The 288,358-nt window shown below is 39.1% G+C and overlaps 14 protein-coding genes, 2 long non-coding RNA genes, 2 other non-coding genes and 1 pseudogene across 25 annotated transcripts in view; 11 read left to right on the top strand and 8 right to left on the bottom strand.

Moving 5' to 3' along the window:
• Positions 1 to 954, bottom strand: part of LOC135161076 (uncharacterized) — a 3,103-nt gene extending 2,149 nt beyond the window's left edge. Inside the window, exon 1 of the mRNA XM_064118341.1 lies at positions 1 to 954. This exon is cut by the window's left edge and continues 281 nt beyond it. Within this exon, the coding sequence (XP_063974411.1) occupies positions 1 to 586 (586 nt within the window). The 5' untranslated portion in view covers positions 587 to 954.
• The window catches only part of LOC135161428 (uncharacterized), a 9,415-nt gene extending 4,279 nt beyond the window's left edge, over positions 1 to 5,136 (top strand). The window contains exon 4 of the mRNA XM_064118976.1: positions 4,870 to 5,136. Within this exon, the coding sequence (XP_063975046.1) occupies positions 4,870 to 5,036 (167 nt within the window). The 3' untranslated portion in view covers positions 5,037 to 5,136. The remainder of the gene's footprint in view (positions 1 to 4,869) is intronic.
• Positions 5,137 to 5,620: 484 nt separating this feature from the next.
• Positions 5,621 to 7,192, bottom strand: LOC135161427 (uncharacterized). Its single transcript, XM_064118975.1, has one exon. The coding sequence runs from the start codon at positions 7,190 to 7,192 to the stop codon at positions 5,621 to 5,623; it is 1,572 nt and encodes a 523-aa protein (XP_063975045.1).
• An 11,390-nt stretch (positions 7,193 to 18,582) lies between these two features.
• LOC135161426 (uncharacterized) lies at positions 18,583 to 21,441 on the bottom strand. The gene is made up of 3 exons (XM_064118974.1): positions 21,373 to 21,441; positions 18,818 to 21,325; positions 18,583 to 18,744 (listed from the first exon to the last, which is right to left on the bottom strand). Exons 1-3 carry the CDS (start codon positions 21,439 to 21,441, stop codon positions 18,583 to 18,585), a joined length of 2,739 nt encoding a protein of 912 aa, XP_063975044.1.
• Positions 21,442 to 58,041: 36,600 nt separating this feature from the next.
• Positions 58,042 to 59,925, top strand: LOC135161513 (uncharacterized). Its single transcript, XM_064119159.1, has 2 exons — positions 58,042 to 58,787; positions 58,860 to 59,925. Exons 1-2 carry the CDS (start codon positions 58,047 to 58,049, stop codon positions 59,376 to 59,378), a joined length of 1,260 nt encoding a protein of 419 aa, XP_063975229.1. The 5' UTR covers positions 58,042 to 58,046; the 3' UTR covers positions 59,379 to 59,925.
• A 4,587-nt stretch (positions 59,926 to 64,512) lies between these two features.
• Positions 64,513 to 157,877, bottom strand: LOC135161900 (LIM and SH3 domain protein Lasp). Its single transcript, XM_064119879.1, has 6 exons — positions 157,486 to 157,877; positions 125,502 to 125,596; positions 96,995 to 97,266; positions 96,674 to 96,874; positions 85,025 to 85,167; positions 64,513 to 64,839 (listed from the first exon to the last, which is right to left on the bottom strand). The coding sequence occupies exons 1-6, from the start codon at positions 157,552 to 157,554 to the stop codon at positions 64,660 to 64,662; spliced, it is 960 nt and encodes a 319-aa protein (XP_063975949.1). The 5' UTR covers positions 157,555 to 157,877; the 3' UTR covers positions 64,513 to 64,659.
• Positions 67,533 to 70,695, bottom strand: LOC135161901 (uncharacterized). The gene is made up of 2 exons (XM_064119881.1): positions 69,979 to 70,695; positions 67,533 to 67,712 (listed from the first exon to the last, which is right to left on the bottom strand). The coding sequence occupies exons 1-2, from the start codon at positions 70,693 to 70,695 to the stop codon at positions 67,533 to 67,535; spliced, it is 897 nt and encodes a 298-aa protein (XP_063975951.1).
• On the top strand, positions 75,643 to 76,415 carry LOC135161904 (uncharacterized). Its single transcript, XM_064119886.1, has 2 exons — positions 75,643 to 75,660; positions 75,980 to 76,415. Exon 2 carries the CDS (start codon positions 75,990 to 75,992, stop codon positions 76,413 to 76,415), a length of 426 nt encoding a protein of 141 aa, XP_063975956.1. The 5' UTR covers positions 75,643 to 75,660; positions 75,980 to 75,989.
• LOC135161903 (uncharacterized) lies at positions 102,153 to 107,651 on the top strand. Of its 3 annotated transcripts, XM_064119883.1 has the most exons (7): positions 102,153 to 102,553; positions 102,957 to 103,191; positions 103,271 to 103,465; positions 103,569 to 103,769; positions 103,935 to 104,057; positions 104,242 to 104,472; positions 107,052 to 107,651. In XM_064119883.1, the coding sequence occupies exons 3-6, from the start codon at positions 103,354 to 103,356 to the stop codon at positions 104,439 to 104,441; spliced, it is 636 nt and encodes a 211-aa protein (XP_063975953.1). In that variant the 5' UTR covers positions 102,153 to 102,553; positions 102,957 to 103,191; positions 103,271 to 103,353; the 3' UTR covers positions 104,442 to 104,472; positions 107,052 to 107,651. The 3 variants fall into 3 exon arrangements, with proteins under 3 accessions (XP_063975953.1, XP_063975954.1, XP_063975952.1); XM_064119882.1 differs by lacking the exon at positions 107,052 to 107,651 and having other exon boundaries at positions 102,158 to 102,553; positions 104,242 to 104,532; XM_064119884.1 differs by lacking the exons at positions 102,957 to 103,191; positions 107,052 to 107,651 and having other exon boundaries at positions 102,156 to 102,553; positions 104,242 to 104,533.
• LOC135161370 (uncharacterized) lies at positions 128,074 to 133,629 on the top strand (annotated as a pseudogene).
• A 4,297-nt stretch (positions 157,878 to 162,174) lies between the features above and the next one.
• On the top strand, positions 162,175 to 167,308 carry LOC135161892 (exportin-2). Its single transcript, XM_064119868.1, has 5 exons — positions 162,175 to 162,383; positions 162,553 to 162,698; positions 163,990 to 164,991; positions 165,281 to 166,805; positions 167,047 to 167,308. Exons 1-5 carry the CDS (start codon positions 162,299 to 162,301, stop codon positions 167,190 to 167,192), a joined length of 2,904 nt encoding a protein of 967 aa, XP_063975938.1. The 5' UTR covers positions 162,175 to 162,298; the 3' UTR covers positions 167,193 to 167,308.
• A 146-nt stretch (positions 167,309 to 167,454) lies between these two features.
• Positions 167,455 to 171,626, top strand: LOC135161897 (3 beta-hydroxysteroid dehydrogenase/Delta 5-->4-isomerase type 1). The gene is made up of 5 exons (XM_064119878.1): positions 167,455 to 167,691; positions 168,465 to 168,749; positions 169,734 to 169,979; positions 170,690 to 170,848; positions 170,915 to 171,626. The coding sequence occupies exons 1-5, from the start codon at positions 167,637 to 167,639 to the stop codon at positions 171,328 to 171,330; spliced, it is 1,161 nt and encodes a 386-aa protein (XP_063975948.1). The 5' UTR covers positions 167,455 to 167,636; the 3' UTR covers positions 171,331 to 171,626.
• On the bottom strand, positions 171,417 to 268,193 carry LOC135161894 (nuclear pore complex protein Nup88). The gene is made up of 11 exons (XM_064119869.1): positions 267,896 to 268,193; positions 199,296 to 199,465; positions 182,987 to 183,109; positions 181,903 to 182,175; positions 180,095 to 180,445; positions 177,599 to 177,684; positions 176,134 to 176,381; positions 175,954 to 176,067; positions 172,873 to 173,099; positions 171,973 to 172,218; positions 171,417 to 171,896 (listed from the first exon to the last, which is right to left on the bottom strand). Exons 1-11 carry the CDS (start codon positions 268,103 to 268,105, stop codon positions 171,833 to 171,835), a joined length of 2,112 nt encoding a protein of 703 aa, XP_063975939.1. The 5' UTR covers positions 268,106 to 268,193; the 3' UTR covers positions 171,417 to 171,832.
• LOC135161896 (uncharacterized protein F21D5.5) lies at positions 205,049 to 212,539 on the top strand. Of its 6 annotated transcripts, none has more exons than XM_064119871.1 (7): positions 205,049 to 205,263; positions 207,249 to 208,021; positions 208,189 to 208,260; positions 208,508 to 208,786; positions 209,789 to 210,070; positions 210,157 to 210,218; positions 211,381 to 212,530. In XM_064119871.1, exons 1-7 carry the CDS (start codon positions 205,122 to 205,124, stop codon positions 211,616 to 211,618), a joined length of 1,848 nt encoding a protein of 615 aa, XP_063975941.1. In that variant the 5' UTR covers positions 205,049 to 205,121; the 3' UTR covers positions 211,619 to 212,530. The 6 variants fall into 6 exon arrangements, with proteins under 6 accessions (XP_063975941.1, XP_063975944.1, XP_063975942.1 ...); XM_064119874.1 differs by having other exon boundaries at positions 205,050 to 205,263; positions 211,495 to 212,487; XM_064119872.1 differs by lacking the exon at positions 205,049 to 205,263 and adding an exon at positions 205,275 to 205,431 and having other exon boundaries at positions 211,381 to 212,539.
• On the top strand, positions 217,220 to 218,146 carry LOC135161898 (uncharacterized). Its single transcript, XR_010298868.1, has 2 exons — positions 217,220 to 217,560; positions 217,923 to 218,146. It is a non-coding gene; the product is annotated as an uncharacterized LOC135161898 (long non-coding RNA).
• On the top strand, positions 234,340 to 242,646 carry LOC135161899 (uncharacterized). The gene is made up of 2 exons (XR_010298869.1): positions 234,340 to 234,962; positions 239,868 to 242,646. It is a non-coding gene; the product is annotated as an uncharacterized LOC135161899 (long non-coding RNA).
• Positions 234,970 to 242,646, top strand: LOC135161895 (uncharacterized). Its single transcript, XM_064119870.1, has one exon. The coding sequence runs from the start codon at positions 235,088 to 235,090 to the stop codon at positions 237,170 to 237,172; it is 2,085 nt and encodes a 694-aa protein (XP_063975940.1). The 5' UTR covers positions 234,970 to 235,087; the 3' UTR covers positions 237,173 to 242,646.
• Positions 268,194 to 268,428: 235 nt separating the features above from the next.
• On the bottom strand, positions 268,429 to 268,502 carry Trnat-agu (transfer RNA threonine (anticodon AGU)). The gene has a single exon. It is a non-coding gene; the product is annotated as a tRNA-Thr (tRNA).
• A 1,568-nt stretch (positions 268,503 to 270,070) lies between these two features.
• Positions 270,071 to 270,144, bottom strand: Trnan-guu (transfer RNA asparagine (anticodon GUU)). The gene has a single exon. It is a non-coding gene; the product is annotated as a tRNA-Asn (tRNA).
• Positions 270,145 to 288,358: the final 18,214 nt, after the last annotated feature.

The raw sequence follows: 288,358 nt of genomic DNA, 5'->3' as shown, positions 1-288,358 counted from the left end.
CACCTGTATTGCTTGCTGTTGTATCAAACACCATGGTGCATACATCGTCCAGCAGATCCCATTCCTTCAGTAATCTATGGACTGCTTCGGCTTGCGTATATCCGGTTCCTCGTTCCAATCTGGGTACACCAAGCAATTGACTCCACTCATGACCCGATACTAGCACCGAAAGTCGATCAGCTTTTACGAATTTATTTCCCGGATCCGTCTCCTGCTTTCCATCCCAGTGAACGCCGAGGACATCTGGTTTTTTAATTCTCACATTATCGCAAATGCTTCTTTGGAGTACCTCGCGATGTTGTTGTCGATTTCGACGAATAGTTTCGCGGCTCAAATCAACATCTTCCAACGTTATCCCGGCCTCTATGAGGGTAGCAGCAAGGATCCTTGCGGCCATGCGATCACTAACTTTAGCCCTATCTAGAACTGCCGTGAGATTGGGAGCCATAAGTTTCTGTCGTTTGGCTTTCGTGGTTGGTAACTGGACTTGATAACTGCCGTCCGTTTCATCGCTATCGTCTATTTGTTTCAACAACTCATCGAGGTTTTCATCTTCATCTAGCATGCAATTAGCAATATTCAGCATAGTAGGCCGGGGTTGAACTAGAAAATTAAGCAAATGAACAACGATTCACCAGCGATCCGTGACAGGAATGACATGCACCAGAGCAATTTCATCGATTTCATTTATAGAATTTCATTTATAGGTCTCTCTGATAATTCCCTCATCCGGCATACATCCAAAGTATAACCGTGAAAAGCTTCCCCTCAATTTTGACAACCAGTCTCAGAAATACTTGCGCCCTGGGCGTGGAGATAACGCGGAGGTTTGCTACTCCCTCAGGACGTTTTTATACGACCATTCGGCTCATTTTCGACTATTGTCTGCGGCATATTTTGAAAAAATATAAGGAGGGTTACTTTGCAAACTGACGTATCTTCTAATAACTCCTCTGTTTCCCTTTCGTCTTTTTTTTCTCGTAAACACAGAATTCCAATCCCAGTGTCAATGATTCTATCTAAACGGCCATTTCGTCCTGTTTCTCGATGCAGATTCAATAATGTTTTCGCTTCTTTATTTTCTATGCTCTTCATTTGCTTTTCATGAGCAATATCGAACAGATTTTCCAGCATACATGTGAAATCGATCACCTTGCATTGTACCACTGGCTCCTCCTTGCGTGATCCGTACTTGAGAATGTATTTATATCGTTTCACTAATTTTTCCACCTTATCGATCGCATACGACTCTTGCACTATTGGGATCCCTGCATATTCCCAGAAGACAGCGCACTTTCGCACAACACTCATTCCAGCTCTACGAGATGTGAGTTTTGGTTCAGCATATCTCGTCTGGTAAAAGTAGCATTGTAACTCCTGCCGGTTCGAAGGCAACTGATTTCCACAAATATCAGGAGTCGCATTCCCGATTAACACAATATTCGTTACGGTTCGCGTTTCCGGCATATTGACGCGTGTTTTTTTTTGCGGTTGACTACTGAGATTTCAACGTAACGATTGCTGAGATGTCGACAGTGTGGATGTCTCCTGTTGACTGACCTTCAATGGCTACCACAAAAATTGGTGCGATGTATTTTGCCATGTGAAAGACAAAGTACGTAGGAGTTGCCCCAAGAAAATATTGGGAAAGAGCGAGAAATTCGACTTTGCATTAAAGAAATTCCGTTGCGGATAGTCATCAAGGTCCCTCTAGTAATAGTCGGGCGTGCATCGCCCAACCATAAATTCAAATAGGGACTCATAAATTCTGGTTTCCTCGGAAAACAAAATTTATTATTACTGTAAATGCTCTAAAATTCCATTGAGCGAATTTTTAAATTATTTTACGTGAAGAAATACGGTTTATTTCTCACTTCAATTGATTTTTTCTCGCATTTTTGTCAAAAAACCAATGAAATTGTGAAAATCGATAAATTTTTGATTAAATAAGAAAATGTGGATAAATGGAATTTTTTCACGAAGAATAATGATGCTTCAATCGAGTAGTCATCACATTTCAACTACCGGACTTTTTAATTTCTTTCTCATTTATTTATTTCACCTTTCACTCTTCATGGAAAAAGAACCATTCTTTTTTGACCGTCCTTGAAAATTTGATATTCCGGACAGTAATTGACTTCAAGAATATAGGGCAGAGAAGGGTAAAGTAGAATCTATGAGCTTCTTCGAAAAAAAAACCATGATTCAAAAAGACAATCATTAAGCTCAGTCTTGACTCAGTCAAAAAAAGACGAATGTATTTTCCATTTGGAAAAAATTGTTATTTCAATTCATTATTAAGTGAATCCGTCACTAACGTTCAAGAAAAAATTCCACAGGGCTCGTTTTACATAGCTTTACCTTATGTTTGTCGAAAATTCAGTGGAATGGATAGGCAAAGGTTTTTTTGGGGTACCTGGAAGATGTCCCGTGCACCGACTGAACACTTTTATGACATACCTAGCGAGAACCGCCATAAAGTAATTTGACTTGTCATCAAACTTAGTGACTGCAAACTGCCAGTAGGTCAAACATTTTCTTCAAACTTTGAATAGCGTTTGCGGTGGTTAAAAACATTTAAAAAATTTTGAAAAAATTCACATAAATGTTTTATAAGCTACCCTATCAGAATAGAACACTGTAAATGCAGATATTTAAACTACACTTTTCATGGGCCACCCTAATGCGTATTTTTTAAACAAATTTCTTAAAAGACAAGCAGATAGGCATTATACCTCAGGGAGCATATCGGTTAGGGAAAGCGCAGTCGAAAATCGCAATTGAATGGCTCTTGTGGCGCGAACATTGCGAGAATCATCGAATATAACATGCCGGACGAACTCGTGAACACAGAACAACATCAGGCCTGCGTCTAGATAGTTTTTGGGAGGATACCGCGAATAATAATAAGAAATATGCATATCAGTTCCACGGATGTTATTGGCACGGATGCCCACGGTGTTTCAAATTCAATAGAGATAAAGAGTTAAGTCACAAGGATACACTAGAGAGTCGATATGAGAGAACAGGGGCGATTACACGGGAATTGCGACACTCGGGTTAGGAAGTCGTTGAAATGTGGGAATGCGATTTTATTCGTCAAAAAAAGACAGATCGTGCGTTGGCGAATTTTGTAGAAAACGTTGATCAGCAGATGTTTATAGCCCTGGATCCACGCGATGCATTTTTCGGGGGACGAACAGGAAATACCGTAACACATTATTATGTAAAAGATAATGAAAAAATTCGCTATGTTGACGTTTGTTCGTTATACCCATACGTTTTAAAGACAGGGATTTTCCCGATTGGACATCCCACTGTCCATGTGGGGCGTGATTGCCAGCTTATTTGCCCTAATAATAATATTTCGCGGATAGAAGGTCTTGTGAAATGTCGCGTTTTACCCCCTCGTCAATTATTTTATCCTGTTTTACCAGTAAAAGCCCATGGAAAGTTACTGTTCCCTCTCTGTCGATCATGCTGCGATGATCTTGTACAGGACAATTGCCCTCATGATGATCCCCCTGATCGCGAATTTTTGGGAACTTGGGTCGCTCCAGAACTTCGTAAAGCCGTAGAAATGGGGTATAAAATATTAGAAATCAGTGAGCTTTGGGAGTATAAGAGAACTACGCGTTATAATCCTGTGACGCGAACAGGCGGATTATTTGCCGAATACATTAACACTTTTTTGAAAATAAAACAAGAGGCTTCGGATTGGCCTGCCGAGTGTGTAGATGATGAATCAAAGAATAAATATATTGCTGAATATGAGGCGCGAGAAGGTATAAAACTTGACAAGGATAAAATTCAAAAGAATGCCGGATTAAGAGCAGTAGCAAAACTTTGTTTAAACTGTCTCTGGGGTAAATTTGGGGAGAGGGAAAACTTGACAAAAAAAGCTATTATTCGAACACACGAGGAATTTGCAAATATAATGTTTAATCCTGAAAGTGAAGTAACAGGACTTGTTCCTGTCGATAACGACACTCTCTTCATGTCCTGGATACATTTAAACGAAGCCGCGGAAATATCCACTAAGGCTAATGTCGTTATTGCGGCTTATACAACCGCTCACGCACGTCTAAAGTTATATTCTTATCTAGAAAAACAACAAGAACGAGTTTTATATTATGATACAGATTCGGTAATTTACGTCAGCGATGGATCAAATGAATTACCGCTAGGGAATTTTCTAGGGGATTTGACCGACGAGGTAGAGGGCTACGGAGAAGGAAGTTTCATTACTTCTTTTGTCTCTGGGGGGCCTAAATTTTACACTTATCGCGTAAAAAAACCGGACGGCAGTATCGCGGAAGTTAGTAAAATAAAAGGGGTTAGACTGAATTATGAATCGCGTAAACAAATTCATTACGACTCGATTCGCGCGCTCGTTGTCGATAAAGCAGATCCCTACCAGATCGACTATCATGGTATTCGGCGGACAGTGTATCATGACGTCATCACGAAACCTGAGAGTAAGATCGTACGTGCGACAGGCCCAAAACGGCGGCTTGATGGTTTTGCGACTCTGCCCTATGGTTTTAAAAAACCGCGATTTAACCGCTGCTAGTTAGCGCGCACTGTTTATTTGAAAATTAAGTATTTTATCAATTTCAATTGATTGTAGTAGTTTTGTATAATATTGTTATGCACTAAAAACGTTTGTAGGCCTTCATTATTTAATAATTAATTAAGCAATTTAATGAGCAGGGGGTTATCCCGACACTCGATCAATATTTATTTGTAGAGTCGAATAGTTATTATCAATGGATAGGGAATCGTTAGTAGATGATAAATAACCAAATTCAATATTTTTAAGTTTATTTGTTCACTAGATATTCATTATTTTAAAAATGGGCCCTACAGTGGTTACATTTGCGCAGAGCCCCCTGGCGCCAGGAGGTGGCCCTACGTTTTTACCGGTACTGTGGAATTCTGGGAAACTACGTTTCTGGGAGGGGTTACCGATTCTCGGGTGGGGCGCCACCGTCAGCTTGACTGGCGGGTTTTTAGCCGTTCGTATTTCGAATTGAACAACGAAGTTTCAAAAACCCGCGGCCCGCGAAATGAAAATTAGCTGTAAGAAAAATGTATGTTATATAAAGAAAAATAAATAAATAAATAAAAATTAGAAAGTCTCCCGTTAAATTTTTCCCCGCCCAATTCCTATTTAATAATAGTTTGAAAAAAAACGAACTAAACATTAAAAAAAAAGGAACACATATATTTATTTTTTAGAAAATTATTTATTAAAAAAAAACTTAGAAGTAATATATATTATTTTAAATCTAAATATTGTTTCTATTTTTTCTTTTTTTCTCTTTTTTTATTAAAAAAGAGAATTTATGATACTTAAAACTAAGGGAAGGGATAATGCAAAAAGAACAAAGAAATACAAAAATTTATTTTAACCATTTTTTTTTTATTAAAAAAAATTAAAGCTAAAATACATTTGTTTTTGTTCTTAATAATAATCTTAAATCTAAAATAGGGTCTAGTCTCAAAATTATTACTTAAACTACTCACTTATCAGTTATCACTTATCATCCTTAGACGGTCCAAGTCAGAGGTGCAATCAGCCTCACGGCCATTTTACATCCTGCCCTTAGGCAGCCGTCTAATCGACGGTATCGAGTATCTGTGCCCTACGAGCAAACTCATAGAGCCCCTTGATCCCGTCCCTATCGACGCATATATCTGTGCACGCAGACTCAAAAACATCCCACCGGACTTCATCGAGCCCGCTGCATCCTGTGCATAGGTGAAGAGGATCTTCCTCCGTCAACCCGCATCTTTTGCATAGGGGGTCAGTCCCCTTGCCTATCCTTGATAAATACAGAGCCAGGGGCCAGTGTTCAGTGATGAGCCCCACTATAGCGCGGAGCTTAGCCCTGTTAAGGCCCAACAAAGTCTCTGCAATCTTCCTAGTGGGTTTTTCTAGGAAGGATTTCGTGTGCCTGGCACCCGTCTCCGAGTCCCATCTCTCCACAATCCTCCTATCCCCACGCTCCTTGACCAGGTCCTTCACAAAATCGATGTGCACGCCTACGTGTTCCACCTCTCCCCGAAAGGCCCTGTTGCTACCGTTCTTTGCTAGCTCATCGGCTTTCTCATTGCCTTTGATGCCAGCGTGGCCCGGAGTCCAAGCCACCTCAAGCCGATTATTTACGGCAATGTCCTTCATCAGCTCAACGGATTCACCCACTAACCTAGAGCAACATTCATACCTGAGTATTGCCCTCAGTGCGCGCCTGCTGTCTGAGTAGATGAAGATCTTTTTGCCCTTGTCCCCTTTCTCCAGGATCATCCTGGCGCAGGTCCTTAGGGCAGCCAGCTCAGTCTGGAGCACGATTGCGTGCGAGTCCAGCCCAATGGTCCTCGCTATTGCGGGCCCCTCTGACCAGACCCCCGCTCCTGCCCGTCCGCTCACCCGTGATCCGTCCGTGTACCAGACTAGACCGCGGGGCGGCGCCCAGTCCACATCCTTACCGGATGAGGTTTCCCCCCACCCAAGGTTGACAGAGAACTTCCTGCGAAAGTGCCATCTGGGTCTGCAGGCGTCAGCACCGCCCGACAGTAGCCCCTTCAGCTCACCGTCTGCGCGGAGGACACTAGCGTGCCCATTCCTGGCTCCCTTCCAAGTTCCCTGTAGCCGCAATCTTGCGGCCGCTTTTATCGCCTCCTCCCTTATAATTAGGTGTGGCGGTTGCATGAAGAGCAGGGCCTCCAACGCTGAGCTCGGGGTCGTTCTGAGAGCCCCTGTTATGCCCAGCATCGCAAGCCTGCCTATTCTGTCCACCACTTTCCTGTGGCAGGCCTTGTTCAAGGCTGTCCACCACACTGCGGCTGCGTATCTGAGCTGTGGGGTCATAATGGCCGTGTAGATCCACTTGACCATCCTCGGCCTTAGATCCCATGTGCTTCCGAACATTCGCCTGCACGCCCAGTATGTCATAGTGACCTTGCTAGTCTGCATGGCGATATGCTTTTTCCAGCTGAGCTTCTTGTCGAGCCAAATACCTAGGTATTTGACCTCCCCCGAGAATTCCAGCATTGTGTTATAAATGGAGGGAGCTTTAACAGCACCCCTCCTTCTGCATGTAAAGTGCACCATCTCCGTTTTGCCTGGATTTACCCTTAGGCCCTTCGATGTGCACCACTGCTGAACATAGTCCAGCGCCTTCTGCATTTTGCTATGTAGCGTGCTCGCGTTCCTGCTAGTAACCAGCAGTGCCACATCTTCTGCGTATGCGACTGTCCTTACCCCCAGTTCCTCGAGTCCAGTGAGGAGGCCGTCAACAACGAGGAGCCAAAGCAGAGGAGAGATAACCCCCCCTGCGGGCAGCCCCTCCCTGACGCAGCCCTTACCTCACTGTCCCCAAGGGTGGAGTGGACAACTCTTGTTCGGAGCATGGCGGCTATCCATTTGATGACCGATTTCTCGATCCCAAAAGCTGCCACAGCTTTCTCCATCGTATCAAAGGAAGTATTGTCGAAGGCCCCTTCGATGTCTATGAAGACACCAAGGGTGTCCTCCCCCCTTTCCTTTGCATTTTCTATTGTGCCCACCAAGTGGTGCAGCGCAGTCTCGGTTGATCTGCCAGCTTCATAAGCATGTTGTGAGGAGCATATCTGGTTAGTCCTCAGTGCCCCCTCCTTAATGTGCCTGTCGACCAGCCTCTCCAGCGTCTTCAACAAGAAGGAGCTCAGGCTGATTGGTCTGTAGGCCTTCGCGTTGTCGTAGCTGCATTTACCCGGTTTGGGGATAAAGACAACCCTGACTTCCCGCCACCTGCCAGGCACATAGCCCAATGCTAGGCAGGCCCTAAATGCTGGTATCAGTCTGCGCAGGAGCAATGGGCCCCCTTTTCGCAAGAGGGCCGGATGAATCCCATCCGGACCCGGACTCTTGTACATTTCGAAGGAGTCCACCGCCCACTGCAGCCTGTCCAACGTTACTATTCTTGCGGCTAGCTCCCAACCGGGATCGCCGCTTCCTGTTCGCTTCCAGTCCACTTCCGGGCACTCTCCAGGATGCTCTATAGTAGAGTCCGGAAAGTGCGCGCGAACCAGATGCTCCAGGACCTCTCGCGGTTCTGTGATGGTCTCTCCGCTTGTTAGCGTGATTCCACCCAGCATTTGTGCAGGGCCCCCCGAGAAGACCCTGCGAAGCCTGGAGATGCCTGAGAGCACCTCCAGTTCCTCACAGTATGTCATCCAGGTGAGCTCCTTTGATCGTTTTATGAGCCTCTTGTACTCCCTCCGCACATTTCTGTACAGAGTCCAGTCTTCGGCTCTCTTCGATTTGTGCGCTCGGTTCCCGAGTCGCCTGGACTGGCTTCTCAGCCTGTCCAACTCACGGCTCCACCAAGGCACTTTATTTCCCATCCTGCATCGTCTAACCGGGCATGCCGTCTCGAAGGACTCAGTTAGGGCAACGTGGATTCTCTCCACCTCGTCCTCTAACCGGTCCTCCCTGCAGGGCCTAACGCGTCCTACCCTGAGCCTTTCCTCCAGGTTCCTCTCGAAGGAGTCCCAGTCGGTGGCCCTTGGGTTTCTGCGCAGGCGGTCCTGCTGTGGTTGGGCACAGCCCTCTATGCTGAATCTGATGCGTCGATGGTCAGAGAGTGTGTCCTCCCGGTCCACCCTCCAGTCCCTGCATCGCCCCGCCATCCGGCGGGTGCACATGGTTACGTCAATGATACATTGACAGCGAGAAGTGACAAACGTGGGCCTCGAGCCCCTATTTAGGATCTCCAGGTCCACGTCTGCCATAAATTCCAGGAGAGCAGTGCCCCTGTCATTACATCTTTCGCTGCCCCACACCACGTTCTGCGCGTTTGCGTCACACCCTATGATGAGTGGCAGCTTTTTAGCTGTGCAGTGATTCACCAGATCACGCAGATCTTTGGTAGGTGGTGGTGTCGACGAGTCATGTGGGAAGTAAGCCGAGCAGAACACTATATCCTCAGCACCGGCCTCCCCCCGAAGTCTCACGACAACCGCCACCAAGTCTCTGTGGCAGAAGTTGGCCATTCCCCTGGCTCCGCACGCTCTTTTGACAGCAATGCAGGCCCTGGGGCCCAGGTCGCCCCGAGCATAGAATAGCTCCACCTCGCCTCCAGATAGGCCTTTTACTGAGCCTCCGTGTTGCCAGGGCTCTTGCATAAGGCATATGTGTGTATGCTCTACTGCTAGACTGCGACTCAGCAGGGCAGTCGCAGCCTTGCAGTGTTGCAAGTTAATCTGGGAGCAGTGGACTAGCAGAGAGCCTAAGCCGTCTCCCTGCATATTGCGCTCTGCTCCTTCCCCCCTCCTTCGCCTGGCCATTGATGGGCCATTAGGCAGGGCCGCCTGGTGGCGCCCTACCCTGCCCCGAGTGGGATGAGCCCGGCAGGGCCCAGTTGAGGGTCCCTTGAGACCCCCTCCCAGTTCCCGCCGCGCCCCCTCTCACCAGAGGCGGCCTTCCTCTTCGGCCCTTCGTGCGTCCGCTCAGCGGAGGCTTTGCAGGGGCAAGGGGGTCCCTCTGTAAGAGGGAGCTTTCCTCGCTCCCCTTTTCCCTCCCCTCATGGGCGCCTTCCCCGGCAGTTCCTGGGGCACTCACCGAGCCACTCGGACCTTTTGGCGCTCCCTCCTGCCCTCCCCTCTCCCCTGCGATCCCTGACTCCCCTTGGTCGGCGATCGTTTTCCCCGGGCCTGGCTGCGCTTGGGGCGCCTTTCCCCCCGCCGCTCGCCGCTGGGTCTCGTAGAAACGAGCCCGGCCGAGGCAGTAGAAAGGGGCCATCCCCATACCCTTCAGGGCCTCTAGAGATTTGGGGTCCACACCCAACACCAGGTTGAGCCCCTCCTCCCCGCTCCGGCAGTCCCAGACCCTCCACTTGCCTGTGGTGAGGGCACTGTTCTGCTTTCTCAACCTCTCAAGGGCCACAGCCATTCCTACGGGTTTTCCCGGGAGAAAGGCCGTGACTCTGATCAGTTTTTGGAGCGCTTCCTTATCCATCATGATACGGGAGGCCCCTTCCCAGGGTACCAGGGTGGGCACCACAGACTTCAGCCACTCTCTTGACTGACCGTCCGTGCATGCCACAAACAGCACGCCATCGTCAAACCAGTGGCCGTCAAAGCTCGGGAGCTGACCTTCCATGTCAGTCTCGAACAGCGACGCCACTAGCGCCTCCTGAACCAGGTCGGCTTGCTCCCTCGTCAGAGACAGCTCAGGATGGCCAGTTGGCAGTAAGGCCACCCTGCCGCCACCCTTCGCCGCCTCTCTGAAGGAGGTTGCCCCCAGTCCTTCCATGGCCCTCAACTTTTTCATGGGCATGGCCACATCGGGGGGAGTGGATCCTGAGGACCTGGGCCTCTTGGGCCCTGTCCCCTGTTCCTCCTTACCCCTTGACGCGGTCTCTACCTGCGGAGATTGCTGATCCCGCGAGGCATCGGCTTTCAGCCTAGCCTGGCGGGCCCGGCGCTTCTCCGCACCCGTCCTACCCCTTCTCTTCTTCCCCTGGGTAGGGTCAGCGACAGCGGGCCCACTACTGGTAGGCCCCTCTGAGGCTGGCTCCCCCGCCGCTTCCATTTGTATCTGCACTTGTTCCCCTTCCGGAGCCCTAGCGCAGATCGTCACCTCCTCCGCCCTGGAAGCCTTTGCCGTTTCCTCAGTGAGGGCACCGTCATCGGCGTTAAAATTTTTATTAATTGTTGGGTCCATATGATTCCCACGAGTGACCAGGAAAAACGGTCCACCCCCGCAGAGCCTGGATGCGGAGGTAAGGCATGCATACAATGGGGTGCTGCCTGGTTCCCCAAGGGTATCGTTAGAGACACTGTACCCCAGTGCCATTCAGCCCTCGGCACGATTACTTCCACCTTGGCTTGGGGAGTCTGGTCCGCGGCGATGCCTTTGGTCTTCCTGACGGGTCTTTACTCCCGTAGGTCGACGTTATAGCCATCGCAGACCGATATCCGAAGTGTACCCCGGAAATCCAGATTCAGGTGCTCTTTCCAGCCTCCTGTCTCCGGTCCCAAGGTGCCACTCATACTCCGGTCCCCTCCTATCCGCCACCTGGAGACGCGCTCAGTAGGTGACTCAAACCCTCCCCTTCGTCTCGTTTATAGAGAGGTCCGGGGCTGAGAGAGGTCCGGGGACGAGTAAAAAAAAATACACATTTTTTTATTTATTTTTTTAAATTTAAAATTAAATGAGAAAGGGGGGGGCAGTGGCCTGAGTCCCACTGCTCCAGGTCCCAATTCTCCTGGGTCAGGTCGGGCTGGGCGGGCTCGTACCCGAAGAGGACCCTGAGACTCCAGGCATCCTCCACGTCGTATAAGGCGAGCATCTGCTCGCCCTCGGCCTCCAGGCCACGCGCCTCACGCCTCAGACCGCGGACCCACCGCGCTCCCGGGGTGTCCGGGCCGACACCTCCCTCCCAACGAGCTCCGGCCTGTAACAAAAAAAAAGAAAAAACACATGTGTAATGGACCCGAGCGGTTGGGTTCGGGTTCCGGGGTTCACACTCGCGGATAGAGGATAGGAGCAGATATCTTCAATTGATTAACTATCTTTATTGGTTATTTCCCAAATTTATCAACAATTAAAGACTCGCTCTGAGACACAGAGTATCAGGCGAGTATAAGTACAAAAGAAGTAACTCCTTATGAATGGTATTCGGATAACTGGCCCAGAGAATACGAGTCCTCGAGTATTTATTGTCTCGTGGATTCGTATTACATCGCACGGTGACGCGCTAGAGGCCAGTTCGAGGCGTAAAGCGCTGACGCTGCGCCCCAGTTATCTACATAAGTTGCATATACGTGGATTTATCCACATATATTCATTACCTTTTATTTTCCTTTCTCTATATATGTTTTGCATTCCGAATAATACGTGCCACTTTCGTGTCCTCGTATTCTCCGGATTACGAAACTGAAATGTTATGGCATTTTGGGGCATAACATCCCTCCCCGCCGGGGAAGAAAATTATTACTGATGATAATTTTCTTCTCTAACCCTATCTCATCAATAATTATAAAAACATTCCTTTTTCCTCCGTGGAGGTAAAGAAATGTTCTCTGGAAAAGTAGAAATCCTAAGAATATCCACGATCATCACTTCTGGGGGCATGAAATAGTGAAAGGTTAGACAGTTGAACAAGACTGTACAGCCTTATCTATGAACAATTTCGCGGAAAAGAGCCCAGAAACCTATTCTATATTTAATTTGTAAAATCCGTCGGCAAGAGATTTTTCCTCGATAAAATCAATATTGAAGAAGTTATAGTCAATCAAAAGTCTGGGTCGATCAAAATTCGTCCAAAACTTCACCGCCCCTTCAAGAAGGTGAAACCGCATTTAAAAAGAAGGAAACATGGCTAAACCTGAGAATTAATGTCAATACGTATTTACAAGTAAATCTTTCAACTTCCTTCGCTTCTCTAACACACGCAGGCTAGGGTTTCCGGCACCAGCAGTACAGAGATACTCCTAGTACAAGGGCACGAACCACCATGACCACTGAAAATATTGATAATGGGTGGAGTAGAAATTCCTGATAGTCGAATTTCTTTTGAAGCTTCCCTAGATCTTCCTTTTCGGTCTCTATCTGCACATGAAGGTCCTCCAATTCCTTCAGGTTCCCTATGACGTTTGTGAGTCGAATGTCGCTCACGTTATGGTCCTGCTGCTGTAGTTGCGTAATGGTGTCATTAATTAGTGTCAAGTTCAGTCTAGGCTGAATATGATTCTCCCAGGTTGTTTCCATTGACTTTCGGCCACGGATAGTGAAATCAGGAGCGATTACCTCACAGAAATCTTCTATCCGCATTATTCCCGAACCTTGAAGGGTGTCTCGAATTTTCCCCTCTCTGCAAGCTATGGCAATTGCTTCAGGTTCCGGTGCCACGTAGAACCATGCGTTAGTCTTCCGCATTTTGATGAGCGTGAGACCTTGTAGCCGCAGATGTCTCGTGCTACACGTTTCCGGTATCTTATCTGGGCTCAGGTACATTCGCACCTCACAAGGGCTAGTGACTCTCATTTTTTGAATCGGCAAAGAGTCGGTGCATAAGTATTGTCCCCGAACTCTCTTGCAGCAATTCAATTGCCCCTCGGTCATTGGCACGTACTGATGTGTTGCGCCATGTACGACCAGAAGCGCATTTGATGCCTCCAAGTACGAGTGATACCCGTTCGTTGTCCGCACAGGAATGCTATGCATCAGCTTAACGTCGAATGCTTGGAAATCCACCAGGGGTATTCCTATTACCGTGATGATTTTCATGCCGACTGCGGATACACTAACAGTTGATACCTCTTGCAGTTCATGTACCCCTGCTACCTCCAACTCAAAGGGAAAACTTAAACCCTTCGGTAATTTGGCTTTCCTGAGAAGGTCGACCAATCCCTCCTCCGTGAACACTCCTGTGTCGAATATTAGCCCCTTGGAGTCGGTCAGCAGTTTTTTTAATCTCGCAGCATCCCGCATCACCCCAGTGTAGATGACCTCCACCACCAAAAAATGCTCATCTACGAGTTGCCGGTGTGCCATCTGCGTATCCTCATCCCTGAATCTGTTTGATAGACCTCAACAAGATGTTTTCGTTCTTCTGAATCATCTGTTCCGTTTGAGCTAGATGAAGAAGCGTAGAGTTAACAATCTGCAACTGCTTCCCAGAAATATCCAGTGCCCCTTGAACTCCAGCCTCCAGACGTGAAATCCTCTCGCGTATTTCCCGTTCATCTTCAGCATCCATAGTCCCGAAAAGTGACTTGGCTACCGTGCCCAGACTATTTATAAGACCTCGACGGCCTTTCCTCCTCTCATTTAACCCAAACAACGCCGTGATGACGCTTCTCGTTTCCTCGAAATCGACAATCCATTGATCCACGAGGTGATGGAAGTTGGAACCCCATGGTCCAGCCCTGAAGCACAGTTGCTTCGTATAATTCAGATGTTCCTGCAGTTAATCAGCTCTCGCCAGCCATGATGCACCATCCGTGCTTGCAGCCACCGTCCAAACGTAGTTGCTCAAATGCAATCTGTCAATTGGCTCAAAATAAATTCACATGTCCCTCCCCCCGAACTTCCGCGATGCTCCCCAGCATTAGCCACATGACAATAAAAATTAGCGCGTTGCTTGAACCATTCTAATGTCTCGGGCTAAACTTATGTTCGAACAGGGATTGCGAGGGCAGTTGCAGATTTTGGTGCGAGCCCATAATTTCAAGACACTCCACGAGTCCTGTGCAGGAGCCGTAGAATTGGAGAAAACCATCTCTGGCCCTCAGAAAGGGAGGCATTTTGAGATGCCTCAAAGGAACTCCAGTGGCGGGAATAGAGTTTCTACGGCCCGGCAATCCACTGGGAATTGCTTCAACTGCGGACAATCAGGTCATATTGCAAAAGATTGTCGCAATCCGCAGGCAGGTCAACGCAAATCGTTGCCGGTTGCGTCAGAGCGACGCAGCGTCAACCCATTCGGCGCTGTGTGTAAACATTGCCGGTATGCAGGTCATGAGGCCGCTGATTGCCGTAAGTTAAAGAAGAAATTGGAAATATCTGACTCGCAGAGAATTCCTGCGGAGCTCGTGAAGTCTCATTTTGCAGGTAAGCGGAATAATAATTCGGGTACCGACAGCAGTAACCTAGATCCAAAAAGGAGGGTTGATAAGTCTGATGAGGGGAAAATTATGCCTGTCGGGGCCTATCAAGTTATGATGGTAAAACCTACACGGCAAGGGGGGAGTTTCCAGGGAAACAAAACAACGATGATAAAGCCAGCACTGCAGGGGGAAATAAAATCACAGATTTTCCTCACTGCGCTGGAGCTGGAGCTGCCAACCATGTTCTTGGCAGATTCCGGAGCGAAGATTTCCTTAGTGAGGGCGGACAAGCTGACGGAAGGTGTTGAAATTTCCCCGAGAAGCCGAATCTTGAGGGGGATTTCAAATCATGACGTCGCCACCCTGGGTGAGGTTATTCTTCGGTTGGAAATTGGTAATAGATGTCTGGGACATACGTTTCAGATCGTTCCTGCGAATTTTCCTTGCCTTGGGAGGATTTTAGGCGAAGATTTTCTGTCTTCACCTACGTTGAAGGTGGAAACAGTCCATGGGAAGGCGTTGGTGATCAATGGACATCCGTTCGAGCTGTTCCAGGATCAAACACCCACGAAAATCGGGGCTAGAAGTGAGGTATTACTAACGGTACCCACACGAAGCAGCGGAACTGGTATCGTCCGGAAAAACCAACTGGCGAAGGGCGTCTTCATGGGGGAGTGTCTCACGAAGGCAGTAAAGGGTCAAGTGCTCGTTTGTGTGGTGAATACGAACGACAACGATGTGTTCATCAATCCACCGACGGTTAAACTGGAATCGCTGCCGTCGGGGGAAATAATTATGATTCTGAGGGATGCCGAGAGGGGCGAGGTGAAAGACCGCATCAAATTATTGCGAGAGAATCTGAGGATTGAGCACCTAAATCAGGAGGAGAAATATTCCCTTCTGGAAATCTTGGAGGAATACAACTCCATCGTACAGCTACCAGGAGATCCTCCTGGAGCTACAGATCATCTGAAGCATGAGATCCCATTGAAACCGGGGACAGCGCCTATTAATGTCAGGCCTCATCGGTTACCAGAATCACAGATGGAGGAGGTGGATCACCAGGTCAAGGGGATGTTGCAGAATGGAATCGTGCGTCCAAGCAAAAGCCAGTGGAATGCGCCTTTGCTTGTGGTTCCTAAAAAAATGGATGCGTCAGGGAAGGTTAAATTCCGCGTTGTGGTAGATTTCCGACGCTTGAATGAAGTCACGGTTGGTGATTCATTTCCATTGCCCAATATATCCGATATACTGGATCGATTGGGAAATGCCAAATATTTCTCAACTCTGGATTTGGCCTCGGGATTTCATCAGATTCCTGTAAGGGAAGAGGATAGGTGTAAAACTGCCTTTTCCACACCATATGGGCACTACGAGTTCTGTAGATTGCCTTTCGGGGTTAAGGGCGGGCCTGCAACTTTCCAAAGGCTCATGAATTCTGTCCTGGCTGGAGTACAGGGAATTCGGTGTTTCGTCTATCTGGATGACATCGTGATTTTTGGACCGGATCTACAGGAGCATAATAAAAGGCTGAGGGAGGTACTGCAGTGCTTGAAGGAAGCGAACCTGAGACTTCAACCTGATAAGTGCATTTTCTTGAGGAAGGAGGTTGTGTATCTAGGACACATCATTACCAAGAATGGAATCAAAGCGGATCCTAGTAAAATAGAGGCAGTAGTGAAATTTCCGGTACCACAGCACGAGAAGGAAATTATGTCCTTCCTAGGATTAGCGGGGTATTATCGGAAGTTCATCAGAGACTTCTCGAAAATTCCTAAACCCTTGTCTGAATTGTTGAAAAAGGACATAACTTGGACTTGGGGGGAGAGACAGCAGAGTGCCTTTGACACCCTAAAAAGGGCTCTGACAACAGCTCCGGTGTTGCAGTATCCCGATTTCGGGAATCCGTTTCTGCTCACCACCGATGCGTCAAACAAGGCCATAGGTGCTGTGTTATCGCAAGGGGAAATTGGCAAGGATTTACCAATCGCATATGCCAGCAGGACATTAAATAAGGCAGAGCAGAACTACAGTACCATAGAGAAGGAACTCTTGGCTATTGTATGGGGAGCTCGTCACTTCCGTCCTTATCTATATGGGCGTAAGTTCACCATAGTGACCGATCATAGGCCCTTGAAGTGGATATTTAACGTCAAGGACCCGGGGTCAAGACTCGTACATTGGCGGATTAAATTAGAGGAGTATGAATACGAGGTGGTACACAAGCCTGGTAAATTAAATACCAACGCTGACGCGTTAAGTCGGATAAACGTGGTAACCCGAGCGCAGATAAGAGCGAACACAGGTGCGATGGACTCGAACGCTGACGGCGGGGTCATTACACCTGCTGACGACGACATTCCGGAAATACTACGAGAGTATCATAATACGCCGATTGCTGGTCATCCGGGTGTAAAACGTATGCACGCCAAATTAAAGGAAAAATATTACTGGAGGGGGATTAAGTCGGATGTTCAAAACCATGTGGGGAATTGTGAGGAATGCCAACTCAGCAAGTTGGGAAAAGCCACAAAGGTCCCCATGATTATCGGGGAGAGCCCTGAAACAGCATTCGAACAATGTGCAATGGACATAGTTGGTCCATTACCTATTACGGATGCTGGGAATAAGTATATCTTGACGTTTCAGGATGGACTAACTACATCCAGCAAGGCCATACCCATCCCGGACTAAGAGGCCAATACGATCGGGCGTGCGTTCGCCGAAAAAATCATCTGTGAATATGGTACACCACAGAGATTGCTCACGGATCAAGGACCAAATTTTGTAGGGGAGATATTGAGGAATGTTTGTAAGCTTCTAAGAATTAAGAAGATCCAAACCACGGCGTATCATCCGCAGACTAATGGTATTGTCGAGAGGTCACACCGCACTCTGGCAGAATACCTGAGGAGCTTCATCCTGGAGGATCAAACGGATTGGGATACGTGGCTGCCATACGCAATGTTTGCGTATAACACCACTCCCCACACGGCTACGAAAATGACGCCATTTGAGCTGATTTTTGGGAGATGCGCCGAGTTACCGACGGCCGTCAAACAGCCACCCCGTTTGACGTATTGCGATGATGATTTTGCCCAGGAGCTTCGTGAACGATTGCGCGCGGCGCACCAGGAGGCAAGGGAGGCCCTCGATGAAGGGAAAATCAGGAGCAAAGTCCAATACGACAAGGACGCTGTACCTATAGATTTGAAAATCGGAGATAAGGTACTACGGAAAAATGATGTCCTACGACGTGGAAGGTCAAAGAAGTTAACTCAGCCTTGAATAGGCCCATACGAGATTATCGAGAGGAATGGTGAGGTTAACTACACCATCAGGTCGGGAACCAAACAAAAAACGCAGAGGGTCCACGTAAATCGGCTTCGACCCTTTATAGAAGCATGACTGTATGGACCCCTGCCTCGGATTAATCTACCCTGTGAATTTCTGGAATTTTCTTGCCCGGGTGATAAGGAGATTTTCAGGAAAGGACTAGAACTGCAGATACATATAGTTTGTTTAATTAAACCATTTATTGTTAAAAGCGGTTACAGATACGTTGGAGGGACGCTCTATCACAGTATCATTAATATAATAGTAGCCTGGTGTTCCGGCGAGAGCGCACAAAAAAACCGGTAGAGAGGGGGATGCGGGTTAACGGGTGAGAATAAACTGTGACACGAGACGCACTATTTGTCACTATGAAAAACTATTTATTTCCACGTCACTTGTGGTCAACAGTTATAAAAAACTACAATAATGTGCGTTGCACTTGAGCCGCGAACAACCAATTAAATATTGAACGCGGTAGAGATGTATTTGGTGACGGAGATATAACACCACTACAGATCACCATGAGAGCACGTTGAGAAGTGACCCCCGGAAGGGTCGAGAGAATTCCAACGGAAATATGGAACGTTCGAGAACAAAATCGAACGTTCCAGCTAAATCATCGGAAATGGTGATTAGGGCAGCGCCTCAGGTGCAATTAGGCACCTGGATGCCAGCGCGGCCGGTCAGGCAGACCTCGCCCAGGAGGTGCTGCCACCCTTCGCCACATGAGGCCGTCGCCTCAACATTCTCCCCCCCGTCAGGAACCCCGTTGCTGACACAGAAGGAGTAGAGATCGTTTGCAGAGACCTGGAACACTTAAACAAACATTAATGAAGCCGGTAGGGACCAGCTCTCAGCTGGTAGAGATTGGTAACAGAACCAGCTTGGAGATCGGCCTGGTCAACGTCGTCGAGGCGGTCCTGATGGTCACAACTCTGGAGAGACCGTCCCTTCCAGGATGTAGAGCTGTGACCCGAGCAAGAGGCCACTTCGCTGGCGGGAACCGCTCGTCGTAGAGGAGAACCAGGCTGCCGACTTTGATCTCGTTGGACGGGTGATGCCACTTGGAGATGGACTGGAGCTGCTGCAGATACCCTGTAGACCATTGCTTCCAGAAGAACTGCAGCCTCTGCTGGATCAGTTGCCATCTAGAGAGCCGTCCAACGTTGAGGTGTTCCAGTGAGGGCTCCGGAAGAGCTATTGGAGCTTCTCCAATGAGGAAGTGCCCCGGGGTGAGGCAGGACACATCGTCAGGATCTTCCGAGAGCGGTTGTAGAGGCCTGGAGTTGAGAACGGCTTCAATCTGGGACAGCAGCGTAGAGAGCTCCTCGAACGTGAGAGCCGTATCTCGAACCGTTCGAGCGAGATGGTACTTTACCGACTTAACCGCTGCTTCCCATTTTCCCCCGAAATGAGGGGCTCCAGGGGGGTTGAAAGACCAACACGTTCCGTCCTTGAGACATACTGCAGAGAGATGCTGGAACTCCTTGGCTCCAGCGGAGAACAACTTCTTCAGCTCCTTATCCGCCCCGATGAAGTTGGTCCCACAGTCACTATACAGGTGTCTGCAGTATCCCCGACGACTCACGAACCTCCGATAGGCGGCGATGAAACCATCCGCGGTGTAGTCCGTGACAGCTTCCAGATGGAGAGCGGACGTGGCCATACACACGAAGATCACCAACCAACCCTTCTGGGTCTTGTGACCACGTCCCCTCCAAGTCTTGAGAGACACTGGTCCGGCATAGTCCACACCAGTGTTAGAGAAAGCACGATCCGACACCAGACGTGCCACTGGAAGCTGCCCCATCAGCTGCTGAGCGCGAATTCCCCGATGACGTGCGCACTCCACGCACTTGAGGATGAAGGATCTTACTGGTAGACGACCTCCAATAATCCAGTAAGACCTCCGGAGATGTGCCAAGGTGAGTTGAGTCCCACCGTGCAGCGTCCGCTGATGAGAGTCCCTGATGATGAGCTCCGCGAGCACTGAGCCTTGAGGGATGATGGCCTGATGCCTACTCTCTGGCCCTAGAGTAGAGAACTTCAACCGCCCGCCGACTCTGAGAACTCCTTGTTGATCAATGAAGGCCGTGAGCTTGGTCAACGGATGAGACTTCTTCAACTGCAATCCGTGAGAGATGATGTCACACTCGGCTTGGAGATGATGGGCTTGAGTCGCCTTGACCCAATAAAGCCGAGCTGCCTCCATGCTCCCTGGGCTGAACAAAGCTGGAACGATGATGCCCCTCTTCCTTTCCAGCTTCCGCAGCATATTCCCCACAACCGTTTGGCAAATTGCTGTGATCCTCAGCAACTTGTAGAGAGAGGAATACCGCGAACAGAGATCCCAGAGACTCGATCGTCCGAGGGAAGCGGCTAAAGTCAACCCCGGCTTCTCCTCTAAATCCGTAGACGGGTCCAACGTTGCTCTTCCACTTGGCCACTGAGACGCCTCCTTCCGTAGCCATTTTGGGCCCGTCCACCACAGATGATGGCCATTGAGTTGAGCCACCGAGATGCCCCTTGATGCGCAATCAGCAGGATTCTCCTTCCCACTGACGTACCTCCAACTGGCTTGTTGCACAAGCTCCTGAACGACGGTTACCCTGTTGTGGACATATTCCTTCCACCGGGAAGGATGAGCGCAAATCCACGCCAGAGCAACCGCGGAGTCCGTCCACAAATGGACCGGAGCACTATCAAGGTTGAGCTGCTCAATCACGTACCTTGTGAGCTTAGCTAGGATGACCGCGGCGTTGAGCTCCAGACGCGGGATGGTGAGCTTCTTGAGAGGAGCTACCTTCGTCTTAGCGACAGCTAAGGAGATGCTGACACCATCCTCACTCGTCACCTTCACATAGACCACCGCCGACATCGCTACAGAGGTGGGCCCTAGCACTACCCACCCGAAGAGACTCAGCATCGCAATAGGAGAGTCGGATGGCCCCTTGATAATCTGCGGCTCCACTATCGATCCAAAGAAATCTGCGCCAATGAGAAGATCGACAGGTCTTGACGTCAGATAGTGTGGATCCGCTAGCTGCAACCCTCGGAGATGCTTCCACTGCTGAGGTTGAGAGGCAGAGAACGACGGCAACGACGACGTGAGGCTATCGAGAACGTAGGCCTTGACAAGAATCTGCTTGCTGGAGTGCAGAGACTTGAGAGAGAATTGAGAGAACCCATTAGAGGCCGAGGTCGAACCACTGATACCAACGACCGGTAGCACAGCTGGAGAAATCGGCAAGCTGAGCTTCTTGACCAGCTCCCTTGTAGCAAACGACAGCTCAGAACCGGTATCCAGCAGCATCCTAACCTCGTGAGAAGCGCCGTCCCTCAAGACTAGCGAGGCTAGGGCCGTGGCGAGAATTACACCTGGTCTGGGCTGTGGAGAGACTTTGCGGTTGATCGCGGCTACACACGGAGCATCACTCGCCAGAGCCGGCCGTAGAGAGAGGTCATGGCGCGGCGACGACTCTGGCGTAGGCGTTGGTATCGCATGTCACTGCGGAGACATGTCAGGCCTAGAGGCAGTGGACTGTATAGATGGGCCGGGCTGAGGCTCCTGCATCGTCTTAACAACCTTCTGGCTGTCACGAGGCTGAGAGTATCCTTGAGGTGTTGGCTGAGGACGATTAATGTGAATCATCGAGTGGTGATTCTGCCGACACACAACGCAGGTCTTGTTGAGGCTCCGGCAACTCTCCCTATTATGCTTCCCCAGGCAGTTGAAGCATCGATGCTTGAGAACGACGAATGATCTCCTCTCGGTAGGAGACAGAGCCTTGAATTTGGAGCACCTGTCCAACGAATGCTCCTCCTCGCACATCGGACAGGCCCGGAAGCACATATCCGCCCAACTTTGAGACGGAGGCTGAGGTTGAGGCTTCACAGCCCGAGACGAGTGGCTCCCCGACTCTTTCCCGGACATAGGCTGCGACGTAGGACCAGCCGAGGCACTGTAGACCCGAGCAGGCTGGCCTGGAGCGTAGACCGTCACAGTCTGATTTGAGGGCTGGCCCTTCGATGGCCGAGGCTTCGAAGCCTGGTGAGGGTTCGATGACGCAGTCGATGGCGGCTCCGAGGCGTGCATCTCCATCGTTTCCCTGGCCAAGGCCCTACCGAGCACGAACTCCCTGAGAGCGGCGTACGTGGGAAACTCCGTTGATGAGCCGAGTTCAATCTCCCAAGCCTCCAGCATCTTGGCGTCCAGCCGCGTCGAAACGAGGTGGACGAGCATATCGTCCCAATGCTCCACCGGACGACCGAGAGACTCCAGCGCGGTGACCGCCTCAGCCACGGAGTTGAGAAGCGCGTTGTACTCCCTGGCGGTGCGGTTAATGACCCTCGGCGCCGCGTGAAGCTTCCCCAGCTGGATAGAGACGAGCCGCCTCTTGTTCTCGTAACGAGCCAAGAGGGCGTTCCACGCTGGCAGGAACGCGTCCTCGGTCACGGGCAAGGTGGAGATCAGCTGCTTAGGCTCACCCGTGAGAGACGTCAGCAGATAGTGGAACTTCTCCACAGTACTTAACGCCGAACTCCCGACCACCATGGAGAGGAACAGATCCTTGTACGGTACCCACTCCGAGAAGGCCCCTGAGAATGTTGGCAGCGAGATCTTAGGCAACTGCCGATGAGCCACAGACGCCGGTGGAGACGGAGCAGATAGCCGACGGAATGACTCAGAGAGGTCGATGGACTCATCCAGACCCTTGATCAATCCCATGAACTTGCTGCGCGCTGCGGAGTACATCACCAGGCACTTGTCGTACACCTCCTCCGTGACGTAAGCGTGTTCCAGCACCTCCTCATTATCTTTGGCAGTCAGCAGCTTCACATGTAGAGTCTCGAACAGGCTCCAATGGTTCTCCAGCATGTCGAGCTTGGATTGGAGCTCAGCCACCGTGAGAGCCTGCACGCTTTCGGAGGCTGACTCCGCTCTCAGACTCTCGATAAACCTAGCCCTGCTAGCCTGGAGTAAAATTTTCCCCTTAAACGCCATGCTCAAGCAGGAATGAGGAACTTTTCACTCAAAAAAAACAGCCCGCAGCCCGAGCAGAGAGAAACACCGATAATTCCCCTTGTTAGGGAAGAAATCAAAAATAAGAAATGAAAAAAAAACGGAAAAACCAGGCGGAGAATTCCAAAAATTGAGCGCACGCAGTGATAAAGCACACCAAAGCACCCCCCCGTTAGCAACAGCAGTAGGATCAGTGATCCTGCCAGGCGAAGATCAATAAAAAAATATAAAATTATCAAATATTGACTTCCCTGTGAGATTTGAGGGAGTGTAGAGATGCTCCAGTGCTGTAGAGTGGCTCCGTCGGTAAAGCGCAGCCCCAAAACCTCGACCGTCGGTCCGTGGGCGGCGACCGGTACGTGTAGAGAGGGGCGGAGCGGCAGGCGTTGCTGTGGGCGGAGCCTCGATGACGTCGATGGGGGCGGGGCGCACCACGGCAGGTCCGGGTTCCCGCGTTTTCTCACCCGCGAAATGTACACCACCCAAACACTTAAAAAACCACTTCCCGATAACCCGATCCGGCTCGAAGGACCAAATGTTCCGGCGAGAGCGCACAAAAAAACCGGTAGAGAGGGGGATGCGGGTTAACGGGTGAGAATAAACTGTGACACGAGACGCACTATTTGTCACTATGAAAAACTATTTATTTCCACGTCACTTGTGGTCAACAGTTATAAAAAACTACAATAATGTGCGTTGCACTTGAGCCGCGAACAACCAATTAAATATTGAACGCGGTAGAGATGTATTTGGTGACGGAGATATAACACCACTACAGATCACCATGAGAGCACGTTGAGAAGTGACCCCCGGAAGGGTCGAGAGAATTCCAACGGAAATATGGAACGTTCGAGAACAAAATCGAACGTTCCAGCTAAATCATCGGAAATGGTGATTAGGGCAGCGCCTCAGGTGCAATTAGGCACCTGGATGCCAGCGCGGCCGGTCAGGCAGACCTCGCCCAGGAGGTGCTGCCACCCTTCGCCACATGAGGCCGTCGTCTCAACACCTGGATAATCCCACAGATAGGAGGCACAGATGTCGCACGTCCTTTCGCTATCGTCCAGGAACTGGGGCACGTGGCACGGTTGTGGAGCTGGAGTTTCACCGAAGAGTCTTCGGAGGTTGAAAACGTCCTCTACGCCAGCCTCGATGTCGGAGCGTACGGGGAGATCCCAAAGGGCATTGAGATCTTTCTTACTACGAACCCTCCAGTCCCTCATCTTCACCTTGAATTCCAAATTCAAGTACCCGGGATGGTAGGGGTATCGATGGCGCTGAAATATTCCAAAAATAGCAAGGAATTAGGGAAAATAGAGACTTCGAATGGCAGTAAGAAACAGGGTAGTAAGAAAGTAATGGAGGTATCTGTACTCACCAGATATTCGAATACGAAGTCATCCATGGAGTGTCGCAGGTATGGATGGTTCCTCGAGCAACGATTCGGGCACAACCGACCCCGAATACAGGATGGTGAAGATCTTATCCGGTCCACATGGATGGATAGATGCTGGAAGCAGTCGGAGACAGTTTGTCCAAATCGACCGCACTTAAAACACTTTCCGGCGTTCATGTTGTTGGTTCTTGGAATGTTAACTTCTTCACTGTTAACTTTTTGGAAGACTGTGGCCCAAACGGGGCGGCAGTCACTTTTATATTCAAGGGTGCTTCGTTATCAAGCATGGCGGCCATCGGGTTGGCGACATCGTCCACGTCAGGTAAAATTGAAAAATTCAACGCACTTCCTGATTGACAAATCAAGCAACGCGCTAATTTTTATTGTTATGTGGCTAATGCTGGGGAGCATCGCGGAAGTTCGGGGGGAGGGACATGTGATTAAGAGATTCGTCCACACCCCGGGAATTTCCTCGGGTAGATCGTCCTCTTCCCGATGGACGTCAACCCTGACCTGTTGTGCATTACCACTAGCCAACAAGCTCTGATGCAAAGATCGGCTATATCTCCGTTGCACATTAACATTCCCGTTAATATTCCCATCAGAATTAAACAGATGTCTTCTTACCCCTTGCCGTGAAATGGAGGAAGACTCGAAATCCGATTCCGATCGTCGGCTACCATTTGCTCCAGTAGTTGACATAATTGATTATTTATTTCTTGGCCAAAAATGAAATAATCCCACTTGCGTAGCTACTTATCACGATACTAGCCCCCCTTGACAGGGTAGTTTCCTGATTCCACTAGCCTCTGGTACGATAAAGTACTAAGGTAGGTTTCCCTGGTTCACCCCAATGGTAACCACTATGGTTCCTGATGACAGGTTCCCAAAAATCTTCGTCTGATTTACCTTAACGGCAATTTTCTCCCTCCTTCGATGTGAAGGTCTGCTGCAGCTGCTGGCCAGTCTACCCCTAGGTAGTCCAAACTCCAATATTCGGTTCCTCTTCTATCACTGTGTGATAAGACAGTGGTTGATCAGGCCTCCGTCTTCCCCAAAAGAACCGCTGCCACCAAAAATGTAATGGACCCGAGTGGTTGGGTTCGGGTTCCGGGGTTCACACTCGCGGATAGAGGATAGGAGCAGATATCTTCAATTGATTAACTATCTTTATTGGTTATTTCCCCAATTTATTAACAATTAAAGACTCGCTCTGAGACACAGAGTATCAGGCGAGTATAAGTACAAAAGAAGTAACTCCTTATGAATGGTATTCGGATAACTGGCCCAGAGAATACGAGTCCTCGAGTATTTATTGTCTCGTGCATTCGTATTACATCGCACGGTGACGCGCTAGAGGCCAGTTCGAGGCGTAAAGCGCTGACGCTGCGCCCCAGTTATCTACATCAGTTGAATATACGTGGATTTATCCACATATATTCATTACCTTTTATTTTCCTTTCTTCATATTTTTTGCATTCCGACTAATACGTGCCACTTTCGTGTCCTCGTATTCTCCGGATTACGAAACTGAAATGTTATGGCATTTTGGGGCATAACACATGAGTATTATATATATCTATGGTTATAGGAAAATGAGGAAGAAAGGGGATATTTCAGGAGAGGACTGGAGGAAAAGTGGTGTCAGGAAGGGAATAAAGGGGTTAGAGAAAGAGAGACAGAGAGCCAAAACTTACCATGTAAGCTGTAAGGGGGAAAAATCGATATTCATCATAATAAGTGTATACTCTCGCGAGAGAGCTGCCTAAAATCGCCTCCCCCCTCTACAGGTTAGAATTGACGAGTATCGGTTGATACTTAACGTGAGACAGTCCGGCGTGAGCCATCGAATTGTACTGACCAAAAATAGATCTATTAAACGACATCTTAATAAGACACTAGAGTGATTAATAATTAAACCCTTACAACCTTACAAAATCAGAAGTGGGATACTGGATCTATAAGTCTCAAGAAATTTGGCCAGACTCACTGTAAATTGAACTTTTGGAATTTGGTTTTGGTTTTTCGACAAACGTAGAGTCGAAGCATCTGTACGATCACGATCGTTCTATAATTTTGATTCGTAACCGAACACTACAAAATCAGTTAACGATCCTCATTTTGTTAGTGTTTCGTTCGAATGTTTGTTAGTGAATCGTGGAGACAATTTTGAGCCCTGTACCAATGTACTGAGGGATTTGGGTACCGATCACGAGTTTTTTTTGAGACGACGCGTCCTCCACTGGGAACTTTGGCGACAGTTATTTGGAGTGGAAGACCATCGTTGTACGTAGATTTGACCTTGAAGAAATTGTCTTCTAATGGAAATAGTTGACGAATTGGTGTGATACCTCACGGCATTCCAGGTTCCACGTGATCCATAGAATCCAGAATATTCTACGGTAGCGCTGTTTACGTGTGCCAATTGTCGTGTTGTGAGGCACCTGTGATAAATAACGAGAGCGGAAAATAGGTCATCCTATATAGAATTGGGCTCTGAATTAGGTGGTATCACGGGAAATAAAATTTGAACGTCAACTGGTAAACACTGGCCTTCGTTGGATTAAAATTTTGGTTGAGACTTTCGTGTCAACAATAGTCACAATGGTGTATCAAGAGGCTCACGTGTTTACGATCAACGAACTTAAATGTAAACTTCAAAAGGCTGGCTTACCACAGAGTAGGAATAAAAACGAATTGATTACTCGTTTGATGACGCATGATCCGGAAGGAGAATGGAGACGGGTCGACGATGATCAGGAGCAGATTGACGCCTTAGAAGAAAATGAGGAACAACAACGCAGGCAGGAATTCATGCAGCAAGAGCTTGACCTTGCACGCAGGGAACGTGACCTGATGAGGAGAGAACTGGAAATCGCGCGACGCGAGTTAGAACTGCTGCGAGTCAAGGTGCATAGGGAACCCCCACGAAACAGAGACGAAGGTGCACCAGCCGGAGTATCGTCATCTTGGAATATTAAGGTAATTTCGGAAATGTTACCTGAATTCACCGGGCTCAGGATGCTTTTTGGAAGTGGGAGCAGCAGTTAGAGTTCCTCAAGGCCAATTATAACCTAAAAGAGTTCTCAATGCGTCTAATTGTCGGTCAGCGGCTGAAGGGTGGGGCTCTTGAGTGGTTTTACTCGAAGCCGGAACACCTGGGCATGAATCTGCAGGAGTTACTGGACGAGATGAAGTCGGTATTCGACGACCGACCAACAAAACTTGATCTGAGGCGAAAATTTGAGGCCCGACAGTGGAAAGCCTTCGAAACTTTTGGCAAATATTATTTGGATAAGCTGGCGCTTGCTAACCGCATCGCCGTTGCAGAAGACGAGCTGGTTGACTACCTGATTGATGGAATACCGGATCCAGCACTTCGTAGTCAAGCCAGGATTAAAAATTTCTCTTCGAAAACTGAGATGCTCAAGGCCTTCAAGAAGGTATCCATGAGGCGTGAGCACAGGGAAGAAGACCAGAAAGGGTGCACCTTTCTCCAGAAAAGAGAAACATCTAGGCTAGCTCCCTCAGCTGGAAGTAAAGGCGAGCAGTCGACATGCGAAGAAATTACGGAAGGATTCCGTGGCCCATCGATGGTGGAGGATACCCGGATGTGTAATTATTGCAAAAAACAGGGTCATACGAAATTCCATTGCCCAGTTCTGTCGACGAGAAGGAACCCCTGTTACAAGTGCGGCGAGCTAGGCCACATGATGAAAGATTGTCCAGGGAAAAAATCGCACGTTAACAACGTAGACACGCAGCGAGAAGTTCTAGCAGCATCGACATCGGACGATGAGTATTTTGAAAAAATTACCTAAGTTATTGTTTGGGGTAGATCAGCGTGGTAAAATTCGAAAACGAACCCAAAGAAAACTAACAATCGATGTATGTAAATTATAATTAATTACAACTGTAAACTAGAATAATTTAGTGAGAATGACTTAAGATTATTTATTTTGAGAGCGACTTGTGGTCTCCGAGTTGAGATAATATCTATTGGATTTGTTGATATGAAAGTTTGAAAATTTTGACGAAGCTTGTTGTTGTGGAAATTTGTAGATGTGTTTCACGAGATTTTATCCAGACACTGAATCAGAATGTATAAAATGTGAACTTGAAATGTGTATAGATATGTGTAGTTCGGGGCGAACTATTGTCAGGATAGCCGAACTGTAAGGGGGAAAAATCGATATCCATAATAATAAGTGTATACTGTCGCGAGAGAGCTGCCTAAAATCGCCTCCCCCCTCTACAGGTTAGAATTGACGAGTATCGGTTGATACTAAACGTGAGACAGTCCGGCGTGAGCCATCGACTTGTACTGACCAAAAATAGATTTATTAAACGACATCTTAATAAGACACTAGAGTGATTAATTATTAAATCCTGACAAAAACTCCATCACACTCTTACAAAGCCTCGTCCTCCGAATCCGCCAACCATTTGGCGGCTCGATGATGGAGATCCTGGATGGCGAAAATATTTTCGCCATCCAGGGTTTCACCCTCCTCATCCTCCCACCGCAGCCACTCGTTGGCCGCCCGCAGGTAGGCCCTCTCCCTCCTGGTGGCCTGCATCTGAAAAGCACAAAACAATGAATTAGAAACAAAAACAACATATGAATTTAAAAAAATTAAAAAACTAAAACGAACGAAAAATTAAAAACCTAAAACAACCAAAATTAAAATGAAAAAAATACGCAGATTTTAAATTTTAAAACCGCGAAACGTATACCCCGCGACGGGTAGACATTAAAACAATATAAAAACGCGTGAAAAAACATTTAAAAAGAACCCGCGGACGTTAAAACACTGAGAATTAAAAAACCGGGACACACAACACATAGCAAACACATGCACAAAAATATGGAAAAACTTACCTCGCGGGCGTAATCCTGACACGCTCCTTGGCACGTCACCTTCACCATTAAAATTTTTTTTTTGAATAAACAAAAAACACAAAAACACTAAAATCTGAGGAGACACTGGAGTCCTCGCGATGCCGATGGTGAAAGAGGGCGAGTAGTGGAACCTCACGGCTTATATAACTTTTGCCCCACTATTTCGCCTTCAACCCCCTAAACCGTGAGTTAGAGGGAGATGAGGGTAAGGATAAATGTAGGAAAGACGAGAAAAAAGTCAAAATTGTTCTCTAAACCCTCTAAACAACGAGAAGGAAAGAGACAATAAACGAAAGACTACAGAACGCCGACGAAGAAGAAGAAGCGAGAGAAATTTCTCCTAGCTTCTACGAGAAAAAAAAAGGGCTGGGGACAGGTGAGGGAATATTGGGTATTGCCTAGCAATAAAAAAAAGTCAAGACCCACCGTTAATGCAATAAAATTTATGACCTTTATTTCAGCTATTCAAAAAAATACAAACATGTTTAATGAATTTTTAGCCCGAACGGTTACTGGGTGATAACGGGGTGAAATCAAGGCTCTGGGTGGCCAATCCTTCATCATCATCATCCCCGCTTTGATCCAATTGCATCGCAATTTGATCAAGCTCTTTTTGACGCTGCGTTGGAGTGCATCGCACTTCGTGATCATCCTCGCGATTCCTTTGTTCTAGATTCGCGCCCTACGCGACTAGAACGGCCTCGATTTCCTCGATAGTTTTTCGCGGTTCTGAAATGAAAAAAAAATACAAGATTAGCTTAAATCAATCTAATCTAAAAATTCGTATGCGTGATTGATTGAATATTTAGTTGTTGGGGTTGAGGCCGCGAAATTCAATGGTCCATGCTGAGCATCTTCACCCTCGCGTTCCAGGATTAAATTGATAACTGATGGAGTGCTGGGAATGATCTCGATCGATGAATCCAATTCCATCATGGTCTCAGGGATGATATTCTTCGATGTGTGGTCCTTGGATCGATTGTTTTCTGATTCGCGAGCTCTAAATTGTCTTTGTTATTCCTTAGCTAGTTCGCGACGTTTTTCGCGAGCGATAAAGTCGGCCTTCTTTTTTTCCGCGAGTTTTAAACGTTTTTCGCGAGCCTGTATTTTTTTCAGATCCTTTTTCTTATCAATATAGTTCACTTTATTGAATAAATCAAGATCTTTTTCTAGCATATTAAGCCACAACTTTTTTTCTTCTATGCTCACTTGCACGATTTCACTTGTTTTTTTATTATTGACTTTCAGAATTTTAGAGTCAATTTGAGTGCTACCGGGTGATTTATGGCCCAATCGTCTGGTTGAGTTTTCCTTCTTCTTTTCAACCATTTGAAGGTCAGAGTCAATATTTATGACAGGACCTGTCTTGGAAATCTCATGTCGTTGGAGTTTCACTTTTTAAACTATTTTTTCAATTGATTTTTTCTCATCACTGTTATATTTCACTACACAATCACTAATTATCTTAATTCCATTTTTATTCACGTTGATTCCACAATATTTAGATTTTTTAGGTTCAAAAGTTCCAGACTGATAACCTGATTGATAACTGCATTTTGGACACGAGTTCACTTGACTTGATGTCATTTTGACGTAAAAAACGCAAATGCAGTAAAATGATCTCACTGGGTTCCTTGATGCATCCCTAGTTTAGAGGAGGGGCTAAGTTTTCCACACTTTTTTGAAAATCTGGTCTTGGTGGGGGGTGCTTTGAATAGCTGATGAGGAAGGATGCTCGAGTTTTCCTTTGTTTCGCCCCCCACTTGTTTTGCATTTGTTGGCTATTGAAAGGAAAGGTCAATGATTGGTTCATGTCCTTTCTTGTAGACCAATGTCTCCTCCCCCGCAGGGAGATAATATTCTTCCTCACACACCCTAAAAAAGTGGTACCAATAGAGTTTTTCCCCCACACCTGCTTTGCATAATCTTGGGTGCTCTATGCAGTCGAAAAAACCATTTGACTTCGACATTTTATATAATAAAACATCACTATTATGCACAATTCCTTTAGTAACCACAGCTAAAGTTTTTGCATTTTTCGCATATTTCCTTTCATTTAATAAATTTGCGATTGCAATGCTTCTCAGTGATGGAGGATTATATCTCATTTGAAAATTTGATTCGATTTCTCTATTAGATTGTGAAGGTTCTTCATTGTAACATACTTTAAATGTCGTACACATGTCTATGCTCTCATCTTGAGAGTGTAATTTATCCCTGCGATATCTGATATGGATTTTCTTCCATGTCTCACCAAGGAATTTATATTTACATGCGCAAGAAGGATCAACAAGGAAACCTTCCACTTCGCATTCCAATCCTGACCATATCGCGATTTTCCGCGCTTTTGCTGGAATGCAGATGTCATCACTATCTTCACTGTCTAGGTAATCATCATCTGCATATTTATCAACACATACGCGTACTCTTTTTTGGCGAAATTGAGGCTTTTGTCGTCCCTCATACGATTTGCGATCCGCGAGATATTTATTAAGGGACTCTAAAGCGTAGGTTTCAAAGTTTTTAGACATTTTTACTATTGCAATGTCTTTTAACGAATGACAACAAACGCGTCACTCGAATTAACAAAAAAAGCGGTATAGGAAGGTTGCATGGTAAGAGTGGGGGTACCGCGTAACATACGAAAACCGCGAAAGTGGGGCGCGTGAGTGACGCTGCCGCCGCAGAACTCCCTGCGCTGGGAGATAATGTGTGACGGCTATAGGTCTGTCATGTGTATAGTGGGGGATTCTGTCCCCTCCACTCTCATACGTAGCGCTATAAAACGCGGGTGCTCGCGGTGGATTTTATGCAGTCGTCCCGATTTCATCCATTCATTTTTTCAACATGGAAAGTACCAAACAAAAGGGATTCAGTGATGCTGAACAGCATGTGGTATTGTCTCAAGTTATATCTTTGAATAGATCAGAGACAAAACAAATTCGTGTCGGCTTAAAAGTTACGTGTTTCGGCCAATTCGTCCCCGTTGTGCAATTTATGGGCGCCCGCCCGAAACGCGTCATATTGTCAATGACACGAGAAGAATGGACCCTTTTTTTCAACGATTTGGATGCCGTAACCGACTACTTTGACCCTGAGAAGTTTCAACCAAAGATCAACCACAATGTACCTGCAAAGGAATTTGGGGCCATAAACGTGAAATTCCACCGTAGTTTTGGAAATCCCTGCGTGACCTTTGTTCGCAATAATGATGCAAATCAGACTCCCGTAATGATGATGGGGCAGAGCATCATTGCACTAAAAAACAAGACTGCATGGATTAATCAGTGGCTGGATTTCTTGGAGACATTGCCTCTCAAGGAATATAAGGAATCGCTTGTGCGATCAATTACAGGCATTGCTATGAATTATATGGAATATAATAGAATGCCTGCCACGGAGGATCTTTATCATCGCATACGCGTAAATTTCGAGGAAATGTATCTCATGGCTCGCGATGATCTCCGACGTACAATACCCCACGAAAATCTCGGATATTTGTACCAATTATTTGGAGAATTATTCCCTAATTGTGTTCCGTCGTGGAATCTTTTTTCGTCGATTGTTAGAATATTCCAGTCAAATAGATGTTTTATTATGGTTCGTGTAATTCCCCAAGTCTAGCCATTTCACTCAATTTAGTCATAAAGACTGTCTACGGTGAAATGTCCGAGAAATGTATTTTATTACGGTACGGAATATTGACCTAGGCAGAACCGTTCTCCCGAAATCTCTCCAAATTTCCCCAAAAGGGTCTAGCCTCTCAGGTCTCGTCATGGTCCGTGCCAGTCCATAAGACCCCCGATTTTTTACAATAGACTACCATTACTTCTTTTTCATACATTGGCATCTATCCGTATAACGTTGCTGTTCGGTTTCCAATTCTCCAAATATAAAACTACGCGGAAATTGCAACCGGTATCAAAATAGAATTAATTCATCCTTCGCGATTCAATCGATCCAAATAGTTTGATTATAAGTGTATTTTATACCTTGTTTTTTTCTTTTCAAAATATATGATAGTATTTTTTATCAAAGTGTGTTGTGTCCTTTGTTTTTAATATTATCATCCAACCGTTTGGTTCTTCCGTTAAAGAACAAACAAATTGTTTTAATTATTTAGATAAATTCGCAGGAGGGGCTTACAGAACGCCCTCATATTGAAAAAACCATACACATATGATTTTATGTAAATGATTTGAATCCAGACAAAGATTTGTAAAATGTATCCTATTATTTTTATGAAACACAAAAAAAGATAAAATGTAAACCCTATGTTTAATTATTTATTACAAAAACCCTCAACATCTTTTCAGGTATGAGAAAAAAGACGGAAGGCAAAAACATTTTTGATTTTTAAATAAAAAACTTTTGAAAGGAAAAAACATGCAATAAAAGAAAGAGAGAGAAAAACTTAGTCAAAAAAAAATAGGAGACATCGTTGAGAATTTTTCCATCGGTCTTCCATAGCCAGGGAAAATTTATTGCCCTAAAAAGCTGTAGAAAAAAAGCATCCATTTACTGCGCCATTCATGCCAGGGCATTGCGCAATCCTCCATCTAAAAAAAAATAATGGGCCAGTTTCCCTTAACACGTGAACGACATTCCATTGCATAACAATGGGATGGTTTTAAGTGTTTTGGGACCTGCTCGCATTCCTTCGCCACCCACCCACCACCCACTTCCTGTCGAACAATAACATTTTTTGGGGACCCTCACCCCTGGGGGCCCTAGAGCGGCGACGTCCTCCTCAAAGGACAATGGGGAAAACGTGTTCGGAAACGTCTGGAAAAAGGGGTGAAGGGGGACGATTCCTGGAATAAATTCGCCAATCGTGCCCACTTACTACTGGCGTCATCAGCCGCCAATCATAAATTTCCAGAACTGCGCGACAGGTGCCCTGCGTCGCCTCGCATGCGCCCTTGGTGCGTAACGCATGCACCCTTAGCCCGGAATGCATGCGCCCTCCCCTGGTAGCGCAGGCGCCTTTGCTCATGGCAATAATTCGGTAGCTAGTTCCGGCGATCTTTCCGGAACATTCTGCCCACATCCGGTGTCCTCTCCTCGGAGAGCCCTTCCCCTTCTCCTCTGATACGCCCATCGCGGCCGACTGGACACTCCCCACCATGGATCCTGGCTATTTATCCCGGAGAGCCTGAGGACATCTCACGGCTAGTCCTTCGATCTAATGCCGATGCTCTCGGGGTCAACAGGATCCCTCGTCGGAGCATAGTGGCGCGGACATCCGTTACTCGCCAGTCACCGAAAAATAAAAAAACATCTCCCCCTATAATTTACTTCTTCTCTCTCCGGACTGTCGCCACTGCAGGTGACTTCCCGTTTGGTAGAAGTCTCTGAAAACCCGCGAAATGGTGGAGGACCCGTGACGGCTCAAAATACCACGTCACAGAATATAACAAAGATCATGAGAAAAAAAAACTTCAAACTTACCTGGATATTTCAATGGTTTACACTTGAACTGCTCCCATGAAGAATGATGTTCTTCCTTGTTTTTCACCATATCAGATGGCTGGCTATATTTTTCTTTGGACGGAAAATAGCACATACATTCCTCCGGGTCATCATCAGCAAAAGGTAACCAATTTAAGGGCGCCAACTCGAGACTTTTTTTCCGTTCAGTTTATCCTTCACAAATTTTACAATTGCCTAATTTTTCTTCTTTTTCACTCTCCTCTGTTGCCATTTTTTCCATTCTTTAAACACAGCATAACGTATCACAAAACGCAGAAAGTTTAGGCTATATCCTGTGATTTCAACAATTTTTCATTCTTCCACCATGAATACAAGCTCAATAACTACTTCACAACAAAATTGAATTTAACAATATTCTAATAATATGCTTTTTGCCACTTCCGAAATCTTATAACAATAGAATCACAATAAATTATTCGATGCATGTTTCTTTCTCGATTAGCGTCAAGCGAGAACTGCCATTTTTATGTACGGGGTTCACGGTATGACTCACAAGGTTTCGGCGGTTCTCTTAAGTATGACTGAGTTTTTCGCTTTCATCAATTCTATGTATTCACACACCGATATTTATGCACTGAGAATTTAGTTTTTGCTTTTAACGTTTAATAGTAATATAAATTTAAGGAAATTAGTATTTGTACAGTTGCATTTTCCTCCCTCTCAACATTCCTCCACTTCTTTCGCTAGGCTTTCATCACTGATACAAAATGTTTCATAGTTCAAAAAATTCTGAATTTCTCAGTTCATTGTATTATTGCATTATTTGATAGTAGTAAGGGGGCACGATTGGCGAATTTATTCCAAGAATTTCCCCCTTTTTTTCCAGACGTGTCCGAACAGGTTTTCCCTTTGTCCTTTGAAAAGGACGTCGACGCTCTGGGAGGGCCCTTGGGGTGAGGGTCCCCACTAAAATGTTGTTTGTTCTACAGGAAGTGGGTGGTAAGGGTCACGTGGTCCAAAAGGGGGTGGATGGAAACTGGGTGGTTAGGGCCACGTGGTTCAAAAGGGGGGTGGGTGGAAAGTGGGTACATGGGGGGAAAATGAAATAATTATATAATACATAATTTATTGACGTCTATAAATCATTTATTCAGAAATTATACTTGTATGGGGGTTTTACATAATATTGGGGATTTAAAAAATAGTAGTGTTCCGGCGAGAGCTTCAAAAAAAACCGGTGGAGAATGGGAGGCGGGTTAACGGGGGAGTAATTAAATGCGACACGAGAAGCACCAATTTCGCCGGGCCCAGTGGTCTTTCCGAAGGAAATAGTGCACCTGCAGCGGGTGATTTTGATTGAATAGATAATTTTGATCTTGAGTTATACGGTGATTTTGCCATTGGAACTCATTTTGATAGACATGTATTCGAAAGTTTCTATTCTGAGCTTTTTGATATTCAATGTGGTGGTGGTGAAAATGTGATGAGTGATCCTCAAGCTTTGGCAGCTGTTGAAGAGTTTAATCTAGATTTACTATATCAACACAATGGTAAGTCTAGTTTTATACCGCTCTAAATAACGAGAAACAAATTTTAGACATATTTATTTTAACTGAAAAACACTAAACCCAATTTCAGATCAACAAAATGGCTGCGAAGAAGAGATTTAAAATCTATCGTCGGCTTTAAGGACAATACGAGAAGCACGCCAGAGACTTCCACGTTTCAAACTCGACACACATGTGATGGAGTTTGCAATCAACCCTTTACCGGAAGGTCGTGACTCTGCCGACTAGATTGAGGAAGCTTTTCGCGACGTCTATAATGAAATTATTGAGGCTGGAGGACACGATATGAATCGAATGTGCCTTACATTCAATTTTGCAAATATGCAAAGAGACAATGCCTGGATAAGTCCATGTGCGATCAAAGGATATGAGTTTCAAGATTTATGGAATCTTGTGAGCTCGATCGCGGTTAGCGCAAACGGTTTCGGATGTGCCGATACGTTTTAGATCAACCTTCACGTGGCTGAAGCGCCGGTAGGTCAAGGTTTTCTTGGAAACGACATGAAAAGAGGGCTTAGTAGAAAATGTATTCTTCACATTTCGAATGAAGATGGCTTGTGTCTAGCCCGATCACTTGTTGTGGCCAAAGCACATGCCAAAAAATTGAAAACCAGAGCGGATAAGGGCAAGATACACGAGGTATGGCAAGACAAGGGAAGAATGCAACGTGAGGGGTCCAAAAGACTAACTCAAACGGCAAGAGTCATTGGTCCTCATGAGGGCTGTGGTCTACAGGAAGTTGCTCAATATCAGCGATACTTGGCTGGAGAAGGATGCCTTATCAAGTTTTATTCCCTCATGAGAACCGGAAAAGATCACCCTGTACTCTACGATGGTACATCTGAATTGATTAGCAGAAAGATGCCCGTCCGATATACCTTACCGATTGTGTATTATCCAGAAAATAATCACTATGAACCAATCCAAAATTTAACTTCATTCTTTGGCGTGAAGTATTATTGCGATTATTTTTCCCACCCAAATTTCAGCCAATAGAATTGCACCATTTGTTGATATTTTGTATAGCCTACCTCGAATATCAGCGATAATTTTTTGAATATTTTGGTAAACAAACGACACTTAACCAAATAAACCTCTTTTCATGTCATGGCACAATTCTCTTGGCCGAAATTTGGATAGGAAAAATAATCCCCTGAATACCACTCGAGCTTCAAAATTATAGAATATTTCCCTCTAGGTTCCCTGCATACAAATGAAGTCGTCAAGTTTTTCAGGAAAAATCACTCGTGCTTCGCACTCGTGATTTTTTAGCCTGAAAAACTTGACTCCTTCATTTGTTTGCAACGAATCTATCGGGAAATATTCGATAATTTTGAACCACTTGTGGTATTATATGTGAGTATTGTAACAAACCTTACGCTATGCAAGGACATGTTTGTGATAAGACTTGTGATAGGTGTTTGAAGAATCCTCCGTGCGACTCTACGATTCTTGATAAAATAGTGTGTGACGATTGTAATCGAGAGTTTCACGGCCAATTGTGATTCGAACAACATAAGAAGCCAAGATCTTTCAGCGGAAATAATCCCACCCTTCTGTGACCACATAAAATTGTGTAGACAATGTAATACGAAAATTGATCATCGCAAAACTCAGAATCATGTGTGTCATAAATATTATTGCAATGTATGTCAAAAGGACGAAGATATTTCTCATCTCTGCTATATGCCTACCTTAAAGAGCAAGAAAAAATTGACTTTGAAACGCGTGGCGTTTGTTTTCTACGACTTCGAAACCAGACAGGATGAGCTGCTGCTAGGAACTACTGACGTCAACATACACGTTCCTAATCTTTGCGTTGCACAAACTGTGTGTGACCGCTGTGCAGATATGAACGACGATGACATTGTGAACGCCAACGATAATCACGGAAATCCGTGTGGCGTTTGTAAACATCGAGAAAATATTTTCGATGGTGACGATCCTGTGCGAGAATTTGTTGATTACATCACGTCGATGGGTAAGACATATAAAAAAGTAGTTTGTATTGCACATAACGCGAAAAGCTATGATTCACAATTCGTTTTGAGAGACGTCATGAAGCGCATAAACAGTGAAATTAAAGCAATAATTAACGGAACAAACATTATCTTGATGGATTTTGGGGATAATAAATTTATAGATAGTTTAAATTATTTTCACATGGCTCTTGCAAGTTTACCGAAAGCTTTTGGATTGGGGAATATAGGGCCTATACCTGATAGAAAATATTACGGTGCTGACACTATGGGTGTACAAGATCGTGAAAAATTCTTATCGTGGTATAATGAGCGTGTCGAAGAAAATTATGAATTTGATTTTCGTACAGAAATTATTCATTATTGCAGACTTGATGTTACAATTTGGGTTCGGGGTTCGGGATTGACACACACGGATAGAGAATAGGAACAAATATCTCTAATTAATCAACTACCTTTATTGGTTATTTTCCCAGATTATTAATAATTAAAGACTGGCTCTGACACAGAAAGTGTCAGGCGAGTATAAATACAAAAGAGGTAACTCTTAATGAATCGTATTCGGATCACTGGCCCAGAGAATACGAGTCCTTGAGTATTTATTGTCTCGTGGATTCGTATTACATTGCACGGTGACGTGCTGGAGGCCAGTTCGAGGCGTAAAGCGCTGACGCTGCGCCCTAGTTATCCACATAAGTTGAATATACGTGGATTTATCCACATATATACATTGTCTTTTATTTTGGTTTCTTCATATGTTTCGCATTCCGAATAATACGTGCCACTTTCGTGTCCGCGTATTCTCCGGACTATGAAACTGAAATGTTATGGCATTTTGGGGCATAACAATACCTCAGGGAGGATATCGGTTAGGGAAAGCGCAGTCGAAATTCGTATTGAATGGCTCCTGTGGTGTGAACATTGCGAGAATTATCGAATAATACATGCCGGACGAACTCGTGAGCACAGAACAAAATCAGGTCTGCGTCTAGATGGTTTTTGGGAGGATACCGTGAATAATAATAAGAAATACAGGGTGGCTTGCAGGTTGCGGCGGATGGCAAACCGGCATGTTTTGGGGGTGATTCTGAGCAGAAAAGTCCTTTCGCACTTTTCGCTCGGACGCACCCCTGCAGAGATATGGGGGTGAAAGGAACGGCCAATGAGGCGCGAGCATTGCGTGGCTCTCCGTCCGTGTGCCGCGGGTAAGCAGTGTGCGTGCTTCCCCTTCTCCTCGGGCGGACGTTCCAATCCGCTAGTGAGTGAGAGAGAGAGAGGGGGAAAGATACTTCAAGACAATCCTTTCGCGGGGGGGGGGGTGCTGGGGTGTTTAAAAAGCGATTATTATTTACATTAGTATTATTTATTAACATACAAGATTCTGAAAACCGCGGGCATCCCCCTTGGCATTCCGGAGATAATTGTTTATATGTTAATTATCTCATGATGCAGTAGGCCTACAGTATTTTGTCAGGTGATCTTTATTATTGTAAATTTAATTTACAACAAGAAAGGTCTGTTTGAAACGTAGAAAATTAACGCCAATTGGTAGTTTAGCCATCCAGTCCGAACTAAAAGGTCAACAGCGACACCTCGGGTCAGTAGACCCACGAGCTGACCTCGGAAATTCGAAAATTCACCCCAGTCTATCATAGCTACTTATCGAGAGCGGTAACCCAGATAGCCAGCGCTGTCGTTGGGAGATTATACTGAGAATAAAAAAAAAGTATCGTTGTCAAAGGGTCCATCCTTAGGCCACTCATAAGCCTTTTACTGCTATTGCTTTATGACCTTTTGCTCTGAAAACCTTCCAGTAGATGGCGTAGGGTCAATTTTTCGAATTTCCACGTTCTGATCGCCGGCGGTCGATACACCAGAGCGTTAGTTGCAGGCGGGCTGCCTGAGTAAACGGATGGACGCAGGGGTATTGGCGATTTTTCCAATGATTCCTCATCCATTGTTCTTCCCTCGTCATCCTGTTGTTCTTTTTCTATTCATCTAACTCATTTAGCAGCCCTGTTTCATAACTTTTGTAATAATTTTGCTAAATGAAAAACGGACCCCGATTTTTTCTGGATTTTTTTATATTAATCTGAAAGTATGAAAAAATTCACAAACATTTGCTCCCACCAAAAAGTTGTTTTAAGCCACTTTTTCGATTGGGAATATAGATAGTAGTCAATACGCAAGCCCTTTGTTAGTATGTACTACAAAGAAAACAGAAAAAAGAAATTTCATCGTTTAAATTTACGTTTTAGCTGGTGCTTCATCCAAATTTGAAGTCGGTTTTTCTACCTTGTAGTTGAGTCTATTTATTTATGAGAGCAATGGAATAGTTCGAACGATCATATCACGGAAACGGTTGCAGATTGGGGAAAAAAGTTTGCAACAATAATTGTTTGTCATGTAAACATACAAATTTTTTGTTTCATAATTTTTTTCTTCAGCTATGACAGATAAATTATCCGGGGTGGGGCCAAAACGGGCAGCGCCTTAGCACTTATGCGAAGTGTCGGCTATAATATATAATAATTTTTTTTTATTGCTATACAATTGATGCTGTTTAAAAGAAAGTCAGCTGTCAGCATGGAAAATAAAGAATTCATACGTTAGAACTTTTGTGTGGCTCTGAAAAGAGCCGATTGATTTATATGGGTGTTCAGCGATTTTTCCACTCTTTACTATTTTCCCGAATTTTCAGTCCTTCCGTCAAAATGTGGCGAAGAGCAGCCGGAGACAAGCCTGCTAAGTTCTCCTGAGCTAGTCTCAGCACTGCGATTAACAGTTCACAATATTTATTGTCCTTCAAATTGTGTTTGCCTGCCATTTCTTTGGTTATTGTGAGCTCCATGATTAATTCCTTCGAAGCTATTGTTATTTCGAATAGCGATGATGCTAGTCTCCTTGGGATTTGATTTTTCCCGCAGTTAAACAACACCCATTGAACAAAGTGGTCCTCCATTGCTGGGGTGATCTTATCCATGGCCTTTATCCGGGGTTTTTGGATTTGCTTCTGGCTATAATGCCTCTCCCTTCGGAACTCATCTCTAACAGCAATTTTTAATTTTGCATCAACGCGTTCCACCAGATCGTCGTGAGATATGTCCCCAGTACAACACTGAGGCTGCCGTTGCGGTACGACTTCTTGCATAAACGGGTGATAATGCAACTGTGGGAACGCAACAGAAATCGATCCTGTCCCTGGGGCCATATTGTTCACAGGTATGGCAACTGGGCTATTTCTGATGTTGACTTCTGTTGAAGGTGATGAAGTTGATGCACTACCTTGAAGAAGCGTTAGCGAAGTTCCGGTGGTGCTGCTCGCTGATGGAAGGGCAGGGGACAGTGGCCTCCGCCAGATGGGATCGAAGGGTTGCTCCACCGCTTTCGCTAATGATTCTGCCCTCAATTCGGCCAGAGGGTTATAGGCTTCTGGTGCTACTCTTGATGTCGTCACTTCTTCCTCTCATGATGTCGTTGGAAGATCAATGTAATCTCCATGTTTCGCAGGGGGTTTTCTCACTGTCGATGTTCCGTTCATCGTTGACGTTCAAAAAGTGTCCCATTCCCGAAGGGATGCCCGAAGCAATCATAAACATGATCCACATAAAATTGAACGAAATAATGGTCTATCGGTTTGGTTCATGGATTTTGTATGCCAACAATCTTTCATTCACTATATTTTGGCATAGTGAGTCCAGGCCTACCTGACAAATAAAAGGTCCTCACTTACTAGTGAATTCCCTGCGAGTTTGGAATGACATTGGAAGGCTGCAGTGAATAGCACTGAGGGTTGACAAGTATACGATGTTACCTGTGCAGTTGCAAAGTAGATAGTTCGGATGAAAATTTCCTCCCTTCATTAGTAAATGAAACTGGGGGTAGGCAGGTGCATGCTACCTGTGAGGCTACAGCCTAGACCTTTTCTGTAAAATGTGCCTCCTTACGTGCGTTTTGCATTCCGTTCTTCGTGCGATTTCTTGTCACTTTGGCAAAACTCACTTACAATGTAACCTTTCGGTCGCACCTTCTATTTCCTATCACAGAAGAGCAGTTCCAAAGCGATTAATCAGCCATAAAACTTACATGTGCTTTGACAAAATTTTTAAGGGAGAAAAGTAAAATAAAGCCTGTGAAGAGAGTTTTCAAGGAGAAATAATCCACGGTGGGGCCAATATCGTGATTCTGATCTGAAAAAAAAGTTATTGAAAACTACACACGATAGTGTTTCGAACATAAGGCGTTTTGTTCCTGCTTAATATTCCAGTCCACTCCGGTGCACTCTATTGTCCTTGTCTTGCCTATGCGAGTCGATTGGCCTTGTCTTCTGAAACGTGCCTCACTGTTGCCGTACCTGATCTCACTCCCGGGGTTGGGGTGCCGATGGCTTAGAGAGAAACTTGATGAGTTCCAACGGCAGGGGGGCAGTCGCATTATTTTCTTGCCTATTGTGAGCCGTTCCTTCCGAGTACATTATCATAAAATACCAAATATTAGTTATTCATCCGCTCATAACAATAATTTTTCCATAAGGGTCATGTAAGTGGGGGGAATCGAAAGGCTGGGCGAGCTGTGCTGACTATCCGAACGGCGTTGAGGGAAGCTTTTCAGTTCAAGCGCTGATTAAGTCAGCAAATTCGCCCTTAATGTAAAACCCAATACTGCCATCTCTAATTGAGATCAAGGGATGAAACCAACGCCATTCGATTGATCATTAAAGTCATTATAAATGACAATGGTTTCGTTTCTTAATCCCAATTAGGAGGGGAGGAATTAATTTTCAAAAATGCAGCCTGACGCCCTTCAGTTAGGCGGCGTTAAACGAGAATATACAATAATCACACCCCCCCCCCATGATTCAAAACTTCATTTCACCCCCTCCAATTGACATCAAGGGATGAAACCAACGTCACTCGATTAATCATTAACTTTTCAATGACTAACAGTGGTTTCATTCCTTAATCTCAATTTGGGCCCGTGAAGTGAATTTTTAAACACGCGGTCTAACGCCAACGAGTTCTCCGGTGCCAAGTGAGGCCGGAGGTAATCCCCGCCTTGAAAAATTCATTTCTCCCCCTCTAATAGAGATGAAAGAATGAAACTAACGTCACTCGATTGATCATTAAATTTTCAATGACTAACAGTGGTTTCATTCCTTAATCTCAATTTGGGCCCGAGGAATGAATTTTTAAACACGCGGTGAAACGTCAACGAGTTCTCCGGTGCCAAGTGAGGCCGGAGGTAATCCCCCCAATGAAAAATTAGTTATCTACTACTATCAATATGTGGCCTATCCAAATACGAGTTGTGAACATAGAAAAATCCACGCCCTATTATGATTGGAATATACCGTGCAACGGAAAAACCGGCCTCTGCGCGAGATTTTTTTGCTGATTTCGTTGTCGAGTGGAAACAAATTAAAGAAGAAGGAGGAATAGAAGTCGGTTGCAAAACCATTGAATTGTTTATCGGATGTATAATTGCTGATACACCAGCCAGAGCTTTTCTTCTGAATCACGTAGGGCACACTGCCCATAACAATTCTTCGAAATGTAAGAGGGACGGAACTCTACCAACAGATGCTGATTATGCTGCTATGATAGATGAAAGCCATCATCATGGTGCATGTTTTCTGACAGAGCTAGGAATCGGGTTGGTATCGCCCGATACCAACCCTTACCTTACCTTTTGAATGGATGCACTTGTCTTTGTCGGGATCAGTCAAGCGCCAGATAAAGGCAACAGTCACCTTCAATCGACGCTTCGAGGCTTATGTTAGGCTTGGCAATACACGCATCGATATAAGAAATAAGCGAATGCGTCTTATAAGTGAGTATATACCTCGGGAATTCTCACGACGACCCACTGATATTACATAATACCATCGTATGAAAGCCACAGAATTACGCCAATTAATTTTATATATTGGGCCTGTGATAAATTACGGTGTCTATGAAAAAAATATATTTGATCATTATTTGATGTACCCTATCGCGTTGCCTATCCTGGCGTCTAAGGATCCTGAACCTAAATCTTTATGTTTTTCACGGGATTTGCTGAAGGTCTGGGTAAAAGGTTGGCCTCCATTATATGGAGAGAACTTCGTAACGTATAACGTTTATGGTCATCTGCATATGGTGGACGATGTGGAGAGATTCGGCCCTTTAGATTCATCTTCTGCCTTCCCATATGAAAATAATATGCAATTTCTAAGAGGGGTGTGGAGGACACCGAACCAACCTCTTGCGCAAATTTTCCGAAGAATTCATGAAAATGCCAATGTCAAAAAAACCATCCACGCTACGAGGTCTGTGCAACCATCACAACCGCATAATGGTACTCCAATGCCCGACGCTGAAAACGATTGTAGGGATGAATATGAACAATACAAGCTGATAAGAACTGAAAACTTCACTCTCGGCACTAACCAGCGTGACAATTGCTGTTTCCTGAAGGATGCTACTGTTCGAATTATTTTCAACATTTTTGCGAGACCCAACAATTGATATATATTAAGTGTCCGAAAATTCCAAAAAATTCATTCTTGGTACGAGATTACGCACAAATCCACCCAATTTGGGAGTTTCAAATGTTCAGAGCTCAACCCGGAATTGCATTATGTAGATTTGAGCGACATTATTTTCCAATGCTATCGGACACCATACTGGCCTCTACCTGAAGATAAAAATTTTCCACCTGTCGGTCCATCACCTGGAATATTCATTGCAACAACCATGTTATAACCACATATCATTAGTCCGGTAAGTCAGAGTAATTGTGCAAATATACATACAATCATTCAAAATATACCTGAATGAATTCATTCTCGTTGTCAATGTCGCAGGCTAGTGGAGTTAGATCTCTTATAAAGTTCCTGCAGGAAAATGGTATCGGGTTCCAACCCGCAGTCTCCCCACTCCCATGTTGAAAGATATAGCAAGTACGAGTGGGGAGGTCGTGGGGGTGAACCCGAAGACTATTTTCTTATGGCTGGAACTATACATTAGCAGACCAGTCGGAGAGATAAAAAAATGGGATTAGACGTTGACTTTTCTTTAGAAGTCACCAATTTCGATAATTCTTTTTTCAAACTGCTCAGAATCAATTGTTGCATAATTTCTTTCTTACATGTACTAGTCTTACACTGCGCCGCAGCGCAGATACCAATGAGACACTGAATCATGGGTGTGAGACATCGTTCGAGATTTTTCGATATGGACACGGATGGTGCGACAATTTTCGATATAGTTAATTACAAAGTTAATACAATGGACCACGTTTCGCTCTTAACTGTTAGCTTTAGTGTCATACTTGATAAGATTATTACGCTGGAATACGAAATTTGTATATACCATTTGAATTTATGCACATGCAATGTCAAAAGAGACACACATAATCGAATATCACTCATTATCTCATTGCAAAAATATTAAAATCAATAATGATATTAATACTATTCGTAACTTACGAATTGTTATTAATGTTGTGCGCCTTTATGGAGCACATTTAGAGAAAACCCGAGCTCATCCGCTAGGGGATTCCCCTACATTCCTGTACGACTTCTATCGAATAATTCAATTTATTTTCACGGATACTCTAAAAAAAAATTCACAGATTTGATGAGCTATTTTTAAATGGAAATGGGCGAGTGAAATAATTTCTTAGGGAAAACGATAGATTTTTGTTTTTATGCGAAATTCATCCTGTTAGGATTATTCCGATAGAAATTTCTTGGCATGAATTTTTGAGATTTTTGTTTAAACTTTCAAGACTAAATCAAAAATAATTTGCCTTGACAAGAAGGGGAACTAATTCTCATAGAAACTCTCGAAAATAAAATAAGACCACCATATAAACCAACTTACGGACGATCAAATTTTCGATTAAATTATTACTAAGTACAAAACAAAAATCTTTAGGATTGAATTTTATTTCTCCTGCTCGCTATCTCTTTTCCGGATTACTTCAAACGAGGAAAATCGAATAAACCTACTGCCATCTACTGGTCCATCGAAATTCACGGTAGTGTCATCTACCGTGGATCTCTCAAAAAAGGGTCTACCACCCCTTCTGAGTCATCGAGCCTGGCTCGTAAGAGAGGTCTAATGGGGCCCCATAAAAAAACGACCCTCGACATTAATCCGCTAACTACTGTCGATGTACTGTCGATCTTTCTACTTTGCCACTGTCGACAGTGCCAGGACAGTGGGTCAGCAATTTTTGTCGACAGTGACAAGGCAGCAAGTCGGATTTGGCTATCTGGGAACTATTATTCTAGAAGCTCTGATCATGAAAGCCGTACAAATTCATTACAGTGGTGTGGGGGGAAAGACCATCCATGGGCCCAAGCGAAATTTCAGTGCCAGATTCACGTACAAATGTTTGAAAGGTGAGGTGATTAATCCTAATGATAGATTTGTTATACTTATATTATATTTTTTTCCGTTTCCCAGTAAATGAAAATTGGCAACGAACGAATGAATATTATTGATTTCTGTTAATATTACTTAGTACGTCTTTGAAAAAAATAGTTTTATAAATTCAACGAATAATAGAAATTAGGCAATCATATTTTTGTTAGCTATGTAGTTATCGCAGATGCCATCAGATTCTAACGTCCAAGAACAAAAAAGACTTTTCGTTCAAATTATTATTTTAAAAAAGTATGAGCTTTGCAAATCAAATTAAGAGTGAAATTACAATTCTTTTTAATTTTTGTTATTGATTATCATGAAAATTGCAACCATTTGTTCAAAATCGATTCGATTGCAGATTATTTGAAAGTCAAATACAATTTTCACGATCAAACTCCTGATGATGTCAAAGTCTCAAGCTGCGTAGGAGCATTCCTACAAGGAGCTAATGATCGCGAAAGACGAGCCAGAGAGAGAAAAAAGGAAGCTTTACTCCGTAGCCTTGCAGAAACGGAAGCCTAAAGGGCTTTTCTCAGTAGTAATACCCCAAGACCTTCAACATTATCGGATATCTCCCGAGAGTTTCGTTGCGTAGCAACGAGAGGGATAAGGTTCGCAGGTTAAAAAACCCGAGCGCGAAGCGCGAGGGTTTTTCTGCGAATCTTATCCCGATCGGTGCTACGCAGGGAAACTGGAGGGAAATATCCGATTAATTTTGAAGGTCGAGGGGTATTTGGCTGGATTATTTTTTTCATTCCAATTGCAAACAATTGAATGTGTGGTATTTCACGTCATATAGTATGGTTGTTCACTCGTAGTCGTGGCTTCTCCAGCGTATATTTTTTGTCTTCTCAAAATGCAGAGAATTATTTCCAAATTGTGGCTTTTGTCTTCACTGTATTATTAGGAACATTTTTTTTAATTTTTTGATCAATAATCTCCAAGGATTCCCGTCCAAATCTGCTTATGTCGAGGTAAAGTCTTTGAACTTGATTTTTTGTAATGACAGTTTTGGGGTTTGAAACGCGTACAAATTGTTTATCGGATATTTTCATTGCTTAGCAACAAACAGGGAAATATCCGAAAAATATCCGAATTAAAACTCTCTTACTTGTACCACGTAACGGGAAATGCCACCATTTGATTGGTTGAAATTGGGATGAAAAAAATAATCACAAATAAGATTATAAAAAAGATTCCCAAGATTTTATTTCAAAGGATATTAAGCATTCTTAACCATAAACCTATAAAATATGACTGATATGTATTGAGCAAAGCTCTTGTGGAGATATGAAAATACTAAATAATTGGTTTTTGTTGGATAGTTATTTTTTATTACTCAACATTGAAAAAAGGAAAATTTCTATTCATGATTATTTTTCCAATCCAAATTTCAGCCAATAGGATTGCACCATTCGACGTTATTTTGTATAGCCAACACGGTATTTCAGCGGAAATTCTTGGAAATTTTGCATGGTGCCTATATAAAAAAAAACAAATGATGAAGTAACCCTCAATCGCATCTGACAGATTGGATGGCAATTCGTTGAAAATTATGTCTCATGGTGCAATTCTATTGGCCAACATTTGGATGGAAAAAATAATCCCCCGAATACCACTCGAACTTCGAAATTATCTGATATTTCCCTCAAGGTTCCCTACAAACAAATAAGCTCGTCAAGTTTTCCACAAAAATCATTAAACTGGAAAACTTGACACGTTCATTTGTTTACAACGAACCTATCGGGAAATATCCGATAATTTCGGAGCTCTTGTGGTATTATATGCGATTATTTTTCCCACCCAAATTTCAGCCAATAGAATTACACCATTTGTTGATATTTTGTATAGCCTACCTCGAATATCAGCGATTATTTTTCCCATCCAAATCTTGGCCAATAGGATTGCACCATTCGACGTTATTTTATATAGTCAACACGGTATTTCAGCGGAAATTCTTGGAAATTTCACTGGAAATTTTGCATGTTGATATATATAAAAAAAAACAAATGTTGAAGTAACCCTCAATTGTATCTGACAGATTAAATGGCAATTCGTTGAAAATTATGTCTCATGGTGCAATTCTATCGGCCAACATTTGGATGAAAAAAATAATCCCCCGAATACCACTCGAACTTCGAAATTATCTGATATTTCCCTCAAGGTTCCCTACAAACAAATAAGCTTGTCAAGTTTTCCAGAAAAATCACTCGCGCTTCGCGCTCGTGATTTTTAAACTGGAAAACTTGACACGTTCATTTGTTTGCAACGAACCTATTGGGAAATATCCGATAATTTCGGAGCTCTTGTGGTATTATATGCGATAATTTTTTGATAATTTTGATAAACAAACGACACCTAACCAAATAAACCTCTTTTCATGTCATGGCACAATTCTCTTGGCCGAAATTTGGATAGGAAAAATAATCCCCTGAATACCACTCGAGCTTCAAAATTATAGAATATTTCCCTTTAGGTTCCCTGCATACAAATGAAGTCGTCACGTTTTTCAGGAAAAATCACTCGTGCTTCGCACTCGTGATTTTTTAGCCTGAAAAACTTGACTCCTTCATTTGTTTGCAACGAATCTATCGGGAAATATTCGATAATTTTGAACCACTTGTGGTATTATATGTGAGTATTAGTTACTGAGAGCTTATTAATTATTAAGAATAACGTCTATCATCGTTTCTCAGATCTTCATGGAATGAAAAAGGTTGGAACATAATAAAAATAGAATATTTAAGGGTAAGGTTTTCATAGAACTGTGGTTTCTGCTCGATATTTTATTGATTGGTGTGAAAACATTGGCTGATAGGTTCAGTTAGAAAGACAGTTTATTGCCCGGAATAAGAACCAGTTGCAAACTGTTTAGTTGATAAGTTAAGACGGAAGGGTCAAGATTCAGTTTACAAAATCTTTAATAAATGAATAAGATGAAAAGTATTAAACCCCTTAAAAATGTTTAAAACAAATACGACTGATATTTATTAAGCAGTGTCAGATAGGTTCATTATTTTCTGTAGCGAAGCTACTTACATTATTATTAACTCCGTCATGGAGAAATCTCATACATCGTATTCGGCCGGCTTAGCAACCGACCAAATACCTGTCTATACGTCACCTCGTGGCAATTTATTATTATTTCGACATTCCTGATCGGCTGATCTCGTTGTCTACCATTGTCGCGAGGCAGATTAGCCTTAGCTCTCAAAGTGTACGCATCGACACCTTGGTGTGAATAAATATTATTAATTTCTTACTGATTACCGCGTGTTCCAATCATTAGAAACCCATCCAATACTTCCGAATATTCAACAATTGGTGACCCCGACGTGATCGATAAAATTACCGTTCTTACGTGTTTTTGAAAAGTGAAACAAGTATCGTTAAAGTAAAGTAATTTTCGGTCCCGTAATTTTCGTGGATTATTCGAGATTAACCGTTGGATTTTCGACACGCGCTCGGTAGTCCGATGTAACCACGCGCTCTTGTTATCGAGTGTGAATATTAGTGCATCTTGGTGCATTGCCGAGCACCCAAAGACGTTGTGCTGTGCTGTGAAAATCATCACGAACAATTTTTGCCGTGATTAGTGCACAATTTAGACAATTCAATTCCCTTTCCAAGTGAATTATACCGAAAATGAGTGAAGAAGCCGACACAACCCAGGCATTCAGACGCCTCGTGGTGCGACCCGCACCATTTTCTACCGAGCGCCCTGAGCTTTGGTTTGCTCAACTCGATGGGCAATTTCATCTCGCAGGTATCCAAAATGAACTCGACAATTGCCACATGGCTGCCGTTCACCTCGATACGAATGCTGCAGCCGAGGTTCAGGATATCATACTGCACCCACCAGCTCAGACTCCATATAAGGCATTAAAGGAGGCCCTCGTGGAGAGACTCACTGCTTCACAAGAAGTCAGATTACATCAACTCCTGGACAAAGAGGTTCTCGGTGATCGTAAGCCTTCTCAATTTTTAAGACATTTAAAATCACTTGTAGATAATGTTCCAGAAAACATCCTAAAAACAAAATGGCTATCACGCTTGCCAGCAAATACTCAGTCAATTTTAGCAACGCAAGCGGATTCTACACTGGACAAACTGGCGACGTTGGCCGACAAATTGATGGAAATATCATCCTCACCAAAGATTAACGCTATTTCTCAAGGCGCTGATCCAGCTGTTGCCGCCCTGGAACAGAGATTTTCACGACTCGAAGTTTGCATTACTGAACTAGCGAATGCAATAAAAAATGAACGTTCTCGCTCTCACCCGCGTTCCAAGTCTCGACCTCGCTCAAGGTCAGCCACTCAACGATACGAAAAATGCTGGTATCATTTCAAATTTGGTGATCAAGCCAACCGATGCAGGCCTCCGTGTTCAGTGTCGACGGGAAACGAACCGTCGGGTCGTTAGCGGCGGTAAACGATCCTATCTTCCGCTCACACCGCCTATTCGTGTCCGAAATTACTACAAAAGTTAAATACGTGATCGACACCGGCGCGGATTTGTGCGTATACCCACGAACGCTATTTCCTGGCAAAAATAAGGCAACCGAGTACATGCTGTATGCAGCAAATGGCACACGGATACACACATACGGCTGTACTGTTCTCTCGCTCAATTTCGGCCTCAGAAGGGATTTTTCCTGGCGTTTCACTATTGCGGATGTCGAAAAACCAATTATCGGCGCAGATTTTCTCGCGCATTTCGGACTTTTACCTGATTTAAAGAACAATTGTCTATTAGATCCAGCAACTGGTTTATCGACGCGATGTATAGCGTCATTATCGAACATCGTTTCAACAATTAAAGTTTACCGGCCGAACGAATCGTCTTGGACAGATCTACTTGCCGAATTTCCGTCAATAACTAAACCGGATGGAAATTTTCAATTGACAAAACACACAACGGTCCATCATATCGCAACATCGCCCGGACCTCCTGTATCGAGTAAAGCTCGTCGTCTCGTTCCAGACAAATTAATGATTGCACAACAGGAATTTCAGAAAATGGTGAAGCTAGGTATCGCTCGTCGTTCAAAGAGCCCCTGGTCTTCACCGCTACACCTGGTGCCCAAGAAATCTGGCGATTGGCGACCCTGTGGAGATTATCGTGGACTTAACGCGCGTACGATACCTGATCGGTATCCAGTTCGCGTACTAGAAGATTTTACCGCCAATCTCGCAGGCAAAACCATATTTTCGACCGTCGATCTCGTTCGAGCTTTCAATCAAATTCCCGTCGCATCAAATGATATCTGCAAAACAGCAATAATTACGCCTTTCGGTTTATTCGAGTTCCCATTCATGACGTTTGGACTTCGAAATGCCGCGCAGACATTTCAGCGATTTATTGATGAAGTAACACGAGATCTAGATTTCATTTTTCCTTATATCGACGACATCTTAGTTGCTTCCCAGGACCCCGAAGAACACAGAACACACCTTCGTCTCCTATTCCAGCGCCTCGAAGAGTATGGAGTGGTCATCAATACCGCCAAATGCCATTTCGGAGAATCAGAAATCGATTTTCTCGGTTATCGTGTAACGGCAAAAGGAATTCGTCCGCTCCCTGAAAAAGTCGAAGCTATCGTCAACTTTCCATGGCCGGAGAAAATTAAGAAATTACGTGAATTTCTCGGCATGATTTACTTCTATCGGAAATTTGTTAAAGGTGCTGCAATAACACAGGCACCCCTTCACGAATTTCTTCAAGGTTCTAACGTAAAAGGTTCTCAACCAGTTCCGTGGACTACAGAAGGAGAAATGGCTTTCAATACCGCTAAAAAACAACTGCAAGATGCAACGCTGCTCGTGTACCCAGATACGTCACTACCGTGGGCAGTTTTTACCGACGCGTCCGAATTTGCTATCGGTGCCGTTCTCCAACAGCGCAGAGGTACCGTCTGGGAGCCGCTCGCCTTCTTCAGTAAGAAGCTTCAGCCCTCCCTGAGGAACCGATGCCCATACGACAGGGAACTCCACGCAATTTATGAAGCAGTCCGTAAGTTCAGGCACATATTTGAAGGCCGTCACATGAGCATCTATACCGATCACAAACCACTGCTGCACGTCTTCCAGCAGAATCCAGAGAGAGCAAATCCCTGGCAGTTTCATCGTCTCGACTTTATCGGTCAGTTCTCAACTGATATTCAGCATGTCGCAGGTAAAGATAACGTCGTTGCCGATGCCTTGTCGAGAATCGAGGCCATATCGACAGCAATCTCGACAGCCGAACTAGCACAGGCACAAGCAGCAGATGCCGAACTCCAAGGACGTCTGCAAGATCCGAACGGCGTCCTTCAACTACGACCTATCAACATGCCAGAAAGCCCGATTCCAATTTACTGTGACGTCAACGATCAGCTGATCCGTCCCTACGTACCACCACCGCTACGTAAGAGAGTTTTTGATACTCTGCATAGCGTCAGTCATCCAGGGGCCAACCCATCAACCCAGCTGGTCTCTCAACGTTTCGTCTGGCCGAGCTTAAGGAAAAACTGTCGTCTTTGGGCTCGCGCATGTCTCGCATGCCAGAAAAATAAAATTTCCCGACACGTGGCATCGCCGATTCAAGATTTTCCCGGGGGAAGAACAAGACGTTTCGAGCACATTCATGTTGACATCATTGGACCATACGTACCGTCCAGAGGTTACCGTCACTGCCTGACAATAATCGACAGATTTTCACGTTCCCCGGAAGCATTTCCGATTTCCGACATTACTGCTGAGACTGTTGTCGGCGTGCTATCCGCAAATTGGATTTGTCGTTATGGTGTTCCGCTCCGGATCACGACAGATCAAGGGACACAATTCGAGAGCCAACTCTTTAACGCTCTTGCTCGACGTACAGGCAGCAAACATATTCGCCCAACAGCATTCTATCCACAAGCTAACGGCATGGTGGAACGTCTACATCGCCAAATCAAAGCAGCAATACGGTGCCACGAGAGTCCTCATTGGGTAGATACCCTTCCCACCGTGCTTTTCGGAATTCGTTCAGCGTGGAAAGATGATCTTAACGCCACTCCTGCCGATATCGTATTTGGAGAGCCACTTCGATTACCAGGGGAATTTCTAGCTCCTGCTCCGACAGACTCAGAAACCATTTCGCTGAGCTCGCTCCAGTTCCCGGCACACGACACGGCCAACGTAAGGTATTTATGTCTAAAGAACTCGCCTCATGTTCGCACGTTTTTGTTCGTCTAGATGCTGCTCATCACGCATTTACGCCACCGTACGAAGGACCGCATCGCGTCATATCCCGGCACGAGAAACATTTTGTCGTCATGATTAACGGCCAAGAAACGGTGGTATCCATTGACCGTCTGAAGCCAGGATTTTCAATCGCCGAGGACGAAGCAGCTCATGCTGACTTGCCTGATGACGACAGCGGTTCTGATGACACGATATTACCGTCTCAACAATCGACACCTGGTACTACACCAGACACATCACCACAACCTGGACCGTCTCGACGCACATCGTCATCTTGGACTCCATCGAGTAACGCCAGATCATCTACGGACTCACCTCCACAACCACCACGAAAACGCGTCAGGTTTAGTCAATAAAATTTTTTTTCTCGACACAGAAGGGGAGTATTGTAGCGAAGCTACTTACATTATTATTAACTCCGTCATGGAGAAATGTCATACATCGTATTCGGCCGGCTTAGCAACCGACCAAATACCTGTCTATACGTCACCGCGTGACAATTTATTATTATTTCGACATTCCTGATCGGCTGATCTCGTTGTCTACCATTGTCGCGAGGCAGATTAGCCTTAGCTCTCAAAGTGTACGCATCGACACCTTGGTGTGAATAAATTATGAATTTCTTACTGATTACCGCGTGTTCCAATCATTAGAAACCCATCCAATACTTCCGAATATTCTACATTTTCATTACTACATAAAATAAAATTCCCATTCATTAATGTTAGTTATTGAGAGTTTATTAAAAATTAAAAGAGAAGAGTCAATATATAATTTATCATATCATTAACATATAAATAAGGTAGAAATATTATGCTGATGTTAGCTAATAAGTTTCTTCGAAAGAAATGTCCATTATTCGGAATGACAAACTCTTAATAAAGCATCATATGCAAAATAAATTATCAATTGTATTCGCGCCTCTTCCTTCGAGATCAAATAGTAGTAACCCCATCGCTTTGCCGATGTCGCCACAACAATATTCAGAGTTAAGGATTTTTTTTGTCTTTTTTGCCGATAGACAACCCTGAATCACCAAGCCCGCGCTGCGCACCGTGCGTTCCTCATTCTTCGTTATTGTGCCGATAACGTCACATATTGCCCGTGCAATAATTACAAAAAAACCATGGGAAAACATCGATATTCTTCTGAAGAAAAGGAAAATGGAGAATGGAAACGGAAATTACATCATTTGGAGAAGCAGATTGAAAAATTGCTGAGAAAAGACTCTCGTAAAGGTGGATTATCGATAGCAGTGAATTGGAGGTTAATTCAACGACACGTGGCTTGCACTGAATTTCTCTGTTAGTCCAACTAATAGATTGAAATAAAAATCAGATTCACGTTTGGTCCAACCAATCAGTGAAATCATTAAAGTGATTCATACCTGATCCAACTGGGTGGTGAAATCCAATAAAAAAATTCATCAATTTTTTTTCCTTAGTCCAACTAACGGAAAAAAAGGAGAGAGAAAGAACAGAGAGGCAACTGACATATCTGTGAAAGTGTAAGTACAGGGTGTTCTTTTTGTTGTTTTTCTCCGCATAGATCGTAGACAGTACAGCTCGAGATCTAGATCTTCTTCACAAGGAGACAGACGTAGCCGACGGGAGAGACGTAAACATAGCCATAGCAGATATACCTCTCGCTCGCACTCCAAGAGACAGCGCAGGGACTCTCACAACAGACGAAGCCCAAAGCGAGCCACTAGAAGTCCTGTTGAATCTGTTTTGGGCTCTGGATATTCAGTTTCCAGAGAGGCATCCCGACAGTGTGGGGACGAAGAGTTTTTGAATAAAATAGGTTCAGTACCTCAAGAAAATTCACTCATCAACGAACCTGCAGCGTTGGTGCCCTCACCAGCAATGAATACAAACAAGTCAAAACCTCATTCAGCACATGATAACTCGAACAAGGGTAGCGATGAAAAGATCGAAGAAACCGACCCGTCATAATATGCCGAAACTGCCCCGAAAAAGGCTACTGAAATTCCACTGCAAACAGATGAGCTGGAGGCTATTGGCGCAAAGGTGATGGAAGAGAGAGAATTGGCACCTGCATCTCACCCTGAAATTCTGGACAGATTTGGGCTAGAAGGTATTATTAAAAAAGGGTTACCTACAGAGAAGCAAAAAGATCTGGTCAAAAAGTTCCAACCCCCTAGCAACTGCCTATTCCTCGACCCACCAAAACTAAACTTAACTGTCAAAACTGCCATCCAGGATACTGTCGTTAAGCGCGACACACGAATTTTCGAAAAACAAACAAAAATGTCTGTTGGCCTTGGGGGATTGATGCACATGTGTGGATTAATTTTGAAATTACCAGCAAGTGAGGACAAATCGGCTTTATTGTCGTCGCTCACTGGTGTAATTTGCATTTACGCTGATATTCAGCATGATGAAACGACCATTAGACGAAGTTTAGTTTTGAAAAATGTATCTGCTTCGATGCGAGAGACCTTGGTGACAACGATTCCCGATGAACGGTTGTTTGGTAGAGATGTAGAAGAGAAAATAAAAGCCACCAAAGCCATGGCGACTGTCACTAGTGCGCTCAAACCCCTTTCACCACAAAGTCAGGTGCAAGCAGCTTCAAAAAATTTCAAGGGCTCGTCTCGACGTGCAATGGCAAGGAATCCCCGCAACTCCACGTCGAGCGGGCAGAAGAACAATTATTATCCAAAACTGAAGCAGACATCATCTCGAAAGCCTCCGCAAAAGTTGACCAGCTACCAGCGCAGGAAGGATTAAACAGGGTAGGACAAATAGCAGGACGTTTAACATGATTTTTTCATCGTTGGAAATGTATCACTTCTGATAGAACCATACTGAGCTGGATCAGGGGATACCATATCCCATTCACGTCTCCGGTAACTCAATACACGATTCCTAATAAGTCTGACTGGTCTACACATGACCTTCTAATTATTAAAGAACTCATCGATGAAGTAAAAAAAAAAGGGGCAGTTCGAGAAGTAAGACCAACAAAAAGTCAATTCATCTCTCCCATATTCCTAGTTCCAAAACCAAATGGCTCTCACAGACTGATTTTAAATTTTAAAAACTTGAATAAATTCATTGATACAGAGCATTTTAAACTGGAGGACGACAAAGTGGTTCCACGTATTTTAACTCGTAATTATTTTATGGTGTGGTGACTACGTCGCCGTTATACCCTGGCATTCCCGGGTAAATTCCCCAATCCTGTCTAGACCTTTCAAAACCCATTAGACCTAGCACCTACCCGACCGACGCCATCCCTACCATAAAAACCTGGGGAATAACCCAGAACTGTCCCAGCGAAGAACCCAACCTTCCTGTGCACCTAGCCGGCATCACGACGTCACGTGTCGAGAATACGATGCCGAGCCAATCACAGTCGAGATCCCTAGTATCCCTTCTCCTGTTTCCCAAACATTCGCACGCCCACACTTTCCGCACATTTTTCCACACTCTACAGTTACTCACCAGCCAGCACTTGGACACATTCAACGCTCACACTTGTAGGATCAATAAATAAACTCTCGTTCATACGACCGACCTGGTGTTATCTTCCATTTGCTCACCTCCACAATGGCAAACATAGACCTAAAAGATGCGTATTATTTACTGTCAATCGCAGAAAAACATAGAAAGTTCTTGAGGTTTCAATTTTCAGGTAAATTATATGAGTTCACTTGTTTACCATTTGGTCTCAGTGTCGCGCCTTATGCATTTACAAAATTATTAAAACCAGTGGTCTCCTGTCTTCGTAAAAGAGGCCATAAATCAGTTTTTTATGTGGACGATGGATTAGTCATCGGTGATTCTGTAGAAGCAGCAACATCTAACGTGAAGGAAACTGTGGAACTTCTTGAGTCTCTGCGCTTCATTATTAATAATGAGAAGAGCAAATTGGAAGTATCACAGAACTGTAGATTCTTAGGGTTCGATTATAATTCTACGGAGATGACAATAGCATTGCCAGAAGAAAAAAGGAGAAAGGTTTTATCTCTGATAGAAAAAGTAAGGCAACGTCAAAACATCAGAATTCGAGAATTCGCAAGCTTCATAGGGTCTTTAGGCTCTTGCTGCATTGAAATATGGCCGAGTACATATAAGACATTTTGAGAGGGAAAAATTCTTAGCGTTGTTAAAAAATGAAGAAAATTACGAATCCTTCATGTCTCTCGACAAGATCTCACAAACGGACTTGGCCTGGTGGACCAAAAATATTCCGAATGCGATAAATTCTATAAAATGTTTCAATCCAACAATGGAAATGTTCACAGACGCTTCCACTTCCGGTTGGGGCGCATATTGCAATGGGATAAGAACGAATGGCTTCTGGAGAAAAGATGAAAGAATTAAACACATTAATGAACTAGAATTAATCGCAGTAATCATGGGTTTAAAATCATTGGTAGGATACTCACGGAGGTCTGATATCGTACTGAGAGTTGATAATACGACAGCCATTGCGTATATCAATAAAAAAGGCGGAATTAAATTTCCAGCACTTAACAAAGTCGCTAAGGAAATATGGGATTTCTGTGAACAACGTGAATTGTGGGTCATGGCAGCTTATATCAAATCCGAAAAAAACCACGAAGCAGATTTTGAATCAAGGAAACTCGAACCGGAAACCGAATTCGCCTTATCAGATGAAGCAGTCCGTGAGATTACTCGTAAATTTGGACAGCCAGATGTAGACCTTTTTGCCTCACGGTCAAACGCAAAATGTCACCAATATGTAAGCTGGAAAAAAGATCCAGACTCAATAGCCATCGACGCATTCACTATATCATGGAAAAAATATTTCTTCTACGCTTTTCCCCCTTTTTCAGTTATTCTTCGTATCTTACAAAAAATTCAGTCTGACGAGGCTGAAGGGATCATGGCCAGCCCAGCCTTGGTTTCCTACGTACATATCACTCTGGAATTCTGATCCGATTTATTTCTATCCTCATGTTGAGTTAATTACTTCTTGTGATAGGTCCCCTCACCGCTTGTGGAAAAACCTTACCCTGGAGGCAGCTATCTTATCAGGGAGGGCTTCAAAAGGAAGGGAGTTCCAGAGGAATCACTTGAAATAATATTATCTTCATTGAGCGACTCGTCAAAGAAACAATACAACTGTGGCCTGAAGAAATGGTGGCTATTTTGTTCAAAACAAAATCATGACACATTCGAATATTTTCCTGAAACTGTTCTTAGATTTCTCACTAGAGAATTCAACGAGAGCGCTACTTATGGAACTCTAAATTGCTATCGCTCAGCGGTGGGTTTGTTATATGGACCAGAACTTGGCGAAAATGCCACGATCAAACGATTTGTCAAAGGGATAGCTAAAAAGAGACCATCTCGTCCGAAAAACGACACCACTTGGGACCCCCAAATTGTGTTAGATTATCTGAGCGGATGGGAAAAAATGACTAAAAAATTGACTGTTCTATTGATGCTTGTCACTGGACAGCGAATGCAGACTCTAGCGTTGATTATGGATTCGAGATAAAAATCCCAGACAAGATAAAGACCTCACGGATAGGAAAATTTCAGCCTGTGTTAAAACTTCCTTATTACTTAGACGATCCTTTGATATGTCCAGCAACTGCCTTGAGAGATTATTTGAAACAAACAGAACAATTGAGACTCAATGAAAAACGACTGTTGATATCCTTCCAAAATCCACATAAATGTGTCACTACACAGACGTTGAGTCGGTGGATCAAAGGCGTTCAGGAAGACAGTGGTATCGATACCAATCACTTTACAGCATACAGTACTCGACATGCAGCAACCTCAGCTGCTGATCGGAAAGGTGTCTCCATTGATGTCATTTTGAGAACTGCCGGTTGGACCCAGAAGTCAACGACGTTCGCAAAATTTTACAATAAGGAGTTGATAAATGAAGATCAAGATTTTGCAAAGGCCATACTAAGAAAAAAGAAATAATAATTATTTTGGTGCTTTGAAATTATCACCATCTTCATATAACATAACTAATCAATAAAAACTGTTTTTTGTAACAGGACGATAACCGTTCTCTAAATATCTACTATTTGATCTCGAAGGAAGAGGCGCGAATACAATTAAGATTGAACTTCACCTACAGGTAAATTCGTTTAATCTATAAATTGTATTCGCGCCTCTTCCAAGAGATCACCCCCCCCCCCAAAAAAAAAATGTTGGGTTACTTTTTTAAAGATAAGTCAGTATATTTTCTAGTAAAAAGTGTACAAACGATTCTAATACTAAATTCACTATCGGCTATTCTTCACACAATATTCACTCTTAAATACACTACACAAGAACGTCTAGCTATATGTCTATCTAAAATACGTCTAACATCTAACGTCTATCCTCTAACACTGCTCAAACACGACTCTGGCCCTGTCCCTCTTCGCAACCCTGGACTGGGCCCTAATCACGTCACGTGGTCCTAACATCCCTGGACCACGCTGACAGCACCGATCTCCGCCTGGCACATCTGTGGGCCTCATAAACCGACAGACCCTCTAAGTGCATTTATGGTACAGGCTTGCATTCCTGTACCAATCTATGTCTATTTGTGGGGAAACCCCACAAATAGCACCTACGCAAAAACTATCGTATAACTTATGGCTCTAGACTATCTTAACAAAATACTTAAAACATCTGTCTAAAACATTATTCAGTTATGGGGATTTCCCCATAACTATTCGCGATACTACAGATATAAGGTCCCGTTCAAGATTCCTGACACGAGGAATCTCCCAATCTCTCTACGGTTACGTTCACTCTAAAAGAATGAGGAACGCACGGTGCGCAGCGCGGGCTTGGTGATTCAGGGTTGTCTATCGGTAAAAAAGACAAATAAAAATCCTTAACTCTGAATATTGTGGTGGCGACCTCGGCAAAGCGATGGAGTTACTACTATTTGATCTCTCGGAAGAGGCGCGAATACAATTAAGATTGAACTTCACTTACAGCTAAGTTCATTTAATCTATAAATTATTTCGTATCTTGACAATAGTATCCCATAAATATCCGGGGCATGTTCGACTGCCACCATAGAACTTACAGTGCTTTCCAAGCTTGGACCAATGCTGGATACCCGGCTTGGGCCTTGCCCAGAAGAGTAATGACTGGCTAGAGCTTGGTCCAACATTGATCCTAATTACGGTCCAAGACTAATACTCGCGACTGGTCCAATACTGGCACCCAAGTTTGGTCCAAGAACGATGTCCAGGCCTGGTCTTATATCTGGTGATTAAGCAAAGCCCGCGCGTTATTATTTCAGGCTTGGGCCAGTATTGGAAGCCTTTCTTGGCCCATGATTGGTGAGGGTTGTTGGTCCATGCTTGGATCAACCCTGGGCTAATTGTAAATTCCGACCTGGGCGGAATGGACATCGAGAGACTTCTCGCGATCCTTTTTGTGGGTGGGGAGATTCCTTTTGTGAATCGTCACACGGGTGTGATGTCACGTGGGGTCCCTCTGCTCTGGATACCAAGGGGGGAGATGACAATATCGAACTGTGCGGGCTGGGGCGAAGGGTTAAGGAGAAGGGGTAGGAATCTCCTTGGAAGCGGGATATCCAACGGTAACTGGAAAACAAAACCTATAATATTACGAACAATAATTATTAGGGAAGGGCGCAAAATCTCTGCCTCTACACAACCTACATAAGTTTATATTTATCATACTATGAGGTCATTATTTCTTGGAGAGGCTGTCTGTGTGGTCTTAGCGAAAACTGCAATGAATGTTCATTAGATAATATAAACAAATCTCTGTTTATAGAAAGAAAGAAACCATGATGCCGATGCTTTGTTTTTTTGAGACTTCGAGAAGCCCACTAGTCACTCACTTGTAAATATGTTCGCTTGAGTGTAATCAAAAGAGAAAAGAAGGGAGATAAACGCAAGCCAGATAGGTGGAAGTAAATTGATCGTGCAGTGACCCAGAGAACCCGGCTAGGACTAGAGGCTATTCCTTGACCTGTTCTCCGAATGAAGGAAACCCCCGAATAATTGACGGAGTGAAACAGTCATTCTACCGGATCTACATCGAGTACCCTTTACATTCTCCGCGATCCCCAGCAGTATTTTCCCCAAAATACACCCATCCCGTTAACAGTGAGCCCCCTTATTTTATCACACCCTAATTTAATTATATGAAAGCAAAAATAGATCCCCTAGAATCCATCCTTTTATTATTGAGTATTAATTGTTAGAGCTACCTCCTATGTGTTCTTATATAAATTGGTCCCACAAGTAACCTGCCACAACCTACACCTCTGAATAATATTTAAATAATTGTCAAATGGCCCCGTTTATTATTAGTATAAGTAACCGTCTAAATATGTGAGAAGATAATTATTATTAGTCTAATTTCCCCGTGTCTCTTTTAGTTTGGATCTCCCCCTATTTAATTTGAATAATAGGTAAAAAGGGCACAACTTCGACCATTATACTAGAAGGAAATTATGAAAATTTTCTCTTATACACATTCTGATTCTTATTACATTCTTGTATTTCATTTTTCACGTACACCAAGTACTTCTCCTACACCGCGCCCTTCTTTTCAGATATTTTTAAGGCGCACGTGACCCTCGTTACTCACCCAACACCCACTTCCTATTGGACATCACTATCTTTTGCGGACCTTCACCCCAGGAGGCTCCCAACACACCGAAGTCCTCTTCAAAGAATATGTCGCCCAAGGGAACCGCGCACGGGAAAAAATCGGGGGGGGGGGGAGATTCACAGTATTGCCCCATCGGACCAACTGATTGCGATTGGTTGTTTCTCATACATTTCCGTTTGCTGCGGAATTTCCTTGGAAAAATTACAAAAGTTCATGTTTTCAGTTGACCCTGCAAACGTTAAAGAGGAAAAAAATACAAAGAGATTGATTTATTTATTGAAAATATGTATTATAATAACATCCGTCTCTGAATTATAGCATCATCTTACGACTATCTCACTAAACTAAACCCCAACGAAGTATTAGATACGTTTCAGCGAATGTAGTCATATGCCAACGATTTACTCCGTCTTTCAAATAATGAATTGGCGAATTAAACACCCAAACTAAATTTCAAACTTGCCTTCCCTACAGCGGGAATTACCACATTTAGATAAATTTTATTATGTTAATTTTGAACCAGTTCGTGGATTGCTTCGAAGCCTCTTCGATCCCAAGAAATACGATTCTTCAGAATGGAAATTCTGCCGTGGAAATAAGTCATATTTCTCTGTGGGAGAAATTCAGAATAATGTGTCTGGCACGCCATGAATTGAAAAACAAAATTCAGAGCCTGAAAAGTTATATTTTTCAGTCACGATTCAAGAAAAAAAATGACAAAGTTTCAAAATTCCATAAAACCATGATAGTTTGACGTAAAAAAAAAGGACCGGTGCATTAATCGCATTGGAATAGAATGTGCAGATAAGGAGGAATGTAGATTTAACAGCAAGCAACAAGTTTCTTGCGATTACTGGACAGAATAACTCACTACAACTTTGGCAATGTGCACATAAAAATCACACAGAATTTGTATAAACAAACGGTAAGGATACTTAGGGGGAATCATGTGCCCAGGGGTTCTAACAAGAGTGAGGCTAAAAAATGAACAGCATATATTTTTTCTATTTTCATTGCTGTCAGAAATATAATTACTTATGGTGGTGAAACTTCAGACTATTATTGGTTTGTTTGGAAAAGTTGAACGGAATTCACAGCACCTTGGTAAATTCATCTGGATCAACTCTGTGAGTTGATGACAAAAAAATTGAGGATGCCTAGAAAAATTCTAGAAACAGATTTAGAATCCCCAGAATAATGTATATCTAGCACGAGCAGGTTCATCTCTATGGCAGGCAAGACTGAAATTTTGTCTGACTGTATTATTCTTTCTTTAATAACATTTTACAAAGAAATACAATTTGCGTGGAATTATCAGAAGCTCGAACCAATACCCCATAACATCTGTATTTAGGCACTTTGGAGAAATGATCATTTTTTGGACAATATCTTATCATTTTTCAAAGATAATGTTCGCAATATGTTTGAAACTAATTTTCCATTCACTCAGATACTTCTGCTTTGATACTCTTACCCAACAGCAGGGTCATAGTGTAACACATTCATTCTTCAATAAAGCCATCATATGCTATTCTACCAATCGAATTGTACTTTTTTCATGGATATGCCTTGACAAAATTGCAATTAAAACGACGATCGGAGTCCTCATAGTTCCATATGATTTTATGTATAAAAAGGCACATGGTCTATTGATCGGTATAATTCTATATGAAATGTAGTGAACTCTCCTTTTGCCATATTTAGTCCTTGTGAGTGGTTGTTTTTTAAATGAAAGGAAATAAATTATGTGTAAGTTTTGAAAGAAGAGTATTTTTTAGTAAACTAGTGGAGGTTCACTTTTTTCTAAATAAACTAGAAAATATGAAAAAATTGTAAAAAAAATATCAAGGAAAAAATAGCATTTGCATGTTACTTGAAACACCAAGTTAGAATGAGATTATAGAATGCTTCGATGTTACTGAATAAAATGTCGAGTACATCCAGCTGAAATTCGGGCGAATAAAAATGTGCAGATAAACACGAAAAAATGCGCTATATGTACCTCACAATGCTGGATAGTTTAGCAAACAATTATTAAAATTCTTTTTTTTTGCAAATATGCTGGTTACAGTAGAAAATTTTTCTTAAAACATTTTGCGTCCGAGTAAACAAATTACATTAAAATGCATAGACTCTGTAAAAAATAAAATCACCAACAACAACATTTAAATTTGTGCTGGCTCAACATAGTTTGCTGGCAGCATTCCATGACGTCCAGTTCGTTGTACCAGGCCTGTCATCCATCCCTCATCGATTGCTGTGCAATTTATGATAAGGTCTCCATCACAAAAGCTCACTTCATCAGAGTCCTGCGCTTCGTAATCGTACATCGCTCGGTAAACTCGCTAAATAACATTTCAAGAATTTACTGAGTTAAAAACATATCACATAGGTCAAGAAAACTAAGTCTAGAAATTAGAGAGGTTATGGGCCATTTCATTACATTCTCTATGTAAATCTAACGGCTAAATATTTTCCTTATCGAGATATGCGCTCGCGTATCGGCCAAGGCAATTTTCGATACTTTCCAAATGTCCGAAAATCAGGCTGAAAGCTACCGCGCATATCTACACGACACAACTACCGCCTCCATTATTCCCGAATAGTAATGCAATAAAATCCAAATGCACAAGATTACGGGAGAACGGCCCTTACTGTCATAATATAAATCGCGTATAATCTACCGCTTTCCGTCCGTATTTTTTTTTCTGATTAATCTTATAAGAGATCCGTTCATTAACATTGTGTAACCTTTTCTATTTTCGAGATTGAGATTATTTCTATCATTTTTTCGGCGTCGATATTGGCATCACTGCGTGACATCATTAGAGAATCGAAAAATAATGATTCTATTGGTGTTCCACAGTTGGCTAAATTTGCTTCGATCGCGCGGTGGGCATGCGCGTTGAGTGGTGCCAGTGACCAGACGATGACAGAACTTATTCCCTCACTCTCAAATTCGATATGTCACAAGATCTTATTAGTGATTTTCTCACCGATCCAGACTACGGCGACAATTTAGTAAATCAAATCTGCATTTAAATATTCTTTTGTGTAGGAAAAAATTATTTAGAATCACCGGTTTTTGTTTTTATTGAAGTTCTCTCGGGATTTCTATCAGATGTGTTGAAATTTACATCGTTGGTCCACGTGAAATTTTCGAGCTTATGGATAGCTCCACTTTTGACACATTGATCCAAATAAATGTTGACACAATTGCTGTATCTTCCGCAGCCTCGGAAATGTTTGGGGGATTCTTCATTGATAATTTTCTCCAAGGAAATTTAATGACCGAGCTGTGTAATCTCAACTCTTGAAAAATGAATTCATTGATATCTTTGAATCTGGAGGAGAAAAAGAATTTTTGAAGAGGACTTTTTTGTAGATCTCATCGTGCTTTACAAAAACGGTCTGTTTAAAAGATACAGACAATTCACCCGGTTACTAAGTGAAGAATTCGAGAACATTCGAGCCAAGAACGTCTTCCAGAGTATTCCCAAACCTTGGGTTGCTAAGCAAAACAAAACAGCCCTTGGGTATATAAGGAGACTCGAAAATAGACAAATACTCATTTCTGGTCAATCAAGTTCAGCCGCTACAAGTGAATTCGCAGTTTATTCGCAGTCAAGTCACCAAGTAATCCTCAATAGAGTATATTGATTCTCTATTCAGACCCGGGCTTAACTCAATTATACTGCTGATCCATTAGATCTATTGAAAATGGGATCTAAGGTCCACCGAACATTTTCGAGGTTATGAAAGGTACGAATTCTCAAATATTTACTTGAATGAATGGTTAAAAAGTTGTGCTATCTTCTATCATGTTGAAAATGTCAGAGGAGATTATTCATTGGTACTTTCGTCAGTTAGGAACAAGTTTTTTTTTCATATTTGTAACTAAAATCTCTCCTAACAGGTCCTTTTGTAAATTCAGATTCAAATATTATTGATTAAAGAATAAACTAAAATAAGATAATATCTTAATTCGATGAAGTATATTTGACCAATCAAAGGAGCCCGCGAAGGCGGGTCAATTATACTGTCAGTCTCGTTCTCGATAATAATAAATGTAGTTTTATAGAGGGAACAATCATGATTATGACAATATTATCTTCACATGATAATTTGGTTCACTTATTTATTTATTTTTCTTTTTAGAAAAACCAACATAGTAGAACAATAAAAACTCAATAACAAAACGTGACTAATTAGCTTATCCAATGATTGCTCGTGCAAATTCAGCATTGAGAGGCTGGATGGGTCTATTATAAAACTTGAAGAAAGTCTGAGATTCAGGGGCCCATCCAGCCGTTCGTCTAATAGTTGCAATATCTATTCCTCGCTTGTGAGCTGCTGAAACGGCAGAATGCCGAGTGCTGTAAGCACCGAACTGAGATCTATCGACACCTGCTTTTCCCAAAAGCCTCTTGATCGAGGACCAATCGTTTGGGCACTAATAGCACCGTAGGGTTTTACAGTAGCAATCAATAAGTTTTTGGTTTTTTCATTTCTGAATCTTTGGGTCATCTTAATATAGTCTAGTACTAATGAGGCTGCACATAATCCAGGTCTCTCAGAGAAAAAAGGTAGAATCAGATCGGGTTCTGATGAACCTGGTTTCGACGTCTTAATCAATTCCGTAATTTTTATACTTATGTAAGAGTCAAATCTGAATATGTTGTCAATCCTGATCAGTGATAATGTTTGTAACCTTGGAGCAGCTGTGAGAGCAAGGAGGGTACATAATTTTTCAGCTGCGACACTCAAGGTCAATTCTTGTAGAGGGGGCAGCTTTTCTAAGTATTCTAGAACTGGAGTAATATTCCACGTCGTGAAGTATCGTGCTTTGGTAGGATTGTCTCTGAAAACCACTCTCATGAAACGTGATATCAGACCATCAGTGTTCACGTCATATGAAGTAATCAAGGAAATTGCTGCGCGACAACTACTCAAAGTATTATATTTACTCCCCTCTTCCGATCTGTAGTTGAGGAATTCAATAATCTCTGAAGTCTTTGAATTGAAGACATCCAATTGTTTAGCATGAACATAACTCCCGTCTTTTTAGCTGACATTCATATTGTCGGAGTGTTGATGGAGCAATCAAACTGCTAATTTTTTGTACTGAACTCTTATCGATTCCCTTTTTTGAGTAGGCTGACCGGATAATTTCCCTGTCACCAATGAAAGGAAGGATGACAGGGAATGGATCTCGTTCCTAAAAGGGGATATCAGAGATTATTTTTCCCATCCAAATCTTGGCCAATAGGATTGCACCATTCGACGTTATTTTGTATAGCTAACACGGTATTTCAGCGGAAATTCTGGGACATTTCACTGGAAATTTTGCATGTTGCCTATATAAAAAAAAACAAATGATGAAGTAACCCTCAATTGTATCTGACAGATTAAATGGCAATTCGTTGAAAATTATGTCTCATGGTGCAATTCTATCGGCCAAGATTTGAATGCAAAAAATAATCCCCCGAATACCACTCGAACTTCGAAATTATCGGATATTTCCCTCAAGGTTCCCTACAAACAAATAAGCTTGTCAAGTTTTCCAGAAAAATCACTCGTGCTTCGCACTCGTGATTTTTTAACCTGAAAAACTCCTTCATTTGTTTGCAACGAATCTATCGGGAAATACTTGATAATTTTGAAGCTCTTGTGGTATTCTAAGTGAGAATTCGTCAAGCTTGAAAATTATTGAGGCTTCGATAAGGAGGGAAGAAAGAAGAGGGTACCAGAGTTGTATAGGCCAGTGTGGAATTACTAGAATACCAGTGGCTTCGTCATTGATCATTAGGATGGCCCATTTTTTCGGATCCCCTAATGTTTGAGAGCCTATCCCGGAAAATGATTCTTCCATTAATAGACTACCCAAGAAAATTTTCCAAAAAAAATTTAAACAAATTGTAGTGGTTGCGCGAAGCGTTTTAAGTTCAAGTAAAATGTCTGACCTACTGGCAGTTAAGGGTTATAAAAATTAGGTAGAAGTTAAATACCCTCAATGACGGTCCCGTGTCAGGTAGTAGGAATGACCGCGGTGGTGCTTCGGGTATCGTCCAGGTAGTACCTAAGGGGCTTTCTTCCGACATTTACGAAACATCAAAAATCAATTTAGAATTAAGCTATTTTTACGATTCAAATTTTGTTGAAATTTCTGTAAATTGATTAAATTAACAATGTCTATTTTGTAATAAAAATATAAATAATTGAGAGATCTTCATATTCGAAATTAAATTATATGCCATAACCAGCTTAACGTACTAAGGGTTCAGTTCCTTTTCAGGAAAGGTCAGTCCGGCAGGCCAAATTTTTTTGCCTAGGTTCCATTTCACTGTATACGACCGTCATAAAAGCACCGGATGAGTCGGACACCTGTCTCTACACGAAAATTTGACAATTTTCTTTCCTGTTTTTTACCACATTGCATTTGCAAAAAAAAAAATTTCTTTCCTCTAAATGATAGTCAGATAGTTCAATGATCATCTAACCGAATTGAGAAGAATATCGAAAACTCCCGAAGCGTCGTAGACACCACCGAAAATCCCTAAATTGAACAGAAATTACGATTTTTATTTTAATAACTAATCGTTTTTTTGTTGGGAGAAAAATCTTATCTTACTCTTAGCCTTTCTGCCGGAAAGTGTACGAGAGTTCATAACGAAAGGTCGAGTCATTGTATTTAAAAAAAATTATTATTGCATTTGGTCTGTTCGTCACGTGTAAAAGTCCATAAGAAATGAAACCAGTTGGCGCAACCTCTAAAAATGTTTTTAAAAATCCGAAAAAATTCACATATGATCCTGATATTTTTAGCTATGTGTACCACGAATAGGCAGGGTGAAATTCGATTTCCTTCACTTATGGGCCATCCTATTGATCATTTTTCTCAAGCTATGGAGGATCAGCGGGAAAGGTGGAAAGGCATAGACGAGTTCTTCTTTCCATGAGATAGTAAATGCATCAATGGTACTAGCTTGAGGGTCTGAGAAACGAGAATAGAACTTATTGCACTTTTTGTTTAATCTTGTTGCAAAAAGATCCACCGAGAAGGGACCGAACTTTTCCTCGATTCGTTCAAATGCTGAAGCAGAGAGACTCCACTCTGTATCAATATTCATTATTCGGGATACTGAATCTGCTTCTATGTTCTCCTTTGAAGGGATGTATGAAACCCGTATCCATAACTTTCTCCTTTCGCACCACTCTCAAATTTTTCTTGACAATTCACTTAGGTGTGGGCATTGGATTCCTTTAGCTTTATTAATATAAGAAACAGCGGCAGTATTGCCTAGGAGTAGTAAGATTTCGGTATTCGATACTTTAGATGCAAAGCATCGCAGAGCAAAAAAGGCAGCTAATAATTCAAGGTAATAAATGTGTTTCCCTTTCTCTTTTTCACTCCAAAAACCATGAGCCTTGATATTGTTACAATAACATCCTCAGCCTGTCAACGAGGAATCTAAAAATATCACCATGGAATATTCCTGACGTCTGATAGGATTCGATCCAATATTAACATTCTTCTGCGACCACTCCAGATCTTCAAACATAATATCATTAATAAGAATTTTTCCCTCGTATTTGCCACCATTGAATTTCAAGGGCAAGAATTTTTGTCTCTCCAGGCTTTTACAGTGGATAGAGCCATACTCCATTGCCGGGCAAACTGCAATTAGGACACCCAAGAGAGTGGCAAATTGACGAATGTTGTATTTTCCTCCCTTCTTGAATATTTTGATCATTTCCTTAATCTGAACTTTCCTTTTGTTTGGTAACTCCAATGAATAATGGACAGAATTGATCACAAAACGTAAGTCCTTACATTTCTGGGTGGCTGCTAAGGAGCTCTTTTCAAAATTCACGATAAAACCTAGACTTTCTAATAAGTCTACGCATGTTCTCATATTCTCTTCGCATTGATCCTTGGAATTACTCACGAAAAGGAACCCATCCAAATATATCATTAGCAGCATTCCTTGTAATGGGAGTTTACTAATCACGGGTTTCATAATTTTCGTAAAAACAAAGGGACTGGTGGATAATCCAAAAGGAAGACATGTAAATTGAAACCGTTGGCCTTTGAATTCTAATCTGAGAAATTTTCTGTCTCTCTTGTTAATAGGAACTACAAAGTAGGCATCCTTTAGATCAATAGATCCCATGAAATCATTAACTAAAACGAGATTCATGGCAGATTTTAAATCTTCCAGCTTGGAGTGGGGTGCGTAAATGAATTTATTCACCTCTTTGAAATTAAAAATGAAGCGAGATGTTCCATTTGGCTGGGGTGAGCAAGAATGTCCACATAAACTCTCCTACTACATGGTTGCATTCCTCAAGAGCGCTTAAGTGTAGTAACTTATCAATTTATAATTGAATTTGTATTGATTCCTGTTCAGCAAACTTTCTCTCTTTGGGAGGATTTTTCTGCAACGGAATTTTGGTAAAGGGAAGTCGATAACCTTCCACATGTTTCCAGATATTTGTATCTAATTTCTTCCAATTCTCGAGGAAACAAGCTAGGCGCCCTGCTAGTTTCGTTACCTTAATTATTTCTTTGACGACGATTGGGTCTCCTGAAGATTCGTTTTCAGACGGTTCGTGGAGACACTCTTGTAAGATGTCTTCCTGAACTGAAGGAGTCGATGTCTCTGTTGATGATAAGCCACCTGACGAGTATTCGCAGGTGGGTTCATCGACTATCCCTGGAGTCGTGTTCTAGGAGCGTTCTTCTGTGGGGGTTTATCCTTGACATCAGAGGATGGTCGTTCAATTTCCTTGGTAGTTTTAACTTTTTCTTTTAGATTATCTCCATATCCATAGAGTATCTCCATAGCCATTCATCTGCTAGCATTTTATTCACCGTGGGTTTCATGGTCTTGTTGGAGAGAGGGGTAATAAAAGACTTACGTGCCACAGTTTGTTGATAAAAAATATCCGCAAGAATCTGTCCTGTATGACTCAAATAGTCAGTAAAGACGTCTTCATCCAGACCTTCTTCTGGAGGATCAATCAGTAAGGACACTGCCTCTGCCAGAGCAGCCAGTGCTGTCCCAACACAATTTTGGGTATCCACGAAGTGTCAGTCTTTCTTCTTGGCCATGTCTGAGAGGAGTGGCAAAATTTCTAAATTGACTTTGGGGGCTTCCAGGTATAATTCGCCTTTGCGGTTATACAAGTCGACGATGTCTTTCTTATTTTTGGCAGGATTACCTTCTTTAGTCCATTTTGACCATGTCTTCATCAGCTCTGAATTATACATAACCTCCTTCAATTTAGAAAGTGATACATCCACCCCTAAAGCTTTAAGGACTGCCTCTCTGGATGAAGAAACTGTTATGGGGTTGAATCCTTTGAATCAAACACCTGTTCCTTTGCCTGAGAAGGGTTTGTGTCGTCATTGATGACAGAGGAATTATTTTCTTTGTGGTCAATTTCCTTTAATTCTGTAACGACAATGGAAAAAGGTGATAACTTGTGCCTAGGCTACACTTGTTGTGTATATTGAGATAATAATTCGTTACTTTGAACGATATCTTAATGCCCCCTCAGTGTCGTGTGAACTGATTCTCAAACGTCGTACGGAAAGGTGAGATTGGCATGGAATGAGATTTGTTTTACCCGTATGGAGTTGCTTACCAATTATCTCATTCAAATTAATGAGATCTTTTATGGCAGGTTTCGCTTGAACCTCAACTAATTTGTTGACGATCTGAGTGTGGTTATCTAACTGATTTTGAAGAACTTTGAATTTTTCCGATGATCTCATCCTCTTGTGACTACGGTCATCTCTGGGCCTGGATCTGGAACGTCGTTTCCTATCTCAACTTGACATTATTCTACTGTTTGTTGAAAAAAAAAAAACTTTTCAATGTGACGAAATACGAAAAACGTTGAGAAGTTTCGGCACAACGAAACAATACGAGGTAAGGGCGGCGCCATTATAGCGACCAAGGGATACCTGACGCGGAGGAGAAAAATAAATTTAAAAATTTTAAAATTTGAGTTAAACGTCGTGGACTTAAGGCATGACAAGGATGACTACATTTATTAGCATCGAGAACGGGACACAGTAGAATGCCTGTCGTAGCAGACTAGAGCTTTACATTTCCGAGTGAGATCGGAACGAGACCTCTTCACTCAGATTTGAAAAAAGCTATTGAAATTATTTCGTATTGCCCTTCCAGATGTATACCCTCTCGCGGGCCTTCATTTTTTCTTCCCTTCGCCTGCGGTACCATGATGCTGACTTTTTCTCCTAACTGTACTGCATTTGCACATGGGTAGAGGGAAATCATGGAAAACCCATACCGTACAGCATATCCTTACGTTAGTCCGATTAGGTTTCCAACCTCGTATTTTCCGCGCAGTCATCTTTTGATTAAGCATACGCGGTCTTCCTAAGCGGCCACCCGTCCAAGTACTAACCCAGGGAGATGCTGCCTGATTTTGATGACCATCGAAGCGACACCACTCTCGCCCAACCATTACAGTCGGTCATATAAAAATCCTTTATGTATCAATTAATTCTCAGCGTCTGGATTACATTCACCAGAACATGTATTTCAACTAAGGCAAACTTTCTGCAATGAACGACCTTTTGAAACACTGGCAGTGAACTATCAAAGCATTCAAAACCCGGCCGTATTATCTTTAGAACTTTATCTAAATCAATCATTTTGCATATTTTTCATCTGATAATGTTACCTTAATGAATCATCGCTAGAGAATCCTCAACTATCAAAAATTTTATTATAAAAATATGAAAATGATGGATTTTTGGGAAGAAAATTTCTGTAAAAGTACGGAAGATTGCTTTTATTAAAGGAGCTATGAATATTCTGTAGTGTTCACGACAAAAGGTGCCTTGGCGAGTCACCGTCGTGGATAGAGCAAATACGAGACCGCAAATCCTTCGACATATCGCAATAAGACGGTTGTCAGGAAACAGGCTGTTAAAATTTGTTTCAATATTTTTTGCATATTTTTATGAAATCTGACATTGTGCCTATACCGGACCGAAGCCCGGTGTTCTAACGACACTTATTATTATCATTATCGTCTAATTATTCATATGTGATACTTCTGAATGTAGGTAGATCCTGTTTCCCTATCTAGCTTAGAAATAGTATTTTGTGGGCTTTGGCCGAAAAAAAGTACATGAGTCAATCTCTTTTTCGAACATGGCTATGATGCTATGCTATATAATGGGATATTTGAGAACGAGTATCACAAAGATTTTTAGTTGCGCGGCATTGTCGTTCGAGCCGAAAGCGAGGAACCAAAATCTTTAGGGGATTAGCAATGAAAGAAAAATTCCCGTAGTGATTTTTACTTTTTTCGCGTTGGGGGTAGGGCTAATGTCAATCCCCGGATGAGGAAAAGTGAAGATCAATATAGAAAAACACTTTACGCTCAAGTAACATTAATGTTTTTCACGACTGAATATGCCTAGAGTTATGCCCTACAAAAAAAATCAATGGCAATGAATCGCTCATTGACAATCGTCCAGGGCGGCGTAAAATCCTCGACCATTATTGAACACGGAGTAAACTCCAAATATCTACCTTCAGGTCAAAATTCATAAATCGCCGCCGAATTGTCCGTCGATAATTGTCAATTCCTTGTTTTGATGTAGATAAAAAGAAACCAAATAATGTGAGGAAAGTCCGAACGACCACATTGAAAATGTACCGATTTTTCAGCGGTCATTAAAAATTTATAGCTCCCTTCTTTAAAGTACTTCGGAGCTAACTCGATAACGAGAGAGATTCCAGGGAGCAACGAAGAGGCCCAAGCCGATCTCCACGGGCTGTCCGCAAGGATCAGCCCTTAGTTCCGTCTAATAGAACCCCATGTTGGATGGTCCGACGATCTTATCACAATCGTATCAGGAGACATGCATAAAAAATTAGAGAGCACATCTTGTACATTTCCTTTTCTCTCTTTGTCCACGCGGTGTAAAGATGAAGCGATCCGCGTGTCGATTATTTTAGTTTAGAATTCCGGCGAGTTTCCGGTGTCCCTAGGTCGGTTTGGAATGATCCGTAAATTCAGCAATTTTAATAGAAATTTCGTTAAAGTCCTCCGCGTTCCGAGAAATTTCAGTTACGAAAATGGACTCAGGCGTTCATATGTTTTCGTGAGAAGTGAACAAGTGCGGGGCAGGCACGTCATTTTTCTCTCTATGAATAGCAAGTTGGAAAATTTAATACGAATTTTACTACTTAATTCAGTTAGAACTTCGAAGTTTCTACGGCGCTGGTGCGAAATTTTTTACGAAACGTTCCTTAAATTTTCCCTGATGGGATGCCATCCCATTCGTGATTAATCACATATTTTCAAATGCGTGTAACTAATTATTCAATAAAAATAATTCTTCCCGCTTGTATTCAATTAAACAATCCTAATGAAGGCAGAAGAGATTTGAAGTAAGTGTCTTGGTCTCTAGTCAAAAGTGTCTTGTCGATTAACTTTTTTCCCGTAATCCATTTATAAATTTTCTCCCACCAGCATTTTTGATTCCGAATGGAAGCACGGGGATTGTGCAAACTTGACTCCCCCTCTTCTTGTGTTATTTCAATCCATTATAATCCAAAAAGTTCGAAAATGTAATCTTAAACCCTATTCGTCCGCACGTACGTTGTATGTGATAACCGTTGTTTCCGTTGTAACCGTAATTAAAATACTATTTGTTATTTTCTATTTTCTTTTCTGATTTTTGTCGAAAATCCGCATTTTGACGATCATTATAAAAAATGTTTATAATTAGATTCAAGATGGAACAAATAATTTTCTCGCATGTACCTTTGAACCGAGTTCAACAATCACGGTGATAGCAATCAAATTTTTATGCTCACACACTTCTAATTAGGGTTTTCAATGTATTCTAATGGGAAAATATTGAAGGTTGAAAATATTTATGGTGGATACATGTATTGGTGGCATATGTAGAGGCTGGAAAATTTTTCACTTAGTATTAAGTGCTAACGTAAGGAATTTAGAGTTTAGGACGTACTTTAGTGGAAATACACAGAATAAAGCAATTTATTTCGAGAGTTTTATTCGGTTGGCCTTGGATTGCGGGTATGACCCGTACGTGAGGCGAACAAGGGAAGTTAGTTGGGAATCGACCGTCGAGTTGACAAGAAGAGGTAATCTACGAAGACCAATGTAATTCCGACTATTCGAAATAATTACATATGTTCTAACTTTATTCGAATTCAGTGTATTTTATTTTGTCCTGCTAGTTGCATGCCCATATTGTTATTACTACAGATAATTATTAACTTTCATAACGAATTAGATATCTATCGTGATTTTTTGGATAATAAGCTTTGTTAGGGTTTCGTCAGATTTGATGGGTCAAATTCAGTTCATTAGGTATGCATAACTTTTCTAAAGTAATATTTCACCTAAATTTGGATATAATTTAAAAAATATTGCATATTCATGCAAACAATTAATTAATAGATATGTCAATATGTTGGAATTCCTGCCAGTCGCCAGGTCCTCACTCACACACTCGCACCAGCTCACCGTTAGGCAACGATCAAAACAAATCGATCGTTGTCATGGGTCTAACTGGCATTCTTTTGGTTTTGGGGGGCCACTTGATGGACAGTTCACTATTATCCTGCGTAGGATAATAGCCCCACCAACTGTCACGTGGGATTGGAATTCGGAGCAATTCGCGATAATCACCCGGTCAGTCGTTTTTGGACAGTTCAAAATTCAACACGTGTTTTCGGTGTACCGCTCAACTAATTGGAACTTTCTCGAACTCTCGACCCGCTCAACAACGGTTTTTTCTCCGGAATCGTTCACATCGGGGCTGTTAAGTACATTCAACCGCTCAACTATTATTGTTAATTATTCTACGCGGAACCGCTCATCAATATACTTATAACTATTATTGTTAAGTGACGAAGTTTATTGAATAAAAAGTGACTTGTAGTGAAACGCGCCGAGTGTGGTTTTTTTTCCTGGGCTGCTCCCCCCCCCCGCACCGAAATAGCCGGAAGGTAAAATCACTTCGAGAACATCAGTCAGTCGTGTGAATATATGTCGAACCATGACTGGAAAACTTCAATTGCGCTTTAACTACAGACTCATAATTAATCCCGTTGTGGGGCACCTCAAATATGACGAGAAGTCAGAGAAATGGAGATGATGTCCCTGAATGATTTTCACAACATACTCTTTCCAACTTTTTTGATAAATCGTCTCAGATAATAATTTCACTATTAAGCACACAAAAAATTATAAAAATGAAAGTAAGGAATTAGATGTTGTCACGTGCCTTGAGCTTAAAAATTCCCCCGTCTCTGAGTCAGGACTCGAACGAAACGTAAAGTTTCAGTTTTAACTCACTCTGTATAAACTCCGAGTTCGCTGACAGGTTACGGTCTGAAACCTAATTTTTACAGAACTTTTCTAGTATTATTTAAGGAATCTTTCACTCCGTGTAGACACCGCCAGTTCAATCGTCTATTAAATTTAATGATCAATAAATGATCAAATATTTATCTGAAACTATAAAATTATCAAGATCTTGGAAGTTATTTCCTTCTATTAAGGGGTTATTCTCATGTGAACGCCTATATTTTACCACTTTTTCGGAATTTTTTTTTTATGCGACAACAAACTTCAATCATGTTGATTTTTCAATATATTTTTATTTGTATTTTGAAATATACGAAAAAAATTTTTTTTTTCGTTTTTTACATTTTTAACATATATTTTTTTTAAGTCAAAGTAGTCCCCAACAAAAAAAGGTAGTTCACTGGTCAAGGTGATAGCGGCTGTTCATGTTGTCTGACATAAAAAAATCGAATGGATTATTATTCAGTAGACCTGTGGCTATCGTCCCTACCAAATATAATCAATTTCATTAAAAACAAAAAAAAATATCGAACTTCAAAAAAAAAATCACGAAAATCTCCTTCTTTTTCGTTACAAATCGTTTAAAAAAAATATGAAGATATTGTCGAAAATAAACAATTGTGGTAGGGACGATAACCATAAATGAGTAGAAGAACATATGTAAATTTTAAAGCAATCGGTTGAATACTTTTTCTTGTAGGACCTTGACCGTTTCAGAAAATGATGATTCGAGAAAAACGCGTTTAAAGTTGAAAGCCTGGTAGACAATTGCTTACGACACGTCGGCGACTATGAGCTATAACTTATGAAATACTATGAATTTCGGTCTGAATTTTTCACAGCATGTTTTCAATAGGTTTTACTGTCAAAATATCGAAAAAAAAAAAATCGATTTTTTGAAGTGCTCACATGAGAATAACCCCTTAATGACGTTATGTTAGTCGGTTACTCTCCTCGAAATCCACCCCTCTCTCTATAACCTAGCACACTGGGAGAGCTAAGGACCGATACCTTTCCTGCAAATCTAGCCGGGTGTTTTTGAGTATTTTTGGAATTGTGGGCTTCACTTCATGTCTCAAGTAGTGTGAGATTTCCAGATTCAGACTCTTAGCGGTTGTAGGGGTATGTTCCCGGATTATTCACTGAGCAAAAGTCCGAACAATTGTTGGCAGCATTCAGTGGTCTGAACTATCCATTGTGTTCGGTAAAATTTTCTTTTCAAATTATATCAAGGAAAATCTCCGTCCCCCGCTTATCCAAAATCCTATCGAGCAAATTCTTGTCATGTCATAAAATGTAAAATGCTATATCAATTTGTGGCCTTGCATGTGAACATTTTTTTGGATATGTTTTTCGGAACACTCCCAGTATGGACGTTTTTTGCTTATATTTTTTCCAAGATATTGTTACGCGGAAAATATTATTATACATATGATAGCATAGAAAGCGCAAAATATATCTAACATGTGTACGTGATTCCAGTGTTGTACACAGCGTGGGGGGTACTCAGCACTATTCTGGTTTAGGCTGAAAGTATGTCCGCATATTCAACAGTAATGCAATTACTGTTGAATCTGGGGCATGACACCAGTGAAAATGTCTATGACTTTATCTTGACGAGTGAAGAATTTCGTTTGATTCCACATATGGTTGATTCGCGGAACAGCTATAGTTCTACAGTGTATATGTGAAACCAAAACATTGTTATAGAAAATCTTAAGTCAAATGTGCCGGTGCGATATTCATTCTCAGTTTCACGTATCAAATCTAACGAAAAACGAAAATCTCTGATATTCAAACATATAAAGCCAGTTATTCCCATGGACTTAGTTAGCCAGATCTATAATTCGAGACTTCCGACTGGCGGTTAATAAAGTGTTGATTATATGTTTTTTTATGTAATATGATGTTAATAAACCGGGTGGTCAGTGGGAGGTTTCCCTGAATTGCTTAATAATCATGCAAGACATGCGAAAGCTTGATGATGTTTCGCTTCATTTTGACCTGCACGATCACAGACTCTAGTCCACAAATATATCTATGGACATTTATATTTTCACTACATTGTCCTCCTTGTATGGAAATTTTTCGGCGATCCCCGAAACTCTCTCGAAATTTCGTGAACAGTTTTCAAATCCTCCAAATTTTGTAGACTCTCCGAAATTGCCTACAGATTACACGCATAGCTTAGATTTTATTGACCTTGCAAACAATTTATTGAGTAACAGATTTTGATATGCCGCAATTTATTTTTTTAAGAGTCAGGTTCTGGACAATTCGCAAGTTGTGGAATTGCGTAGGATTTCCTCTATACTTTAGAAATATCTTACGCTGTTCCAGACTTCCTAAAACCCCTCAAATACTGTACGAATTCACAAACATCTTCTCAAAAGACTGTATTTCCAGAAACTCGCTGATTTTTCCAAAATGCAACTAAGTTCTAGAATTTCCCCAAAATTAAATAAAGTTATTCATATACAATTCCTAGAAACCATTCCAACTGGAGTGAACTATTTATGTTCTTTTTCAAGCCAATGATCTCCTGAAAAATTTTTAGAAAGATCTTGCTGATAGATCTTTCACTTTTATCTCCTCTGAATTTGTTAAATATTCTCAGATTTCTCTGAAAACTTGGAGAAGGTTACTGAATTTCTCTGAAATTTGTAGGAATGAATCGATTTTCTCAATAAAGTTCTGATTGTGTAATTTATCATCCAATCCTTAAACAGAAGGAAACCACCATCACTGCTCAGTGTTATCAGAAGTAAACGATAAAAATCAATAAAGAAGCGAGATATCTTAGTGGCAGTGGTACGGCGCCAATGATTTTGATATAAATCAATATAAGAGCACACACGACAAACATGCCCTATAAGTTATCTGCCGGTTGGTCTGGTAAGTTCTCACTGATGTAGCATATTCCCCCGACCTTGCGCTATGTAAATATTTTCTGTTTCGGGGTACAACATCAGGTGGTGGGAATCCAGGTTTGCTTGACGTATTAAAGGGTTCCGCCAGGGGATTGATGACTTCAAGCACTGAAAACTACCATCTTACTGCGAAATCGGACTCTCACAATTACTCGATAAAAAGGAAAATATAAAATAATAATGATTATATTCACGCTCGCATGTGTTTCCAGTTTTAGATTCTTGACTTTTGGAAAAAGCCGCAAATCTGTTTATATGCCTAATCAAAAAAAAAATCAACGTAATTTTGAAGAGCAAGTCCTGCTCATCCAACTGATATTTTCATAATCAAATTCAACTAGCTTAATATTTCATCGAACTCGTATTATGGAAGGATAAGTTACATCGAGATTAGGCGCTGGAGCCTTGGTTACATTACCAGCACGACCAGTACTTATTACTCGTACGTTGGCGCTTTCGTAATCTAGAGGAGAACGCTAGGCACTGCGTCATACAGCGCCACTGCCGCCGCTACAGCAATTGAGGATTGAGAATTGGCTGAACCGCCACTACACCAGTGTATTCACTACACACGACCACAATCAGACTCCTTCCTTTTACCGGATCTTGAAGCTTAGTCTCGTCACTTCAAATTGGTAACGGACAGCCTGCATACGATTCTCCAACTGCCCGCCGACGGTCCTGTCTCGAATCTCGACCATCACATCGCACCTTTGGTGCATATAGTTGCTACGCTCTCTGTCCAAATCTCGCGGAGGCAGAAGAGATTCTCTCGTTTACGCAATCAGAGCCGTAGTCATTCTCGATCTGGGACCAGAGTTATTGACCACGTCTTTGGCGCCCAGTTGGATGTCGAGTGCGGATTCAGCGTTGTGCCAACAGTTCGCAAATATCGCAGCAGTTTGCATCTTCAGGGCTATGAGCTACGATTCTGAATTCTGGAATTTAGGCGTAATCCTTGTATACCTACCAATTATGTTTTTTTATTGATTGACTGGTCAATGACAAACCGGGAGAACGATTTTCGAAATGGGATTCACGTGATATCCTCCGCCCCTGTTGAGATGGTTAGTATTTTTATGGATCTCCAAACCCTCTCGGAATTTAGTTTCAGGGAGCTCTTGATCTTCGCCTCTTTATCCTGCGACCAATAAGAATAGCGAGTGGTGACCACGTGGGCATTATCGATCTTTTAACGCTAGAACGATTCCTGATAAGTATCCAATTCTTGTTATCTGCAAGATTTCACGAGAAAACTTCACGCCGAGACCATTTTTTCGACAATCGATCTTCTAAAGATATTTATCAAATACCTGTTGCGCTAGACGATATACAGAAAACTGCTATCATCACGCCGTTGGGTTTATTTAAATTCCGTTTTATGACTTTCGGGCTATGGAACGCCGCACAAATATTCCAAAGATTGGTCGACGATGCCGCAGGGGACCAATCTCTCGTCCACATTTGTCTATATCGATGACATACTCAGTGTATCGGGAAATACGGAACACCAGCGTAAACATCGCCGATTACTTTTCGACAGACGCCCGGAGTTCGGCCTAGTCGTCAAGGTGGAAGTAATTGTTCTCGATAATGTATTAAACGCGCGCGAAATTAAACCTCTGCCAGACCGAGTTGAAGTCGTCGGCCAACCATCGAATTTATTTCAGAACAATTCATCCCATAAGCTCATCCCATGACAATTTATCATAAAACAAATTCATCCTATAGCAATTCATCCCATTCATCTCAAAATATTGATTATTGAATTGCTGTTATTTATCAATTGTGCCATGCATATTGTTGAGTGGTGAGATCAGTTTTTACATTGTTTATATATTATCCTTTGGTCATTTCACTTATTGGAAGCTTTTATAAATGAGATCTACTTCCACAGCTGCCATGTGCACCCCCATAAACATCCTGCCCTTTCCCAATACATTATCATTCTTAATGGCAATGGAATTTTTGCACTAATCTTGATCCCAATCATTGTTGATATTGCCAATAATAACTCTCCCACAACTTTCGCTCTTAATGGAGTTCCTCAGCTAATCCTTATTCTGCAGTACACTTTTACTAACAGACTTCCTTAAACCATCATTGAACGCAAAAACATGTACGGTACCCTCACTTTACCATTAGATAATCCCGTTCAATAAAGTCATTCATCCCCGACGGTCTGGTGCCAACACCACATAAAACTTCTGACACGACAGGAACACATGCGTCCCAATTCTCCCTCTCTTCCACCCTGAAAAAGTCCCCAAAGGACACCAATCCAAGCCTTTAGCATCCACAGCAATCCCTACTCTTCCTATTCTATCCAATCCTAAGCGGTCAAGGTTGTCCTTTCCATTCCATCAAACAGGGAGAAGGGTTCACCAAATTTCCCTCGCACATCAAAGCTGCGAATTTGCCTGTTTTTTAGTCAGTACATAGCAGTATATAGGTATCATCCGATTAGTGCTCTACCTTTCTTCTTTTTGGAAATTTATATACAGTCCACTCAATTCATCAATATACACATTTTAAAATATATCGTTTTTTCTTTTATTTTTCTTGAAACATTGTGTTTAATTGGCCTATTCAAATGCTCATCATTTAAACAGGACAGACCGCGGTGTTTGGAAGTATCTCCTGCGATACACATATTTCATAATGCATCGTTTTTTGATATACAAGATTTTTTCTACTCGTTTTGATGTTGCGAATTATGTGGGCATGCCTCTTTATTGTAGAATTATTTCGTGGTTTATTGGTGAGTTTTGAAGTTATTTATTGGACTTTGAAGTATTGAGGAACGGTCTATTTGAAGCTGTTATTTATCTTTACAACTTGTTGATTGACTATTATGGGTCTAATTGATATTCTTGGGTGAATGCGATAATATTTTTGTCTGGTTGCATTGCATTATCTTTGTTGGTTTCCACAATAATGAAATCTATTCTTATGCAATTCTACTTTGTTTTTTTGTAGTTTTTTGTTTTTTACGATTTCATCATTGGGATGAAGCTTTTCGAGCGTTCAATTTGCTTGAAATGAACTTGTCATGGGATAAATTTGGTGTTGTATGAATTTGTTTGTGATAAAGTGTCCGGGATGAAATAGTTTGAGAGGAGTTGTTTGTGATGAATTCGCCGAGAACCACTTGCAACATTCGCCATGTCGCTGTGGATGAAAGCATCGTCGCAGACGCGCTCTCTCGCGCTGTGACTGCCTTACGGGGCGAAATGGAGCGAGCGCAGGCGGATGACGCTGAACAACAGCAGCTTCTCCACCAAGAGGATAACTCAGTTCAACTGCGCCGCTTGCAGTTCCATTGAGCACAAAGTTTCTCCTTGTGCTGTCGCGTATCCATAGGTACAATCTGACCCTAAGTATCATCCACTTTGAGGAGGAAAATCTTTGACTATCTTCACTCTTTGGAACATCCTGGACGAAAGGGTTCTCGCAAGCTTGTCGCTCTATGTTACTTCTGGTCAGTAGTGAATAAGGATTGCTTCACTTGCAGCAAGCATTGCCTTCAATACCAACAGAGCAAAGTTCATAGGCATATCGCTTCTCCAGTAGCTCAATTTCGTGCTCCCTCACAGAGGTTCGAAGACATTCATCTTCGACTTCATCTTCCTATCTGCCTCGGAAAAATTCAAGTATTACTTGATATTCGGGGACCGTTTCACACGCTACCCGGAAGCAATTCCGCCGAGGGAGACGTCCACGGACACCATCTCGTACGCTCTATTGTTCCACTGCATTACACGGTTTAGAGTCTCTCTCAGGATCACAACCCATCGTGGAAGTCAGTTCTGTTCGGACGTTCTTCAACGGTTAATCCAACTTCTGGGCTCGATTGCACAGCGAAGTTAAGGCCGTCTCGCGGTGCCATGCTGAATTGTGGTATGGCGTGCTATATTTTGTAATCCTGTTTGCGAACCGGATAAAAGGATGACCTCCTAACCACGCCCGCCGAGTTGACGTGCGGAGAAAGCCTTCGGCTACCTGTTGAGTTTATTAGTTCATCGGAAAGAACACAGTGAACAGGTTTTTTTCTTGAGGACTCGCGTGAACACTTCCATGAGCAAACGCCAGCTCCAATGGCCAGGCACGGAAGACGAAGTAACTTCGAATCTAAGGATCTGGCAACCAGCACTCATGTGTTCATTCGGGATGACAGACCCAGCCGATTGGTACTCCATTCACCGTATAATGGACCATTCCCTGTCATTAGTCGTGATAATAAATACTTTGTCGTGACAATGCCCTGCGTTGGAACAGGGGCTCATACAAAGATATTCTCATATCGTTGAATCGGTCGGATGGCCTAGCGGTCTCTACCGCTAGGCCATCTTGGCACTACGAAGCAAGATGCCACTCCCTCCACTACGGCTATTGGTACCATAAGACCATATACAACAGGTACTAGCCACAGTTCGTGCTCGGTTCGTCTTGAGTATTGAACTTCTTTGGCGAGCTCTCTAACTCACTTATCCTACACTAGCCCTCCTTTGTGCTTGGCAGAGTCTGGACTTTCTCTGCTTTATACCCGGAATTGAGAAGTCTCTGACCCGCCAATCCACCAGTGTATTCGCTACGCAGAACCGCTATTGCACTTCTCCCTTTTAGAGGGTTACCAGGATACTCTTAAATTGTTAGTTCACCGGGTTAAGCTTAGCCTAGTCTAGTCCCTGCAACGTCCTTTCAAAAAGTCATAACTTATCGAAAAATACACCAACACAGGTTTTTGTTGGTAAATTTTCCATTTACCTTCTCATATAAATAATAATTAAGAAAGATGAGATGACTATTTGTAGAGTAATAAATATTGCCGTCTGAAACGAAATTTGATGATATCGGCGAATTGGACTATTCTTTAATGTGTCACAGCATCAAAATTTTTTGAACCAGTGTTGTATTTTATATTTTTTCGTGAAAAGACAAGCCTTGTCATTTTTTTAAAGAATTTTTGACATTTCCATCATGCAGTAATGTATCTTTGACCTGTCAAATAATTAAATCAAAATTCTTATATTTTGGGTGGTTATGGCTTCATTTTCATCATGAAAACATAATTTTTTAAATGCTCAATTTCAAACGTTAGTGCCTACTCGAAAATCCAACGGTCTAGTTACAGTTATCTTTTTAGTTAATCGTCTTTGAAAGAGGTTGAACTGCAGTTATCAACTAGTTGAAGCATATTTACCAACGTATTTGCAGGTGGTAAAGATGATGGTTGGTGCTGAAGGACATGATTGTTATTCGATGCAGGTGTCAGAGAACCATAATACTCATTTACAGGATCAATATCTGCTACGGAACCGATTTTTCTTGCTGGTAGGTTCGTCACTATTTTGGTGAAAAAAAAACAAAGGTCAATAAAATTGTGTAATGTAATAAAAATTTGGAATGCATTCAAGATAACAAAAGTTGAAGATATGCTAAATTTCGTCTACACATCAACATCAATTCTCACATTTTCATACAATATCAGCGTATTGTACAAACCGGGAATGAAGAATGAATAATCAAGTTTCGAAGGGAATACGTGTGAGGCAATCGGCAAGAACCTATTTTGAATGATCCTATTCTCTCAGCTCACTTCTGATCCCTCTCCCACTCATCAGGCCGAGAGCTCCCCCGTATCTATACCACGCAACTACCTCCACCACTATTCCCCGATAATCATCCTCAATTTGAATGAAAATACCAATTCATATGTGCAACATAGCACCAAACTCCATTAGATAAATCGCTTACGCTTTTTCTACAGATGTGAATATTCTATCTATTCAGTACACGGAGAGAAATATTCACATATAATACCACAAGTGGTTCAAAATTATCGAATATTTCCCGATAGATTCGTTGCAAACAAATGAAGGAGTCAAGTTTTTCAGGCTAAAAAATCACGAGTGCGAAGCACGAGTGATTTTTCCTGAAAAACTTGACGACTTCATTTGTATGCAGGGAACCTAGAGGGAAATATTCTATAATTTTGAAGCTCGAGTGGTATTCAGGGGATTATTTTTCCTATCCAAATTTCGGCCAAGAGAATTGTGCTATGACATGAAAAGAGGTTTATTTGGTTAAGTGTCGTTTGTTTACCAAAATATTCAAAAAATTATCGCTGATATTCGAGGTAGGCTATACAAAATATCAACAAATGGTGCAATTCTATTGGCTGAAATTTGGGTGGGAAAAATAATCAGTAGTAATACCCCAAGACCTTCAAAATTATCGGATATTTTCCGAGAGTTTCGTTGAGTAGCAACGAGAGGGATAAGTATCGCAGAAAAACCCTAAGGTATGATTTAGGGAGGTATTGTCAAGGGAAAAATGGGAGGTCTCGCAAGCGCCACGAGGGCGCGTGGCCGTCACTTTCACCTTCCCCTCAACGGGGGGGCTCCCCTTGTACTTATTCAAGTGTACAAATGATGAACTGTAGAGAGAATTTTCAAACGTTGAGAGCACCGGTGTGCAGGGATCCAACTGTCGAGACAAAAAGGTAAGCTGTACATGTGGCGCTGGGTCCACATGTACAGCCACATTTTTGTCTCGATAGTTGAATCCCTGCACACCGGTGCTCTCAACGTTTGAAAATTCTCTCTACAGTTCATCATTTGTACACTTGAATAAGTACAAACGGAGCCCCCCCCCCTCAACGCCTGGTCATCGCAACTTTTCTAAGCTGTTCGACGCAGCTGAAATTAGTTTTTAAAGTGCAAAATGATTTTAAAAAGTACGGAAGAATGTAAAAAAATTTGTTACAAAGGAGAAAATAAAGGAAAAACACGAAAATAATAAGAATCATTGTTATTTTTTGTTTAATTGACCGTCCCTTTCCCCATGATTTTGCCACTCATTCCCGCGAATTAGTGAACTATTTCATAACGAAATATAGAATAATTTATTTTTCTATTGATTACGAATAATGGGATGCTAGTAATGTTCAAAATAATGTAAGTAAATTCATTAATTCACCTACAAAATCAAAATGTTGTTTCACGAAGGAGCGTCGGAGTATGGGAAGATTTGTGTACGATTCGCGATCGCCCATTGTTTTATCCTATCGAGACCTGTAGGAATCGATTTACACATCGTGTGCGAATCGAATCTGTGAAAATTGTGAAATCTTGTTCAATTGTGAGTTGTAAAAACTCATCGAGGACAGTTATCGCTTTATGTTTTTCACGTTATTTATTTCTTTATGCTTCTAGGTTTGCAAATCATAACGATTGTCCATCCCTTGACTTAGTGGATTAGGCCTAGGGAGGATACCATTTTAAATAAAACTCGTCGATGATTCTACCTCGTGGGTGACGTGGAAAGAGTCTCCCTGTAAATACTTCATTCGTGCGAAAATGGAAAATCATGAGCGGTGTCTCGTTTCGTCGTGAAGTTATGTTGGAACTTATCGGGTTTGTAAGGTCCGATATGACTACTTGGAGTCTCACTACGAAAGTACGAGAACTGTTAAGCTACCGTATGTTCACTTAGCTAGTTTGGGGTTTTTTATTTTGATTCGTAAATGTTTGTTTTTAAAGAATCAACACATTGAGCCACTTTAACCACTGTTTAATGTCACAACACTTATTCTATTGTATACTAGTCTTACAAAAATATCTTGAATTGACTCGACACTTTGGCTAGGACCTGGGAATATTTCGCGATGTGAATACGTAGACCCGTGGGTGTGAACTGAACTAGACAAATTCTTTGGAATACTCATTTTGCCGTTTCCCTTCTAAAAATGGGAAGGAAGGGCGTGGAAATCTCAAATTCTCATTGGTGGTTTCGAGTAACGAGAATAAGTACATGCAAAAAAAAAGGAAGCGTCTCGGTACGCTCGGAGGGCGAGTGGTCAACACGTGTTGACCACTCGCTCGGGTTGCAAGGCTGTGTCCGGAGAAAGTAGTGGAAAAAATGGGAATTCCCCTGGTTGAGACGATTCCCTGCAATATATAAAAAAAAAAGGTCTTGTTCACATTTTCCCTGGACGTGATTTTTCTGGATTTTTGAAGATTTGAGTTTTGCCTAGCCAGAGGTCTAAAGTAGTTGTAAAATGTTTTTAGATTATAAAAAATGCTCAAATAAATCATTTCTCTTTAATTATGTTGCGACGCAACAAGCCAGAATGTATGAAGTGATGAATAGATTCTTTAAAAAATCATCATTTATCCTTTTTCTATGCATGTTTTGCTTTATAACTGTCCGATTTTCATGCCAACCATTTTTTGGGAGAAATTGCAAAAGAAAAATTAAGCGCATTCGCCGAGATTTGACCACTCCACCGCGGAAATTGCCGAGTGGTAGGACGAAACGCGCATGAGGGGAAGACAGTATACAGCGCCGCGCGAGGCTTCCGGAGGTACTTGTCCCGTGTTTTCGTGTCGGCCACATCAAAGTTTGACAATACCTCCCTAAATGATACCTTAAAAAACCCTCGCACTTTGCGCTCGAGATTTTTAACCTGTGAAACTTATCCCGATCGGTGTTACGCAGGGAAACTGGAGAAAAATATCCTATTAATTGTGAAGGTCGAGAAGTATTTGGCTGGATTATTTTTTTAATTCCAATTTCAAGCAATTAAATGTGTGGCATTTCACGTCATATGGTATGGTTTTTCACTCGTAGTTGTGGCTTCCAGCGTATATTTTCTATCTTCCCAAAAATGCAGAGAATTGTTTCTAAATTGTGGCTTTTGTCTTCACCGTATTATTAGGAACATTTTTTAAAATTTTTTTATCGATAATATCCAAGGATTCTCCTCCAAATCGGCTCATCTCGAGGTAAGGTCTTTGAACTTGATTTTTTCTAATGACAGTTTTGCGGTTTCAAACGCGTACAAATTGTTTCTCACATATTTTCATTGCTTGGCAACAAACAGGGAAATATTCGAACAAATTAAATTGTTCATTTCTTTGATGTTACAAACGTTTTACTTTGTTTTACATCGTCTCCGGCCTCTCTTAAACTTTCCTCCCCAGCCCTCTTCTTCTTTCCCCCCCGGCCCCTGTACCGTATTTGCCGAAAGGGAGGGAAAAACCTCACTCGAGGGAAAACCTGCCCTGGTACAGTCGTCCTCTTGACAGGACTACCGCTTGACAGTGAAACCGTGAGATTAAAGCGCTATAAATTTTTTGACCGCCGGTGCCCGGGATCGAACCCGGGTCGTTGGCTTGCGAGTATAGCACTCTAACCGCACGGCCACTGCCGTCGGTGAAATATTCGAACAATATCCGAAGTAAAACCGTTTTACTTGTACCACGTGACAGGAAATGCCACCATTTGATCGGTTGAAATTGGGATGAAAAAAATAATCCATAAATATTACAAGAAAACTCCCCTAAAAATCACGTTTCAAAACGAAACCTGCCAGTGAACTCGAATTTTATAGAAAGTATGAGTCAAACTGAAATTTTACTGTTTGTTTCGTGAAAATTCGTCACTTCATAGCTGACTTAGGGGGAGAGGGGGATTTTTAAGTTCAAAGGCGTTCCGGAAAAACTTTCGGATTCTACCTGAATTCTTACAGTTGGAGCCGTATCAAGTAATGAAACTTGTGTTAAACTTTCTAACTTGTCATTCTCAGGGAAAAACAGCCTTCGTATCCCGTACTTTTTCAGTTACACACCCAAGAATTTACTAAATACCGAATGTTTCAGATTTATTCTTTTACATTCCCACAGAAATTAACTGAAAACGACTCTCGCTGTCACATTACGTGAGTTATTCCGTAATCTTCCAGAGATATTTTTCTCCGTGTAAATATTAACGCACAGATTCGTAGCGGTGGCGACGGAACTGCTTTTGAATGCAATTCTTCAGGTACCACCGGAAGCGTACATCACGCTATTCATGCTACTGTAAGTAACGCAGGGAGTACGCAAAAGCACAAAATAATGACCCTACGTAGGCGAAAGCGCGTAAGAGAGAGCTATCGGATCGAGGAGCGATTCATTTGGAAATCTGGTGGCACAGCGAGTGCCGATTTCACGGAACCTTTTCAGTAATTTTGCCATTTCAATTGATTTCCAATTTGTGATTACACCTATTCCATGAAAGGGCAGAAATTAATTAAGAAATCGACTGCAATTGTTATTTCATGACGTACCCCAAAAGAGTTGAAAATAGTATATTGCGGTTCTAGGGAAAAAACTATTTTCTGACTCATGTAACTAGTGATCACATAAGTCAGAAAAGATTTTACTCCCGTGTGGCACACAATTGTTGAGTCTTTTGGGGACTGAAAAGTGTATTCGACATTTCTGGTATTCTAATTCCACAATATATCAAAATTTGGATGCACCCCCGAGCGATGGAATATTCGATGTGTTTAGCGTTATGAGTGATCATGAGCGATCGTTATCGCTTCACTTCACGCTAATGTTAGAAGGCCTAAGCTCCACTTAAGTACTAGTCTCTATAGATTTTTATTAATTTCCCTTTGCATGCTATTGTAAAAGTGGTGAAGTTATGAGCTCGTCAGAAATAATTTTCTGTAAATGGCATTACTAAAAGGCCATCCATGCACTCATTCCAATAATAAAAAAATTGTAAATGGAGAACATGTTTTTGCATATCGATATGTGAATTCGAGCATTGTATACTCAGTACGTGAAGCAAACTAAAACAGATATGGTGAGTCTACGTGCAGAGATGTAATACGAGATGGATATTTCAAGTTGAATCAACATGAATTTCATTTTTGTAGGCTGTTCATTTTGCCTTCAAAATAGATTTGGTAAATGTCGACTATAGCCCTCCCAGAAATTATCACACTAAAATTGCACTAATGCCATGTTTACATGAAGGATTATGCACGGACGGCTATCCCTAAGAGGTATTGTTCGGGCCGATCAACTCGCACGAGAGTCACTAGAGGGAGGGTTAAATGTAGTCTGCAGAGTCCATTCTGGGAGCATCAAATGTCGCGAGAGTCACTTGTGGCGGGGGGGGGGGGGGGGGTGTTAAATATTAGAAGAATTATTAAAGGGTAACTGCCTCGTGACGTTTAATTCTCCTTCAACCGGCTTTCACGCCCCTTGACCTTCACCCTAGTGGGCATCCCTCACGTAGCCCTCCGGACTTGTGACTCTTCCTCAACTGACTCTCATGAAATGTAACCTTCCCCCAAGTGACTTTCGCGGCGTTTTATTCTCTCCAGTCGACCCTCATGACCATTACCCCCCCCCCCCTCCGCCCGCCCCAAGGAGTTTTCTAAAGATCGACCCTCCCCCAAATATTGACGAAATTCCTCGTAACTGATGAGAAAACATTTAACGTCAATAGCAAGTACAAAAAAAAGTATTTGCTGGGAATCGACTCCGATCAACCGCGTGATAAGTCCCGTCAGGTAAATTGCCGCAGCGATATTTCTTCATTTCTCTTCATCTAACATTATCATTTTCCTTGATGGGCAAGGGAAAAACATAAAAAAGCATGTATATGTAACAACCGGAGTGACGAGCATAATGCTTCTTGCAACGAGTTCCTTCGACGGGGGGACAGCGACTGTTGAGATCCCTTCGACCGCTCAACTGACTGGATGTACCGGCGAATCATTGGCGGCGCCCTCCCTCGTCGCAACGCGTCCATTTTGGAGTCACTCCGACTTGGAGAACTGAGGCTCTATTCAGTCAATCGTCTTTGGTTTCGAATGTCCCTCATATTGAAGCCATTACAGATCGCCCGGAGAGTCATCTGACGCTCACCCCCCCCCCCCCCCGCTTTTCTTAAGTATCACCCATTCTTTGACGGTTGTCGCGTTCCATAGTCAGCGCCGAAATCAATCATGAAAATAAGTCGAGCAACAGTGAGATCATTTGGGAACTAAGAATAAATTTTAATCAATTTTTCAATAATTAGTTTAATATTACTTTTGAACCATTCAAGAGAATTGATCCCCGCGTTTACTTTAGAATGAAGTAGAGAAATGGCGCCTATTGAGAGAATGGAGGGGGGTTAGTAAGGTATCCAACGCCGCGTTGTGCCCGTCAGAAACAGCCTCGATAGGGCGACTCGCATTGTAACAGGGGTATCAGGTCAAGGGGCTGACAGCACCTCTCGGGCATTCCCCTCTCATTAATGGTTGCGTGCGCCGATGTCGGTTGCTAGGACAATGCTAATAATGATTACGTCACCAGCAAGCTAACGGTTATAGTATGCACTGTACAGCACGAAAATGTCGATCTCCGTGGAGTCATCCTCTCTCAAATATAGAAAACTCTATAAAATTCTAATCACTCATCCACTACAATAAAACCACAGTATATAAATGATCCCACTATAAATGGATAAGGCATTAATCATGATACCGAACAATGGAAACCGAAATCGCACGATTTCGTACGACTTCCCGCCATTGTGCTGCGCCGCGGTTCTAGGATTAAATTTTTCTCGATAATTCTTTCTCCGAAAAATTTCCAGAATGAACTTCTTCGCCGAAATTTCTCTTTCAAAATCATTTCAGTAAAATTTTTCAGTCCCAAAATTTCTCCACTGAAACTGCTCCTGAAAAAATGTCTCCCTTTCCCCGCGACGATTCGTCGACCGCTTGACCCCCTGGATCATAACAATCCCATGTTACTAGATTGTTCTGCGAGGTGGTATCTGGTTCTGGGAATATTTTTGGGCCATGGGCCAGATATGACTAGATTACGGGAGGAGTCAAAGACGATCGAGAAAACACTAGACGTGGCGATGGTCCCACAAAGTCACTTTTATTTAAAGAAAACGGACGAATTGCACTCAGAAAAAGTCACGACTAATTTCGATACAAAATAAGAGCCGAGGAAAGCCAAACTCAATGCGTTGTGACGGGCGAATTATAATGACGAGCGGAGCAATGAACACGATTAATTAGCATGCGATAATCGCTTGAGGCTATGGCACCAAAATCCGGAAATAGACTAAGTCCGATTGCGAGTCCTTCGGATGGTAACCGTCCTAATTGCAAGGTCCCATGGTCCAATTAGAACAATCTGGAAGGATCAATGATCTGTCCAGGACGTGGCGCCTCAGGTTTCGAACTAATTATACCGGTCATCGAGTCATAGTCTCGGTGAGCAGCGCAAATGAGTGTAAATTTGCCGGGCAACCGAAAACTTGTCAATAAAAACGATATCATCGCACGATCGTGAGACTTTTTCAATGGTCTATAGCCGTTTTTAGCCGAAAGGCGTTTTCCTAGCACTTTGTTTATTTTGTGACGAGATGTCGAGAATTCCGTCAGCTGTAAATAAATCAGAGTAAGATTACGAAAACCCGACAGTGAATAAAGCCATTATTAGTGATTTGACGATCGTCCATAACCAATAAGGTTAGCACTCATACCGAAGGTCGGTACAATCCTCTTGCGCCAGCTGCAGCTCAATCGAAAACTGTCTCCGAGATCATTAGACGGGACTCCGCGAAAATAAGAATTTAAGTTAAATTCACTTATTCAATTTACGTGCTGAAGCAAAAACAGTTGAATATATGGTGGATTTTTTGGGGCTAAATAGCTATGGCACCAACTCCATGTTTAAGTTTGATGTGCCATATATTTGAAAGGATTAAACAAACGACCCAAAAAACCGCGCCAAATACGTTGATCCTGACCATATTGCCGAATAATTTTTTGATTCACAATGGACTGTTTACCCCTTTCGATTTGAGTCAAGTATTTGATTTGACTGCGATGTTCTTTGTAGGACATTATGGGACTCGTTTGAGTCAAGACATTCATAGAGAACTCAAAACGGTTTATGGACTTCTATCATCACCAGCTTTCTCAACTGGTAAATTCAATGAGCTTGGCGTCTTTTTTTACTTGTGTATTTTTTTTAAATTTCAATAATTGTGGCTTCAATTTTTAAGTAATTGTTGTTTCAAGTTCTTTCACCAATTTTTTTTTCAAGTGAATAACATCGAAATATATGCTTGGCGCATTTTTTTACAAAAACTTTTTTTGCTTTTGTTTTTGGGGGGATTGTTAAAATACATTTTATACTTTAAAGTGCAGTAAAGAGCGTTTTTTTATAAAAATTGTTTATTTCCAAGGATAAATGAACAAAGAGAAAAAAAAGAGAAAAAGGGTTAGGTGTCAACCGCCATGAGATGCCAAATTATGCATTTCTATTTTTTCATTTATCACTGAAAATAAATAATTTTTCTCTCTTCTCAGCACACTTTTGCCAACCTCTCATTTCTCGCGCGCGACGCTGATTGCGAACCCACCACCCAGCGCCCGTAGGAAACAAATGCTGTCAACTTTTAAACAAAAATCTGACAGCTTCAGTTTCTGAGATAATCGCACCGCGGAAAATATGTAAAAAAATCCGTTGCTATACGCGGAACTTTTTCATTGTGCGTTTAATTGGGAGAAAATTAAGATAAATGAATATAGCATACGCGGTTTCGGTAATGTAACTAAGTGTATTTTTGCTGTAAATTGCCGCGGTTTCACTCAGTTACGGAAATTAGTTTTGGAGGTAGTGGAAGGGGTAGTTGGTTCGTGTATAGATACTTGGGAGCACCCGGCCTGTTTTGTTGGAGGTTTCGAAATATCTACTTGGCCGATACGCTCGTGCGTATCTCGATATGGAAACTCATCTGTAGGGAACCCAGTACAAACTAGCATCCCTTCTCTCCATCGCGATGGCTCGCCGTTCGATGCACGGAATTCGTAATTGAAAAATCCGAAAATGGAATGATTTTAACAGTCTCTCCCTTCCTCTCTTCACAAAATACCGAAGAATTATCTGTTGTAAAGATAATTGACAATGAACGATCAAATCCAAAATGGGAAGAGGAGTGGCTATGATTTTTGTGATTTTTTCCGTAAAAAAGTCTTGTTCAGAAATATATTGTAAACAAATGGGTTTACAAGAATTTGTAAAAAGGGCATTGTTTAAAAAGCAAAGAGTATCCCCCTGTATGAAGCTTCCGGACTCAAAACAGAAATTCTCGAAAAATCGATACAAGGCCAACCTTAGATAATATTTCCAAATTCGAGTTGCTAGGCAAAACATTTCGCATCTAGCAGGATTTGGGTACAAAGGGAGGCCCTTAACACCCAAGAAGCAGCAGTTTTTCAGTTATTCAGTATCACAGTTGTCTTAAGTCAATCTCTATGGCAGTTGGTCATATCAGTAAGCCAGAGTCATTCAAGTATTCTATACATATATGCCTACTAGAGGTTTCACCAACTAACCCGTCGAGATTTCGTCACTTGAAGTCGCTCTCAATCATCTCCACCGTTCAGTACGTTTTAAGAAGCCTACGCGCCTAGATCGTGCATGACTTTATCCAATTTTTATCCAAGTAAATCCACAATAGGTTCCCGAGATTAAGAAGCATTAGTATACTAATAAGTCTCGAGTTTCCAGTACATCCCGAAGTAAACCTAATTCAAGTGATAACTCAAGAAGATTCGCAGCCTATAGAAATCACCAAGTCAAATTTGCGAACATAAGAAACTCCACCAAACCCTGTAATTCACATCTTCAAAACGCGACGCGGACACCTCCAGACAATGAAGTGCGTCCCCAGTAGACTCTTGTTTCTCGCGTTTTTATTTTCAAATACCTCCCTCCAAGATGAAAAATTCATTGATGAGCATGGTGTAAGTATGTACAGATGACGCTCGCGGCGGTAACGGTAGTGTGACGCGTTGTAAACAAAGTGTCAAGGGGGCTGACCCAACTCGATGTGAACAAAACTTCTGCGCACATTCTGCAAGTGTAGTTGATAGCAGTCTACTGCCCTCTTCTAGGCATAATACATGTACAGAACGGGGTGTGTATAGTCAGCATGTGACACATTCCTTTGACCATGGACATGGTCATGGTTATTCTACGCTTCGGAGATTCATTCCTCTGCTCTTAATAGGGATTAAGAGATGGAACCATTGCCATTTATTGAGAATGGAATTCTCGATCGATAGGCCTTTATTTCATACCTTCATCCCAATTAGAAGGGAAAATTAATTTTCAACTTGGCCGAATCCTTCCAGTCGAAATCCACGCCAGCGAACCGTCCGGAATGAGGCCGCGCTTTTCACTACATCTACTACTCTGCTGTTTATTAAGATTAAACAATTAAACCAGCGTGTTTGCATTAAGAATTCAATCCTCAATCGAATTCGGTTGCTTTCATCTCTCCATCTGAATTAAGAGAGAGAAAATGAGTCTTTAAGCGAGCGCAAACATTGCGATCCCAGTCACCACTTGAAACTTTCATATCACAGCAGTCACAAACCACCGATTAGTCCCCTGACATGATTTCTACTTCCAACTCCCTCTTGCCGCCTACTTTGTATTGTTTACGACACTCGTACTTGTGTCCTACTTTATTCAAATATACATATGCTAATTTAGTTAATGTGCTACCGCTTGGAAATTTTGTACTTCAAAACGATCCATAAGATCTAGCAATTTCCCCTGTTTTCTATAACAGGAATGGCTATTTTTCAACTTTACTCAGTGATGTAGCGACTGAAAATTCTCAGTCAATCCATATTAGTTGACAGTGTCCCAACATTGACTGCAACTCCTTGTTCTCAAATTTTATATGTGTGTACGCCCATACTCGTGGCGAACCTAGTTCGATAACAACTAAGTAGGTTTGAAGAACACACCAAAACATGGGGAGACCACTACCCCTGCTACAAATGTTGTGTGAATAACCCATTTATTAACACTCCTGCAATTCCCACATTTTCCATCGCATCATCTACTAGTCATTCTTGTTTTTATCTCAGCTATCACATTGTTTACATTAATAAAGACCCATCGATGATCACCAATAAATGACAACAAATCCAATGAATGACCGAGAATGTTTGAATACAGAGAAATTATCTACATACCTGCCCCCTTGTCACTGGTATAAATGACAGTTGTCGCAGCTTGTCGCGCAGAATAAGGACTAGGTCTCGCCTCAGTCAGTGGATCGTAATCAGCGATTCTCCCGGGTGTTCGCTGTACAGGGCTGGCCATTCTGGTCGACACTGCATTTGCGTTAACACTCGTTGCCGGAGCTATTATTCCATCCGTATACTCTTCGTACTCTATGGCAAAAAATGTGACAAAACGTCCAGGAGGATCGATAATAGATGAAGGGTAAGAAAGTTACGGTCGGATAATGAAAAATTGAGACACAATTTGTGCCGTTTTGGCTCAAAAATTACCTATTTGTTCACCATTTTCACCAGTCATCGTTCTTTTTTGCTCCATAATGGCCTTTTTCTGAAGCTCACCGTGATATGCCACATTTGAAATGATTTTGCTATTCTGTTTGATCCTCAGAGTCTCAGGATCGTCAGCAACTTGCGTAAATTTTCCTTTCGCTTTTTCGAATTCCGCATGGTACTTCACATTACTTTGAATTTTTGTATTCTCTGCTATGCGTTTTAGCTCAGGTGTCTCTGCCATGGTAGTTGCTTTCGCCTTTGGTATATGCCTGACGGTCATAAATGAGACACATTTGTTATTATAAAATTTTAATGATATATTGCTGCATACGCCAAGCAGTAATGTATTGTATCATATGGCCATGGAGTCTATTTGAATAGCTATAAGGATAATAGTTCTGAATCAACGGATTAAACATTCATGAGCTTTGAATACGATGATTAATTAATCATGCCCTGCTGATCAATCAAAAACATGGGATTGGAGGAACATACTCTCCACTGCCACAAGGAAAGGTATATCAGGATTACTCCCAGATACCGGAGCTCAGAATCGAAGAAGCTCATAGATACCCTGAAGATGTAACCTGCAATGTTTGCGAAACCTCGGCGCAATGCTGAATCAAAACGCGGCATTCATCCGGACCCCAAAAAGAATATACTATGATCAATATACTCGCATGCAAGTCGGCATGAAGACACGCTAAAATGGACGTATTCGTAAAGGATTTCTCAAGACCACGGAATATGCCTTAATCCTGGCTTAATTGAGAGCGTGCCGCATACAGGGTGTTCCATTTGGAGCAATGCATTCAAATATCTCCTAGTTTTGAAAATCCTACCCAACACCAGGTTGACCTCGGAACCAAACATTTGGCCGTGGCCGAAGGACTGATTGACATATTTTCCGGGTAAGGCGCCAGTTCCGGGGCATCTCAATCCCGAAAAGTAGGCAATCTCAATTAGATCCATTGTCGCCCGTGACCCCACTCAAGACACTCACTCATCTCGTTCACCAGTTTCCGTATCCCCCTATCGGTTTTTTATCTGCATGGTTCAGTATCAAAGTTCTGTCACCGCTCTAATATTTAGAAATGGGGACTACTCATATTATTTTACTTGTTCGTAACCGTTGTGACGCTGACTCCGGTTTAGCAAGTTTATATTGGGAATAAAAACGCGTCGAATTTTCCGTTTGGATCGCCTGATACCACCTTTCAACTCATCCTCCAGCAATACTTAGGAAGGCAAGTGACGCAAAATTTTCAGATACATACATAGTGGGGGGTGATAATAGCATGCAGGAATTTTTGGAGCTTTCAGGATGATGCTTGCAAGTTATGAGCGCCAAGAGTTAGGCCTTAATGCTTGTTGCTCGATTTTCAACCCAAGTTTTGAAAATCGAGCGCACTGATACACACGCACGCACTCAACAAATGGCCCTCACTCAATGTCACTCTGGTTTCGCTTTTTTTCGAGCATGCGACCTCCAATTAAGAGCACCTACCACCTCGTGACTTTTTGATCGCGCTCATTTGTATTCGGAAGTTGGCACGCATCGTATTGTCGTTCGCTCTTTCGTGTTTTGCTCTGATCATTATCTTAGTCGATCTACTCAGTAAACTCGGTTCACTTTTCCATTTAAGGGTTTGTGATTTAATTTATCGTCTTAGTGACATACGATCGTGTGTCTTAAAATAAATTGACTCTTCTGACCCCCTCAACTTCGCCCGAAAACATAATATGAGCCAAGTTCATCTCGCTCATCTCCCAAAAATGTTCCGTGAATTAGATTCCGCTCCTCACAGTGCACAATAAGGTCGCCCATGGGTCCCTATAAGTCTACCGGAAAATTTTTTAAACTGTGCTCTGTCTTACACATAAATCTCATTCGATTCTCTCACACTGATGCGTAAATTCCGGTGAATCATAGCGAAAATGGCAACAGCTCGGGTCTGATTAGGATTAATACTTCGCTGTTCTGATTGGTATCGTCGGAAAATTAGTGATATCCTAAATCTCGTGCAATCTCGATAATCATTACATCTGCAGGATGACGTCAACGATTAGAGCGGTGTTTTCGATATTTTCAGGCAGTAAAGATATATGGAAAGGTCCGATATTTGACATCGATATATCTCTATTTTTTAACCAATCTCTTCGTGGACCGATATATCGATTTCCAATTTTTTTCTGCAAATATCGTTAAACAACTTACGTATGGAGATTTTTTTTTTTGAAATCTTCTTCAATTTTCTAAATTCATTGTTATTGATATTTTAGTTTTCATGGTACAGGTGATACGGTCATGACGATTTAGTAGCAAAAGCTGTTGATGAGAATGCTGATGATGAAACTCTAGTTTCTGAATTGAGACAATATTTGAAAAAAAAACAATTCCTCGCCTTGAAGATCCATTCCAATATTGGAAGTCACTTCAGCACTCGTTCCCCACACTGTACGAATTGGTCATTCGATACCTTCTTATCATCAGTACTTCTGTACCATCAGAAAGAATCCTTTCAGAGGCTGGTCACACTAAGACATTAAACAGAAATCGACTTACTGGTCAGCATCTCAGTGAGCTCGTATTTCTTGGGGCTCTTCCAGACGAGGAGTTGAGTTTGGAATGAGGCTTTTCATAAATGTTGATATTGCTTTATATATTTTTTTATTTATGGTTTGGATTCTGTGTGTTATTATACTTGTTCATACTTATTGAACTGGTCTCGTGTTCTTTCGATGTTCATTCTATGTTTATATGAGGTTAATTGATTTGTGTTGTCAGAATCCCGTTAAAATTGCATGCATCTATGTTATATGAATACATGATAATTTGATATTTCTCGACAACTAATACAGTTTCATTCTGCTGACTGGGAATCTTTGGTTTTTATTTCTTTGAAAGTGTAAGCAGATCCAGATATAACTTTCAACTTATAATTGGGCGTGAGCATGAATCTAATGATGAGAAGTACGTAACTCTAGTAAAAATTAATTAACCATATTTATTTTAGCAGGAGTTGGCAGTCCATTACGAGTAATCGTACGACATGCACTGATCATTTGACTGCGAAGCCAAAATCTATGTGGAATGGTGAAATACATAAAAATGAGTTGTTGTTTACAATGTTGATTGTGAGATTATCTTAATGAATGAATAGCTACAAGAAATGCTGAAGGGGGATCAACTCTTAATTAATAATTAATGAAAATCATCGGTTGGGACAATACTTTCAGTGTTTTCCAACTTTTTCATACCTTCTGTTCTAATCCTCATCCTACTGATTTCAATATTTTATCCCATCTCTCCCAAAATTGAACAAAAATACCAACTTTTGGATTTTCTAAAATTTTTTGAGAAAAAACGATATCTATGTAACAGTACGACGATTTTTTTTCTCGGAAAATCAATAGTACAAAATCAATTTTTTTAGTTATATCTATTACAAACATTACTGATTTTTTTTATATCGCGCATCCCTATCGGGCAGCGGGTAGATAGTAACATCGGTACTATTCTACCACTAAGTAAAATATTCACGATTTCACTCGCTAGGTACATCCTAATGTATTCAATAAAATTACCGGCGTTACTGACTCGATTCTGATTGAATTCAAACTCTTTCAAACAACAAGATCCTTGAATTAATAGGGAATCGAGATACGCGGTAGCGTACCGGCCAAGTACACGTTTCATACGCGAAAGATCACCGAAAGCTACCAAGTATCTATACACCATACAACTTCCTCTGTCACTACCTCCAATCCATTTTTCTTAGTTAATAAATTTACGCGATGATTTAGATGAAAACTGGCCTTAGTTATATAATATAAATGGTGTATCAGCATCCCGAGTGGAAATTCAGTAGGGCAACCCTGATCAACTATCAGGCTAGGATCCGCCAGGAGTACGGATGGCCCTATTAGTGCAATACCGTTAAGGGACTGATCAAAAAATGATGAGGCACTTCCTAGTAAGGTAGGCCTTACTACGTACTGATCTTAAATTGATCAGGTCAAATTAAACTCGACCTTAATATGGATGCCTTACGCAATTAGGATGGTATTCTGATCCATTCACCCTGGTCAGTAAATAATCAGATAATTTGGAACCATTCCTGATCAGAGCAAGCTAGGTTTCTTCCCGTCAGAAACATGTATGTCAAAGTTGATAAGGTTTGGATCCATTTATCATGATCAGCAACTGAACAGGTGAGGCTGAAGTATTTCTGATCAGTTTTCACTAGACTTCTCCCTATCGGGAACTTGAATGCCATTTTGGGTAGGAGCTTGATCCAAGTGTAGCAATCAGTTACTGAGCAGAGCATACAGACGTGTTCTTGATCAGGATAAACTCCGCCTTCCCGTATTCTGTGCTCAGTCAGATAATTTCTTCTCCTACACTGGGCAGGCATTTATGATCCTATTTTGATCCAACAACCCCACTCAGCTACTGAGCAGAATGTGGGAATGCGTTCCTGGTTGGGATGGGTGCGACTTTCTTACTTCGAGCTGCGCGAGGTCATTAAGTTTGATTTTTTTTCTCATTTGAAATGACATTTTCCCGAAGATAATTTCATTATTATTAATTAAGGGAAATAGGTCAAGAAATAATTATAAAAAAAAATTTGGTGAATTGAACTTTACTTTCTTTTAATATTAATATGGCAAGAGGAAGTGACGTCTGTACTCTAAAAGAATATCGTCATCTGTCGACAAAAAAGTCTCAGTTCTTTCTCCCTATGGAGTAACTGTTAATGTATATATTAACTCTCCGGCTCTCCACGTCGATTCGTTTTTGTACCAATAATATTGAGTAGAAATCTCTTCTCAATAATAAGCCATATAATCCAATATTAATGATAACCTTCCGTCTGTTCAATATTCATTCCTTAGAATACGCAAAATAATTGAAAAAAAAACTGATGTTCCTCAGGATAAAGTGTTGGAAACACAACATGATAAACACTATTTATTTTCGAAATGAATTGATGGTGGTGTCTGTGAAAAGTCGCAATTTAATAGAATCATCAAGTTCTGTATCAGTGTGTGTGAGACGTCCGGTACGCGGCTCGAGTTAGTCATAGCTCTCGAGCTCGGCAGTCTGTACGTTTTTTGCGTCTCTGTCGGTAGGCAAACAAACCCTAAAATTCCTAGAAATAACCTGATTGTGGTTTCATCGAAGTGTAGCAATACAATAAAAAAAATTCAGTGCTGTATCAGTGTGTGTGCGTTGAGCCGCCCGGTACACGACTCGAGTCAGTCATAGCTGTCGAGCTAAGCCGTCTGTACGTTCTGTGCGTCCGTTTCGGTAGGCAAATAAGCCCTAAAGTTTCTACGAATAATCAAAGCCCGACACACATAATTTTCTAAATTAATTGAGAGTGACTTTGTTGCAAAGTCGCCATACAACAGACAAGTGAATTGACTGAGGCATTGCGTGAGGTGGCGTGAGTACCGAGAACGCATTACAGTCGCCACTTTCTTTGATTTTTTTTCTCCTATTGACACGTATTTGATGACAAGACGGTTTCAGTGAACTCAGTGTGCCAGGTAAGATATAAAATATAATATAATTGAGTTATTATAGGGTAAAATATAGAAGTACTTCATACATGCAATGAGGTTAGAGAAATCTCTCTGTGGCGTCTCTGAAAAACGTATTTAACTTTGAGATTGATTGCATCACAATTAATATAAATTTATTTTTGTATATTTCATTTATTATTTGGGGAAATATTTCAGTTATTTTCTTGTCTTTGATTCACAAATTGCCGAATTGAAATTTATTAGATCATATCACAGTAGTGTGGTTCGTCTCAAGTGAGTGTGTGTGGCTTGGGCATCGTTAGAGCAACCGGCCGGTACACGTTTCTATCATGTATCGACTTATAATTGAACATTATAATAGAACAATTCCAGGGAAATTTCGAATAATTTTAATAGTTCATTACAGAATGTCGAATCCTACTTTCAAAAATTATAAGTACCTACTCGTCCATTTTATTGAGGAAGGAGCTACTTTGGACATTGCGGTAATCCTTGGGTCAAATATGACGAGAAGAAAAAACAATTCTTGAGTTTGTTTCACGGTGGTGATGAATCCGAGCTGACAGAATCATTATTGAGAACCTATAATGCTCCTCCCAAAAGACGGAAATATTATCCGGTCGACCTGAGAGGGGGTGCAGGTTAATACTGGATTTCGAATATTTGCCCAAAATATATATATTTTCTTCTATTCAATAATTTTCTATTATCCATTTTCAGACACATATGATATTGCATTGGAACGACTACAGAACTTCTCAGATCACGAGTACAGTCAACACAAAAGTGAAGGACTGAAAAAAATGATTAGATTAAGAAAGACGAATCACAATCATTATGAGATCAAAGACCTCTTTTCTCAGGCAGGTGGACCTCTAGATGATAAGGATGATGATAGGATTTCGATAGAAGTCGGTCAGTTCACAGAATTAAAAAATTTATAACAATTTACTCATTCCGAGTGTAATGTCCTTATCCATGCTGAGGTTTGAATCGAATGAATTTATAATATTTATAGATGAGTCTTCGGATACAGGAGATAAAGAAAACGTGAAAAAGCAGAGAAATAAACGTTCTGACGGAGAAAGAAAACGCAAGCAAATTGTCGCCGATTCCTCTCCGGAAATGGGAAACGAAATGGAGATTGAAAAGTCATCGAAACTTCGTGAGGAACGAAGGAAAGTTGTCTCCGATTCTTCACCCGAAGAATTTGTCAAACGTAAGAAGATCAGTAAGAAAAAGACAGTTTTCACAGACTCTTCACCTGAACCATCTTCTAAACGTCGAAGAATTGAGAAAAAAAAAGACGGGTATAATGAGAAAACTGTTAATATACTGATAATCGTATCGATAAAACATTAAATTATATTTCTTACTTTTCTAGACCAAGGCAGCACTGAAATTGATAAAGAAATGGAAATTGCAAGGTCTAAATCATCGACCAGTCAAAAGACAAAAACTCAAGGACTTTTGACAGCCTCCTCCGCTTCAAATATCACAAATTCAGGTGAATCTCAGCTTGATAAATCTCGGAATTTTTTTTTCTACTGACTGCATTTCGAAATTCTATAAATTCAGCCATTATTGAGTATGGTCTTGCATAAAAGGTAATTTTCCGTTCCAATTACAATTTCCACTTTGTTCCCTAATTTATATAATGATTGATCATCATTTATTCAATTCATTTCCAGAGGAATTAAAGAAAGAAACCAGCAAAAAGAAGATTCCAGAGTATAAAGATGCAGAACTGTTGCAAGGCTTGGGTGGTACCATCAATAATTGTCGTTCCTGGAAGAATAACAACGAGGACCACAATGACAATAATGGCAGAGATGAGGAGGCAGCTGGAGGAAATGTTGTGGAAGATGGTGCACAAAATGCAGACGACTGAATGGACACTAAAAAATATGACTTAAAAACATGTAAAGGTATTCTTTTAATAAATAAAAATGCTGGTACATTCCAAAAATAATAAATCAACAAGTGTTGAACGATTTATCTGAACGGGGTCCCGAGCGACTGGGCTGACACTGATCCGGATAGTGGCCCCCAATATGAACTGAATATCATCAGTTCGTGATACTGAACGCCGGGTCAAGCTATGATAAGTTGATTTGGATCAGGCTCGGACGTAGTCACCTGATAGCAATACGATGTTTTTCGCCTGATCCTATCAGGATAGAAAACACCGTCACCGAAAACATCAGTCCCTGATCCAGTTTCCGTAGTCAGGAACTGATTCGAAGTCAGGTTTTCAGGATCAGTTCCCAGTCACAAAATTAACGGAATTTCCACTCGGGATTCCTCTGATCCAATTATCGGTTTAGTTATTGAATATTAAGTAAGATATGTGCATGACAACGAACTATCATGCACATTTCTTGTGTTTTTTTTTATTTCCATCAACTAACGGGTTGCACTTGGGACGCTCTGTTGGCAGCACGACTCGAATTTTCATTTATCGCGTTCAGCGATTGCAAAAAGTGTAGTGCACTGTGTAATAATGGTTACAGTGAAGTATTGTCGATCGTCGTTATCCTCCGGCATTTTCCGAGGGTAAAGTAGATCTGGTAACGTCCCAAATATTAATCGTTAATGTCTTAAATTATCCGCGTGAATATTGGGAGCAGATTCAATCATGTGCTTGGTTAATTGCATATGTTATTAGGGGGAGGGGGGTCCACTTGGCGCCTGACCGTGATTTTTAAGGTTAAAATGGGACAGGGTAACTTGTGTGAATTATTTCCAAAAAATAAAAATCTCATAAAAATTAAAAATAATTTTTGAAAAAAATCGCCAAGTCCACGTTTCAATGCATTGTGTTTTGCGCAATTTCGCTAACTTTACTGGTTTGAAAAAATGTTAAAAATAAAAAAGAACGCCAAGGTTATACAACCTTGGCGTTCTTTTTTAGCCGAATACACTGCCTTAGTTATGAAGTTACCACTCTGAATGCCACGTTTATGCCAGAAACCCCTGATATTTGGTTGAAAAAAAAATGTTCAAAAAAACGGCAGAACCAACGTACTTGGCGCGGTTTTCCATCCTAACGAGGATTTAGCTTAGGAAGTTCTGTATCCTGATTCATACCTCAGGATCAGAAAGTATATTGCCACAGGTGTTTGCAGATTATGAGATAATATTGTGTTCTATTTCAATGTTAGAATTTCTCCATGGCTTCAACCCAGAGCTGCCCAATAGTGCAACCCTGGGATCAGGGACATTTATTAAGTTCGATTTGGCACCTATGAATCACTCATCGAGGAGCCCATGTTTCATAAGGGTGAAAATGTCATTTGGAAAAAACCCCTTATATTTGTATCAGATGATATCCTCGCAACACTACAAAGTGTGTCTCGAGAAATTTACTGTCGCTTTGTCCCTTTGAATAAGTGCATTGAATGCACTAACTGCACCATCACGCCCCATAAACATAATCCGCCCAGCGGGAAGACACTCGGCTATCGCTACCCCTTTTTCTTGTTTTCTACAAGGGTGGTAGGGCCAACCTAACCGACTAAAGGTAGTAACCCCTCTTTATGGATGTTGATAGATGGAATTAAAATGCACGAGGGATTTTATTCGTAGATTTCTAATGCTACATAGAACGCCTGGGTCACGCTGTGCGTGAACTTAGCCCCGCCATTTTGGAAAAAATGAATTTTTTTTTTTTTGCTGAAATGCGCTATTGTGCTATACTGTGCTGCGCCCCCCCTTAAGTACAGTAAAATATTCGCGGTGCAACATTTGAAAATCGAAGGTGAAGTTAGCATGGAACAATTCGGAAATTTTCGGAAAGCCCATTTATAATTTGGGAGCGAAAAAGAAATGAAGAGTCATTAAAAACTTTTTCAACCGCATACTGGGCAAATATTTGAGCGAATAATGAAATTTAAATCGCAACAGACGTAAAATCATTTGGGAATTACCAGAAAATATATTTTTAATTTGAGAAATTTAAGAGGCCAATAAATACTAATTATGAGTAGATGAGTTGAATCACATGACCGCTCCGTCGTTACCCCCCCCCCAACGCTTTGTCGTTACACATGACATTTCATTTCGGAGCAAACAAGACTCCATTTCGGAGCAGAACAGCTGAAATTATTTTCAATTTTTAATTACAGTAAGAGTAGTATCCAACGCACATCTTAATTATAGATGAAAACCATATTGAACCAATTCTGCGTTGAGTTTATAGTTTAATTTAAGTACAAAATAAAACATTTTTGCATTGATTATTATTTTTGTGAGTAATAACAATCTCGCACTAACCCCGCGTCATCTTAGTTTATCACTTGGAAGAAAGTGTTTTTTCACCGAAAGACTAATTACTCCATTTCCCTAATAATTCCGTAAATCTTCAACATTTGAGATTAAGGCAAATACATCCATTTTGTCCCACTCGCTTTTAGTATTGAAACTAATAAGAATGAAATTAACATGAAAGCATGTCTTTTATGTCGCACTAAATGGCTATTGAATAATGATTTTCTTTCAGGTGATAAGGAGAAATCCTTCGATACTCAACAGCAAAATAGAATAAATGAGAAAAGCGGGATATAACGTGACCAAAAGTTGTTGCAATCAATGAGCAAAAGAGTCAATATAAACCCCAAGATGCAGATCTTCAAACAGTCCACTGCATTCAGCATAATATTGACTTTCTTTGCAGCGGATAAATCAATATTTTCTCATTTTTAACCCCTTAGTCATAACGGATCCTTATCAATCTACATCGGTATACATAATTTACCTCTCTGGAACAGAAGACGATGATATTGCAAATAATAGCTCTAAGGTAAGAGAATATTTAACAGGTACTACAATTGGAGAAGAGCGGTTGCTATGATCGCTCTATATACTCCCCACAAAAAAAGCTTCTTGACAAAATGTTGTAAACCCATTTATTTACAAGATATTTATCAAACAGCATTTTTTAGTAGAACAATTCCGAAAATCACGGGCATCCCCCTTGGCATTCTGGAGATAATTGTTTAAATGTTAATTATCTCATGATGCAACAAGCCTACAGTATTTTGTCAAAAGACCTTTTTCATTGTAAATTTAATTTATAGGAAAATGTCTGATGAGGAAATTGCGTAAATTAATTAGTGTATTTAATAATCGAAGATTATTGTTTAAATTTTTGATCTGATCAGATTATTTTTGTATTCTAATAAATCATCCTAATCGGAATAATACTAGGGTTTTATTCACCCCTCTGCCCCCCCCCCTTGAAAGATTGTCGCGAAACTGCCAATGAGCGAGAGATAAATATCTTTCCCTCTCTCTCTCTCTCACTCACTAACGGAATGGAACGTCCGTCCGTGGAGAAGGGGAAACACGTACACAGCTTATTTCCATCGGGGTGCGTCCGATCGAAAAGTGGAAAAGGACTTGTCAGGTCAGAATCACTCCCAGAACATGCCAGTTCAGAATCGGCCTCCACAGGATCTTTGATCCTATAGTCCGAAATATAAGTACTAAAAGTACAAACCAAGTCAAACTGTGAAAGCCCATACTGCAATTTACGTGATCTGTGAGACAGAATGCGACATTTAAAAACGATTCTGCGATAAAATTACCTAAATTGCCCTAAGTTACCTTTCCATGAGAACTATTATATATTTCTGTTTTTAATAGAATTTCTTTTTTTATTTTTTCCGGCCAAGAAAATTTTCGAAAAAATTTCCTAGGAAACATGAGATGTTATTGTCTTTTATAAATGTAATATATAGTGATATACATGTTATATATATGTTAAACTATATGTTATATATAGTTTAAAAATGTTTTACTGAAAGTTTCTATTTTACATTTTTATTTTTCATACACAAATAAACGAAGGTACCAGACAAATACTATAGTCATTCATTAATCATTGTTTCAAGCCGTAAATGAAAAATTAACAATAAAAATCAATGCAAAACGGTATTTAACATTATTGCATCTGGAAGAGAAGCTTAATCAAAATAGTTCTATGATAATACTTAAAGGTTTTTTTAAATAATATTTCTAAAAGAGGATTTTCCAGTCTTTACTTGCAAACCTATTAAATAGTTCCTCATTTGTTTTTGTGATGGACATTGAAGTGGTCTGACAAAATTCTATAACCTAAATCCTCTTTGGATACCCCACTACCCATTAAAACGAGAAGAGGATTAAGTCCATCACGTGACCAGTGTCAAATTTAATAAATACATAATTACTGTTATAACATCGTTTTCCCAAATCATAAAGAATATTTCCTGATAATTCCCAAACGATTTTACATCTGTTGTGATTTGAATTTTGTTATTCGCTCAAGTATTCGCCAAGTATACAGTTGAATATGCTTTTAATGATTCTCAATTAACTTTTCGCGCCCAAATTAGAAAGAGACTTTCCTGAAATTTCCCAAGTCATTTCCCAATGGTTGCATGCATTAATTTATGGACCTAAGCAATCTGTTCGCCAAGTATACAGCGATCCAATGCCGTCGATTTCTATCTCCCAACACCCAGCTCACTGAAACTCTTCCTCTTCTAATTTTTTAGTTGGCTTTGACTACAAATCTTGCGGTCGTTATTCCCAATGTAGGAACGTTACATGTGAATGGGTGGGGGTGGTAAGGTAGGGAATAAGATAGCATAGATAGAAGGCGGGAAAGATTTGAAATAGTGGTTAGACTGATTTGTGGATAGATTTTAAGTAGTTGTGGATGAGGTAGGCAAGTTTGGCGCTTGGGTCGGAGATTAGCTTTAGGATATTGAATGACGAAATTTTTAATTTTTTCCAAGCTTTCACAAAGGGCGTGTCTTCATTCGTGTAAATGGGGCAGAACCAGAAAATATGGGATAAAGTTTCGGGAAGGTGTCATTCACAGAGTGGGGAGTTGACTGTTGTTTTGTGAAAGAGGCGGTCGTTGAGGTTGAAGTGGTTAGATCTCATTCTAGAGATTGAGGAAATTTGGAGTCTGTCAATATCTAAGGAGTGGAACCAGGGGGGGGGGGGGCAAAAACCTTTGTAGAAGTGTTTGAAGTAGAGGGAACCTTTACGGATGGGCTTTTGGGTTCTGAGGAGTTTGGCGGTTCTGGCTTTCATGCTTCGCGTGAAGTGTGAACGATTCTCTGAAGTGTGATGTCCTGGGGGTGAATAGAATAGATGGCACTATTAATCGGCCATGTTAACCCGCCAGTATTTGAATTATTATTTCAAGATGAAATTTCAATGCCGTTGGAAAGTTTTGGAAAAAAATCCAACAGAACCACCACAATGATAAATAATGAACAAGGGATGAATAAATTGACTGTCGTTAGAAAAACCGTTACACGAAAACATAATTCTCAAGTTGTTGAGTTTTAATCTAGTTTATTACCCTCAAAAACTCTGGATAAAGGCTGTTCTTTGTAAAACTAAAACTTGAAGACAAAAGTCAAGTCAACGGTCACGGTCCCAAATCGTGAAATTTGAGCCCTGCTTATTTTAACGGTTTTCTGGATTACATCTTCGACACATGTGGGATCCATTGTTCATTGTTTTGTTGTACAAAGAGGAATCTAAAACTTTCTGAGAGGAGGACTTGCGTGCGCCACTTGTGGGGACTGGTGGGGGTTACTGGACCCAACCCTTAGCAATTTAAGTTGAGATAAGTCAGTTTTATCACAAATTTTCTGCTAGCAGCTTCCCTCCGTTAGTCTTTTTAATTCGTTTTCAAGAGTTTAATAAGGATCAGTTATAGCCAACTTTTATGTACGGATCCAATTTACATTTAGTTTTTATCAAATAAAAGTGTTAGCATACTCTTCTAAGCAGTTGTGTTATTAATTTATTATTGAATTACCCAACAATTTAATTGCCCTCAACCTGGAGAAATCGACTTCGATGGAGTCCTCATTAGTTGTTTAGCGGTTGACAGATCCACCTTCAAAATTTGGCGCTAAATATTTTCAATGGCGCCACTGTCCTACTGATGATATTGATAGGACATAAGGATAGGATATTGATAGGTCAGAGTGGGGGATGCAGGTGTTTTGAAAGATACCGTTGGTAATGGTCTCTTTGACATGTCGATCCGGTACTTCATTGCCTGGGATTCCCACGTGGGAGGAAATCCAGATGAGAGAGACTCCAAACAAGAGGAGAGGTTGGAGCTTCGAGAAAAATACGAGGTCGTCGGCGAAGGCGATAGCTTCAGCCTGGAACTGGTAGAGTTGGGGTACGAAAGAGGTCTAAATATTGAATAGGATAGGGCTAAGGACTAGTCCTTGGCCTGTGCCTTTGTCCATAGGGTAAGGACCGTTGAGCTCATCTTGTACCACGAAGTAGAGGTGGCCGAATGCTAGTAGGGAGTAGATGAAGTCGGCTAATTTTTTAGGTATTCCTAGGCGGACTAGGTCGTTGTATAGAGAGAGGGGGTTGACATTATCAAATGCTCCCTTTATGTCGATGAAAACACATGCAGTGAATTGATTGGAGGCGAAACATGTGACGATTTCGGTGCTTAACCCTTTCGCTACGAGCGGTGACTATAGTCACCCAACACCTCACGCTCGCTATGCACGAGCGGTGACTATAGTCACCCAACCCCTGACGCTCGCTATGTACGAACGGTGACTATAGTCACCCGCGAAGTTTTGTGAGCAGAGTATATTTGTTATCTCCATAGTTATACCGCGGTATTGAGCGTATCACGGGCGATTACAGTTGTTCCGCAAATGCACACTTTTGGCGCGGCGGCTCACTCAACGAGAGAAGCGCGCCGGAGAATGCGTCCGTAGCGAAAGGGTTAAGATCGAGAGGTTGTCGGCGCAAGACCGGAGTTTTCTGAAACCGAACTGATTATTTGGAAGGACTTATTCAGTTTCTAGCCACCACGTGAGTCGGTTGGCTACTAATTTCTCGAGAAGTTTGAGCGTGCAGGAGGCAAGGGCTATGGGACGAAATTTGTCCGGGGTATTTTTTGGGAAAAGGAAAACTAGGAATTTTCTCCACGAATTTGGGAATTTTTAAACCACTTGATTTTTTGCCGGACCAGGTTAATAGAGGTGTCTGTACTTGGGGATTCACAAAATGTGGACCACCCTTTTAATTTTTTTTTCTGAGCATGAGTTTGGTAAGGGTAGTTTGGTTTTGCACCACAATGTAGTTGTCTAGACAAATGAATTTTCTGAAGAGGGATGTGCCTTTCCTCGTGAGGCCGACGACATGTGCGCAGTTTACATTCCACCAGGGAGCTGGGGGAGAGCATCTGCGGTTATTTTTATTGAAATTTTTGGACAGGTCTTTGGGTTTTGGAGATGAAGCTTGAATTGCTGACATAATGAGATCAATTAAGGATTCGTATTTGAGTTGGGGGGGCGTGGAATTTGGGATATTGCTGATGAGGTTTTCGTTAGCTTCAAGGTATTCTTGGAAGGCATCCCAATCTACCTTGGAATGGTTGAGTTTATAGGAAAAACGGTTGAATTTGTCGGGAGGGGCGTTCAGTAGAGTGGCAATGGGGAAGTGGCCGCTACCCATGTGAAGATTGAAGAGCTATATTGGACAACGCAAGAGTGAGGTCCGCGCATGGGGGAGGCGAGTTGGGGGGAGTGACTCAGATGGAAGAGCCATCGTTCACGGGTAAAAGATTTGAGTTCGCAAGATCATCTAGGAGTTCAGAGCGAGAGGGACAGGAATGGGATGCCTCCCCATGCCTCTGAGTGGAAGTTGAAGTCCCCAGCTATGATGGAAGCATGGGCGTTGGCGGATTTGGAGAAAAGTTGAGTTCACTGAAACTCACCTAAAAGCCTATAAGGATTTTGCTTCCCCACTATTGTCACCGATCCAGATGGCGCAGAATGCCATCTGCTCGGTCCCCCACCTGCTGTTTTCATCCCCACTCCTCGGTTTCTATGGTAAATCCTGCTGTTAAATCTTCGCTAAAATTGTGGTTTTGTTTTTGTGGTTTTTGCGAACAAAAAATTATGTCATCTTGTGCGTTTCAAGGATGCAAATCGGGATATAGTACGAATCCGAAAAAAGTACATTTTTTTCGGTTCCGAAAAAATAATTAGCAGAGTGGAGAATCGCATTAAATCGTGATGATTTGAGTGCCGGGAGAGCTGTGTGCGAAAAACATTTTCGAACTCATGAAATAGATTGGACGCAGAAAGTTGCTGTAATTGGGAATGGTCGAATATACAGAGTCCACGTGCCTCTTTGATAATATCCTTCAGGGCATTTATACTTTCCCGTCGTTTTCTTTCCCTTGCACAAAGCATGCGACTGACATACTGTATATAATTATTCGGTGTTTTTTGGTTGTTCGCTTGCAGGAATTCTGCACGGATTTTAATCGAGAGGAAAAAAAAAATCATCTCGAAAAGGGAAAAATGGCCAAGATGTTTAAAACGTAATTTGCAATCCTATAATTCTAAAAACAGATAGAGAATTAAATTCTATGTATTTTTTCATTATTGTATGTATCTAGCTAAGATAAGCGCTTAATTCAATTTTTTATCTATACATATATAAATTACGTGTCGAGTTGTTTATGCGAGATGGACTCTTAAACTACTTAACCGATTTTAATGAAATTTGTACACCGCGTGTGGTTTGATTCAACTTGGAAGATAGAATAGCTTACATCTTACTTTATAGTCGCAATATTATTTTATTAAAAATTATTTGTCTATTATTTGACATTCACACACATTCTAATCTGTTAACTCCAAATGATTTTAACAGATGGCGATATCTATTGACTGGATTAAGTAATCAATAGATGGCGCTGCTATGTGAAACCTACAAACGTGTCATATAACGTACAATTCAATAACATAACCACCACGTGTTGTTGAGGCTAAAATATAAGTTAAATATATTTTGTACGAACGTAACAAAAACGAAATATCGTTAAATTCAATTATTTTTACTTTAAAATTTTTGGTGTTAGCTTAACCGGCCACGTGTTACTTAAACTGAAGGGTAAAATAAATTCATATTATAGTGAAGATAATAGTGAAGCTCAAAACTATGCAATTAGCAATTAGAATATATACATCTAAGTATTATCACATAGTGATAGAAGTTAATTAATATATCCCTGAGAAAATGGTACAAAGCTCCCCACACGTTTTCAATAATTGTACAATTTTTTTTTCATTATTTTTATTTAACCCCTATTAAAAATATTTTGCACTTCTCATTTCATTGTACTATAATAGCATGTTTTTCTTTTTTTTTCAAATATTTAACGATTAAAATTATTATTTCAGTAATATGCCACCGAAAAAATGTAATCTAAACAACGCGATGAGCAAAGAGGCACGACGCAAACGTGTTGATAGAGCGCATCAATCGGCAGAACAAATCGCAACAAGAAATTCAGCTCAAAGAATCAGGACGACAGAGAGTCGTGCACAAGAATCTCAAAAACAGCGTGACGAACGTTTGCGACAGACTATTACGAGAACAAGAGCGGCATGAGAACAAAACATAGCTATAGCACGAGTACAAGAACGACAGAGGCAGCGGATTAGGTTAGCTAAAGACAGGTTAACCAAAAATATTATGCACCAATTAGTGCTAAATTAAATTAAAAGTATTTATAATTGAAAATAATAAATATTATTGTTAAAGATTTAAGACTCCCTGCTCTGCCTACCTCATTCATAAGTTTAAGTGTTACATGTTATTTACTAACAACTTTGTAATATACTCATTTGTTACAAAATTGAATAAAAATAATAATACATGTTAAAATTAATTCTTTTGTATTGATTTTGGCTTAATATCAGCTGCACGAAAATTTTAATTAATCGTGTTGAAAGTCCTTCCCCTTCAAATCCCAATCCAGTGGATTTTTATACCAGCTTTAACGTCTTCGTTCGTAAATATTAATTTCATTGTACTAAGGGGCTACGGTAGTAGAAAATCTGTCATGGAGGTCGCCGTATTTTTTTACAAATGGCATCTAGGTAAAAAAGCATGGTGATCACCCTGACTGATGTTCTCCTACCGTTCCTCCTAAATAGTTCAGTACAATGTATAACAACACACGTTTGTTACACTCCAGCTAACAATTTAATATCACTCGAGATGTGTAAGGGCTTTAATTCTCAGTTTCTCTTTGGATGAATCACTTCTGATAAACACGGACACTTTTTTAAAATTGTTATTCATTGTTACAAATGGTAAGGTTACACGAGTAAGCGAGAAGGATACATTGATTTTATTTTTGGAACTTAGGTTGCACTCTTGATTTTACTTTGAGATTACGCGGTTAGAAAATTGAGGGTTTTTAGGCTACCCTTTCACACGATGTCGCTGATAAAACTAAAACATTTTGTCCAAGAGGTTCGAAGGCTGGAGGAGGGAATCCTTTCTTCGCCACAACTCGCAAAGATTCTGATTGGTCAAAAAAACATAAAACCCCACCCTTTGAGCTGGGTATTTGAAATTTGGAATGTAAGGGAAAATTCGTTTGCATGTGTTAGGAATGAGCCGTTGGGGAAAATTGAACACTTGGAAAAGAAGCAAGTACACGGCTGGCAACGGATTATGTCATAAACTGGACTCTACGTATGAAAGGACTAGCAACCCTGTCTTCTAACATATGAAGAAAAAATGAGAGAAAAGAAGAAGAAAAAAGACGGGAACCAGGAACGCGCATGATTTATGGCGGACCGCTGAAAAGTAGAAAGTGAATGGGAAAGTTTGAGCCTCCAGCTCGCGACCTCTCCTTATTATAGATATATTCCTAAATTATTATTACAGTAACCATCATTATTACTGCTACTTGATATTACTAAATTCCGAGAAGAAATCATTTTGTTGTTGGAGACGAAACACAATGTAATATAACAAAAACCTTAGCCACAGCAACGCGTGGCCGGATCTGCTAGTAATATACTAAATGGAAACAAATTATCGTTTTTTCTTTATTTTCCCCAAGCGGGACCGAGCAGGTTGCCATCAGCGACACCTAGAACGTGACAGTATCTGTGCAGCTATCGGGCAGGAGTTTCAGTGGGATGCAACACCCCCTCCTCGAAAAGCCGCCGAACCTACACCACATTGTGGAAACCAAAAACACAAATATACATAACATCCGATCCACCTTCTCTATATACCAGCCCCACAGAATACTCCTTCAACACCGCTCCACAATTAACTCTCATTCTCACCTAGTCTCATACCAATGCCCTTTTAAGGTATGATTCAGGAAGGTATTCTCAAGTGAAAACAGGGGACAAGGCCCCGCCTGCGCCACGAGGGCGCGCGGCAGTCACTTTTACCTTCCCTTCAACTCCTGGTCAACCCCACTCTTCTAAGCTGTTCGGCCCTGCTGAGATGATTTTGTAAAATGCAAAATAATTAAAAAAAATAAATGTGAAAAAATTCTTTATAAAGACGAAAATAAAGGAAAAACACAAATAATAAGAATCATGTTATTTTTTGTTTAATTAAGTATCCATTTCCCCATGATTTTTCCACTCATTCCCGCGAATTACTGAACTATTTGATAATGAAATATAGAATAATCTATTTTTCTATTGATTAGGAATAATGGGATGCTAGTAATATTCAAAATAATGTAAGTAAATTCATTGATTCACGTACAAATCAAAATGTTTTTTCACGAAGGGGCGTTGGAGTGGGGAGAGATTTGTTTATGATTCGCGATCGTCCATTGTTTTATTCTATCGAGACCTGTAGGAGTCGATTTACACATCGTGTGCGAATTAAATTTGTGAAAATGGTGGAATCTTGTGCAATTGTGAATTGTAAAAACTCATCGAGGGACAGTTATCGGTTTGTGGTGATTTGTTGCCAAGTGATAAAGCATCCACAGTGGATTGTCAGTTGTACGAGGTGCAAAAGCAACAATTTGTTTTTATTGTCTCGTTCGCCAATAAATATATTTTGTTTAACAATCCATTGATCATAGGAACACTTTGGCAACGATCAACGGGAAAAGAAGGGTGATAAGGAGATGCTGAAGAAGGATGCTGTGCCCGATATATTCAAAATCACTAAGAACAATGATCAAGGAATGCTGAGGTAATGTGGACATCTGGACTAAAATGGACCACCATTCAAAAAGTTCCATTATTAATTTTTTCCATTTTTTGACTAAGAAAGAGATAAGTGGGATACTTGACAATGTGTGGATTGATAGGTTGGGAAGTGAGGTTCACTAAAAAATTAAATAACGAAAAAAAATCCCCAATGATCATGTCTATCAGCCAATGGGTTTTCAAAATTCTAATGGACTCTCTTTCACCAGGGGTTTTTATGGAAGATTCATTAAATTTGTCAACAATTTTGAAATATTTTTTTCAAAGCTATTTTGCACTTACAGGTAATAATTTAATAATTTTCAACAATGCATTTATCGCTTTTGATAATCATCGTATTGTCTTCAGGACTCACAACTCTAGCGGGCAGCCCTGAGAAGACTTCGATGGAAGCTTGTCTCTCAGCCTTTTCTGGCACTGTTGATGAGGATGAGGGGATGATCGACAATCATCGTGATCTTGAACGCCTTCAATGTATGACTCCACAAGAGAATCACGATATAATTGCTCCTTTAAGAGCCGATATTGAAGAACTGAATAGAGACATTGTGGCAACAAAGAGAAAGCTCTCAGCAGCAGAAAGAAAGGTAATTTCAATTGATATTATTTTTATTCATGAATTGAAAGAAAAAAGGGGGGTTCCCAGGAGTGGATTGATGGAGTCGTGAAGCGAGAGGCTGAAGTCATCCGGGCTAAATGAGAATTTTTTTCCTTGTGATAATTTTAAAGTCAATTCCATAAGGTGTTGGTCATTTTATGATCGAAAATATTCCCCTATGCTATTCATATTCTAAGCCCCCCTTTTTACGCGTAGGCCCGGGATGCTGAACAGAAAATGAAAACTTTGAGGACTAATCTGAAGAAGTTTCTCAATGATGATCAAATTCTTTTTATGCAATGCGACGGTCCGACCTCGAACACCCGACGTTGATCTGAAGAAACCATCCGGAAAGCAGTCCGAATATTGTGTAAAGTTCGTGTTGCTGGATATAAATATTTGCGGGAGGAGGAACATATCCCATTATCCGCATATACGACGATCTTCCATAGGATTTCTCACATTACTTTTGAGCCGGGTGTGACACCTGAAATTATCAAATGGCTTGGAGAGAAAGTGGCGCAGGATGAAACTCCCAATGCTCGTCTCTGTGTTTTGAGCTTCGACGAAATGACGATCCATCCGGCAGTGGAATACGACCGTGGATTGAAAAAATTCATCGGTTTAGTGACTCCAGAACTTGCTCGAAATGAAACGGAAGCCGCTACACAAGCTTCCCATGCTCTGGCAGTCGTGGCTCGTGGAGTTTCTGCACATTGGAAGCAGCCAGTTTCCTATGCCCTAACAGGTGCATCTATTGATGCTAAGAAACTGTGGAATTATCTGATGCAGATCATTCAACTGCTTGCTGATGCCGGACTCCATGTTGTATGCTTGTCATCAGATTCAGGACCTGGCAATCAACCATTGTGGAATTCTCAAAGTGTTCATTGCATTCAAAACTAATGCGTCTTGCCCTCATCCTCTCCAGGAAGGAGAACGACTATGGATGGCTCCAGATCGTGAGCATCTCGTAAAAAATATGTGGTGTCAGCTGGAGAGGATGGATTTTTACATCCCCGCTGAGATAAAACTCGCCAACAATCTGCCTGGGATGATCATTTCCATGCAGCATGTTGTGTCTGGTCGAGGCTAATAATTATTTAGGTGGAACATCTGCAGCCTGGCAAATTCAACAAAATGAATGTCAGGCTTGCCCGTGAGGTTTCATTCTTCCAGTCCATGAATGGTACTCCATTATGTCTGGGAGACATAAGAGTGAAGCCCTCGGGAACGACAACAGGAGTAACGATAGGAGGAAGAAGCTGACGGAGTTTGTGGAGCTAGTGAAGGCCTTGACATTCAGTAAGCCTCCTCAACCGAAACCAATTCAACGTGGCATAGAGATGTCTACTCTAGCTACGTTGCAGTTCTACGAACAATACGTGCTCACCAGAAAAATGAAATACTTCCTCCCGAGTCGGTTCGGTTCGAGTCCCTGCGAGAATTTGTTTTCTCAAGCTAGAGCTGATGACATGCACCCTCGCTCAGTTCGTTTGCGTCACAAATTCCGACTTCTAGCAGTGGCTATGTTCTTGAAGGTCAGCAAGGACTCTTCGTACTCAGATGACGAGGAAGCTTATTACGTCGACTGTCTCAGGGGATGTAATAGACAGAGCAAGCTGGTAGAAGAGGAAAGTGGCGCAATGACAAATATCGCACTAGAAGCGTGTCAGTTATCAACAACCCAACAGTATGGTGTCAATTTCGTGGCGGGTTGGATTACGCGCAAGCTCCACGGATCCTGTGAAGAGTGTAATAACGCACTCGCTGCTCCTGGTATCGACACTTCTCTCCCGTAGCAGTGGACAGAAGAGATCAGCAGAGGAGGCTCGATTCACCCAACGGGTCAACTCCATGAAATCACGTTGATTTCAGAGAGTTTAGTGCAGAGTGCCGGGACGAGAGTTCTGCAGACACCAAATGTGTTGGAATGCCTCGCGACAGCGATCAATGAACAGATTCCACCCGAGCGGTCCCTTTTGTCTGTTCAAACCACGATTCAATCAAAATGTGCATTCACAAATTCCTGGACTTGCGTGTGCACGTTTTGGCGTTGAACACGTCTCAACCGGAAGTCGTGGTGGAATACGCATCTAAAAGCGGTTTCATGAGAACTTCTGCATAGTCTGCTGGGAAACGGAAAAATTCTCCAACGTGAAGGACTATCAAGTACGTGGCAAAAAATTCTCAGAAGATGCATTCATCAAAGGGAAGTTAAATATCATACATATGTACACTAATGTATGCCTTAGAAACTACTTGAACCTTCTTACCAATATTAAATTTATGAACATGAGTTTGAAATTGGACAAACGCATGATCATGAATTTAAAAATAGGTGGAAACTTTCAACTTGGCTCATTTCTCCACGTATCTAATGAACGATACACTGTTTCAGCTGACTCACCAATTCAAGGACCACAATAATCGCCAGAATGGGTTCCCGGAGCTCGATTGGGTGTTCCAGCTTTCGACGATTGTGTTCTACAATCTTGAATATGTTTTCTATTTTGATGCAATGGTTATTGGTAAGTTGAGAAGAGAGTAGGTGATGGGACTTACATGTTTTTCACGTTATTTATTTCTTTACGCTTCCAGGTTTGCAAATCATAATGATTGTCCATCCCTCGACTTAGTGGATTAGGCCTACGGGGGATAGCACTTTAAATAAAACGCGTCGATGACTCTACCTCTTGGGTGACGTGGAAAGAGTCTCCCTGTAAATATTTTATTTGTGCGAAAATGGAAAAACGTGAGCGAGAATGTATGAATGAATGAATAGATTCTTTAAAAAATCACCATTTATCCTTTCTTTATCCATGTTTTTCATTCTAATTTTCTGATTTCCATGCCAACCTTTTGTTGGGAGAAATTGTAAAAAAAAAATTGAGCGCCTTCGCCGAGATTCGAGCGCTCCACCGCAGAAATTGCCGAGTGGAGGGGACGAAACGCGCATGAGGGGAAGACGGTGTACAGCGCCGCGCACGGCTTCCAGAGGTACTTGTCCCCTGTTTTCTTGTCGGCGACATCAAAGTTTGAGAATACCCCCCTGAATCATACCTTATGCCCCTTCAGTCTACTCAGCGCCACTCCCACAATCAACACTTTCCTAGGCAGCAAATTCAAAGCTCGCTAAATCCTAATACCACCTTATGAGAAGAACTGAGCTCCACCCCCATATCTTGACCTCCACCCCCAAATCTACCCACACGGATCCAAAACGCAAGATTCGGTTTTGCTTTAAGCCACAAACTTCAATAAGGTAAAAGATTACTTCAATAATTACTACAATGGCTGCTACCCACCATGGTTCCAAAAACTGGACATTCAAAGACTCCAAATAACCACTATCTCCAGAGTAAGATCCAACACGTCAACTTAAATCAAAGGTTATATAGAAAAAATATAGTCAACTCCTCCCTCTGCTCCTGTAACCAAATAGAATCACTTACTGACATACATTGGTATGGTACCCCTTCCATCCTACATCCTCCTAACTTAGCAGATTCTCAAACATCTTCTTTGGCACTAACTACACGGTCTCGCGGATGTTGTCACTTAGCGTTAAGTGAAACAAATGGAGACGTGCTCTTACTGTTCTGGCACAGAAGAATTTATTTTATTGTGCATTTCTTTCCCTGGAAACTAAAGATGTTATAAATCATAAAAGTCTCTCCTCAATAATTCTAAAATTATAAATCCATCGAGCAAATCGTTTTCTTATGCCCGCTGAGTAAAATACTCAGTTTCGTTAATGGCGTTTTCCCCGCGATTCCTAAATTTCCGACAATTTCGTTTTTATATGGGGCTTCGGAAATATGATGATAATCACTCGTCCCTCATCAACGGCGATCGAATCTTGCCCGGATATTTCCCATCATCTTAAAACAATTTTATTACGGTCAATATTTCCCCACGCGCCTCTCCTCGAGGTCCGTGCTTTAGAGAACATTCCAAGACTTCGTTACAATATTACTACTTTTTCAAATTTATGAATTAGACTGTATCGGTTACATTCAATTGTCAAAATATCAGACAGACTCTCTCGAAATTTTACATGAACATTATTTGTTATCCGTTTTTAAATTACTTTTATAATAAACACAGATAATAAATAAATAACTGAAATATTTACAAACAAAATATCATTTCCCAACCACGTCTTCAATATCAATTCAGTGAATGAGTGTACACTAACCAGAAGCTTCTTCGAAAGCTCGACGCCTGGAGACTATGGTGTAAAATGGAAGAAAAAAAATGCAGTCTCAAGTCTAACATGCAGTTGAAGGAGAGGCTCTCCGCAAATTTCTCATACCTCCATTGTCGTTAAAAGCCGACTTAAATTCTAAAATGGAAAATATCTTCTAGAAATCATCTTACCAAAGAGAATGCTCAGCGATTGCCACAATAAGAGCAGGTCGCTGGTGCCTTGCAGCCGAATTATCAATAATTACATATTTGTTTGAATAACATATTGAGTGTAACGAGGTCATCACAAGAGAATACTAGCACTGTAACGTATTCACTCCTCAGCCCTCGTTTTTATCAATTTTTTTCCTGTTCGTCCAAGTTAAATGACATCAACGATATCTCCTCATTGATGCAGTCTTACTTGGACGTGGTATAGAGGAAGAAACAGTGAATTAGCCGAAAAAAAAGCAAACTGAAAATGTAAGTTTAATGGAGCCGAACGGTTGGGCGAGGTGTTAGGGAGCATCACATGTTGATAAATAATCGAAATAAACGTTTATTCATTGATCTTAATTTTTTTAAAACAAGGATTCGCCCCGAGACAGAAGATGCCGGGCAAATATGAACGCAAAAGAAGTACCTCAAAAATAAATTCATCAATTTTTATTCACTCGTGCTGTTCAAGTACAGTAGGTTATTATGATTTGTCGCACACCTGTGAGGCTACGCGTGATGCCCTAAACGCATGACGCGTGAGGTCCTAACGGGGCTGCCGGTGAACCCCAGTAACCCACATTCGTCGCGATTATACGTAAAATTTAATCGACGAATATGCGACGTTGTTTTATATTACTTCATTCTCTGTTTTGTTATGGATACTTTCGTCCCCTTGTACTGTCTGCATCAAACGACAAATTTCATAACCTTTTGAATCGAATATGGGTCGAATATGGGTAACTTTCGGGTCTTCATATTATCCAGTTCAAGAACGAAATTCAGTTATGTTATTTTGGGGCCATAACAAAGGAGACAAATCGATGAATCCTCTAAAATTTTCAGACACGAAATAGAAGGATCACAACATACCCGTCCATCCTCAGTTCCAAACTTCGATCAGAACATAGGGGTTTATTAAAGTTTAAAATCTACCCCTTGGCAAATTTTGAAATGTTGACGCCCCAAATAATTATTAACAAATCTGAAGAAAATGACAGTTTTTAATCTCAAGTAGAAACCGTCCCTGTGAATAGCTAAATTTCCCCATTTAAAAATCATTAATAGTTAGAAATTTCCACAAATTATTCGTGTTCCACAAGTCAATGACAGAATGAAATCTACGGGAACTTGTTGAGAGTTGAGACAAGAACAGAATTGTCCAAATTTTCGGCCTTAATTCTGTACTATGGTAGTGAAAAATTACAAGTAATCCTTCTGGCTCTGTAAATTTTATGATGATTTTAATGACAGATCAGCTTTTTCTCATTGCTGCTACTTTCAGCCCATCTCGATGAATTAACAAAAGTAAATGTTTATACTAGTCCTTATTCTTAAAAAAACTATGACATCTGAAATCGATCAATCGAAACATGGCGGACGTCGTTAAAAGCAACATAGTAGACAGTCGCGTAGCGACAGCCCATGGAACTTGTACACGAAAAATGGCACATTTCGCTACTCGCTGAGGGTACCATAACTAACAAAAAATTATAATTTGATTATTCTTGCGACAGGGTGTTTTAACTCTATGATTGGCAGTAAGATAGTGCGACAAGGTGCTAAGTTCTCGCACCTTCTACCGCCCCATCACACTTGTCGTAATATACGATTTCATAATTATCTTGAGAATAAATCGTTCTACAACGAAATGCAGAAAATGATCCGTTTTTCTGGAATATCGTCTCCGTACTAATAACCGTCCAAAAAGAGATGTAAAATCTATACTATACTACGCTTTAAGGGAAGAAATTTCCTTTCTCACGTGTGTGAGATTTACAAGCTGAGCGAATTATAATCGTACATGTGAAAACGAGATTCCATCCAAATGGCGTACATGATTTTCGATTTCGGTGTGTAATAAGCTGTCAGTGTATATCTGGCCAGTTAATGCCCGCTGAGTATAAAATATTTTCCTGCGTAATGTAATGTAATGTAATGTAATGCAATGTGCGTTTTAACTCTCAACAAATCGTCAAGGAGGATGCTTCTGAAAGGGCGAGAAGCCGAGACATTAGAATGTCGTCGCAACAATAAAACTGTCAATACGTTCGTCTGCCCTTAGTCAGACCCTCAATACGCTTGTCAGTGGGAATAAAACTGAGCCGCTACTCCCAGGAAATAAATAAGTCCGATGATTATAACACCCCTAATAAATTTGTAAAAAATATCAACTAGATGTATCAATTGACCAAATTCGTGGGTGCTGATGCGGTTGTGCTAGCAGAAAATGCCTGCTCTAAATGCATTTTCCAGGAAACCTAGTGGAGCAACAAATGTTTTTGGTGGTACAAAACAAATACATGGTTAACCCATCATTAACCGCTAGTCGGAAGTCCCAAATCACACCTCTGACGCGCTATCTCCATAGGGGTTTCTCAATTATCTTTCTGAGCTAAAAAATCTATTATTTGTTTTTTCGATAAGAGTACCATTGATCCATCCTCAACGACAAAATTAATATAGCGAAAAACAGAATTAGTAGCAATAGGCACTCCTCTCCATTTTTGTTTATTCGGAGACAGATGGAAGGTTGGAGAGAATGAGATGAACACTCTTTTACTCTACATGGCGTACTCATACTTAGAGACTCAAAGAGAATTCAGAAAATTAATGGCGTTGCCCACTAAATTTCTCCACAGATATGTCACATTTAAACGCGTCAAGGAGTCGTACAGAAAAAATTCTTCACCTAAACTCAGCTTACAACACAAAAAAAGGGTCTCCCGGGAAATAATAATTGGGGGTTCGTAAATTAAATGATCTTTACGAGTTGGGAATTTCCCCTTAACTCCCGCTTTGTCAAAAATTCTGAGAGGAAGATAATATTTTGAACCAATAGAAGAGTCCGTTTTTTAAAATAAGGTCTCCTACATTTCAGATCTCTCCGAAGAAAGGAAGAAAAAGAGTCAGCTTTTTGAGGAGGATTGAGATCGGGTATAAATCCCTTCAACCCTATTAAATTATCAAGTGTGTCAATTGTTTACAACATCTGAGATTAGTATCTCAGACGATTCTATTTAGTTGACTTCTGACGTACAACAAAAACATTGTGCAAAATAAATAATCAAGCCTTCGTTAGTAACTAAAATTCGTGTGTGCCAGTGTAGTCCTTCATTGTGGACAGGAGTCTCGACTCCGCTACCAGACCTCTTCGAATCTAAGTGTAAATACAAAGGAAATAACATTCCACACATAACACAGCACATCCACCTACGAATCGTGAATATCTCAAGTGATATTAAATTGGTAGCTGCAGTGTATCAACGTTCGGTTGCTACAACCATAATGGTGCAATTGGCATGGGATATGACAATTTGCCTCTGTTCATATAAATTATCAGCAGTAATTGTAACTTCGTGGTTTAAACTGAACGTTCCGTGTTACTAAAAACTATTACAATCCATAAATAATTGTCTATATAAACCTCCTTTCTTGAAATTAAGGGACAAACAAGCGTCTCAAATTTTGAGAAAATAAATTTTGTCATGTAGAGGCACAAAACCAAAGAATCCTTGTAATAGTGAAAGAGAACCGTTATCTTCATGTTAAAGAAATCCGTTGTCATTTTTCTTTCTTGTCTTGGCTTTCCCATCCGCAAGTGAGGCCTAAAGTTCTTACTTTGTTTTTGTTCACATGGATCATTCATTGTTTGTTACACTCGTAGGATATTTTTTCGGAAAAAGATCTCTCATACCCCCTCCTTTGAGTGTACCAATCGGGATATACCTGGGATTTACAACCCAGTGCAAGATCGATATTATTTTAAAAACCAAACTATCGCGTCAACTATCCCGTGCACTGAACTGACAAATTAGGGCTATGTTATCTACAGAACTCATATGCTACGTACAAACGAAATGATACTGCTTTCTTTTTGATTAAACTGAGTACTCACGCTTCACAATAGGGCTGTTTATTGAAGCCTTTGTAGGTGCGCATATTTAACGTCATTCCACATCCCTGGCACTTGAAGCATTGTTTGTGCCATGTCTGAAAAGTACATATTGTCAATTAATATATTATTTCAATGTTGTGAGAATGTTTCCAAAATAACACATGACTACCATTAAATAAAGCACACTGAGATAAGTTGTTAAAAAAAGCTGAAATAAATACGATAGAATTTTTTAAGATCCTAAAATCGAAGACTGTCAGGGTCAGCGGTGGGTCTTGGTGATCATTTGATTTTCAGAACAGTGATCATAATAGTATTCTTATTGATTTTAGTCGATTTCATCAAATTGATTCTTCTAATAATTGGATGATATCACTTATCAATTGATCATATCCCATGGGACTCCCTTGTCACTCACTTCAAATCGCCGCATTGGAATATAAAAATAATAACATGACAAAGGGGATTGGTCGATGAGCAAATCATGGTCACCAATCCCATGAATTCTCGAGTTCATCACCAGGTGACGAACTGATGTCGAATTAGGGGAGCCAGTAACGACGCCATTGAACCACCAGGGTGCTAGCGTGGTATATTGAAAATTCGGAAATAGGATTTCAGGAGTTGGCCTAGGCCGAGGACTTCTTCCGCGAGGGTGTTAGCCGTCAATCAATTCAAAATATTTTAAGTCATGTGGACAGAGATTCGCGGTTTCATCGAGTATTTGAGAATGGGCATACACATTTTTGAAAAATGTTATAAGCTTTCGTTTTTCCGGCGAATCTCTGCCCACTTTGATCAGTGAATCAGTATTCAATCCCTCATAATCGTCGGCCTTGTGGAAAATATGTTGCCCGAAATATCCTTTCTTTATTTGTAATCCAATCACATTGCTAGTATAAATTCTGATAAAACCTATTGGAGCTTACATTTCCAATACTTGTTAAAAATTAATTTTCAGATGCAATGAATATGTCTTTGTATGATTAGTATTTCTTTTATTTTGGTCTTTCCACTTGAGAGTAGAAAACATTTTTATGAGAGAAAATTCTAGGAAGTTTCCGGGTAATGTGTCTGCTCTGTTTTCCTGAATGTACACAGAGGTGCATGAGTGGGATCATTGTTAATGAGAGACATCAGGTCCATTTATGAAAGTCAAGGCGTGAGGTTGTTTCAATTATCTTATTGAGGGCCGGCGAGAATATTTTGGACCCCCGCCTGACGCACGCCCATCGAATTTCGGGAATTCCCCGAAATTATAAGATGGCCATTAGGGTCAAGATTTCCTCCTAGACGACCCATCAACCAACGTGATTAACAAGAACAATACCGACACCGACGATTCCACAGGCGGGAGTGAAGAAGAAGACCCATTGGGAAGGAGGCGTTTAAGACGACACCAGCCAGATAGAGGACATTAAAGCTACATGCTCACATTTAAAGACGTGAAAGAATCGATCGACATATTCAGTGGAGACGACCACATTGATGTCGGTCGATGGATTAATGACTTTAAAGAATTAGCGTAAACGCGTGACTGGAGTGGCATTAAAAAAATCACACATGCTAAACGTTTACTAAAAGGACCGGCAAAGCTGTTCGTGAATTACGATAAATTCAAAAAGTGGTCGAAAATGAAGAGAGGACTCAGGGAAGAGTTTGCTGAGATTGTCGACAGTTATAAAATTCATCAGGAGCTGACCAAACGCAATAAGAAACCAGATGAATCCTTCCAACTTATATTTATAGAATGATGGATATCGCAACCCAAGGCAAATTTGACGTGCGGTCCGTCATTCAATACATCGTGACGGGTATTCCAGACGATCCCGTCAATAAAAATGTAATGTATGGGGCGAGATCAATTCGTAATCTCAAGGAGCTGTTACGAAATTATGAGGCCATGAAGGACGAAATGAAACAAAACACGAGAACTGTGAAGATCAACGATAGAAAAAAATATGTGTATAAAATTTGTGCACGACAGAAGTGAAACTTCTTAGCCATAGATTGTTAAAAAATTTTGTCTGAATTTTTTGTGATAATTTTCGGAATTTTTTATTGAGCCACGCAGGAAGATTTCAGAACATTTTGTCATTGAAAAGTCGGGGAAATCGCGTGGAGAAACAAAATAGAATAGTCAATTTCTGTTCCATATTTCCCTGAAAATTAACAGAAAACAAGGAAATTACTGTCAATGCATTTTTGAATTCGGGGAACGGCGACACCGAAGCCCATTTAGGACAAAAAGTCAGGAAATTTACAATTTCATTGAAAAATCAAGCAAATTGATCTCCAATATTCATATTAGAGTATATATTTAAATCAATTACGAAATTCTCATTTTCGTACCGCTTAAAATTCGGGAATTTTACTGGAGCATAAGTTAGACCGGAGATTTCATGATTTTCAAATGTATAAAAAGAATTTGATGCCACTGGATTCGTAATTCCCAGTGAATTATCCCGATATTTTAATAAAAAGGTTTTATTAGTATTGTTCATCATATTAACAAAATGAGCCATTTTCTTACTTCGAATCTATCGCGTTTTCGTTTCTCTGCCATGTCTCTTTCCGTCCGACTGCCCCACCACGCGCGCTATCCCCTCCCTTTTCGTGTCGCTTTTTCGTTACATACGATATTGGATTTACAGCCCAACGAGCGCAAAGAAGTTTCACTTCAAAAAGTAACACGACCAAGTGATTTTATAAGAGGTGTTAACACTAAAACTTGTTTCAATTGTGGTAAGCGGGATCATATCAGTAGAGAATGCCCTGATAAGACCAAAGGGGTGGAGTGTTTTAATTGCAATGAATTCCCCCATATCGCAATGAGATGTCAAGAGAATCCAGAGTCGAAGAAAACATCCTACGTATAGTTCCACGTACCAAGAAGCAGCTGAAGGATGTGGAAATCGGGAACGATAAATATTTAGCCATCATCTACACAGGGAGCGAGTTAAGTCTAATAAGTAGGAACGCATTTTTAAAACTAGGATCTCCTCTATTAGGACAAAACAGAAAATTCGATGGATTAGGCGCGAGCAATAATTGTACATTCTGATGATTTGAGACTGCCATAACAATCGACCAACAAGATCACTAGATAAAATTCCATATAGTAGAAGATGCGTTGATGAAATACTCTGTGCTTATCAGAGCTGACTTTTTAAATTTAGTTGAATTGCGTACAGTAGCGGGCAGAGTGGCAATTCGAAAAATTGCTGATGTTCTTCCTGAAGATGATGCTGAAATCCCCAGAAAGACCATCAAGGAGACAGCGGCGAAAGTGGCGATGATAAAAGGAGGGAAGGTGAAAAAAGGGAAAGAAAGAACTGAATCATGGACTCATGGAGAATATAGGCAGAAGCGAAGGGAGCTATTTAAAAAACTCAAGATCTTCCACACAAAAAGAAACTGGCATAATAAGATGCACTACGTCTTGCAGCGCCTTTTTGTCTTCAGGAAGTCTAAAAAGGCGCTGAATATACTGAAAGAAAAATTGATCAGGGGATGACTAGAGGAAAAAGAAAAAGCGGTAACAGCTAGCAGGAGCCTAACAAATTGGTGGAAAGCCATGTCCTGATACAGAAAAAAATCAAGGAAATGAGCACAAACACGATCAGAGAAGACTGAATGAAACACTTTAAGCAATTATTGGAGGTAGAGGAAGAACCCGGGGAGGAGAATAGGAGTAAAGAGATAAAGGTAGAAGAAGAAGAGGCACAAGGAAACGAAAAAGAGGCCAGACATCCTGGAGACGGAAGAGAGGAAAGAGGAGACAAAGGAGTGGAGCAGGAAGAGCAAACCAGGGAATGGGACGCACAAATCGGGAATGAAGGGGTGAAACAAGCGCTAGGACATATGAGGAATGGGAAAGTCGTGGGAGAGGACCAGATTCAGGCAGAATTCCTGAAGAATCTACCCAGGGAGACCGGCAAGAAAGAGCTAATAGAAATAGCGAAACAGCTGTAGAAGGAGAAGAAAATAATTGAGCACTGAAGGACGGCGATAATCTACCCAATACATAAAATAGGGGACCCGAATGAAGCAAAAAACTATAGAGGCATCTCGCTCCTTAACATAGGCTCTAAAATATTGGCAACGATCATGGCGAAAAGACTGGGGCAGTGATTAGACAACAAAAATAAATCAAGGGAGGCACAGATAGGATTCAGGAAAGGAAGGAGCACAACGGAGGGCATCATGGTATTAAACACGCTGATGAGAAATAAGCTGACGGTGAAAAGAGGAAAATTGCATGCGGCATTCATAGTTTTTAAGGCAGCATTCCATAAGGTCAACAGAGGAAAACTATGAGAAAAAAAGAAAAAAATGGAAGTAGGAGCCAAGTTTCTAACGATGACCAAACTAATATACAAAGACACGAGAAGTAAAGTGATAACGAAGAACCATACAACAAAAAGGACATGGCAAGGGTTAGGCAAAGGTGTCCCTTGAGCCTCATTCTCTTTAACATGTACATCACCAACCTGGAGGAGCAGCTAAGTAAAAGAGACGAAGGAGGCTCGGTGATTAGACACCACGAAAGAAGTAAGGTTTATGCGACACTGTTTGCAGATGACGCAGCATTGGTAGCAGAGGAGAGCAGGGATCTACAGAAAATGCTAAAAACAACGGAGTGGGCAGACGAAAACATGATGGAACTGAGTATTGAAAAAACAAAAATAATGGTGGATAGGAATGGAGGGAAAAGGAAAAAAGAAGAATGGAAGTACAAGGGGGAGACGCTAAAAGTAATAAAGGATTGCAAATACCTGGGAGTGTGTTTCACGACAAGGAACCAATTCACCACACACACGAAGAAGTTAGCGGAAAAAGGTACACAGCGAGTAAACAAGGTATAGGGTGAGACGAGGAGAGCCTAGGTGGAGGACCTATATAGACAACTAGATCTAATGGAGAGCACAGTGAAAACAACGGTTTTGGCCGGAGTGGAGATATGGGGCTTTAGGAGATGGAAACACATTACGAAAATGCAAGGAAAATACGTGAATCTAAAATTATCACTGAAGACAGTATGAGCAAGCCGGAGATGTAGAAACGTTACAAGATAAGGGAAAAGGGCTCCATCAATCAACGCTGCAGAGCTTGCGGAGTGGAAGCGAAATCGATGACGCATGTCATCGCCTGTAAAAAAGTCCAAGAAAAAGTCGGAAGGAAGAGGTGCGAATGGTGGAGAGCCTGCTTGGAGGAGAATAAGGAGGATAGGTTGGCGAGACAGGTGAAAGCGCTGAAGGATGAACCAAATGGGACCTGGTGCAAGAGACTGCTTAAAGTGGAAAAAATACTAAAGCGAAAGGAGGAAGAACGGAAAAGGAGGCGAAAAGATTCGATGGGTGATTAGTGAAGTGAGCGAGACGACAAACTGAAGTAGGAAGGAGCACACAGAGAAGGGAAAATCGAGCAGTGCAATGTGGGATCAGGGAGAATGTAGAAGGAACCCGGCAAAATTAATAAATGAATAGAACTTTAAAATGGCTTGAATATATAAATTAAGAATGGAGGAAACGGAGAAAATGTAAAACACATGTCTTGTAACAGCAAAGAAAATGAAAAATATTATTTTCTTGATCTCCGACCCGAAAGTGCGGTCTTCCCGGCGCAATTTTGCTCCGGGAACAACGCCTTTTGTGGCGCGCGTTATTCATATGTTTTCTCTCCAGGCGAGGACTGTACACAAATGTGACAGGTTATCAGTGCTGTGATTTTACAAGTTTGAAAGTTTGGTTGAACGATAATTAGTTTTAAAAAATTCGTTTCTCGGATTTTTCCAAAACCTTGTCGACTGCCTCTGAACGAAGAGAGTGACCCAGTGCTAAAATGGATGATTCTTCATCTGATGGATCTGCGGACGAGGAGGAAATATTTAAGTTTTGATGAAGAAGCCAAAATTATTGTAAAATCTGAAACCCTACCCAAGAAATCTTCCGGGCGATACACATTGGTCTACAACACTTACAAAGAGTGGCGTGAAGAAAATGAAAATGCATTGTCCAGCTCCGAGGAAAATAACTTGATCGTTTATTTTGAAGACCTTAAAACCAAACTCAAACCACCAACGTTATGGAGCATATGGAGTATGCTGCGAACAACGTTAAATACGAATGACAACATCAATATTAGCAATTATTTGAACTTGAAAAGTCTTATAAAAAACAACGCCAAGGGTTACAAACCGAAAAAAGCTTTCGTCCTGCGGTGGAATCAGATTGTGCAATTTATGAACGCTCCGGATGAATATTTCGCCACGAAGGTATTAATTATTTTAATTTACATTCCGCTTTCAAGACCGATATTGTATATATTATTCTTTGTTTGATTGCATGTTCTTTTCCTGGCAGGTCGTAATGATATTTGGAATTGGTGGTTGCCTACGTTGGGATGAAATCGCCAACCTTACGGTCGAAGATGTGGAGGACTTGGGCAGTAATCGTTTTCTGGTATCGATTGGAAAAAACAAGAATGATTATGCTGGGCAATTCCTCATTGGCAGTCTCTTCTACGACACTGTTAAAAAGTATATCTCACTGAGACCACCAGAAAAATTCAGCAACAGATTTTTCATTGAGTATAGAGAAGGAAAATGTATTCGCCAAGTGATTGGGAGACATAAAATAGGACAAATACTAGAGAAGATTGCTTCTTATCTCCAACTACCAGATGCCAGGAGATATACTGGCCACTGCTTCCGCAGGGCCTCAGCGACACTCCTTTCCGATTCTGGTGCAAACATGCAAATGATTAAATAGCTGGGGAGATGGCGTTCTGATATAATTGCACAAGGTTACGTCGAAAACTCTATGCACAATAGACAATTAATTTATGATGGTGTCGTTCAAAATGTCAACGCCGATCTTCAACCAAAACTATTAACTAAAAGGCAGGTAGGTACCTGTAGGTACCTGTGGAGCGTGAGAGGGAAACATTTGATGATGATTTCAATTGGTCAGATTTTGACGAAGATTTCCCAGTTCCATGTAAGCAAAAAAACTATTTTTATTTTACTGATAAAATGACTGTATATGCCATTTTCCATGCGTAACAAAATTCTTTTTCAGGTGGAACTGTGAGCAGAGCGGTTTTAGAACAGCAAACCACAAGCCCCTTACTGTACCAGTGTTCAAAGAAAATCGATTCAAGACTGGAACATCATTCCTTAACAAACCACCAATTAAATTGAAGTTTAAGAATCAGTCCATTGACGATCCACCTCCATGTAAGATAAGGAAGAATATTGAAGATTTGGGCTTGCGAAGTCACAATGAGAGAAGCTCAACAACATGCTTGAATCAAAATGAACCCGGCGGTAAGGAACTAATGACTGATGAACAACCAAGGGAACTGAATTTTGAGGAACCACCGATCATTCTACCTTCGACGTCTGGGAAAATAATAAGCAATCAAGTTTATAATAATCAGCTTGAAACAAGTTTAGCCCTGAAAAGGCATTATTTAAGATTTGAGGACTGTACTTTCAACCATTGTATTTTTAATATTTCTCGATGTGATTGTGATAAGGAGAATAATCGGCAAAATAAATGAAAAAATCATACATATTTATAAATAGTCATTTTCTGGATTTCACTTTTTCTGCAGCAATTATATGAAATTTTTTGAATGCAGTTCTCACTTTTCGCCCGCCCCGACCAGCAAAAACCTCGGTTTTGCAAAAGTCGGGCGGGCCCCCATGTAACTGGCGAGAGAATGTTGTTGTCAATATCGAAACAGAAAAAATCTAGTCTTCACGAGGTGTGATTATATGGTATAACCGTACACATGAACATCCCGCGCAGGCGCTCAATCAATAACAAAAGCCAAACGACGAATTTACAAATATACTATTTCAGTTGATTGCGTTACCACTTATTAACTATTAAGATATTTCTGGTCTACCGCACTTTCGGGTGGGGATCAAGAAAAATAGTATACGACACACGGCCAGGAAATCCAATTTTCTGGCCTTGTGTCGTAATATACTATATATTGTTTAAATTATGATGTTCCGTGGGATGGTTGGGCCGGATGGGATGGTGGGTGTGGAAGTTCGGGGAGATAAGTTATTTTGCATACGAGGTTTCGGTGATTGACCAGATTTATTTTAAAACTAAATGTAATGCACTCCGAAGGTTAAATTAATGAATGGACTGTAAGTTAGATTGCCAGATAATTAACCCGATTTAAGATGTAGAGTTTCCGCTTAAATTGCGGTTGAATTTCCGGAAAGTTGAGTGACGCGTCTGAACCTGTTGATCTGCGATGATGTACCGACCACTGTAGCGCTCTCGAAAACGATCGTGACCTCTCGTTATGGTGGGCAAAGGTGATTGGTTGTGGTCATTCATAATTTGACCGCGAGATTTTGAACATATATTAATATTATATAAAAAAACCTCAGAGTATGTTATGTATTTACTAGGCCAATTTTTTTTTATGCTGCGTGAACTGTACGGACCAAATGCTCAGGTATTGAGCCTCCATAATCCAATTTATGTTCCTGATGACATAAAAATTTTCAACTACCTTTGACAGAAATTTCAGCGTTATGGTGCGAAAACTATATTGGAACATTCAGGAAACTCATTAAGTCGCAGGATAAACCTCTGACTCAAGTTATGAACCTAGTTTCGGTACGCGAGGATGCTGACTATTTACAAATAAAACGTAAGAATTCTATTTCAGACTGTATTCTGGATGATAATCCTCAAATTATTGAGTATAATGAAAAGAATTATAGATGTTTTAGTCAGATAAAAATTAAAGATTCGACATTATCGTGCAATTCACTTGACAATATTGTTATGCTGAGAAATGGTGAAATTGTGCTGATTATTTTTTTCATCCTAATTTCAACCAATTAAATAGTGGCATTTTCCGTCATGTGGTACAAGTAAAACGGTTTTACTTCGGATATTTTTCAAATATTTCCGTTTGTTGCTAAGCAATGAAAATATCTGATAAACAATTTATACGCGTTTGAAACCTCAAAACGGTCATTAGAAAAAACCAAGGTCAAAAACGTTACCCCGACATGAGCCGATTTGGAGGAGAATCCTTGGATATTATTGATAAAAAAAATTTTTAAAAATGTTCCTAATAATACGGTGAAGACAAAAGCCACAATTTGGAAACAATTCTCTGCATTTTGTGCAGACAGAAAATATACGCTGGAAGCCCCAACTACAAGTGAAAAACCGTACAATATGACGTGAAATGCCACATATTTAATTGATTGAAATTGGAATGAAAAAAAATAATCCAGCTAAATACCCCTCGACCTTCAAAAGTAATCGGACATTTCCCTCCAGTTTCCCTGCGTAGCACCGATTGGGATAAGTTTCGCAGAAAAACCTTCGCGCTCGGAATTTTTAACCTGCAAAACTTATCCATTTCCTTGCTACGCAACGAAACTCTCGGGAAATATCCGATAATTTCGAAGGTCGAGGGGTATTACTACTGATTATTTTTTTCATCCCAATTTCAACCAATCAAATGGTGGCATTTCCCGTCACGTGGTACAAGTAAGAGAGTTTTACTTCGGATATTTTTCGGATATTTCCCTGTTTGTTGCTAAGCAATGAAAATATTCGATAAACAATTTGTACGCGTTTCAAACCCCAAAACTGTCATTACAAAAAATCAAGTTCAAAGACTTTACCTCGACATGAGCAGATTTGGACGGGAATCCTTGGAGATTATTGATCAAAAAATTTTCTAAAATGTTCCTAATAATACAGTGAAGACAAAAGCCACAATTTGGAAATAATTCTCTGCATTTTGTGCAGACAAAAAATATACGCTGGAGAAGCCACGACTACGAGTGAACAACCATACTATATGACGTGAAATGCCACACATTTAATTGTTTGAAATTGGAATGAAAAAAATAATCCAGCCAAATACCCCTCGACCTTCAAAATTAATCGGATATTTCCCTCCAGTTTCCCTGCGTAGCACCGATCGGGATAAGATTCGCAGAAAAACCCTCGCGCTTCGCGCTCGGGTTTTTTAACCTGCGAACCTTATCCCTCTCGTTGCTACGCAACGAAACTCTCGGGAAATATCCGATAATTTTGAAGGTCTTGGGGTATTACCACTGATAATTGATACTGAAGACCGGCTCGTATTTTAGAGATATTTTGAGAGATTATCGCAGCCTAACATCGGCTGTTGCTGGCTGTAAAAATTCGTTGATTGTATTGTTTATGTTTGTACCAACACATAAAATGCAAACCTTTTCGATACGACAGTTAGTCTTATGTACGCATTGAGTACCAAATAACGCAAGGATTACTTCGATAAGTGATTTCATTCGATGCAAAGTCACATGGCAACCGGGTCACACAATTCGCTGTGTGTTACTTATCGAGGCACTAGTGAGATTATGAGTGGGGGGTCTGTCTTGGATCTTTCTTTTCAGTCTTATATTTGATATTGGAGGTATAATTTTGCAAGTGAAGCAAATATATAAGCATTGTTTACGCAATCACCCACGTCGGGTTTGCCAACCTAACGGATACGGCCATCATTTGGCCGATTATGGGTTCATCGAAGAAACTCGGATGACCTACTCTAGGCCAATATCGGCCTATTATAGGTATGTCGAGCCTCGGTTAACGTACTCTCCACTGATATTTGACCTATTATAGATTCGCCGAACATCGGTTCGCCTATTTTAGGCCAATATTGTGCCCACCATTGATTGGCCAAAGTTAATTATTACAATCATTTTTTACTTATATTTGTCGCATGTCGTATTCTCAACAGCAAGGAACTAATTAAATTACACATTGATTATGCAGACGGTTTGTTGAGAAAATTTTTCAACTTGCTTCCGTCATTATATGGTCCTCGGTCCGAAGTCTTAAGTCTACATAATTTAATCCACCTTTCAGATGATGTTAGAAATTTCAATCTACCACTCAGTGAAATGAGCGCTTTTTGGGGAGAAAATTATATCAGTATATTTAAAAACCTGACCAAATCATCCAACAAATCGTTAACACAAATTATTAATGGGCTATCCGAGATGGAGTCCGGTCCAAAAATGGAAGTAACAAAACTTCAAGTATTAAGTGATGTAGCCATTGACAAAAATGTGGAACTCCGAAATTATGTTTCTAAAAATTTTCAATCTATTTCTCAGTTAAAATTTTGTGATGCAACACTCAAATTGTGTCATCCTAATAGGTGTATTCAGTTGAAGAGTGGCAAAATATTGATTATAGATCAACTACTGATCAAAAATAAGGCAAAAAATGAGGTCAAAAATTTATTTTTCCTCGGTTGTGAAGCCATTTCAGAAGAATCATTATTTGTTTATCAGACGTTATCTGCTGATATTGGTCTCATCAAACTGGGAAAATTTGCCGATTCTCACCAGTTAGTTTCAGTATCGGAAATTATGTACAAGGGTGTTCTTTTTTGTGGAGAAAATCATCAGTGTGCAGTTTCATATTTACACACTTATGAATAACTGGCACGTGAAATGTTCTATTGATTGATGCTAAATGAGTGACAAACAATAAAAAAAAAATCTTTGTGTATGTGAAAAATAATTTGTGATTTTTTGGTGACTTGAGGATAACTAACGAATATTTCTTCAAATTAATGGAAATTAATGAAATACGTCCAATGAAACACCAACGAGAAAGGAACAATATTTCAGGTGAGTGATTGTAGATAATGAATTTTTTGTTCATATGTAATTATTTAGTTCAATCATTCAATCATTCAAGATAAATAACTCCTCATACCTTCTTTTCTGACAATCATCCGATATTTAATTTCGGCGAATTTTTCATTTGGTATGGGTGTATGTTTGGTTGTTGACGGTTCTCTCCGAAAGCGTTTCGTAAGGTACCGAAGAGCTGTACAGGATGACCTCGGAGAGCCTGAGCACAGCGAGTAATAGATAAACATTCGTAGTGAGAGAAACAAAAGAAGTGTTCCTCGTTTTACGTTTAGAAAAAGTGTTTTATTAGAGTTATGCATAATATTTTCCTTTTTTTTACAATTTCATAAATGTCACTTTTTTTGTAAATTGCAATTCTTTGAAGTCGAAGGAACGTACGAGTGAGAGGGAAGTGTGATGCGGTTGAGCATCGTGACGTGATAGCGGTTAGATCAAAATAATATTCGCTTCGATTGAATGCTCAAAGTGTAATTGTAAGTTATTTTGTGCCCTAAATATTTTCAATCACATATCTCAATCAATGAAGCTAAATTTGAGAATGTACACTATTTTGTTGTGGGTAGATTGAAAGAATGAAATTACAAGTGATGTAGTGAGATTAGGGACATCAAAAATTGCATCAACATTTTTCGTCAATCTCACGTGTGATATATCATTCTAATCTCTTCCCCCTGAATAATTTCTAAAGAATTTTTTCATTGGTGTAGTGAAAAAATTGATGTCATTGACTTGTAACGTTTTCCTCGGTAAATTCATTATTTGTATTTATGCTATAAAGTGCCTATCGTTGACGCTAATATAAGAAACTAACTCCCTATATTTCATATGATCATGAATTCGGAGGAAAGCTCGCACTCTTTATTCTTTTTATCCTCTATATCTTTCTTAATGTTTTCTACATGATTTTCTTTTATTCGTAGCTGCTGATATGTCGTCTCAAAAGCCGTCCCTACCCAAGAAGTATGCAGTCGTTCAATTAACTGCCAGTGAATCAAATCCAAACGAATTACTTCCAGTAGATGCTGTGCTTGTAAAATGGATGACGCTGGAATCAAAAAATGTGTGAAAATGTTCATATCTATCTCCAAAGGATTACGAGTCCGTGGATTAATGGATTAAGCAGGAGAAAATAGTGGATCCTGCGTGGGAAGTCTTCGACATCATCGTACTTGCTTGGGCTGACAATTATGATACAGCTAAACATCGTCTAGAAAGAGCCTACAGCATGAGGGAAGTGGCAAGCTCTGATATTCAGAAAAACCGACGTAAACCTGTAATTCTTCCAGAAAAAAGCGTTCATCAGATCCTCTATGAAACGACGCCTATGGTTCGCTCTACTTCGAAGCTCAGGGGTACCGAAGCCAGTGGTCTTACATTCGCTGATATGACACAATCTGACAATAAGTCTCCCTCAAAATCGACGAAAAAAATTGTCAGAAAGAATAAGGAAAGTATCATCTCCGACACATCAACCTCGTCATCCTGCCCAACGACTCCAGGAATATCACTCCAGAAATGTCCAGCAGCAATTCGTCCGCAAAATCTCCCGGCAAATACCAACTCTTCTTCATACAAGACTCCTTCTCTCATAAAGAGATTTCGAAACCGTGATTAAAAATTGCAGATAATATTGTTACGTATCCCCCTTCGAAGACTCATTCATTTGTCTATGATCTGAACTTCGGGAGAATCACGACTGTCTTTTGGATATGACATTAGTCTTTTGTGTCTCTCTTCGGAGCTCTGACGTGTCACATCGTAATACTCTTTGTAACTAATAAACCGCCCCAAATATTTATCAACCTGTGTCGTCTTTATTCTCCGCTGGATATAACATTGGTGTCAGAAGTGGTTTTAATTAAAACCTACGAGCCTAAAAAAAAAGGGAGTGAAGTGTACAACTGTCAGAAAAAAATTAATCTTTTAAAATCGATCTATCCTTCCGGCACTATTAATTGGACTATTTACTTTTGGATTCCTGTTAACAGATTTTTGGAATTATTAAATGTGACGTCAAGCGGTGGAAAATTATTTTTCTCCTTTATTGGTGAGTCACTTCATTTAAATAATTATGTCGGGGAGAGGAAGGCGGAGACGAGCCACCTTGGAAGAGCGTCATGCTCCTTTGGTTCCCCCCCTATCACCCTCATTCACCACTGGATGACGAAATACTCCACCATAATCCGACTTGTCGAGAAATTGAAGATTTGGGCAATCAACTTCGCAATGAATTCCAAAATCAATTACGGGACGCTGTAAATAGTATCAGAGAAGTTATTCGACAAGAGAGAGAGGAAGAACGCCGAACTTGTCGCAATGACTCATAATATCCATGGAACCTTTCAAAACTGTATACCAGGAAATCAGGCAATTCCTATCGTTCTCGATGTCCACCAGAACCCTACTCCAGAGATCCCAGGAAATTTTACAGCCGATAACAATCAAACTGTTCCTGTCAATCCTGAACAACATCTTTCTGGGATCTCTGGATTTTCCCCAAATATTCATAAATTTTTGCTTCAACTATCTGAAAATTCATGTGAGTTATTAAATCCGAAAGAACAGAGAGTATTCAAAAGCTTTCTTCTAACTTATCAAAAGCGCTTTTCCTCCAGTTCTACTGACTTAGGGAGATATCCAGGAGCTAAACACGTAATTGACTCTGGGAACTCGAATCCAATCAAACAAAATCATCGCAGAGTCCCATTCCATTACCGCGACAAAGTTTTTGATCTCCTTGAGGAAATGAAAGAACAACAGGTTATTGGACCTATTTACAGTCCTTGGTTACGGTCCTTGCAAGTTCGAACAACTTGCATCACTACTGATGACGGCAATTGGTCCACTCTGCAGGCTCAAGATCCAATCCTCCGCATGTTGATCGATTCAAAAAAAAAACGGAATCAACGTCCTGACTGACATGAAATCTCTCACCTTGGCTCAGATGTGAAGCTCTACCTCCTCTATTGGGATTCTCTCGAATTGATAGGTGATACTCTCTACCGTCGATGGGAATCCAACGACAAATCCAAAATTACTCTTCAAATTATTGTTCCTAATTCTTCGAGAAAAGAAATACTCAAGACCGCACACTCTTCTCCCCTTGGTGGCCATTTCAAAGTCAACAAAATGCTAGATAATATTCGGAAACGTTTCTATTGTACTTCTTGTAAAATTGATGTTGAGAATTGGTGCCGCAGATGTTCTGTTTTTTCCAGTCAAGATGGCCCAGCACAACGAGCCGGAGGAGAATTACAGCTTTATAATGTCGGCTTTCCTTTTGAAAGAATCGCAGTTGACATTTTAGGTCCTTTTCCAAGAACAATTAGTAACAATCGGTTCGTCCTTGTAGTCACTGACTATTTTTCTCGTTGGCCTGAAGCAATCCCACTTCCAAATCATCGGGCAGCTACTATCGCTGAAGCTTTGGTAGTCCATGTCGTTTCACGTTTTGGAATACCTCTAGAAATCCACTCCGATCAAGGAAGAGATTTTGAATCCGGAATTTTCACCTCACTTATGAAGCTATTAGGTATTCATAAAACGCGTACGACCCCATTGCATCCACAATCCAATGGTATGGTTGAGCGTTTAAACAGAACTATCCTTAACTACCTCGCTAAATTTATCAATAACAATCAGATTTCATGGGACAAGTGGCTTCCATTATTCCTTCTCGCATATCGTTCCTCCAAGCATCAAACCACCCAATTCACTCCAGCAAAGTTAATGTTCAGTAGAGAATTGCGACTTCCACTAGATTTGCTTCATAGTAACCCATCATTCAATAGCTCTAACAATCTCGGAAATTTACCTGATTACATAGATCAGTTGCAAGAGCAATTAGTGAACACCCATAATCAAGTCAGAGAAAATTGGAAAATCAAAAGCGACAAAATGAAATCTAAATTTGATTTAAAAGCTCACATGATTTACTTTACACCTGGTCAGAGAGTTTGGCTCTTTGCCCCCAAGAGAGTCAAAGGTCAATGTCCAAAAATTCAAAGAAGTTGGGAGAAAACATATGTGATCCGATCCAAGCTAAATGATGTTGTGTATCAAATTCAGAAATTCCCTAAAGGTAAATTCAAAATAGTACATGTCAACCGTCTGTGGCCAATGGAACATGATGATCTGGAATGATTATTATCCTTCATTAGCCTCATCACTTGTGTCTGTTGTAGCAGACGGGCCCCATCACTTGTGTCTGTTGTAGCAGACGGGCCTCATCACTTGTGTCTGTTGTAGCAGACTGGCCTGATCACTTATGACTGTTGTAGCAGACTGGCCTGATTACTTATGTCTGTTGTAGCAGACGGGCCCCATTACTTATGTCTGTTGTAGCAGACGGGCCCCATCACTTATGTCTGTTGTAGCAGACGGGCCCCATCACTTGTGTCTGTTGTAGCAGACGGGCCTCATCACTTGTGTCTGTTGTAGCAGACTGGCCTGATCACTTATGTCTGTTGTAGCAGACGGGCCTGATTACTTATGTCTGTTGTAGCAGACGGGCCTTATTACTTATGTCTGTTGTAGCAGACGGGCCCCATCACTTGTGTCTGTTGTAGCAGACGGGCCTCATCACTTGTGTCTGTTGTAGCAGACTGGCCTGATCACTTATGACTGTTGTAGCAGACTGGCCTGATTACTTATGTCTGTTGTAGCAGACGGGCCTCATTACTTGTGTCTGTTGTAGCAGACGGGCCCCATTACTTGTGTCTGTTGTAGCAGACGGGCCTGATTACTTGTGTCTGTTGAAGCAGACTGGCCTGATTATTTATTTTTACCTGTTTCACTTTACTCTATCACCTTTGAGTTATTTCAGGATGAATGAATGTGTGTATGTGTCAAAATGAATTATATACGCTTATTTTTGCATAATGCATGAAATATTTTCGAAAGCTTTCGAAAAACTGCAATCTTGTGAAGTTTGAATTTTTGGTAGTTGCTTTTAAACTAGTTGCTAGTAGTTGTCTGCAGACAAGTAATTTGAAAAAGTAGTTGCTTGTTATTTTCATTGAATGACATTCTCATTTAAATGTTTTTCTTTTCTTTTCTAATTTGAGGAAATCTCTGTGTTGAGTTGTTTTCAGATACTGTACCCATAACGGAAATTTTCAAGTGAACCATTCTGCTGTTTCAGAAAATGAACAATGAAAGTTCGAGTCAAATACTGACATTCACACCCTTAATGAATAAGTCAATTAAGAACACTTTATTCCTCTTGCTCAACATAACCCATTGAAAATTGTAACAAACACTTTCGATAAATTATGATTGTATAGAATCAAATAAATATTAATCGGCTGTTCTTTAGCGTTGATTTCTGGGAGGTTTTAGCTAAAGAACAGACTGGGGCCCTCCCTATGTGAGATCTTGCAACGCTTAAATTTTTCAGTTTGTCATAAATTAAAGCAACAAATCCTAGAGTTGTAATACCTCAAATAATCCCTGGTGTGATTGCCGGGGCGGCAATCTTTTTGCGGAGGGGAGTAGTGTTACGTATCCCCCTTCGAAGACTCATTCATTTGTCTATGATCTGAACTTCGGCAGAATCACGACTGTCTTTTGGATATGACATTAGTCTTTTGTGTCTCTCTTCGGAGCTCTGACGTGTCACATCGTAATACTCTTTGTAACTAATAAACCGCCCCAAATATTTATCAACCTGTGTCGTCTTTATTCTCCGCTGGATATAACAATATCTTCAGAAGACTCTGACAAATATGAGAACAACTCGTGAAAGTCCTCAGTAGAGAGACTTCCCCAGCATAATGTCAAAAATTCATCTCAGATGATAACCTCAGCAGATAAATCTGAAAACAAGTTGCCCAATACCTCGAAATTTTGTGAATCGAAAAAAATTGAGAAATCTACGACCAAGAATATGGAACGTGCACTGTGTGGTAAGAAAGCAGAATTTATTGTAATTTTTTCTTGAAATGGTAAAACGTAGTAAATGAACTTATCTCGAGTCAAAAATATGAAAATTGTAGCGCAAATATGAAATTTTTGATAGAAGTCTCTTCTATAGAACTTATTTCTCTTTGCAAAAAAGGATGATAGAGCTTATGTCATTCTTCATAAATTTTAAGACCTTTCGTAAAAGTATGAACTGGAGATAAGTATATTCACCTAGTTTTTCGCTATATAGTTGAATCTTTATATGCACTCAATGATGGATGTTCATTTTTGTTAATAATCGATTTTCAATTTTTCTTTAGATGAGTTCAAGGAATTAATAAAAGCAGAACTGACCGCAAGCAACGTGGAATTTGGAATAAAAATTAAATCTGCTAAGGAGAGCATCTTATACAACCTGGACCAGAAGATGAATGAGTTAAAACTGGCAGTACTTGCGCAAAATGTCCCTCAAGTGCCACAAGTTCCAGTTGAAGTTGGTGGTGGCTGTAGGTACAAAACTACCAATCGAGGATCTGGATGATTTTTTAGTGTCCGAGGAGCAACTTAAGACTGATGATAAGAAGGAAACTGCACTGGTAATCCGGTGTTTTTAAATATATGATTATTTTTCCATTTTTTTCTACGATAAGCTTATCTCATCTTCTTTTTCAAAGCACGGTCAAAACATGTATCAACAACGTTTTAACTTAAATTATGAAAAAAGCTGTGCAATCCCAGTATTCAGGAAAAGGGGGGAAGGTCAAGGGATGTGGGAAACTTGATTTTAGCAGCACATCCACGTTCAGTTGTTTCCAAGGTATTTGATTCTGATCTTCTTTCCACTAGCTAGAAGATTTATTCAATAAGAAATAAATTCAGTCAATCCAATTTAAAGATTCTATCAATCGATATATTTGTTCTAAATTAAAAATGAAAATAACTGTGAGAATAATGCTTTGGCAGAATTTTATCAATTCATTCGTTGTTTCGTTTTTCAGTGGCTGTCAACGACAAATTCGAAATCGAAAATTCGAATGCGGTTGAAAAATTGTCGGGGCACGTTGGATATTGGCTGGTCCATGCTGGTGATCGAGAAGGAGGTCGTGCTGAACGTGCAAAAAACGAACAATAATAGAGTAACTGATAACTGATTGACCATCTGCGACTGCAACTACTTTGAAGTTCATTAGTGAATTTCTAGAAAAATGTTCGATAAGAATTTAAGCAATATAACCTTCTTGTATCCTACCATTTGTATACAAATTAAACCGACCAGGTTTAAAACTGTTTAATAATAAAAAATTAAAAAAAACTACTTTGAACTATTTCAATGCACAAAATAAGTGCATTTGTTTAGTTATTCAATGATTTTATTATCTATTTATGTGGTTATTATTTTATGCGTTAAAAGTTCACCAAAAAAACGTCGTTGAATGGCTCGCTTTTTCATAAGCTCATATATTGCAGCACTATTTCATATTCCATTTTATCAATTTAAAAAGAATAGTTTTTTATGCAGAAATAAGAGTATTCTTCAAATTCGCAAAAGTCTGAAGAAAATATTTATAAATTAACAATATGTTAATTTACTATGAAGAATAATTTGTAGGTGGGTTGTTCAATAATGACAAACAAAGATAAGGCAAAATGATTCCTGATCCAGTACTGATTGATTATACTTAAACAGACAAATGAAAATAAAATCATTATTTCAAATAATTTGAAAATTATTTATTCTACCCAACATCGGGCCTACCCTTCGATCGATAATAGGCCAAGATATTGGCGGACTTTTGGTGAAGGCTTGGCCAAGCCTGGATCAATTAGTCGGGTGTGAGGTTTGACCGAGCTTCGGCCGAATATCGAGTACGCGATTGGGCCTATATTGTAAAAATACATTGGGTTTATAATGGGTATCGATATCGGCCCGGCGTTATCATCCAACACTCGGTTGAGCATCGGGCCGATCTCACTGGCGATCATCGGTACGATCGGCCGCTATCTTAAGATACCCTTCGATTGATAATAGGCCAAGATATTTTAAATCGATAAAATGGAATATGAAATAGTGCTGCAATATATGAGCTTATGAAAAAGCGAGCCATTCAACGACGTTTTTTTGGTGAACTTTTAACGCATAAAATAATAACCACATAAATAGATAATAAAATCATTGAATAACTAAACAAATGCACTTATTTATGCATTGAAATAGTTCAAAGTAGTTTTTTTTTATTTTTTATTATTAAACAGTTTTAAACCTGGTCGGTTTAATTTGTATACAAATGGTAGGATACAAGAAGGTTATATTGCTTAAATTCTTATCGAACATTTTTCTAGAAATTCACTAATGAACTTCAAAGTAGTTGCAGTCGCAGATGGTCAATCAGTTATCAGTTACTCTATTATTGTTCGTTTTTTGCACGTTCAGCACGACCTCCTTCTCGATCACCAGCATGGACCAGCCAATATCCAACGTGCCCCGACAATTTTTCAACCGCATTCGAATTTTCGATTTCGAATTTGTCGTTGACAGCCACTGAAAAACGAAACAACGAATGAATTGATAAAATTCTGCCAAAGCATTATTCTCACAGTTATTTTCATTTTTAATTTAGAACAAATATATCGATTGATAGAATCTTTAAATTGGATTGACTGAATTTATTTCTTATTGAATAAATCTTCTAGCTAGTGGAAAGAAGATCAGAATCAAATACCTTGGAAACAACTGAACGTGGATGTGCTGCTAAAATCAAGTTTCCCACATCCCTTGACCTTCCCCCCTTTTCCTGAATACTGGGATTGCACAGCTTTTTTCATAATTTAAGTTAAAACGTTGTTGATACATGTTTTGACCGTGCTTTGAGTGAAACAAAGGTAACGGAATAAAGCCGTCTACGAAAAAGAAGATGAGATAAGCTTATCGTAGAAAAAAATGGAAAAATAATCATATATTTAAAAACACCGGATTACCAGTGCAGTTTCCTTCTTATCATCAGTCTTAAGTTGCTCCTCGGACACTAAAAAATCATCCAGATCCTCGATTGGTAGTTTTGTACCTACAGCTATCACCAACTCTTCAACTGGAACTTGTGGCACTTGAGGGACATTTTGCGCAAGTACTGCCAGTTTTAACTCATTCATCTTCTGGTCCAGGTTGTAAGATGCTCTCCTTAGCAGATTTAATTTTTCTTCCAAATTCCACGTTGCTTGCGGTCAGTTCTGCTTTTATAAATTCCTTGAACTCACCTAAAGAAAAATTGAAAATCTATTATTAACAAAAATGTACATCCATCATTGAGTGCATATAAAGATTCAACTATATAGCGAAAAACTAGGTGAATATACTTATCTCCAGTTCATACTTTTACGAAAGGTCTTAAAATTTATGAAGAATGACATAAGCTCTATCATCCTTTTTTGCAAAGAGAAATTAGTTCTATAGAAGAGACTTCCATAAAAAATTTCATATTTGCGCTACAATTTTCATATTTTTGACTCGAGATAAGTTCATTTACTACGTTTTACCATTTCAAGAAAAAATTACAATAAATTCTGATTTCTTACCACACAGTGCACGTTCCATATTCTTGGTCGTAGATTTCGCAATTTTTTTCGATTCACAAAATTTCGAGGTATTGGGCAACTTGTTTTCAGATTCATCTGCTGAGGTTATCATCTGAGATGAATTTTTGACATTATGCTGGGGAAGTCTCTCTACTAAGGACTTTCACGAGTTGTTCTCATATTCGTCAGTCTTCTGAAGATATTATCTGCAATTTTTCATCACGGTTTCGAAATCTATTTATGAGAGAAGGAGTCTTGTATGAAGAAGAGTTGGTATTTGCCGGGAGATTTTGCGGACGAATTAGTGCTGGACATTTCTGGAGTGATATTCGTGGAGTCGTTGGGCAGGATGACGAGCTTGATGTGTCGGAGATGATACTTTCCTTATTCTTTCTGACAATTTTTTTCGTGGCTTTTGAGGGAGGCTTATTGTCAGATTGTGTCATATCAGCAAATGTAAGACCACTGGCTTCGGTACCCCTGAGCTTCGAAGTAGAGCGAACCATAGGTGTCGTTTCATGGAGGATCTGATGAACGCTTTTTTCTGGAAGAATGACAGGTTCACGTCGGTTTTTCTGAATATCAGAGCTTGCCACTTCCCTCATGCTGTAGGCTCTTTCTAGACGATGTTTAGCTGTATCATAATTGTCAGCCCAAGCAAGTACGATGATGTCGAAGACTTCCCACGCAGGATCCACTACTTTCTCCTGCTTAATCCATTTATCCACGGACTCGTAATCCTTTGGAGATAGATATGCACATTTCCACACATTTTTTGATTCCAGCGTCATCCATTTTCCAAGCACAGCATCTACTGGAAGTGATTCGTTTGGATTTGATTCACTAGCAGTTAATTGAACGACTGCGTACTTCTTCGGTAGGGACGGCTTTTGAGACGACATATCAGCAGCTACGAATAAAAGAAAATCATGTAGGAAACATTGAGAAAGGTATAGAGGATAAAAAGAATGAAGAGTACGAGCTTTCCTCCGAATTCATGCTCATATGAAATATCCGGAGTTAGTTTCTTTTATTAGCGTCAACGATAGGCACTTTATAGCATAAATACAAATAATGAATTTACCGAGAAAAACGTTACAAGTCAATGACATCAATTTTTTCACTACACCAATGAAAAAATTCTTTAGAAATTATTCAGGGGGAAGAGATTAGAATGATATATCACACGTGAGATTGACGAAAAATGTTGATGCAATTTTTGATGTCCCTAATCTCACTAGATCACTTGTAATTTCCTTCTTTCAATCTACCCACAACAAAATAGTGTACATTCTCAAATTTAGCTTCATTGATTGAGATATGTGATTGAAAATATTTAGGGCACAAAATAACTTACAATTACACTTTGAGCATTCAATCGAAGCGAATATTATTTTGATCTAACCGCTATCACGTCACGATGCTCAACCGCATCACACTTCCCTCTCACTCGTACGTTCCTTCGACTTCAAAGAATTGCAATTTACAAAAAAAGTGACATTTATGAAATTGTAAAAAAAAGGAAAATATTATGCATAACTCTAATAAAACACTTTTTCTAAACGTAAAACGAGGAACACTTCTTTTGTTTCTCTCACTACGAATGTTTATCTATTACTCGCTGTGCTCAGGCTCTCCGAGGTCATCCTGTACAGCTCTTCGGTACCTTACGAAACGCTTTCGGAGAGAACCGTCAACAACCAAACATACACACCCATCCCAAATGAAAAATTCGCCGAAATTAAATATCGTATGATTGCCAGAAAAGAAGGTATGAGGAGTTATTTATCTTGAATGATTGAATGATTGAACTAAATAATTACATATGAACAAAAAATTCATTATTTACAATCACTCACCTGAAATATTGTTCCTTTCTCTTTGGTGTTTCATTGGACGTATTTCATTAATTCAAATTAATTTGAAGAAATATTCGTTAGTTATCCTCAAGTCACCAAAAAATCACAAATTATTTTTCACATACACAAAGATTTTTTTTTTATTGTTTGTCACTCATTTAGCATCAATCAATAGAACATTTCACGTGCCAGTTATTCATAAGTGTGTAAATATGAAACTGCACACTGATGATTTTCTCCACAAAAAAGAACACCCTTGTACATAATTTCCGATACTGAAACTAACTGGTGAGAATCGGCAAATTTTCCCAGTTTGATGAGACCAATATCAGCAGATAATGTCGGATAAACAAATAACGATTCTTCTGAAATGGCTTCACAACCGAGGAAAAATAAATTTTTGACCTCATTTTTTGCCTTATTTTTGATCAGTAGTTGATCTATAATCAATATTTTGCCACTCTTCAACTGAACACACCTATTAGGATGACACAATTTGAGTGTTGCATCACAAAATTTTAACTGAGAAATAGATTGAAAATTTTTAGAAACATAATTTCGGAGTTCCACATTTTTGTCAATGGCTACATCACTTAATACTTGAAGTTTTTTTACTTCCATTTTTGGGCCGGACTCCATCTCGGATAGCCCATTAATAATTTGTGTTAACGGTTTATTGGATGATTTGGTCAGTTTTTTAAATATACTGATATAATTTTCTCCCCAAAAAGCGCTCATTTCACTGAGTGGAAGATTGAAATTCCTAACATCATCTGAAAGGTGGATTAAATTATGAAGACTTAAGACTTGGGACCGAGAACCATATAATGACGGAAGCAAGTTGAAAAATTTTCTCAACAAACCGTCTGCATAATCAATGTGTAATTTAATTAGTTCCTTGCTGTTGAGAATACCACATGCGACAAATATAAGTAAAAAATGATTGTAATAATTAACTTTGGCCAATCAATGGTGGGCACAATATTGGCCTAAAATAGGCGAACCGATGTTCGGCGAATCTATAATAGGTCAAATATCGGTGGAGAGTACGGGAACCGAGGCTCGGCAAACCTATAATAGGCCGATATTGGCCTAGAGTAGGTCATCCGAACTTCGGTGAACCCATAATCGGCCAAATGATGGCCGTATCCGTTAGGTTGGCAAACCCGACGTGGGTTGGGCCGACCCTCGGACCAATCCGGCCACCCTACGTGGGCAGCTAACCCAGAAATTTGACGGATTGCGTAGAAATTAGTATACAACATACAAATTTCAAAATTTATAAAGCTTAAGAAAATAATAATTATTTGTAGAATCTCTTTTAATGACATTATAAATTTACGATGCAACATAGTCAAGATTAATATTATAGTTTTTTGCGTGTTTCATTCCAAAATTTGAAATCCGTCAAATTGACGGGTGCCGTAAACCTGATGTTAAATATTTGTAAACTGTTTTACGCGTTTTGCTCAGCAGAAACGCCATTTAAACTTTGGTTGCGTGGCATTTTTTACGCTTTGCAAGTGGTTTCAAAAAGATTGTATCCAAGATTTTGACGATTTCGGACGATTCAAGCAACCGCGGAATAACCAATATTCAAGGTGAACAACGCAATGACTAAGTTCGATTTTAGTTCCAACCAGTTTATCTTCGTCAATTTTTTTTATTGCCATCAATTGATAATTGTCGAATACATTTTTTTTAACGAAGTTTGCAGCACGAAGCGGCGTGCCTCGCCTCGTGCTGCAAACTTCACACTCCTCACAATCCTCCACCTATCGTCGTCATGCTATAATCTACTATTATTTCTCGAAATAGAAGAATTAAAATTGGAATGAACTCCATTTTTCAACAGAGTCAGTTATATCAGTGTTTGAAGAAATCACCTTTTTTTATCACTAAAAGGGACATTTATAATTTACAATAGAGTCATGTATTCAATTTTTCGTTTTAGATTTATTTATAAATTCATATTTTAGTTCTCATCGAAAAATTGTTAAAAATACGTACTTATCGGACCGAAATTATTTTTTCTTCAAGTTTTCATCCGTACAGAATTAGGACTTGCAAAATGGAGTAAATTTAATTTTCTTTCTCACTTGGTTTCTTCAATTTGAAAGGCTCATACTTAAAGGCTAATTGTTTATGTTTTTTCAATTAAAGAAAAATTCTTATGAAATCTTCTTACAGGTCGAATTCATTATTTGCCTGAACGAAATAAAGTGATGCACCACAATCGAATAATTCTAGAGAAGTTGTTGTCCACAAACAGTTGTCAGTGCTTGTCAGTCAGAATCACGATTTTCGTGGTACACATTTCTGCGGCAAATACGGGAAATCGCTCACGCAGAAGTGGAGAGTGTGAAATTGAGTATCTTGCATGACTTGGCAGTCAAACTTGATTAAATGCAGAGCACAATTATTCAAACCCACATTCCAAACACTCCATATGAAACACCTATTGAAAATATGAAAAAACTGAATACGAAATTTCCTATCCAATCGGTAGATGATTTTTCGAGGTTCGAAAAGAAGCTAGCAGATGAAAGCCAAGTAAATGCCCTGGTTAGTACGACTCGTTTTTTTCAATTGACCAAAATATTTTTACTTTTCCATTTTCAGTGTTTTCTGCGGTGAGTGCTGCTCGTGAGGAGTAATAAACCTTCTGCTGTTGTTAAAATATTAATGGGTCATACTTTGTCGAAAAAAACGTCCCTCCAATTCTCCGGTTCAGGCCGAGATATAAATGGGAGACGTAAGTTGAGTTGAAAGGCCACCAAAAGTAGCCAACTCATGAAAAAAGCTATCATCTCCCAATTTCATAACCAAGATGAAAAAGTACAAAATCTAATGGATACCTGGCTGGCAGGGGCAGAGGACACAGATGGCGGTCGTTATGAGCGACATGAGAGACGAAAAGGCCAAAACGACACACAAAACTAAAAAGATGTTGACAAATCAATCTTTAAAATCGTTATAACTACCTATTTAAATATTTAAGATTTTATAACATAAACTATTGAGACAAAGACTGTTTAAAGACTCTACTACTTAAAAATGTTCCTAGTTGAGAATTTAAATAAAGTGGCGCGAAAGATTTCTTTTAAAAATATATCAAAATAGTCCCACCAGTCGGGGTTCAATTATGGGCCCAGATTGCAACCATTATTGGGTCCGACACGACTCCAATGCTCGGCTCATTATTACTTGACATTTATGGTCCGATATTGTCACCCAAATATTGGGCCAATCATTTGCCATTTGATTTGCTAATAACTACCAGGTTTGGTGGAAGGCTCGGCTCACTGCTAAACACCTACTTGGGTGCAGTGTTGGTCCAATTACGGGCCAAGATTGCCACCATAATTGGGCCCGCAATGCTTGGCCTATTATTGTTTGCCATTATTGGCCCGACGTTACCATCCAAACGTCGGGCCAATGATCGCCCATTCGATTTGCTAATAATCGGCCAATATTGGAGATTGGTATACCTGATTCGACCAATGCTTGCCCAGTACTAAAAGCCTACTTGGGTCCGTGCCATTGGCCTTGACCATACTGTAAATCCGATAATTAAATTTTGCGATGGGAATCACCGTGCAGAATAAGATAGTCTTCAATTTTTTTGCGTCGACGGTTTTCGGTAATCGACAGACATTTCGTTCAATGTTAGGCATTTGATTATCGCAAGCGAAGTATTTTATTTTGCGACTACCGCCTATCGGTTAAACCCGAATTTGTGCCTTTGACCTTGCGCTCTGCACCTCGCTAAAAAATGTGCTTATCATATCGTTTCGTCTTTCTGCGTGTCTTGAGATATCATCGGGATTTCGTTTTACTTGCGCTGTACGAATTTCGTGTAAATCCGTCGAATTTAATCTGACCGTGAGGCCAATACATTTTTTTGGTTTTTCTCGTTTACTGGAATTAGTTTTTTTTAGTTAGGATCTACGATCAAAATTTTGGATTTCTCCGCGTGCGATGCGTCGCGTTCCCCTAATAAATGGATGACGATAAGTCATGGAATAAATTTATTTTCCTTTGACTCCAATAAAGTGGAACCCGTCTTTCACGTAATATTAGTTGGGAGCTCTATGTTTCTTTGTATTCGCGATCTGATGGGCATGGCCGCAACGAATAAGGCGTAATACATTAATAATCCGTTTTCCCCTCAACCACCTCTCTCTCCGCGAGCATCCGACACCTTTTCTTTGACTTTAGTTTTAAGTTTTATCTATCTCTACGTTCCAGTTCAGAAATTTGGTTTCGTTGACGTGATTTTTCAGCTTCGACTGCGTTTTCGGTTTGTTGGTTCCATCGAGACACAGAACAATTTGCGCCTTTTTGTGAATATTTTCGGTTCTCGGAAGTCACAATATATTCAATTATATCCGATATTGATGCCAAATATGTAGATAGATCTAAGATATATTCCAGTATATAATCGGCAAAATATATAGTAAGTATGTAACAAAATACTTCTGGTGTTCCTGTCAAGATTATTACTTGTATTGCTTTTCGATTAAGGAGGTCGGAAACATACGAAAGCTCATATTTCAAGAATTGTTCTATTAGTTATGGTTGTAATATTCAATCAAGGTTAGAAAAATCTTCTCTAAGAGTGATTTGATAGACCATAGAATAGATGACCCGTAATAATAAAATCATGTCCACAAAAAACCAAACTAATAATTTTGAAGATAATCATCAAGTTCATATCAATAGTAACAAAAAAAAAAGTTGACGTTGATACTATTCAAAATTTTTTATGCCTCAATATTAAATATAAGCAAATGAGTAGCTTTCGAAGGAGACCGGAGTAATGTAGTGGCTCAGTTCTGGGGGTTTGAGTGACGCCAGCGGCACCGTAGTACCTCAACCCCGAGGAGGCAGGGCGCCACACGCAATGCTGGGGTGTCTACTCATCAGCCGACTTAACAATACCTCAGTAGCAATCCCGCTGTCATAGGGACTAGTTAAAAATGGAGGTCTAGTCCTTTGCGTCACGGAAATGTTTTTATTTTCATTGAAATTAGGTAACACTAGGATGAGCAGGAATCGAACCCGGATCCCCCAGCATAGTGGGAGTATTGATGCATACTCCCGCCAATATGTGTATGACCCTTGGCAGATCGAACAATTAACTTCCCGAACCAATCCTTTTTTCGTCTTTTCACGGATTGTGTTTCAGCTATTTTAGTAAATAAAAAAAGTGATAAGATATAAATATGATATTCCATGAAAATACAGTGATGAGCGATTTTAATTCAATCAAAAGTCTCCGTCACTAATGGCAGGTGCACATCACCTCAACATGACACTCAGTTGTCTTCAGTTTTTTTTTAGTTCTATAACGATGACATAATAACTTCTACGATTTTAAAATGTAAGGGTAAATGAAAACTCACATCTAATTATTCCCTGAGCGTTTTTGACAAATTAAATGAAGATGTAAATGTATATATTAACCCACACATAGCTCGGCTGTACTTAAAATTCCCACTTCCGGTGATGATTTCATGACGTCCCGTATTCAATAACATGAAATTTTATTATTAACAATGAAAAGAAATCTATAAAATCTATCACTCAATAATTATTCAACTTCTTTTGCACTATGATTGTTCATGAGTTCTTCTAAAATAATTTTCACACGATTAACATGAGATCAAACTTACAAATGTTCGCTTCAAATAAGGTTGACTTGAAAAACTAGTCTCCACCTAAACTATTCAGTTTAAATACAGCTTGCGAGGGGCGTAATAATGAATAAAGACGGCAATAATCTCACCAACCATACTATCGTTAAGCAAAAATATGACAATCGAAAATGTCACAAACAAAAAGATCACAGCCAAATGATTACAAATAAAAATATGAGAGTTAAAATGATGATAAAACCTGTAAGCCTCCTTGTTGGATAAATATTGCATGCTAATTCCAATGGATCTTTATCTTCACATATTGATCAGATAACTCAAGAAATACCTATTATTTCCATGAAAGTGTGCTAGAAAGATTATATCGAGAATAATCCTGGTTCCAAAACCTAATCCAAAATCCTATCCAAAAATTTCCTATGACGTCACAACATGTGGAATGCTATATAAATTTGGCGTCTTACATAAAAAACCTCAAAATTGCCTTAAGAAGTATGGTGAAGTTTGATATACCAGAATGCCAGAAATCTAAAATGTAGAAGTAACTAGGAGTCGGACGGTTCGATTCCGAGATTTCGAAATTATATCGACAATAATCCTGATTCTCTTTCTACAAAATCCAAAATCCTATGCAAGTCCCGAATTGTGGGACGCTATATAAATTGCACGTCTTATATGTAACGTATAAAAAAAATGTAGAACACTTTCACACCGCACGGCATGTCTCCAGATTTTTGTTTGTAATGTTTCAGCTGTGATATTCTTATCGGTGATATTCTTGCTTGCCATATGTATGTTTATGATATTTCTATTTGTGACATTGTTGTTTGTGATTTTTGGTCTCACTAGACGCCGCATAATTAGTTGGCGTTATTTTACGATTTTGATAATACATCCCTCCGCCCCTAGTTGAGATGATAGAATGAAACCACTGTCATTCATTGAACATTTAATAATCAATCGCGTGTTGTTGCTTTCATTCATTCACCCCTATTAGAGGGGCGGAAATCAATTTTTCGACACGCCTGCACGGCAAGTTCGTACTTTGCTCCTTGATCAGCGGGATCAGAGTGGATACTTTCTTCCCCCTCTTATCACCAAGCAGGAAAATACAAACTTTCCTTTGCCGCCGTCTTGACAAATGGCATGCGTTCAAAAATTTTCACGACAAATACTACACAAAACTTTTTCTTGGCGCATTTTTTGTTGAAAAGTCGTTTTTATGTTTTTCACTAAATTAATTTATTTTTTGTCCCTCGTAATTCACATTTTCCAAATCGTAATTTACGTGTTCAAAAATACCGTAAATTATATTTTAAGTCTATGTCATGATTATCTTTTTCTGTGTGTATGTACTCCAAAATAGAGGTGGATTAAACAATTTCATTTTAATTGAAATGTCCCCAGACAATAGATAAAAATTGAGAGCAGCTCTGGACCCAATTTCAACACTATCGGTTCAGCCGCTTTTGAGAAACCATGATTTGTTTATAAATATTTTTTTCTAAATAGGCAACGTTTAGGTTTTTAATTAGGTGTATCCTTGTTTCATATTTTTCGTCATTATGGGATCTATGAGAATCAATCATAAGTTGGAAAATGGATCTTGAAAAAAGTCATAATGTTGTCACTTTTCTATTTTCTAAAAAAACAATTGTTCACCCGCTCACCCCCATAAGAATACAAATATGAACTTGAAATCTGGCAGATATTCAGTTTGTTGGGTAAATTGCATCTCTCAATAAAATGAATAAAGTGTTAAATAAAATGAGAAATCAATAAAGATGATAAAAATGATACTTAAATGTATGTAGATTCTTAATAAATACAAATTGATATACGAAAACATATTATAAAGACCATTGAGAAGCTCGCCGTCAATTTATCAATGGCAAAGGACATATATCCTTACATTTCTATGAGTCATCGTCCGTCACATAACTGTTGTCGTCGTCTGCTTGCTTTTAATTTTTTTAGTTAACTTATTGTTCACTCTTCTAAAAATTCATTGGCAGAGGGGGTGGGGGTGGGCGATATGGATAAACATGACCCTGAAACTTCGTATTTTTGTGGTTCAGACTAGTTTATATAGTTTTATCTAAACTTTATATCTAAATATCTGATATTTAGCATTTTGAACGAGAAAAAAACATCATCTGTATTAAAAGGAACTTGCGAATTGTGGAATAAATCATTTTTATTCCAAAATAAATCAATGACCTATTGATCGAACTTTATTACTAAAGTAAGGAATCTTTAAAATTCGAGATGTTCTAAATCATCAATGTAGATTTGATGATTGTTCCCCGGTAATTCATGAGGTTAAATAACATTAAATCACAATTGTAAATTTGTAGTCGTCGATTTCTATTCTGTAAATTACCACATTTCGTTGTAATATTCTACACTACATAATTTACTGATAATCTGCAGGTGCTGCTAATAGGAATGGCATATTAACCTAAATAAATAATTAGCGAATTGTTGAATATCCATTGAACGTGATCCCCTTGTGCTCGTGTATTCAACAGAAAATTGTGCAGTTCATTTTTTTCACTGACATTTCCAAAGAAAATATTAATAATATCCAAAAAAGTCGACGTTTTAACGAAAGACCACGTGGAGGGTCTATTTCAACGAAAGCAGGGTCACATAGTTAGAAAAAATTCAAAATTCACATGGAATGAAAAAATGATTTAAGCATTGAAGTTCAATAATTCAATGATGACAGTTGCGTGGATAGAAAACACGTGGACAATTGGTACATCTGTCCGTTGCCCCTTTCACACCCACCTCTCATTACATTCGTTCTTGACATGATTCACACGATGGCCATGAAAAAAAGGAATGCTCGAGGTGACCAACTACTTCGAAACAAAGCAATTCAACTGCTGTATTTATGTTTTTTTCTCAAGTATTTTTTATTCCCGTATTCATTTTTGTCTCACCTCCGCCCATTACTGTAATCAACAATGAAGATTTAAGAAAAAGAACTAGAGATATCGTAGTCAAGATGAATCGATTTGGAATGAGTGAGAATTACGGATTAAATTAATAGTGTTTGGAATGAGTAATAAGTTCGTCGTTCATTTTACGGTATTTCATGTCCCAAAATATGATGACGCGTAGCTGGAAACGACAATTCTGTGTACCACAGATGAACACATACTGTAGGATGTCTGACAACTAGGTTAAGCACGCGGCTGACGCTCATCGAAAAAGAATGGTTGGGAAATTTTTATTGGAGAAAATAAAACGTGATTGAAGACACCCACCTTATCGAGACACTTGAGTTCCTCGATCGGATAAACCGTTTTCTCACAACGCGCACACGTCTTGTTCATTCTTATTGAAAATGTTATTGTTTTCACTGATTTATCCTTTTTGTTGGGAACACTATTAGTCACTCCTCCACGTCAACACTCCACTATGGGAACTAGAGGCACATTTGGGTTGAAGCACTGAGTTAATGATACTTCAGATTGGATGCTGGGATGGGTAGGAGGATAATTTTCAAATTAATTTACGTGCAGATACTGAGTTTTGTTTGTATTCTAAGAACTTGTGAGGGTGAAGACGCAAGACTACTGATTAGTATCCTGATGAGGTAAAGAGACATACGAGCAGAGATTATATGCGAGATCAGCAGGGCCAATGGTGAGCGTTCAACCGCAAAAATCTGTAGCCGTGGCGCCTGAACTACTGTTCGACTCGGTTCTGCGGGTAAAGCCGAGGGCGTAAACCATGTCATACCTACCGCTGTAGGTAAAGCAGGGAGCAGACTAAAGCGTCGATAACAACACAGGGGCGGACTCCGTTTGTACTTTCTCAACTGTACCAATGAACAACTGTACAGAGAATTTTCAAACGGTGAAAGCACCACTGTGCAGGGATTCAACCAAAGAGGATAGACCAAAGTAGAGGCTCAGTTCTGGGGGTTTGACTGAAGCCAGTTTCTCCACGTTACCGACATGATTTCACCCCCGAGGAGACGGGGCGCCACGAGTCCTATTGAGGTATCTGCATATCGGCCAAGCGGGGGGGCTCCGTTTGTACTTATTCAACTGTACAAATGATCAACTGTACACAGAATTTTCAGACGGTGAGAGCAACACTGTGTAAGGATTCAACTGTCGAGAAACAAAGCTAGGCTGTACATGTGAACCCAGCGCCACATGTACAGTCTAGCTTTTTAGAATTTTAGAATTTTCAAACGGTGCTCTCATCGTTTGAAAATTCTGTGTACAGTTGATCATTTGTACAGTTGAATAAGTACAAACGGAGCCCCCCCGCTTGGCCGATATGCAGATACCCCAGTAGGATTCGTGGCGCCCCGTCTCCTCGGGGGTGAAATCATGTCGGTAACGTGGAGAAACTGGCGTCAGTCAAACCCCCAGAACTGAGCCTCTACTTTGGTCTATCCTCTTTGGTCTCTGATGTGATGTCCTGAGCTTGATAGCCAGTAGATGTCACTAAACATCATTAATCTTAGTCCGCGAAATTTAAATTAATCTTAATTTTTATATTTTTAATCAGTGTCGAAATACGCACAAAATAAGTAGATACAATGGACAATGAACAATGAAAACAACACCACCAGTGTGGGAAAAACCGTTACGCATAAATCTTAACATCTTGAGTTTAACTTTCCCATTTATTTACCCGTAAAATTCGTTGGATAAACATTTTCACCAAACCTGAAACTTGAGAAGGAAATCATAAATCTTCGAATCCATACATTCTAGGTCGTAAAGTACCAGTTCTGTTTTTGCTCATGTTTTGATTCAACACGTGTGAGGTCTTCTTTGTCCATTGTATCGAAAGCTGAGGGCCTGAGTCCCTTGACAGAGAAAACGCGATGTCACACGTTTTCCTTTTCCCCGCTTTCCTTATTCTACCCCTCTTCCCTTTTTCTCGACCAAGTTGCGTGCGCAACATATAGACTAGTGGGGGTTGTAGGACCCAACCCTTGGAAAATTAGTTTAAGTTTAGCTTAGTTCGATTCTAACTTGTTTCTCAGCCGCTTCTCTCTTCAACTAGTTAATCGCCAAATTTCCGTTTAGTTTGGGTTGTTAGGTTCTCTGAAACTTTATTAATAATTCGAGACTCAATCTAAGATTTAAAACTTATTAAATAAAGTGTGTGTTACGTGCTCTCCTAAGCACTGGTGTTTGCATTGATTTTATTTGGAAAACCTGAATCCAATTATTTCCTTTCAACGAGTTGACATCGATGGAGTCCTCATTAGAGGTTTAGCGGCTGACGGATCTACGTTTTTCAAAACTTTGGCGCTCAACCTGGTGAGAGACGCCACAATCCTCCTGGTAACTCAGGTAGGACATAACAACTGGTGACAGCGGTGGGATAGCCGCATTCATCGAAATTGGATTCAAATTCAAAATTCAATCGAATTACTCTGACGACATCGAGTTCCGGTGGAAATCGCTAAGGAGGTGATCGCAGCCAGCCAGTCCGACAGGAAGAAAATCAGTGTCAAGTGATAGTGAACAAATTTGAAGACAATTAGTGAACTTTAAGGTGATAAATAAGTAATCTAGTGGCCTAATTGGATTAGCTGTAATGCAGAAATTGTAAGTCTAGAAATAAGCATTATTTAGTGGATGGACGTCTCAGGGTATCGTTCCGGTTTTTGCGGTTTTCCTGAATAGTAAAGGGATACTCTGATTATAGGCCGCACCTTGTCCATACCCAGGTAGAGCACAAAAGATAATTTTAATTTATAGTAGTTTCGTGAAGAGAGAAGCCAATAAAGTCCTAGGAATTTATTAAAAAAAAAAAATCCTCAAAATGCCACCCGTAAGAGTTAGACGAGGTAGATCTAGAGGGAATTCTGCACGAACCAATAATTCTTGCAATGATTCGCTCAGTGATTTAGCGGATGTTACCACAGGGCACCTTAAGTGATTTGTCAAATTTACCATCCGGGAGTCGAAAGAATTTAACTAGTCAGAATCTTCAGCCCTCTGCACCCACTATGTCAATCAAAGATATTTCTAGTTTGATTCCAACTTTCAACGGAGAAAATATGTCGGTAAATAAATTCATTAGTTTGTGCAAAGAAGCATTGGCGCTTGCATCCCCCTCACATCACATTTTTTTCACTCAATTAATCAAGTCGAGAATCACAGGGACGGCCAGTAAATATATCGATGAAGGCCCAGCAACTCTTGAGAGCATCTTTTCTAATTTAAAACAAACATTTGCATCTTGTCAGACTCTCTCCCAATGGCAAGGATCACTTGCTAATATTCATCAAGAACCAAATGAAAAGATCGTTGATTTTGCTGCAAGGATCAAGACCGTAGTCCGGGGAATTACAGAGTTAGTTCGCGAAAAATATCCCAGTGATATCTCTGTTATGTCCTACCTGAGTTACCAGGAGGATTGTGGCGCCTCTCACCAGGTTGAGCGCCAAAGTTTTGAAAACCGTAGATCCGTCAGCCGCTAAACCTCTAATGAGGACTCCATCCATGTCAACTCGTTGAAAGGAAATAATTGGATTCAGGTTTTCCAAATAAAATCAACGCAAACACCAGTGCTTAGGAGAGCACGTAACACACACTTTATTTAATAAGTTTTAAATCTTAGATTGAGTCTCGAATTATTAATAAAGTTTCAGAGAATCTAACAACCCAAACTAGACGGAAATTTGGCGATTAACTAATTGAAGAGAGAAGCGGCCAAGAAACAAATTAGAATCGAACTAAACTAAACTTAAACTAATTTTCCAAGGATTGGGTCCTACAACCCCCACTAGTCTATATGTTGCGCACGCAACTTGGTCGAGAAAAAGGGAAGAGGGGTAGAATAAGGAAAGCGGGGAAAAGGAAAACGCGTGACATCGCGTTTTCTCTGTCAAGGGACTCAGGCCCTCAGCTTTCGATACAATGGACAAAGAAGACCTCACACGTGTTGAATCAAGACATGAGCAAAAACAGAACTGGTACTTTACGACCTAGACTGTATGGATTCGAAGATTTATGATTTCCTTCTCAAGTTTCAGGTTTGGAGAAAATGTTTATCCAACGAATTTTACGGGTAAATAAATGGGAAAGTTAAACTCAAGATGTTAAGATTTATGCGTAACGGTTTTTCCCACACTGGTGGTGTTGTTTTCATTGTTCATTGTCCATTGTCCATTGTATTTACTTATTTTGTGCGTATTTCGACACTGATTAAAAATATAAAAATTAAGATTAATTTAAATTTCGCGGACTAAGATTAATGATGTTTAGTGACATCTACTGGCTATCAAGCTCAGGACATCACATCTCAGTTGGGGTTTTGGCAGCTTCTCGACAGTTGAATCCCTGCACAGTGGTGCTCTCACCGTTTGAAAATTCTCTGTACAGTTGTTCATTGGTACAGTTGAGAAAGTACAAACGGAGCCCCCCCTACGAACGGAGCCCCCCCTTCGTGGTTGATCTCCCAGGATTGGCCCTCCTAATCTCTCCTATGGTCTCTGATGTTACGTTTAGCGAGTGTCCAACTGTGCCATTTTTAGTTTACTAGTAAACTAAAACTCTTTTCATTTACAAGATTTCACGACGAGGAAAGAACCGTAAATTACGCGGTTGAATCTCGTAAATTTTGTTGTCGATATCTCATTTTACGTTTTTTAAAATTATAATTCACGTTCTTTCAAATCGTCATTTATGAGATAAGACCTCGTAATTGGCGTTTTAAAAATCGTAAATTGCGTTTTAGAGAAGATGCTTTACTTTGCAAACATTGTAAGGCACGGTTCAAGAATCGTAATGTACGTTGCTTTGAGACGCAATTTACGTGTTTAAAAATTATGTAAATTCCGTTTTTAATTTGGTATTTTACTATTGGTTTTCTCTGTGTGCAAAGGTCTACACCTCGGTTGAAATTTCCCACGAAGTTTTTGCCCGTTCGCCCTCTGCCGGGGCGTCGTGTCTTTAACATTTAGAAGCTCAAGAGGTTATAAAATTGAAATTGTAGAAAGCCGGTGGTAAATTTTGGCTGCATTTGGTGGTTCGTTTGTGATAATCGTTTCTTATAGTTTGGTATATATTTAATAAGTTAAAATTATTGATTGCCATCATGGAGCTCGAAGGGGCCAATTTAATTACACTCAGTGATTATTTACATCGTACCCTGAGTCCAGATGTAGATTTCAGAAGACCCGGTAAGCGTTTAACCTCCGAAAAACCATCACAACTTAAGTGGGGAATGTATAAACCAATACATTTCGCCTGTTTGAGTGATGAAAATACGATCGCTAAGGTTTTCATCATTTTCTTTGCACTGAAAATTCACTCTACAATCTATGAAAACAATCTATTCATGATTTTCAGCTGAAAAATTCTTGGAATCAATCGAGGGAAATCAGAATTATCCGGCGTTGTTATTGCACCTAGTTGAGAAACAGGACATTGATTTAACAATTAGGATAGCTGGCGCCGTAGCCTTCAAAAACTACATCAAACGTAATTGGAAAATTGTAAGTGATCTAATTGCAACAACGATTAAATTCATGCCATCACGTGAGAATTTTCATGAAAAAATATCTCCTTAAACGTCTTTGTATACATCTTCTTCGGAAACTTCTGCGAGGTGAAATTGACCTCAAAATCATTGCGACCAACGGTTTTTTGTATTTTTCCTGCTCGGCGAATGGTAACTGCCATTTTTTAAAAATTAAACATTGAAACTTATCAAACAAAGTTTATCAGCTATACAGTCTAAACATATAGAATTATTGCGTGGACTCTATTGATTCTTGAGATTTTGAGCAACTGCTAAATTACACCTGTTTGTACATATATTCGATTAATATGTAAAACTCGATGTCCACCCAACGACTTTTTATCATCGATTTCATGAAAAAATATTAAATTATTTCAATTGGCTGATTTACATGAAGAAAATGTTCATTGAATTTTTCTCAAATTTTTCAAAAAATGGTGTATTTTACTGTTATAATTCCTTATTATAATTAATTGTTTATTCAGTTTAATTAAATTGAATAAAACGTTTGTGCTACTAATTTTCCGAATTTCACGTTAATTTATGGTTATCAAGAATAGTTTTATTATTATGTTTATCTTCTATGCAACCGAATATTTTGTATATGATTCCACCTTCAACTTTTCCTTTCCTCGTCGATCGTATTACTGAATTCTTTTGTGTTTGTACATCAGATAAAGTGCCCTTTTTAAATTCTGCTGTTGTTTTATAGATTCTGTTCGAAGCGATATTTTTGCGAATTGCGCCTTCAAATAGCAAATTTAAATAAAAATTAACCAGGCGATGTGATTTCAACTTTAGCTTTTGGTAAAAAATTTTATCTGAATCTAATATAGCCACTGAAATTTAAAAAATTGAAAGAAATTCATCTTTACAACAAAGTTTTAGGTGGTTTTTCACGTCTTCCTTCAACAGAAACGATAAAAGAAATGACTTATTTTAGTCTAGAAAGTCGGTATTTTGAAAGACCACTTAAATCGGCTAATTGTTTCAAGAGTTGTATGCATATGAAAATGAAGATGACAGCAACTTGACTGTTTACAGGATGCGTAGCAATCTTAAAAAAAATAGAAGGGCTTGTTTTCTGTACAATCACAGGAAAAATCGACAATATGATCGATGATGGTAAAGTTTTTCATCACACAGAGATAAAGTGAAATTCTTCACATGCTATATTGTCACCGGTAAATTGTCAAAATACGAGAAAATATGTTACAATCGATCTATCACGATATTTGATAATCATCCAATTTACTTGTGTTCAGGACGAAGATGGAGTTGATAAAATTCACGCCCAGGACCGCGAAGCAATAAAGAAACTAATAGTAAACCTCATGCTGCATTCGCCGGACTCGATTCAAAAGCAACTGTCAGACGCAGTATCAATAATTGGACGTCATGACTTTCCAAACAAGTGGCCAGATCTCATCGACCAAATGGTGGACAAATTCAATACAGGAGACTTTCACATTATCAATGGAGTCCTCCACACAGCCCATTCTCTCTTCAAACGTTATCGCTACGAATTCAAGAGCCAAACACTCTGGGAGGAGATTAAATTCGTCCTCGATAAATTTGCCAAGCCCCTGACTGATCTGTTCCTGGCAACCATGAATCTCACCCAAGTTCATGCTAATAATGTAGACGCTCTCAAGGTCATTTATAACTCACTAACGATCCTGAGCAAAGTTTTCTACTCATTAAACTTCCAAGATTTGCCAGAATTTTTTGAAGATAATATAGAAATATGGATGGGAAATTTTCACACTTTGTTAACTACTGATGTTCCCCTTCTGAAAACCGATGATGACGAAGAAGCTGGAGTAATCGAACAACTTAAATCACAAGTTTGTGATAATATTGTTCTTTACGCTCAAAAGTACGACGAAGAGTTTCAGAATTATGTTCCTAAATTCCTGGAGGCCATCTGGGCTTTGCTCAACTGCACAGGCCAGCAACCGAAGTACGATGCACTTGTTTCTAACTCACTCCAATTTTTGGTGACGGTTGCTGATAGAGATCAATACAGGCCCCTCTTTGAAGAGCCCCAAAATCTCAGGAACATCTGTACAAATCTCATCACGCCGAACATCGAGTTCAGGGAATCTGATAATGAACTGTTTGAGGATAATCCTGAGGAGTACATCAGAAGGGATATTGAGGGAAGTGATGTTGATACTAGACGGAGAGCTGCTTGTGATCTTGTTAAGGTTCTGGCCAAGTATTTTGGGGCCAAAGTTATGGAGATTTTCGGTGTTTTTATTATGGTAAATATTTTGTTGCACTGGGGGAGCCAAGCACTATTAACTTTAAATCTAGCATTTTTAAAAACGTTGACATTTCTTAATTCAAGAGAAAAAATGATTGATTTTAGGATTTTATCGATACATTCAGTAATATATTAAGGTCAAAATGATAAAAATGAAAACTTGACGGACTTTTGCAGGAAAGTAAATCAATCAATTGGTTAGAATCAAATATTTTCAATTTAATATGATATAATCCGATTAGAAATACAATCAATAATTGTGATAAATTCGATTCCTTAAATTCCAGGAACGTTTAGCCGAATACGCAGCAAAGCCCTCCGAGAACTGGCGTAAGAAAGACGCAGTAATCTACTTGGTAACCTCCAGTGCAAGTAGAGGTCAAACTCAAAAGCATGGAGTGACTCAGAGCAATGAATTCGTACCTCTACCTCAATTTGCTTCCCAGCATATTCAGCCAGAGCTGGCAAGACCAAACATCAACGAATTTCCGGTTCTCAAAGCTGACGCCATAAAATTCATGATGACCTTTAGGTCAATTCTCCCACGAGAATTAGTTATAGGGAGTCTACCCCATATGATCAGACACCTAACAGCGTCAAGCCCAGTGGTCCACAGCTACGCAGCCTGCGCCATCGAGAAAATCCTTGCTCTGAGAGGTCCCAATAACGCCGTTATCGTGAAAGGCGAAGAAATTGCTCCGCTTGCTGCTGATCTCCTCAAAGGTCTCTTCGCTCTTCTGGAACTATCAGGATCGGGGGAGAACGAGTACGCGATGAAAGCAATCATGAGAAGCTTTGGAACTCTGAAGGAGAACATTGTGCCATTCCTGGGAGATCTTCTGCCAAAATTAACAGAGAAGCTGTCAATTGTCGCCAGAAACCCCAGCAGACCGAATTTCAATCACTACCTCTTCGAAACTTTGGGTCTCTCTATCAGAATCGTCTGCAAGACCAATCCAGAGGCGGTCATTTCCTTCGAGCAAGTTCTCTTCCCAATTTTCCAAGGAATTCTCCAGCAAGATGTCCAGGAGTTTATGCCTTATGTTTTCCAAATTCTGGCACTTCTACTAGAGCTTCGCACTGGACAGGAAGTACCTGAGCCTTATATGGCCTTGTTTCCTTGTCTCTTGGCACCAGTTCTTTTTGAAAGACAGGGAAACATTCATCCTCTCAATCGACTTCTGCAGGCATTTGTCAGTCATGGAGCACATCAGATTATCACACAGGACAAGACCAGTGGACTACTTGGAGTCTTTCAGAAGCTCATTGCTTCGAAGGCAAATGATCACGAAGGATTTTTACTGATGCAGACCATAATTGAGCATTTTCCTGCCAATATTCTGGAGCCGTTCATGAAGCAAATATTTGTTCTGCTATTTCAACGACTCTCTTCCACCAAGACTACGAAGTTCGTGAAAGGACTCATCGTCTTTTTCGCATATTATATCATCAGGTATGGAGCTTCGGCGTTCATCACGATGATCGATCAGATCCAACCGCAGATGTTTGGAATGGTGCTGGAGCGAGTTGTCATTACAGATTTACAGAAAGTCTCTGGGGAGATTGAAAGGAAGGTTGCAGCTGTAGGAATGTCCAATCTACTTATCGATTGTCCGGCGATGATTGAGAGTCCTTATAATATGTTTTATCCAAAACTTTTGGCTACGCTAGTGGAGTTTTTTGAATTACCCCAGGATGAAAGCTCTTTGCCTGAAGACATGCTCATGCCGGAAATCGATGACAATCCTGGGTATCAGGCGGCCTATAGCCAACTCATTTGCGCCAGAAATCCGAGGAAAGATCCACTTGCAGGTAAGATTTTTTCCATTAACATTCAGTACAATTGAGCACTGCTTCCGAATGGAATTATTGCAATCATTCAATAACGTCCTCATAAGAAATCTCTAATTTTTCGTCGAAACGATGTAGAATGGTCTGGAATGTAAAAATACTGAATTTTTTGAAAAGCTCTGTGCGTGGTCGCTCCAGATCAGCAAAGATAAAGGTATAGAATTTTCGAAAAATTTGAAATTTTTCTTATGATATTTTGTAGCTGTTGGTGATGTACGGTTGCACCTTGCCCAAGGCCTCGGTCGACTACCCCCAGGACAGCTTCCCGGTCTTCTCGGACAAATTCCAGAACCCAACGCCAATCATCTGCGAACTTACTTGCAAACTGCTGGCATAACTGTTGCATAATACGAAATTAACGTTCGTCAAAAATTGAAGTTACACTTAATGTCACGTAAATTCAATAATATCGAACTTGACAAACTGTAATCAATAGAATGAAAAAAACTGAAACAATGTGAAAATTGGCTGGATATTTTTTTAATCATGAGAAACGTTCATTTTACACAATCTTTAAATGAATGATTTTCTTTGCATTGCTCTTCGTATACTGTTATAATGCTGAGCATTAGAGAAATATTCTAAGTTGTAGAAATCAATTCTTGATAAGCTGCTGATTTTAACACGAAATCTTCTCAATGAAAATAACGTAATCATCAGTCTTTTGGCATGATAAGGTGTACAATGAAACAATAAATGATAAACTTTTCATAATAAACAGTTTTGAGTTACTGCTCCGTCATATAGTGAAACCACAAGTGTCAAGAATTTTTAGAGTTGAATCAGCATAAAATGAAGTGGGTTAGTTCAATGGCGCGTAACAGAGGCGACGTTGTATTGGTGACAGGTAAATCATTCCAGTATTGAAAAGACAATCACATCTAGAAACAACATTATTTTGTATCGCTACGTGTGGGAAGTCAATCACATAAAATAATGGAACGCACACGTGTACAAATCGGTTTAACAAATGTGACTACAGGAATCCCATTCGACTCAATCTGCGAACCTCATATTCGCCCACAATAAAATTACAAACAAGTGCCTTAAGGATGTCCAAGTATTACAAAAAAGTTTGTGTTTAGCAAAATTCCTGTCAATAGTTACGTAGGGGTAGTTAAACGTTTATTTTGAGACCAATTTCAACCCAAGTTTCCGGACATTTTATTTAGAAAAAAAAAATCCGAAAAATAAATTACAAAACAATTCTTATAGGAGCAATGCCGTATTCTGCTTAGATATGGCATTGATTTTCAGTAAAATCAGAACTCTAATAAATTTATTACGATTCCTAATCCGCGAATTTGTGATGGACAAGTGCTTTCTATATATTAGTTTTAAAAAATTTTCGTAATTAAACTCACACATGGGGTTTCCTATTTATTTTATCAATCTTTTACCAAACGTAAATGTTTTACTGTTTTCAGAAAGAAATTTCAATAATTCAATGTCGAGATTAAAACATACTTTCATATTTTACCTATTAAAATCATTATAAAATGTACAGATATTAGGGGTTAAATGGATTTATATGAAAGCATGTACCATGTTCAACCCCCCAAGTCGGAACGAAATTCACTGAAATGAAAACAATTAATTACTTCAATATTCAATCAACAGGTGCATGCGGTTTCCTGGGGCAACACGTGTTGAAACAACTACAACAAGATGTAACAGTGTCCGAAATTAGGGGGCTAGATAAAGTCCCTCTCGAAGATTATTCAATTATTGGATGCAGTGAAATTGAAGGCTCTGCCAAGATTCAATTTTTCATCAATGATTTGTTGAATATTGAAGACTGTCGTGGTCCTTTCAGAAATGCTGACGTCGTGATTCATTGTGCTGGATTAGTGTCTTACGATTTTCCTCCGAATTATGAAGAATTGCAGAAAAATAATGTGGATGGTATTTTTTTTATTGAAACAATTGTTGTAACCCATCTATAGAGACTTGAGAGTGAAGTTGGTAACCTCTCTAAATATTAATCAATAATAATAATATTCCGTACATATATTACTCCGACAAAATATTATTTTTAGAAGTATTGCAAATGAAAATATTATGATTTAAAAATATTCCTGCAGAAAAATATAATTATTTTGATTTCTATCAGTAGTGGTGTGCGAGTACCTGTGTGTATTCTTTTACAGACTCTATAAAATCAATACATTTCGCATACAACTCTAAGCATTTTACACCGATTTCGGTCTGCCAAGGGATTATTCATTTGGTCTAGTCTAGCTCAACGAGGCTAGGCTTGAATTTGGTTTCGATTAGTAGCTCGGTTCTGGTTTTGATATTTTATTTTAAAAAAAACATTGAAAGAAACAAAAATGAAATGAAGGCTGTCTGATCCTCCTTTCATTTTTAGATAAATTTGCTAACAGTTACTTCAAAAACCAAATTGCTCTCGTCAACAAGGAAAGAGGGTGCACTGAGTATTTTGATTTTTTTAAATAACTCTAAGGCATTCTTGTACCAATAATAATTGAATAATAATCCAGTAATTCTAAGCTATTTATGAAAAAAATGCCTTAGAATAGACATATTTCATCAATTATGTAGAAAAACTAAAAAAAACCTCAATAGAATGAAAATTTTGCTGTCGTCCGACCAAAAATTGAAAGAAAAAATGAATATCCTCGAATTGTATTTTATTTACTCGAAAAATCATGGCAGAAATTTTTAGTCTCCTCCAAACTTTGAGGTAATCTGCGAATATCTCTGATCGCTCAGAGAGAAAAATATCATTTTGTCAATTGTATTTGTTTTGGACAAACAAAGTCCCGAAATTTCCATTGTAAAATCTGCTTTAAATTCTTGTCTGAAGAATATTTGATTCGGCAAAATTATATTTTTCTCTCAGTACAAATAATTGAATTTTTGCAGTTACAGAAAATGTGGTAAAGCTATGTATAGATCAAAACGTACAACGATTGATCTATTGCAGTACGACTGAGGTCACATTAAGATCATACATCAAAGGCGGAATTGTAGCCATGGTAATTTATGAAAAAGAATCTAAACTAAGGACTCCAGACGATGAGAGTAGATTGATGATGGGAGCGTATGCTGTGTCGAAATTAAGGGCTGAAAAGATCGTCCTAGAGGCTAATGGAGAACTTCTTAGCAATGGTACTAATCTTGAAGTCACTAATCATCGGTTTATTCTTTAAAGCTTCAAGTGTTCCCTGAAATAACTCATTTCGTGTGAGTTGTATCAACAGCTACAATAAACTTTTTCTTCTCTCCAAAATTTGGGTGCAAAAAACTTATGAACACTCTCGCATTGTTGATAATTCTCTGTTATCTGTATCTAATTTTTCGTGAATTCTGTAGAAAAACCTTTCATACGTCATTTTTGGTAAAATCTAGAATAAAAGATTTCCGGAAGGAATAAAAATTTTTTGCTTTAGAGGAATTTTTATTCGGACAACAAGTTTCATAATTGTTGTCTTGATAATGTGATTTGCAATCGATATAGATGAAGATACGTGTCGATCATCTTTATCTTTTCATACTACTGAAATCTGTTTGTGAAGAAAGAATAAGTCCGTCGACTATTCCTTCCAGTATTTTTCTTTTGTAACAGAAAAACTAAAAATACTGTTCCTAAAATTAACAAAATATTGATAGGTTTCGCACTATTCATACGGAATTTAGTTGTAGGCTTTTAAAAAATGAAAAATGAATGTGAATTAATAATTCTCTCGAAGTAACTCATCAGCACCACCAACTTTATAATAATAAACTTAAACTATGGTATTCCACTAAATCTCATGTTCTACAAGAAAGTTATAAATTGATAAGTAGCGTTGATTATTTCTCTTGTAATTTTCTTTTAGAAACGGACAAATTAAAAACAGTATCCATAAGACCCACACTACTTTATGGAGAAGGAGACACTAAATTTATTTCTAGAATTTTGAAATATGGAAAGTTATGTGGAAATAGTTTGCCCAGATTAGCTGGAAAGGGCGGCAAGCAGCAGATGACTTACGTAGGTGAGAAAATCAACATATGATTGAATTGATCAAATTATGAGTTATGTTGCTTTGTCATACTTTCAGGTAATGCAGCCTGGGGTTTAGTTTGTGCTAAAAATACTCTCCGTGAACGACCGCAATCCATCGCTGGTCTTCCAATCACGATAACTGATGACGATGAGGTGAATGACATCACGAGATTCTGTGAAAGGATCACTAAGGACAGTGACTGCTATATCAAACGATCATCCTGGTGTATCCCTCTTCCTGTTTCTTATTTACTCGCTCTGGTCGTCGAATTGACTGTGAGTGTCAGTAACAAGTTCATCGGGGGATTAGTTTATCCCATATCACCAACTAGCTTAATTGCCTATGTGGGATCAGTGTTTTTATACGATCGATCGAGGGCTTCTATTCATTTAGACTACACTCCGATCTATTCACCTGATGATTCGATTAACTTGTCCAAAAAATATTATCAACGGTGTTTGACACATTAAAGATCAATTGTCTTACAATGGAGAATAGCTTCTAGAATGTTTATGAAAAAGAAAAGATTCTCTTGAAGTTTTCAATGATTCTCCAATTTTTTAAATGATAATTTTTTTTATTTACAATTTTCTGATGTTTATTGAGTATTGAAAAATTGATTCTGATTTATTTTTGATTTATTTTTATAAAGTCCCATTCTCCAGTAGGGTGATTGATACAAAGAGCTTTTCTTTCTTTTTGCATGGAAAATGTAACAGTCCACCGATACATCGGTATACAATTAACAATAAAATTAAAAAAATAACTAGGACGTTATTTAACATCGTGATTTTCGCCTTGATCATTTATATCATAAAATTAAATTATCAGATAATTATGATACTTTTTTAATGATTGGAAAATAATTGATCAATTACATGTATGTGAAAATGAAAATGTAATTATTTATTACGAAAGAAATTCCAGGTTATTTTCAATAACTTCAATAAAACATGAATAAAGGGAGATTATTTAAATATCTAGTTCATCTTCGAAAGCCTTTACTTGAGCAATCATGTTGGCGATGCTCTTTCCCCTAGAAATAAAATGAGATATTTAGATTTTGAATTTGCCGAAGAGACTAAAAATAAAAGATTTGGAGTGTTGCGTACATTTGTCCAATATTACTTTTGATAGCTTCTTCTTGTTTCGCGCTAAGAACATAAGAATTTTTCTTCTCCTCTCTTTTGAAGGCCTCCATATGCATCCTCTGTTGTTCCACTTTCTTTTTCAATTTATCTAGCCGAAAAGCCAGTTCCTTTGATACTTTTTGGTTCAAGTCCTTCAGTTGTGTCGCATCAGCCCTTTCAGCCGTGGATAATTCTTTGTAATTCACTAGACGTAAGACCTCTTCAGCCCTGATTAGATTTGTGGAAGAAAATATATGGTAAATGGATAATAATTAAAGTAGTGTAACTCCAGTTGAGTTGGTAAAAACAGAGAAAAAATTGATTTAGAAATGAAGAATATCCCATGACTTCTAATATTAATAGGGATAACAAATTGATCAGTAAAGTTTTAATAATAATTCTGTTTTTGAAAAAATTTAACTCTGATGATAATATTCATTTGAGCATAGAATTTTAGCTCGTTCTTAATTTAGTTTTTCATTTTTTCTAGACTTCGTCTTTAAATAACATTGCAAAATTTATTTGTTGATAAACAAGTGTACATAGACAAGCGATATTTCTATATGTGTAGGTTAATTGGTATTAATAATACCAAACTACCGACGCTGAGAAGTCAACATTGATGATTACAGAATGGCCGAATAAATAATTAAGTAAATATTCTGAAAATAACTGGAATAAAACGAGATTAATTCGGCATAACTTCAAGCAAGTAAAATATAATGAGGACAGGAAGAAGGATATACTCGTATTTTATCACCTCTTCAGTCCCAGAGAAGTTTACGAAATAATTCAAAGAAGAGAAACGTCCAAATGTTATATATTTTCTATGCTTTGTTAACGATTTTCATATTTATTTCAATTGATGTTAGTTATGCTCACCTCTTAGCCAGGTCTTCTTGCTTATCTTTGATATCCTCGTAACGTTCAGCCAATTGCTCAGCTTTTCCGTGCAAATGTTTTCTTGTTTCCGTTAAATTATCGAGTTCCGTCAGTTGATGATTCTTCAAATCCTTCAAGACCCGAACTTTTTTAGCAATTTCTGCTCGTACTTTATCGTGCTTGATGAAGTGATTGGTACGAAATAGATGAGTTGCTCGATATAAAAGCTAAAATAAATATTACAATATTATATTATAGATTTTTCAAATTGACAAATATTTATCTGTTTATTTATCTGAGAGACTGTTTAAAATCTGAATACGATCAGAAGTGTCATCGAGAAGCATCGGTACACACAGAAATGAATCTCTGGTAAACATCGTCAACATTAGAGGGTCTTGCTAAACCGCTAGCCCGGTTCCCCGGCAGTATATTCGTAAGCACAATCAGGAACAATCCATCTTATACATTCGGTTACAATCACTCTGTATTAACGGTCATTCTCTGGCGCAATATCAAGCGGTCATTATCAAATAATGAGTGTATATCAGGTTCGACATCAGGGAAGTGTCGGGGGTTAACTATCATGGCTACGATTTTTATATCAACAATTATACAGCCCACTCTAAAATTATTGTGAACTCAACATTATCGAATAGTGTAAATAGAAGTTTACAAAATGTATCAACATTGCCTCAGGGCTTACATCAGGTCATCACTTACTAATCCCCACCCAATAATATTTATATTTTATCTGAAATATTGGTTCAGTCTTGTATGAAGCAGAGATGTACAAAAAAAATGAACATGTGCTGGAAAAAAAATGAAAATAAAACTATAGGATCCGGCCCTTTAAATTTACGAGTCCAGATGCACACTTCGCGTGAACTATCCATGAGTGCATGATCTTGTCCATATGTAAATGCCATAAATACAATTGTTTGCTAACGTATGAATCGTTCGTAAAGAAAGGGACATAATACGATCAAAGTCGAAACTCTTGAAAATATTAAGGATGGGTGCCATTCATTCTAATGTCTTGGTAACTGTCACATTAGACATCGTTCTTAACACCGAGCACTCAATGAAATCCATTGTCCCAAATATTATAAATCACCATTTCATTCTCCTGAGAACTTCACAGAAAATCACGGGCTCTTAATCTATTCATAATATTAATTTATGATTTTTTATCGAAGATCGATTTGAAAATACAAATAAGTATATATCTATTCCTTTAAGGGGTTATTCTCATGTGAGCACTTCAAAAAATCGATTTTTTTTTTTTTTTATATTTTGACAGTAAAACCTATTGAAAACATGCTGTGAAAAATTCAGACCGAAATTCATAGTATTTGATAAGTTACAGCTCATAGTCGCCGACGTGTCGTAAGCGATTGTCTACCAGGCTTTCAACTTTAAACGCGTTTTTCTCGAATCATCATTTTCTGAAACGGTCAAGGTCCTACAAGAAAAAGTATTCAACCGATTGCTTTAAAATTTACATATGTTCTTCTACTCATTTATAGTTATCGTCCCTACCACAATTGTTTATTTTCGACAATATCTTCACATTTTTTTTAAACGATTTGTAACGAAAAAGAAGGAGATTTTCGTGATTTTTTTTTTGAAGTTCGATATTTTTTTTTGTTTTTAATGAAATTGATTATATTTGGTAGGGACGATAGCCACAGATCTACTGAATAATAATCTATTCGATTTTGTTATGTCAGACAACATGAACAGCCGTTATCACCTTGACCAGTGAACTACCTTTTTTTGTTGGGGACTACTTTGACTTTAAAAAAATATATGTTAAAAATGTAAAAAACGAAAAAAAAAATTTTTTTCGTATATTTCAAAATACAAATAAAAATATATTGAAAAATCAACATGATTGAAGTTTGTTGTCGCATAAAAAAAAAATTCCGAAAAAGTGGTAAAATATAGGCGTTCACATGAGAATAACCCCTTAAACAGAAAAAAATTACGAAAAGAATTTAGTATAAACATCATAGCATATAATTTTTTTGATAAAAACTCCCATCAGTTGATAACAATTTACCTTCATTAAATCTTGCAAGGATACATCTTAAGGTGACTTCATATAGTGTTACCAAAACATGAAACATATCTATAGAATTGAATAAAAAACAAAAAAATCTAATTATTAAGAAGAAAAACGACAACTTTCAAAACGTGACAGCGATCGGTAGATATAGACAACATCAAGTTTTATTATGTGTTTCATAATAAAACTACCCATAAGGTGCTGATTCGCATTATTTTTTCTTCATGAAAGTAAGACTTGTTCGATTTATGTGTAAACCTGTATCGATGTTTTCTATGCGGCGAAAAATACATTGAATTACCTTAAAACTGATATAAAAATTGATGGATTGAGGGTAATTTTTTTATGTTAATTTCAAGGTAATTTAATGTATTTTCACTTTAGCTCAAAATGTCTACAAAGGGATAGCCATAAACCGAACAAATCTCACTACGCTGCGAAAAAAGATAGCCATTTTCAAAACGTGGCATGCTTAAATCGCTGTATTATGGTTCATAGATAGTGATCTACGGGATGGAATCGCTAAAATGAGGTACTAATTGGAAGATCTCAATGAGACCTACACAATGGCATGTGACATGTCCTCAGAGGCCAAAGGTCTGAGCGATAGAAAAGATGGATTGAATGCCTCTATTCCATCATTCATTCGTCAATCCCCCTGGATATTGATAAAACAAATGACGTATTGAGAGGCCCCAATACGTCACAATAGTCTTATCGCATAATGTGCAGAACCGTGGGAATTAGGAACCCCTCAGAAAATTATTTACTTTTATAGCACTGCCCTCTCTCTCTCCTCCTCGCTCATATCAGGCACTATCGGCTTTGCATTTATGGCAATTATTCTAACACGAAATTAAAAAATTAAAAAAAAACAAGTACTATATTTTTTAGGGAATTTTCATTTTTTTGTTCCAGACAAAATATAAAAACCCAAGCTGTCTATTCCACATAGTTCAGTCTATTTCATAGGACCTTATAAATTCAAAATACATAATTAAGGTTTTTACCTCCAAGTATTCTTTTCCAGAGAGTTTCGTTGTGCCAAGTTTGGTGATTGGTTGAGATGCTGAATCATGTTTTAAAAGATTTGCAATGTAAATGTCGAATGGCTCTCTGGTCACCTGGTGTACAAGAAGTAAAAATTTCATTATTTTTTCACACTCTTAGGACGAATTCGAGACTAATACCTTTTTACTCGAACTGACTGCTGGTTCTCGACAATCAACATTCGGAAGGTAATCCCTGTCAACTACGGATAAGTCAACAATAATCCCGGAATGAAGCAGTGCAATTAATAGTGAACAAGGCTGCTGGAGCAATCCGAATCCAAGGACAGGAGTTGCTTCTTTATTCCCTGAGTATTTTGTTCTTGTGCACAGTAAATATTGAATGCTTGACGGGAGGAGAGAACTGGGTAAACTGAGATCCGCATTTTCTAGAATAATAAAAGCGAAGAAATTATCAGCATGAATTAAGGAAGACTCGACGACATGGCTCTGGACTTAGCTATCCTATACAAAGACTTCAGCTTCCTCATCAACTTCCTATCTTTTAGATACAAAGTCGAAATATATGAAATTCAAAAATAATAACCATCACAAAATCTATATACTACTCTTTTGGAGTCCCACACACAGAGGAATCGAATGTAATAAGACGACTGGTAAATTAGCGAACGAAGCATCGCAGTATGATGACACCAGTTTTCTGGTTTCTCCCAACTCAGGCCCAAATACCGGAACGATGAAAAACAAAATACGATAACAGAAAGTAGATGCCAAGTGGAAGTAAATCGTAAAAGCGTGGAATATGTTGAAAACTTTTACACAAAGAGTTACAAGCCATGGTACAAAGGTATTAAACACCCGAAGGCTTTGATATCATGGGTAAATAGAGTCAAATCTAAGCATTAGCATTTGACGGCCTCTCTACACAGAATCAACATATGTAGTAGACGACCCGAATTGTTCTTGCGACCTGCCGCCACTTATCAACCAGATCAGTCAGAGTTAATTTTTCATTTGTCTTATAGCTCTAATTAATACTAATTTAGGCACGGCTACAACAGGTTCAGGTACAGGCATCAGATCAAGAAATTCAATTTGAATGTTCAATAGATTATTTAACCTGGGTGAGCATTTCAAGTCTCTCCTTCGAACGAAATATATTTTCATTACAAAGATCAATGCGTGTTAATTCAAAGAGGGCTATAGGATAAATGAAAAAATATTTTTATGGATATTTTTAAAAATCATAATGCTTGAAAGTAATTGATGCCCAATGCAAAGTTGACCCGAAGGTTTATTTCCATATCAGGGTCGACTGCAGCTTGAAATTGGGAACTTTTTTTTACAGATGGGGCACTTCCTTCTCTTGAAAATACTGATTGTAAATACTGAAGACTAAATGTTAAAATGTATCAAGTTTTAGCATTTGGAAGAGAACTAAATACCAAATACCTGACCGATTAGTATTTAGGAATTACTACGTATTGAAGTATCTAAAATTCTTCCAAGTTTCTAAATACTAAATATTAAATGGTCGAGTATTGAGTATTTAAATTGGTCCTTAATTAGAGAAGTATTTAGTTTTGTTCATCATTGCTGATGAACAAAACTAAATGCTTCTTTCACGGTCTAAGATTAAAAATACCTTCATTGGCATTGAGATATTCCTCCAATTGTGTTATCATTGTCACTGTTACCATGTGAATTCCTGCATTGTGTGAGCAAAAATACCTGCAAAAAAAAACATTTCATCATCAATCATTGTAATTATCGCGTTAATATTGCTTTTATCACCGCTACTACTAATATATATCATATAAAAAAATCCTGCAGCATTTTGATAGGATTTGCTGCACGCAAATACATTTTTAGTAGTTTGTAAAATGCTACCATAGTTAAAATTGCTATGGAATATGGCACAGCAAGACCATATTTCATTTATTTGAAAATGTCATGTATAACATAGTGAACTTCAAAAGTGCTACAGTTTAAATTTGGGAAAATGTGATTGTTATTTTTACGATTCAACAGCGTACTTTTCATTTTACTTCGCAGTAGAAACACAGAAGAGGACATTTTAAAATCGACGATACAAGTACTTTCAACAATACTACTATGTAGGATGGCAAAATCTCCATTAAATAAGCGCGAGTTTATTTTTGTGCGAATCAATTTTTAAAATCAGTTATACAATATTGAAGAAATAGTATTTTGTACAAGGTGAAAAATTTAATTTTGCTCTGCTAATAAGGAGAAAAATTAATCGCGTATTTCAAATCTTTATTGATATTCTGGTACTTATTTGGATTATTCATAGGAAGTTTTCAAGATTTTAAAAGATTTTATAGAAAATACAAAAAGTAAAGTTTACTGTGGTAAAAAGACAACTTAAAAAAATTACACGATAAAATAGAGAGGAGATAATTTTAGGACGTCTTTATCCAAATCCAAGTAGGGCCTGCCACTGCAATACTAACATTGCAATTTTTTCTTCAAATTTCTTTCCGGATAAGATGTGATTTCACGTCCAATCGGCAAATCATTGAACCTCAATTATTCAGCTAAGTGTCACAAACAATTCACAGAGGTTTTCAATTTGAAACCAAGTTTTTTACGCCCCAGAGAATTATGACAATCGGTCTGGATTAATTTTACATTTATTTTTTCGGTTATTATCATTATTTTTTCCCTGATATTGAGTTTATTTCCTCAAGCGTTGAACAATTAATTGAAGATATCATTAAAGATCTTTCTAATTCGTTGGTATATCATTAGGGCGGTGGTACAATTCTTGGCTGGCAGGTTGTAGCTGCTGGGCATATCGAAAGAAGCTAGTAGTGGTCATGCGGCTATTTTTGTTGCGGGTTGCTCTCGTCGGGAGGTGATGTTTGCGGACTACGATGGCACTTCTAGAAGAATTTTAGGACCAACCTTGGGGCGAGACAACAAGCAGGGGTGAAGCACGAAGTAGGGACCACCACAGGGGCTACTTTGGTATACGAACGGCTCCAAGTCTGGCGACCAGCGGGTGCAGGCATCTAATCAAAAGGATCTTCAATTGCAAGGGGGCTGCGGCTGTACCCGCACGCGACCGCACTCTAGATGGAACTTGCTGCCCTGAGTGTATGTGCCAGGGAAATTCTGGACAGAGGGGACAAGGGCAAGAAAATAGGCATCTGCTCTGAGAGTAAACACGCGCTGGGAGGACTCCTCAGATGTGAGAGCTGCTCGCGGCTAGTGAATAACTGTAAAGAGGCTGTACACAAGCAGCTAGGGGTGGTCTGGATCCCAGGCCACACCGCAATTCTCGGCAATATTAAAGTCAATGAGGTGGCCTAGAAGTGTTGTCTAAAGGGCACCTACCGGAGAGGGCCTGCTGAGCGTGCACATAAACTTTGTGGAGGATATGGTTCGGAAACGTGCGAAGAGAGGAGTTGTGGAGAGATAGACCTTTCTACGTGAGCCTTCGAATAAGCTGACTGAGGAGCTGATGGGACTAAGCAGAATGAAGCTTCGTTTGCTGGTAGGGCTCGTTAGTGGCCACTGGCCCCGGACATCTTATCTGGCGGAAATAGAGAGGGCAAAAGGCCCCACATGTCCGAGATGCGGATTCATAGTAGAGGATCCGCATCACTTAAACACTAGATGCAGTGGTCTGAACGATATTCAGCGGGATGTCTTCAGGGCTACTTGTATCAAGGATATATAGGTTGATAGGGGCGGGATAGTAGAACTCGACGAGTTTGCTCGAAGGGCCAACATACTGGCAGCTCTGGACATGGCGGCTGCTAGTGATAGAGTGCAAAATGGCTGAAAGGCTCATTGCACTTCCTCGCATCTGTGAGGAACGCTACTTCAGTCAAAGCTTGATATATGTTGCAATGCCAAACACCAAAAGAAAATGAGGATTTAGGATAGTAGACTACTCACGGGAGTGAGTAGTAAAGTATTTAATGCCTCCATAGAGACGGAATAGTAAATATTTTCATATTTAGTTATTTAGTGAATTTAAAAGTTATAAAAGAAATTGAAAGATTTCACCACCAGCTTACCTATCATCGCGAATGGAAAAATTTTATATGAAATTTTCTGTAATAAATCCTACATGTATCGGTGCAAAAATTATTGTCCTTTAATTTACCTCAATTTATTCCCCTTGTCGCGGTGCAGATTAATTGGGCACCTGTATTTCTTGTCTGTAGCAGTGAATAATAGTCCAAGCTCCATTTCAACTTCTTCAAAAACAAACAATGCATCATCTGGCGTGTGCAGACTATACGTGGACCCGTACTGAGACCAAGTCTTTTCATCGTCACCGTCCCTTTCAGGTTCGCGCATCAAAAGTGCATGGTAGAGCTTCCCCGTGGTTGTCGCAATAACAACAACAGGGGGAGTCGTTGGAATGCACATTATTGAACAGGAATCCAATCCGTAGTTGTCAGCAGCTGGTGGGTACATAGACAATGCACCCAGAACATCTGGTTTCGTCAAACTGAATAATCAAATTAAAACATTGAAAATTTATTGCATTCTTCCAATATGTTGTTGATCAATACTAAGAATTAGTAGAAACTATAAAAACTTCCATAAAGCATGAATATCTCTTTCTCAAAGCTATGCAGCTCGCATATGAAGCATTTTTCAGTTATTTCATTTCTTAACAATTTATATATTTTAATATATACTATCCATTTTTTCAGTAATTTTTCTTGCAAAATTATGGAGAATTATCCTGTTCCCCTTCCTACCTCATCCAAAATCCTATCCAACGATTTCGGTTGGTGGTGGTGGTAGTGGATGGATATATATATGTTTGTAGTACGTAAAAGTCATCAATTTAGTAATAAAAAGTTTAATTACGATGATTGTCATTATTCTGTCGAATGATTTTTGTGTAATTGTGTTGATTTTCTTTTCGATAAATTACCAGTATTGTCAACTAATTTCTTTCCACAATTTTCATGGAACATTGCCCGCTCGGCAAAATGACATACTCACATGCAGAGCAAAAATTCTACAATTGAGTACATTTTACTTGTAAATAACTTTTTCGAATAAATTGAGCGTACAAACGAAATTGAATCATGATTGACTGATTTTGGTGTGATTAACTCTAAAAACAGAGCCCATTTATGATTTTTCAATTTATTGATACACAGAAAGAAATTTAAAGAAAAAACCATTCTTGGATTTCAAGACGTTCTAAAATCGTCTCCGCTCTATTTTATTGCACGATTTTGTTAAGTCTTCTTTTTACCACAGTAAATTTTACTTTTGTACCTTCTATACAATCTTTTGAAATCCTGAAAATTTTTTACAAATAACCTAAATAAGTACCAGGATATCAATAAAATTTTGTAATTATTCAATTAATTTTTCTGCTGATTACCAGAAAAGAATTAAATCCTTCACCTTGTACAAAATACTATTTCTCTAATTTTGAATAGCTGATTTTAAAACTCTGCTCTGCTCAAAAATAAATTCGCGCTTATTCAATGGTGACTTTGCCATGCTACATAGTAGTATTGTTAAAAGTATTTGTCTTCATCGATTTTAAAATGGATTTTGTCTGCATTTATGCTGGGAAGGAAAATGAAAGGTAGGATTTTGAATCGTATTTTCCGAAATTTAGACTGCACCACTTTTGAATTCTACTACGTTACATATGAAATTTTGTAGTGCGCTGTTCCATAGCGATTTCTACTGTGGTAGCATTTTCTAAACTGCTAAAAATTTCTTTCTGTGTATCTTTGATGATTTCCACAATAATGAAATTTATTCTTATGTAACTCTGTTGTTGATTTGCTGTTTTTTTGTTTTTGACGATTTGATTATTGGGATGAATTTTTCGAGGATTCAATTGGTTTCGGCTAAGTTTTCTAGGATAAATGCACCTAGAACCAGCCCCCAGGAATGCAGAACTACTCTACCGACTGTGGAAATACGTACCTGCCAGAGAGAATGTTACCATGAACCATCAGAATATCACCATCTCCACGGAGCACTAGAATGGGCCACTGAATTTTATGCCAGCTGCCATTGCCATTGCCATTGTAATCATCATCAAATTTCATGGTCGGTGTTGCGAAATCAAAATCTACAGCAGTCTCCCCCAATGATTCAACATTGGCGATAAACTTCGTAGATGAGATGGGTGGTGTCGGTCCAACTTTCCAATTTCTAATTAATTTCGGAGTTTCACCGATCTCACATTCGTATAATCTTGAAGCAGGAGAGAATAAATGAATAAAGGTTAATACCCTTGCGATAAAATCAACATATGTCAAAATACGCAAAACAATTCAATTTTTTTCAAGTCTGTGTGGAAATTTACATTTTAATTGGTATCAATGAATAGAGATCAGGGAACAATCATATATTTTAACTTTTTAGTTCATATTTATTTGCACCAACAACAAAAGCGGACTCAAAGTTGAGTAAGTGAGACAAATTTTTGAAGTTGGATCTTTATTTTCCTGACAGTAAAAGCGAAAGTCTATATTAGCTTTGATGTTTTTTTCCATTTTATTTCAATAATTTGTATGTGTCAAGAAAAATTCAACAAAAGTTTCGGTAAATTAAGATATTTGTTTTTGCTATGCTAGAAGTAATATATGTTTTTAAATTGAGAACTAACGAAGAATATTATCCAAAATGAATTGAATAAGCATAGTATAGCACAGAATACTTTCACCTGAAGTAAAACTATAATTCTGATTCTGCGAGCACGACATAATTCCGCAGGGATCAATCGGTAGATTACAAAACTCACACGGAGAGAAATTTCTAAAAAAAAATTATGGTCCTAGCACAGAAAATGTGGCGCAAGGTCCTCACAGAGGAAATTTTATTAGCGTAAATATGAATTTTTCGTGAAATTCTGTGAAAATTCACCAGAACTCCTCAGAAACTGAACCTTAACAATATGAGATTTGTTCACACCCGAGGAATTATAATATTTTCCAGTACCGGTACTAGAATATTTATAGGCAATTTCTCTGTGTGCATTCAGTGACAAAACATGAATACTTACTGAAAAGTATTTTCCGATGTAAGAACAAGTAAATGTGAATTATTGGGAGATCCCGGATGCCACCTGACTCTCCTGACTTCAGTAGATGCCAACTGTGAGCTATATCCCGTCAAATTGTAATTCCTGTAACAAAAAAATGGAATTTTTTTTTTACGGTTGATAAAGACACTGGCCGTTATTAATGTCCTCTCTGCGTCCAGTGATTAATGCACGTGTACGCGTCAGCCAACGCACCACCTACAATACATTATCTGCCCTCGACCGGGGAGACCTGTGTAGTGAGTAACTCAGTACGAGAGGGGGTTCTTAATAATTGATAAAAATGTATGCACGCACATGGAGCTCCTTTTTTAGGGTTCTTTTTTCACGTCCCGACGTTGTAGGACATCAAAAACGGTCGAAAAAAGCGTCGCGAACAAAGGGCGCACTCCCTGACAAAGTTTACTGCGATTTATTCGCACTTTTCCATGGAGTACTGCACCGACTGACTAGTACTACATCGTGAACACCTAAATTTTTCTTCCTTCTGCCATGAAATTTTTTCAAATTTATCAAAATTAATGCCTTATGCTCGACAACCTTTTTCTTTAATTTTTTTTATTAGTTTAGTGATGAAACCCGTATAATGGATTATTTACGCTGTCATTATCGTTAAATTTGCTATTTTCCATTTTTCCCTTATGGCCTAATTCGATTTGAATTCGTAAAATGGTCTTTCCCACCTTTACGTTAACGAGTATTTCGATATCGGTTCGTTCTGTGCAGGGCCTGATATATTATTTTGCTCTCAGCTTAGCAACAGAATTCGATACAGATGACGTAGGGATGGACATATACATTTTGTTTCTAAAATTTTTTAAAAATTTCTATGGACCAGTAAGATGACAACGAGATCTCTCCCTCTAATTATCCATTATCCCCGATGCTTTCTTCACCGCCAAGATCTCATGAGCAGAGGCCTCGACCCGATTAAGAGCTGCCGATGCCTGATGGACTTATCTCCTCAGATTTAAACGTTGACTGATGATAACACCATGGCATTTGAAGATACACAGTCAGAGGATGAAAATGTTGAAGAGAGAATGGAGAACAATGGAGTATTATCAGTAATTTCAACACTCCATACTGACATTCGTTTTGGACTCTGTTTCTCAGAGTCCAGATCCCATCGAAGAGCTAAAGGTGCATATCCTCCAATGGACCTCACTTCAGCAAGTCATTGTGTTGAACTTGCTGAGAAAAGAGAGAAGACAAGCCACACGACTCCATAGTCAAGAATATGCTCATATGCTCATGACATTCCATGAATGAGGCCGCGTCGACTTGAAAAATAAATACGGATCACAGCACGTCCAGATGAGGTTGTTTGATTTCAAAAGTCAGGCCCTCGTCCGGTTACCTAGGGCTTGGCACATCGGGACCTTATCTGGAGTGTAGAGCACTATTAGGCCCAGGCCTCATCGAGTTGAGTGGCTGTAGGACCTGATAAACCTTCAACCTTCTAAAGTCCCATTCCGGCAAATATGAATTTTCCTTTTCCTTAGCTTCGACGGTCGCTGGTGTCCCGTGTATCCTGGTCTGTGACGCTTCAACTGTTGAGTACTCATAACCGTGTGGGAAATATAAGCCGATGAGTGCTCATTCTCATAGATTGAAAAATATATTATTGCTTCTTCTGTTTCATCCAAGGTGATTCATTCCTAATTTAAGTAATAATAATCCATCATCAATTATTTCAATAATTATCATTATCAATAGCACAATTGATGGCTGCGAAGATGCGGCTTCAGGGGATATGGAGAGGAGCTAATGGGGGCCCGCAACTCGGAGGGCCACCGGACTGGAGTCACACGCAACCGTACTCCACACTCAACTAGCTACCGTGAGAGCCTGTGCAGAGTAGTTTTGGACAGGCAGAACAGGGGCAAGAGAATACATATATATCTGTTCGGTTAGCAGGGGTGCATTGAAGATACTCCCCGGAAGTGTGGGCTGCTTCTAGCTAGGAAAGGATTGCAATGAGCTGATGGAGAGGATAGCTGTGAACAATCAGCTAGAAGTGGCATGGACCCCAGGCCACGCTGGCATTCTCGGCAATGAAACGGCTGACGAGCTAGTCAAGACCGGATGTCAGAGTGGAATGCTGGCAGTAGGAAACTACGTAGGTGTGTTCACAGACTATGTAAAGGACATGATTCGAAAGACAGCGGAGAGGGCGATTATGGAGAGTTGGAGCTCTGGAGAGGGTGCCAAACCAGCCAAACACACAAAGTCTCTACACCGCAACCCAAGGAAAAAACTAGCAAGCACACTGGTCGGCCTGAAGAGAACGAAGCTCCGCTCTGTGGTGGGGCTCACCACTGGGCACTGGCCCCTTGTCGGATATCTAACAAAAATAGATAAGGGGAGCGACCCCCGACGCCCAAGATGCGGGCTAAGAGAAGAAGACCCTCACCACCTAACCACAAGACGCAGTGGTCTGGAGGAAATCCGCTGGGATGCCTGCAGGACATGCGTTAGGGAATGGATGGGCTCTGCGACTTTGCACGCAGGGCACACATACTGAGACCTATCGGCACGACGGCTTTCTAGAGGAGCGTGTGAAATCGCCGAGAGCCTCATTGTACGTCCCGAAAAGAAATAGCCTAAAAATGTTTCTAAAAATCTAGTCTATTATCAATAACAATTCAATAATTATTATTATATTGAAAAGTGTAATGATAATAATTCTTATTATTGCTGAAAACATATGAAATAATAATGATTATTGTTATTATTCTACCTTGATATCCGGCATGCCATATTTTAACCTTAGCTGAGCCGGATCAGGTATGTCTCAGGTCCACTGTACTCCGGTATAGCACACCTCGACCACAGCACAACCTGATCCGGCGTGATTGGCGATTGCTTATACGGCATGTATGCTCCCAGGTGAGGGTTTCCAAGCTTAGAGGATAGGCTCAAACTTGGTCCAACCTCGGTTACCAAGCCTCGGGATTCCTAGTTTTAACCAGGGTTGAACCTGTGGTAATTCCTAGGTAAAACCAAGTTTGGCGATTCCCTGTGAATTAAAGCTTGGCTACCAAGGCAATTCCTATCTTGATCCAAGCTTGAGTCTCCGAGCTTGAATTGATAAGTTTGAACCAAGCTCGGGCCAATATATTGTAGAAAAAATTCAATAGTTTATATTATATAAAGATATAAATCCATATTTTTTATAAATAAATATATTATTTATTTATTTTATTTTCTTTAATTTTTTGCAAGTTCGAGAATTTCTAACTGGTTATCGTCGGAGGGCTTTGAGCCAAAACCGGAAAACTGTTAACAGAATTCGTGGAAAAAAAATAAAGTTGATCGTGATGGTCAAAGAAAAAAAATTAAGTCAGAATTTAAATTGGAAGAATTATCAACTTTTGACAGTTTTGTTTAGCTATACTAATGCTTGGGTTGGGGGGAGCGAGCTGAACATATTTTTTTTCAAGTCAAACTTGGAAGTCGAGCTTGGGTGAAGGCTGATGACCAAATTAGGCTGAAGCTTGATCTCAAATTGGGTGACGCTTGGATCAAGATTGGCCCAAGTCAGGACGCCGAACTGGATTCAAGCTTGGATCAAACTTGGCATCCAAGCTCGGACCGGCGTTACAAACCAAGGGCTAGCCAAGATTGTTCCAAGCTTGGAAACCAAGATCGAACCAACCTAGCCTAGTCTCGGTCCAAGCTTGGACCAATGGTGAATTCCCACCTGGGCTTCAGTCTTTGTTGAACCTGTGGCTTGTCGTTCTCAGGCATACCATGTTTCTACCGTGGTACGGCTAGACTCGGGATGACTGACAATTACTTGACACGGTCACCATATTCAAACTGGATTAAGACCTGACGTGCAAATCACACGGTATGCCTTCTCCGCTGGGTTTCATACGGCGCAATCCTGGGCTAGTCAAGTTTCCTTGATCGCGACTTGCGCGATTTGTGACCAATTTGGCTGTGATGTGACAGCGGGTTCACCTTACAAAATTTCTAGTCGGGAACAAGGGATTTTTTTTTTATAACTTTCAATGTCTATTTTTTGGCGGTCTCGGAGGGGGGAGAGCTGAACAATAGTGAAGGAAAAAACCGACCAGAAACAACACCGGAAAGTCAAAACAATTATCCTAACCGTCACGGGACATTTGCCACCACCAAGTCATATTTCTAATTAGTTTTTTACTGGTCTTCGGGAGTTGTTATTTCGTTAGAAATATTGGGGACAAAGGGGAGAAGGAGATGGGCTACGCCCTCCCTTGCCACATGCTGGACCATGATAATAATACGGATTCCCTCAGGGGTTGAATGGGATGTACAAAGAACGAGTGGAGTAAACTTTTTGTCCTTTTATAGAGTAGAACCTCTTTGTACATTAGATACACGAAATTGCAATTAAATAGGAACAAAAAATTCATCATTTCCGGCTTTTCGTTTTTTGGAGCAACTTTTATTTAGCCTTTCCATTGGGATTTTTTTATTTATTATTTGATATATTTGAGAGGACGAAAAGGAGGAAAACGTATTTTATATCAGGGGAACGGATGCACATAATTATTTTTTAAATTTATAACCTAATTTGATTTGATAACCCGAATATACGAAATAAGGGCCTTTTATTGGTTGAGAGCTGCCCAAACGCGTGGAAAATAATACCTAAAAAGTTACGACTATTTTTTTTTCTTTAGATGGAGATTAGCACAAGGTGGAACTTAGCACCAGGTGAAATCGATTTCCCCTACAGGAATTTCTTGAATTTTGTTTTCTTCTGAAATTACAAGTTTTATTTTGTGAATATACTTTATTGGCTCAGCAATGCAATGACGGAGGTGATAAACTAGTTTCATGCATCGCAATTAATGATTGCAAAAGAAGATTCAATTTCAAAGGTCCGATATAGCCAAAGTAATCACGTCTCCTGTTAACGGTGGACGTCGATGAGCTTTGCAAATTATTGGTAGATTAGGCTCAATTATCTGACTCCAATACCTCATAACTTTTAAAACTTCTCGTAGTTTTTCCTGAAAAAATTGAATGATTCTTAAATTCTTTTCCGACATTTAATTCCAAATCACTGCGTCAAGTAAGACTATAATCGTTGGAAATCTAGGGAAATCACGGGATTTTATCGATTCCGGGCGATTTAGATTGCTATCAGTTGCAATCTAGCAGTTCAGAAGTAACGAATCCTATTTCAATATTACACCAAAGAGGAAGTTATTTTAGTCCTATAAAGACTAAAAATGGATCTAATAAAACGAACCAACGTTCGAATGGTACTTTATAGCTCTTAAAAGACTAAAACAACGTGGGTCACACGACAGTAAAATATTTTCTGACTTATGTGATTATCACTCACATGAGTTAGAAAATACTTTTCTCCCTAATAGCACAATATACTATTTTCAACTCATCTGTGGTCAATAATAAAATGAACAATGTAATTCCTTCCGTTCCATGGAATAGGTGCAGTCACAAATTTGAAATCGTGTAATCACCGAAAAACTTGATTGAAATCACATGAAATTGATAATCGCTGTGTCACGAGATTTACAAATGAATGGCCCCTCGGGGCCGTCACCTGTGCTTTACATGCCATTCTTCTCTGGTACAGATATACTTCAACTTTGTGTGACTTTGCGTCGTGACCGAGGTTGGAAGCCCCAGAGTAAAACGAGAGTTTACCGAACAATCCTCTCACTCGCGCTCTTTACACTTTTGGAAGATGCTGGAGAGGAACTTAGGTAAGCACGAGACGACGTGGTATTAAATTATTTTGAATATAATATATTATGTAGATGGCATAGAATGGACCAATAACGAGGGGCCATTATGATAATCCAGCCCCATAGATTACACTATAAAACTTCCTTAACCCACCTGTGAGTGACGTTTCAATCAATTTTTACGATCATTCGGCTAATTTAATTGAATCAACGGAATAATAAGGTATTCCCTATTCAATAAGACTAAATTTATTGGTGGTCATAAATAAAGATTACCATTACAAAATGGTGAATGATGATTATAAATAGATCACTCATCTAATGTATGAAATTGAGATGATGTTCTTACAATTATTATTTAACGTGATCCCGAAGTTAGTGATTAGGCGGCTATTAATAATTGATGACCCGATCTCAGCCCTGAGGCAATGTCGATATATTTCACAAACTTTTATTTACACTGGTTAATAATGTTAAGTTCCCAGTAATTTGATGGTGGTAGACTGTATGATTGTTGATATGGTAAACTGTAGATATGATAGTTAAGTCCCGATGCTTTCCTGATTTCGAACCTGACATATACTCCTCATTATTTGATAACGACCCCCTGAATAACCGTTGGCCCACTGGGTTGTAACTGAATGTATGATTAACTGTTCTTGACTCTAATTGCGAATATACTGACTAGGAGCCATGCTCGCTCTCTACCGAGACCCCCTAAGTTTCATCATATGTACCAATGCCTCCCGATCGTGTTTCTAATCGTATTCCAATTTTCAGCATCTAACATAAAAATATTGATTTTTCAGTAAATATGAGATTATATGAAAAATTCATGTTTTCCTGTTTCATTCATCAATTCATGTTTTCATGGAAAGTTGCTCCCGCGCTTCAAACAACAAAATGCAAACTTTTCATTCCTGCAAGCCTGTTGAAAAATAGCACGTGCACTTGAGCAAAATATGACTTTCCGCCGTTCATGGACGACATACTATACTATACTGTATTGTAGGATCAAGATTATAAAGGGACAGGATTTGTTTATTTCAAAAACGTAGCTAAATTTATTTCAAAGAGCATACAGTTAAATTGATGAAAACGTCAAAGAAGAGGAGTATCCTCTCGCGCAACCGGTCAAGTCACAACTGATTTCATCCCGCTTTTCCAGACCCGACAACGCACTGTTTTTCCTTCGTTTTTTTAAAACTAATTTTCTCCCTGAGTGTTCATCAATGCAAGCGCTGTCCTGAAGGTGACCCATAACACATAATTTAAACTGAAAACTTAGCGTCTAAATAAACCTTAACGTTCACCAGTGTCATATTGCTCTCTCACACGTGTGTGAATATCTTATTTCATCCATCCCACAATATTGTACACAATGATACACCTCTTAAAGATAATTGAGGCTCAATTTATATTCTCTATCAAAAACCCAAATGGAAAATTGCAATAGAGAACAGCATTGATTGTTCTTAATCTTGATCATAGGTCACTGATGCGTTTGGAAAATACTTAATGATTTCCTTTCATTTTTTTGTTTATTAACCAGGCGTATATGTATTACATCTAAGTTATTCCCGCTGTTACCATTACCATAAGGTAAATAATAAAAAACTAACGATTTGCGTATTAGCGCTAAATTGAGGAGTCTTGCCCGAATCATATTATCCATAAATAATTGTTTTATCAAATTGAACCATTGTTCAACATCTCACTATTATAAATAGGCGCGTGCTCGTTTCTAGGATCTCGAAAACTTCAAATTGGATAATTATGAACACTATATTGAGCAGCCAGTTCCTAACGAAAATGCTTACACTTTCAGAGATTTTTGTGAAGAAAAAAAAGGTTTGTACAATGCAGTTAACAGTATTTGGGCGTAATTTCTATTGAACTATTTCTCTCTACGTTCTGAGGCATTCCATAGTGACTCTCCAGTACATCTAGCCCTAAGTAGAGGGTCTTCAGTTACGTGCTCCTGCTTCACAATTATTATGAACAACATAATGATTGAAAAAAATTATCTATTGTCTATTGAAAAAAAAACTGCGAACGGTCGATAAGTGAAAGAAATGTAAGAAGAATTGACATTTTTTCGGAAACGAGAACAAAAGGGGTGGAAATTCAGGGAGAGCCGACGAGACGGAGGTTTGTGCCCTTTTACCGTGGCTTGTACCTCCTCGGTTTGGCCATAAAATCGGGATGTTGCACAAAATATATATAACGAGGCAGAGCCATGGTACCCAACGTTGATATCCCGGATGGTCTTTGCAACGTAATTCATGCACCAGGACGGTCTCACCTTCGCCTAACTAAGACCGTTAATTCTTAGACATTGTGGATGCTTTTTGGGGGGGGGGGGTATATTTAATGACTCCACTCCTCCTCCTTCGTACCATAAATTTATTTCATAAATTTAATTGGCGACATTTTTCATTCAACTTTTATTTTAGGACAAGAAAGATGGAATAGATGAAAATAAATAAATGAGGGACAAGAAGGGGACGAAGACGACGGTTATGCACGATTGCTGAACACGTACACCGGTAATTAAAAGAACCGACAGATGTCTCTTTTCGTCGCTGAGTTTTATTTCGTTAACCGAGAAAGAGCGAGAGAGCGCCGGTGGAGGGATTGGGTCGACGCGTGTCGTGTATTTAAAATTTCTTCCTCTGGCAGAATAGGTTTGCACAAGGGTGAGTCGGTTGATTAAACTAGGTGTCGCGTTTCTACTAGTGCCGACGAAATTTTTCAACTCATAGGTTTTTTGCTGTATGCAAAAGGGAAATTTTAGAGAAAAATTTCAGAGATCATCCAAGAGATAACAATTAGTTTATCAATAAACATCTTGAAGGTGCGGGAGATAAACGTTTTCAAACAGTATAAATAGCCTCCGGCCAAATAAATATTCAGCGATCCCATTTTTCAGCTGGAAAAAATTGAACGATGGTGAAAGGGTTGAATAAAAAAAAAGTAGAGAAGGGGCTGACCGGGTGAACATATGAAATGTCGTTACAAGTAAACCCAGCGTGTGGCAGCCAGAGATTAGCTCTGGTTTATTTTGGGATTACATATGTATATCCATTAGGTTAAATCATTTTTAAAAACGTGAGAGAGGGTCGATGAGGATGGGGGATGCGTGCAGAAAGTGAAATACTCACACAAACCTTCTGTTTATACATCGGATTCAATCTCTCTTTTGCCATTTTTTTCCATCACATCGTTCTTTATTTTTCGTGCATTGGAGTTATCGTAAATTTTTTTAGGGGGGAAAAATATTACCGAATTTTCAGGTGTGTGTTGATAGCCGAAAATTATATTCTGACTCATGTGAAATTGATGACTCCACATGAAAGCGACTGCTTTTTAGGTGAATTGTCGATTGTTACTACCACACATCAATTTCGTAATATTGTCAAAGTTATAGGAAATATCTGATTGTTTTTATTTAGGCCTGGAAACACTAGATTCCTCATTCATCATGGAGATTCAGAAAATTCGATTTTTCATATTACATGATCATTGATTTTGCAGTGAAAGTTTGAATTTTTGAACCCATTGTGAATTGAAATTTTCCGTTTATAAACTTCCTCGTATTGTGAAAGAGAAAGAAATGAGGCAGCAGACAAGCTAACAGGAGAAGCAACGGATCATCTCCCCGATGAGTTCAGAATTCCTTTCACAAATTTCCGAACACACTTCAAACGAAAAAACTACAGAAAAACGTCCACTAAAATTATAGAACAAGCAACCATTGGTATAAAGAAAAAAGTGTCAGAATTCTTTAAGCTCTACTACAGGGACACTGCTAACACTTGGTATGAGAATTCAAAACTTGCGAGAGAAACAATAGTCACTATCAATCGTCTTAGAGCCAACCATTAACACTTAGTAGTTCCCTGAAAACAGTTGGAATAAGACTGGAGTTAGTTGACACTCTAAGTAAATCGAACTACACGCGGCTTTTTAGGAATAAAAAAAATTTGCAGATCCAACTGATAAAAAATATACGACATTTATTTGTAAATATTTGCAAGGCTGTGATTTACGAGTCAAAACTGAATTGGGAAATAAGGGAAAAATGTAAAATAGCAAGTGTAATGTTAATGAGAGCATAAATAGCCCACTATATGGATTACATCATTTTAAATAAATGAAAGAAAGCTCATTGTGAAATTTGAACATGAAAATCCCGAGAAGTTATTGCCTTTATTTTTAATATTTTTAAAAATGTAATTGAAAATTAAGAATTACTAGAAATTTTAAGGAATTAATTGATTCTTCCATAGAACGTACTACTAAATTTCACATAACTCCCTTGTTGTTCGAAGTTGAAAGTTTTTCCCTTGATATTTTAGATTTAATTTCCTAACAATGTAATATTTAAAAAATAATAATAGTAATGCCAATGCCTAGTTCACAAAGATATAAGATTTTTCCACCAAGTAAATATGAAATAACGTTAATAACATATGAAAATAAAACAACCGGAAAGTCCTAGGACGAGAAAAGCTCCTTTCGCTGTCTCTCCACACATAAGCAAAAAACCAAGCACTCGAATTATTCATAAAGGTAGGCTGGCTTGGAAGTGGGATTTCGTTTTGGCTGTGTTGCTATTCCACATCTCCTCCCACAACCCCGTGAAAATACCCGGCTACTGAATTCTACCGAATGTTACGTGGATGATAAAGATAGGGACGTTTCTCGCATAATAAACACATAACGGTAATCCTTAAAACAATAATTAGCTCCCGGCAGGAGGAAGAGAGACTAGTGCCATCATCCTCCCTCTACGTTGCCGTTTGGATGTACCCGAGGTGGGAAAAGGCCTGGTGTACTTTCCCCCGCAAGCTCGTTTCTCACTCGTTCCTCCCGTCGTTTTCTCACGTGGAGAGAGATTCAGAGTTCGCAAATTCATTGTCGAATTAATCAGTAGCTGTGGTAGTAGTTTTCGGGCTGAACGTGAATACCAAGAGCCGATAGCTTCAGTGCAGCTACGAGAAAACCCAAGTAGGAATTAACAATTACACCAAGCCTCAACCAGGCTTGGGCCAAGACAAGCCAAACCTCGTTTTAAACTGCCGTTATAGCTTGGGCCTAGCGTGGGGTGCGCTGGGAGTGTAACATTGGACTAAACTTGGCAAGTTCAGCCTAGCCCAAGGCTGAGGCCCAACATAGCGCCGAAGCTAATTTAAACCAAAGTCTAACGTCAACTAGGTCTTGGAATTAACTAGACTGCAAATAAAAATTAACACATTTACTTATTTTAATTTTCATTTCCAATAATAGCATTATTATAAAAATCTCGTATGAAACACTTAAACATAATGTCTAAAAAAAACTTTTGTGTGATTCATCCGAAATGTGGAGGGCATGTCTATTTAATTAATCAACTTGAAATTAGTCGACTGTTAACATAAGACAATTGTTGATTTGCTGAAATCAGAAAAAACTCTTACTGATACGACCATCATGCAATTCATCGCTGAAGCACCCGCAGAACCGCGAAATAATTAGGAAGAGAATTTCGAAACACCTTTCTTCCAGAAAGCTAACTGTCGGTCACCAAACTTACGATAAAAGTAAAATCAAAAACCATTACACAAAAAATTGACTTTCATTTCAACAAATTAATCCTTTGAATTATGTAAAATTCATATTTCTATTCCAAATCCCAATTCTTCAGCCAGAGATAATAATAAAAATCTGCTTGATAATAATAATTATTTTTTGTTTTACATAGGAAATACTATCAACCCCCAACCCCCCCAACTTTTCCAATTTTTGACTTCCCCCCAAACAGAATTGACAGTAAAATATTGCAACAGCTGGCCAACCTAGAGATCAACTCCATGAATTTTCTAACCTACGAAAATTCAGGGAAATTGCTCTTGACTATTCATTAATGAAAGTTAATCGTGAGTTGGTTCGTTATCAAACCAGCCAAGTCCATGTGTGTAGATGAATGGATAACCAGTACTGGGTCCAAGCGCCAAAAGCTAATCAGCTTTTTGGAAACCCCCTGACGAGGTCTGTACGCCAGTTGCGAGAACGTCGCGGGGGATTACCAAGTTGTCTTTATTCAACTCGTAAAACAGACGCAGTTTCGGTTGCTGCAAAGAATTAGGACGTTAGCAAATAGAAGAGGGAGTATTTCGCGTGGTGTGAGATAGCAGTGGGAGGAGGTGAGTACTCACCCCTCAGATACCAATGGGGGGTAGTGGAGGTTGGTGCTTGGTAGTAATAGTTTTAATCCGGTGTCTTGAAGTCAGGATTTGGGCGACGCCTAGCGGCAGTTAGTGGCTCTCTTGGTAAAGTGGACGACAGAGGGGGCGGGGATGGGGGAAAGCCACTTCGCGGTCTGATATCATAAGCCGAATAATCGCTATTATTGCCGCCATTTGGTTAATCCGAGAAATCTCAACGCTCGGAATCGTCGCATTTACCATTGCGGGCTTGGCTGTTGGCGGGGGTTTCAACAGAGTTTCTAAAATGCAACGGCCATGTTGATTATAGGAATTTTTGCACTTTCGATATTGCGATAGGGTACTCGTTAGGGAGAGTGTAGCAGAACAAAATGGTCCGAAAGACGAATATAGAGTGAAATTCAGACTACTATAACGATGACCACCCGAAGGGTTAGGTGATATTGATGTTCAATTGGGAAAGTGAATTTCTCTGGTATTCGGTAGCTTAATCGGCAAGAATCCCCGACGCCACTCTGGAAGACCGGGTTGGATTTCCGACTGAATAATAGCGGAGATTTTTTCACTCTAATTCTTTTCGAGGTTTTTTTTATGTGAAATATCTATAGGCTCACTTGTAAACCGAATTGTTGACGTGGCGACGGGTCGCCACGCTATACTACGGTAGACATATATATATATTATGTGTAGTAGAGTGTACGGTGTGGCGACCGGTCACCACGCTAGACTGAGGTATACATTTAATTTTTTATTTTAATTTTTGACAATAAAATATGTGTAATAGTGATAACTCAGAAAATCAAAGTGCTCAACCTTGTGCAAAGAAAGTGAAACTACACTATGGCATACTACCAAGTCATCAGTAAGTAGATCGTATTTTTCAAGTGTCCATAAATGTAATTATTATATTTTTATATTTGATTAATTATATTCATATTAATCATATTAGTAATTTATAAATTATATTAAGATTATCTTCGATTAATTATTCTTTTATTATTCATGAAGGAATTAATATGGAAAAATTTATTAATAAAATTTATATTTGCAAAACTTTAGTCATATATTGCAATAATTAACTAAGATTTGAGTTCATGAGTATATTGAAGCCACACTCAAAATTTTTTTTCTTTCTCTTGTGTATTTTAATATCATATTTTTCTAAATATTTCAGTTCCCAACAATCATCACAGACTTTATTAATCGAATAGTACCAGACTATTTTAATTTTTATCTTAGATTTTATTAACATGTTTATATTTTTTTCAGAGTAAACAATAGTAAAAGAGAACGTCAAAAACAATATAGGGAGCGGAACAGAGACAAATTGAAACATCGTGAAGCGGAAAGAAGAAAGCGTATACAATCTTCACAAAGCATTATCGGACCATCTACCTCTTCAAACTCAAATATAACGGAAGTAAATAATGAAGAACCAGTAACTGCTATTTCATCTACTCTTTAAAATAAAAGAGACCGTCAAAAAAGATACAGGGAAAAGAACAGAGAAAAATTGAGTCAGCGTGAAGCGGAAAGAAGGAGGCGTCTACAGAATGCAGAAAGTATTATAGAATTACATACTTCTCCAAATATAGGAAATAGAGAAATGATTACAGAACCAATAATAATAATAGATGAAGCAAGTACAAATTCTCGAAATTTAACTGATTTGGGAGAAATGAAACATGAAGTATTTGACATATCTCAGCAAAATTTAAGTAACCTATCAAGCGCAAATATTGCGGAAATTCCGAATAACTACAGTCAATTTAGATATCATAAAATAGCTCATGAATATTTCATCGATAACTTTAAAAATAATGAATTTGGACATGTTTGTTCATTTCATTGTATTGCAAAATTTAAACGACAAAATGTTAGAGCCGCTGGAGTGGCCATTTACAAAAACAACAACACTTCACATGTTACTACACTCAACATGGATCTAGCAGTTCTAAATGCTACAGAAGTTCATGATTCTCAAACATCTATTGGTGATATGTGTGCTTCACATGTTAAACTTGAAGACGGAAGTGAATTAATTATGATTGTAGTATACATTTCACCTAATAACAAAATGGATCATATAATTTCATTTTTACATGAAAGGTTATTTCCTTATAGTCAAAGAGGTTCAATAATTTTTAAAACGAATAAACATAAACTACCATTAATTTTAGCTGGAGATTTTAATGTAAATTTTGCAAGAGCTGAATCAATGCCATTAATGACATTTCTTCAAAAAGAATTTCAATTGCAAATCAACAACAATCCAAGAGAATCTACTACCAAATATGGAACAACAATCGATGCTGTATTTGTGAGATATCTTGATGATGTTTCATCCAATACTTTTGTAACGTACTTTAGTTATCCTCGACCAATCGTCACAGTAATACCGGCAGAGGAAAAATCGAATATAACTATTACTGAAGTCACGGATGAAAATATTTAAATTGTGGCCACTTGATATTAATATCGAATTTTTATATCACATGTAAATAAATGTTTATTAAATAAAGTTACCATTTTCTGTAAGAAATTTGTAATACTTCATTTTTTCATTAGGCTATATTTAATTCCTGTAATAATATTACCTTTTATGCATATTACTTGTACATACACGATGTTTCACATCTGCCAGGCGTCCCATGACGGCTCACATTTTTTGTTAAAAAATAACTTTATTGGCTCATGGGTTTTGCCACCCCTATATATATTTCACTAAGCACGCAGAAGAATCTCAGTGAAGAGGCGAAAGGAGACAAGAGGGTTTAGACATTCAAATCCCCGAGATTCGTTTTAATGACCACAACTTGCTTACAAACTGGTCGACCCAACGCTATATTTCTCTGATGACGCTTTTCCGAGTGTACTGTATGCATTAGAATTGTGTATACGGTGGGTGAGAAGAAAATTTAAAGGGTGGGGGAGGAGGAAGCACAAGCGCAAGCAAGACACTTAATAATGGCAGAAAGTTTTTTGGTAACATTCAAAAAGCTACACGTTCACAACTTTCCTTGCATAAATCCTTTCCACTGGCTTCTTGGTAAGATTTCAAACTTAAGTCTTGGACATTGCAATTCTTGGATAATTCAGTGGGTGGAAAGTTTTATTTTATGAGCTTTAGGATAGGGTGATGATTTCATAGACTAGCCCTTTATGATCGAATCAAGGAAAAACTGACTGGTGATAGACTGATTTGACGTATCCATATCAACAGTAACTAAAGCAATTGAATGTTGCTTGTCTCGAAAAATTATATAATTTATTCCAGTGGAAGAAGATCAATATTGTCTGAGTGATCATCAATTCTCAGCTTCTAATGCATGGGATGTGTCACGGATATTGGTCATGTTTTTGCGTACTTTTGATAATTAGTATGATTTTCATCACCTTTTTAATATTGAATTATTTGGATTTTTCGATTCTCCGGTGCATTGCGACCTATTATGGTTGTTCGGTCTTAAACATAACAAAATTCTGAAACTAACTAAGTTTTGGGGAAAGGACAGATCCCCAAATTTCAGCATTATTTTTTGTCGCATAGAGTCATAAAAGCAGAATTTGAAAACAAGCTGGCCATTTTGACCTGTGTTTTCTTCTCGCCGAACCACTTGATTTACCAGTTTTATTAATTTATCCTCGAATATTTGCGGTACAATTATTTTTTTTGAAATCATTTTACTCGTTGCTATTCTGTCGTTAATATTAACTAGCGATCATTTCGTGTGAGAATAAAATTAATTTTTCAATTAGTATAATCAGTAAAAGTGATGTTTGGTAGCATGAATATCGAAATGATTGAATTCGGGGGAGATTAATCGTCGTGGTATTCTTTCAAACTATTGAGATGACTCGCTTATGCACAGGGCTTTCTCTTATATCCTCTCATTTCTATATAGAGGTGTGAAATTATTCGAATTTTAGCACGAGCTCAAAGGGGTGAACTTAAACGATAACGTTTATCTCTGAAATACCAAATATCTCTTAATTGCCCCTGCGTTATAATCACCCTCTAATATTTGGATGACTATGACTCGTTTTGTATGACTTCACGTGTTTAAAGGGCTGTGTAAAATGGTATCTATACTCCTCAAATCGCTTTACCTTTTAAGTGTGTGGCATGTGTTGTTGATGAGGCAGTTAGTATTCAACGTTTGCACTTTCTAACGTCCAACTTTTGCCTTCTAAAATTACATGCACGTTCTGAAAATCGCATTAATTACTAGAGTTTAACAATTCAAAGAATCTGAATAGCGAAACAGAAGTACAAGGTGAGAAAAATTTAATAGAATCAACACATTCTATATACAATATTTTAATAATAATTTTAAATAATTTACTCACACACAAGAAATCTCTTTCTTGCCATCTTGGAAGGCGTTGTCTTTGCCCCATCTCCTTGGCAATTCGACTACGACTATTCCAAGATTTCCCCAGATTGCAAGTTGAGTGGCGGTTTCGTTGATCAGCAAATTTGTGATTTCGAATATTGGTGGATCTGTTGGCTTCAGTGTCTGCAAAGAGATAAATCAATAAATAAATTATTAAATAAGTAAAGAAATGAATAAATTACGAACTAAATCAATTAATTAATTCACTAGTTTATGTCATTAATGGTTCAACTAGCGGTTTGACTTGTCAGGGAAGTTTTTGCATCTAAACAAGAGATTCTTTTGTGGACTGGTATTCGATCATACCCGATAATGGCTAACACAATCGCAAAATAGTAGCTACTATTTTTAGAGTGGAAAGCATTCTACTTTACGCTAAACTTACATATCAGAACAATATTGATATATTTTCCATTGAAAAATTTTCTGCAATGATTCCTTGTTATGAATTGTCCGAGTACTTTTACTTCTATAGCGGCTGCACGATAGAAAGATTAATTTTTAATTTGAATTCTTTCCCAGATAATTTTAGGTTGAAGTTCCGAATTGGAAATCCAATTTTTGGCACTCAGAAAACAATTATTGATTCCCTTAGTCCCACCGAATATTATTTTATATGACACGCGCGCGATACAAGACGTGAAAGGTCCTCCTTTTACAAAAAAAAAAGAAAACTAAATTGAATTTCGATGCCGTTCATTGCATTAAAAATTCATTGCGAGTTGAAAAATTTTAAATCAAAGGTCTAGTCCGACGGGCCATTAATTTTCGAAATTACTGCGTCGCTTGAACATGAATTCGCTAGAGATCTAGTAAAATCACGGGATTTCATCGATTTCTTGTCATCAATAATATTGTGTAATCGGAAACTAACTCATCTTATTCGAATATTATACCAACAAACATATTATTTTGGTATAATATTTTCAGTCCTTAAAAGACTAAAATATAATGTGTCACACGGGAGTGAAGTATTTTCTGACTTATGTGATTACCACTCACATGAGTCAGAAAATACTTTTTTCCCCAGGAGCACAATATACTATTTTTCACTCATTTCACTCATTTTCTCATTCGCTTATTCACTCATTTCACTCATTTTCACTCATTTTATTCCGTGGTATGCCATGAAATAAAAATTACAAGAGGTCTCTAAATAAATTCCCTGCCTTTTATGGAATAGGTGCAATCAAAAATTTGAACTCCATTGGCATCGTAAAATTCCTGAAGACATCGTTGCTATGTATCTTAATTTGTCTACGAAGGGTTAGATGGAGTCGCACTATTAATTATATGAAACTCGAAATTGCTCAAAAAGCAGAGTTACTAAAGAGATCTATCTTGCTCATCGTCAAATCGTTGCTATGTATTTTCCATGAAACATGAACTTCCATGAAATCATATCAAATCGACAATAGCTGTGATGTCAGCGGAAAAGAGAATCATTAAAGAATGATAGGAACCAATAGTCGATTTAGATGCATAAAGGAGAAAGTAATTTTAATGTATAAAAATGGCAGATGATAGATTGGGGTGTAAGGACCACATTGAAGAAGTCGCGTGTTGAATCAACAAGTAACCTGAAAGTGAACAGAATGGCAATCGTTTCGGCAGCCCAAACACAACGTAATGATTTCAGGATTGTGTAAATTTTCAAATCATCGACCATAAACTGGCGGGGGTATGTTTGCAATGTAAAAAAATTGAAATCCTCACTCCTGCAGCTACTGATGATATCTCAAATGTCTCTGGTTATGGTTCTATCATATGATTTATCAATTCTATGAATCATACACTCCATCGTCTGTTGGGAAATTTCCAGCCATTCCAAAAACCCTCATTCCCAAAATCTCAGCCAATCCTTTCATAGCGCCAAACCTAATAAAGTAATCCTAGACAGTATTCCCTTATTCATGTCGTACTTCTAATCTGGGACTTTTTCCAATATTCCTCCTCATGCTGATAAGGCCGACTCCCAGAGGTCATACTCTACCAGGCACTCATATGGGCCTTTATCCCTCCATACGCTCTTCTATCCCCCCCTTCTCATCCTCAAGTGACACCAACGAAAAATCCACAGCCTGCAACTTGTTCATCATTATAAGAAACCTATCAGCAGTAACTAGCAATCAGAGAAATTCTGGGATTTCATCGATTTCAGGTGACTGTAAATGAAATCACATGAAATCAGTGAAATCGCATGAACTATAACACCAAAAAATAAATAGAAAATCGTCCGCAGATAAGATAAAAAAAAATCGAATGTATTAAATAGGTGAAATATACACGGAATATTTTCGATGAATTCAACGTGTTTTGCATCGAGGTGTTAACCACCTTTTGTTTTCAACTCCGGACGCTTTTTTTACGAAAAAAAAAACAAATACACAACGCGAGAGGATCGACTCATAAAGTTCTCAGAGAAAATCGATCGACGTATTTTCTCAGAATCCCCCAAATCGACGTTGGACGCGTTTGAACTGGCAATTTCGACCACACGCCAAGTAGTACAGTTATTAACGAAACGTCGTCAAATCATTTGAAATCGTGAAATCGTGAAATCACCGGAAAAAAATCCCTGGCAATCACATGAAATCAACGATTTCAAGAAATCATTGAAATCATCTCGAAATCAGATGAAATCAGCAATCACTGTGTCATCGAATTTTTGAATGAATGGCCCCTCGATTGAAAGTTTGTTATTTCAATCCGGCCTCCAACAATGCCACAATGCGAAGGAATCCAGATGACGGAGATTCCTGGTGAGAATTTGTGTTTTTGGTTAATTTAACAAATTCTTTTCCGATTTCCGCGATATACGGATTGATTTCAACTTGAACATTTTTTAATCGCTGATAATTACTGAACCATCGTGAAGGCTCCCCTGCAGCTAGGAACACTCCTGAATACTCGCATCACCACCAAATGAGCCAGATGAACGTCACAGTCCCCAAGAACACATTTATTAACCACTCTCTTCTTGTATCAACTCCACTTCTTGTCCTTCTACCCCCCGCCAATCCCTTTTCTGCACCAGTCGTTGGAGTGACTCTCTCCCTACAGCTGCTGGGTATGTCGGAGCAAAAGAAAAAGACGTCACATTGTCGACGCCTTATTAATCCAGAGGCGTGGAATGAGTTCTGAGGGTGGAGCTTTGAAGAAATTAAAAGAACAGAGGGTGTATAATGTGAATACATCCATTCCCACTTTTCTTTTTACATTTTTTTATTCTTTACCCCTCGAAAGACATCCCCAAGGAACTGCCATTACCATTTACCCGATCCCCGCATCTCTTAAGTAGACAGATAGACATCTTGAGCCTTGTCATGTTATTTTTTTCTATGTATTTTTAATTTAAATTCCGGCTTACGGGGTGTTGTTATCGCCCTCTTTCCTCCCATGTCTTTTTTCTCCTCAGATCCGATATCCCTTCTTCTCAATTAATTGTTGATGATCATTCTCTTTGCAAAAAATAACACGATTAATGTGAATCGCATTTTTATCAGTTGTTACTATCGCGTAGACCTAGGCAGCTAGTAACTACCTGGGGTCCCTATGATCGCTAGATTTTGGTCACTAGATCATACTATCCAATTTGAATCATTTTATAACTTTGTTGATGTAGTAGAAATTTACTCAAAATTGCAAGACAATAAAATGTGGAATTTTAGAAAGTTAGTTGAAACTTGGAAATGGCAAACCCGTCATAGATCTTAAAACCAAAAGTCCTTTGTAAAGTTTTTCTTATTGAGTTTTCAATTGTAATTTGAGCTCGGCATTAAACCGTTTGAGTCGTAAACCTTTTCCAGAGAGAGGTTACTTTTCTCCGATAGAAACTTAAGTATTTTCTATCTCTTTCTTGAAGTCGCATGTGAGGCCCATTTGTTCAATTCACGTAGCATGGAGAGTGGGGATGGGGTCAGTCTGAGCTATCACGGGGGTGTAAGATCAACCCTAACATTACGATCAAGGACACAATTGGTTCCCTATTCCTTCAAGTGCAATGAGCCCCAATATCTTAGCAGCCTGAACAAATTTTTAGGATAAGACTAGAAGGCAAATCTATTATATACATGGAGAGGGCTAGTTCGGAAACCCTTATAAACGTCTCCTAAAATTTCAAGTTGTTATTGTAACTAATATACTAAGTTCAGAAAGACTTATAAACCACAAAACTGGATTAATATTAAATTGGTGTTTGTGCTCAATTATTTCATTTGAAAATTCCCGCACTCGTGAAGCAGAGTGGTTTAGCACTCCAAGGGCAATGCACCCGCCACCTGCGATACCCGAAAACCAGATTGGAACGCAACATAGAACTATTTAATATAATTATACGTCGAAAAACGAATCGGCGTAGAGAGTGCTAAAGAGCTAATATAAATATTAAAAATGACTCCATGACGAAAAAGAACTGAGGGTCTTTGTGGCCATGTTTTAATATGTTTAAGCAGTTCGTAAGGACCAGTTTTTGGTGTAAATAATGACGTCTTTCTAGTTAATTTCTCGTCTCCATTTTTATCCAGTGTTTAACATTTATTTTCTAGCGAAGGACTGCATGTGATTCTAGCTAGGTTGATAATCCGATGTGGTTTGCTCGAGAGCCCGTTCGAGTGTGAGCGGTCGGCCCTTTTGTCTATTATATAACTTCATTGGTGGCAAAAGATTTTTATTCATAAAATATCAAAAATCTAATTATAAATTGGCAATAATCTTCTGAATGCCCTTTTCGGATATTTTAGTTCATCATTAGAATAAAATGATGTATGTAGTAAACATTTTACAAGTGTGTGGGACTATTGAAATAACGTTATTGAAATAATTCTTTCGAGTTAGATTAATGCCCGTGTATTGTAGAGTTGATTAACAAAATACTAGCAAAGATAACTATAAAGAGAATTGTATTGATGTTAATAAATAATCTATGGAAGAGGATAGTTGAGCTAGGCGAACTGAAGTAAATCTCCACTTCTTGGATCGTTTGTGTTCCGAGTTCGAAAATGTATCGTATAACGATTCCAAAAATTCCTTCACATTTACATACTTTTATTGAGTATTTCATGTCTTTCAATATGAGTAATGAATAATGGAGAACTATAAGAGAAATAAGAGAATGATACTTACACAGAAATTCATTAAAAAAATCAATTAACTATCTAACAAATGACGGAGTGGAGTTTTTCAGAAAAACTTGACGATTTTTTAAAGGTCTTCATTCGGAAACAAACATATGAAAAAATTAGATTAACAAAAGGAAGACTATGCCTTACCCCCATTAGGTACGAAAAAGGCAGTTGGCTGGGATATGTGGTGATGTCTACACTGAGCGAGAAAAAATTTTGATCGAAACTAACTCCAAAAAATTTATTCGGTATTGGAATGTTTCATGAACATATTTACAAGTTAATTGGTGGTAAGCAAATATAGTTAGCAACAGATTTTTGTTTGAGACCTAATTACGCTTTTGCAATGTCTAATGAATGAAATTCCTGTAAGGTAAGAAATTACTTTTTCATTTTACAATTTACCTTCTACTTTACCCCCACCCCTATGTCCTCAGACTGTTTTCGATTTTTATTTGGTTCGCAGAATAATTAAATTAGTCAGCTGTTTATGTTATCAGTATAACAAGATAGTAAATGAATGGCTTTGTGATTCATTTGAATTTTCTAGTACCCGATAACGCCATCTGCTGTTAGTCATTATCGATCCGTAGCGTAGCCTAGAATTTGCTGGGCTATCAGTTTACGTTGTTTTTTTCGACCAGAATTATGACAGAATGAACACGGAGGTAAAGAGTTGCTACATATGCAACGATACGAATTCAAATTTAGTTATTTTTTTACCCAACAATAAACCAATTTTTGTTGGCCGAAATGTTGATACAAAAATAACGGATACAAAGTGCTCGAGGAATCAAGGTTAGTGCGGTTCACGAATTCTGAATGTGGCATTCCTAACCTACATTTTTATGTGACATGAGCGTAATTTTGCGCGAGATTGTTTTTTATTAAAAATTTTTCACTTGCTGTATGTTAATATGAATTCTCTCATTTTTATTGTGTTCGTCGGTTTATTGATCTGGAAAGGTTGCTATATTATTTTTAAATAATCTAACTCAATTTGTGAATTGAAATGGTGATCAATAATCAGGAATATGTTATTATTCAGTAGGAAACATGACTTTTTTGCGAATGTTCATATCACGTTTACGCTGCAAATTGTAATCAATGATTATATTTCATTTGTGATAGGTTATCTTATCCAAAATTCATCCTGTTGGATTAAGTTGAAAAAAGACAATCATCAGTCAATGAAAATATAAAGAGAAAAATCGTTTTTTATCCTAAAACAGTGTTGTATTTTCATGTGCAACAAAATGCATTTTCTGAAATCGTTCATTCGTCTGGAGAATCATTGTAATATTGAGTACAATTTTGAGCATTTTCTTTACCTGTCATACTATAAAGTTATGAATAAGCCAGATGAATGAATTGCATTCCAAAATCGATTTATTTTCACGAAATATACGCGAACCCCAGAGAAATATTCTTTTTAAAAAATTTGTTTTTGACGTGAGAACTGCCCATAGACTCATTCTAGAAACGTTGATATTTTTCATGAATTTCGAAAGCAGTTTTCAAAATATTCATATAATTTTAGAAGACGTTAGATTGATATAGAAAACTTTAAATAATAGGATTTTTCGAGGTGGTTACAGTTCAGTCAGAGGACAGTATAGATTTGAGCCTTTGCCAGTCACCAAATTTTTATATCAAATTGCATTTGTAAATTTATTGAAAGATAACCAATATGTGCTCTAGGTAAATCACATTTTGTGTAGAATTATTATGTTTCCAATCATTCCTTGTTTACAAATAAATAATTAAAATTGTTTACTGGCCTCATTTGGAGTTCAAAGTAGGTTTCTTTTAAAATTTGGAGTATTGTTAAATTACCAAATTTAAATTTTAATGTTTCCTAACGTTTCAATATCTACATTTAAATTCAAACCTGCAAAGTGTGCAAATAATAAATAATGCAAGAAACGAGATAATGGGAAATGTGCAAAACGCAATAAGCTCCTCCATACTAGTGTCAATTGGCATAACTTTCCTTATAATCTACCCAATAAGGAATTAAATAAATACGCATTAACGAAAATGTTTCTAAATGCAAATCATAATTTCAAAACTGCATAAACTTTCGAAATCCAAATGAACTTATTCTATTTTAATTCTATGTGTTACTCATGAACAAAAGGCAGAAAAATTTGTCAAACCATTGGTCAATGATGCACAGAATCTTATAATTTTCGAAAATATTTCTTATTAGGAACCTTGAATACTTGATTATATTTAAAACATTAAATATTTCACATGTGATGCTATCGAACTGACAGAAATTCAGCGCAACTAATTTCTTTATTCACTTTTTTATATATAGTTAATTGAAGATATTTACTCTTCGATTGAAGATCTTCAAGATATTTTTGACTTCTTCAATTTAAACTATGAAGAATAATAATTTCATTAATAAAAACTTTGCAGGCTATCCGAGCCTTGAAAACAAATGAGACTTAGAGAAAAACTGATATTCGAGATCAAAATCCCAAAGAAGACCTAAAGACTGGGAAACATTCGTCTACAATAAAATTAAGAGATTAGCACCAGTGAAAATTAGTCAGAACATCATTAAAATCCGAGAAATTTCTGCAATAAATAAGTATTAAGTAAAAATTGTCTCGAGTAGAATAGTTAAAAGATTCAAATGCTCAATTAAATAATTTCCGTAAGAAACCCCGGTCAAACAGTAGAAATATAACTTCTGATGCATTGCCGAGATGATTGCATTTCTGTGACAGAAAACCTTCATTATTATTTTAATTTTCTTTTTATTTCACCAGTTCGTTTGTGTGCAAGTTATGCAGATAAATGTGTAACCGTGTGCCAAACTGGTGCTCGGCCCTGTGGCTTCAATGGCTGTAAAACGAAAAAGGATGAAAAATACATGGGAAAACATGGGGATATCATTCAAATACTTCATGGCAAATATCCTTACAGGATAGAATTCAATCCTCCCCCTTCCGAAGATCGGCGGGAGTCTATAAATCGCAAAAAACGTGTTTGTACCGATTCCGAGGACGAGAGCCAGGAGTTCAAAGCAAACAAGAAACCGAAAGCCAATTATTGTGAGGCTAAAATGTCCAGGGAAGACTTTAAAAACACTGATGATGATGATGTCGACGAGGGAACGTCGCGAAAGATCCTTGAAAAAGTGAGGGCGAGAGCCCAGAGCCCATTGCCAAGTGGATCCAAGACTGATGATATTGATTATGGATTATCCAGTAAAATCCATAAAGAGACTTGGGAAGATATCGACAAACAGGCATTAATGGTTTTTACGGCTGAGGGGGTGCAATCGAAATCGAAAATCGCAGCCTATGACATGGATGGAACGTTGATCACCACGCAGTCAGGACTGGTCTTCCCCAAAGACCTCAATGACTGGAAAATTCTGTTCCCAGGGATACCTGGCAAGCTGAAGGAGTTGCATGCTGATGGATACAAAATTGTTATTTTTACAAACCAGGGAGGATTGGGACTGGGGAAATCGAAACCGAATGATTTTAAACAAAAGATTGAGAGAGTTGTGAAAAGACTGGGAGTCCCGATTCAGGTATCTTTTCTGGAATTTGATTTTTAAATGAAATGAACCACTAATATGTAATTTGAGGCATAAAATAAGGACTAATATCATGTTCATGTGCTGACATATTTGCATCGCTTAGTGAACTCCATCTCTCTTCATCACAAAAGTATAATTAACGTCAACCTTTTTCTCAGGTATTTATTGCAACAGCAAGAGACTCTTATAGAAAACCAGTGACTGGGATGTGGGATAGATGCGTTAAATTTGTAAGTAAGAATTTTTGAATCTAAAATTAGTAGCGAAGAGATGGCATAAAGACTGAATTCCCTTTTGATTAAAGCATATAGAGCACTTACCATGCTTTTCGTTAAAAACTTGGCAATTACTCTAATTGGTGCTATAATCAATATATCAATATCAATTTTGTGTCATCAGCACCTATTAGTGAAATCTGTATGACTAGTTTTCGACTAAATGAAATGACTGAACTTGAATTAATAATTTTTGTTTCAGAACAACGATGGAATACCCATTGATAAAAAAGAATGCTTTTTCGTGGGAGATGCAGCAGGAAGACCAAAAGACTGGGCTCCAAAAAAGAAAAAGGATCACTCTCTGGCGGATCGACTATTCGCCTTAAACGTTGGCCTCAAGTTTTATACACCTGAGGAACATTTCCTAGGGCACAAGCCTGTACAATACAATCTGCCTGTGTTCGACCCAAAAGTATTGAATGACAGTATTGATGTCTCTGACCCACCTAGAGCACAATTGTCCTCCAAAGAGCAAGAAGTATGAATAGGAACATGAAAATTATCTGGTACATGTCTAGTGCCCCCTCCCCTTCCCCCGGAAATACACCCTGATTTTTCTACGAGCTGATGGTTTTTCACCGTCTGAATACGAAATCGCAACCCGTTTTTTGGGGAAACAATTAGCTTCCTCCATACCTTGTAATTTATATACCGCTCTGGCATTACTCAGGGCCACGATGGGGACGTAGCGGCTATCGGCTCCACCGACAACACCTATTGGTGCATTCAAAGAACAGGGATCACATAGAGGTATTATTATCGTTTTTCACTCAAACAGAAACGATACTACTCATCAAAAGTCAATCAATCGCCTTTTAGTCGTGAACATAGATTGACGATATCGATGTAAATAGGGCCGCTGCCCTTTTCCGCAGCAATTCTATTAAATTAAGAATATTAGGTATATGCTTACACCTATATCGGCCCAGCAGTCTTTCGCGTGTGTACTCATTTTTGGTGCTAGGGCGTAGTGTCTGGAGATGTCTCAAAACACTTTGTCATTTCATCAGGAAATGAAACATTCATCTTGAACACGAATTCACACAACTATCGATCGTAGTGATCCGCGTCGTACCGTATCGCTGGAGTTGTCCTTTGAGGTCCCTCCATGATCTCTCAATATTTTGGGTGTAGACGTTACACGCCGAAGCCACAAAATTGATTGAGTGGTTTACACTCAGTGACACCTTGCGATCATGTACAAATTTTACTAATACTTCACAGTTTTTCACTGGTTTCATAGATTTCCATAAGCTTCATGTTTTTTTATCCTTGTTCCTATTATTGCTGTCTTGTATACACAGTCACCATCTCTTTGTATCGTCAGGGATACTCGTCTTTGCCTAATTTATCATGTAAACATGGGATTAGTGCAATTTCATTGTTATAATTTCTGGGGGGGGGGGGGGTATTCTAGACATTTTCCAATGATATGTGTAATTATTAAGAACTTGAGGAAGTAATTTTGTTTTTTGTTAAGGTGATTGTCATGGTAGGTGCACCAGGAACAGGAAAAACACATGTTGCTCGAAATTATTTGAAGGATTATCATCACATCAACCGAGACAAATTGGGGAGTTGGCAGAAATGTGTGGCAGAAATGGAAAAAATTCTGTCACAAGGAAGGAGTGTCGTTATTGATAACACAAATCCAGATCCAGTGTCAAGACAACGATTTCTTGGCGCGGCGAAATCCAGAAACATTCCAGTCAGATGTTTTCTCATGAAAACTCCCATCGAACATGCGAAACACAACAACAGAGTGAGAATCAACTTTTTTCATTGTCGGAATTGTTTAATGCAAGTAAATTTGAAATTTAAAGACGCAATTTTTCTTTGCTTTTATAGTTTAGGGAATTGACGGATCCCAGCCACATGGTTGTCAGCGAAATAATTATAAATTCATATGTGTAAGTAAATATTTTCTACAAGTATTTTAAGGTTTTTTCATTTACTAGAGAATCGGTGACACCAGGTGGATAGCATTTCAATTGTCTTCTAATTAAGGATATCCAAGTATTATAAAAACAATTTCTTTAGCAAGATGCCTTCCAACATTTATAGAGGGGTTCAAACGCTTATTTTGAGCGCAATTTCAATCCAAGCTTTCGGACTTTTTATTTAAAAAAAAAATTCCCAAAAATAAATTGTAATACACGATTTCTATAAGAGCAGCGCCCTCACATCGTCAATCTCATTTTTGGTAGTGTTAGAGTGTTTGTTGACTTGTATAACCCGTATATAAATTAGTTTGTTATGCTTTCAAGAATTTTGCAAAATATTGAGAAATATAAGTTTCCCGGCAAATAAATGAGAAAAATTGAATTGAAACGCCCTCGATTTGAGCGGTGGTTATTTTGGTTTGAGGCGGAGGGCTCCACTGATTTGGTAATATTGCATTCCCTCACACCATGCAACGTGTGCTGAGTATGAACGTAAATATGTCGAGTGGAATATTTAAAATATTTAAATTAATAATTGTTTGATAAATAATAACAGTTTTTCAACTTTTTGTGACGTCTATCGCGGTTCAATCAATTCCTCCAATCTTCTCGCGGTTTTTCTCCTATTGACACTATCGCGAAAGCTTTCTTTGATCGTTTTTGTCAAACGTCCTTTTCTTTTTCCCCCCACCTGACGTAAGTCATGAATCTGCATGACTTTCATCAAACCCGTGTCTGACTAAAATGCTAGATGAGGTGACGAGAGACTCACGTGTCGACCATATCGAGAACGCGCAGCGATGCCGCCTATTCATCATAGGATACAACGAGAATCAAGTAAAAAAATTAATCAAAATATTTTGCAACAATTTTTCTTATTCGGTATAAAAAAATGAGCATTAATAAATAATGATGAATACACAATTTGTTGATGAGGGTAAGCAAAAAAAGGTAATTTCATGTACCTACTTGGATATCCTTACGACAAAATAATGTTGATGCAATGAACGAAATGGAGATGAGTGATATCTTGGAGACAGCGCTTTAGCTTGATGGAATAGTCCAAAGGATAAAAAAGTGATAGAAAAAAATTTCAAAATTTTGCTGAAGAATTTATGTGTTCTAATAGTGACACCCACTCTACCCTCGTCTGGCGTTGCACCAGATTTGTTAAGCTACTGTTGCTCCTGTGTCTCCGATTCCTCTGCGTACTGACTCTCTACACGTATGTGAAACCTTACAGGAAAAATTTTGTGGAACCGAGCATGGACGAGGGCTTCTCGGAAATCGTCAAGATCAATTTTGTACCGAAATTCCAGACTGAGAGAGAACGAGAGCTTTACACAATGTATCTTCTTGAGAAATAATGTTGAAGAATGAATATGGGTCCCTTTTATACACACGAGTGTACTTATTTTCATACAGCAGAATTAATAAAATTCTTACTAATGGAAATTACTGCAAACATTTTTTTTTTGAAAATTCAACCTAAAATGTCAGTTGTGGAGTTCTCCAGTTTCAGTGTTTAATAATTCTCTGATAAATATCCCAGAAATTAAGAGAACCAAGCTAATTGGTGATTCGGTTTGTAGAGCAAGAAAGAATCTACAGGAGAAGTTTGTTTGAATGCAGCAAATTATTCATAACTAAATATTAGAGGCTTCATGGAAAATATAGAGTGATTTGGGACTCTTCTACACTCCGATCCATTTAATTTAAAGCAATTTTTTTTCTAACAGGGGTGATGGTATTTAATTGTAGATATTCCCTATCGATTTTTTTTCTGGTTTTAATTAAGACAGAAACCGCTCGAAATCTTGTAAATCTAGTAAAATCGCATGAAATCGTGGAATTGGAAACTAATGACTCCTATTCGAATGTTCTACCGAAAAAGAAGTTATTTTATTCCTTTAAAGACTGGAAAGTGCGACCTAATCAAGCGACTAAAATATCGTTTGTTACACGAGAGTAAAGTACTTTCTGACTTATGTGATTATCACTCACATGAGTTAGAAAATACTTTTTCCCCTAGAAGTACAATATACAATTTTCAACTAATCTCTGGTGTGTCATGAAATAAAAATTGCAAGAGGTTTTTAAATGAATTCCCCCATGGAATAGGTGCAATCACACATTTGAAATCAATTGAAATCGCAAAATCAGTGAAAAACTTCCATGAACTCGGCAATCACTGTGTCACCAGATTTCCAACTGAAATGTTCCATGGGTTTTGAGCTTTTCCATTAATTTATTGACTATTGCATATTTCTGTACCGAAGGTGTTTTCATGTTGGTTTTTACCTTTGGGCATATATTTTTTAATATTTTGTACTAGATATTTAGGACTCGAATCTGTTTCGCTTGCAAAACTGTTGATACCATTTCGAATACTGTTATCCCATAAATAAATACAAGTGCAATTGCAAAACGAGAAATCATTCTTATTGACGTGAACTTATTTTTATATCTCATCAAATATTCAGATTTTAATCCTTTATGACAATGGACATCTCGATTTCCAGAACTACATTTTATTTGAAAGAATCCTTCAACTGGCTGATAGAATGAAAATTTGAATTAAGCATCGTTCACCAACTCGAGCCCATAAAAATGCTAGCGCGCATTGGACTGTCACATTTCTTTCTGACAAATATTCAGATTTCATTAAATTTAATTCTACGGGGTAGCGGGTTCTACCGGATAAAATTCGAAAGCCAATGAACTTGATATCATGAATGATTATACCGTGTAATTTTTCTTTAAATTTCGTTTAAGATAAGATTTTTTTTCCTTTTATTAGTTTAAAGGGATGCACCAACTATTTTACATTTTCCCTTTATGGCCTAATTTGCTCTAGATTCATAAATTACAGTCTTTCAGATATTTACATATAAATTTGATATATTTTTGATCAATAGCATCTGCAACTTTTTTAGTTGTAAAAGGTTGCATTCAGTTTGATTTACTGAGAGTGTCAACTAACTGTCTTGTAACTGTCCTGCGTTCAGTTCACATATTTAGGAAAATGCCAAAGGCCGTGATCAAATGCTTGGCTTGCTGATCCGCACGAGCAGTTGGGATCATTGATTATTCCAACTCTTTCCAAGGAGACTGCTGAGTGGCAATCGCTCGCCCTAATACGATTGATAGTAACCATTGTTTCTTTCGCAAGTTTCCAGTTCCTATACCGAGTGTTAGCAGTGTCCCTGCAGTAGAGCTGAAAGAATTCTGATCCTTTTTTCTTTTTGTCACTGCCTGACTGACGTTACTCTACTTAAGACTACTTATACCTCTAATTTTTAATCGGCTCGTCAGAAATTTTATTCTGTTCAAACAACTAATCTTTGTCATTATTTTCCCTCTAATATCATGTCGGAACTTTCTGTTTTTTTTTTTTAATTTTAAAATTATTCTTGTCAAACGATCCTCTGTATTATGAAGAAAATTTCACAATAAGAATTACGAAATCTGATTAATCCTTCGTTACCTCATCTCAAATTACAAAATGATAATATTTCCTAGTTACCACCGCTAAATACATGTCTTAACTTATCAGTATCATGATCCCTGTGAGGAATCACGAAACTTTTGACCCTAATATCAACACATTACAATGACAAAACTCCTAGAACATTGTACAAATAAATGCAAAGCAAACGTTTCATCCGGACATTTTACTCTGATATATCCTCTTGCATTTGTCCATATTAAGGAACCAACGTTAAATCCTGGTGTGCTTTTATGCGTTATCATTGTCGTCTCAGAGTAGCTACCACGGACAGGTTCTCGGGTTGCGTGTGGATATGGTAAACGAAAGGATCCACGTAAAACAAGCACAACGACGTTATTATTAGTCAACCTTACGACCCGCATTTCAACGTGACAAACAAGTGGTGTATGTACACTGGTACAAGGTGCGTCAGAAGGTGTCAGTTACAATTTAGCAAACTTTTACATTGTTAAAACTACCCGGTGATATTCTACAATCTATCAGTAGAGGAGATCCCTTGTGTTGTAGTAAAGTTTTGGAGTAGATAGGATACATAGGATTTTGACTAATAAAGTTGATAAAGTGTGGAAGAAATGTTGGAAATTATGTCTAGCATTATAAATGTGGAAAGATGATAATGCTTTCAAAAGCCCTTGCCGGTTGATAATAGATATTAACAAGTGGGATCATGTCAATGTCCTGACAATGAGAAAAATTTATAAGAAGAAGAAGCACGTAAGTCTAATTGTCTCGGACTTTGGGTAAATTTTCCGGGTGAACCTTACGTTGGGAGAAAAATACAATTTTAGCAGTCATATTAGTTTTAGACAAACAAATGCTTGAAATTTCCATCGAAAAATCTAATCGCTAAATACGAGATTTGAAATATAATTTACGTGATTTTGAACCATGTAAATGACAAGTGTAAAAACGTAAATTACGATTTCAAACTCATAAATTATGAGTTGCTATAAAAATTGTTTGATCAATATTGAAGTTTGCCGCCTCTGACGCCTGAACTTTTGAAAAGTGAAGATATAACGGAAAATCGTATCTCATCGGAAATGATATTTTCACCTCACTTTTATTAGCCGTGAGAAGGAAGGTGGGGAGTGAGAGCAATGAAAAATAATATTTGACTAAATTCTAATAAAAAATGGCCCCAACCAACTTTTCAATGCGCTAAAAGCTCTGTTGACTCTAGTTGAAAATTCGCTAAATTTATTTTTATCCCAAGTCAATTTTATTTTTTCCGCTGAATCCATAAATTCTATGGTATGGATACACATTCAGACACCTGGTATGCAGTTTTATCCGTATGGGAGTGAGAAGGTTAAACAGTTTAAAGGGAAGCCAGCGAGTATGGATGCAGTTAAAATGTTGTTACGTAGGTGTAGGTGTGTATGAAAGGGGATGAGTAGGGGATGTAAATTTGCATTGAACGAAATGAGGCGCTATGGGGCATTCCAGTCCGAAGTTAATAGCTTCCCAACGATTAACTGTATCCTCTGCCGCCCCCACACACCCTCCTGGCCCTCGAAAACTCGGTGCCCTCTCGACCACGTCGCACGCGTTCCCAAAAACCCGTAACGCCCCTATCCCCATACCACCGGGGTTACCCAAGCTACCCCTACTAATAATGTATGTCCCCAGGAAAGGTCGGAAAATAACTGACTTGGCTCAGGCAGTTTCCCCACATCCACGTGTTTTCGTCAAATAAAATTGGTTTAAACCCGCCCATTGAGAAGTTGAAATAAATTTAAATTTGAGGATATTTTTTTCCGATTTTTTAAACGATAAATTAACAACTTCGATAAATATGTTTGGACAGAGGCGTTTGGGGTCTATTTGGAATCCTGGTAGCCAATAGTTTTCAAGTGAAGGGGGATGCCAAGGGTTATGGAGCATAATTTAGTGGACAGTTTGATATACAAACAATCTTTAATGAAATTCTTGGTGTTCATTAATAACGCATTACAGCCTCTTGTCGGTGTGGCGCTTTAGGTTCTTCGGGTAAACTAGTATTTTGGAAGGGTTCAGGGGCTGATATCTCCAGCGACATTCAATGGTGAGGATCATGGCTGAACAAGCTGAATGCCTCAATAAATTTAATCGAGATGTTGTTTGGTTTGAATTTTGGTACTCTGTGAGGCGTAGGGTAACTCCGAGTCGAGAAAAAAATATTTTTTATTTCCTCGGATCCTTACAAACTTCTGAAGCGCTAGTTACATGTATCCAATCGCGAGCAATCAACGGTATTTCAAATTAAAGGACTCGGTATATTTGCAAATTCTATGGATCGTCGTATATCCTCCAGCTACATAGCTCCCTCGGTGAGCTCATAAGGCTTCACTCACATTGGAGGTGTGTGAGAAAAAGGTGGATATTAAGAAACACTCGCGTACTTTTTCTAAAAAGGGTATTTATTATCGGTTGAATAACACAGTTGCACATGAGCGAGCCGGTATAATGGGTTATTCAAATGTTCAATGCCAATTGGGTCTTGGACTCGCGAATGAGAGTTTCTACGCTATCATTGTTTTGCGTCATCATTGACACAAGACTTACACAGTCAAGCAGTTCATTGCCTTGGGCTGGATCGCTTACAAAAACTATGAAACTACGTAATATTATAATGTAAACATGATCCGTTGGATGGTTGAATACCATTGCCCAAATAACACCGCGAGTCCGCTGATCAATGTCCAAACATTGGGGACTGCTTAACAGAGTGTCATGTAGACCCTGTGGGATTGCCAACCAATGTCTGCATGATAGGAAAGAGGGATTGAATTCCTCCACTCCATCATCCATTCGTCAATCTCTGGACATTGATGAAAAAAGACGTAGTGTTAGGTCCCAATATATCACATGACTAACAAATAAAATTCAATTTGATAAAAATTTTGGTAATAAGAGAAGTGGAATATGAATATAAAAAAATAATAGCCTAGAATTCTCTAATTGGTTTTTGTGAAACTGTTGATTTCTATGGATTGCGATGTGATCCGATAATAGTAATCATTTATGAAAGTGTCAGATGGAGCGTGTTAAGCTCTTGCCGCTGCGTGACTGACTCTGTCGTGTGTTGGAAAATTTAACTTGACTGATAAATGTGAAGACCCTGATGATGGCTTTCCACTCATAACATCTCCAATCTAATTATGTTCATATAATTAGTTGGATGATTGAGGCAAAAGGGCACAGTCGTGTCCAGAAAATCTACATGAGCCATCAGTTCATAAATATTCAACCAACGAATCACAAATTCCAGTTTTTCCTCCACTTTCACTCATTATCTTAATTTATTGGTCACAATATGTGTTATTACTTTAATATGGAAAGCACGCACTGATGAAGGTAGCTTTTAAGCTGATGAAATAGATAAGTTAGAAGTGGATTTTTCGATGAATTTATCAAATTTTCATCTCTTCAAACAGTTGTATTGAGTCCATAATACATGGGGGTGGTTCGAAAATCTAAATTGTTAACTAGTTTTAAGGGGTTACATGGGTTTCACGGTTTCAAAAAATCGATTTTTTTTTTTTTGTCTTATTAAATTCTATAACATCTCTAGAATATTGTCCTAAATTTTCAAGTTGATCCGAGTAATAGTTTCGGAGATACAGCCCTGAAAAGACGGACGCTCTAGGTCAGGTAATTCAAAGTGTCTAGAGCCGTTTAAAGTGTCTAGAGCCGTTTAAAGTGTCTAGAGCCCAGATAAGCCAGGGTTCGTCATCGACAGGAGCAAAAGGATGCCCTGGACATTGCAGCTGCAGCAGGTTCTCTACTTTATGGCCCAGGAATCAACGATTCAATGTAAGTTGAAAAAAAAAATTTTTTTCCCCACTTTTATTGTCTCCAAAACTTTAAACGCGTTTTTCTCAAAACTATGTTTTCAAAGTCGGTTGTCAAGATTTCTCGCGAACTACTCAACCGATCTTAATGAAATTTTACACAAGTCTTCGAGATATTATTTACAAGGTCTTGAACGAAGGATTTTTTTTTTTTTAATTACAACTATTTAAAAATTGAAAAATTTCGAGAAATTTTCATCAAAATTTGCATTTTTTTATAAAAATGTCTGCCAAAAATCGAATTTTCATTTTTTTTTTTTTTCCTTCGTCCAATACCTAGTTTATTGTCTTTACTAAAACACGAATTTTTTCCGTTCATTTCAGATAATCCTGAAAGAAGTTCTGCTGACAACGCGGAGGCACCTTTTTTCCGAGGGACTGCCGGAAATGGCGTCGTAATGGCCGCCATCTTGATATTTTTTTTTGAAAATTTCACAAAATGTTTATTAAATATGTATCTTTTAAATAATAAAAAGTTTCATCTAAATATTTCATTTTTTACATGCAAAAAAAAATATTGAAAAAAGGCCGTTTTTTGCCCGACGAAACCCATGTAACCCCTTAATATATAGTGATGAGAATAACCTAATTTAGAATTTCCAAGAAGTTAATGAATATTAGTAAAAATTAATGAATAATCGGGGAAATGAAAAAAAAGTATGGGATTTTTACTGAAAATTATTCCTCAATATGGTATAGAGACGGTCAAATGCCGTCGAGTAAATCATATTCTCATCTGGTAGACGATGTTTTCCATCATAAGTCATATGTAATAATTGGAGCACAATGAGAGACTGTTTTTTTTTTAAATTTTATAAATTGTTTTGTTATTTATATTTAGTGAAAACAATGTAATTAAAAAATGAATTGTTAATATGTGTCCAAATTAATTGACGAGTTTCGTACACCCATGGATAAGTTAATGAGAAGCCTAACTCCAATAACATTTGTTGAGAATCAGGAGAAATTCCGTTGAGAAAAAGAGGGAAGAAGAATATTGAGTTTATGTCATTATTATGATGCTAGTAAAAAGCATATCAAACTGAGAGTAAATAAATACTTAATGAGATGGACAGTATTGAGGTGACTGCAATTTATTATTGGGTTATGATTCTTCTGGTATGTGTTTGACTGTGTAGAGACGCATTCGAGGAATTGGAGGTAAAAGGCTTTTCGATATTTTTTTCGAGAATAAAATTTATTTCACCCTAAATAGAGAAAATAAATCCAGAATATGGAGATGGTTCAGGTTGTGGTTTACCTTTGACATGAAATTCGTCATCAGTGATGAACAGTCTACTTGACCCCTGGAAATAGTGGTCATTTAAATCCAGCCCCTCCCTCCCATAAATAATAATCTCGAATTCAAACTAAAACACCAGCAGTGTATACTTTCCTGCAGCCTTATGACGTATGCATGGTCCAAATGTCGTTGGAGGTACTCCCCAACGTTGAAAATCATGCCCAGAAAGTGGTGTGGAGGACTGAGGGGAGGCCTGAGAATTGTCGTATACGATGGGCACAACATTTTCAGAAGGTGAGACAGAGAAACCGAGGGATTTTGAGGGGTGTATAATACTGGTTGGACAGCGGGCGTGCACGCTACGATATAGAATTTTAATATAGTGGTTTACGAGCGCGATTGTCCGCCATTTTACGGTCTCTATAGGATGGCCATTTGAATTCTTAGATCTGCATACTTCGCGGAATTGCGGTGGAACGATGGGCGAGAGAGGATCTCCTCTCTCTCTCCCTCTCTATCCCCCTGTTTTCTCTTTTACCCTTACTCACCCCCTTGCCCCTTCCCCTATTTCCTTTATACCTATTACCATGGCACACACATGGACGTATGTAATGTACGCACCAGTCTCCATCGTTTCGCTCAAAATATCTCTGCCTCCTATATTTGTTATAGCATAATAAAACAATAACGATTACACTGGGTCTTGGATTATTCAGGCACGCAATTTATCGTCGAATATAGGCAATACGTTTTATGAATGCTTCATTGAACTTTAGAAGAGAGGAAGATGAAAAAGGCTGGGCTTTGAGTCATAATAAGAACAATAAGGGTTGAATTGGTCTTTTGGTGGAGCGGACGATTGGGGGGTCGGGGTAATTAAGAGCTGGAGAATTTCATTTCTAGGTGATTAGAGGGGAGGAAGAGGGCTCTGTGGAGATTGATTGAATCATATTGCATTTACCACTGACCGGACTTATTCTCGCTGACTAAATTCGCAAGGTATTCGCTTTTTTTTGCTACTAATCCCCATTTCATTTCGTGATTTCGTTGTTCTTTAGTCACAATATCACCCGTTCTATTTTTTGAAAATTTTCTTTTCAAATGATGATGAGAGATATATTTTTGTTTGGGAGATTTAGACCAAGGGGTTTTGCTTTGAAATGTTTGGCAAGTTTTGTTGATTGAAATCGTTTTGAGCAACAACTTTTTTTTAATGGAAAAACGTATGTTACATGAAGCAATTTTTTTCATAAAAAAGTAATTAGTGATAATTTTTTCTATCATTTTGCTATTTTAATGTAGAAATATTCATCGTATGATGATGTCAAAACAGGAAATTACCTTTAAAAAAAGTTTCAAAATTGGGAATGGCGATTTTTAATTTGAAGATTTCTAAAAACTATGATCTTTCTCTGAGAAAAATTGTAATATTTAAAAGGTTTTCAGAAAGTTACTCTTCAATAAAACAATGGAAAGTATGGTGAAGACTACAATGCCTGATCTTGCAGAATCCAATCAATTTTAATCATTACTAGATGAAATTTTTGTTACAATAGAGTAGAAAATTTCAATATACGAGAAAATTGCAGGAGTTTTAAAGAAATTCTAGAAATTGAAAAAATTCTCAAGTTGTTATCGACTTTTCTCAAATTTTGGCAAAAACATTGGAAGCGAAGCTGGGGTGGTTTGCTGGCTTAACATAATAATTTTCATTCAAGTTCATAAAGTAAAGCAGTAATTATATCGTTTGTTGACTTCAATCCATGCAATAGAAGTATTTAACTGTATTATGCCCAATGCCGCTATGAACCTCTCACGGAGAATTTTTCAAGTTTAATTAAGAAATTAGGTAATTGAAGAATCCTATTCCTCATTTGGAATGCAGTTAAAAATTTACGAATACTTCACTGGAAATAACAAGACAAAAAGATTGTCAAGGGCCCAATTTGAAATGTGGTAATAATAAGTACCACAGAAGGGGTTGATCTCCCTTTTATCTTCGCATAGAAATATCCGAAATGTGTGTGGAGTAACGACGCTAATTTAGCATCCTCCCGAAGCTCGCAGTGCGGTGTAAACGAGAGTAGGTAGCGGTGAGAAGGGAACGGAAAGAGTAAAAACCCACCCCCTTAAAGAGTCGGCATAATCGCCTAGCGATATAAGCCCCCGCGTATCAGTTATAATTTACAATGTTATGGCGATTTTATGTATATCTTGCGACCGTATAACCCAACCCGAGTTGAAGTATTATTTAAATTAAACGGGGCTAAACTAAGCGAACGGAGCATCGAAGTTATGGGGTGGCTTGTGGGTGGGAAAAGTGGTGGTATTTTCTTTTTTTTTTTTTTTGCGAGATGTGGTGGGGGAGAAGGCGCGTTTGAGCGTAGGTACCGGCGTGCTGGCATGCAAATTATTATCGCGGGGCGATAATTTAAATGCATATTTTGCCTCACTATATCATTTTATTATTGCCCAAGCTGAGTTAAGCAGAGAACGCGTTAGAATGTGACGGCTCTCTCACCTTTTTCATCCAGCAGGAGGAGGCTTCCCCCGAGTCTGCTGCCTGAGCATTTTCTGATGGTTTTGCATCAAATTCTGAGACGTCTGTGATACTTCTTGCGGAGGAATGGGGCCACGTAATGAATATTGTTGGAGGCTGTGGCAGAAGTAGATAAGCCGGAAGGAACAAGGAGATTCACAGAAAGTTCTAGGACTAGCGGACATGGCCTCTTTATTGATATTCTTCAATAGAGGTGTACAATCCAAAAAAACAGAAAGCGAACGCGGCTTTGGAAATTCCGACCTATTCAGTCATTGTGCTCGGCTAAATCATTCTAAATGGACGCTTGGCCCCTTTTGTGTCTCAATCACTACAAAAGATCTTGAAAATATGCTGAATATAATATAGTTGTAATTATGGAAAGCAAACCACTAAAAATAGTACCTGTTCCATAATAACAACACATTTTTTGTCAATTTGGGAGATGGACGAATGAGCCTCGCGGCAGTGCAGGTTGTTTGTTAATGAAATTTTGTCACTTTCCCGAAAATCTTAATTAGAACTTCATCTACATCCTCCATTTCATCAGCTTGCAGTCAACTTCACATACAAAAAATTTAGAATATTGTTAATGTTGAAAATACATGAAAACAACAATTGAACATTACATACAATTAAATTATCCATAAATTGAAAATATCGGGACATTTGTATATTCCTATGCCGCACGGACGTGAAGAAGAAGTCTTGTTGAATATTCGAAAAATTTCTTCGTCACTCTTATAACACACCAAGACTAAAACCTAGTCAGAGCTAGCGAAGAAAGATAGAGCGGAAGCTTAAGTTTGAAGCAGATACATATTTATATGGACATGCCATACTGGATGTCTTATAAAGGTCGGGGAGGAGTGACAGACTGAGGCTGGCAGGAGCCGATATAAAATAAAGAAAAATATTCGTAACATCGGAGGAAATTAACTGAATACTGAATTTATTTATTAGTGCAAATTGAACTGACTTCTTGAAATGACGACAGGAATTTGTTCGTTTTGAGAGTATTTTTCTAACAGTATAGATTCTTGGAAAATTTTTATCATCTGCAAGTTTAACTGAGATTGTTACTTGACTTTAAAATAGTTAGTTCGCACCAATGCTAGGCGGTTAGGATTTCCAACTCGGAAGCTTTCGCATCTGAAGCAACTTAGCCTCTCAAAATTATCTCCTGTCTATTTTTGTATGTGACTTTTTAAACTTTTCTTTTTACCACAGTAAATTATAAATTTTTACCATCTATAAAATCTTTCCCAAAATTTCCTATGAATAATCCAAATAAGTATCAGAATATTAATAAAATTTTGAAATATTCGATACACTTTTCTCCTGATTAGCAGTGTAAAATTAAATTCTTCATCTTGTACAAAATATTATTTCTTGCATTTTGCATAGAGGATTTTCTGCTGAAAAATAAATTTGCACTTATTTAATAGTTATTTTGCTACGCTACATAGTATTTATGTTCATCGATTTTAAAATGGCTTTTGTCTGCGTTTACACTGACAAGTAAAATGAAAAGTAAAATTTTGAATCGTAAAAAAACAATGGTATTTTCCCAAATTTAAACTGCAGCACTTTTGAATTTTACTAAGTTACATATGAAATTGTAGTGAAATTATCCATAGGAATTTTTATTGTGGTAGCATTTTATAAACTATCAAAAATTTCTTTTCGTGAATATGGAAATATTCAAATCATCGATATCTATCATTTAGCCCGACTTTTAATGTTTCCCTAGTGTGTCCTCATGGTAAATTTTCACGAGAGAGATAAGCTGAATTTCATTGACGTTGAGACGAAATTGTCGGAAATCCAGAGTGACTAAATTCTCTCAATTAAACTGTTGCCTTGAATCCATTCATCTCCAGCAATAATTCACTATTTCATTACTCTCTCATCACGTGATTACCATTTTCCATTAAAATTTCAATTTTCATTAAATTAAATACGACATTTTTCGTGCTTTTACGAATAATTCAACCAATTAAAATTCAAAAATCTTATCAAAAACTAATGATATTAATTAGCCAGGTGAAATTCACTTCCTAAACCCGACAAATGAACGTTTCCCAGATACGATTAGTGATAAATGAAATTAAAACCTCCTTTCTTTATCTCGACTGGAATTAAGATAATAAAAATGCAAGTTTTCTCTATTGAATTTGGTCACCCTCCAGACTGAGACCAGAAGAACGTGAGGGTGAATTCTACATGGGAACACCCGCACCTTTCCTTGGTCACCAGAACGAATAAGGGGTTAGGAAAGAGCAGTGGTCAGTATTTTAATTCCCAACCGTTATCGCTGGCACATAAGGGGGAGGGGAGTCGGAGAGTGAGAGAGAGAGAGAGAGAGAGAGAGAGAGAGAGAGGGGGGGGGAGTGAGGGAAATAGGGATGGGAATGGTGTGGATAAAGGAAGTGAGAGGAGTGGGAAAAGAGAGGAAAAAGGAGAGTAAGGGGGTTTAGGTTCGGGTCAGCGGTAAAAGATACATGTAAGTTGACCCCGCCCTCGGGACCTCTCTGGACGCTTATGAATATTAATTACATCCCCCTTCGCTCCCTCGCAGGTACCAGCCCAGTAGCCAATCCTTCCTCCTCCATTCCACCCACAACTCTTTCTCTCGACGAGAACAAATTAGACCTTTCCTTCCATGCATTTCCCTTTTATTCGCGGAGACTCCTCTTAAACTCGGGAAAATCCGCTGCCCACTATCCAATTCAACTGGACTCTCTACGAACCACATCCACATCCACGCCCTGGGCCCATTTTATTATAATACTAGCGAGCGGTATTGCAACCAGCCACCTCCCCTTCTTTTCATTTTCCAAGTACATGCCAGGAAAACGGTTAGTGGTTGTCGATTTTGCATTCTAATGTCGGAGAATTGTTTTTCTTTCTTTATTTTTCAGCAGATTTAATCAAAATGGGAAAACCGAGCTCAATTCTCAACAAAAAATGTACTCAATCCCTTACGTGTTTTAGAATAGGCAACTAAGAACGATGGCAAGGGCAGTTGACTATCAACCAAAGAGTACTCTGCAGCTGTGTTTCAGCCGGAAGAAAATGATAAAGAGCATTCGGTCCTCATGGAACTCGTATATTTTAAATACTCAGTTTGAAATGAATTTCTTTATTGATCGTCGGTCTATTCAACTTAATATTATTTAAAATATCACGAATGCTAGAGAAAATTTGAAATTTTCTTAATTAAATAAAAGTACAATATATTTCTCTCCTCTCCTTATATTTATGTTATTACTCCGCCACCAAATTTTCCCGCTGCCCTCATAAGTTTTTGGAAAAGGTGGCTTGATACAGTTAGTGTACATCTTGGAGTAGAAACTCGCGGGTTCCACAGATACGGTAGGAAGCATTCGGTTGAGTTGGGTGGACGCCCACCCGAAAGTAGATATGTATAGAGTATGAAGAGGCCCGGCTAGCAGTGGGGTAGAGGGATCCGGTTGTTTCATAACTATACGGATATAACCAGGAGTTAAAACCACAGCACGAATGTCATATCTTAGCGCACTCTTACCAGATCCCCCTCCTTCACTGTCCCGCACCGTCCTCCAGCTCATCCAGTGCCTTTTCGTGTGCCACGGCGAATCTTATTATCAGACTAAATCTCATCCTACGAAACAACATAAAGTACCTCTTCTTAGCTACGACCTAACCCTATATTCTTGCTCCACGCCAAAAACTCCGGTACATTTTCTTATAATGTTTCGCTACTGCCGCACAAGGGGTTTAGGATTCTACAAGGAAATTCTTTCGCTCCAGGTCAACTGCAGAAGTGTTTCTCAGAGCCTGACACAACAACTTTCAATCTCCATTTGAGTCGAACCACAGAAAGAAATTTACAGACTAAACTGCTATATTAGTAGTGCAGTAAAATTGTTTCCTCTTTGTTTTATTGTATGATTTTTAAAATTTTTCTTCTTACCACAGTACACTTTTAATCTTTTTCAAAATTTCCCATGAATAACCCAAGTAAGTACCAGAAGCATAATAAAGTTTTGAAATATCGCAAATAATAGCTGTATGTATAATTTTTACAGCGGTAGCATTTGATGAATTAGTAAAAATTTCTTTCCGTGCAAAGAACCTCTCCAATCCCAACCCTGAAAACTTGAGGAAAGGTTAAACGTTTTTGGAATCTGAGGATGTACGTTGGCATGCCAACTCGTAAAACTCACTACCACGCAGGAAGCAACTTGGTACGTCTGAATTTCATTTTCTCACCCCCTTCCCCCGAGGTACAAGGGGGATGAATGAGATCCAAGGGGGTGAGGAGGGGGTGCCGGTAAAACGAAAGGCACAGGTTTCTGTGCATGGCTGGTTGTTTGCGGTTAACGCTCACGCAGCCGTGTGTGCCTTAATGGATTTTGGTTTAATTGTAAAATATCTCACAAGTTTCCAACACAATCCAGCAGTTATACTGAGTAGTGAGAGCTACCGTCGCTTTCGAATACGTTTAATTCTGCGGGTTCTTCCGTTGTGGCTCAGGGCTGTGGGGGATGAGGCTTGGCCGACGAGAGCTTGATTTCTTGAAAAACTTGCAAGTCCTTCGTCCATAGAAGACAATAGAGGACCCAAACTCGGATGATTGATTGATAAAATAATACCCGTTGAGCTTTTTTCATCTTTTTATGGGGGAGGAGAGGGAGGGACCACCCCTAGATGTTTCTGACTATCTTTGATTAACGATCACGACATTGGATACAACAAAAACCATTGGGCAAATCGTTGGGGAGAATCGAAGACCTCATGATTAAGAATGGCCTTCTATTTATTATCGAAGAATGAACAAGTGAGAATGGAAGAGGAGGTAATGCTTCGTGGGTATTTGATGATGTCAATAGAAAACTTTTGTTTTTTTCGAGGAAAATAAAAAAGTTTATGTCATCCATTTTTTTTTTCATTGAACAACAATATTACTATCTTAATCGTATTGTTGAATGATGCCGTGAGAAATATCGTATTATATTGTATTGTATTAACACTTCGATATCACGAGGTAAATAACATGAAATTAAATAAAACAAGAATTGTCGTGTAAACGTACAAGCCATAGACAGATTCTGAAATATTATTTTCTTAACAATAGAGGAAAAGAAAGAGAGAGAGAGAGAGAGAGAGAGAGAGAGAGAGAGAGAGAGAGAGAGAGAGAGAGAGAGGTAGCAAACGAAATGCGGAAAAAGACCCAGACTAGGAAAAATTCTTTTACAATAAAATTGAGGGATTAGGAGCGGCAAAAATTTGTCAAAAATAAAATCATTAGGATCTGGGAAACCTTCGCAATAAATGAGTATTAAGTTAAATTTGTCATTACTAAAATAATCCAGATTTAGATCTTAATTAAATAGCTTTCGGAGGACATCCTTGCCGAACAGTAAAAATATAAATTCTAATAACTTGTGGGAAGGATTGCATTTTGAACATACAAAAAATCTCTTCTGCGACAGAACAATACATTTATGCAAAACGTCTTTATCAGAGGCTGATGGAAACTACTCGCTGTTTTTATATTATCGTCAATATGAACCCTAAGGAGTTTTGCACTCAGTGAAGCTGAGCTCAGTGAGGCAAAGTTGACGCTCATCCCGAAGGATTTAAGCGAGCATTTCGAACATTATTATAAAAAAAAACGCAAAAAACCTTGGTACTATCGATGTTATAAATTTATGAGAAAAACTGTGACTCGGGTGAACAGGGCCAAGGCGGATCATTACGATTTAGCCAGTTCATTGAAAACGATTGAAAGTGCAGTGAACCGTCTGAAGATCTTGATTATGTGCTCTGGTACTGTTCACTCTATGAGCAGTACCGTCAACAACTTATCAAAGAACTCCGAAGTGAAGGCTATTTTCCACCTTAGGAAATTCACTATTTTCTGACAACGTTATAAGTAAAGATTATTTTGTTAATTGAGTCGTTTTTCACCTCATGCAAATTAGATATTTAAGGATATTGAAGACTACTGAAGGTTAAACAAGTAAGAATGCAATTCATGTATATTGTTGTTTAAAAAAAAATTGTTTTTGTAGGAGAATAAACTAATAGATTCCAACGCATAAATAAAAAAAACTCGCCGCTTGTTCCAGTTGATCGCCCGATGATGGCAGAAGAAAAATATATGGTGAGAGTAGAATATCCCCTCATTCGTCAGACTGTCGCAAGGTTGGAAAGAAGTTTCCGTCGGGAACAAATAGTCCGGGCAATCGTAGCTACGCCGTTGAAATACCGAATCGGATTGTAGCGACGAGGCTCGTATTATCATATTCACAATTTACGTGGTCGCAGTATCTCTCTTCTTTTAGGTACAGTCATGTGCGTAGGATCCTCAGTGTATAGGATTTTTACGGGGATGCAGCGCTTGACTCTCCATTGTACAAATGTAAGGGATGTGTGTCTCGGTTGGAAAGTGGTTGCCATGAGCAATGTATCATTGGTTGAACATGCGACTGTGTTGTCAGATTTCGTAGGCAAAGTCTTACTGAGTGGATGCACTGAGAGGAAAATATAATTTTTCCAATCATACTTGAGATGCAATTTACGAGATTTTTAAACTCGTCAAATACGATTTCTAAGACACAATGCATGATTTTCAATTACGATTCTTACCCCCTCATTTACGACATCTCAATCACGTAAAATGCTTGATTGATGAAATCGTAAATGCAATCGAAAAGAAAAAAAACTCTTTTTGCCAATATGAAATCTTTACGTTTCAGGTGACTCTGAATCATCTGGGCCGAGCGTTCCGAAATTTTTTTTTTTAATTTTGCGAAAGACGCTTATCAAACCAATCAAAAATTTGTAAGTGTTAAATTGCTCTAATTTTCCATTACCGTTCTGCAACTGTACAGAGTCAAAGTAATTTTTAGAGTAGTTTTTCTTCCAAATTGTAATTTACGTTTTAAATCTCATCTTTGATGATGATTTTTTTCTATATTTATTTGTTTTGTATAAACAAATGCCCCAATTTCCATTGGAAAATCCGCTTTAAAGTTTGGTCAGATGGATATTTAATTGGCAAACTTATAGTTTTCTCCCAGTGTAATGTATTTATTTAATAATGTTTGACATTGTCAATGTCCTTGGGTTGATAGAAGCAGGGGTGATGGTTGTATGGGCACATAATACGTGAATCGGATCCGGCATTATGTATGATATATGGTGGATACTCGTCTGACACCCTCGAGTAAAGCGACACGATCCACTCGGTCTTTTTTTTCTCTCCCCCTGCCCCTTACTTTCTCTATTTCTCGTCTCCCTCTGTGGCTGTTGCCACTGGAATTTCGTGCCTCGTATATTGATGTCACTTGTCCACCCCGCGCGATGCTTCCGCCTACGTTATTTTCCTCTAAATTCGTAGAGCTTAGTCGATGATAGCCTCAGGGGGGAGGCAAATCATTCCTTCTGGCTCAGATCCTATTGAGAATACCATGATTGCGAATAGCAGAAAGTTACGAGGATAGGCCGTATTATGAGGCCTCATTTTTCACTATTTCCTTTTATTAAATTTTCTTCATACTGGTAAATATTGGTTTTAGCTTATTTCTTCAAATCACAACTTGAACGTTCTGAATAAATCAAAATCTACGCGATATTTTACGACTAAAAAATTTGCACAAGCAACATTTATTTGTAAATATTTGAAAGACTGTCATTCACGAATAAAATAGTGTCAAAAAAGACAATTTTTAATAATGTTTGTAGTACGCAAGTTAGGCATTTAGCAATAAGGGATTCAATGATGATAATTGTCATTAGTCTCTCGAATTATATTTGTTGTGATGTCAATGACTTTGATTTAATTGCAATCGTTGACTACAAAATTAAAGTCAAATGAAACCATTAGTTCTACAGCTTGAAGTCACTGAAATCACGTCCCCCTTCCAATTACTGAAATAATTACTGAATTCATCTAAAGTCGACTTCGAAATGAAGTCGTGGTGTCACTCAATTTGGGAGTGAGTCGCCCCTCCGAAGGGACACGTAATTTTTTTTTAATGTGTCCCATAGTGCATTAGGCCCTTAAAAACTTGTCTGAACTTCGTTCATAATCGTCTATCTCTTACATTCTATTTTGCCTCACCCACCTTTCTAAACCTCCCCCAATTCTTCTTCCGACAAGTGCGAACGGATGGAAAAGTGTTTACGAATTGGGTTTCGCCTCACGCATCAAAAAATGTCATTGACGCAGCCCGATTCCAGAGAAAGAGAAATCCACTCCCCCCCATCCCCCAAAAAACCACGAGACTTACAATCGCCGGTCTCCACGTCCATAAATCACAAAAAGGAGCTCTTCGTACGCGAACGAGCACACGAGTCCCCCGCAGAACCGATTTCATCTTTCTTATTCTCCTTTACTCAGGTTTTACACTCCCACCCCTCCTGCCTTTATCATCTTTCTCACTACTGCGTAACTCCTGTCATCCCCAATGCCATTTTCATCTTTAATTTGGATCGTTTGATCTCAACCAGACTGAACGTTCGAAAAAAGGAGTAGTGGTGGGGTGTGGTTTTGACGTCGACCGATGAGACATTTAATAAAGAGCCGTTTGGATGGAATTATTCAAGGGGTATTGATTTGACTACTTTGATTTTCATTGTCTTTTAATTTTAAGAAAGGAAATCTATAAGGGTAATTATTTATGGATTTTTACAGTTTTTAAAAAATTTTTGAGAATTTAATAAAATTTTTCTCCCTATTTTTTTCCATTTGATTTCTCAATAAATGGAAAATTATAAATTATAGATTAATTACTTCACTATTATCGATGATGGATTATCATAAATTTTTTTGTCATACTTTTCCGATTACAATCAGTCGATATAGTATGCAAAATTCTGTTTCCACTCGGACTCAGAAAGAAGAAAATTGGCTTTAAAATAAATGTAAATCAATTTCCCAAATAAATCTCAATCCCAACAAATGTAGTTTGATTTCTCTGATCCTCCAGTGGCTTAGAGAATAGGAATCCCCATTGAGAAGGACAAAAGAATAAAAATAAAAAAGTGAAACGGATAAAAAAAGTGAATACGACACGGAGGGTTGAGGGTCGCAGAGTTAGAGGACATGGTAATGGGCCGGACGGTCCGATATCGGGAAAGGATCATCACCTGTTGCATTCCGAACGATGGGGTTGCCCACCAGCAAACCACTTTGTGTATATTCACCCTAGGAGGGTTTGGGTTGAGACGGCCATTCAGGAATTTGGTGTTTCACCAGGACACTCGATCGAGCGTTTCACACCATCTCTATACAGAGGGTCAGTTCAATGGGTAAATCCCGAATTGAGGCAAACGGCCAATTGATTTGCTCGATTTCAAACTCATCTACTGCTGCAATTACTATTTGGTGTAATTGAATTAGTTCATCGCTTTGTTCTCAACGCCGCAGTCCCCCATTAACTCGATTGAGAAATTAACAGTTCTGGCAATAGAATATTAGATTGCGAATAATTACCTTGAAATTTCAGGGATCAAATCTTCAAAATTTAAAAAAACGACAAAGTTACAGGAAATTTCTGTCATATTCTTCATTGACGACTCAGTTAAATTCGCGAATATTGAAGTAATTTAAATTTTGAAGGCCACCCGACACCGAAAAATGTTGAAGATACAGAGAAAATTTCTGAATGTTCAATCTACTAAAAAAAATGAAATGAATTGGTAAATTCAAATTTTCATTGAAAAATTGAGGATAATTTAACATAAAAAACCCAATTTTCGACAATTTTCAGAATGAATGAAAAATTTCGCGAACGTTTTCAATCAAAATTGTACTCAACCTTGTGACACAATAAATTTAGATGACATTGTGGCTGAAATCTCAAGTAATTTTTGAGTTTTCGATCACAGGGATTTGAGGAACTACTCATTCCCAAATTGAGTAACACAACGATTTTATTTTAAAGTCGACTTCAGATGAATTCAGTAATTGGAACGGGGGCGTGATTTGAGTGACTTCAAGTTGCAGAACTAATGACTTCATTTGATTTTAATTTTGTAGTCAACGATTGCAATTAAATTTAAGTGACATAAATAATAAATTTAAGTCACAGCAAATATGATTCGGGAGAATAGTGATAAGTATCGTTATTGCTAAATTGATGACTTACGTACTACAAACATAATATATATACCTAAGGCTCGTCGATTTTGCAACGTTTACGCGAATGAGTGAATTCCCGGAAAAAGGTTGGTGGAGAAAGGTTTTATTTTGTTTTTATAAACGTTTGATAAACAAGCTATTGTATTATGGGACTGAAATAAGGAACACTTTCGTTCTATTTTATTCACTTTATAATTTATTCGTTATTCGTGACTCTACTTTCGTCAGGAGGTATGTTCCTCTACAGATTCGCAAAACAGACTAAACTCAAATATAGTATTTTTGGGCCTCATGGACCAGAACATTTCCATCCCCAAAAAGGTTGATATTTATAACCCCATGGCCACTTATGGTCGCCAAATGTTGCTTAGCAAAGCGAGTAATAAAACTTGTCCTCCTTTTCATATAACTGGGGCCCTATCGCAATAAAACTCTTGAAAATATTTCCAGAAGAAAAAGAGTGAATTTTGTACTTGGAGAAATCCCCAAAAATTCAATACAAGCGATATTTGATTTTACTGACCGAAGGCAATTTCGGTGATTTCAAAAACTACTTCAAATTCACCTGATTTCAATGGCTTCGGTTGATTTTAAATCGACTTCAAATGGAGTTGATCATCGAGTAACACTATGGTCCCTCACTCAAATTCATATTCTTTAATTCCAATAAACTTTCTCAAACCCTTTCATTCCCTATTCGCTATGGCCATCCGCGAGTATAGACAGAATGAGAATGTAATAAAAAATGGTACACCCGATGGAAAAATGGACGATACTTTTTCTGAAGAGATGTCCCATTCATTTCCTCACGTACGCAGATACATTTTCCCGACGAGGAAGATCCGCCGAGCAAATCCCCTCAGAGCTCCGACCAAGGCGTCGATCCCACTTTATATACTGATATATACGCGCATGCAGAGATAAAGAAGGAAGATGAAAAACGAAAAAGAGTGGAATGGTACCATTATCAGAATGGGCTCGTTTTTCTTGCATCATCGCCGCTGCCGTTTTTTCGCTATTGGAATTTATTCCCTGTTTTTTTCTTCTCTTCCCTTCTCACTCGACGCCCCTGTCGGTGGGAGGGTTGAGAGGTAATCCATACACTCACATACCATCGAGAGATGACTGCATTGAAATAATCTACAGTTTCATTCGTTCTGTTGCGGTGTGAGAAAATCGCAGTCATTACGGAATATCGATAATCAACAGGTGGGATAAGGTTGAAAAATATACAAACAGTCAGAAGGAAAAAAAATTTGTATTCCGTTTTACTGAGTGTGGATAAAGAAAGTAACTTTGTTTAATTTCATATATATGGTCATGGTCGCAGTCATAAGTACCCATATAGGAGCGCGTCATCAGCCTTATATAATAAATAACGAGAGAGAAAAATAATAAGGTTTCACGTGAGGATTATTGGTGATTGTATGATGTCCACACAATAAACAGTAGGCAGTAATTCAGTTTACGGGTAATAGATTATTGAATGTATATATGACATAAGGCGGCAGAAAGCGGTCAGTCCCCCAAAAACTGATAAAGCATTCCAGTCTCATTCTAGAGAGTATCCCACAGGAATTCCCCTGGGGTACTCCGCTCGGCTTATCCTTTTACCTTGTCTCCTTCGCCCCAACTCTCTTGTTCCTTTCTCCCTCCTTCCATTTGTTTCCCCCCTCGTTTTTCCCTAAAACCTCATACAGTGTTGTGAGTCGTCTGTTCTCAATGCCCATGATTATACTGTATACCAATACACGTCCTGGACTCGATAAACGCAATCTGACAGATATTTATTGTCACGATATTTCAGTGTCATATTAAATTATGGAAATCAATGGTCATATTCATTTCTTTGAATAATACCTCGGATTTTGACCATTGTAGAGAAGAATTACACTTTCAAAAGATATATACATGACGAAAGAACATTTCGTATTTAATTTTGTAGACGAAATATATATAATTTTTTATTAGTTTGAGGGGATAATGGATTATTTACATTCTCATTAAGGTTGTACTAGCTACTTTACGTTTTTCCCTTGTGACCTAATTTGCTTTAGATTCGTAAATTACAGTCTTTCAGATAGTATATAGTTATATGTATTTTTTAGTCGTAACAGTCTGCGCACAGTTCGATTTACCAATATTGTCAACCAATTCCTGTTTTTGATCTATCTATTTAGAACAGTGCCGAAGGATGTGCTTTAAATGTTTCGCTTGCTGATCTAAATGATTACAGTTGGTTCTAATATGATTGATAGTGAGTATTGTTTCTCTCCGAAGTTTCCAAATCTTGATAGTGTCCCTGTAGTGGAGCTGAAAGAATTCTGACTCTTTTTTTTGCTATTGGTTACTTGCTTTATAATTCTAGTGGACGTTTCTCTCTTGTGTTCACATATGAATTGAGTTTTGAAATCCGTGAAAGGGACTCTGAACTCATTTGAGAAATTCTCTATAGCTTCTCCAGCTTGTTTCATTTTTATTGTAAAATAGTTTTCAGTCTCAGTATAAATTCAGAATATAACATTTGGGGTTAGATCATCCGGCTTGTTGATCTAATCAATTGTGAATAGTCCCAAATTATTCGCAAACCTGTCAAACTATGTCTTTGATAAGTGTGACTGATTCGGCTGATCAGTTGTGGCAGGACATTCGAATGCCCTGTCCTATATGGGCAGTTTTACCCCGTTTTACCCCGACAAAATACCCGTATAAATTGAACTTATGTATGAGAGCCAGAGGTCCTCTCGATCGTACTCTGACTTTCTTGGAGTCTTTAGAAACTGAGTCTACAAGACACCGTGGGCTGCTGACCAATGTTGTATACCCACATTATTTCCCTATTCCCAAGTACAGTTCAAATACTCTAAGCTCCCAACCTAGTCCCCATCCTAACTAAATGGGTTTGCACTCAAACCAATTAAACCATTAGGTCCCAACTGTCCCCAAAAGTCCAGACAGATTTTACTATTCGCCATAAATGTTGGCACCTCCAAAAACTCCCACTCCTCAATTTTCCTCCTTTCCACCTTAATTCCAAGTCTCATGTCCTGCAAGGGAACTCTCCCTTCAGTCAGTTCAAAACCACCCTGTACCCAGTCAACACCTTTCTCAAATTCAGAAGTGTCATCATAAAATAAATTCATCAAGTGAATACTACATCGCTTCTCCAGTTTTCTCTACATTATAAAGAAAAACATTGTTTCTTCGGAACACAACATAATTCTGGCGACGAGGATTGGGATGTCCAGCACTCTAAAGCAGTGAATTGAAGTGGAACTGGCAATTCTACCCTGTGGACCGAGTGGCAGCTATCAAGTTGCTGAGAACGTGGACATCGTTGGAGACAAACTGAAGGACTATCGCGAGCTAAGGAAATCTCTGCAGTTTGGTTGAACACACTGGAACTAGCAACTCCAGCACCGATCGCAACGAATCGTTTCCGCAGTAAGTTCTGTTCATTTGAGTATTCATACACTTAGACACTTCCGTTACTTCCCATAACTTCCAAATACCTCTATAAATTTCTTTTGAACCCAAAACATAGAAATCAAATTTCAACGTTCAACAAAATGCCTGACAGTACAGAGAATAATCAACGTACAACCGACAAGCCCATGTCTTATGAACTCTCATTTTTAATTAAACTCATTCCCGAAACTTTTGATGGAGATAGATACAAAATTCGCAGTTTTATCAAACAAGTTGATGGAGCTTTTGAACTTGCGTCTGCTCAGCAAAAGCCAGCACTTTTACTCTATGTGAAAAGTCGTATCACTGGCAAAGCTCGCGAGCAGATCGACATTCATTGCAGCCTCACGACTTGGGAAGAAATTTCTGACCTTCTCCTAAATCTTTATCATGATAAGAAAACTCTTGATCAATTGTTCGAAGAATTGAATTCTATACACCAAATGAGAAATGAAAATGTCTCACAATATTACCAGAGAATTGAAGACCTCTCATCGCGTATTCTCGCAACAATTCACACGACCGAACAAGACGAAACTCTCCTACCGGGCTCTATCGCAATGGTCACTAAGATCACTCTAAATCGATTTATTTATCACACACACCCTCAAATCTCGCAAATGCTCCGCTACCGCGAATTTACTACAATCAATCGAGCTTTTACTGCCGCGGTAACCGAAGAAAAAGCCCTTCGAATGCAATATAATTCGTATGCTAAATGCAGACATTGTGGTAGATCAAATCACACGAGTGATGACTGCCGACTTAAAAATAGAAATTCAAATTCCTTCACATCACGTGAACATAAACAGATTCATTTTTCTCAGGAAAATTCTCACCAAAATACTTTCAAAAATCAAAATCAATCACAAAACCCAAATCGATTTAATAATCAACGACTCAATCAAAATTCGAACCGATCAAATTCTCAAAAAACGTGCAACTACTGTAAAAAGAGTGGTCATGTTATTGAAGAATGTATAAAACGATTTGCTGCAAATGTAAAGAAAAACCGGGATAACGCATCGCAAAATCGACAACAATCAAGCGTCAACGTTAGCAACCCAATGCAAAATAAAAATTTTCAAACGGTCAATCGTAATTTACATCAACCAGAGCTATCTGAACAAAAAAATGAAGCTCCAACTACCTCTACAACTTTAAATTCATTTGCTTTTCATATACCCTCGAATAACAACGAGTTAACATATATTCTCTTTGAATCCCCTCATTCAGACGATTCTGATCAAATCCTTAAATTTTTGGTCGACACTGGAGCGGCCGTCTCTCTCGTAAAAGCCTCGAGTATTCGTAATTATAAAATCATCAATCCTGAGCCAATTATCCTCAATGGTATTAAACCCAACGCACCGATCATGACTCTTGGACAGACGGAACTAAATTTGTCGGTCAATTCTAACTCTTTCTTTAATAAATTTCATGTCCTTAATTCGGATACAGGAATCCCATTTGATGGTCTCGTGGGACAAGATTTTTTCCAAAAGCATAATTGCAAAATCAATTATCAAAATTCGACAATCTCAATCGACGCGCTACCATTTCCCTTACCACTACAAAGTAATGCTATTCTATTTCACAACGCATCACAAATAATTATTCAACCTCGCTCTGAAATAATTGCAAAAATATCGCTCATGAATCCTCTCAACCTCGACGAAGGTATAATCACCGGTCAATTTCTCGATAAAGAAGAACAAGTATTAATTCCCACAGCTCTCGTAAAAGCAACAAATAAAAAAGAATCGTTTATTACAATTATAAATCGATCCGCAGAAGAGAAAATCATTCCGAAACCATGTTTACCGCTTTTATCTCCTCCTCATCAAATGAAAGTTTTTCATATAAATAACAATTCGAATAACTTAAAAAAAAGACATGAATTACTACATGAAAATCTCCGCACTGAACACCTTAATCCGGAAGAAAAACAATCATTAACCAAACTCTGTGAAGAATTTCACGATATTTTCAATCTCCCAGACGACAAATTATCCTATACCTCAGCGACAGATTGTAAAATCCCTACAATCGACAATATCCCAATTCAGGTAAAATCCTATCGGTACCCCGAGGTACATAAAAACGAAGTTTCCAACCAAATAGAAAAAATGATGAAACAAGGGATCATAAAACCCTCTGTAAGCCCATGGTCGAGTCCACTCTAGGTCGTCCCCAAGAAAATGGATGCTTCAGGCCAACGAAAGTGGCGCATAGTTATCGACTATAGAAAACTTAATGAAAAAACAATAGGAGACGCGTACCCTCTTCCAAATATAGAAGATATATTAGACCAATTAGGCCATTCTCATTATTTCACAACACTTGATCTGGCAAGTGGTTTCCATCAAATCCCGATGCACCCCGATGATGCCCAGAAAACCGCTTTTTCGACCCCATCTGGTCACTATGAGTACACGCGAATGCCCTTCGGATTGAAGAATGCTCCTGCTGTATTTCAAAGATTAATGAATAATGTTCTCACTGGCCTCACTACTACCCAATGTTTTGTCTATCTAGATGACGTGGTTATTTATGCAACTAATCTCGCTGAGCACGAAACAAAGTTACGTAACGTTTTTAATCGACTGCGCGAAAATAATTTGAAACTCCAACCTGACAAGTGCGAATTCCTCCATGAATCTTGTCAATATCTCGGACACATTATTTCTAAAGATGGAGTTAGACCGAATCCCCAGAAAATCTCGTGTATTCAACAGGTAAAACCTCCTACGAATCCTAAAGAAATCAAAATCTTCCTCGGAATGGCTGGTTACTATAGAAAATTTATACCAAACTTTTCCACAATTGCAAAACCATTGACCTTATTATTAAAAAATGATGTACCATTCGCTTGGACGGAAAAACAACAAGACGCATTCGACAAATTGAAATCGATTTTAACCAATGAACCGTTACTCCAATACCCAGATTTTTCGAAACCTTTTACGGTAACTTGTGACGCATCGAATGTTGGTATCGGTGGCGTCCTATCTCAGATTATTAATGATAAAGACTTACCTATTGCATATTATTCACGGACATTAAATTCTGCTGAACAGAATTATTCTACTACAGAAAAGGAATTATTAGCAATCATTCAAACAGTTGAATATTTTCGCCCCTACTTATACGGACGAGAATTCACTATTTACACGGATCACAGGCCTCTTCAATGGCTATTTAATTGCAAAAATCCATCCTCAAAACTTGTTCGATGGCGACTGCGCTTATCGGAATACCAGTACATTATTAAATACAAACCAGGTAGAGTCAATTCTAACGCTGATGGTTTATCGCGCTTAATTTGCGATACAAATCCAGAAAATAAGACAATACTTTTAATGAACAAATCCGAGAAAACTTATCAAGATTTTACAAAGTTTCATTACACGAATCAAGATGTGATTGATTATCCAAAAGAAGAAACTCCCCTTTCTAAATTAAAAGGAAATATTGTATTTCTTTGGTCTGAAGATTTGGATAGAGAAAATCAATATTCAGAATACATCACCGAGAATTTCGATACGAATAGCCTAACATCAAACCCCAATGGATTCGAGAAATTAACTAACGATCACCAAAATTTATTCATTCTATTTCCTAAGAGCAAGCATCATGACAAGATTGATTATCGAAATTTATTTCAAACTTTTATGAAATTCAAAGTTGAGATTAAATCAAAAGACTTTACTCTAATACCTCCAAAATTAAAAAACGGAGTTAAGCCTGAAATCTTTAATGAAATGGTTAAATTTATTTTTCCATCCAACAACGTCAAATTTCTTAATACGAAGAAAATCATCCCTCAGAATCTAGACGAAATTAAAATCATTCTCAAAGAATTCCATGATAGTAAGTTATCTGGACATAGTGGTTTCAATCGAACGTATTCAAAGGTAAAAGAAACGTATTATTGGCCAACAATGAAGAGTGATATTCGAAATTACATAAAGAAGTGTCACTCTTGTCAATTAAATAAAACTAATTTCAAACCCACTAAACAACCAATGGAGATCACAACTACTTCTGAAAAACCTTTTCAAAGATTAGCAATTGACGTTGTAGGACCATTACCCTTGACAGAACAAGGCAATCGTTTTATCATTACTGCTCAAGACGATCTCACAAAATATTCGTTTGCATTTCCTGTTCCCAATCACGAAGCTCAGACGGTTGTTGATAAACTTCTTAGTATTTTTGTTTACTTTGGAATCCCTCAAACTATTCTTACCGATCAAGGTACAGATTTTATGTCAAGTCTCATGAAAGAAATGACTAACCTTTTTAAAACTAAACATATCTCGTCAACCCCATATCATCCGCAAACTAATGGTGCACTAGAAAGATCCCATCTCACTCTTAAGGACTATTTGAAACATTATATCAATAAAAAACAGACCGATTGGGATACATATGTTCTATTTGCAATGTTCAGTTATAATACTGCAATTCATAAGTCAACTCATTTCACTCCTTATGAACTTCTCTTTGGTCACAAAGCTTATTTACCATCATCTATCACGCAAGACCCCGAATTTCATTATACCTATGATGATTATATTCGATCATTACAATTTAAATTAAATTCTTCCTTTCAAATGGCACGAGAGAATTTGATCGAATCGAAATTGCGAAGCAAAGAATATCACGACAAAAAAATTCGTCCCATTGAATTCAAAGTCGGTGATTTAGTTACAATCGAAAATAAAGGCACGACCCCGGGTCTTTCGAAAAAATTGAGTCCCAACGCGAAAGGACCATTTAAAATTATTAAACTATTCGCGAATCAAACCGTAGAATTACAAATTGGTAGAAAGTTAGTAAGATATCATACTAATTTACTAAAACCCTATTTTTCAGATGAATCAAACAATCCTGATTCTATTCCTACTTCCTCTCCTAATTAATTGTAAAGACTTTTATTCTTTTTATCCTTTTGAAAATACAAGTGGTATCTTTTATAATAAAAAGGGAATCGTTCAAATCACTAACTCCAAATTAACTCTTCTCACTTATCTCAATAGAACTCATCTCAGAGACACATTCGATATCATTAATAAATATTTAAGTAAAACTGAAGAAATTTGTAAACAGACGACGAATGAAATTACTAAAAAGAGTAATATCAGTTTCCATTGTGATCATTCAATTGATCTTATTAAATCAGAAATGACAGAAATTAAAATAAAGAATGATATTCTTCGACAAATGACTGAGAGATCAATTATCAGAAGAAAGAAACGTGGTCTCATCAATGGATTGTCTTATATATTCAAATGGAGTTTCGGCATGCCTAACGCAGACGATGCCCAATATTATGAAAATTCAATAAAAATGTTGACAAATAATAACAAACAAACACAGACATTGCTGAAATCACAAGTTCAAATAATTGCAAACGCAATTAGAAATTTCAATAACTCCTTGTTTTCCCTTGAGAGTCAAGAGAAAGCAATGAATGAAAATATTCAGAAAATTAATTCTTTCACCGCCCAGACAAACTCTTACATATCTCATTTAGAAATGATAACGACACTCAATCAACAAATCACTATACTCCATATACTTGTTACTCAAGCAAACCGCGAATTTTCTAAGTATATCGAAGCTGTTAATTTAGCTGACCATAATATCGTCTCTCCTTTTCTCCTAACCCCACAAATGTTACATGACGAGTTAAAAAGATACAAAAATATCCACGAACTAATAATGGACCCAAATTTAGAAAATATCCATCACTTTTTCAAGCTTTTACATTTACAAATTATGTCTACAAAAGACAATATCATTTTTGCATTACAAATCCCACTTGTGGACAAAATGAAATTTGAACTCTATGAAATAATCCCAATTCCTATCCAACATAATAATTCACAATTTTTCTCCTACATTATGCCTCAAAGCAATTACCTCCTATTATCACAATCTCGATCCCAATACACTTTCCTTAACGGATTGTCTGATTGTCATGAGTACCAAGATGAACAATACATCTGCTATCACCTGCATACGATGACTTCAACTAGCAATCCAACGTGTGAAATCGAGCTGCTATCTCCACATACGACAAAGATTCCAGCATCATGTACAACTAAAACCATCAAGGCAACCATCGAAACCTGGCATCATATCGGAAGGAATCAATGGATTTATATCCTCCAGAAACCAACAACGCTTACGATTATGTGCGGAGAGAATGAAAATCACCTAGAAGATGTCATTCTCCAAAAGAGTGGATTAATCCAATTGGAACCCGAATGCCGAGGTTACACAGACCAGATCGTCATTGAATCAACACGCGACAGCACGAAAAACACGACTTATTATATTCCTCATATGAATATAATCGCTGACGACTGTTGTATCCTGCAGACTCATTTCAGTACCATTGAGTCCATTACGCTGAAGCCAATTCATCTAACCAACATCGACCTCAAGGACCTCCAGATAGCTGATAAAAAACTCAACGAGTTCGACGAAATTATCACAAAACAAATGAACGAACCATTCATTGTCACCCATACTAGATGGTATAATGTCGCCCTTGGGATCATCGCAGCATTCATCATTATTATCATTATTTTTCGTTGCTGCAAATGTTTTGGACAAATTGATTTTTTCCATCGTCTCCGTTATCCTATTACGAATCCGAGGAACCGTGAAACGAATCCTCCACTCATCAGTAATTTCGTGAATTGTATTTTTGACTCATCAGAACCATCATCTACATCAGTCAATGAAATAGTGACCTACCGACCAAGACAGGATGTACCTGCTGTCCCTCATCGAATACCTGAAATTTCGGATGACGACGAAGTCCCACCAATTATTCGTTTTCCAACGCGCCAACGACCTCGTAGAAGCACAACACCAATTTAATTTAATATTTAAACTTTTTGAATTCACATCTAATCTTTTAAGCACATTTACATTTGACTAAATCTTAGAGTCTTTTATCAGTTACGAATCTTAGATTTACAATTCTATCAATTAATTCATCTATTATTGTAATTCAAAATATCTTATTCAATTTTATGATTTATCCTTTATAATTCAATGTATGTTATTCAATTTTATGATTTATCCTTTATAATTCAATTTATCTTGTTCGATTTTATGATTTATCTTTTATAATTCAATATTATTATAATTCAATGTATCTTATTCAATTTTATGATTTATCCTTTATAATTCAATTTATCTTATTCGATTTTATGTTTTATCTTTTATAATTCAATATTATTGTAATTCGATGTATCATTTGTTAACTCTCCGTTAACAAACTTAAGGAGGAAGGTGTTGTATACCCACATTATTTCCCTATTCCCAAGTACAGTTCAAATACTCTAAGCTCCCAACCTAGTCCCCATCCTAACTAAATGGGTTTGCACTCAAACCAATTAAACCATTAGGTCCCAACTGTCCCCAAAAGTCCAGACAGATTTTACTATTCGCCATAAATGTTGGCACCTCCAAAAACTCCCACTCCTCAATTTTCCTCCTTTCCACCTTAATTCCAAGTCTCATGTCCTGCAAGGGAACTCTCCCTTCAGTCAGTTCAAAACCACCCTGTACCCAGTCAACACCTTTCTCAAATTCAGAAGTGTCATCATAAAATAAATTCATCAAGTGAATACTACATCGCTTCTCCAGTTTTCTCTACATTATAAAGAAAAACATTGTTTCTTCGGAACACAACACCAATATCTAAATGATAAGAAAGAGGGGATTGAATTCCACTATTCCAACAATCCCTTAACATTGATCAAAAAAGACGTATTGGTAGGTTCCAATGTGTCGCAAGAACAAAAACTGACGAATCATTATTATCACCAATTTCAATCCACTCTTGTTACCCCATGAAGAATTTTTCCAATTTGGTAAGAAAAACATCTATTCTAGAAAATTGTGAGATGAAAGAGAGAAGAACTGGTTCCAGAAAAAGACCTTTAACGAATTCAACCCCTAAACGACAGATGAGACTAGCTCCTGGAATGGGTTTTAACAGGATAAGCTAATTGTGGGGAGTATTGGCTAAGAGGTCGAGTGAAGTTGAGTACAAAGAGGTTAGCCCAAAGGCTCATCCCACTGATGAAGAGAGAAAAGTGGTGGTTGACATACACTGAGTTACAAGAATGATGTAAAAGAAGAACGACGAGGAAAAGGTGAGAGACTGGGAACGAATAAAACATTGTCCCTTTTCCCGAATGCCGTCGGCAGTGTCTACTACTCTACTTGCCAAGGATATATACCTTGAGGATCGTTAGCCCAGACGGTTATACGTGCGGAATCTCAATGGAGCTCTTACTACAGCAAGAAACAAACCAACGAGGATAGTAATGCCGGTCTTGGGGGGGTTTTCTACTAGAGGTTCTTACGATTCGGTGGACTCTATCTGATATTTAGTGACTTAAGTAGTTGTCGAGTCGACTTGCTATTTTTTCGTCTTTTCAATGGAATTTATAGGGGTTTTAGTTCTGTTTAAGTGGACATATGACTTACCATCAGAGTGCAATTTTCAATCCCATTGCCTTCTAGAGCAAAATGTTTATTTAAAAAAAACGAATCCTTAGGCCCTCAGTAATAACCTTATATAGAGCCTAATAATTTTATTTTCCGAAATAATCGAATTGAAATTCTTACTCTGATCATAAGTTACATGGCCACTTGCGTGTATTAGTCATCGAATTTCTTCATGTTCGAGAAATATTCTGGATTTTTTCAGGTTGATAGGGAAAATATGAAACAAACTTTTTTGATAATTAAGATGACTTAATCGCAGTAATCTTAAGAAAATTAAATTTCATGGATACACTGATGGAATCTATTTTCAAATACCTAAGTTACATGTTGACACTAAGTCAAATATTTAGTTTTACATCTAAAGTGATTGGTCATAAGAAACGTTTATAACTACCTAGATTGAATCGTTTTATCTTCTATTTTTAATGTATTTAAATATTAACTTCGATGAGAAATAGAAATATATCCAAAGTCCAAACACAATAAAATGTGGAATTGTAGAAAGTTAGTTGAAACATGGAAATGGCAAATAAGTCATATATCTTAAAACCAAAAGTCTTTTGTAAAGTTTTTCTTATTGAGTTGTCAATTGTAATTTGAGCTCGGTCTTAAAGTGTTTGAGTGGTAAACTCTTTCCAGAGACAGTTTACTTTTCTCCGACAAAAACTCAGGTATTTTCTATCTCTCTGTTAAAGTCACATGCGAGGCCCTTTTGTTCAATTCACGTAGCATGGAGACTAGGGATGGGGTCAGTCTGAGCTATCACGGGGGTGTAAGGCCAACCCTAATATTACGGTCAAGGACCTAATTGGTCCCCTACTCCTTCAAGTGCAATGAACACCAATATCTTAGAAGCCTAGACAAATTTTTAGAATAAGACTAGAAGGCAAATCTATTATATACACGGAGATGACTAGTTCGGAAACCCTTCTAAACGTCTCCTAAAATTTCAAGTTGTTATCGTAACTAATATACCAAGTTCAGAATGACTTATAAACCACAAAAGTGGAAATTCCTGGGCACATCTTGTGAAGGAGAGCAGTTTAGTACTCCAGGGCAACGGACCCACCACTTGGAATACCCGAGATCCAGATGGGGAGGTAACACCCTCAAAAACCTAAGCAATTCCCCGTAAACAGGCCAAATTGTCTCAAAAACGACTCTAATTAATAAACCGAAATAAGCACAGGGGAATTGATCTAATAAAATAGCGAAATATCCGGAAAAAACACTGGGGAATAAGAGGAGAGGGTAGAATGGAATAGACGGCATTGACGGCATCATTTATCACCTCGGCATTTTGGCCCTCGTCACGAAACGGGTCCACTCCGGTGGGACAACGAGCGGTAATAGGCATCACGCTTCGTCTTCCAAGGACATTGACCAAGTGAAAAGCCTGAAAAAAGTCCATGTAGAGGAATCAACACGCACCTTTGCCCCTACCGACATGTGCCGAAGGACAAGTTTGACGGGCCAGATGATTACATGGGGCGGTGGTTCCATTAAACGAATGACGAAGCGTGTTGTCTGTACATCGACTATGACCTATGGGAAAACATTCATAATGGCACCTGTCAACCATTTTCCTTACAAATGGAAGACATCACGTTATTGCCAAATGTTTTTTCTCCTCCATCTTTTTATTGCTCTTTCGCTCGTCTCCGGATCCAGCTTGAAAGTTGCTTCCAAAAGTTTGAGATGAATTCAGAAAACAAGGAGAGAAGTGTACTCAGTCCTCGAAAAACTCTCCTCCAAGGGATAAAAAGAGTGCAAAGAAATGAAAAAAAAAGGAAATGGAAAAGAGATGATACTCAGGAGTTCCCTGTCACTTTATTCCGAGGCTTAGATTAAGTCCGCAAAGAAAAATCTATCCAGACTCCGATGAAGTAGAAGTGGAGAGAGAGAGAGAGAGAGAGAAAATTGAGGAAGAAAAAAAGCTGAAAAGCTTTGGCAATATGGGTGTTGTCTCGGGATCTCACGGTATCTTTCTTTACTGCCTCATGCGGGGTAAGGGTGGCAGTGGATACGCGGTTGGTGAGGGGGTCCGAGGCAACTCTAACTCAATTTAGATCGAGTGGCGGACATTTGTTACCTCGGCCTCATCGCTCTGGCTCGCTGTACCGTCTGCCTTTATCCTCGAGGTTTTTATTTCCTATTATTTATCTGGATAAATAAGTCAACTAGCTTCACGCCTGGGGGGTGTATTATTGATGAAGACGTGGGGTTCTGATCGGTTACAATAATTCATAGTCAGCCGGATCCTCGAGGAGGTGAATTGATTGAAGATGGCAGCAGACGAGAACTTAATGTCTTGTGATGAGCTCAATAATCTTAAATATAATAGATCTGGTGGCGATTCTTTGACCATTCCACGCCAAAGCTACCAGATTGATCAAAGAAAGGAGTCAGTTGACAATCTAAGTAGATCGAACTGTACGCAACCAATAGAAAAAAATACAAAATTTATTTATAAATATTGGAAAGAGTAATTTGTGAATTTACGTCGAATTAGGTGGTGGGGGAAAATAGCCAGTGTAAATAACCCATTATGGGGGGTACATCACTTTAAACTAAATCATAATATAACATAAAAAAATAGAAAATACTTTTTTCATTGCAGAAATTTCTAAAAATCTTGGTAATAAAGTTGTTCTCAGGGCACAACTTAATAGCCTTGAGAATAAAAATGGAATGATAAGAATGAACGGAAAGTGTGGAATGTTAGACGAGAAAATTTGACGACCGACAAAAACACAGACAAATTGCTTGATAACGACGAAAGCGATTCATGCCGGTTGGACTTGGGTGTAAATGCGAAGTGAACAGTTCCACTGAACAGCTCTTGACGAGTCGCTTGGGCTCCTCGACCTTTATAATCCTAGGATAATTACTAGCCAGGCAACTGGAATACCAACAGCCCACACCCCCCGCCCCGCCCCGCCCGGGTTAGGCACTATGGGCCGTTTTGTCGTTCTCCTCATCGTCGTTCACTGCACCACACACGAGAGATTAATTGTTATTAATTATTTTCCCGTCCAGTGAGAGAAGCAAGAGGATGGTGGAAGGGGGGAGGTAATTTTCCGTCATCCAGCGGGCGAACGGGTGAAGAGTACAACAATGAGTGCGTCCCAGGGACAAGTCAGCCTCCCTTTCCATCCCTTTTTTAACCCCCAAACGAGCTCAGGAAGCGACCGCTTGAAAAGTGCAACCTGTTCCGTTCCCTTGGTTCCACCCTCTTTTTAAACCTAGTACAATTCAGCTTTTAAAAAATTTCCTTCTCAATTGTGTGAACTCCGGACTGCAGTTAACGCTGTTAAATTTCATTTCCATTGTTCGACAATCGCTTTTTTGTTTCTCCATGAACAACCACTTCTGTCTTTTCACTCGATTTGATTGCTCACTTTTCGGCCTCGAGAGAACATCAGTCGGTACAACTCCCAAAACTGTTGTAAACTTCCCTCACAGCCACCACCACCACCACCAGTTCGTTGCTTCTTAACAGTTTTAGTGGAGCTTGGAACATTGAGAGTTACGATTAGATCGCATGTAAACAATGCAGGTCATCAAGAAGAGCTCCACCGAGACTGATCCCTTCTCCGCTTCCTTATTCTTAATTGTCATTGTTCCATTGCTGGCTGAATTGTTGTCCACCATAACTCGTCAGTCACTTGATCCTGCTACTGGACAACCGAGGGGTCTCACACCCTCCACCGAGGGCTCGCCGTTGTTTGCGACTGAACTGGGTGCTATATTCCTGTCCAGTTGTTCAGCTTCTACCTCCTCATCGTCTTATTGTTGGTGGTTGCACAATAGTGTAATTGCGGTGGTGCTTGACCCGTCCCACTGGGATCGGAAGGGGAAGAAACCAAACGAATTTAAGACTACCAGAGGTGCATTACACTCACGATACCCCAAAAAGACTCCCCTGAATATTTCAAGAATAAATTTCTCGCTTACAGGGAGAGACGAACTCTCAATATTTTTCGCATTAGTGTTAGTCGATAAATTACAAACTATTTTTGGGATTCTTTCGAGGGGCTGCGCGCACCCAAATTCGGTGACATCGTGACTTCATTTTGAAGTCGCTTACAAATTCGGTAATTGGAAAGGGGACGTGATTTCAGTGACTTCAAATTGCAGAACTAATGACTTCATTTGATTTCAATTTTGTAGTCAATGATTGCAATTAAATTGAAGTTATTAACATCACAACAAATATGATTCAAGAGAATAATGACAATCATCGTAATTAAACTCTTTATTGCTAAATTTATAACTTGCGTACTATAAACCTTACACTCACATAAATTCCCCGGAAAATGGTGGTAGAGAGTCTTCTCTTTTGTTCTGCTAAGCGTTCGATATGCAAGCGATATTTGGTTCTACTGGCTTTAATTCATTTCAGAATCGACTTCATCGAAATTGAAATCACCTGATTTCAGTGGCTTCGGTTCATTTTAAATCGATTCTAAATTGATTTCACCATCGAGCGACACCATAACTTGACGAGTGGGTATAGAATCTCGCAATCTTCAATATCATCAATAATCGATGATAGGATTACACGCGATTTCGTCGATTACAGATGTTTAAGATTGCTATCGCTTGCAATGAATGATATAGCCTGAAATCGTGTAATCAGAACGTACTGAATTCTATTCAAATATTATTATAAAAATAAAGTTATTTTATCTCTCTAAGAACTGAAAAGTGTGATCTCATCAGTCTTTTTCAGTCCCTGAAGTACTAAAATATTGTGTGCCATACGGAAGTAAAATATGAAGAAACTATTATTTTTCCTAAAAGCACAATATGCTATTATTGTCAGCTCATCTGTGGTCTGTCATGAAATAAAAACCGCTCGATATCTCCAAATGAATTCCTTCCTTTCCATGAAACAGGTGCAGCAATCACAAATTTGAAAACTTCCATGAAATCGGCCATCGTTCTCACCAGATTTCCAAATGAATGACTCCTCGGCCAAAAACTTTAATTAGATCAATTACCCAAAAATGCTTTTTTGACATATGCCATGGTTTCCACGTCCAGGATTTTACCCATTTTAGAATGGAATCGGGCGGTTAAGCAGCAATGCGAGAAGAGAGATCCGACTGAAACCGCTGAGTGCCAACCACGGTTGGTTCATGCATGTGAAGATGAGAGGTACAACTGGAAATAAGGGGGTACAGGAGGCGGGTATGGGTGCAGATGGTGTGTATGGGTAGAGAGAAAGTATGGTGCGTACACCATAGAGGAGAGGGGAGGGGGTAACATACACGGTGGAGACATGGTGCGCGGGAGTAGCCAAGCGAGGCTGTCCGCAATTAAAATAATTCCCTTTCTGCCTGCAGCCGAGCGGAAAGAACTTACCAGCACCCTCCGCGACTACCCTCGACTCCACACATGCATACCTTCTTCTTCGTTTCCCTTAGTGGCCCATACACTCCCCCTTGTTTACCCCACCGACCACCTTTCTACCACCCTTCATGGTAAGCATAGCTATTTTAATTGTGTCGCCAGCTACCGGGATGACCAGTCCACGCGGGACGCTTCGTTGGAATGAACGCACTCATTCTGCTTTTGCTTTTCTCCCCCTCTACCCCTTCTTTTCCTACCAACGATGCATATATTCTGGACCCACTGTCTTTCTCGTTCGAGTGTTTTCCACAGATACTGCTACACTGTAACAGCAGACGCGTTATGCTTTACTCTCGAGAATTGCCCCAGGGTGATTGCGTAGCCGGAACCTGAAGTGCCGGTACTACTGTTTTCGAGCGAGAGGGGAGACGAGGAGAAGAGCTAGCTACAGCAATCTAAAGCCTCGGGTGACATGGACTGTGTCCTGTAAAACTTTATATTTGTGTCGTCAACAGATGTAGAATGGGGTTGATTTATTGATTACTATGTATACCTCGTTTTTTTTCAGATTAAGTAAGAAAAAAAATCTCATATTTTGAGCAGTAGATTGATGGTTTTGATACGAAAAGCGCTCTTAAAGAAATTGACAACAATTGACACCCAAAGTTCGAGAACAGCGCAGCTTAACATATTATATCGTCATAATAAGGCACACACTTCCCTTCGATCGATGATTATAACATGTGGGGTGGAGGTGGAAGGCATCAACAGCCTTGATGAATGTACCACATGAGGTATAAATTTAAGTTGAAATTTTCGGGTTCAAAGGCAGTTGTTACATTCACTGTTTTATATGCGAGTAAATTCTATGATATTTCATACGCCCAGTGCTCCTTGATGAGCAACTTGGCACTGGATGTACTGCCGCTGACAAACCGAGTGTAACTATCACGACTGATGCAGTGAATTTTTTCAGATGCAGACCGCAGAAGGAAAATCAAAGCCGTCTTGTAAATTCCCAGGGGTTATTGTGAAAAGTTAAGTACGGTGACAGTTGCTCTTTCATTCTTTCTTCACCTCGAGACCTAGGAGACTTCAACCCAAGAAGCATTCATCAACTTCCTCGAAGTCTGAATCCTCTGACTGTGATTTTCGACTCGACGAGCCTTATTTATTTTTTATTCATTTTCTTACAGCAAGTGAAGCTCTATTCTACACATTTCTCCCTTTTTCTACATCATTTTGATCTGCTCTTTTTACTCACTTACTCGTGAGAAGTCTGTCTCGAGACGCAGATATAATGGAAGCCAGAGAGACTCTACCTGATGTGGTTGGTTGGTACGATAAAAAGGGAGATGCCCCTGCAACTCTCATGCTCTGGCGATTCCAGATAAAGATTTCCTTTGTCGTGAGAGATTATTCTCAAAGGGAAAGAGTGCATCTTACCGACCTTGGCAATTCATTTATGATGAATCGAGAGAGAGCTTTTTCACATTGGTACTTCTGATGGTTATCTGATGGTTATTCGTGACTCCAGTAGAAAAATAGTTGATGTTTATCAACGAGATTTATCTGTACTTGTCGACGAAATAATGTATCAAATGGAAAATATCATTGGACACTGACAGAAATTTGTTGAATTAATTACTCGCCGATCATTATCACCAGTCTCATCAAAGATATTAAACCCTGAAGAGGGAATATCCGTAGCAGTCAAGTCAGGATGGAAAAATTTTAATGAAATAAGTAATTAGAAATACCGCATGGATAATATACGGTGCAATTAAATCTAAAAGAGCCACCTAGCCTACTTGGTCCCATCCCAGTGATTACAAATACCAGTACACTAGCCCTGGAAGAGAGACCGCGCCTCCGTACGGCGTCACTACCAGGGTGGTGTGCTTCGCTTTCGGATGGTAGCATGGGTGGAGCCTCAACCGGATGCGGATTCATAATTAAACACGCCCTTGAAACAAAATCATTACGAGTACAGCTGAATCCAGATGGGTATGGTTGGTCTTCGAGAAGGACACCCATTCCCATCCCTCCCCACCTAATTTTCTCGGGGGTAAATTGAGGAGGAACGCTTTTCCGGGGCAGAAATGACTATTAGCTGATTGTCATTGATCGGAACAGATCAATGATACCAATCAGAAGGATTGTAAGAGTACGAGAATGATCGAAAGCAATGTTTCCTGGATACTCTGGAGAGATCTGATTGGTGGGTTGTCATTGGTCTCCACCAGAATTGATAAATACAAAAGGCGGTACACCAAGGTATCTTGTTCGCCACCCGATGATCCTCCTGACGGGGAATATCAGCGCTGAGTAGAGGGGGAATGAGGGAAGATAGGGTTGGGCATGCGAACCATCGTAGAATTCTCGCGGGATTCGAAGTCGGTACCACCCACTGAGTCCATCGCGCCGGTCCGGTCACCACCCTCCCCCTTCTCCCCCTCCCCATCCCACGAAGTTACTACGGAATGACTATACCCTTTTGCCTATTTTCCGCAACCGAGTGGAACGAAATTGTGTACGTGTATTTTGGTATGTCGCCGTAGAATGTTGGCGAGCTTTGAATTTCTGACAATTTTCCGTCTACCAATTGCCGAGTTTTCCGTTTGCGAGGAATCAAAGATTATTATGTTGGTCAATTAATTGGTAAATGATAACTCTTGTGATGATGCACCAAATGAATTTCTCCATAACAGTTTCACCGTCATTCATCATAATGTAGTCATGAAAATTTCACTCGGAAATTTATGTCCTCAATTAACTTTGCGAATTGTCAAGTGCGGGAAATACGCGTCTAACATTCGCAATTTTTTAATTTAACGCAAATGAGAAATAAAAGAAATAGGAGGTTGGGTAGTTTCCAGGAATGAACGACGACTAACCTTTGAGACATTTTACGTCACGTCAGCGTCACGTCTGGTGTTGCCTACGTAGCCATTTGGTCTGTGCAAGAGACGACACACAACGTGGGTACAAACGCTAAAATATCCTGGAAAAAAGGGGGAAAGGGGCCCAAGAGTTCGCAAACCAGTCACGATTCTCTAATTAGGGTAGCTAAATACCGCTGACGTTTTTTCCCGTTGCAATATTATCATATTTAGTATGCGTACTTAAGTAGTCGGCTTAAATAAGCCGTTGCCTTCTAGGACTGCCCAACGTACCAGTGGACACGAATCTAATAAGTCGCTGGGACCGGGACGTCATATTTATTCGGCTCATTCAGCGTTATAGTTTCTAAGATGGTATTGCCATAGTCCAGAATAATTTACAAGAGCTATTCTTGAATCATTACGGCGATTTTCAGTTTATGAATTATCACCAGATTTAGTGATGAAGTCATTCACAACTAGCACCAATTGGAAAAACGTTAATCCCTCGTCAGGAAAAGTGTATAATAAACTATAATAAAAATATATGGGAACGAATAAATTTTGTCAATTGCATTGACAGCTGAATTCATCATTGGATTAACATGGGTCACTCATTTGGAAATCTGGTGATAGCGATTATCGATTTCATGAAAGTTTTTCAGTGAATTGGCGATTTTAATCGATTTCCAATTTGTAATTACACCTATTCCATGAAAGGAAAAGAATTGGTTTAGAGATCTCTTGCCATTTCTATTTCATGACATACCACAAATGACTTGAAAATATTCTACTGTGCTTCTAGGGGAAAAAGTATTTTCTGACTCATGTGAGTCATAATCACATAAGTCAGAAAATACTTCACTCCTGTGGGGCGCCCGGTATTTTAGTTTCTTAGAGATTGAAAAGTACGTTTTGAACGTCGTTTGGCTCGATCAGATCGTACTTTTCAGTTTTTAGAGGAATAGCATAACTTCCTTTTTGGTATAATATTCTAATAAAATAATATTCATCGATGGCAATCTAAATCCTCCACAATTGATGAAATGCCGTGATTTTACTAGATTTCTAGCGATTTAAGTCTTAAATGATGCAGTGATTTTACAAATGAATGAAGTCCATCGCTTAAAAGATTTCATCATCAAAGATGAATACTTGTCTAAGTAGTTGATGAGCTTTAATGGCCACCAACAAAATATCTGCAGGATCAATATTCAAATTAAAGGATTATGATTAGTTTATTTTACGAAGGTTACAGAATTGTATAAAATCAAACACAGTAAAAATTATCTTAGGAGGATGAGAAGAATATCCTCACGCGTCCGCGGTCAGGTCACAACTTAAACTAAAACACTAAACTCATACCGCAGCTCACACCCGAAAATGCAGTGCCTTTTTCTCCGTTTTTTTATCATAAGTTTTCCTCCCTGAGTCCTTCAACAATGCAGAGTCTGTCCCATGAGTAACCCCACATGACCGGACAACACTCACCATTGTACTACAAAAAATCCTCAAAACTCGAAACATGACCATCGTAAACCTGTCATGTTCGAGGCACGCGCCTCCATTTTCTCCCATTCCTTATTTTGAACAAATACATAAATTACATTAAAATCCTTACGTCTAAACAAATCTTAACGTCCACTAGAGTCATATTCTTTCACACGTGCACAAATATCCAAAATAACAAAGAGTTCACTCATTCATTGTTCATTAATCTCACACATTCCACATATCCATGCCTGATTATTCTCCCACTACCAGGAAAGTAGGAGGTCAGAAATAAACTAATAAAGTGATGGACTAAAATCCACTATTATTTTCAAGTTGAAATGATTTTTCAAGATATTCTTCTAAAGTTATTATTTATGGCATTTTTGTAAAGTTTTTATACAGCAGACTCATACTTGATTATTTTCCCGATCACTTCCGCATTATTTAGACCAAAATCGGAGGCATTATCGTGGCGCGAGCTAAAATGAACGTGGAATTTCCTCCGCAAAATCATAGGAGAACTGGCGAATTGAACGGCATTGAAGTCTCTGTATCGAATATCTGCATTATCGGCTGAACCCCATGGGGCCCTCACCAGCCATCTAGAGCAATCTACCACACAATCTCATTCTATTTAACAAGAAGCCACACTTATTAAACATAAACAAAATGAAATGCTCTTGAAAGCTGCAAAGTTTGTCAGTAATAATTGAATGCTCGAAATAAATACGAGGAAATTAATGGATGCCAACAAGTTCTTAGCCCAACAAAGCAGTGTCATCCGGCACGTTGGAGATGAGTGAGAAAAGTTTTGACTCAGTTCAGGAGAGAAAAAGCCCGAGTGACCCGGGTTTTCTCTAGAAGAATGGGAAGACTCTTGCTAAGGAAAGAGTCAAAAGTTGTTTGTAGAATGAGGATTGGTGGGTCGGGGGTGGAAGATAACGAAGATAGGGGGGGGGGAGAGGTGAGGTGGTGGGTGGTTGGTGCTTCTACTTGAGGAAAACAAGGTGGGAGAAAAGGCCAAGCTACGAGAGGTTCTAATTTACCGAGACGTAGGGACTTTGCCACGTCTGAGACTGGAAGCTAACTGCTAATTTAAGGGTTAATTCCTTGGGAGACAAGTTGGCAGAGTTACGACGAAAATATTCATGGCATTATGCATACGCTTAGGCGAATTCCGTGGCGTACGGCTAATAAAAATTAAAAAGTCTAATTGTGAAAAGCCGTTTTCCTCAGCATTTGGGATTTTATTTTGTTGTTTGTGAGAAGTTGGGAAAATGTTTTGTCAAATTTGCCAGGACAATTTATCATTTGATTTCGTCGAGTTGTTCTTCAATTGTCAAATATCTTTTCTATGTTTGACTTTCACGATTTCTCGGAAGATATCGTGGGGCCATTGTGACGCTTGATTCCTTATCGATGGAACATCTATAATGTTTTGATCACATAATGGACCCACCCCATCAGAGACGTCGTCTGAATCCATCGGACCATGTTATTGGGTTGATAGATTGATGGAATTGGCAAAGCTTCTTCTTCCCTATCTATCAAAAACTCCCCCAAACAACATATTTCCGATGAGCCTTAACGTCATATCCTATCGAATCAATAATATTTGATTTTCTCATTCCATATATCACGTTCCAAATACTACTTCAACTGGCGAAGAATGTTTTTCAATAGAACGAAACCGACTGCCGGACTCCACACACGGACGTCATGGCTAAATATAAATACGAAGAAAAACAAAAAACAATTAAGGAAATCAGGTAATCTGCAAAGGTGAAGGGGGACATTCATTTGTCAAATCACTGCGTAACTTAAGACTGAAATCGCGTAAAATCGTATACTCGAAAACTATTGAATCCTATTAGAATATTCGACCAAAAAAGGAGTTATTTTATTCTTCTAAGGATTAAAAAGCGCAATCTAATTGTACTTTTCAGTCTTTCAAATACCAAAATATTGTGCGCCACACGGAAGTGAAGTATTTTCTGACTCATGTGAGTGATGAATACATGATACTTTTGCCCCTACAAGTAAAATTGAATGAATTCCCTTCCCTTCTCGAAATAGATGCAATTACAAATTTGAACTCAATTGAAATAGTGAAATCATCTCCAAATCCACTTCAATTTCTCAATTCGTACATTGAAATACAAAAACAACTGATTGTCCAAGAGCACTTCCTCCATCAAACTCGCCGTTATCTTTAATCACTCGTCCCCAATCCTCCTCATCGTCCTACGTCATGAAAGATGCCATAGACCACACGTTCGTTAAAAAAAACGAGAACAGTGGCCATCGCCTCAAAAGAGGACCAGAGATACCTCTCCCTTGTCCTCGCTTGCAAAGTACACACGCCAGGCTTGTAAAAATAAAAGAAATTTATTTGCGTAATTCGAGAGAGCAGTCACAGAGAAAGAAAGAGTGCTACCTTTGGCCGTATGTTTTTCTCACTCTGTTCTTTTATTCTGTGAGTGCCGGGCAATCATTCCCATGCGCAAAAGTATGACTGCGACATTCCCTCTCCACCTCTTTACTGTCATCCCCTTGGCCTCATACCAGAGACGAGTTATGTATACACAGTACCAGGGTAGAGTGGCAATATAGTTTCCCTAATGGCACTTAAAAAAATCTTAAAAAGACGATATTAAGGATGTGACTACGGAGGAAGGAACACCGAGGGTGTTCTTCGAGTCTTCACGGGGATGAAAGGGCGGGATTCTCCGACTTGGTCACCTCTTCCTATCTCACCCCTTCCATCCCCTGGTTAATCGCCCTAAGACAACCGGATAAATGAGCGAACAGTATTCAAGGACTTCCACAGGTACTTCTTGGTCTCGAAAAAAAAGACAAGCAAAGAAGGAACACCGAGGGTCTTCTTCGAGTGTTCATAGCGATGAAAGGGCGGGATTCGCCGACTTTGGTCACCTCTTCCTACCCTCACTCCCCTCATCCCCTGGTTAATCGTCCTAAGACAACCGAAGAAATGAGCGAACAGTATTCAAGGACTTGCACTCCTACCTCTTGGGCTCGAAAAAAAAAGACAAGCAAAGAGCTTCCAAGCTGAAGAAATAAGAGAATGAGGAATTGGAGGTGCGAGTCCAAGGGCGTCAGATAGAATTTAAAGAAGTTCCGAGCGATGTAGAGCATGAGGGGTGAGAAAAAAAAACGGAGAAATTACAGATGAGCCCTGAACGAAATGGGGCTGGAGTTTATAAGGGTCTTTTCCCCCGTACCCTGCAGTTTTCTCCTCTCATCTTCATTGAGCTTGTCCTTTTTTACCCTACCCTTCACCCTAAGTCACTGGCAATCGACGACAGATACCTGTCTCTCTCTCTCCCTCTCCCGTTGAAGTGAGTTGAGGAATTATGGCACCGTGAGCACTGAATGCTAAGTATCAATCAGCTTCGAAAAATGAGGGGCTTTCCAACCGTGAAAAATACACGGTAATTACGGCCTCAAGCCCTCGGTAAAAATTCCCTTCCAAATACACGTATTACTGTGCAAAAAAATGGTAGCATGCCAGATTCTCCTCACACCATTTGGTGCGAAGAGGAAGCTCGAGAGGACCTTTTAAATCTTGATAGAGATGTTAAATTTCGCGAGTTTAATTGAAAAAAAAAAGAAGAAAAATTTGAACAGGGTTGGGGGATGATGGCAACCCCTGTTGCTTGAGAGGGAACACTGACGAGAGAAATATTCGGGTGAATTACATGACAACGTTAATTATGACAAAAAAAAGATATAATAGGACATTTTATCCATGGATTTGCCACCTGCGATTTTTTCCGCACTTCTCTGTATCCCAAATTATTCGAGGATAAAGTAAACCAGCGAGTTCTCTTTATTTGCTCAGTATTAACGAGAATAGGAAGAAAATAAGGTGGGTAAAAGGGGTTGAACCTTAATTCGGTGTATCTCATCCAAGTACATATTTTTTTTCTACTACGTAAGGGTACAGTTACACATACATTGCAGCCAGAGGGGTAATTACAAAAATTCAAATTAACTCGAATGGAGAAAAGGGGAGAAAACTATGAGAGAGGAGTACGTGGGAGCCAGTAGAAAAACTCGTTTTTAAGGATTCTGAGTCTTTTATAAGGCGGCCAAGCTCCCACAGTCCTATAGCTGTTATACTTTGTTGGTTATGCCTACCTTACTTATGGATATTCAGAACACAAATCAACGCGTGGACTCAGAGCACGGAGGGGGTTATTTCGAAGCCAGAGAAAAGTGTATACACTCGGATATTTACCTACTCGAGATTTTAATTATACACGAGTCTGCGGATAAAAATAATACTCTGCACCTATCCTAATTAACGTCGCTACGAGAAGCGGTGAACGCTTTTTTCCCAACTTCTACTGCTCCTGCGTAAGACTCGTGGAGACGGAAGGAATTCATTTATAAGCATCGGGGACCTCCGGGGCATTTCAAAATCTTCCACCGGATTCCGTCCATTCATATGGTAGCTTCTTCATCTTCGTATTCAATGTGGAGGAGGGGGGATAGGTATTTTGTCAAAATCATGGCGCTTCTGATGAGCGTTGACGAAGGGCGAGGGGCCAGATTTGGAAATTTTCTTCTTCATCTTGGAAGTTTTTCAGCGATTTCGCGATTTTAATTTTTTTATTGCACAATTTTTATTTCATGACGTACCACAGATTAATTAAAAATAGTCTATTATGAAGGACTATTCACTCCCCAATGACGTGACACCATGACTCGACTTTGAAGTCGACTTCAGATGAATTCAGTCATGATTGCGGTAATTGAAAAGGATGTGCTTTCAGTGACTTCAAGCTACAGATCCAATGACCTCATTTGATTTCAATGTTGTAGTCAACGGTTGCAATTAAAAAGATCTCAGTGAAATTATAAGAAATATAATTCGACAGAACAATGACAATTATCGCTATTAAACTCTTTATTGCTAAATTGACAAGTTATCACAAACATAATCTATATATATATATCTGACGCAATGCCTAAGGCTCCTCGATTTTGCGACGTTTAGACGAATGAGTCAATTCTCGGGAAAATGTTGGTAAAGAGCAGTTTTTCTTCGGTTCCATTAAGGGCGTTTGATATATGTATCAGGGATATTTGATTCTACTAACTGAAAGCGATTTCAGTGCCTTCAATTGATTTCAAAATCGATTTTGTAGATTGAAATCAACTGATTTCCACGTAGCGTATCCTCCCTTTTATTGGATATGCTATGAACCGATAAAGGACCTTTCAATAAGGTTAACAATCCTGACTGATGTAGTAATCCTACATGTGTGTACATTAGCTTTGGAAAATGAAACATGTATGCAAATTGAACTAAATTTTCGCAGAAATGCTTGAATAAATAAAAATCATCTTGTCAAATGTTGCGAGCTTCTTCATCTTCGTATTTGACTTATAGAATGTTGAAAATGTATTTCGTGAAAATCATGAATCTTCAGATCTGTTTTGCTTAAGAAAGCACCCAAGAGTTGGAATAAACGGAAATTACTGGGACCATCTTGTAATTATACGGCTAATAGGAACGTAATTTAGTGTCTCGAACTCAGAGTTACCACCAACGTTAGTAAAAGGAGATAGTAGAGGTGGAGGGAAGAAGGGGAGAGGCGAGTGGAAACGTTTGCGCAGCAGCCATCGCCAAGGGAAAATTAAAATAATAAACGGCATCGTTAGGATTCATCATCTGATTTTAATTTCCATTTCGAAATGATTGCGCATTATCTCTCCATGTTGGATGGAGGAGAGAGAGTGGAGGGGTTGGCACGAAGAGAGGTAGTCGGTAAATGTTTTGGTGGATCCAGAACTGCCAAGGGGCAGTCTTGGTAATTCTGTTCAGTGGATTTTATGAATTTTTTATTATGAGTAATCAGGGCCAATTGACTTGCTAAAATACCAAGTTGGAAAAGTTTAATCATAATTTCAATAACCAATCAAATTAGTGGGGATGAATAATTTCAGGATTTTCGAAAGCAGTCTCATCAGCTCCATTTATTATTTCACTGGAGTTGAGAAATTTAAATGCATGAAAAACAGTGCAAGCGATATTTCTTGAATTGGCGAAAAACTTGAAAATATTCAAATGACGCAATAATTTTTTTTTTTCGCAGCAATTATTTCCCATTCGAATATTCTATTATTCAGTCAAAATAAAATAAACTAATGTGCGTCAGGATACTCAAGGTTTTCGTACTTGTTTCAAGAATTTATCTATCGGTATTTCAAATATACTCCTTATAAAATTTTACCAAGGACCGTTGATTCAGAAATTTGGTGACACAGCGATTGCCGATTTTATGGAAGATTCCCAGTGATTTCGCGATTTCAATTGATTTCAAATTTGTGATTGCATCTATTCCATGGCAGGTAAGAAATTAATTTTGACATCTCATGCAATTTTTATTTCATGATATGCCACAGATGAGTTGAAAATAGTAGGTTGTGCTTCTAGGGGAAAAAAGTATTTTCTGACTTAAATGAGTGATAATCACATAAGTCAAAAAATACTTTACTCTTGTGTGGCACACGATATTTTAGCCTTTTAGGGAATAAAAAGTGCAATTGGAACTTCGCTTCGTTTGATTAGATCGCTCTTTTCAGTCCTTAGAGGAATGAAATAACTTCCTTTTAGGTATAATTCGATTGCACGATTTCATGTGATCTCATCGTTGCAAGTGATAGCAATTTCTAGCGATTTCAGTCTGAACACATTCCGTGCCATGTGGAGCGTATACGACCCCCACTGTACTTTCCGTTCAGGCCACGACTTTTTTTAAACCTCTAAAGTGTGGGTAGTGTGGGTCGTATACGCCCCACGCGGCCTGAATGGAAACTCTTCGAAAATTGCCGTGGCACGGAACGTGTTAAGTGACGCAGTGATTTCATAAATAAATGGCCCCTCGAAATTTCACGTCACTTTCAATCACTTGAAGTAATTCTTAAAGTCATATGAAATCATTTGAAATACTCTGTGAGATTGCTTTTCCTTGGAACTTTCTTATTTACGGATTCCTTAGAGACTGAATTTTATACAACTTGATAGGAGATGCTCATCACGCGGTTTAAGGGGTTATTATTAATAAGTTATTAATAAGTCATATATCTTAAAACCAAAAGTCTTTTGTCAAGTTTTTCTTATTGAGTTGTCAATTGTAATTTGAGCTCGGTCTTAAACCGTTTGAGTGGTAAACTCTTTCCAGAGACAGTTTACTTTTCTCCGACAAAAACTCAGGTATTTTCTATCTCTCTGTTAAGGGGTTATTCTCATGTGAGCACTTCAAAAAATCGATTTTTTTTTTTTGATATTTTGACAGTAAAACCTATTGAAAACATGCTGTGAAAAATTCAGACCGAAATTCATAGTATTTGATAAGTTACAGCTCATAGTCGCCGACGTGTCGTAAGCGATTGTCTACCAGGCTTTCAACTTTAAACGCGTTTTTCTCGAATCATCATTTTCTGAAACGGTCAAGGTCCTACAAGAAAAAGTATTCAACCGATTGCTTTAAAATTTACATATGTTCTTCTACTCATTTATAGTTATCGTCCCTACCACAATTGTTTATTTTCGACAATATCTTCATATTTTTTTTAAACGATTTGTAACGAAAAAGAAGGAGATTTTCGTGATTTTTTTTTTGAAGTTCGATATTTTTTTTTGTTTTTTAATGAAATTGATTATATTTGGTAGGGACGATAGCCACAGATCTACTGAATAATAATCCATTCGATTTTTTTATTTCAAACAACATGAACAGCCGCTATCACCTTGACCAGTGAACTACCTTTTTTTGTTGGGGACTACTTTGACTTAAAAAAAATATATGTTAAAAATGTAAAAAACGGAAAAAAAAAATTTTTTCGTATATTTCAAAATACAAATAAGAATATATTGAAAAATCAACATGATTGAAGTTTGTTGTCGCATAAAAAAAAAATTCCGAAAAAGTGGTAAAATATAGGCGTTCACATGAGAATAACCCCTTAAGTCTGCTCAGTTGTCCTTAGGCAATTGCACTGATTAGTAAATTCTAAAAATTGAACTCCGTTGAAATCAATTCAAAATAGTAGAAATCATTTGAAATTAGCTGAAGATGGTATGAAATCACTTGACATCCCAGTGAAATCACTCTGAAATAAATTAAAATTGGAAATCATTGTGTCGTGATATTTGAAATAGTACTCGAGAACGAAAGAAAACTCGCCGAGGTGTCCCCTAGCCTCAAAGTCACTCATAAAAACAATCCATTGTTACTTCACCATCAATGACATCAGCCTGAACGCATCTCTCAGAATGAAAATATAATAGCTTCCTGATGTTGGTTCCCGGGAGTTATAATGCGCTGTTTCTAACACGCTAGTAAGATGATATAAATCCCCCACTATACCACCCTAAAAGCGGCATCTTGGTTGGTCGTTGGCTGCGATGCCCAGACCGATAAATAATCCAGTAGACAATGGACACTGTCCAAAACACGGTAGATCTTACGCCTTTAACTTACCAAGTCTCAACCCTTGGCCGCAGCCTTTCTCACAACCCACCACCAGCCTCTTACTTCAGCGTCCTCCTTATCCTCCCTCCCCCCCCCCTCCCAACATCTTTACTACCCCTCCAATTCAGCCCTGGAATTATAATGTTTGTTTCTAACAAATTACCATGATAATACCCATAGGGGTAACCAAGATCTCGGGCAAGGGTTGGACGTCTTTTGGATAACATGTAGACTTAAATAATACAAGCAGAACGATGAGAGGAAGACAATTGTCTTGCTAAGTTGTCATGTTAATTACCCAATTACTACTCAGTTTAATGGTGTGTTTTAGGGGCTCATCATAATTTTCGGTTAGCCACAAAAGGAGTCAAAAAGTGATGAAGATGCTCGAAGAAGGTGTCATCCCACTGGAATGTTCCACCACTCTGGGATGCCACCTTTCTGTCTGGAGGATGATTCTTTCCGCCCTCGCGGGGGAAAATTATTAGACATCCAACCACGACGTCTCGCCTTTCTAGCGACGTTATTAAACTTAGTTATGAATGGCCATTAAAACTGTAAAGGAAATGCATTAGCCCCGTCGAGATGAGGCCAACACTAATACCTATACACTTTGGGTAACCGCCGTTCTTCTGGAAATTTCCTCAAGCCGTCCTGAAGTCTGACCATTCCTCATTATCTTTATGTGTATCAATGGATTTATCAAGACATCTAATTCAAAACTAAATGTGATGACAAAAATTTGCTCTCCAAATACTTCTGAAATTCTTCATTTATTGTTACCTTATCTACCTCCATTTTCCCAAGATACAACCAAGAAATTAATGAGAATAGTGGTAACAAGAGCGTTACGAACCCGCTGTGTTCGCCAAGATCTAGCTGCGGTGATTAGTGGAAAATTATCGTTAGTACCTCAGGACTGTACGAAGATTGGTCCATTGTTTAGTGGTCGCATTTCGTATTTTACCGTCTAGATTTCATTCTAACATCTCCATACAAAGCAAATGCAGCCCAAATGTTCTCTCTTCCCCTGTTTATTAACTTGCCAAGAATAGTGGAATTAACCGGTGCTCTGTTTCACAACCAAACGTCCAGATTAATTTGGAGATTTTCAACAAGAAAGGGATTTTTCCGTGAGGTGACCAGTATCCACATTCCTTGTCATTTCTTTTATTTCCTCCTCTTCTCTTGTCTGAACCGTAGTAGAAAGTACATTCACTCATCGGACAAGTGAGAAGAGAGCCACCGTGAAATTACTTTTTAATTATCGTCTAGCGGACGTACCTCATTACGCGATATTATCTCCGGGAAAAGCTCATATTCCCCACACCCTTTCCGTTTTGCGTAGAGAAACGCTTTTTTTACGGAGCAACTGCAGAAGGGTTCAAGAGGAATTTCCTATTTCGTACTTGTGATGTAGACTCGAGTCCTCCGACTCCCTTCATGAGTTACAGATTCTCACTTTCGGGGAGTTTTTTAATTTAGATAAGGCAACCTATGGACAATTATAAATGAACAGCCCAGGGAATTAAAAAATGTACTTTAGTGACGCACGTTTCAATTACTACCTTTCTTCATGTTTTTTCCTCTCGAGTCCTTTACGATTATTGAAAAGAATTTCAACAAATATTGTAAATTTGGCAAATTCATTCCCAATAAAATGGAATTTTTTTTTTTTATGGCCATAACATCAATAACTTTTACTTTTCAGATACGTTGAAGATATCGGTTCGAGATATCGATGAAACGATCGGCCAACTTTAATTTTGTTGGTTCAAAGAAAAATTTTTTGACAACTTGTCTTTTCATCTCAGAGGGTATCGTATAGTAGTAGCCCACTACTCCCAAAACCTTCAATTGTTCTTCTGTTTAATTTTGAAGAATGAAATTCACACGATAACCGCAACGAAAGATTTATTCTGCCGATAATAAACAGTAAATTCTCGAATTAAAGAAGTTATTCCATTTGCGCCGTCCAAAGGGGTGTGAATGCACCTCTCGTATTATCTATCTCACAAGGGAAAAGGAAGGGGTGTCATAACGCTTTGGAGTGTGCCAAAAAGTGTAGAACTGAGGGGAAAAGCGGGAGGAGAAACTGAAATGATTTGACTGGTCGAAAAGAGGTAGTAGAATGGCAAAGGTACATGCAGGATGAAAAAGAGAAGAGGGATGAGGGTGGCGAATGGAGGGCGGTTGGAAGGATGGAGTGAGGGCGTTTAGACGTTCGTTCCGCTGGTAACAAAGATAACTCTATGCAATAAAAATGATTCAAAGTTTCCCGCGGCGGATGCCGGTTCCGATGGCGGAGCGGCTGACAATGGCGCGTCTTTGTCTCCACTCTCTCTCCCCCCCCCTCCCCCTACCGCTTTCCGTCGACACCCGCACCCCCTTTAGCTACCTCCTCCACCTCCTACCCCCTCAAACCTCACTACCCCACAGCGAAAATCCCTCCCCCTTTCTGTGCTGTGGCCACGACACCTATCTTCCGGTTTAAAGTCCTGGCCGCAACGCCGTCGCTAGAGGAACACCAACCGCTAACTTTTATTATTTACGACTGATATTTCAGTTGACTCGCGGGTATTAATGCCGTTGCCGGAAGTCGTATTATCACTCTTCATCCCTCCCTTCATCTACCCCCTGCGTTCATCCACCCACTGCCACCCACATTTCTGTAACTCCCGAGGGACGTTCATTCTCTTTGATAGACTCTTTAAGTTGGAAAAACTTTTTACCCCACCAAAAAGGGCTATTTTTGTTTCATTCGAGTGGATGAGAACAAGAAATGAAAAGTCGAGGTCTTATCGAATCAACGGTCGAGTGAAGATCCTCCAAGTTAGCCTCCGCGTTCTCTTGCATTCAGCCGGAATTACAATTAATACCTCTTTGAGTAGGGAATCGCTGAATCTGTGTGTTATTACAATGATTACAGGATGGCATCAAGAATATGAGAGACGCATTTTTGGAAATTTTCATATTTCTGCGACACCAATTGCCCGCAGAGAAAATTATGGGTATTTTTATATTGTGATTGCGATAAAGATTATTATGCTCTTTCTACCATTTCGAGAGAGAAACGCCAGAGCAATCCCTGAGAGCAATTACTTTGCCGCAATATGTTCCATAACGGAGTCCAACGTGAATAATAATGGGATCTATTCAGCGCTCATTGTTAACCACTCACAATGAGTTAACGAAAAATTACTATGCCGTCGAAGGGCTACTCACTCCCAAAATGAGAAATGCAATCAATTGGATCATCTGATTTCAGTATCTTCAATTGATTTTAAATCGATTTTAAATTGATTTCATCATCGAGTGGCACTATGACTTCAAAAAGTGGATAGCTGCATGTTCTAAAACAGTCAAAGTATCATGATTGAAGCCCAACAATTAGTCGAGACTGAGGCCACAAGAGAAAAACATTATTAATAAAATAAATCCTTCCCTCAACTAAATGCATATTTGACCAAAATATTTTTTTTCTCAATTATGTTCCAGATAATCATCGATCACAGTCTCACCACACTTGTCTTCATAAATAAATATAGTTTTCCAAACTCTCATTTCCAGGTAAAAACGGCAAATTTTCCTCTCCATTTATTTGGATGAAGAGAAAAAATGAAAATTTGAAGTTCTTATCGAATCAACGGTCGACTGACGATTCCCAAAGTTGCCTTCACAACTCTACATCTTTCTGAATAACCACTAGCTATATGAGTGTGCACCTACGTGAGAATGGGGGGTATCCTGCTCACTCCCCCAGCCAGTTGGGTGGATATAGGGTTCAGATCTAGGGAAGGGTCTGAATTTGCATTTTATTCGCAGTGCTCCATGAACACTCCCAAACCTCTCTTTTCCAACTGAGGAAGGAGGGAGTGGGTACCTTCATATGAAGGGAGGACATTTATTTTAATTAAATTACTCCGGAGCGTCGAACAACCCATTTCCTATAAATTATCCCCTTACCGCTCTTTTACTCAGCAATGGTCGTCCGAGGCATTAATGTACTCGCTGATCCCCATACCAACTCGCTTGGACCCATTGAAATGAAATAAAAGCACTGGTGAGCACAGTGTATGGTTTAGTTACTCGAACGAACGAATACTGACCCAACGAAAACGTTTTCACGTTTCAGGGTTTCAGCATTCTCAGAGCTATTACAATATTCCCTCTTTTCGACGATATTATATCAATGCCTCGACGGTAAACAATTTTCATGATTTCCTTATGACTTCTCAATGAAGGCTTGGTAAACATTCTACTTTATGTTTTCAAATTTTTGTGGCGAGAGTAACTACCATCCTTTTTATACCGAAAAAAACGACGATCTCTCAAATTTAAATGATTTTGATCGTTCACTTGTCATATTCCTGATATTTCAAATTTTTCTCCCGTAATAGATAATTAAATAGATAAATTGCCTATCTTATTTTCTCAAATTAAATTAAACTTCTTTTAATTTTAAAAGATCAATAGAACGCCATCTTTTTAGACAATAATTTTTATCGAGACCTCTTTAATAGAAATCTCTTGGCTTAAGTTAGCTTAAAAAAAAAATAGAAAAACTTTAGGTGAGGAATTTCTAAAACAAAATCTCAATAGAAATATTGAAAAATGAATGAAATTCAATAGTCGCTTAATTAATTTTCAAAAAATTGTTATATCATTATCTTTGGCTTGAGTGATGATTACTTTAGTGATGTTAAAGGAAAATTGGCTTCAAAGTAAACATTGCCTTAATTAATTTAAGAAAACATGACATTCCATTTATCTATGTCATTATCTATTACCGAAGAAAACTTTAAAAAAACCATAAATATCAAGAAGCAGCAATAAAAATTGTTTAACCTTAACGAATCGTGACTTTTCCAACATCAAAATGTTGGCAAAAATCTGAATATGATTCAATTCGGTACCATTCCGAATGAATAATTTTAAAAGTGAAAGAATTATTATCCAATGAATATTTATATATGAAGCATAAAGGATGATTGTTTTTCAATTATTTCATTTCTTGACAAAATACGTTTAAAACGATAGTTGAGTAAACCTACTAAATGAAATCGCTAAGTTAAAAAAATATTTTCTCTGTCGCACAGAGAAATATAACATATCAGCAAAAATTTGAATATTTTCGATAACAGCACTTTCATAGGATTTATCACTTTCAACTCAAAAGGTCACGAAAAATAGTAGAGTTAATTCATCGGTTTACAATGTGTGAGTAAAAAAAGCAATAAATATTCAGAACAATAATTTTTTTGATCGCAATAAAATATGATGCAAAAGCTTCACTTACTTACAACAGCAACAAAATAAAACTGAAAAAATATTATCGAAGAAAAATAGACGAGTCTCTCACATGAATGGGTACTCGAGGATAATATTTTTTTCCCTTGGATTTCAAATTTTCAATAAAGAAAAAAAATTATTTTGTACAACAAAAGTCATGAAATAAAACAATTTTTTTCGGGAAATTCATCCAGAAAGATAGTAGAATAAAGCTATTGATCCAAAATGTTTCAGTGTAAAATAAAACAAAAGATTGATTGATCCATTTTCTCAATCACAGTAAAAACACTGATATGTAAGTTTGGATACATATCATTAAAAAAAAAAGACAAAGAAATACACTTTTAAATAAACTAATACTTCTCTCACGTGGACGAATATGGCAAAAATATTTTTTTCGACCGGTGTATTTTCAATTTTGAATAAAGAGCAAAATTTTTGTCTCACAAATCCCATTAATTCCAGTGTTTTCCAGTTTTCAATTAAATGATTAAAGAAAATAGCTGAGTGAATTCAGTATTTAAAGACGATTAAATGAAAAAATAAATACTTGGAAGAATGATTTTTTTGGTGACAGTAAAATATGACAAATCACTTGAGGAGTGATTCCAAGGCATCATCGGTATTGACGAAAGAATTTCCCGCGTAATGATAGCCCCATGTGCAACACAGTCACGTCAAGTTGTTGAGGTTATGTTTGGGGGTTAAACACAGTGAGCATACCCCAAACCCCAAAGGAAGTACTTCACGCAACGTGAATACTGTTGATCTAACCTCCACATGTCATCATCTGTTACATACAAATATTTACTCTAATAAATTATGTACTCACTTGAAATGGAACTGCTTCACCGGTTTTTCCTCGAGTAGCGGCGACATTGAGGGTAAAAACACAACACTTGTCTGGATTCCAAACGTACAGAATATCGTCACGAATTTCAAGAATATTCATCGTCTCCTTTTCACTTTTGGGTAATCCATCTTTCAGTTCTTTGAATAACGGATTGTCATTCAGCCTCAGGGGATCAGTAACCGAACACATTGTTAAAAAATTATCGTACCGTTGCTGTATCAAAAACAGATGAAGACAAGGGAACACTCGGAAAAACAGTTCGTAGCAACAAAGCGCGCGGTCGGTACGAGTTGTTCGGCGATGCTGTCAATACCGACGGGATGAGAACCTCCCCATCACTGGTGTATCTCCAAAGGTACCAATGGGGTAGGAATCTGCATTATCACAACGTATTTTACAGCGAATGAAATGGAATTATTTAATGATTTTTCAGTTTCTTTAAGGAAATAGCTATTTATTGTGGAAAATTCAGGAAAAAAAAATACTGAATCCTTTTTTGAGGATTTCAAGTGAGGCTCCGGAGGGATTCGAACCCTCGATCTCCTGTTTACTAGACAGGCGCTTTAACCAACTAAGCCACGGCGCCTTATTGAGAATCCAGCAAATTATAACTGGTTTTGAGATACAGCAATTATTGATGAATTGTAAATAATTTATTGAGAGGTGTCGAAGGACGATTTGGCTAACTGGGAAATTAATTTTTTTGTTATATTAGTAGTGAAGTGATAATCTCAGACTAGGCATATTTGACTATTGATTACTTCTCAATGAATATTTTGGAGTCCAGGGAAACTATGACAAATTTTATCAGAACCTTTTTCTTAGACTCAGTCAAGTGCTACAACAAATATAATTATCAAAATTCTAGTTTCGTCGATAGATTCCAGATAATTGCTCAAAAACTATTTTTAGTTTTAAGTTAACAAAGTTTTACAAACCGATTGGTTTTTTCTGCTACAAAAAAAAACATTTTTTTTTTTTAAACAATATACATAAATTGCATCTTTACTTTTTCACATAGTCTTCAATATTGTTAAATATCTAATTTACATGATGGGAGAAACCAGTCAAATAACAAAATAATCTTTATCTTTAAAGCTTTCAGAAAATGGCAAATGTCATAAGGTGGAATTCACTTTGCAGCCCATTAATATGTCTCATTTAAGACTGAAATCGATAGAAATTTACTCAAATCACGGAGTTTTATCGATTTCGGGCGATTTAGACTGCTAACACTGGCATCGACGACATCGTATGAAGTCCTGTAGTCGGAAACTAACGAATCCTATTCCACTATTATATTATACGAAAAAGGAAGTTATTTTATTCCTCTAAGGATTGAAAAGTGCGATCTAATCGAGCAGAGCAACGTTCGCATCACACTTTTTAGTTCCTAAAACACTAAAATATCGTATGTCAGTCGGACGTAAAGTATTTACTGACTCATGTGATTATCATTCATACGAGTCAGAACATATTTTCTTCATTAGAAGTACAATATACTATTGTCAACTCATCTGTCTTATGTCATGAAATAAAAAGTGCAAGAGATCTCTAAATGAATTTCTTCCCTTTCGCGAAATAGGCGCCATCACAAATTTGAAATCAATTGAAATCGTGAGATCCCCTGAAAAACTTGCATGAAACCGCACAAAAGTAGCGATGCTCGGCATCTCTGTATCACTAGATATTCAGATGAATGACACCGCGCGTCTTACTCTGTGGACAGTCCAAGCCCGAATCTTCTCTAGATATCATGTTTCAAAATTTCGAAATTTCGTAATCTTTTCCATTGATATTCCATCAATATTTTCAAACCGATAAACAACTCTGCTAATTTCATCTACGGGGAAGGGTAATGCTCTCAATTGGCAAGTATCAGAAGCAACTTAATAAAATTAAATGGAACAATGAATTGTATATACAAAAGAAGCAACACTCAAAATATCCATTCGGAAGTATATTGTTAAGTTATAAGTCAAACAATATATGTATATAGAATCCATAAAATTGAATAGTTGACGTGTTTTATTTCGTACGTGCTAAATACTTTGGGGATAAGATGCTTTCAAAGTACATGGAATTATATCTGTAATTGCTCCATATGATATGTTAAAGGAAGTTTGGATTGTTGATTAAAATTGAAAAAATAAACGCTCCCGGGTGGGCTCGAACCACCAACCTTTCGGTTAACAGCCGAACGCGCTAGCCAATTGCGCCACGGAAGCTGATGCCCTCTGTGTTGGCAATATAAATCAAGTCCTACATGTTTGAATCGTATCATCAATTATTTGTTACGGAATCATTCCAACCGATGAGGACGTGAAAAAACTGTCTGATTTTCGAAGAATCAAGATAAGATAAGTACTTCATAAGAAACATTCGATATTTTAAATATTTGGAAAATTTTCCAGGCCAAAAGACATTTTTAGTAGTTTATAAAATGCACACTGCAAAACCATACGTCATTTATTTAAAAATTTCATAAATAATTTACTTTTGCTTGTTTTTCTTACGATTCAATATCATTTTCATTTTAGTTCGCAGTCTAAACACACAGAGGCCATACATAGAGAGGAGATACAAAATCGAGGAAAGCACATCCATTCAACACTACTTAACACTACTTGTAGCATAGCAAAATCACCATTGATTAAGCGTGAATCTATTTTTGGGCAGAGGAATTCTTTGAAATCAGCTATGCAAAATTAAAGAAATATTATTTTCTAGAAAGTGATGAATTTAATTTTTCTATGGTAATAAGTAGAAAAATGAATCGAGTATTTATTTGGGTTATTCGCAGAAAATTCATAGTCTTTTCATAGAAAATATATATAGCCTTTATCCAAGAATGGTCCGCTACTGCATTGCTAACACAGTAGGTCTTTCTTTGCATGAGTACGTATACATAAAAAAATATATATGTATATAATAACAAATTAATACTGGGTTTACATAGCACTTCTTATGGGGAACAAGTATTTACAACTCCCACAATAATTACTAAGCAATATATCAATATTGTTATAATTACTGTGATGGACATTAGTACCCCCGGTACTACTTTTTTATACGAAATATGTACATTATTTTATACTCAAACTATAGTTTCTGTGTTCCGGTAAGAACCATAACAATACAATTATCTGCATCTAACAAACTCGAATTTTGATTACTGTAATAATATGAGTAATAATACCAAAGGAGCCAAAAGATAATAACCTTTGCAGTGCAACAACATGCGCTGGAAAGTTCGCATTAAACTATTTACACGTTATTACAACACTGTAACAGCAATGTTAGCAACCCTTGTAATTCATCTAGAGGTAACTTACTTTAACCAAAATGCCGTTGGTAATTGCGATTGAACAACGAAATTTTCCGATTGGGAGACGAATTTTCCTTTAAAATGTCACATACGGGATAAAAATTGAAACTCCGGAACATATGTATAAAATCGCCGACATCGTTCCATCAACGGTTTTTTATCATATCAGCCATTAACTGGTAAAAAATTTTTGAAAAATATTTTTCAAACTTGTACTTCGAAAAGTCTCTTTTCGTGTACTATATTTTATGCATGAAGTGCCACTTCACGTTCCACTTTGAACTTGTAAAGTCAAAACTACTTTTCGTTTACAAGTTACATTTCGTTGCTCGGGCGGCACTCGGATTCGATGGCGTAAATCATTAGTGAGGAAATTTATCGAAATTCTTAAAGCGAAGATACGCGGCAATTTTTCGATTAAAAAAAAAATTAATCAAGTTGGGCGAATGGTGGTAACGGTCCAATGATTTCTCACCGAAGTATGATATGACAATAACAAGGGACGTTGAAACGACAAAGTGGCGAATCATGGAGTGCATGTCTCAATGAGCAGTTAGACAGATACGTCGTCGGTACTCATAGGTCATTGTGGTGTTGAAAGGGTGTAAGTTATAGGAGCATTGGGAATTGCCAGTTTATTATTAGAGAGATAGCACAGAGGGCCACAAGATCAGGGGTTGCTGTTAATTCTCCCAACACACCGTCGTTGAATTCCCCACGGGATAACAAGCACTGCCTTAAGACTTGTACGGACGCGTTTCCCTTTTCATCTTATTTCATTCCCTTCCTACACTTCTCACCTATTCGCAACATCGTATAACTCTGCAGCTGTTAATTAGTGCCACGTTTCTTCCGCGTTATCACTTGAATTCTCAAGGACTACTTACTTCTCACTCGATAATTGATAAGTTGGTGGTAGTTCCTTGAATTAAAAACACCGACAAGAGGGGAGAATGAATAAAAGTACCTGGGGGATGAAGGGATTGATTTGATGTATGGAACACGTCGGATGTTGGTTGGCAGACAATGTCGTCAATTCGTCTTCCTCGCCTTTTCGTCGATCCTCTCCACTACCATCACCCAACGTCTATCCTTTCGCCGTCAGTTTATAAATCGCTCCTGCACGCTCTAGCAAACTTGATAGGTTAGGATAACGTGCAAGACCAGATGTATCGTCCGAGATTGCCAATTTTCTTCTGCACCTAACGTTGAATGCCTATTTTTCTACTTAGGCAGTAGAAAAACTAATCTCACCCAAATTTTTCACCACCTATATCCTCTCCCGTACCCCTATTTCAAATATTTACTTAGTATATAATAAAATAAGTTCTCCCCTCCTGTCTCGTGGAAAATTCACAGCCATTTCGGAAACTCTCATTCCCGTTTATCATTGTCTCATTTCGGAAATCTCAACCAATCGTTACATTGCACCCACCATAATAAGATAATCCTAGACATGATTCAATTATTCCTCTCGAATCCCTAATCTGGAACTTCTTCCAGTACTCCCACTCTAACTCATAGACAACCTTCTCTTCATGCCAATGACGGCCTGTTTTCCTTCATACATCCTTCTATCCCCTACTTCCCACCCTTAAGTCACACTAACTCAAATCCCCATCCTTCAAACTCATTCATTATTGTAAAACGCCTGTCAGCAGTGACTAACAATCAGGAAGATATCAAGAGCATTTATTTTAGGCCTCATTTCGAATACATATTTCGAGAATAACTCAAAGTTTGTTATTTCAATCAGGAATTCAATAATGGTCTTGTAAAGTACTGAAATCCGAAGAAATGTGTGTGAGAATTTCCGCCTTTAACCCAATCGGGAGCTGATCCCGGATCTCTCAGTATCGCGGCGGACACTCTTACCGACTGAGCTACCGCATACCACAGAAATTTCCTGTATTTGTAAAGACGGCGAATGCCCCAATTTTGCATTTTTACATTTCCGACAAGTCTACATCTTTCCTTTTCTGACAATGACAAAGATTCCCTTCGGAAAGAAATATATTCATGGGAAGGTAGTAGTAATTTGAAGGAGTGACATTCTAAACCAATCACTGCTCTCCCCATAACGTTTCCACTCGAAAGAGGGAAATGAAAGCAAATATTCGAGATCGGATATGATAGGAAACCAGACAATGTTAATGAACATCTGTGGTATTTTTATGAGTGCTGTGCTGTGCTATGGATTTGCTGTGAACAATGGATGGAATCACATCACTTGAGATTGTCGGATTGCGTTTTAGGGGGACAATTAGCGTATGGAGGTGAATTGAACTTAATGGGCAATCCTTTAATCTCAGTCACGATGCTTTTTGCTGTAATGAAAATGTGTCTCTTTGTTTGATTTCCATGAGTCACTGGGAAGAATTTTCATGCGTCACAATATTTTTTATAGACACGATAATATTATCATCAATCGCTCATAGATAAATAAGACATTGAATACTTCAGAATGTTCTCCATCGAATTTGAGGAAAAAAATGAGATAGTTAACGAAATGGATTTTAGCTGGGCCCAACTATGTTGTAGTTAATGCATGTAGGATGACTGATTTTTTTGTGTGGAATAAAAAAAAGACAAAAGTGGGTATGAGTGAGATGGAAATATGTCGCCAGAATGAGTAAACCTAGACTGTAATATTTAGACGATTGACAAGATTTGAATGTTTATATGACAGTATCGAATGCCCGTTGGGTGATAGAAGAGAGAGCCATTGTGAGATTAAGCGGAAGAAGGAAATGACTTTTGGGAATGAGTGCGACGTATGTGGTATGTCTTTGTCTATTTATGTGTGTCCTATGAGTGGAATGAGTTCGAGAGAGAAATAGTGTGACAGAGTTAGAAAGAAAAGTATTATAAACAAATGAGTATGGATGGTGCGAGAGGACGATATATGAGTCAGTCTGAGGATGAGAGTTGACCAGTTAAGATCGTCGGTCTTTATTATACCCGATTTAATTTTTATTATCAATAAATATTTTAAGTTTGATTAAAATTATTGCTGTCCCCTGTACCCTGATCCTACGTGCATTGTATATAATATTCACAACTTGCTAAAAAACTTATTTGTGGAGTAGCCTTATTTAACCTGAATAAGGGCCGATTATAAAATAGGGCATGTGGGGAGCCGACTAGGCCTATTTTCCATAAGTCAGGGCCAGATACATAATACATCCAGGTTGCCCGGGATCGGTAAGGCGGTCATGGCTCGGATTCGTACCTGACAAGAGATGTCTGATCTCAGGCTACTGTACTTGGTGGCTACTAGGCCCTGATGTGACATTCAGTCAACCTTATGCATTTTCCAGTGGGGTTTCTCCGTGTGTAAGCAGAAACTGCAACTTAACATCGGTGATCGACGAGGGCTGGGGTTCTAGTTTAAAGGGTGTGATCAACTGTAAAGTTAAGTCAGGTAGGCGGAATTTGGTAGAAATGAATTGTAAAAGAGACATTTGGAAAAATATGAGAATTGGATCCTGTCCCGAGATTATTGTTATTCATGATGGCTCGTAGTTTCATATCTCGTTTGTGGGCGTTCACTCAATTAAATTAACTGGATTAGTTTTACGCTCCGGATATATTCTATCAGTGAACTTGGCAGGGTGGATTATCACCCACTTGGATTCACACGCAATATACGAATTATTTTTTATTATTAAGTTTTCATTTGATGAAATTATACTCCAACCCCGTTTTTCTTTCCCAGACGGAAATGTGATCGAGTTTGTTGGTATTGGTTTATTAGGGCGTATATGGCGGAGTTGAAATTTCTGAACAAAAGGAATTTTGTTCTATTATTGAAGCAGAAAATTTGTCTGCGGTGGTAGAAGAAAATGAAAATTTCAGGAACAATTAATGATATATAGGGAAGAAATTGTTATTTCATTTTCTGGGAGCCATTTCAGTGGCTTCAACTGGTTTCGGTGACTTCAATTGATTTCAGAAACGGTCACAGAAATCACTTGATTTGAGTGACTTTGGTTGATTTTACATCGACTTCGAATTGATTTGACCGTCAGGTGACACCATCACTTCAAGAGTGAGTAGCCCCTCGGTATATAATGAACCATATATTCAGCTTCTCTTGCCATCTGCACTTTATCGACATTTGTTGTTGTTAAGGATCCACCTGTCCCTTGAATTTCAACAAATTCTTAATAAGCTGCAATAGAATGCAGCGTGAGTCAGAGTTGCGAACGAGATAATCAGGAATATATAGATGACAAAAGCTCGTGATTTCACCGAGCGGAAGATAAATATAATGAGAAGCTAGGCGTGCTGCTCACCAGCAAGCCCTGTTGTACCTAGATCCCTCTTTTTTTAACAATGATACCCCATGTTTTTTCACCAGAAGGCTTGAACATAGAGAGAAGCCTGGATAAAGAGAGATGCAGGGGAGGGGGTACCATAAAAAATGGAAATATTCACCGCACTGAGAAACACATTTTAACGTCAACAATTAAAAATATTATACATATATTACTGGCGCACCCAGCCGACCTCCCTCATACCTCTGTTGCGAGGAGAGCCCAGGGCTCATCTTTCTCTACGGACAAGAGTCAAGAGCGCATTGCTGTAAATGGTGGGGAGCTGGCTGGCCAGCCTTTGCGATACACGATAACGATACGACCGGGGCAGAGGGGAGGATTCACCCCACCATGGATTTTATATGTAGTACGTCGGTACAACCCCACCATCATATGTTTTTAAACGTCACGTCTCCTTTAATCTCCAACACACAGTTTTGTTGATTTTCATACATTATTTTTTAAGGTTTGTAAGCGACACGCATTTGTTGTAACGGGTAGTTAGGGTCGTATACCCCAAAATTTTAATTATTAAGGACACATTTTCTCCTCTCACTACCTAATCCCTGATAAACCCAATCTTCATTAAAATATCCCAATATTTAAACCTCTGACAACCCACTGGTAAATCTTGAGTATCCACAATAATACTCGCAATACTTTAATGAACTCAATTCAAATATTATTACAGCCTTTTCCAATACATGACTCGCATTTACAAGATTTTCCTGGAAATAAATCCCAACAAATAGTCGCAACTGTCCGAACAGTCGAGCTCTGTTGCGTGTCAAACACGCAAAATAGATTTTTATTTAATATTTTTTCATTCCCGTTCTGTTGGTTACAATCTAAATTTCTAACGTAAGAAAATTCCCCAATAAATTCATAAAGAACTGAAAAATTTCAGGCGCATCGTTTAGAGAATTTAAATCGTTTTATTAAAATTATTCTCGATTCCCTGCACCTCTGAGGAACTATTCTAATCCTTTTATTGACGGTAAACTCTTGCTTTATAGAATCTTTTCCTCAAGTGCCATATTGCTTTTTCTCGACCCTAACACATCTCAAAATTCATTTGCCTTTCCATAAGTTTTCATCCAGTCAGTATTGTCGTGACCATCATAGTACGCACATCTCAACGGAGATCCTTCCCTTCTTTCTTATATCTGTGTTGTAGTTCACCCTTTGTTTTATAAAATATATTTGAAATTTTAAATAAAAGTTGCTATGTGTGTAATTCAAGTGAATTCCCATCCCCCTGAAAAGAACATTAAATAGCTACACAAAGATTACTTTGGCGTGTAACAAAAATTGCAGATATTGTTCTGTGTAGGTCAGATTTTTGGAATCTACAACTCCAGAAAGTTAAAATCTAACACAATATCATCCGCAATTTAATTCAAGGTCCTTCCAGATTCTCAGACGCAAATGACCACTCTACCCCCCCCCCCCTCAATCAAGTAATAATCGTGTGACCATCCCTAAATATCACTGCAATATGTGTAAGACTATTATACTTGAATTTGGCACTTACGTACGAATTAGTATTAGGCGGGACTAGATGTTCTAAGAATATTGTACTCAAACTCCAGAATGATGAATAAAATTTCTTTTTCACTTGTCGAAAAACCGAAAAACAATGAAGTTTACTCGGAGATCCAACATTAGTAAATCAATATTTCTCAAGGTAATAGATTACCTAGGCTTTTATCGAGATATGTCCGTTATGGGGACAATAATAACTGGTTATCGATAGCCAGTTAGTTGATGGATGTGGTAATATTGGTAAGTTTTCGATCTAGAGAATATCAAAAACAAATGGATGACTCCTACAAGCGGATACGCAACTCAGGAAATATTTCCAAAATCTACGCATTTTAATATTTCTTTATAAACTGTAACGTAATGTGAAATTATGGAAATTTCATAAAATTTATTTCCTTTCGATTGTGAAGGGATTTCGATTCTTTGAAGCAGTCTTCCATAATTTTATAAATTCCAATTGAAAAGGAAATGTCGGTACATCAATATTTAAAGACTCCACTACAATGATCCTAATTTATTCCACAATATTCGTAACACGCCTGTTGATTACTGAATTGCAGGTAAAACACTAATTTTTATTGTGTATTTTTTAAAACTCATTTCACCTTCTAAACCAAAATTCCTCCATTCCCGAACAAAACTAAAAAAATTTTAAAAAATTTTAATTTCCTCAATTATAAATATTTTATGAGAAAAAAATGCGGAAAGACGGTGAATGGCTCATTTCCGTTGTTGCACACTCTCATAATTCTCTTTTATGTCTCATTTATGTCATACCCTCAATGTACTGAAAATATCTGAAACTCTTTAAAGTCTCTGAAAACTCTCTAAAATAAGTCCCCATTTTCCTAATTTTTCGACTGTCGTAAATATCCAAATGGCCCCAGATTTTTGGCTCTTTCAAAACCCCCACTCCTCGATTTTCTCATTTCCACCATTTTTCAAGATCTATGTTCCGTAAAGGAACCCTCCCTTAGTACAGTTGAACGTCTCCCTTCTAAGGTGCAACATCGCCTCGAGTTTCGGCACTTGAATATTAAAATAAACCAACAGTCAGCAGTACATCGTATCCTCAATGTTCTTAATTGAAAATTAACGGTTATTTCCATCGAAATACAACACTGTGTACTTACTTATTGATCCAACAAATTTCTAAGCAATACTTACCTACGATATTCATCCACAAATGTCACGGTCTATTGTTGTTTCAATTCAATGATGGATGAGCGAATGGCATGCGTTGAGAATCACCGAGTGTATAGCCATCGGTGTATGTGGGGGGGGGGGGCTACGGTGATGACAAATGATCCCAACAGTACTATCGGGTATTGGCATGCTCCGAGTGTTTACTAGGGCTACAATAAATGAATTTCCCCAATCCTTATGGGAATAGACATATTAATAGATAGAAAGGAAATTGTCCTATTGTCGAAGAAATAAAATTAATGATTTTTTGGCCAATAGATTGATTTTGCTTCAGATAGTTTTGGATTAGGTGTCACTTGAGACTATAAAACATCCTACAGACTTAATTTGCAATAAAAAATGCACGTTTCTGCTGGAGCTTGTGTCAAAGGTCTTGAAAATTTCTAAGGAGTGACATTCAGTCTACTAATTCAATTAATTTTATCGTTCAAAATTAATAATTTCGTAGAAAAATTACACATTGAGCGATCTTATTTCCATAAAAACTACGAAAATTGCTGTTTGTTCATTCACTATGGAATAGACTGATTGTGAGAATATTTTTTACTCAAGCAATATTTGATTCTACTGATTGAAAACGATTATAGTGACGGTAATTGATTTCAGTGATTCTAGAAACGACTTCGTCGATTAAAATCACCTGATATCGGTGACTTTAATTCGAGTTAAAATTGATTTCACCATCAAAGGACACCGTGACTTTAAGAGTCCGTACATCCTCGGTAATAAGTATACAATTTTCTCAATTTCAAATACTTTTAACAGGCTGACCGGAAATTGTCAAAGAAAAACACCTTCTGTGAGCGTGAATACTACTCCGATGAGTCAAAAGTGGATTTTTAAATGAACAGCGGTATAGTTTTAGGAAAAAAAGATCATCTAATTTGTCTTCTCTTCTCCTCTCGAAGAAAAAAAGGAAGGGATGCATCATTTAATTGGAATGATAGACATAATTATTTGAGTTCGTCAAAACATTTTTGTATCAATAAGAGTCGTCCATCGAGTCGGTACTGTAGAGCCCGTATAAGATTCCGCTTATAACTATCACCAACTTTCCTACTCCCGTCTTTACCTTATCGACTGAACTCAGAATTACCGCAAATGACTCCCGGGACTTCCCGCCAGAAAGGGGTAGCATCGATCAGACAATTTCACCCCAAGTTATATCTTTTACAAGAGATATCCCCCTCGCCCATTGGAAAAAACTGATCTAATTAATTTTCTTTTATCGAGCAATCCCCCATCTATTTTTGTGCCAAAAGTCCGGTGAGCTGGCGTTATATGCAAAAAAGATATCTATCTTCGCAATGTGCATGTTTCGTGCGCTATCACCCAACCTCGATCGGATATATCAATAAAATTTGCATAAGAATCTATACGTCCTGCAGTTATACAGGGTGTCCCATTTAAAACAATCCACCTAAATATTCCCTGAGGGGGCAAGTGACAAGAAATGTTTTAAAACATTAGTTATAGTTAGTCATACTCTTCAAGTTATGCTGTCACTTGATGGTGAAATCAATTTCAAATCGATTTAAAATCAACCGCAGTCACTGAAATCAGGCGATTTCGATTCTAATTGATTGATTTTGTTATGTACGTATAAGTTATGTTTGTAGTACGTAAAATATTAATTTAGCAATAAAGCGTTCAATCACGATAATTGTCATTATTCTCTAGGATTATATTTGTTGTGATTCCAATGACATAATTTTAATTGCAACGGTTGAGTACAAATGAAGTCATTTGCTAAATGACGCAAACAATTCAAAAACATGTCAAACTCCCAGTTCACATTAATTCTATATTGTAATCATTGAAATGAGCTGTTTATTAAAAAAAAAAACCAATTGTTTGTCAGATTTTTTTTTTCCATCGACTCTCAAGCCATTGACTGATCCTCATAAGCCATCCATAGGACCAGACGGGAGGGAAAAGAAAATAAAAAATTACACGCGGTGGGGTACACTCACCAGATAGGAGATGGTAAGAGGCCCTGAGCCGAGTCCACGCCGGTTGATTTCGATTGAATAATTTATGTTTCATTACGGTTCACGGGGGTGCGCTCATGGTCGGGGTTTATAAGCGCCTTGCAAACGCTATTCCGTACATTTAGAAAGGCCCTCAGTATACATACAAAAAAAAAGATAAAGCGGGAGAGGAAGAAAAAAATGTGAGAACCACGCGGATACACGTGCAAGCAACGAATCTGGCCAGAGGCTTTTGAGCTATGCTTATTTCCTATAGGCATTCAGACTGAGTGTACGTCCAGGTTTGAAAAGAATTTTGTATCGAGGGTATTGAGGGGTCCGATACCGAGCGGAAAAAAACCCTTCCATCGTTTCCCTCACTTTAACTCGTCAATAGAACCTTTTTTCACCCTTGCTCCAGTTTTAATCTGTTATGCACAGTATATTTCAAGACGACTGGAGCTATAAATCTGAAAGTTGACCTGACTATTTCCGCCGGGGATGCTCGTATCAAATTATTCCTGCAATTTCAAGAAACATTGGGAAAAACATGAAATAATCGCTCATACGAAGGAAAATAGGTCATTAGACATTACCCAATGTTTTGTAAGCTGCATGTCAGGACAAAGCTTAAGAGTATTGAAAGCTTCATAAAAATTACGTAATTTGGATTTAAAGACGTCTCAAAATTGTCTCCTCTCTATTTTATTGTGTGGTTTTTAAAAGTTTTCTTTTATCACAGTGAATTTTAATGTTATGCGTGTAATGTTCTTTAATTTACATAGTTGATTGTAAAAAATCGCTCTGTTCAAAAATTAATTGGTGTTTATTCGAATGGTGATTTTGCTGTGCTACGTAGTAATTATTGTTAAAGGTTCAAACCTGACTTCTGTCTGGGTTTGTACTACGAACTAACATGAAAAATACGACAATGAATGGTAAAAGAAAACAATGGCATTTTTCGAAATTTAAACGATAGTACTTTTGAATGTTACTATGTAACATATGAAACTTTCAAATACATAATAAATGGTCTTGTAGTGTGATGTTCCATAGCCATTTTGACTGTGGTAGGATTTTCTAAACTACTAAAAATTTCTTTCTGTGTGAGACCTTGAAAATCGAGAAGATGGAGAGTCGATGGAATGAGAGGTTTGAAATTCGTGAAAAGTTGAAAATCGAGGGCTGCATTATTGAGGCACCTTATTCTCCTTTAAAAGTAGGTGGCTGATAGAGGAAACAGGAGGGGAGTGTCACCTCAAATATCTACGCAGCGAGAACCGGGAAAAACACGTCAATAATTTATAATACGACAAGGCAAATTGGAAATGCCAAACTCCCTTGCATCTCTATATCGAGATATTATCCGAGGGGGAAATTGATAGGGAACCTGTATTCTCATTGGTTCAGGAAGGGGGAGATGTGAGAGATGTTGCTGAAGACGTCGCGACTTTGCACGTATATATGTATACATATATACATATTAAGTTTTCGTGCTCCCGTTCTTTTTTAATTTGATGCCATTTCAATAATTTAAAAGGTGCCTCTTCTGATTTACTGCGAGCAATTTCATTTGGGATATATATTCGCCTTTATTGCCATCTCACCCCTCCGCCTCTCCGCCCCTCTCACCTTTTCATTGTTTCTTCAATCAAATGTCGAAGTTGATCTTGAAACTCGAGATATCTTCCATTTTCTCATTTCATTCCCGTCATTTGTTTTATTCGAATTTTCAGGGAGAAGTTTTGCAATTATCGGAGACCATTTTTTCCATCACGAAACCAAACAAATGTTTTCTTCAAGATTAATGTTCCGCGGAATTGCGCTTGTGGCTTTTTTTCAAACATTAACGGATATTATAATTTCTCGGTCGATTCAGGTTCAGGTTTTCCTGTATCCGACCTCTATTGATTTCGAAAATATTGAAATATTTTTGGAATTCGGCCAAACGTGGTGTATTCATTATTGAAAAGAGCAAAAACAATATGATTATATTAGAGGCATATATAAAATTTTATCAGTACTGTGAGGTCATTGTTTCCTGGAGAGACCGTCTGCGTGGTCTTACGCCGAAACCTCCAGTTTATGTTTATAGAATGAAAGAAAGAAATCATTGTCCATTGGAAGAAAGAAACCATGATGACGATGCTTTGATTTTTAAGATTTTCCAATTCGTTTGTTAGTTCGTCGACTGCTCTCGAAGTGTGAACATATATTCCTCAAGAAATAAAAACTGCTCTTACTTATATCGTTGATTTTTCTTAATTAACCTGGCTTCCAATTTATTAAAAATCTAATATTCATGACCGAGTAAATAATAATCAAAGATAATCGATTATTGAAATGCAACGAAAAAAAAGGTTCCCAGAGTTTCCAAAGTCATGATATAAAAATTGTAAAGTTAAAAGGGAAGCTATCGTAACTGTGAATGGGGTGAAAGCCAAACATTACGAACTCGTAGCCTCCTTGGAAAGAGAGCAAGACGTCGACGAGTGGGGTAAGAAATTCCGGATTGAATAACATTACAATATTGGATTCCACATTCTCCAACCGCACAGAAGGAAGGAACAACATTCACAATGTATTATTGGAGTTATGAATATGCGAGAGCTCAATGTCAATGGAATGTAAAGCGTTCGGCGACATTTTTCACGTGAAAAAAATAAAAAATAAAACGAGTGATGGAAGAGGGAGTCGGATTAATCGATCATCGCAATAGGAAATGTGCGATGGGGTTGTTTTTTCCTCGCATGTTTCATATTCGCTGGAATACCATATTCAATTTTTTAATTCCCTAGAGTTGTAAATTCTATGACTCTGGCCTCTGCAGAATGATATTTGCGAATAAATACCACATGCCGAGGTTTCCTTTATGTAGTGAATTACATGTGTTCTGGGAAAATTGGAGTTGACGGAGATGACACTTAAGGAATTTTTGCAGTAGACAATATGATGATGACAATTTGATGATGATGATAGATTTTACCTTCAATAAAGGGGATTAGGGCGGTGTTCAATGAAACGATTCCAATTCTAAAGAGAAAATGAGCAATATTCCGCAAATATTTGAAAGAATATTGTTGTTTTATTATAATCTAGACGATGCAACGGAGTTCTTCAAGGTTTCCATGAATTTATTGAGGAATCTACTCGAGGTGAAAATTTTGATTATTCTCAGAAAAAATACAGAAGAATACTCGATGATTAATTAATTTCGCAAGCTTGACACGCAACACCGCAGAGGAAGTGCAATTTATGTTTTCATTTTTTCGCGATAATTGCCTGGCGACGATAAAACGATCGTCGATATGCATATTAATTATTGAATCACCCACCCTCGATGGTAGAACCGTTCATGCTCTCAGGAGCGGGCGGGGGTTGTGAGAATAAAAGGGTGAATGGCGTACAAGATACATGTTACGTGATAATTGCGTTTCATAAATGTTATATATCGCAATATGATCGACAAGAGATATGACTAATAGCGTGCTTTCGATTTTCAAAGCGAACCATTGTTGCAGCGCCGGGATAAGATGGTTGGGTCGGATAAAATTTAGTTGAAGAGGACTTGTAGTGTAGCAAGACTGCAGACAACTGAGGGAAATTCAGTTTTGCATATTAAGTCATCATTAAATTAAATATTAGAGAATTAAATTAAATATTAGAGAATTAAAACTTAATAACAAAGTGTTGAAAAATAAAATATTAGTTGCTATTGGACTTTTAGCTAATTGAAAATTCCTTACAGTTGTGGTCTTAATTATTCGACTTTTCAACATTTTATCATGAGGTTTAGGCATGAAAATCGAGAATTAGTTCAATGTAGGAACACCACTGGTTATATATCTTATCGGTATAAGCAGTAGTCATACGTATATCAAGTAGATATATCCCTAGATAAAAGCCCTGGTGATGGATCGTTATGCTACTCGCCGTATATAATTAATAATTATTCGCGCTGTGTTATCAAATCATGGAAAATATGCAAGACCGGGCGGTCGGTTCAGTCTCAACCTGAAATATAATTCTGTTCTATTTTTCAAAGTCCCATAGATAATTAAATGAATACCTGGGTGCATTTCATTTCATGAGGATGTTCGTAAATTTATAATCCTAATGACTATAACTGGCACAACAAAGTAGACAAAACTCCTGAATTTTAAATAAAATAAAGCGCCTAAATGAGGCACTTAATATTAAACAATTTTTGAAGACACTTACATGCGCGTTGGATTTACCAAATCCGGATGTTCGTACAGATGAATTTGTCATTAATGTTCATGATTTATAATGACTCCCGCACATTCTCCTAAAATGAATTATTTTTATCACGAGGAAATGGGGAAAATGTAGTGAATAAATGGAAAGAAATTTTCTCTAAAAGTGGAACGCCAGTAGTGAGAAAATTATAATCCATCTGCCGGAAAAGTAGAGTTTTCTAAGATTATTAAAAATTTTATTTAATTCAATTTCCAATGTCAGCAGTAAAACTTCTACGGTACTGAGTACAAAGCTTTCTTTCACTGATAGAATGGATGAGTGTTTATATAAAAATTGATTTTTATTACAGATTGAGCTTTATTTAATTCAATTTTTTATTTATTTATTGGTTTCAAGTGGGGTAGCCCGCATAATGGGTTGTTTACACTGTCATGAACATTGGCCTAATTTGATCTTAGTCTTAAATGACGCAGTGCTTTCACAAATAAATGGTCCCTTGATTTCCCATATATATTATAAATAATTATTTATCCTACAATTACCAGAGATTGCAATGTGAATAATTTCAACAGCTGTAACCGAAATCATTTTTGGCACAATAAAATTCCATGTGGATTAGTTTTATCACGACTTTATCACGCACTGTCCTCACCCTCATCGCCATCGCACCCCCTCCAATACCCCTATCCTCAACTGTGTACCCAAGGACATCTCCCAAGCTCCATTCCACCATCCCCCACTGGAGAATTCACAACTTCGTGATTTCTTCACCGTCTGGTGGCCATCCCTCGTACAATGATGCGCCCCAAGTGTCCCAGACCGATGGGCCCTGGGTCGTCTAATCGAAGTTTCGTAGGAGTTAATCAATCGATCCAGTCCAGAACCTGAAGTAATTTGAGGATATACTGGTTGATGGTGGTATACCCGTGAGAATTGGTCGTGAGGATATCCAGCTGAGTGGACCAACGCCCGTATTTGATTGTTTAATTAGTAAGATGACCTAGACGTTCTCTGATGCTTTTCCTCCCGGTGGACGAAGACCAGGGAAATAGTATGAGAGACGGCAAAATTTTCCTCATCAAGACAAGCGCAGAGAAATGAAAACCACACGGAAAAAATTTTTTAGTAGTTTATCAAGTGCTAGCACTGTAAAAATTCCTAGGAAAGATCTCACTATATTTCACATGTAATCTAGTAAAGTTCAAAAGTGCTACAGTTTACATTTGGCAAAATGCCATTATTTTTTTTTACGATTCAACATCGTACTTTCCAGTTTAAAATCGATGAATACAGGGGGGGGGGGGTGGAACGGACTCCCAGATGCAAAATGGACCACGGATATGTATATATATATTTTTTCTAAAATTTCTAAAAAGTTTTGGGGGACTAGTCAGTGGTAAAAAGAAAAGTTTAAAAAATTAGACAGTAAAATGGAGAGCGACTGCAGTGCTAACATAGTAGTTTTTTCCTTAAGTTTCTTTGCGTGCGTCAGTACTGGAGAATCTGCGAATGGAGAGTGAAATGAGGTTGAGGGTGGGGAGCAAATGTACCCTGGACTTGGAGAAATACATCCGGTAGGGCAGAGTCTGCAAGAAGCAATGAGAGGTTTCTATACACAAGGTAAAGGCCTGAATTTCTTGGTTTAGGGTTGTACGAGGGGGAGGGGGCAAAAAGGGGGTGGGGGTATTAATCCCTATCCTCAATTACCCTTTGTCTTGGGCACAGCTTGGTCCACTTGTTAAGACACCGCCACTGTTTGTCTTGAGGAGCAGGCAAACGCTAGTCTACTTGTATCAAGGGATAGTGTGAGGGAGATAAGGTCTAAGGTTGTTTCGGTTTGGTGCTTTACATACGTCTGTAAACCGGAGACGAACTGCCTTGCCGGTGCTACGACTACTGATCGTTGTGGTCTTGGGCGTTGCGTATCCGGTTCAAACCTAATTTTCTACGCTATTCTCATACCACTGGAGGTGGAGGCCCTTTGGCTAATATACCAAAACATCTTGTGTGCAGTTGTCCTCCCGCACTGAGTTATCGGTTTTTGTTTTCCGAAGGAAACATTCTAATCATCCCAATCCGAGTTTTGGATTTTGATCCGACGATACATTTTTTAAACTTATGCGCACGAACGCCCGTAAGTGTGTATGGCTACGCATTCAAAAGAATTTTTGTTTCATAGTGCGAATATGAACGCCTCAGTCGCAGAGACTTTTTGTAGACATTTTTCAGACAACGGAAAATGTCTTGATAGATAAAAAATCTGGTTGAATTTCCAATAGAAATAGAAAAACAGTTGGAAATGTGTGAAACGCAGACATTTGGTTTTACTGTATGATTGTTTGCGAATAAATCAATACAAAGATTGTGATTGAAACATTCCAATTTCATAAAAAAATGGAATCTTTCAAAAACTATTTCCTTCGTGATAATAAAGGAAATACGTGATGTAGTTAGTTAGACTTCTATTTTTTTATTAATTTTCCTTCCAGATGTATACCCTCTCGATCATTTACACTTTGGGCCTTTCCCCTGCGGTGCCATAGAACCGACTTTTTCCCCAATTGTACTGCGTTACACCGGACTAGAGGAACCCATGGAAAACCTCTACCGTACAGCTGGCCGATAGTGCAAGATCTCAGTATGCCCTTTCATCACACTGACTAGAAGTATACACTGGGTTTCCACACTCGTGCTTTACGCGCAGTAATTTTTTGAGCGAGCGCGCGGTGTTCCTAAGCAGTCACCCACCCAAGTACTAACCCAGCGAAACGCTGCCTAACCTTCACGTTCGCCGAAACAACACCTCACTCGCCCAACTATTACAGTCGTTCACAAACTTCTATTTACACTATTAGATAGTGTTGAGTTCGAAGTAATTCTATTAGGAGAGTGTATGAGTTTTGATATAGTAAATCGCAGGTATGATTATTAATCCCCGATGCTTTCCTGAGTTCACGCCTGATCTGTATCCTGATTATTTGATATTGGGATATGGATAAAAGGGTATAAATAAATGTAGTGAATTAATTAATTTTATAATCATAAAATCTTTATTTAACTTGCACGAGGAAGGCACGACTGATCTAGAGGACTGGTGTCCAGAGACTAACTTACTTCTTATAATATGAAAAATCTATACTAGGAGAAAAACAATAGAACCTTTATGTTTCTTGAGGACAGAGTCTCCTTTGAATACCACTTGTGGTAAGGATCACAATGCTCTCAAGTCCAGAGCACAACAGATCATAAATTAGTCCCTTTTCTGGAGACTATAGTTAAACATATGCTAAACCTTGTCGAGTGATTTTTGAAGCAGAACAGAAGAGCTGTGTTCTAATTTTCCAACATTTGATAACGGCCGCCTGATAGTGCTCTTAAGATTGACCATTGACTTTCCGTGGTGGTAACCGATAGTATGATTGACTGTTCCTGACTGTGATGGTGGCGGTACTAACTGGACGCCGCGCTAGACGTTTACTGAGAGTCCCCATTTGGACGATGCGCACCGATCCCTCCCGATCGCGTTCCGTATCATATTCTCACTTGGTAGATGTCAAGTCTGTCTATAAAGGCATATCCTATGTTAACATCCTCTTTTCTGGTATAAAAAGCGATCCGGATCACTAATCGAATATGCCGGATTTCAAGGAAATAATTAAAAAAAGTAAAGGCAAAAAGGCGCTAGTGTATATTAAAAGCATCTAAGCATCTTTTCTCTCGTACGAATAGAATTTTTTGTCAAGGACAAACGAGATAGATATCGTGGAATGATTCTTTCAATAATGTTCCATGGCATGGATTATCACTAAAAGTGAACGGTGCATCGTGACTCTGAGAAAGGAATTCGTTGCTT

The sequence above is a fragment of the Diachasmimorpha longicaudata genome, chromosome 4 (genome assembly GCF_034640455.1).
Source record: "Diachasmimorpha longicaudata isolate KC_UGA_2023 chromosome 4, iyDiaLong2, whole genome shotgun sequence".
Classification (NCBI taxonomy): domain Eukaryota; kingdom Metazoa; phylum Arthropoda; class Insecta; order Hymenoptera; family Braconidae; genus Diachasmimorpha; species Diachasmimorpha longicaudata.
The sequence above is the reverse complement of the archived record's forward strand: the minus strand, read 5'-3'. Positions and strand labels throughout refer to the sequence as shown.

Coding starts and splice junctions, on each gene's coding strand:
- LOC135161513 (XM_064119159.1), top strand. CDS start 58,047: ATGTCTCTCGACAAGATCTCACAAACGGACTTGGCCTGGTGGACCAAA. Junction 58,788..58,859: donor GCCCAGCCTTGGTTTCCTAC/GTACATATCACT, acceptor TTCTTGTGATAG/GTCCCCTCACCGCTTGTGGA.
- LOC135161427 (XM_064118975.1), bottom strand. CDS start 7,192: ATGCAGAAGGCGCTGGACTATGTTCAGCAGTGGTGCACATCGAAGGGC.
- LOC135161894 (XM_064119869.1), bottom strand. CDS start 268,105: ATGTGTTCGGTTACTGATCCCCTGAGGCTGAATGACAATCCGTTATTC. Junction 182,176..182,986: donor ACATCGGAAAATACTTTTCA/GTAAGTATTCAT, acceptor TCCTGCTTCAAG/ATTATACGAATGTGAGATCG. Junction 176,382..177,598: donor ATATCTCAATGCCAATGAAG/GTATTTTTAATC, acceptor TTATTATTCTAG/AAAATGCGGATCTCAGTTTA.
- LOC135161897 (XM_064119878.1), top strand. CDS start 167,637: ATGAAGTGGGTTAGTTCAATGGCGCGTAACAGAGGCGACGTTGTATTG. Junction 167,692..168,464: donor CGACGTTGTATTGGTGACAG/GTAAATCATTCC, acceptor TTCAATCAACAG/GTGCATGCGGTTTCCTGGGG. Junction 168,750..169,733: donor GCAGAAAAATAATGTGGATG/GTATTTTTTTTA, acceptor GAATTTTTGCAG/TTACAGAAAATGTGGTAAAG.
- LOC135161895 (XM_064119870.1), top strand. CDS start 235,088: ATGCCTGACAGTACAGAGAATAATCAACGTACAACCGACAAGCCCATG.
- LOC135161900 (XM_064119879.1), bottom strand. CDS start 157,554: ATGAACAAGACGTGTGCGCGTTGTGAGAAAACGGTTTATCCGATCGAG. Junction 125,597..157,485: donor AACTCAAGTGTCTCGATAAG/GTGGGTGTCTTC, acceptor TGTACTTTTCAG/ACATGGCACAAACAATGCTT. Junction 64,840..85,024: donor TACCACCTGCAAATACGTTG/GTAAATATGCTT, acceptor AATGTTATTTAG/CGAGTTTACCGAGCGATGTA.
- LOC135161892 (XM_064119868.1), top strand. CDS start 162,299: ATGGAGCTCGAAGGGGCCAATTTAATTACACTCAGTGATTATTTACAT. Junction 162,384..162,552: donor TGTAGATTTCAGAAGACCCG/GTAAGCGTTTAA, acceptor CATGATTTTCAG/CTGAAAAATTCTTGGAATCA. Junction 164,992..165,280: donor TTTTCGGTGTTTTTATTATG/GTAAATATTTTG, acceptor CTTAAATTCCAG/GAACGTTTAGCCGAATACGC.
- LOC135161901 (XM_064119881.1), bottom strand. CDS start 70,695: ATGAATCTCGTTTTAGTTAATGATTTCATGGGATCTATTGATCTAAAG. Junction 67,713..69,978: donor GACGTCAGGAATATTCCATG/GTGATATTTTTA, acceptor ATCCCCTTTTAG/GAACGAGATCCATTCCCTGT.
- LOC135161904 (XM_064119886.1), top strand. CDS start 75,990: ATGTTGGAATTCCTGCCAGTCGCCAGGTCCTCACTCACACACTCGCAC.
- LOC135161896 (XM_064119871.1), top strand. CDS start 205,122: ATGAACACGGAGGTAAAGAGTTGCTACATATGCAACGATACGAATTCA. Junction 208,022..208,188: donor GACTGGGAGTCCCGATTCAG/GTATCTTTTCTG, acceptor CCTTTTTCTCAG/GTATTTATTGCAACAGCAAG. Junction 210,219..211,380: donor ATAATTATAAATTCATATGT/GTAAGTAAATAT, acceptor GTGTTCTAATAG/TGACACCCACTCTACCCTCG.
- LOC135161426 (XM_064118974.1), bottom strand. CDS start 21,441: ATGCGATACCAACGCCTACGCCAGAGTCGTCGCCGCGCCATGACCTCT. Junction 21,326..21,372: donor TCTACGGCCGGCTCTGGCGA/GTGATGCTCCGT, acceptor GTCTCTCCACAG/CCCAGACCAGGTGTAATTCT. Junction 18,745..18,817: donor CCAGGCCGATCTCCAAGCTG/GTTCTGTTACCA, acceptor TAAGTGTTCCAG/GTCTCTGCAAACGATCTCTA.
- LOC135161903 (XM_064119883.1), top strand. CDS start 103,354: ATGATTAGATTAAGAAAGACGAATCACAATCATTATGAGATCAAAGAC. Junction 103,466..103,568: donor TAGGATTTCGATAGAAGTCG/GTCAGTTCACAG, acceptor TAATATTTATAG/ATGAGTCTTCGGATACAGGA. Junction 103,770..103,934: donor ACCCGAAGAATTTGTCAAAC/GTAAGAAGATCA, acceptor TTACTTTTCTAG/ACCAAGGCAGCACTGAAATT.